Source organism: Pararge aegeria, chromosome 13 (genome assembly GCF_905163445.1).
Source record: "Pararge aegeria chromosome 13, ilParAegt1.1, whole genome shotgun sequence".
In the NCBI taxonomy this organism is placed as follows: Eukaryota; Metazoa; Arthropoda; class Insecta; order Lepidoptera; family Nymphalidae; genus Pararge; species Pararge aegeria.
In genome coordinates, this window is record NC_053192.1 from 12,474,878 (window position 1) to 12,763,235 (window position 288,358).

At 34.9% G+C, this 288,358-nt stretch overlaps 3 protein-coding genes across 6 annotated transcripts; 2 read left to right on the top strand and 1 right to left on the bottom strand.

Annotated features, from left to right (window-relative positions):
- Positions 1–7,317: 7,317 nt before the first annotated feature.
- On the top strand, positions 7,318–175,012 carry LOC120628730 (fibronectin type III domain-containing protein 5). 4 transcript variants are annotated; one of them, XM_039897315.1, is made up of 9 exons: positions 7,318–7,569; positions 91,099–91,221; positions 96,759–96,891; positions 106,289–106,434; positions 144,011–144,102; positions 147,836–147,973; positions 148,786–148,863; positions 172,143–172,330; positions 174,313–175,012. In XM_039897315.1, the coding sequence occupies exons 2-9, from the start codon at positions 91,134–91,136 to the stop codon at positions 174,524–174,526; spliced, it is 1,077 nt and encodes a 358-aa protein (XP_039753249.1). In that variant the 5' UTR covers positions 7,318–7,569; positions 91,099–91,133; the 3' UTR covers positions 174,527–175,012. The 4 variants fall into 4 exon arrangements, with proteins under 4 accessions (XP_039753249.1, XP_039753250.1, XP_039753251.1 ...); XM_039897316.1 differs by having other exon boundaries at positions 106,295–106,434; XM_039897317.1 differs by having other exon boundaries at positions 91,099–91,209.
- Positions 175,013–259,185: 84,173 nt separating this feature from the next.
- LOC120628938 (serine-enriched protein) lies at positions 259,186–279,736 on the bottom strand. The gene is made up of 9 exons (XM_039897622.1): positions 279,698–279,736; positions 277,093–277,286; positions 274,979–275,114; positions 268,644–268,682; positions 267,899–268,016; positions 261,588–261,745; positions 260,572–260,703; positions 260,080–260,262; positions 259,186–259,409 (listed from the first exon to the last, which is right to left on the bottom strand). Exons 1-9 carry the CDS (start codon positions 279,734–279,736, stop codon positions 259,245–259,247), a joined length of 1,164 nt encoding a protein of 387 aa, XP_039753556.1. The 3' UTR covers positions 259,186–259,244.
- LOC120628939 lies at positions 269,221–272,717 on the top strand. Its single transcript, XM_039897623.1, has 3 exons — positions 269,221–269,399; positions 269,861–270,836; positions 272,642–272,717. The coding sequence occupies exons 1-2, from the start codon at positions 269,255–269,257 to the stop codon at positions 270,820–270,822; spliced, it is 1,107 nt and encodes a 368-aa protein (XP_039753557.1). The 5' UTR covers positions 269,221–269,254; the 3' UTR covers positions 270,823–270,836; positions 272,642–272,717.
- Positions 279,737–288,358: the final 8,622 nt, after the last annotated feature.

Consider the following 288,358-nt stretch of genomic DNA (forward strand, 5'->3'; position numbering starts at 1 on the left):
GAATTAGAATTAATTACTGTTTTTTTCGTTTGCTGTACGGTTGTTTGTAAATAGTTACAATTATTATTGTTAACATTAACCTTTGTGACAGTGTACTGTTTGTAAATGATTGTGAGGAATATTCTTAGTGTAAGAAAGTTCTTATATTCGGCGTGTGATCTGATGGTTCAGTGTGCTTGGAAAATGTAGGTAAGTTTAGAGCTAATTCTTAACTAACGTTTAATTGAGATTATTCGTAAAGGAAGGAATGCACCTACAAGGAGCGGCACGTAAAAAGAGCTCTGACTGACTTACAGAAACAGGCGAATAGCAGTGATCAATGTTTTGTTTCATTATTTATTTATAATAATACCTATGTTTGTTTATTGTTTACACTAAAAAACATTATTTAATGTAATTGCCGCAATGGCAGACAATTTAAAAACTCGCTAGTTGGTCGTCTCAGAGCTTACTATACCTACTGGAAATAGGAGATGATGAGAAGATCTACATGGGTATCACAAACAATGTTAGGTTAGGTACCTACTCACAAATAAAATTATACAGTAACATCAAAATAGCATGTTCAGTACCTATTTTTTTTATGCATACCCTGACCGAAAACCCTATGCACGCCACTGTATGTCGGAAATGATCGCTGAAAAAAAACGTATTTTATTTTATTTTTATCAGGTAACACTGTGTATAAAAAAAACCACATAAAATACTTTAAACCGAAACATTATTAAATGAGTAATATAATATATACTATACATAAATACAAAGCAAGCAATACGTAAAGGTAAGAAATAATTTTTGTCGCGAATCCCTATAGCGGACTGGATATAAATAACGCCATAAAAACTTACAAAACATCTGCTCATAATCCACCTATTGAATGCAAGATTAATTATTTTTATTAGTGTGTGGCTTCTGGGCGTTCAAATAAATAATAAATAAACAGAAAAATCCTTTTATAATTAAACGATAAAAAACTTTGGGTGTGAATTGCTCTGACATGAAGTCAAGCTTAATATTAATTTACTGTGAGATGGTGATAACAAAAAATAATAATTATTTAATTAAGTTTGTGGGGCCAGGGCGCGTTTGGAACCCTCGTAGCTTTGGGCTTAAGTTGGCGAACGAAGTTATCACCATCCCCTTACAATTATGTAATCATATATGTATGAACGCTTCATAAGTGCCTGTGATAGGCCTACATGAATAAAGAAATTTTGAATTTGATTTAAACAAAAATAACGCCATGTTTATTTCTAAGGCCGTGTACAGTTTTTTTAATTTAATGCATGCATACGAAACGTCGGTCTAGAATACTAACTATGTTCTAGCGTACTTATAATACTATACTGCTATATGTATTTTATTTTACTTGAAAATCTTAGTTGATACTACGTAATGTATTCCATTAACTCAGTAGTTGAGTGGAATGAGCGATATCGTGGTTATTCACCACAATTTCACTTCAGCTAAACAAGCTACGTAGCTAAAACTTTTGTACAACGAAGCTCTTACCAAGTACTATGAAAACTGGTCAGATTGAGAAATCTACTGATGAATAACCTAAGTAGCACAAGTTAACAATAAGAGATTACGATGTAACTTTATTAGTTAACGTGTTCTCAAAGTTTTAAACAAGTGTGCATTATTTATTACTATAGTAGCATATTAACGTAAACCTTAAAAGGCAAGAAATACATAAATTACTATGGTGAAGTCATAACCAACCCAAACCGGCCCATTGCCGGCCATCTGCCGGCCCCCTACCGGCTCACTACCGTACGTAAGGTATAGGGCACGGGTCCATTCTTAGAATGAGATGGATGTAGGCCATACTCCACCACGCTAGCCAGGTGCGGTTTGGTAGAATTCACACGGCTTTGAGAACATTATGGATGACTCTCAGGCGTGCAGGTTTCCTGCTTGTGTTTTCCAAAACTGTTATAGCAAACGCACCAACACCCGAATAGTTGGATGTGCGTAACGAGAATCGAACTTGGCCCCTCCCGAAAGACAGGCCGGCGTGTAAATTATAATTTTTACTTAACAATAAGGTTTTCTCAAATCCCACGGGAACCTTTAGTTTTCCCCGGATAAAAAGTTCAAAATAGCACAGTGCAAATTTTCAAACTTGAATCTATCTGTGCGCTAATAATTTTCATCCAGATCTGTCCAGCTGTTCGGGCGTGAGTGAGCACCAAACGCATTTATTATCGTAATAAGATTATTCAAGGTACGAGTATATAAGTACCGGTGGTAGAGTCACTAAAAACATACATACGAGTACTTGACGTTTAAAGTGCTTATAAAGTAGGCAGAAATAAATAATTTTGAATAAGGCTGATATCATATTATGACTTGAATTATGACTGAAATTGAATTTACTGTTACTGTTGTTAATTTATGCTAGTTCTGAATAAAATAGGTTTCTATGTATGCTGAAAGAGTTATTAAAATCGGTTTAGTAGTTTCAAAGTAACTAGAGTTATAGGAGTATAGCCTGTTGTGACAGAGCTCGTCCCAGGGAAGTCTGCCACCAATTGCAATGTATCGGTCTGAAGGGCATGGTAACCGGTTTAATTTTGTTTATGGACACATGGCGGCCCTTTGTAGGACGTATTTGCATTTCCACTTGCCACAAATACCTTCAAACAAACATATCTTTCATGTTTATCATATTAGTATAGAAGTTTAGATATAACTCTAGCTCCATACACTAATATAATATGAGGATGGCCATCAAGCCGACGGTCCCAGTTATTATCACTAACAGCTGCTGCTAATCGTTAAACTTAGATGGATTATTATTCTTACCAAATGATTATTGTTCTTCGTTGATCTGAACCCCTGTACCGCGTATATTAACTAATAGCGGTCCCTCGCGACTTCGTCCGCGTATAAGTCATCCCTAAAAAATATGCATATGCTGTCCCAGACTTTTTTAGCATCGCGTTCAAGTTAACAAACAAACAAACACTTTAGCTGTAAATATTAAGTTTAATATTCGCTATTATTTACCGTAAACACACACACACACACACACACACACACACACACACACACACACACGCACACACACACTAAGCCACATACACACGTATACACACAAACACAAAACCTTCTAATTGTGTTTTTGCATATCATTTTGTTTGTAGGATAACAAAATATTTTTAAAAAACTCAGTTATGTTATGATATTGGGAATACAGCTGGTTTGACACTACTGAACTTTCCCAACTTTCCCAATCTATATCTTTAATATGGAGTTCTCTATGGAAATCCATCGGGGGCTGCATTAGCCAGAGAAAATGGGATCATCGTCAACCACGACCACTCTGTCAAGAGTGAAAGACTAAGGAGAGATGGAAATCTATAATATGGGCTTTTCTGCTGAAAATATATCTTCTAGACAAGCATGCTTTACCTTAGTTTCATAATCATTAACCATCAGGTCTTTTTATTTAAAAAATGTAAAAGCCCACTCGTTTTACATATTGCGACTAGAAACCCATTAAGGTCGTGTTGAACGTGCATTATAAACGCTTCAGGCATGTAATATAGTTGGATGGCCCGCGACTCCATATGACGCAGCCCGAAAATCAGTAATGCATTGCTCAAGTAAACACGCCAACCGTTCCTCTCTAAAATGAACATTATTGCAGAGCAAGTGACGTGCGAACTTTTCCTTCGTTTACAAACATCGTGTACTAAGAGCCGGTAGCCGCAAGACTAATCAAGAATTAATTAATTAATGAATACTCTTTACAATATAAAAATACGCAACAGTATTAACAATAATCAAGCAATGCTTATTTGTTTTCTGCATTAGATTTATTCATTGATTTTTTCTCGTAATACGGAAGCTGCCTGTCTCAACTGATTTATATCATATTTTAACAGTTTAAATTAGATCCCAGACACGGCAAAAACGAAGAAAGAGAGCAACTTGCTGTGACGTTTATAGGTTTATAAAGCTTGGATAACTGAAGAAAAGGGAAAATAGCCTACTTTGTATTCTTATTTATGTAAAGATTACTAAATTGGGGTTAATATCCACTTTGAATGTAATAAATGATATAAAAAGTTGATCTATAAATTCTTCTACGTGCTGGTTTCGTTAAAAGGAGTACGCGTTTCAACTAGCCGGTGTCTCGCTATTGACTGAGACGCTTCGGTTGTGACTTGATTGATCTTTAGGACCGATGTCTTACGACTTCAACTGCCTGACTTTATTTTTCGCCGTAATTTATTGGTGAAATGACTGGCGTCACTGATGTTTGTTCTTTTAGGTTAATATTATAGTAGTAGTTAAGCTTTTTGTGACAGAGCTCGTTGAGGGAACTACTACCGCCATTCTTATATCTGCTGCCAAGCAGTATAGTTGCGGAGTTCTGGTCATAATTCTGAGCGACATCATTCTGAACACTTGCAGAATTTCAAAAAGCATAAGATACATGTCTGCGCGGAGGTCGCTTAAAGGCAACAAAAGCTACAGAATCTCTCGTTTGTCAGACAAATTGACAGAATACCTTGGTGGTAATCTGTCAAGTGAAGATATTAATTCGGCACAAAAAAATACTGGATAAGCTTGACTTTTCCTTTAAACATTAATGAAAGCTCTTAAACTATTTTGCGCTATTGAGTACTCAGAGTGAATATTTTTCTTTCTAAAAATACACTATGAAAAACGTTTCGGATTTAGCGAGTTTGACCTAGAAGTATAAAATTAGATGCAATAACATCGAATTATTAATAATATATTAGGAGTCGACGACTTCTAATAAATTAAGAATAGTATTTTTTTTCATGTTATCTACGTAAACATATGTCAATAAAATATAATGAGAGTGTTTATAAAATAGGCGTAAGATCTTACTCCTTTTTTGAGTATACTTTAATTACTATTGCCAGATATTTATTGAATTGCCTTTAACAAATATCAAAAAAAATATTATTTAAAAATATAGTAATCAATTAAAATGCGTAAATAATTTATTGGGTGTTTAGTAAATTAGACAAAACAACTTATATATTTTAACGAAATAATTAAAATTATAACTGTCTTACCGCAAATGTTCATGATCAGTGTTGGTGCACATTTGAGTATGAACACCATCGAGGATTAATATAGAATTATTTGCCTTTTCGCAGAGAAGTACTAAATATATTACTTTGGTATTATGGTTGTGACTTTGATAGGTATTTCCGATGGCAAGTGATACAAAAAGGATCGGTAACTTTAGCTTAAGCTTTCATCCAGATTTATTCCTTATACCTAATTCTTACGATATAATTATTACGATAAACCATTCAAGTAATGTTGTAATTAGTGTAACGTATTATGATAAGGCCCATTTACACAGTGAAACGCAAACCTACGTATGATTCGAATCACTAGTGTTGTAATCATCACTTTATACGTAATATGCTTTGGGACGGCTCTATCGTGCGCCTCGAATCTTTGAAAAAAAAAACACATTTAGGAGGCTGTTGATTAAATATTACTAATTTTACTAGATTTTTAATAGTTGTAACATGGGAAACAACGTATAACATAACACCGTGGAATCCGTCAATTGAACGTTTTTTATTCTTTTTCCCATTCCCTTGACCCAATTTCGAGTCGCTTTTTCTCTGAAGCCAGTAATAATTAAAGTTATTGATTCCAACGAATTATTCAGGCAAGTGAGTGTATTGTATTGATGTGTATACACTTTACGCCCACTATACGGTGGCCTATAACCGTAAATGTTCATAAAACAATAAATTTAATTGAAATATAATCTTTAGTAGATTAATAATATTTTAAATTGAAACTCAAAGATTATGGGCGAAAACTTAAAAAGATTTAGAGTCCCCTTTTATAATCTTCTTTGATTTTCTAAAGAAAGCCCATATTAGTGAAGATTCAAGTTTCATCCCTGCGTCTATTTTTGTTTTTGGGTTATTTTTTATAAATAAAAATAGAATAAAATAAAAAAAAATGTCGTTGCTGAACAAAGTTTAAATTTACATGACATGACGCCACATATCATCCATCGAAAAGACTTTAGAGATTTATATTGTAACATGCTGTTTTAGAGCATTTCCTTACATCAGAAAAATGAAAGATTACGTCGCATTCTGGAACAATCTGCTGAATATATAATGTGACTTGCGAGTCAATGAATCTGAAACATATGTCAGAATTATAAAAATACCATGAAAATAATTAGTGGGCTGAAATGAAATAATTTTGCGTGCCCAGAAAAAATGAGTCAAAATTTAAAATTGAATCTCGAAGTCTTGCCAAAAAATGTACTGTAGTGATATCCGATTCCTCAATTCAATTTGAGATTTGTTTTTTTTGTAAGTTTTTAAGTAAGAAATATTATTTATATTTGGTTTTGGTATTATTTTAAAATAATAAATACATAGTTATTATTCCATCGTAGATTAATTTAAAAGAGCGTGGATTTGATTAGCATCAGAATCCATATTCTTTACGACTTTCAAATCTGAACACACTTTAAATTCCTAATGTTATATTTTTATTTATCTACAAGTTAGCCATTGACTGCAATCTCACCTGCTAGCAAGTGATAATGCAGTTTAAAATGTAGGGGATTATGGTAGTCATACCCCTAATCGGTTTCTACGCGATATTACACCGGAACACTGAATCGCTTAGCGGCACGTCTTTGTCGGTAGGGTGGTAACTAGCTACGGCCAAAGCTGGTGGGAGCACCAGATCAGACCAGAGAAAATTTAGAAATTACAATTTCCAAATTGCCCCTGCCGGGAATCGAACCCGGGAGCGCTGTGAATTTAATCTCCTGCTAAAATTCACAGCGCTCACCGTTGCGCCAAAGAGGTCGTCGAATGTTTTCGAGTTGTCTGAATTTTTTGTCACAAAATATTATGCGCGCATAAAACTACTGTTTCAAATTAATACAGAATCATGGCCTAGACTGGGATTACTAAATTTATATTGTTTACTTTATCTGTTATTACTAATGTCTGACTCCAAAATAAAGGTTTTATACGTTCGATTGCTTTGTATATGCCGTTTTATTTGAACGTGGTTTTTCACATTACATAGGTTATTATTATACGTCCGTAATGCGTAACTACTATGCTTTTTACTATGTTTTTTTTTAGAAATTATGATTTACAGATAAACTGATATAGTCTTTATTTCCCTTAAGGTTAGTAAATTAACATTTTGAAGAAAAAACACGATTTAAACCACCAGTTAAAACTGTGGCACAGTATAGTTAAGTTCAATAGTTTAATGCACGGTAAGCCCAACGTGAACTCCTCAGTTCGAAGTAAGCAAGCGTCGCGAGAGCCCGTGTCGCCGAGTTCCGGAGGGTACCGTGAATTTTTAATACCGATGTTCGAACGCGATTTCTCGACACGATAAAACACTTATTCAATAATTTCCCATTAACTTGTCGTTCGATGTTTTGTTGTTGATAAGTGTAGGTTCTTTTATGTTCAGTGAGTTTTCTAACGTGGTGTCTTTGAGTTCTTGAAGTGTATACGAAAAGAGATTTTCAGGCGGACGTAGTGAAAGTTATTCTACTGGGAGGTAAGAAATTTAATATTCCGTTTTCTTTCAACATGTAATTTTTATTCACTTGCATATTTAATTGTTTAAATACAGGTATTCTCGCTAATAATACAACGAGTTGTAAAGAAAAAATCTAAATTCAAACTATTTAAGTTTTAACCAAGTTTTAAACGAGAATTTACTTATTGTTGTTGTATAAGATGAATAAAAAATTGCGGTGTGGCAAAATACAAAATTACTTAGACTATGTTCAAACGAGATCATTGTACAATTTAAAATTAGATGATTTTCTTTATTTCTACAAGACGTAGATCAGAGTTGATATTTTAAAGTTCAAATGAGTGGGTGTTTTATAGTAGAAATACTTAGCTTTATTGATACCGTATGTTATATATATAGAATAAATTTAGGTACCTTCTTTACAATAAAATAGGTTGTTTCATGAGAAGATACATTACACTTCTATGTTATAGAATTATATATATTGTTGTGAAATTTTAACAAAAGTTCTCTACAGTAAAAACAAGTTATGATTCTTATCGGGTTTTTTTAAGCCGAGCATCGTATGGCCTTTTATGGCAGATATCCAAACTATTTACTAATGAGAACGATCAAAAATAGTTCAGACACATCAATCAATTATCTACCACGTTAATAGTACTTTATAATTAAATAATTATAAGAGTAGAGCAATGCAAAGAAAGAGTGGGGAAAAGTTTACACTACTTCATTTGATTTTCATTTGGGACATTTTCAATAACATTGAGTATTAAAATCGGATGTAAAGGACCAGTGTTTCAAAACATAATTCCATCCGTATTCCCATTCTTGGGCATTGTACTCAATAGAAGTCAACACAATGATAATAATTAAACGTCTGGTAACCAGGCGATTATGATAACTATTTCTAATAACAAATTTCTTAGACTCTATAGATCTATTTCTCAGAACCAACATTCCTAACATTAATAATTAGATACTACGATATTTGCTTTTCCATATACCAAAACACGTCTAGTTAACTAACTTAATATACTTCTCAAAAATGACCCTGCAAAGATTCAATATTTACAAAAATCACAAATCTTGATAAAATAAATAAATAAATAAACAATAAATAAATATACTACGACAATACACACATCGATATCTAGCCCCAAAGTAAGCGTAGCTTGTGTTATGGGTACTAAGATGACTGATGAATATTTTTATGAATTATATATACATAAATACTTAGAAAATACATATAAACACCCATACACTGAAAAATACTTATTGCTCATTGCACAAACATTTTCCAGTTGTGGGTATTGAACCCACGGCCTTGGACTCAGAAAGCAGGGTCGCTGCCCACTGCGCCAGTCGCCGTAAAAAGCTTTTATTATAATATATTATAAGCTTATAACCAGTCCGCTTCGTTTTCCATAGAATATAGATAGAACTATGGTCAAATTATAAAATTTAAATTAATATGCAAATTTAAAAAAATCTTTATTGTAGGCTTATCACAGGCACTTATAAAAGCGTTCATACATATACGCTTACATAATTATTTTGAGGTGATTGTAATAACTACTTTCGTAAACTTAAACCTAAAGCTAGGAGGGTCCCAAACGAGTTTTTTTTTTGTCATCATCATCTAAAATGAAAACAGAGCCATTGCCAAATTTCAAGTCGGCTTCTTATCAGTGGAATCTCTTGGAACCAACAGTATTATCTTTACAGACAGACAATCATAACATTCTATATTAAATTATATAGATGTTTTCTTTTAAGTCTAGGGCACTTCGGGAAAGTGCTTAGCCATTTTTAATACACCTGTATATATAATGTATATATTATATATATCTAAGAATAGACTGTATCTTGTTATCACATAATACTAATTAGCGAACATAAACACATAATGCATGTCGTGTTAGTATTACACGTATAACGTTATATTACATTTTGATACTCTCAGGTAATCTTATATCTTTACTTAATCAGAAAAAAGTATACATTTCATTAGTGTGAAGCCCCGTCTCCTGCGGTAGTTTAAACTGTGTTACAGGAGGCAGTATCTTCATTATATCTATGGTCTTAATAACAAACGTTTTAACGGTAACAAAGGGAAGGAAAAACAAAATTATATAAATTTTTAAGGTGGGTAGGTACATTTTATGGTGTGTGCGTGTTTGTATGTGTGGGTGTGTGCGTGCGTGTGTGTGTGTGTGTGCGTGTGTGTGTGTGTGTGCGTGTGTGTGTTCGTGTGTAGGGAACAGTTTCTACATTTTGTTTTAATTTGAATTTGTAATTTGTTTAAAAGTACTTCACCTTTTATTCGGCATTATTAATCTAATAGTTAACGTCTTTGTTTCGAAGTCATATTTCATCACTGGAAATACGCACTGACCAAAGACTTTGGTATGCAGGTACCAGGGGGATTTTTGACGGAAAGATGTCACGAAGCATCTCAAACACTGTCCATTATTCTTTTATCAAAATTAAACAAACTAGTGTATCGTGAAGTTAGCTTTATTTTATTTGAGGAAGATTTGTTAAAGTTTTTTAGAAAAATGCTTGAACTCTGCAAACAATAAAATAAATCGCAATAATTAAATACTTTTGACAATTGTTCAGATTCCTTTGAACTTTAAGTAATTATTCGTAGATACGATATGATAAAAGCAGGCATTGGATGTAGTTATAGACACGATATAAAATGATTTGCTTCTTCGACCACCATACCAATACACTGTCTTTGTGTGTTTTGTCGGTACTCGTTCAGGGAAGTACTAACGCCATGCTTATTTCTGCCTCTAAGCCGCATTGGAGTATTCCGGCAAGCGTGGTTGCCGGTGTAATTACAGGCTCATGACGCTTAACACGTACGCGTCAAGGCTGCATTTTGCAGGGTGTGTTCCTCGTATACCTCTTTACGATTTGTAGGCGATGGCTTTGACCATCCATTCCATTCACAGATTCTATCTGCTCCGTCAATTATTTCAAATAACGTCAATTATTAAAAAGGTTTTTTTACGCGCCTAACTATGCAGGTTATTAAAAAAACTATTTTAATTTAATTCTTTTTTTAAGCTAGCCTTGAAAAAGATAAAGGTTCTCAATTCGAGTTTAGATTTCTATAATATTTATATATTACTGGTACTATGTCTTTTTTGTACCACGAATATGTTGTGTGTTTTATTTCCAAGGGACTGACCTATATCAATGGAACCTGTCAGGTAATCTCTAAGTAATGGGGGTAAACCCCTTTACTTGGCATGTTGTTTATTAAACATCCGCCGCCAATGTTTTGTTATCCACATCGATATTTTTATTAAACCATACTGTGTACTTATGGATAAATTAGTATTAATAGGGTATTGTGTAGGATCATAATATTATTATAATGAGATCATAATCATCTATTCTATTAGTATTACACGGCTGGGAACAGGCTCCCTCTGACATAGTGCTTAGATTTTAGACACCACCTGATAGCTCAAATTTAGGTTGGCGGGCTTATCATATATTTATAACTATAGCGTATTTGTTACAGGCTTTAAATAATGAAGCGTTGATAGCTTAGTGGGTAAGGCTTCGGCTTTCCTTTCGAGACCGAGTTCGAGACCAGGCACGCACAACTGACTTTGCGGAGTTACGTGCATTTTTAATTTAAGTAATTTAATTTTGCTTTAAACGGTGAAGGAAAACATCTTGAGGAAACCTGCATGCCTGAGAGTTCTTCACAGTGTTCTCAACGGCGTGTGGAGAAGAAGTTTACAGATCCGCACTTAGCCAGTGGTAGAATATGGCCTAAACCCTTCTATGTTATGAAAAATAATTGTTGATTCTTTGTAAAGTCAACATCTCCTGAGGATGCTCCGGTTTCGTAGCGAAACGTGCGTAGAGGGTACATTGCCGAGGATCTGTTTGGTGTGGAGTATACGGATTGAAGTAATTAATAATAAACAAATAATAAATCTACTACGACAATACACACATCGCCATCTAGCCCCAAATTAAGCATAGCTTGTGTTATGGGTACTAAGATGAGTGATGAATAATAATATGAATAATATACATAAATATATAAATATTTATAATATATAGGTAAACACCCAGACACTGAAAAACATTCATGTTCATCGAAATCGAACCCACGGCCTTGGCTCAGAAAGCAGGGTCGCTGCCCACTGCGCCAATCGGCAGTAATTATAAATTACACCATACAGATTCTCCAAAATATAATCTCCGGAATATAGCAAATTAAGCTTAATTTTCATAATATATGTGTTATGGATTTCCGCAAAGTACCGCCTGCTTCTATTCAATATTCTAAACCCTTCTCATTCTGAGTCTTAGAGGAGACTCGTGCCCGTAGTTGGCTGATAATGGGTTGATGTTGATGATCATGATAAATATAAATCGATCATCAAGGCTCTAATAATCCACTGCTGAACTAAAAGCCCCTCTCTAAGGGAGGGTTTGCTCACAATCGCCACGCCCTATGACGAATTAGTGATCGCAGTAGATGATATTAGTAGACTAGAGATCGCTACAGCCTGGTCTCCGTTTTTTTCTCAAAAAAAGAAGAAGAAGTAACCAATTACTATTATTACTTAGGGAAAAACATATACACAACTGCTCGGTTAAAATAAGAATGAGTTGTAAGTACCCTTGTCTCAAGAGATTTAAGAAAGTAGCGCTAGAACTAGTAAAAGACCCATCTTACCAGAAGAACTTTAATAGAACCAACTAACCAAACGACCAAACCACCAAAAGAAGAGATGGATGGATTTATTGAAAGTGGAATAAGTGTTAAAAGGAGTTTATTGTGAGTTTAAGGCTGATAGAAGTGAGTGGAAGGAGAAGACGAGTTGTGCCAACCCCACATAGTGTGAATATAAGGGTTGATGTTATTCGGGTATATATATTTCATTTCGATGAAATTTATTATTTCATTTAATTTAAATTGCCCACAGATAATAGATACATTGTTTACAAAAAAAACAAACAAGAAACACTATATTGCACGTATAACATACAGGAAAAGAAACAATTAGGACCGATGACAATACCCTACGATGAGATTATTCCTTTTTTCAACTTGAGGAATAATTTGGAAAATCAAAAAGTGCACGCCTCATAGCGGTCATTCAAATTTTTAAAAAAATCCTAAAACATAAACTCAAGTTTTTTGAAATGAAATAACAAATAAAATTAATATCTTTATGTCTCACGCGATTTTATGACGAAATTTACATTGTGAATCTTGATTTTCCACATACACACTCTTTAGAAAAAAATAAAAATTGTGGCGCCATAATTCTAAGGTGGGAAAAAATATACTAAAAAAAAATGTAGACATGCAAAGGCGGCCTTATTGCTGCAAGCAATCTCTTACAGGCAATATTTGTAGATAGGACTTACAGCAAGAGAACGGGATAGTGCCAAGAGTGTTGAGAAAGAGATAAACGGTGGATGGCTATTGATTAAAATTATTATTGCGCATAGAGTTTTAACGCATGTACGGAATATTGGATAGAAGCAGACGTTATTTTTCATAATAGGTATAGCATGTACGGAAGTTCATTCCAGATCTTGTCCGCTACGAATTGATCCTCTGGACTTTGCCTTTGAAGGTCTTTGAGTGGTTAGCTTCCATTTTAGACAGCCGAGTGGCGCAGTGGGCAGCGACCCTGCTTTCTGAGTCCAAGGCCGTGGGTTCGATTCCCACAACTGGAAAATGCTTGTGTGATGAACATGAATGTTTTTCAGTGTCTGGGTGTTTATCTGTATATTATAAGTATTTATGTGTATTATATTCATAAAAAATATTAATCAGCTATCCTAGTACCCATAACACAAGCTACGCTTACTTTAGGGCTAGATGGCGATATGTGCGTTGACGTGTATATAAATGATTAAATTATATAATATGCAGAGCTTTTTGTGACTAACTCGTCCGGGGAAGTGCGACCGTCAAGCTTATTTCTGCAGCAAGCAGCTTTGCTGTGTTCCGGCCTGAAGGGGGTGGTTGCCGGTTTAATTACGCACACATGAGACTTAAAACTTGCGTCTTAGGTTGCTGAACATAGGCCAACAATGTGTGTAGAATGTATTCCTTACATTCGAATTGTTGATCGTTTACTACAAGGGAAAGGGAAGGTTATCTTTTTGGCCCGTCAATTATTTTTAACAAAAAATAGTTCTCAATAATATTATAAAAGTGAAAGCGTATTTGTTTGTCTGTCCTTCAACTAAGCAATCAATCAACATGATTTTGAGCATAGAGTTAGTTGAAAGGGCGGACAGTATCATAGCCAATTTTTTATCTCAGGAAAACAAACTGTTCCCAGGGATTTAGAAAAACCGTAATGAACGCGGACAAAGAACGCGGGCAACAGCTAGTAAAATATAAAAATGTCATTATCATTGATGGCTATTGTAGCTGGCCATTCTTGAGATGTGATGAATGATTTATATAGAAAGGCATTCTATAAAACAAAAGTAATTATTTATTGTAAATAAATGCACGAAAAACAAAATAGTTAATTAGAAGAGCCTTCGAAATTTGTCGACTCGTGAATACAACAATATTGATTGAAAAACAAGAATGGGCCGGACAATTTAGTGACTATTCTCTCTTTGTTACTCTATTGACTCCATCCATCCGGTTCCAACAGAAAATACGTTGTATTGTTTTACGTTGTACCTATCCGTTTTCAGAAAACGTAGCTTTTAAAGAAATTGGAGCGTTGTTGGTTTACGTTTTTTTAGTATTCATCCGCATTGAAATCTATATCTAGTTTATATAAACGCCCTTGATACTTCTCTTGGCGAATAAGTCCTTACGTGGTTAGAATCACGTAACAACATTAAATTTACTCACGTTTCTTCCATTTATGTAAAATACTAGAGCTAACACCTATCCAAGAGATTTATTATGCTTAGCTGACTCTATTTCTCAAAGATGATTTTGGCCTCCGACGTTAGAAATTACGACTACAAATATTGGAATCTTCTAAACGTTTTTTGATACGTTTTTTTTTGGACTCTGAATTATGTGAGTCTTTTTCCATAATAACAGTTTTTTATCAGACTGATTTTTTAAACTGCTATCGAGATCTTTAAATAAGATGCAGTTTCTTATCGAAACACATAAGGTAATTAATTTGCAATAAGTAAAACATATTTAAAACCGAAGATATCCCAGACGTCAGCCTATACGAGATTAGTGTGGCTCTCAAGCAGCTTAAAAATGGCAAGGCGCCGGGTGATGACGGAATAACGGCAGAACTCCTGAAGGCAGGTGGAAAACCGATGCTGAAAGTCCTTCAGCGATTGTTTGATTCCGTTATTCACCAAGGCACAACGCCAGAGGCATGGCACAGGAGTGTGGTGGTTCTGTTCTTCAAAAAAGGTGATAATACCTTGTTGAAGAATTACAGACCCATCTCGCTGCTGAGTCATATCTACAAGCTGTTTTCGAGAGTCATTACGAATCGTCTCGCTCGTAGGTTTGATGACTTCCAGCCTCCCGAACAAGCCGGTTTCCGTAAGGGCTTTAGTACCATAGACCACATTCATACGCTGCGGCAGGTTATACAGAAGACTGAAGAGTATAACCGGCCACTTTGCTTAGCGTTTGTGGACTATGAAAAAGCCTTTGATTCGGTGGAAACTTGGGCTGTGTTTAGGTCACTGCAGAGATGCCGAATTGACTACCGGTATATCCAAGTGTTGCAGTGTTTGTACAAAAACGCCACTATGTCAGTTCGTATACAGGATCAGACTACGAGACCAATCCAATTGCAGCGAGGCGTGCGACAGGGAGATGTTATCTCCCCGAAACTATTTACCGCTGCGTTGGAGGACGTCTTTAAGCTTCTGGAATGGAACGGACTTGGCATCAACCTTAACGGCGAGTACATCACTCAACTTCGGTTTGCCGACGATGTAGTCATAATGGCAGAGACTCTGGGAGACCTAAATACGATGCTCGATGGCCTCAGCAGAGCTTCTCAACAGGTTGGCCTACGAATGAACATGAGCAAGACGAAGATTATGTCTAATGCTCATGTTCCGCTTCAACCAGTAATCGTTGAGAACACTGCACTCGAAATTGTTGACGAATACGTATACCTAGGACACACGATCCAGTTAGGTAGGTCCAATTTCGAGAAGGAGGTGAACCGCCGAATCCAACTCGGATGGGCAGCGTTCGGGAAACTCCGTGCCATCTTTTCGTCAGAAATCCCTCAGTGCCTGAAGACGAAAGTCTTCGAACAGTGCGTGTTGCCAGTGATGACCTATGGCTCTGAAACATGGTCGTTAACTATGGGCCTTATAAGAAGGCTTAGAGTCACTCAGCGGGCGATGGAGAGAGCTATGCTCGGAGTATCTCTACGCGATCGAATCAGAAATGTGGAGATTCGTAGAAGAACCAAAGTTACCGACATAGCTCAACGAGTCGCGAAGCTTAAGTGGCAATGGGCCGGGCACATAGTTCGGAGAAAGGATGGACGTTGGGGTCCCAAGGTGCTGGAATGGCAGCCCCGTACTGGTAAGCGCAGCGTTGGTCGACCCCCAACGAGGTGGACAGACGACATTAAGCGCGTCGCAGGTAGCCGTTGGATCCAAGCGGCTCAGAATCGTGGAACTTGGAACTCCCTACAAAAGACCTATGTCCAGCAGTGGACGTCTATCGGTTGATGTGATGATGATGATGATGAAGTAAAACAGTTAAATAAACAGCATACTTTCAGACCATTGAATGGAAATAAAGTCAAAAAACTAAATCTTAAAGATTTTGTATGCACTGACAGAATTTTTTTTTGGTCCACCAATAGTTAGCCCTTGACTGCAATCTCATCTAGTAATAAGTGATGATGCATTCTAAGATTGTAGCGGGCTAACCTGTATGTATGGTAGTCATACCCCTAATCGGATTTCCACGCGACATCGCAACGGAACACTAAATCGCTTAGCAGCACGTTTTTGTCGGTAGGATGTTCACTAGCCACGGCCAAAGCCTCCCACCAGACCAGACCAGAGAAAATTCAGAAGTTATATAGTCCCAAACGGCCCTTGCCGGGAATCGAACTTAAATTCATTCATACTTAAATTGACAACGCTCACCTTTGCGCCAGGGAGTTCGTCAAAATACAACATAGTTGAATATAGGTTAAGTAACAGTAACAAAAGTATTGTGATTATAATAACATACGTAGCTAGCTTCACTTAGTCTCCATTTAATCATTGACATTGTCTGTAGAATACAGGGCCTTTTATGTCGTGAAATTCCATTAAATGAAGATAAGCATTAATAATATTCTTACTCTTACTAAGTTACGTATACTTAGCGATCGAAAAGATTGTAGAATATTTTATAGTGTCCCGTAGGAATTCCTTTGGTGGACATCGCAGATGGCCAATCTAAGTGAAAAATCCTCGTCTGTAAACAAAATAGCACTTCGCTGGGCGAACTGGTCTTTCGAAGTGCGAAGGGCGAAGTGCCGTGCTAAGTCCACCAACCTGTCGCGTAGGAGTAAGTACTCGTATGCCTGTCATTACACAGGCAACCAAGTCTTAATGATTGAAGGAAAAGAATGCTACTTGGTGGCAGAAATAAGCATAGAAGGTAGCACTACACGAACGAGCTTTGTAGTCGGGCACGTTCAATAGGTATGGCGAGCGCACGAACGTTTACATAGTTCCTCGCCTTATTAATGAATTACCCACTGATGTTCGAGACAATATTAATCCTCGTAATATTAAGAAAAAACGGAAGTCCTTTTTAGGTCACTTATGATCATTTTTATATACATGGTAAACTGGCAATAACGTTCTGTAGTTAACGTACCTAGACTTAATTCTCTGTTAGCATATATTAAAAACCTGAGTGTTTTTCTATAAGTATTTTTTTTTTGTAAACTTTATGTAAATAAATAAATAAATAGAGAGAATCTGCAGTGCTACTCTATCGTTATATTTATTAGAGACTTAAGAGAGACTTGGAGATAATATAAATTTTATAATTTTGTAGTGTAAAACACCGGTTTTTGTATTGATTCTAGTTGATATAAATCGATATTAATATATGCATAATCGATATCTGTATAATCACCTTTTATTTTTATCCCTCTCAAAGTAACCCTTCAGCAAAGTGACGACCTCCTGGCGACGCTCTCTTGCCAAATTTGTCGGTGGATGAGCTTCTAGCGCATCATTTACTTTACTTCACAGGGGAAACTGATTGTATCAACAGTTTTTATGACAACCAAACTTTTTTTAACACTATTTTTCTTAATTTTATATAAAAATCTTCTCTGTTGAAAAACCTGCTGCTTCTTCTTCATCCGCGATTTTTTCAGTTTTTAATAATACTTTGGGAACTGTTTTTTCACGATAAAAGTATCCGACGTCCAATATGCAAGTGTATCAATAATAAATTTCAACACGATCGCTTTAGCTGTAAAATCTTGCATCAGTAACAAGGCTTTATAGTGTCATCATTATCATCATCAGCCTATCTCAGTCCACTGCTGGACTAAGGCCTTTTCATTTTCACGCCATCGTTGTCTATTGCTGGTTATCTGTATCCAGTTCTTCCCTGCTGCCTTTACGATATCGACATAGAGGCCGATGCTTCTGTGTCCAGTATTTTGTTTTATCATAGGAAAAAGCAACACCGATTTTCGATTTCGTTTTTGGATGGACACTTGCCGATAACCACCTGAGGGGTTGCTACGGCGTTACTGGGGGAGTGGGCCGTGCGCGAAAGCTCGCCATGAGAAGAGGGCCCGGACCTCGGCTCGGTTCGACGTTAATCTGAGTGTTAGTGGTCTTTTGGACTAATCACTATTTAGTCCAAACGCCCCCTTGACCGTGGTAAGGATCCACGTCCGGATGACGTCAGAAATCGGGGCCCTCGTCTTCACCGGCGAAGATGCTGTGTTGGCTGTGTGTAGCAAACCCGTAACGAAAATAACCTATGTCCTATGTCCAGAATAAAAACTATATATGATTTAGCCGAAATAAGCGTTGAAGACTGCCGCCGAGGGGTTTAGTGTCAAGAAGTCGGTTATTTTGCTATCAAGAGATTTTCCCCCGCCGTAACCAAAAAAAAGATAACACACAAACAGACACACTTGTATTCAAAATATTAGCATGGGTTGCTCATATTATACAACAACAAGTTTGATACGGCTTTTAGATTATTTTATAAAGGCGTGTACTAACTAATTACTCAAACGAACAAAGGACTTCTCTATGTTGCGCTGTGCAGACGATGTGACTATGAAACTATTTATAGTCCATTCTATATATTAATAGTTTTGAGAATGCTTGTCATTTCACACAAACACCTGATTTTGAATTTAGAACCAAAGAATGCGGTGATAGCCCTGTGAGAAGGAGCTACACTTCACTTTCGGGGGGCCGAGTGACACCTCTAACTTTCCTTAGTTTGAAGTAATTAAAATATAACTTGTTACAACGGTGAAGGAAAACAGCGTGAGGAAACCGGCATGCATGAGAGTTCTACATAATGTTCTCAAAGGTGTGTGGGGTCCAACAATCCGCACTGGGCCAGCGAGGTGGACTACCTTAACCCCTGCTCATTGCGGGAGGGGACCCGTGCCATGTAGAGGGCCACTAATATGTTGATGTGATGATGGATAAAGCTTGAAAAAGATTGAATCGCTCACAAATTAAAACGCCCTATTACAACAAAACCTTTTTTAGTAAGATTTAAATATCGACAGTAAGTTTCATCCACAACGTAGGCAAAGATACTAAAAATAATTCTCCTGTCTGCCTGTCTGTCAGAATTTTCAGGTTTGTTATTCTTAATATCTATTATAATAATACACTGACCATTCAGATCAGGCCCACCTTAGTGGAAAACTATAGCTTAAAAACTGGCTGTGTTTTTAAGCTTTAGTTTTCCACTTCACAAGGCAAATAAAAACCGATTCTAAAAAGTGCCGCCCTCTGTCACTCTATGTAGCTGAGGCGCAACTGTTAAGCCTCACGTTCCTGAAGTTACACCGGCAACCACGCCCTTTAGCCCACACAACAATTTTGCTTGGCGGCAGTTACGAGCACAGCGTTAATACTTCCCCGGAGCATGTCAACAAAAGCTTGACTGCTACAAAAATCTCAAGCTGTTTAGGTCGCGCGTTGAAGGATAAGACAGACAGTCAGGACAAGTTTCTTTTGACATATATATAGAGAGAAAAGTCTTGTATTTTATATAGATATAAAGGAAAACACTTTCGAGGTTTTGCACACTATTCCGTTTAATTGGCTTGAACTTCTTGCGCGTTGTTAGCGATTACTCTTTCTTGAGATTTTAATCCGTAAGTTATATTTGTGAAACTTTCTGGGAATTCCTTATTGAATAGAGTATTTATATTAAATTAGAGGAATAAGGTATAATCATTTTTATTTAGATTTAATTCTAGGATCTTATTTTTGAGAGCATATTAAATATGGGAACTCGGATGTCCAACTTGAAACGCAAGACTTGGCAGTTCTTGTAACGATTTCAACGTCACAGAGTGCATTGAAGAGACCTTAGCATATTATTCGCATGGAAAATCTGACTATAATTCTCACACATGAAAGAGCTAGTAGAGTAAAGAAGAGTATAATTCTTCTGTATTTCGTTACTATTGCTCTGACTTGTATTGGAGTAAGGTAAAAGGTCTAAGCTTTGCCTTCTTCTCTTAACTCTCTTACACTTTATTAAATCATTAAAAAACCTTATCCACTAATCAAATTTCCTTTCACCGCTTTTTAAGTTGAGTGGTAGCACCGTTTTTTGACTTCATATTTGGAATTGACGTCACAATTATACATTAGAAGATTTATGAAGATTAAGAAGTAACTTCATATTTTTTAAGACTAGTACTGAAAAGACCTTCCGGTTGTTAAATCCCTTCTCAGAACACGTTAACGGCTAATGGATTTGAGATAATAAAAACGTGATATATATATTATTTTCAACATCCCATTGCTTAAGTTATGTTTGTTGTTATTTTTATACATTAGTGCGCTTTGAAAGTATTGTATAGGCAATTTTTTGCGCCGTCGTATGCAAAAATTATTTGCATAGTCCGTTGCTACATTGTTTCACGTTTTTTATCTAAACTGTCATAACTCTAAAAATACAAACCACTAAAAACATTGCGTTCAGTTTTTTTACCTATTTCATACACAGAATGAAAATATTTGTATGATGAATTTTACCACATTTAAGAGAAATATTTTAAACTTTTATACAGTCATCTCATCAACGGCCTTTAAAAATAACTGCTGGACAGAAGGCCTTTCTAAACGGTAGGGTTTGCACAATCATCACAATGGCAGTTATTACTATATTCTGATCTGCCGTTACCACACAGTGATCTACTTAACCTTTTCTATCACTTAGTTCTACCACTAACGCTTATCTGGATAGAGAAACTGGAATTTGGGAACAAATGTTTTCTACGCATACGCAGTAAAGAAGAGTTATGTCTACCGTTCGCTCTTAATACTATGACTATGAATTTGCTATAAACACAAGGAGAGAACTTAACCAACCATTTTGAAAATCCACCTATATTTAACATCGTTCAGAAACTAAACACATACAATACACAATACAAAAATATATAATAATTTCCCCACTCATAGTCATAATTATTTCTAAATTCATTTGTCATTTGACGGCCGACTGGCGCAGTGGGCAGCGACCCTGCTTTCTGAGTCCAAGGCCGTGGGTTCGATTCCCACAACTGGAAAATGTTTGTGTGATGAGCATTAAGTGTTTTTCAGTGTCTGGGTGTTTATATGTACTTTCTAAGTATTTATGTATATATAATTCATAAAAATATTCATCAGTCATCTTAGTACCCATAACACAAGCTACGCTTACTTTGGGTCCAGGTGGCGATGTGTGTATTGTCGTAGTATATTAAAAAAAAAAAAAAAAAAAAAATAATAATAATATTTGATATAAAAATTTTATTTCGTATTATTCAACTTTGCTCCATGAATATTGTCAGCTATCCGAAAAACACTTTGGCTAATTAGTTGCTTCGTACACTTTTATAGGTTCGTGGCAAACGAAATTATTATAACATACCCATTTTAGTAGATACGACTAGCCTAACTATTTGTACGGCGTACCACAAAATTGTCATCGTTTCATTATAACCCTTATGACTTGTGCTTTAAGATCTACAAGCTATGGACGGTTGGCTTATATACGTGACAAAGCTAAATGACCCTTCCAAATATAGGCGTTACCAATGACACGGAATGTGACCGGAATAACTCTGAAAGGACTAATCGTGTGATGGAAGATGAGAATCAAGTCAAATATTGCGTTGATCGGTATTAAAATGATGAGTTTGCCAAAGGGTAAATATGAGATGGTATTCCCTACTAATTTGAACACATAAAACATGGTTATATAGGTTGTTCTAAGTATTCTGCTTCAACTTAAGAATAGCATTTCTATGCTTTACGCCAGCAAATACATACAACCCATTCACCTTCTTACAGTAACAGTTATTTTTGAATACTATAAATTCAATGAACATATATTTTTTAAATCTTGTTTCTCATAATATTATGATTTGTTTGATGGATTGTGGGTTTTTTATTTGCATTATATTTGTTTTAGTTTGTTTGATTATGTACGTTTGAGATAATTTTTATTTATGTGTTTCGATTTTTTAAGTTTCTTTTTCAGAGCGTTTGTTTCTTGTTAGGTTCTTTTTGTTTTTCTTTGCTACTGTATGTCTCGATTTCCAATTATAAAACCGTTGGTTGAAATATATAACTCTACACAACCAGCCTCTTTGTCACACATTTTATTTAGGTTAGCATATTTATCTTATAATTTTATAAACAAATGTGTGGCCATAATTTATTTCTTTCGTCTCTGCAATGCATTTCTTCCATTAGCGAGATTATCGCGGCTATAGCCTCACTGTACCATAAATTATTTTCTAAATGTATTATCCATTCAAAGCTAAAACAATTTATAAGTAAAACTTCGTTATTGTCAGAGAAATAAACTTAGCTTTTAGATTTTCCAAATAGAAGTACACTGAAATAATATGTTATTATAATATTGCATTCAAGTCCTTAATGCATTGTCCATTTATCCATTCGAAACTATTCGAAAGCGAAACTTCATACTTTGTTGTGGTAACAAGTTTTTGCTTTTAGAAAATGTGATACCAGACTGAAATATTGTATAATAATTATATAATAATCATTATGTTAGTAGGTATATAATGTGTATTTTCAAATTACCCATTATGTACATACTTTTGTATTTCGCGTTATGTATTTCCTAATTACTACAACCTTGTAGCGGTCTCCAAGTATCGAACTAGATAGCGCCACAAAAATCCTGCATCGCGCTATCGAAGTGTTCACAATAATTTACTATATATACAACTTCCAAAGATGAATGTTCGGCTCGGTCCCGAGCCCTCGAGTCCGATCACCTGCTCGGAGGAAGATCTTCCTATTGTTACGGTCGAGTGTATCACCATAGCTCCCGTACAACCTCTTCTTAGTCTTTAAATCAAGGGTGAATAGGGATTTTTAGGCTAGCGTTCCGTTTTAGGCCACATCTAAGCCTTCCTATTAGTATATTCATCTAATATTTATATTAGTATACCTTACGTTGCGAGGCTTTAGCTTGCGAAGTGAAGTGAATATCTTGTTTGAAGTTTGAAGATATAATAGACTATACTAAAACGTTGAAAGCTTCATAATAACAACATACATCCCTATTAATAACTTAGTACTAGCACTACGTAACTCCTTAGTTGGTTGATGTAATTGAAATAATATGTCGGTACATATTATTTCAATTACATCAACTAACTAAGGATTCAAGCCAACTCTACATTAATAGCAACGCTGGTTAATCTTTTGTATACTACGAGTCAAGACTATCGAATTTGGTTTTTTTTATTTTATTTAGAATACTTTATTGCACAAACTTAGAAACAATGCAAGAAACACACAAGAAAACAAAAAAAAAAAATAAGTAAAATTAAAAACAATAAAAAAAAAATAATAATAAAAAAAAAAAAGTTAAATACAGTTTTGTGCAAAGGCGGCCTTATTGCAAAAGCAATCTCTTACAGACAGCCCTTGGTGAAAGTAATAATAGAAAACAAGAGGGACAGTGCAAACAATGAAACATACACAGGCAAGAGAAAAAAAAATTAAAAAAATATATATACTATATACTATATAACATACACATATAAGAATTAATAAAATAAATATATAATAAAATAAACATATATACATATATATATATATATATATATACATATACATATACATATGATAAACAAATGTATGTACCTCATAGTAATACAATCTTTTGTACTAATACTACCTACTCATAAACACAATCTGCTAGGTAATACTTAAACAATCTGGTTTTGAAGATGGGTAGGGATTTGGAATTGAGGGAAGGCTATTCCACAATTTGGCGGACTTACAGGTAAATGAATTACTATAGTATCGTGTGTGACTAGCTGGTATATGTAAACGATTGCCAGAACACGATCTTAGATTTTGCTGTTCAATATTAGAGCCAAGAAAGGAAAAACGCTCCTTTAAATAAGATGGCGCATGAGGGTTATATAGAACATAATATAGAAATGAAAGTAAGTGTAAATTCCGGCGCAGCCTGATCGGAAGCCATTTCAACCGGGCTCTGTACTCGGACACGTGGTCAAACTTACGTAGTCCGAAGATAAACCTTATACAAAGGTTTTGCAAATGTTCAAGCTTCTTGAGGTGCTCATCAGACAAGTCAGGATAGGAAGAGTCGGCGTAATCCAAAATTGGTAAGAGAAGAGAATGAGATAAGGAGATTTTGGTTTTTATAGGAAGAAAGTTTTTCCAACGCCTTAGGCATCCAATTGTTGCAAATAACTTTCGGCTCACAACAGCTATATGAGGCCCCCAAGTTAGAGAGCAGTCAATGTGTATGCCAAGGTTTTTGACAGTTGAACTTATAGCCAGAACTGTAGAACCAAGCCGGATCAGAGGTAAGTTACTTGGCACGATCTTCCCTACTTGCTTGGGACCACCCAATATATCGACCTGAGATTTATTAGGATTTAGACTCAATCCATACGACTCGCTCCAAGTGTTAATTTTATCTAGATCACGGTTAAGATTATTAATAGCAAGATGAATATCATTGGAGGGCGCAGCAGTATACAGTTGAAGATTATCAGCATACAGGTGGTAAGAAGAGGAGAGATGCTTGGTAACAGTATTAATATATAAAGCGAAGAGAAGAGGGAATAGAACGCCGCCCTGTGGCACGCCAGCAGTGATAGGGCTGTAAGAGGAAAAATCTTTTCCACTTTTAATACGCTGTTGGCGACCACGTAAGTAGCTGTTAAACCAAGAAACTGCTTCAGGAGAAACGTTAATCGATTTAAGAACGCCTAACAGCAGATCAAAATCAACGGTGTTAAACGCATTGCTAAAATCGAGTAGAGCTATGACACTTAAATGCTTATGGTCCATATTGTATCTGGTTTTTTTTTGTACTTAAATTTGGAGAAAATGACAAAAACGATAGGTAAAGTTAAATTTGTTTAGTACTTTTGAGATAACGAACGGGGTAGAGCCAACCCTTCAAATTATAAATTTTGGAAGCAGTATCTTTGGATTCTTTAAAACCTATTTTTAACAATACAAGCTTTTCTAAACGATAATGATTTTATTTATTAAGATATTTTTTTTATATATTTTATGTTGTGTTTTTCACTTATTACGATTTAGTTTAGAACTCTTACATAGATTTAATGTTCAGCTTTTCATGCTCTAAGAAATGGTGATTTCAACCATCAGTTGTGGGCTTCTACTTAGATCCTCTTGTTTGGAACCCTCGTAATTTTTATAATAAAGATTTAATTTTATTATTACCGTCAACTTACAGCAACAAAAACAATAGACCATCAAAAGAGTTTGTATAGATATGTACCTATATATTAAACACGTTTTACGCCTTTCTTACTAATTCTTACCTTTGTATAAGCCTGCCCTGTCTTGATTAATTAAAGATTCACGCATACGTTGCCAATAATTTTCATCAGTAGCGTGTTTGTCAACAAGTTTTTATAAATAGTACGGACCAAATGCGATTCGGGTTAGTTTAATTATTTAGGTAAGAATAAATTAATATCGCAATTCGTCACCTTTTTCTTCGACTACAAGTTAGCATTTGACTGCAAACTCACCTGGTGGTTAGTGATATAGTCTAAGATGGTAGCGGGCCAATCTGTTAGGGCTAAAGGTGATATATCTAACCTCAAACATCAATCATAAAAATTGGTTGCCTGTAAAGTCGGTATACGGGCGAAAGTTTTACGTGACAACGACTTTGAGTGGTAAAATAATTTTAATGTGAATATTCATTCGTTTAGTAGGAAGAAGTATGAAATAATAGTAACAATTTAAAACATTTATTTATACAAAGAATTATATTTAAAACATTAATTTATACAAAGAATCTCGCACTGAATTTCATATTAACAAAATTTTATTTTTACCTTTACACATACATACGTATTTATATACAAATATACATACAATAACTTGCAATACATTTGCGTACAATGAAACAGCGTTTACTACAAAGGGACGCGTGCCTTTCACTTTTTATGTCTGTCTCTCTCGCTCTTAGGCGGGCTAACCATGCCCGAGTGGAAGGGACGCGTGCCTCTCACTCGCTCTCATTGTGAGCGCATAACGTGAGCGGAGCGTAACGCAGTTTCTTGAAGTGTCACCCGGCAAACCAATTTATAAGACGTTGTCACGTCAAAATCGCTTGGAGGCTCTGTCGAAGCCTCCGAACAGAAAAAATATAAATACCTAAAACCCGGGGATCGAAACCGGATTCTGCACTTATAAGACCACGGTGCTCTTCACTGCACCAGGGAGGTCGTCAAAAATCACTATGATGTTATAAAAAATAATAATAATGTGCATGGATCATATCTAACACAAACTTGGTAATAAAAAAACGTTTTAGATTACATAATAAACTTGTGCGGTTGGGTGAACCCTGTCAGGAATTAAGTTCCTCAAGCTCTTCCTAAAACTCTAAATGTAGATGAGCGGTTGATGCGAGGCGATAGGCCGGGGTATACTGCGCAGAAATTTGGTTATATTGGTATATGGGAAACTAGACGTAAGTTGTACGCCAACGAAGTCACGAAAAACTGCTACTGTGAAAGTATGAAACGACAGTTAAAAAATGGATACCAATCTACTTAAACTTTATGAGCTTAGTGTGTCCATTAGATTAGTCCAAAGAAAGGACACTAATAATTGTGACCTTTAGGCCTAACCAGACGAGCGAGTTCGTCGACTGTTGCTAGTCCCAGTAGCATTGTAAAACTTTTAAAACGCTATTGATTGGTAAGCCACCTTTTATCGTAACCGCTCACGTTATGTTATAGGATGCGTAGCTAAGGTCTTTAAAAAAAAAAGATTTATTAATGTAAAAAGAGATAAACAACAGAAAATAAATAAATTGTAAATGACGGAGACCTCCGCTTCTTATTAATGCTTCCTTCAGACAAGCTGAAAAATAGTCATTAGAATATGTATAATACATAAGGTCTCCTGTTGGTGAGGCTAGTGAAGGGGCTTACTACATCGTCAGCTATATGGAAAGCATTGAAAAGGTATTCGAACCACACAGATTTTCATACAAATCCCTATTTATGAGGAATGAGGAATAAATATAAATATATATGTATTACAATTTACACACAACGCCATCTAGCCCCAAAGAAAGATTAGCTTGTATTATAGATACTTAGATAACTGATGAATATTTTATGAATAGTTTACTCGTACATAGAAAAATCCTCTTATAATATTAAGGATTACATGTATGATAAAAAAGCTTGGGTATGAATTGCTCTTAGTTCATAGCTCAACATTAACTAGACTGTGCCTAAACCTGGGTAAATTTAAAGATTTTAAACTAAGATTTTCGTGGTTAATCAACATTTCTTAAGCATAGATCAACGGGTAAATTCCACGATAATATTTTGAATTTGTTGATATTTCGACCCAGTTGCATGGATCGTGGTCATGACGGGACCCAGTAGCAAGTATCATCATTATTAATATATGCTGAGTCCCGTCGGTAATTAACGTGCTAAAGCACGGGAACATGGAATAGGAGAAGTCTACCCTCATTTATTATTATTTGGATATTATTTCTACTTGTGCGCCAGTGCTCTGAGAGTTGATAAAGCTGTGGGAGAAGAGAATGTTTTATCCTTTCCCCGAGGATATAATTGTCTCCTGCCCATGCTAGCCGTGCTGGGAAAAGAAACCTTGTGATGCATAGTTGAACATATACCAATAGATCAACGAGGCAGAAAGCATATAATCTTTTATTATTAAATATGAAAGAGAATGGATGATTAAATAGGAAAGAGAATGGAAACAATAAAGTAGAACATATTGAAAAGAAAGACCGATTTATTTTCGTACAGCTGCCATAAAGTTGTGTGCAAGTTAGTTCGGATCTCTAGGGAGACATTACAATAAACCTGTATGAACGGATGGGAATAAAACAGACGTCAATCTGACGGTCCGTATACATGTCGTTCACGCTTTTACGACGAGAGAGATGTGCTGTCATTATTGGCTTACGAAATAGTCATGTTTATGACATAAAGTTATGAGTACTATTTTACCTTTACGTCAGACCGATTCTATCACGTATCTATATCTCTAGCACTCAATTCTCGAATTAAAAAAATTCTGACTTGGAAATTAAGGTATAAGATTAAGGTAAGATACTGGTAAAGGAGTTGATATTTATATATAGCTTTAAAAACAATGTAAGTTATAATTTGCTTATTCTAATCTTCATATACCTTTCCAGCTTAATTTCATAGTTGTTTCTTTGTAATATAAGCAAAAAATATTTAAGACGATACCATAGAGCAATAATTAAACTTTAATCGTTAGAAAATCTTAACCGCAATTTGTGACGTAAAAATATAACATTTCACTCACATCATGAGAAAGTTGAGAAATAATACATTAATACTGTAATAAACCCTTATTCTGAGTCACTCATAAAAATAAACCGGCTTAAGGCTGAGTATACATTAGTAGTGGGACCGCATGCGACAAACGAATAGAGCATACATTTCTCATAATACTTTCTGTTGCCCTGGTTCTTCGTTCGTTTATTACAGTTTTCTCAGATCCTGTGGGATAAAAGTATGATCCTCACAATCCTTTGAACTAATTCTTAGCTAAAAATCAAATTGATTGCATGGTTAAAGTGTGAACAAAGGACAGAAAAACAAACTTTCGCAATTATGTATAATATAAGTTACGATAACGATGAATAATGCTTAACGAGTTTAAGCGTGATTATCAGTAATAAGTAAAAAAAATATCTCATACATTGCGCTACTGTAATAGCCTCAAGGTGATGTACACTAAGTTATATGAGTGGCTAAGATATAAACGCACTCGCAGTGAACCTAGATTATTTTTATAAGAAAATAATTATAAATTCAGTGCATGAGAAACACCCTATCTCGACAATGAGCATATTCACTATAGCAAAATAATATTTCATAGAACATTTGCAATTCGATCAGCTGGTTTAAAAGTTTACTTTATTCTTATTTTTTTTATATTTAATTATTGTTATTTTTAACGCGTAGAAAATTGTTTTGTTTAATTTATAAATGACCGGAAAACATATTATGCAAGATAATTTGCTCCTATTAGATTATTAAACCTCAAAACACGTGACGATATGTAGTTTGTATTCGCGCGACGTCACGCAAGCGAATGAACCCAGCTTCATCGACATTCTCATAACATCCTAATTATCGTTGCCAAGCAACCGCTAAACACTCCAGAAATCATAATCGGTCACGTACTAATGACTGGCGAAATTCCAGCGGTATTTTCATTACCACCCCATACATTTATTTTTCCTCCGGTGGAAAATCAACTGATTTATCTCGCGGCAAACCAAGACGTTTTGTGCTGCTACCTCTCGGGAGAGCAGACGTACGAGTATGTTTGCTGTTCTAGTAGTTTACGGCCTCAATTTAGTATTTTATATTCGCCGCTTGTTGTTCCTCTCGATGATTAAAAGCCGTAACTGAACGGAACGCTTTGCCACGGGCGAGCGAGTGGCAATGGGAAAGAATGCTAACATTGTGGGATTACTTAAAATGTATCTTTTTTTGTTGACATCATCATCATCATCAACAGCCTACAAGCGTCCACTGCTGAACATAGGCCTTTCGAAGAGCGCGCCACCACACACGGTCCTCCGCCTTTCTCATACAGCCGCTTCCAGCCACCTTTTTAAGGTTATCTGTCCAGCGGGCTGGAGGTCATCCCACACTGCGCTTACCGATACGCGATCGCCACTCCAGAACACGTCTGCCCCAACTGACATCGGTCCTACGACAGACATGACCCGCCTACTGCCACTTCAACTTGCTTTTCCTTTGAGCTATGTCGGTGACCTTGGTTCTTCTACGGATTTCGTCGTTGCGAATTCTATCTAAGAGAGACTCCCAAGCAAGCTCGCTCCATAGCGCGTTGCACGACTTGTTGAGCAAAAAACCTTTTTTATATATCCAAAAAGTAACTGCTATCCACGTTCGTCGTCCGCGTTTGTTGCGGATTTTACAAATCCCATGGAAATCGTTTCTTTTCCTTCGATCAAAAGTAGCCAATGTTACTCAAGGTCCTTTCAACTTACTCTATGCAAAAAAATCAAGTTGTTTGGGTTTCTTAGTATGTTGTTAAGAAAGCACAAACAAACAAACACACTTTCGAATTTCTAATATTAGTAAGCATTTAATAAGGCTAATTTCCCCCTTTCCTCTAGTTTTCTATATCCCACCATGTACATGACAAACAAAGTGGGATACAGCAAAAGGTATCCGGGATTAACGCCGTACACTTTTCGGTAAAGAAACTGTGAAAATTGGTATGCTCTTCAATAGCTTAATATACTATAAACAACAAATTAACAGAAATCTATCTCATTCCCCCAACCAAACTTATGCTATCTAGAAATCATCAATCACAAATAAGTTAATCTAGATACCCTGATAAAGGACGCGTGCTTAACAAAATCGCGAACAGAAATGCGTCAGGGCCATATCCTGAGGCTACGACGTTGCAACAGTTAAAACTATTTACACATATTTTTTTTTAAATAAATAATCAAGAAAGCGTTAAACAACTAAAGAACAAAAGATTAAAACATTTTATACGATATCCAATGAACAGATAAAATCAGTTTCAAAGAAGGAATAAAGAGATCCGATCATAATAGAGTTTCTCAAGTAAAAGCTTCTTTAATTTCGAAAGTCTTTCATATATTTCCTTTTCATGAACCCCGCACTTCCAAGTGAGGAAGTTTTTTTAGCGAATAACAGGTACAAGGATTCAAGTGTTCAGTAAAAATTAGATCCAAGGTAAAAAAAAAATCTATAATGATTGATAAATATCAAAGAATATAGGAACGGCGCAAATTGACTCTACGTGTTTAGTTGTTTCACTCAGAAGTGAGATAAGATAAATGTGTTTTTACTGTAGAACAATGTTAATATATCAAGTCAATGCTGTAGAATAAATAGTTCTACTGCTTTCTGATTTCAGTTCGCAGTGACTGTCATCTGAAATATCAAGTGTTCCCAGCAAAGATGACCAGTGACTGTTGTCTTACATATTGATCTCTTTCCTTTAACACAAGCGATCGTTTAGTTTGTCTATCTGTGTGATCATTATAAATTTAATAGACAGACTAATTAATTATTTGCTAAGCAACCCCATGATATAATTTTTTTAGCAAAACGAATTTCAGGGAGAACTTACAGTTGAGGAGGAAAGTATTTTTCGTTTTTAATTAACTATGTTTTAAGCCTGTACGGCGTAACAGAAAATAAACAGTTTCCGAGGGATTTAAGAAAAAGCAGAAACAAACGTAGATGAAGTCGCAAGCAGCAGCTAGTAAACGATAAGTACGAAGGTACTTCAATTATTATGGCAAGTAGGTACATAACGAATAACTTCCTGTGCGGAAAAATCCTACACAAACTCGAACTGTGCCAGATCAAAGACGAAATAGAAAACTCAGTTTGCTTCTGAAAATGTAGGTCATAAAAATGAAATGTAACTACGAGCACATATCCTCATATCGGGCACGGAAATTTAATGCACCGAAACGAAAAAGACTCGTTGTTCTATTTCCGTTGCGATTTGATCGTTTGACTAGTTGCGCGATGATTGACGAAGCTGGGTCTTAATTAGATCAATTTTATAAAATGTTTAACATTTTATGTTTTTATTTTTATTGTGTTAATATTTACCTTTCATCGTTTATTTACCAATGCCCTATCTGGGTGACTAAATAAAACACGTCATAGCACTGGTATTGTTTATTGTGCGCACAAACACGACTGCCAATGGTGGCGAGAACGACGGACTCCTCGTATGTCCCTCGTGCAATACAATTTGTAGTAATCAGAAAAATGCGCTGCACGCGCACATATGTGTCGCTACAGTTTCATTCGGATTAACTGGGCAAGTGGATGCCAGCGACTTCACCCGCTTTTATTTTGGGTTTTAAAAGTTCCGCAGGAACTCTTTATTTGACTGCCGATTAGCGCAGTGGGCAGCGACCACTGGTTTCTGAGTAGATTCGATGCCTACAACTGGAAAAATGTCTGTGTGATGAACATGAATATTTTTCAGTGTCTGGGTTTTTATCTGTATATTATAATTATTTATGTATATTATTCATAAAAGTATTTATCAGTCATGTTAGTACCCAACGCTTACTTTGAGACTAGATAGCGGTGTGTGTATTGTCGTAGTATATTGATTTCCCCGAAATAAAATATATCCTATGGCCGTTTCCAGGAGGCAAACTATTTTAATTTAATATTTCACCAAGATAAGCTGTCAAGTCATGCGATCCTATGTATTACAATCAGCTTGTCGGGGATAGATTTATAATTGTATGTCCATTTCCAGGATGCAAGTTACATATGTACCAAATTTTATCAAGTTCAACGGGTAAGCGAAAGATACCAAACAAACAGACACATTTTCGCATTCAAAATACTAGATAGACTTGCGAGCGAGATAGTTTTCATAAGCTGCCTAAAATTACGAGTACCATACGAGTACGATACGCGGGCAAAGCCGACGGCCGAACTAGTTTAACATAGCGCCAAAAGCTAAATCCCTTGCAGTAGAGAAAGTTTAAACATTCATTTAAGTTGACCGAAATAACCTTAAATGTTTTTCTAAAGTTTTCCCGTTAAAGAAAAGCGAAGTCTTTTAAACGATCGAAGCGAAACAAAAAGTATTAGCACACAGATAATCATATTATTTATTTCTCCAACATAGTTCAAATAAAATAGCTGAGTACTAAATTTGTTTCTTTCTTTTAACTTTTAAAACACTGAGAGGTCCATTAAGTACTTTTTTACTTTCAATTACATTTACAAAATTAAAATAAAAAAACTATGGTTGTTGCAAAAGTATAGAACTACGCTCCTTTGATGCGGTTTGGTGAGCTTAGGTAACTTCGTGACAATGACACTAGTTCTTCCAATCGCCCTCTAATATAAGTTAGTTAAGCGACCATATTTCTAAGCCTTATATCACCATTCGAAAGCAATACTGTTCGAAGACTTAGATATTCTGCAAATACAGAGCGGTTATTTGATAAAATTATCTCACAAAGCTTCTCGACTTTACCAATCCGAGTTAGATTCAGTCGATAACCTCTCTTTTATATAGAAAAAGAAAGAAGTCAATCGCTTCGTTTGAAAAGTATGCCGAAGCTCACCACCAAAGACTTCTCGAACATATTAATCAAGAGGCCTCAAAGCTTCTCAATTACGAACATTTAGACTTAAAAGGAAAAAACCCTTTGAACGAGTAAAGTGCAGTGACGATTAGTGTAGTGTCGATCAGTGCTGTGAACAAAAGTAGTAACGTAGATGGTTAGAGACTAAGTTAAGTCATTGGGCTATTTCTAAATTGTAACTTTTTATAAGTAGAAGTTTAAGTTAAAATAAAATTACTGGCTTATAAACAAATAAACAGGCTAGATTGAAATAGGCAATTAAGCATCTCACTGATGCTTTATGGTGGAGAAAACAAAATAACCAAATCGCTTCGTTTGTTTTCTTCTAGTCTTGGTTAAATTGATCTTACAAAACTCTGAACTTTACGCGGCTTACTTTAGAAGGACCCATCTCATTGTAGGAGACCCGGGCCCTATAGTGGGCCTATAATGGGTTGATATGGCACATACAGAGTACATTCATGTTGATAACACAGATTACTGTTGAAGCTGTAAACTGTAGAAAATGTAAACTCACAATGAGAAGGGGTTAAGGCCGTAGTCCACCATGCAGGCACAGTGCGGATTGGTGGACTTCACACGCCTTTGAAAACTCGCAAGCATGCTGGTTTCCTTACGATGTTTTCCTTAACTGTATAGTAAATTACCTAACGACATTTAAATAGAACAAACTTTCAATATTTAAAAAACCTTTGTAATTGACAAAATCTAAGTGCGGTCCTGGCTATGCTATGACAGTATGAAGTATTGATAAATTTACCCTCAAGTGTTTTATAAAATTTCTGTAAATATGCTCATTGAATAAAATTGTAATTTCTTTTGAGAAAATAAACGTCTTTAACCACACACCCATCGATTTGTGATACTTTACTAATTAAAACGCACATAACTTGGAGTTGCGTGCTGGGATTCGAACTCTGTACCCAAATGTGTTCTATCACTGTTTCAGCAGCAACAGGCAGCCTTATTTACATTTAAATGTAATTGGATTTGTTACTATTCGTGCTTACCTAATGCTTACCTGGAAACGCTGTCTGTAGCTTAATAATTAGAATGCGAAGAATTTTCTTAAAGGGTTCAATTGGTTCCACTCAACTGAGTAGAAAATCAAATAACATCCTAACTAATGTATTAAATGCAAAAGTTTGTTCTGTCGGTTTGTTGATTTGTCGTTCAACGGAGCTACCACGTGGTTCGCGTGATTTTTTGCATAGTTATAGTTAATAGCTTTATATTTCTGTCCATCAACGTTATGCCCAATAAAGACGCTGGGCAGTAGGGTTGGTCATCGCTGCGCTAGACTGATCGCATCGGCGTCACTGCTGCCCGAAATCATTCAGTGCCATTTGTTCAGCCTAGCCAATTCGACGTGGTTATACCGCCACTTGTCGGTCGCCAATGATGACATATGCTTCTGATGGTCACTGACTGTGGGCCTGTTAAGAAGGCTCAGAGTCACTCAGCGGGCGAAGGAGAGAGCTAAGCTCAGAGTATCTCTGCGTGATCAAATCAGAAATGAGGAGATCCGTAGAAGAACCAGAGTTACCGAATCTCAACGAATCGCAAAGCTGAAGTGGCAATGGGCGGGGCACATAGCTCGGAGAACGGATGAATGATAAGTGCAGTGGTCGACCGCCAACGAGATATACAGACGACATCAAGACGCGCCTCGTGGAGAACCTTCTTCAAAAGACCTATTTCCAGCAGTGGACGTCTATCGGTTGATATGATGATGATGATGATAGTTTATGGGCCGGAAAATTATTTAAAGTCATGTTTATTTGCTATGGGATATAGCTAAAGCGTCATTCCTATATACTTTCTCCAAACTTACGGGCTTCTTCTTCTTCTTTTTGGTTTATTGGTTCTGCGCGCTGAGCGATTGAACCATTGTCAACTTACGGACTTGTTCATTACTAATAAAAATTAGTGGGGATATACTCGTAGGTACGTCTTTAATATCAATGCGGCTAAAGCCCCGTGCAATTTTTGTTGATAAAGAACACTAGCTGACCCGTGCAACTTCGTTGCACCAAATCGGTTATTACCGGGAAACACAAATAAAATGATATTTTCTAAAAATGAATCCTAGCTAGATCGATTTATGGCCCCTGAAACCCCATGTATACTAAATTTCATGAAAATCGTTGGAGCTGATTCCGAGATTCTAATTACATATACTTATACAAGAATTGCTCGTTTAAAGATATAAGATAACACAAACTATTGAGTAACTTTGCCTTTTATTGGATATGGCACACCTCGCAAGCAGCGATTTTTGCTTTGTAAAGAAGAACAAACTGCCACATTCGTAAGCCTGTTCAGCTACGATCTCGCGGTTCTGGGTCCGATTCCCAGGGGAGAATGTCCAAAGTATTTCGGATTACTGTCGGTGTCCATTACCACCCCGGAGTTAGTAAATGTGTATAATTGTCTATGTCTTACACTGTTTTTTGGTCTCGGAGATCACGTCAAGCCGTCGGTCCCGGCTATTGTCTGCTCACTTCTGACTTCCGTCATTATACTTCTCCTACTCTCCCACTGAAGAAAAGGACTACCTAAGGACTGGAATATAAAGAGATGAAGGATGATAATGAAAGTAGAACATATCGCAGTAATCAATCACACAGGTTCTGCTAGATTTCTGGATGTAGAACTTGGGCTTTAAATCAAGTAGTAGTTTGACGACCTGCCTGGCGCAACGGTGAGCGCTGTGAATTTAAGTAGAAAGTCTCGGGTTCGATTCCCGGCAGGGGCATTTCTAAGTTTCATTTCAGAATTTTCTCTGGTCAGGTCTGGTGAGTGCCCTTACCCGTGGCTAGTTACCACCCTACCGCCAAAGACGCGCCGCCAAGCGATTTAGTGTTACGGTGCGATGTCGCGTGGAAACCGTATAGGGGTGTGACTACCATACTCCCTAACAGGTAACCAGAACATATTAGACACTGCCGATCGGTGCACTCTTTTAAACACAATGTAAAGGAGCATTTTCTATCGTTGTCATAGTATATTTATCACTGTTTACTTATTATAGATATATATTTATATTTATATTATATAAATATTTATTATATTATTTTTGTGTATTTTGTATTTATAGTATATTCAAATGTTATTTTATTAGTTAGTATGTAGAATTGTGTTATTATTTAGATATATTAAATATACTTAGTAGTTATGAAGTATATTGTACCTTTATTTGACCTATACCACAATTAAATCATCTTACTCACATCCTGGGGTAGCTGGAAGAGATCTCTTATAGAGATAAGCTTTCCTTTGTACACTTCATGTATCTTATGTTCACAATCACAATTTATGGTACATAAATAATAAATAATAATAATAATAAGCCCGCTACAATCTTAGACTTTATCATTACTTACCCACCAGGTGAGATTGGAGTCAAGGGCTAACTTGTAGTGGAATAAAAAAAAAAACAAAGTAACAGTTAGTCCATTTTCTCTGCTACTATAATAGTGGTTCAACTAAGTCTGGCATGCCATCGCCAAAGCTTTCATAATCCAATTTCCCTAAATACTTACACCATAGCCTTGAGCTTATGACTCGTAATATCCACGCAATGTATTGACGTAAGGAAAATATTCCAACTTTGTGGCGAAAGGTAAACTCTACAGTAGGTAGTCGTTTGAATCTTCAGTAGCCTAATAACTCTCTCATAGAATACAAGTTACTTTTTTAAATTTACGTTATAGTACTTTTAATAATATAGAACGGGTTATGAATATGTATTAAAAATTATAGTTACTGAAATAAATATAACTTAGATTGCCTCACAGTAAATTGGTATGTTAATTAAGATTTTTGTGTTGGACCAACCTGTTATTGAGTACTGAATTAAGTCCTGCTGAAGTTACCTTTGTTTTGATTTAATAGATTTAACATAATTTGAATCGAGTGATAATTTTATAAGTTTTCAAATGTTTACTTTTCTCGGTTGTTATTTCAATAAATTTTAATTATGTTGTTATAAAGTTTTAAGACTAAAATCTGCTCTGTTATTATCATAAATAACACGTTATTCTGAGAACGAGATTCTTCTTCGGGGCAATACATACTTCGAGAGCGTAATGAAGAGAAAGTGCACGAAAGGTTTAATAGTTATTCAGCTTATTAAACTCTCAGCCAAAAACGGTTAACATTACCTTATGTCTATTGCCGTCATACATGTAATATACAGAACGTACCGCACGAGTTTTCACATTTGTATATACATACATATGTTACGTACATTCCGAGCGAGTGTACGGCCGCGGCGTCGCTGGAGTGTTGATATTATAAAGGCTGTTGAGGACAAGGCTGGCGAGAGAGAGAAATAGATTGAAAAGGTTGGAGGAGGGCAATGCCCAAAAATGGGCATTCCAATTGACGTAAAATACCCGATATTACCATTTATGCCTAACATTGACAACGATTTTATAAAACACAAAGTAAAATAATAAAAATTTATTAAGATTGAATTGAAGATAGTAAATGATTGTAAAATTTTGATATACACACACTGACTGATATTATAACAAAAAAAATTATTAATTATTATGTACGACTAAAAATTGTTATGCGTAAACACGAATACGATTTTTTATAGTTAAATAAAGGCTTTATTAATATTAATATTATGTTTCGTTCAAAAATCTGTCTTAATGTTCTTCGTAAGGATTATATGTAATGTTAAGCCAAGATTATTGAGTAAGAGTACGTTAAACGAAATGCCACTTGAGTCTCTTTTACGACATGTAAGACACACTAACTACGAGCTAATAACCTGTATCACGATCGTTAAGCCAAGGCCTTGAACACACTCAAACCACACATTGTCTTATTGACCGAGTACACTGTTTGTTTGTGAGTCTAGAACACATCGATAAACCAAAGTACAAGCTACAATGTTGATCAAATGGGTATTCAGACTAGCTTTTATGTGTTGGTATGTTACATCAAAGGAAATGAATGAAAGTGGATGAGGAGTCTAGAGAAGGGCTGATAGCCTAGTTGTTTCGAGTGGAATCGTTATTGAACCACGGCATGCCGGCTCTAATTTTTCGGAGTTATATGCGTTCTAAGCATTTAAATATCACTTGCTTTGGCGATGAAGGACTATTAACAGGCGTGTGAGCTCCACTAATCCGTACATGGACAACGTCTAATTGCGGCCTAAATCCTTCTAATTCTAGAATAAAACTTGTATCCTGTAGTGGTGAGGGTAATCGGTTGATGCAGATTTGAATCACAAACAACCTCAATACCCACGATCTCGTCCACGATTGTTGTAGCTTTTTAAAAATCCCGCAGTACTTTATGTTCAGTAATGCAAGCTATATATATGCTTTATTTTATTATCAGCTATACAGATTTAGTTTCTATACAGGTAACAAGGGCTATTTCTGTTCCATTTCACAAACACCACAGATATACAGAGGTTACCTCCTCAGAACACTGATATCGTCGTTATCAACCCGTTACCCGGCGCACTACAGGCGTACGTGCCTCTTCTCAGAATAAGAAGAGTTTGGGCCGTAGTCTTCCACGCTGGCTAAGTGAGGCATTGGTAGACTTCACACGCCTTCAAGACCATTGGAAATCTGTCAGGCGTGCAGGTTTCTTTACGATGTTCTTCTTTACCGTTAAAGCAATAATTGATATTTACTTGCATAAATTAAAATCGCACATAACTAGATAAAATACCGGACACTGTACTCGTCTAAAACTACTAGGCTATCATCGCTTTTTAACAGTGACATAGTATTATATGAAATCTAATGCCAAAAAATCCATTTGATGCCAATTACGGTTGCAGAAGAGTTTGTTTACGAGGAAATGTAGAGAATATATTTACTTTAGCTATTTTCTCTATTACAAGGCTAGACGTCTGAAGAAAGATCTCATCAGCTATCAGGGGATTCGAGTAATCTTATGCAAAATACGAGATGTAATAAAACGACGCGTCTTGGCAATAAGGATTGATTGGACATTTACTTGAGATTGGAAAATTTATTCGTTTTAAAGCAGAACAGCTGCTATAAAAACTCATGAATGTAATACACTGGAATGTCTTATTTTTAGTGGCAAATTAAATACGGCGCTTGAAATTGCGATTAGATGAAGGTACTCTAGTTTTTATGGTGCCGTACATGAAATATCGTCGACCCCTGGAGCAACGGCGAGCGCTGTGAATTTATAATTTCTGAATTTTCTCTGATCTGGTTTCGAGGGAGGCTTTTTCGTGGCTAGTTGACCGTGGCTAGTTCACACCCTACCGACAAAGACGTGCCGCTAAGCGATTTAATGTTCGCGTAAATACCAATTAGGGGGTATGACTACCATACCCCCTAACAGGTTAGCTCGCAACTGTCTTAGACTGCATCATCACTTACCACCAGGTGAATCTAAATGGAGACCAATTATTAATCTATGACTTTAATGATTACATAATGTCCTTATCATGTACTAGCGGTTCCTTACGACTTCTGATATTTTCCTCTACTTTAACAGTGAATTAAAATATCTGACTTCGTCATTTAAGTAATTTTGAACTCCAAGACTTAAAGGTGCGTGTCGAGGCTAAAACTCAATCCCCCAAAAGGGAGGCCGAAGACTTTTCCACTCTTTAAATGTTTACTATAAAATAACTTACTAAATATCACGTAGGTCATAGGACACGTGCCCTTCAATGTCTTTAATAAAAAACAGACCAATTTGTCAGGATCGATAATTCAATGCATAATTAATAGAATTGAAACTAAGTGCGGGTGTACCGTCAGGTGACTCGAATTTGGATTATTTTATTGTACTGTGACCGCAACCTTCGATAAAAAGTAGCTATGCTCTGTTCCAGACCATAGAATATTTATAACTGTGCGAAATTTCATCCAGACACGTTCAGCCATTCTGGCGTGATTCGTAAGTAAGCAAACATTCATATATCCAAACTTTTACGTTTATACGCGTAAGTAAGATGTGTGTATGTTAAACCCAAGAATAAAAAAGTGTTTGTATCACACAAACGAGCTTAAAAATTATAAATGAATGAATGAATATACTTTTATTGCACATCACAAAAAGTATATAAAAAAAAGTATAGCAAAACAACGTATACAATTTGGCAGCCATATCGCTTCATAGTGATTTCTTCCAGGCAACCAATGGCGAAGGAAACAAATACAGAAAATAGTTTGGTGGTGCACATATACTCGTACATATACCTATAAATATATGATAATTGGGTACATATACATATACCTATAAAATAAAATAATGATAAGTATTATTTTGTACTTTTTACTTCGTTGGTCTATTTTTAGCGGCTTGGACGACAACGTATTGTGTTTGATTCATACGTTGGGCAAAGGATTGTTGGCTTTAGGATTTTTCTTTTAAAAATTTCCGTAAGTTACGTGCCCGGAGTTAGGAAATTAGTGGGGTCCATCCCCGTGCCTCGGAGAGCATGAGTATTAGATTTAGGTTAATTTCCAATACAAGACAGTTTTTTTTTGCTAATAGCTCAAATGTATATTGACGGCCAACTGGCGCAGTGGGTAGCGAACCTGCTTTCTGAGTCGTGGCCGTGGGTTCGATTCCCACAACTAGAAAATGTTTGTGTGATGAACATAAATGTTTTTCAGTGTCTGGGTGTTTATTATAAGTAATTCTGTGTATTCTGTGTAAATATTCAACAGCTATCTTAGTACCCATAACAAAAGCTACGCTTACTTTGGGGCTGGCGCTGTGTTTAATGTCGTAGGATTATTATTTATTTATTATTTATACACATACATATATGAATGACCCTAGCTAAAAGCTTATTAGATACTTTCTCTAAAATGGCTATATCACTAAGTATTTATTTCTTTTACTCACGTTACTGATGTGACGAATACTATCGATCATAAAAATATTAAAGCGTTACAACTAAAGTTTCACAACACGTTCAGGGACGACTCGGTCACTTATACATAATTCATAGATTGAGTTTCTGATAGAAAAAAAAAGTTTAAATGTCACGGGACAACCGATAGAAATGAAGCTTTTACGCATTTCAGCCTTGCTTAAATCACTCTATCACATGCAACACGTATAAATTACCATGCAGCTTGTCATCACGATTTCACGTAGCTGATGTGACGAATACTATCGATCACCAAAATAATAAAGCATTACAAATAAAGTTTCACAACGAGTCCAGGGACAACACGGTCACTTATACATAATTCATAGATGAAGTTTCTGATAGAAAAAAAAGTTTAAACGTAACGGGACAGCCGATAGAAATGAAGCTTTTACGCATCTTAGCCCGCGTCATTTATGTCATTACTACCCTCTACTGACGATCGCTAACGCCTCTGACAGCGCGGCTTGGTGTATTATGGGCAAAGTCTAACTTTGCGAGAGTCCTGTAGTCCAGCAGTGACTGTTACAGGCTTTTTATGATTGATGACGATATGCAGATAGGTACATCTGCATATCGTCTGCGAAGGTGTAGAAGTCATTTGTGGGATTGAGTATACGCTTTTATAATATGATTCCTAAGGTAACTTTGGGCCTACCAATGCATAAGTTTAAAGAATGTGTTAATACACTTTTATTACAGCGAGGTTATAATACAATTGATGAGTTTCTTAATGACAAAGTTGCTGGGAAGCATCCGGCTCCACTTTCATCTCTCACATGATAGAAAAATGAATGTTAAAATGTAAAATGTAAATTTTTGATGTTGGAAAAGAGCAACTGCTGAGTTTCTTGCCGGCTTCTTCTCGGTAGAATCTGCCTTCCCTTTGTGGTAGAGTCACTACACACAGACAGACTTGACGTTTCAAAAGTGCTTGTATTAGGCCTATTTGAAATAAATGAATTTACTACCTACCTACGCCTCAGCTTGATGGACACGGGGTATTTTGTAGTATTGTAGTAGCACCACACAGCGAAGGGTTGCCCTTTTTATGCGTGATTGTTTTCTGTTTACCATCAGGTAAGCAGATGGCCCATCTGCTTCTTTCGTTAATTATTGCGGTAAATAAAAGTTTTACCGCAAAATTTGGTAGCGTTCTGTACTCCCTTTGCCGAAGTATAGTCCCCACTCGAGGACCATCCAATTCCATTAGTCCATCGACAAAAGTTACCGCTACTCACTGCTACTTTAGTACTGACGGTTGAAACTACCTATTAGTTACTTTCGTGGGTTAGTCATGGAAATTGAATGAAATCTGTTAAATTTTAATTCCATTTCCAAGCACAGCATAGTTCTTTAGATAGCGTGTTGAAGGAGTTGATTTTTGTACACAACGTGTAATTGAAAACCGAAGTATTACTTCACATGCTTCAGAAGTATATTTTTTACTGTCTCTGAGACTTCTCTGTATAACCGAAACGCCAATAGTTTTTGAGTAAAGCACTGCCATCGTTTTTATTGAAAGAAATCAGATACAGCACTAATATCACATGTTAAATTAAAATCTAGTGATCTTGTCACTTTATAAGGTACGCGTCGCGTAGCGTAGGTACTATGCGCGTGTCGGTTTTTTTTGTTTTGAATAGGGTTATAAGTAAATGCTTAAAATGTTATGAATACGATTTTATGGAAAAATAAGATGCTTCTTTTGATTTAATATTTTTACTAAGTGATTCATTATGAAATATATGCACCCTTTAACAGTATTTCGTCGTATTTTCGTTAGTAAATCGATTACACGTTATATAATCTTATAGAAAACACATGTGACGCATTGTATAGTTTGCTTTTTCTTGAATATTTTTTTCTGCGGTGATAACTGAGAAAGTATTCATTTTTCCTAAGAAAATCCTGCTACTTTTCGAATTGAATATTTTATCCAGCTAGGCTTTCTTTATTATCATCATATAAACTTATAGACGTTTACTGCTAAACATATGTAATTTGTAGGGAGTTCCAGATTTCAAGGTCTTGTATGTGCGGCTTGTGTCCAGCTGCACCCTACGACACCCTTTATGTCGTCTGGTCCACCTAGTTGGGCGTCTATCAAATCAATGGCGCATTTAGGTAGCAGGGTTGCCACTCCAGCACGTTTGGACCCCAACATCGATTGGTTCGCCGAACAATGTGCACCACCTTTTACCACCTCAGCTTTGCTAACTTTGCCAACTTCGAGTAACTGTGGTTATTCTGCAGCCTTCCTGACTTTTTATGACTCAGCTTGCTTTCATTGTTGTCAAAGATAATTATTTTATATTCATTAATAGAAACGACTTTGTTGCCTAGGTATGAATTACATTCGAAATTAAAAAAAAGATCTGACCTTTGGAAAATGTAGAGCCAGAGATACATTAATTATACAACCAAATAACGATTCTAAAAAGGTAAGTCTATATTGATACACGAGTAATGTTCGCTGAAATGCTATGTTTACTTTACTCCGACATGTGGTCGGTACGAGTTCGAAATAATAAAAGTTGAGTTGATGTTGGCAAAATACTACGATATTCATGAATATTTACACGGATTGTAATCTTGAGGCGGGTTTAATAACTGTTGAATATTTAAAAAAGGTTATCGCCATTGTAAATGTTTCCCGTAATGTAAATTTAATGCTGAAAGAGTTAATATTGAAAATAGAGTGGTGGGCTTCTCCTTAAACCAGGGCGCGTTCGGAACCAAAGTAATTCTTTTTTAGGTTTAACAATATGGTTATCGCTATCATCTCACTACCATGTGCACATTTTTTATGTAATGTGTGCATCATAAGTGCAATCTACGCGCTTCTTGAATAAAGATATTTTTGACTTTGAATTTATCGTGAAACATAAGATACCGCATTCTTTATTTTACTAACTAGCTGTCCCTGCGAACTTCGTACCGCGGATCATTTTTTTTTTATGAATGTTATATTTTAATACTTACTATCCTATTCCGGTCTAAGAGAAATCCAAAAAATCAAATATCATAAAAATTGGTCCAGCCGTTCTTGAGTTATAAATGGTGTAACTAACACAACTTTCTTTTATAAATATAGATATTTTTTGTATCTTCCAAAAACTAGTTGTCTATAAATGCAAAAGAAAATCAAATCAATACACATATTTTGTATGTATAATAATACAAATCTATTTATATACATAAATAAGGTATTTTTTTTCAGGATTTCAAGTTAATTTTCCGTTAAGTACCGTAATAGCAAATTTCGACAAATCTGGTCAGCTTTATGTTTTAGTATGAAGCAATAACAGAAGCACTTTAGATCACATAAATCAATAACAATAACATAAATAATTTTGCTCTAATAAAAATAATAGATCAAGAAAAACTAAAAAAAATCGCTATTATGAATAAACTAAAAGAAAGAAATTAGTTTAGTTTTTTATACCAAGCGTGTTTTTTTAGTTTGTTTGAACTATTTAATTATTTATAGTAATAATTGACGGAACAAGAAGATGGACCATCGGATGGTAAGTTGAAAAAGATTGTCTATAAACAGTGAGACACTTCATAGGAGACCGTCCTGTAACATGCCGAACCATCAAAACAATAGAAATAAATAAAAATAGTTTATTTTGGTAAGAAACAAAGTGGTATCAATATATCGCTGAAGCCTTCTTTTAAGAGTAGTATTACTCTACCCCTGTGTCAGAAGACTCCGCTCTTCCATTACAATTGAAATAAACTTAAAAAATTACATTAAAATGAAGTTAGAAAAACAAACAAAACAAGAGATACAATGATATACAAAAGGTCAGACATGTTATACAGAAATTTAGATGATAACAAAAAAATTTGGAAAATCCAAAAGTGCACGCCTCATAATCTAATTTTTTTCACAATAAAATTGAATTTTTTTTAACTGAAACTTTCAATGCTCATTACAATTTTTTTTTTTCATATTAATTATTATTCATTTTTTGTAAACAAGACACGGGAATGTCATAATGATTGCACATTGAAAGTTACAATCAATATTAGCTAGAATAATTACATGGAAATTTAATGACAGTGAATTGAACGCTCATATTAACTAAGAAATTATGTCGTGTGTTACTTTAGATAATTAAAAAAAAATTATTCCGATACGATCATTTTTTCGACCAATTTTGATGCCACATACACCCGTCCATACACGGACGTCCAGAAAAGATTATGTTTAATGTTATTATTTACTATGTTAAACAAAAAAATTGTTATTGAAATGTATTTTATGTGCCTGACAAATTATTTGACTTGATATTAGTGTACTCAAATTAACCTGTAAGTGCAATATAAATAACAAAAAATCAATTTCAGTTTCGAGAAAACTGCTTTTTTTGAAATGTCGAGAGTAGAGCACAACCTCAACGCTTCGCTTATGAGGCGTGCAATTGCAACCTATTATATACAAAATAAGTATGCGTGTTTGTGTGTATGTTTGACTGTGTGTAATTAGTTCATCATACTAAATAAAATGTTATGAATTTTCTAACTTACCTCTTGAAGATAAGTCCTGAGCTACGGCAGAAGTATACGAATTAAACATGATTGCAATGTAAATAGCGGAACAAGTATTTAGGTCCCTACTACCTACCTAGGTTACCCAGACGGGTTTGTGATCGCAGTGGATATAATAGATGCTATTAGTATGACAGATGACCCTGCCGCCCGTTCTCAGTTATATTCCCTTAGACACGGAAGACGAAGCGTGGAAGCAACTGCATTCCGAGCTGCCGTCACCACACGGCAAACTGAACTTAAATCAAAAATGTCAATGCACTGGACTGTACTGCGTGAAATAAAGACAAGCCATCACAATACTGATTGAAGAATGAATTATGAGGAATTTATTACCTACTATAAATATTAAATTCATTTTATAAAATTATTACGACAGACATAATCAAAGTCATATTGACAGTAATTTACGGGGCCTTAAGGAATAAAATATCAATTCTCTCACAAAACAACAACGCACAAAACGTGTGAATTACCCAGATGGTACGACGAAATATATACCTACATTCTTTTGTAGAATACTGAAGCTTTGCTTCTTGTAGAAACTGTACGTTATTTTACTCCTAAGATATTTTCTTTGTGGCTGAATAGTCTGTTTCTCTTTATGGCGGCATTTTTATTTATATCATACATAGCGCTTCAAGATACATTATGTAGGGTAGTTGCGCTACGCAGTTGATAGCTTTTACTTTAATAGATGTGAACTTTTTAAACAGTTACTTTGGAAAAATTCCATTATCCTATCCCCCTTGCAAGAATTATTTTTCGAGTAAGTAGATTCTATTACATTTAATACTTTTGGACTTAATATCTTGACCCACATTCTTCTAATAGGCTAAACTTATTTTGATCCCTGCAATATATTAAGGAAGAAAGTATATTTCATAAGTAGTTATATTAACTTGGAATAATTTCCCACCTAAAGTTAATATTATCATTAGTAAAACGGGTATACCCGGCTTTTCAGGCATCAGTACCATGGCTTATATTATCTCATATTAAGGTGACAAAATAATGGTATTTTTTACGTTGGAATTTAAATAAGTTGATAAATCTCACAAAGAGATTGAATTTTAAAGGATTCCATCGAAAAAGCTAAAAAAAAACACAACAATAAAATAAATAAATAAATATACTACGACACAACACACACATTGCCATCTTGCCCCAAAGTAAGCGTAGCTTGTGTTATGAGTACTAAGATGAATATTTTATGGATAATATACATAAATACTTACAATATACGGAGTAACACATGAGACATTAAAAACATTCATGTTCATCACACAAACATCTTCCAGTTGTGGGAATCGAACCCACAGCTTGTAACTGAGATGCCTACTAACGGACTGTCTAACAAATATTTGTTTCCAACTAGCTTCTACGCCCAGGGTTATTACAGTTTTATACAAATCGTGAAGGAACCGTTTGTTTTCCTGGAACAAAATAAACCTCTGTTACGGTCCGTCCTTGCAATTAACTCTATGCCAAAACTCAAGTTGGTTTATTGCTTAGGTTAGTAGAACGAAGGGAAACTTTTGTACTCCATAAATAGTTTTTTCTTGCAAATAAATGTTTATCAATAACTTGTATAATTCAAATTGTAATTGTAATTTTAATTTTCATATGTTCATAAAAAGAACTTTCAATCAACCTTCCGAACCCTTTTTCATCCCTTAAGGGGTTATTTTATTATAATCCTTTCCTTATCATTTCGTTGATATTTTCTATCTACGTTCAATGAACGGATGAGATGATAGACTCACTTAAAACACTGTCTTGACGTTCCAAAAGTGATTGTAAAGTAGGCCTTTAGGTTAGGTTTTATAATTAAATACTATCCTTAGACATAGTAGGATATTAACACAAGCTTATTAGACTTTTATAACCACTGACGTTATTGTATAACAAAAAAAAAAGGATAAAACCCTATGTTAATATAATATCTTATTTTAGTTTGAGTTTTATGATCCAAATAACAATTGTGGAATATGAACTAAGGCAAAAGGCTTAACTGTGGCATTAATTAACATTACATACGACCTTCAAACATACCCATTCGTTCATTATATTATTCAGTACAGAACGTTGACACTTGTGAAGTATCTTTATTTTTGTTTTGCGTCATCCTCAAAAAGGCAGCTTTAATTACGCTTGTCAGAAAGAGCATTCATGACAGGGCCACTCTGTGTGCCAGAGAAGCAATTAACATCGGAGTCAGTCAGTCCGTTTGTGTATTTTTATTCGCCAATTTTGTATCCACGCTGCGATGTGTGCGAATGTGCTTGTGATGGAACTCGGCGCACGTTTTGAACTGTCATAAAATGTTTGAAAAGACACAAAAAAAAATCTTAGGAATTTTAACAGGCCCGTAGAGTAAAGGTGCAGAGTTAATATCTACTTAACAAATCGTTTAAGTAATATTTAATACTAATACTACGAATTTAATAAGTATTAAGTATTAAATAATTAGTTATGTTTAAGTTTTATCGCTCGTTCTTGTTTATGTAATATATTTTTTAAATTCTAAAACGATCACGTTTGACAACCTTCCTGGCTCTTGGCTGGTTCTTTGGTCTTAGAAGCGGAGGTCTCGGGTTCAGATCACGGTATTCTGAATAACCCTTGGTGTCTGGTCTGGTCGGAGGCTTCGGCCGTGACTGGTTACCGACCTGACGACAAATTTGTGCCACCAAGCTATAAAGCATCCAGGTAATACCTCGCGTAGAAACCGATATAGGATGGGGATGGGTTTAATATAGGATGGGTAGGGCATTCCAGATCCTTGCGGTACGAATGAGAAACGAAGATGCAAAGCTCTTCGTATGCATCCATGGTATATCAACCACGTAGGAATGCAGATCGCACACTCTCCAAAATATATATCATATAGAATAACGAAACGCTCCAAACTCTGAAGACATTCATAAAAATATTTATCAGTCATCTTGAAATTTATAACACAAGTTACGCTTACCATGTATTGTCGTAGTAGTATTTTTATTTAAAAAAGAAAAGAAAAAAATAATAGGGAAGAATTCTTCGATTTAATATTAGTTGCGTACTTAATGTCTACCCTGACCAACACTCTGTGTTTATTTATTTTACATATTAATTCAGCGTGATTTTTGAGCAACAGTCTATAACTTTGTCATACTTTCACACTTTCCGTTCTTTTTTCAATTACATTGCTCCTATTTCTAACATTTACTCAACGAATGTTACTAATTAATTAATATTATAAATGTGAAAGTGTGGATGTTCGTTACTAAATCACGCAAAAACGGCTAAACAGATTTGGATGAAATTTGGCCTTTGCCATGGAAAAGAACATAGGCTACCTTTTATCCCGGGAAATAACAGAGTTGCGGGTATCAGCTAGTTGAAACGTAATATCATTTTACCAACGTAACGCTGTTTAATGCCCTATTGGCAGTGTTGTATAAAAAATAACCATTTGTAACAGAGCGAGGATCCAGGAGGGCTTAACTGCTGGGGGTACGGAGTTATATTAAACACATCCCCATCCTATATCGGTTTCTACGCGAGGTATTACCTGGATGCTTTATAGCTTGGTGGCACAAATTTATCGTCAGGTCGATAACCAGTCACGGCCGAAGCCTCCGACCAGACCAGACACCAAGGGTTATTAATTATATACAGACACTGAAAGTCATTCATGTTCATCACATAAATATTTTCCAGAAACGAACCATCAGCCTTGCACTCAGAAAGCAGGGTCGCTACCCACTGCGCCAATCAGCCGTCAATATTCATTTAAGACGCAAAAGTAATAAAATATGATGAGAAATGTAAAGGACTGTGAAGTAAATTTGATTTTATTATTCCGTAATTAGCGTGGGAAAGCGTCTCGTTACCTTTAAAACACATTTTTCGCTCCGCCTTTCCGGAGATAGGACGTGAGAGTAAAACTTAATTATTTTTCTAAAGCCCCTTTTACCACTTTATTACTTGTAAAACATCATTTTTGTTTTCTCAATTCTTTATAGAGTTCCGTAGCCAAGAGGTGCATAACTACAATATATAAAAGTCCTTACATATTATATCCACCTGTCTACAACTTCAGTCAGTGTAAAGTTTAAACGTTTACAATTTTTGCAGTCTAAGATAGTGAGCGGTGATAACTCAATGGTTAGGACTTCGATTTCCCTTTCGGTGGACCGAGTTCAAATCCCAACACGCACCACTAAGTTTTCTAAGTAGGGAAACCTGCAAGCCTGAGAGTTCTCCATAATGTTCTCAAGGCGTGTGGAGTACACTAATCCGCACTGGGCCAGCGAGGTGGACTACTGCCTGAACCCCTTCTCATTGTGGGAGGAGACCTGTGGCCTGTAGTGGGCCAGTTGTAGGTTAATATGGTGAAGATAGTAGAGCTATTCGGTTCGGTGGTATGGCAGTTCTATTAACCTGATAATCGGATTCTACGCGGCATCGTACCGGAACGCGAAATCGCTTATCTTTGTTGGTAAGGTGCTAGTTAGACTAGAACAAAAGAACATCAGAAAATTTAAATTACCAATATTGCATGTGTTTCAGCAAGATAAGGGGATGGACCTCTGTCTCCCCGAGAGGAATGCCGAACGCCTAACCACTGTGCTAACACCGCTCTATTAAATATGGTTACTATTTATTCTATTGCTTTGGGATGATTAAAAGGATGACTTCTTGCATGCTAGAAGTATCTCGTTAACTTTATATCAGCAAGTTCTATCGTTCGTGGCTTCCCTGAACGAGACATGAGTGCAATTTAAGCCACCGTTCCTCGCTCCATCGCTCACGTCGACTAGTTAGTCAGATTTAAGAGCTCTATATTACCTATTTGTCCATTTAAGTTTTCAGTTACCGGTTTCGTTTAAATCGTTTCTTATAGTTGAGTTTTAAGCATGAAACTTTAATTTATTGTTTTATTAGGAAATCATTAAAGGAATGTCAACCTTTCTCAGTCAAGTCAGGTAGACCGCTGTGGTTCATAAGTGAGATGTCCCAGATACGATTCCGGGCGTGTGTAATTTAGGTATTTATGATTTCTGATGTTTCTCTGGTCTATTGGGAGGCGTTGGCCGAGGCTAGTTTCCATCCTACTAACAAAGTCGTGCCACCAAGCGATTTAGCATACCAGTACGATACTGCGCACTGGTAATATCTAACCCTAACAGGTTAGCCGGCTACCATCTAAGACAGCAGGTGAGTACCACTAGGTACACTTTAGCCTTTGACTGCAGTCTGGGTACTGGTCTCCTCCCACAATAACCATGCTGGCGCAGTACGGATTGGTGGGCTAAATAAGCTCTTGACAGCATTATGGAAAACTCACGATGTTTTCCTTCACCGTTATAGCAAGTGATATTTTAATTCCTTTTTCGCCTTTGGTTGCCTGGAAGAAATCGCTATGTATCGATAAGGCAACCAAATTGTACTTTCTTGCTCTATGTGTAAATCTTTGTAACTATTTTTTTTGTACAATAAAAGTGTATTCATTCATGTATTCATTCATTCATTCAATCATTCCTTCATTCATTCATTCATTTATTCATTCATTCATTTATTCACTCATTCATTTATTCATTAATAACCAATGGGAACTGAATTCGGCCCACCGAAAGTAAACCCGCCCTAACCTGCTATTACTGCTTATCCATGCATGGTGTAAATAAAATTTGTGTTCGTTATAACTTTATTCAAATGTAGAATAAACACGAAGTGGAATTTTCGTTGTAGCTGAAATGTGTGGAAGTACGAAGCAGCTAATATGAGATTAAGATTTAAACAACTCAAACAAACATGAATCTTAAATGTTTCTGATGTCGCTTTATAAACCAGAGTTGAAGGGCTGTGATAAACAGTATGTGTGCCCTGCGCAAAAGGGGGACGATAGTCTAGTGGTTAATGGGCTCGTTTATGAAAAACATAATATAACATGCCTGAAAGTTCTCGATAATGTCCTTAAAGGGGTGGGAAATCTACGAAGCCTGGTGTACTATGGCCTGTACCCAATCTTTGACTGCATCACTTACCACCAATGCTATAGAAGTCAAGGGCTAATTTTTAGTGAAATAAAAAAAAAAAGTAGATTCATCAAAGAAGGTATTGCATTTTTTTTCAACTATACTCAGGTCCTATTTAATAGGATTCGCTCGGCAACTCCATCCTATTTATCATTATTATTTGATGAATGTTAGGGTAAATGGGACAGCGGCAGCTAATGAAGAAAAAGAGGCAGTAAATTTTAATTCATAAATTTAACGGAGATTTGTTTCAGCAGAATTCAAATTAGTTGTCATTAAAAATATTGTATCGTCTTTATTATTAAATATCTATTTAGATTCTTACCCAATAAACTTTTTTTTTTTTTTATAACTACGACAATGCACTCATCGCCATCTAGTCCCAAAGTAAGCTTGTGTTATGGATACTAAGATAACTGACGAATATTTTTTATGAATAATATACACAAATACTTATAATATATAGATAAACACCCAGACACTGAAAACATTCATGTTCATCACACAAATATTGTCCAGTTGTGGGAATCGAACCCACGGCCTTGGACTCAGAAAGCAGGGTCGCTGCTCACTGCGCCAGCTTAAACTGATGGATTATAGATTATATTTTGATGAGATTTCCGATTTTAAAACTATAAAATTTACTTACAAGTTATACCTTGTGAAACAGGCATAATTCAAAATGTATTCGCTACCAGAGTTGAAGGTGGCCTTAAATATATATTTTGAATAATCATCATCAACCCATCACCACCCAGTGGCGTGCACAGGGTTTTGACCAGGGTATGCATAAACAAGGAAGATGGCATATAATTGAAAAATCCTTCCCCTTTATGAGTGATACAAAAATTTTTGGGTATGCAGTGCTTTTGCGCATGTATGATGTGCACGCCACTGTCACCAGGTGGCACGGCACGGCACTATAGGGCACAGGTATCCTCTTATAATGCCAAGGGTTTAAGCCGTAGTGTACCACGCTGGCCAAGTGCGGATTTTTATACTTCACACGCTGTTGAGACTATTATGGAAAACTCAGGCGTTACTCTCAGAGTTTGCGTGGCGGGGCTCGAACTCTGTCTCCAAGAAAGGAAAGCCGTACCTAGTAGGCTATCAGCGCTTGAATATTTTTAATAGTTTTGACTAATTCACAATGTATGCAAACAGCTTAATTTTTCTACGAACGTGAGAACGCAGTTATAGCCCAGTGCTTAGAGCTTCGGCCTCAGTTTGCCGGGGACCAAGTCGATACCCGGCACACACCTCTAACGTTTTAAGCAATGAAATGTTACTCGCTTCAACGGTGAATTAAAACATCGTAAGGAAACCTGCATGCCTGAGAGTTCTCCATAATGTTATGAAAGGGGTCTGAACCCTTCTCATTTTAAGAGGAGACCTGTCCCTGTAAAGCTTAAAAACGGAAGCTTACAGAAAAATCCTATTATAATATTAAGGCTTACTTAAACGATAAAAAGCTTGGGTGTGAATTGCTCTAGCTTCATAGCTTAGCATAAATAAACTGTGAGATGGTGATAACAAAAAAAAAATTACTAAGTTACCGGCTAAGTTTGTTGTGGGCTCTTCTTAGACCAGGGCGCGTTTGGAACCCTCGTAGCTTTAGGTTTAAGTTGGCGAGCGAAGTTATCACCATCCCCTTACAATTATGTAAACATATATGTATGAGCGCTTCATAAGTGCCTGTGATAGGCCTACATGAATAAAGAAATTTTGAATTTGAATTTGTGGTGGGGTGGGGTTGGGTCGATAATGATAATGATGAGTTTGAGAAGTTTGTTATTTAAAAGCACACTTTATACGTGACACCTTTTATTATAATTATTCGAAAAGTGCAATTAGCAATTAATCAAGAATTAATTAAGTCAGCTAATAATCAATCAATACTCGACAGAGGCGTCCTTATCAAAGGGCTTCAGAAAGGGGCGCCGAGTTACAAGTACATGGCTACATCGCCCTAATTGATTATTACAGAGTTTGCTAACATCGAATATATTATACGTACGTACCTACTTACTTACACAAGCTTAGTTATTTTCTATTTTCCTTGAAACAGTAATACTAATATGACCATGAGTCTCGCTTTGGGCGGGACAGACCCGCTTTCAGGTTGTCTGTCTCGCTGAACTAAGCTAAAAAATTAATATCCCGTATATCATGAAAATTAAGCCGGAATGATTACTGGCTACGTTATGTCCACTGTCTAAAAGATGTAACCTAGCCAGTAATCATTCATACGAAATATTATACACTTGCGACAAAGGTTTGAGACTTGATTTGAGAGAACCATTAGAAATTATTAAACATAAGAATGGGAGGTTCGAATTGCTAAACGAGAAAATAAACTTAACAACTTCACCTCTATTGAATATATTCAGAGGCACTAATGAGGTGCGAGGGGCTTAGAGAGGGGGTAGGGGGTAGGGGTAAGAAAGGTATAAAAGGCGACACATTAAGCTGATTTTTCAACTTTACAATTATTCATTGTAAAGTCAATATCTCCTGAGGATGCTCCGGTTTCGGATCGAAACGAGCGTAGAGGTTACATTGCCGAAGATCTGTTTGGTGTGGAGTATATGGATTGAAGAAATTATAAATTACACCATAAAGATTCTTCTGCTTTTCCCGGAGTATAGCAAATAAGGCTTAATTTTCATGATATATCATGGATTTCCGCAAAGTACTGGCTGCTTCTGTCCAATAATGTCCCGCTGTTTCTTATGATGATCTGTCTATTTGCAACCATGTCTTAACATAGTAATGAGGCCTTGACAGGTTTATGTCTTACAGACCAACAGACAGTCTGGTTTCCTCTTACTTAATAGATATCAGTGGCCGAGAAGTTTTTTCGTAGCATTGAAATAATTTTGATTAACAATACTTTAGACTAACATAAAAAAATCATGTAATGAGCTCTAGATATATTGAAACTTATGTGCTCCGCCAACAAAAACTAAACAATTTCATAGATCCTTAAAGCGACTAAGGCATTTAATCTAATCTAACAGCATTTAAAAACAAGCCTTTAATACAACCTTCTTAAAGGCTTGTTTTTAAATGCATTAAGTAAAATACTTTTAGATAGTCTGTCAGACGGCTATTACGAAAAAAATGGTCACTGTAGCCGTAACATCATTAGCATAGACTTAATAAACTATCAATGTCAACAAGTAAAAGTTAATTGAAAATGTATAAATAACTATAAAGCGAAATATCATTTATACCTCACTGATATACTAGTTTATTAACTGTAAAATGTGTTAATGGTTTAGAGGTTAGCATGTTAAACCATGTATTACGAGATCCAGGGCTCAAATCCCGAGTTGGGTCAAATTTGTGATGTTGGAATAAAATGTAACTCAACAAGATAATCAGCTTGTTTACGATTCGTCGAAACTCGAAACTAAATCGTAAAAGATTAACGACAGTTATTCTGTATAACCATTCACCGATCGTTTACTTTTCATTTGCTTCTGTTAGCACATCCCACCATCAAAAGGCGATTCGAATTTCCCGTTCAATCATTGTTGGGAATCGAATGGAAAAGTTTGTTTGCATTGTTGTAAAACGGGACCGTATTTAAATGCGGAGCGAACTGTGTAATTCGAACTCTCTTTACATGTAGCTTGCTTGATCTAACTTCCGTTTTTAATGTTTTATTTGTGTTCGTTTGGGATACCTATTGTGCAAATGTTATTTATTTCAAGAATCATAAGCAAAATTAAATAATAATATGTAAAATTAATATTTTAAAAGCCCCATATTTTCAATATTCTAATAGTCCAGCACTTGTATTTAATACCCATATTGAGGGAGTTGTGAAAAAAATGTAAGTTGGCACTTTGTGGTGGCGGCCATTTTGTGATTTAAAATTTGCTAATGTATATAGTGTTCTTGAAAAGGACGGTTCACTCTGAGTCTGACACAAGATTTACATGAGATATACTGAAAATTAATACAGTAAAAATCTTACCATGAGATGAGGTTCCAACAAAAGCAATGCGATGTGTATTGTATTGTTTCGTTAAAAAAGAATATTCGCTTTTGGTTAATCAGGTGTCATGGAAACAGATTTTTAAATTGCAGAAACATAAACAATGTGAACGTGGTGTGGGGGAAAAGCAAATACCATTGCTCCTATCGGGAAAACAAAACGCGATGACAGGTTTATGGTGCTCTTTATGTGTTTTATTAACATTTTAAGACACAACACGTACATTTTTGTATTTAAACAGTAAAAATAGAGATCGCTTAAAAGCGATAAGGCCGCCTTTTGTATTTTACTTGTGTTTCTTTCTATTCATGCTTTACTTTCCTTACTTTGTAGTGGTGAACATATAAAGAGTTTTTAAATGAAAACATAATAGCGAGAATTAAAAAATCATCGCCATCATCATCCCAAGTCTATTAATGCACCGCAGCTGGGTTCTGGCCTAATCTTTTTTAAGTGTTAAGTTAATTAGTTTACCCACCACTCTGCTTCAATCAAGGTTGGCTAGCTTGAAAGATTATTATCTAATGTAAGTCATAACAACAAAGACTATAACATTCTTAAGCTTAATTAAAAAGCTTCTTTATATATACAGTAGACTACAACATTGAATACGATGGGGTGGGTGTTATAAGTGTTACGTGCTGGTGTGTGTGTGTGTGTGTGTGTCGGTATCTAAGATGAGTTAGTCGGGAGTGTGCTAAGCCTTGTTTCACATGAAAAGTTTCAAAGGTTTCAAATGAAAGGGCTTGAATAGTGGAAATATACTACATAATATTGAAAGTAGGGGGTTTTTAAATTCTAAGATTGTCTTTTGAACTGTTTATTTAAAAGTCACGAACTCAGGAAGTGACTCGCGTGGTTGCTTATTGCTTAACGAATACTACAAACTTGAGTTTCAGGTAGGTAGATATAACTAACTTAGTTAATTACAAAAGCAATCATCGCTAATAGATGGAGGATATCAGTAAACTGATATCGGATAGAGCACCATAAATTATTCAGCGTCCAGCCAGCGTAATACCCTCTGACAGATTTATAATGACGGCCTATTTGTCACATGGCATAGGAACTTCGATTGGAATATTAAACTGGAATTGAAATGATAGATTTTTTCCTCCACTTCTAATGTGGTAAAAGACTGTGTAAATTACGTAATTTCCGACTGCGAGTTTCCCGCACGTTTAACTTGATATCTGGCACTTAGAACTAATCACCCTCCGAGCCCAACGTATCGTCTACTTCAGAGCTAATTAAAAGATAAGACAAAAGAACCACGGATTGACGTGAATAATTTTAAACAACAACAAAGTTTGGTTAATTCCTCCAAATACAGTAGCACAGTGATTAGTGCTACGTTTACCACTACGTTAATGCTACGTTAGTATTATGCTACGACGTTGAGTAGACCCCTTTATTGTAGAAGCCTTTACATATCAACCCTTTACCGGCCCACTACAGGGCACGGGTCTCCTCCTAAAATGAGAAGGGTTTAGGCCGTAGTCCACCATGCTTGCTCAGTTTTGTGGAGTCCACACGCCTTTGAGAACATTATGATAAACTCTCAGGCATGCAAGTTCCCTCACAATGTTTTTCATCACCGTCGAAGCAAGTAATATTTTAATTGGTTAAAACTCACATAACTTGGAAAAGATAGAAATGCGTGTTGGGATTCGAACTCGGACTCCTGAAGTAAAGTTAAGTCGTAGTCCTACACACTAGGCTATCACCACTTTACTCACTCGTACGTATTCAGTTAAAAGAGAAATCATTTAGCAGTACAGGTAATATAAATAAAATTAAAAATTAACAAGACAATTTATCTTGATTAAAAAAGTCACGCTAGTTTTCATTGATCAGTCGCAATAATAAACGAATTGGTTGCTATTATTGGATGTTATGGTCTCCTAGTATAAAGTGCACGCCAATGCGCATGCCCAGTGAGCTTTACTACCATAACCTACCCCACTACCTCCACGGCATTGAATTCTTAACTGTGCACGAAATGCACTTTGTGACGTAACTTTTGACACCTCTGCTTACATGTTGGGCTACGTCATAGACAACTCAAAGGTGCCGAGTGCTGCTGAATGAATCTATATGTCATAGCGATGAAAAAAAACTTTTTCTTGATCCTATCCCTTGACAAAATATATTTCCATATTTTGGTTTCAACTTAAAATTTTATCGATAGAAAAAGTACGCGTCAGCTTTTCTTAGCTGTTTTTAAAAGTATTTTGATATATTCAAATATTATATATATATATATGTAGAGACTTTAATTCTTTACTGATATTTCGCCCAATTACACTATCGTCAACATCACTTCAACCGGTGGCCGTCCACTGCTGGTCTTTTGTAACATTACTAATTAGAACGTGTTAAGGTGAGAATCGGGTCACGCTCAGTTTAGATATTCCAATACATTATTTAAAGTTTAAGCCAAATTCGGCTTTTGAATTAGCACTACCCGAAACCGGCCACGCTTTAGTGCAACTCTATCTGATATTGGAGATTACGTAAAAAAACTCTCAAATACAAATGCCATGTTGGGCAAAAAATTCAAGTTCTTCATTTTCTAATTTATTCTATCCATTGACTAATTTTTGAGTTTTACGATGATAAAGCGGAAGTAAAGTATTATATAAATATAGATAAAACATAGTTAACTCAACATTTATTAGCATAAGAAAAGGAATATTGTCTTTGTAAAATAATTGTTTTATAAATATTAAAACTAAATAAAATTTCAAACGTCCTCGAAACCACCGCAGCGAGGCACAGTTCCATAACATGATTTCTATAAAAATAGAGATATATCTATAAAAATATAAAATATTTTTATAGATATATAGAAATATAATAATGAAAAAACATAAAACTAGTTCGAACTTACCCAGTCTCGCCCTATTCGAGAAAAATGAAAGTTATTGTGTAACTAGTTAAGATAATATTTAAGATGAATAATTTCTGTGTGTGTAGTAGATATTGCTACTTAAGGTTTAGTTTAAACATAAGTTCTATGAAAATTAAGCTTAATTTGTTATACTCATAAAGCAGGAGAATCTGTATCGTTGAATTTATAATTTCTTCAATCTTTATACTCCACACCAAACAGATCATACTTCAGTTATCCAAACATAAGTTCATTATTCCATTACTACGAGTATTATTAATTTGTTCTGTGCTACGGTGGAGGAGCGCATCTTTAGTATTTTGCGTAAAAGATTAACAAACAAACATCCATCCATCCGTACAAACTTTCATACTTATAATATTAGTAATAATTAATCAATACTTAATTAATATTTAAAATTCTATCATTTATTATTATTTTTTATTTTTTTTAATTATTAACAATGCTTAAAAATAAATAAAAAAACACTATTAAAAAATTTATAAAAAAACCTTCCACCCTCCGCTTGCGGGGCTTTTGAATACCCAAGCAACCGGTTGTCAGGGCTCCAGAGTGAGGAACCTCCTCACAATAAGCGCCATTTCAAGGACTACTGCCTTCTGTAATCCAACAACCAAGCGAAAGCTTCTTGAGATGTTGGTCGAAGCTTTTCGCGAGAAGCCCATTGACTGAAACGACGATCGGAACAACAACGGTCGACTCAACATTCCACATGGCGGTAATCATTTTTATATTATTATTTTTAATAATCTTTAGTTGAATACTTATTTAAGGTTTTAATTTTTTTTTTAATTGTGACCGGAGGTAACAACGATAATGGCACTTTGATGCGATTATGACATGTAAAATATGACATAGAAGTGAGTTGATGATGGTGGGGATGGTGAACTAACTAATTCGTCAACTTTAAACTAATGCTACGAGTGTTTCAAACGCTCCCTGAAAAAGAGAGCGCCTGAGAAACTTCTTTAACTTGAATTGAATTATAAGTTCAAGAAAAACATTTTTATATCGCACAGAATATATAGCATAACTACCTAGATTATTAATAGTTTAAGTTCCTTCAACCCCATTTAGTATACTCATAGTTAGTTAGATATACTCAGCACCTCTGCACCATAAAGTCGTCTTTGATGTAAAACCATTTTGAAGAGGTGTCAAAAATTATTTAAAAAAAATGGAAATAAGTAATGTGCACACTAATGACTGAATGATGAACAAGGTGGCTAAGGTTTAACATTTATTTCAGTACTCCCTTTTTTTTGTTAAAATTTTGTCTCCCTTGTTTAATTTTTTTTTGAAAAACTAGGCTGGTGGAACGTATGTGTGGTTACGCTCCACAGTTGCGGTTGGCGATATGTCGCTTTCACAGCGAAATGAGAACCATGAAAATGTACAAACATGATGTTTCGTCGACCCGACTGCGTTCGTTTCGATAAGCACTTACTTTGTTGCCCTTGTACTACTTTTTTAATAAATTTTAATACCAATTAAATGGTGTTACTATGAAAAGCATTGATTTTACTTAAATTTAAAATACTTTAATATTTATAAGTATTTGTGTTGCTTGAATTTGCTTGCTTCTAAGTAATGTACGGCTTAATGAGGCATATTAGGTCTAAAGAATCTATTTCACTTTAATGTTATATTTTTCTTTCGATATTTAAAAGCAACTCTACGATGGCGAGAAGAGGAAGATTAGGTCCGGTATGATTTGACAGTCCGATATATAAATAAGACCTTACGATGTTGAAAGAAGGAATATTGAGACCTAATAGTGTCGACGATGTTTCTTAGACATCACAGTGTCTCAATATTTAAAAAAAGACTGATGTGAGACGAGTAATATTAGGCCAGTTTTAAATTGAATTGATGGTGTCTCGCTATTTAAAAACGAATCTATGAGCATGGAAATCTACTAAAGTACAAAAGCACGGATCAGTAGGGTGGGACATTGTTCGCTTTTGCTAGTAGGTAGACCAAAATACCCTGCTATATTAAAAGTGAAATGGGGTTAATTTGTCCATAATGGAAGCATTTGGACGATTAACGACACCCAAAACCCAGGTGTCATAAAATATTAATACATCTAAACACCAAAGCTAGAGCGAAGGCTCTACATAACTCCACTAACCTATATATCTTTCACTTTTGTCACAAGTAGACGCGCTCAATGTCACTTGTCTCGCATAAGGCCGCGGTTCCACCAGGGTGCCTTGTGAAAGATTCTCTACTATGGAATACTATGGTATCGAAAGAGCGCCCTCTAGTGAGAATACTAGGAAAAATTATTGTCACTAGATGTTGCAGTTTCGTTTCCATACAAATTGTAGTAAACTTTAACGCGATCGAATAAGTAAACGCAGTACAAAAATTTCAAAATGGCTATTAATGTTACACTGCTGGGAAATAGGCCTCCTTTTTCATAGATGTGCTTTGAGCTTATATCCGTAATTCAACTTAGACACCATCATCCCGAAATTATATAAATATACATGTATGAACGCTTCATAAGTGCCTGTGTGCCTAGGCCTAGATGAACAAAGAATTTCGAATTTTGAATTAATTGCTGGTCAACGCTGATTGGTAAGTTTGAATTATTACTATCACTATTAACGACCTTCCTAGGTGAGCACTGTAGTTTTATTTATTTATTTATACTCTTTATTTGTACACCACTCAGAAAAACGAGACAAAAAAAGAACAAACCCATGAAGAATGAAGCAGGATACAAAAAGCGGCCTTATCGCTAAGTAGCGATCTCTGCCAGGCAACCTTTGGTTGGTATTATAAGTAGTAGATCTGGGCTTTAATCCCTAAGAAGTTCTTTTTGGGAATATGGCTAGTTATCACCCTACCGTTAAAGATTTGCAGCATTCCAGTATGATGCAGCGTAGGAACCCATTAGAGATATAGGTTTAATATAACTGTCAGTTAAACTAACAGTTTGACCCGAAGATGGTAGATGGTAGTGAATGCATAATACCACCAGAGTCAATGGTTAACCTGTAATAATAACCGACTCGTCGGCTCAGTGGGGTCTTTCAGGCACATGGTTGTAAGAACGTAGATTTTCGATCTTTGGGTTGGTCTTAAACATCTCTTAATAACGAATTCCAATACCTAACAGACGGACTTAACTGCAAATTGTAAATCAGAACCTCATGATTGGCTGATCTGCTGACTATTGACTGACTTGGCGGAAGAATTCGATTTTTTGTGAAAAGGAGGAGCAAAAATGGGCGACTTAACGAATTAATTAATAGTGTGAGGAGTGAGGGGCTAAGCCCTACAATTTGACAAAGCGTTTATTGTTTGCTTGGAAGGAGCTATAATTTCCTTAAAAGTAGCTTATAAGTGAATCCGTCCTAGTGGTAACCGATCCTGCACAACACAAACTGAGTAATAAAGGCTCGCTCAAATCTCTGGTGGGAAGGCGCCTTAACATGCTCATTTTGATGTACCTGTGAGTCTACACCCACGGACGTTTTATGTTTAATTGGCACGAATGTTGTGTTTCAGTTACATACTTTATAGGCTGGGAGACAACATTTCTGTCACGGAAATGTGTAGAAACTGTGGCCTAAATCCTAATAGAATTAGAGATACCGAGCTAGGCTCCTTGCCAGGGCTAACTTATTTAGAAGTTTTTCTACATATCAATATCATCCTAGGTCTATCCCATTGCCAGACCCAGGCCTGGTCTTGTTTTTAGAGAGGGAACAATTAAAAGGTCACACTTACTCTGTTCCATTGACGGCTTGCGGGCTTTAACGATAATAACCATAAGTTAACGATAGTAATAATTGGGATGAACGGTTTAACGTATTTTCCGGGGCATAATGGCTGACGTAAATCACCGATTTTTAAATCACCGATTTTTTGCTTAGAGCTGAGAAAAGTAAAGTTTGGCAATTAAAATTTGTCAAACACGGAACCTGACTCAAAAGGGTGCAACGTATGACCAGACAGGTCCTTAAATTCTACACTGCTTACAGCATACTCAGACACGCCATAAAACTCCATTACGTCATCGCCCAAGAGGGTAAAGGGCATTCAACCAGACATTAATATTACCTAGTACTAACATGATAATTCATTCATAGTTCCCTAGAGTACTCAAATTACTTTACCGGTAAATGCTTCCAACTGGTATAACACACAGCCGTGGCCGCACGCAACACCTTCGAGCTAAATATTTTATTATCACGTGAAGGAATATGTAAGCCAAGCTTTATTACGTCTTTTGTTAGCCTATTACTTTATTTCATAGTGGTATGTTTGCTAACTATATGCTACGACACAAAGAAACCCAATATGTTAAAAAAAATACCAAAAATGCTTATTATCTCAGGAAAATAAAGGATTCTTGTGGGATTTACAAAAACATTTGTATTGTTCTTTTTACCTGCGTTTAGCTCAGCTACAGTACCGATCTTTCAACAGAGATAGCTCGCATGAAACCGATATTACTACTACTATATTTCCAAAGAAATAAGTTCCTCCCTGGATATCATAAGTAAAATAAGTGTTTCGCTCTTATTTTTAGTAATTTCCTACTGCCATGTAACCAATAGAACACAAACAGGAGACGGTTTGTTTAATATTTTAATTTAATGTTTTTCAGTGTCGGAGTGTTTATTCGTATTTGATTTCTGTATATTATTCATATAAATATTCATCAGTCATCTAAATACCCATAACACAAGCTTGGCCTACTTTTGGGCTAGATAGCGATGTGGGTATTGTCGTAGTATATTTATAATTTGACATAATCCCTATCCCTATCCCTACTTCCCTATCCATATCCCTACTAATATTATAAATGTGAATGTAAGTTTGTTTGTTACGCTTTCACGCAAAAATTTCTTAACCGATCAACATGAAACTTTGTACACATATTTCTGAAGGTATTAGAATTAATATAGGATGCTTTTTATACCGAAATTAAGCTCAGTTCTTTTGGGAGTGGGGTAGAAGGTGTTTGACGATTTTACACCATAATGCCACCACATAATAACCGATTTAAATAATTACTTTTGTACTTCAGAGGTTATAATGTCTGTTTAATTTTGCCCAAATTTCGTGTAGATCTGATGAATGTGATTGGAGATAGAGGACACAACTCCTCAGCGGACGGCAGCCAACCCGTCATTTAAGGCTGAGCAATCCTAAAGTTCGTAGACTTACACCTAAATCGAATGCCACATGTCTTTCGAAAAACAAAAACAAACGCAGACGAAGTCGCGGGCAACAGCTAGTATTTAAAATTTGTTCTCCTTCTACTTAGTGGTTTTCTGGAAGAGATCACTCTTAGTGATAAGGCTGCCTCTACACCCTAGTTTCGTTTATAAGTTGTTTTTGTATTATGTTTTATGTTCTGGTGTGTAATAAATATTTTTTATTATTATTATTATCATTTAATAAAATTGTATCTCAAAAAATTAAAAATAAAAACTCAATAAGGGAGAATTGTTTTTTTTTCGTTAATAAGGTTGTTTACGCAGCTTTATATGCAACAACCCCCACTGGGCCAGCGTGGTGAGCTACGGCCTTAACAGCTTCTCATTGTGGGAGGAGACCCTGACCTGTAGTGGGCCGGTAACGGTTTGGTGTGATGATGATGATGATGATAGTCTATAACAGTATATCATCATCATCATCACCGTGGTCGCTTACTATGGGCCTCATAATAAGGCTCAGAATCACTCAGCGGGCGATGGAAAGAGCAATTTTGGGAGTATTACGTGATCAAATCAGAAATGAGGAGATCCGTAGAAGAATCAGAGTCACTGACATAGCTCAGCGAGTTGCTAAGCTGAAGTGGAAATGGGCGGGGCACATAGCTCGGAGAACCGATGGACGTTGAAGTTCCAAGGTGTTGGAATGGCGACCACGCACAGATAAACGCAGTGTTGGTCGGCCCCCAACAAGGTGGACAGACGACATCAAACGAGTCGCTGGGAGCCGCTGGAAGCAAGCGGCCCAGGACCGTGGATTTTGGAACTAACATAAGACTTATGTCCAGCAGTGGACTTCAATCGGTTGAAGTGATGATGAATAAAATAGCGGTCTCTCGCGATTTTGTCCGTGTAAGTCAACCATAAATGATAGAGCTGTGCTTTGGTGGACTTTTTTTAGAACTTTTAAAGGGAAACGATAATGTAATTCATGATTTCATCGAGACTTTAACAGTTTACGCAGGGCACGCACCGGAAGCTGTCAAAAGGAAAACACCTTGATTTAAAATATTCTTCATTGGTGCTATGTTCCTACTGGTCTTAGCGTGTTGGTATATAGCCTATAGCATTTATCGAAAAATTGGCTCTCCAACGTTGAAAGAATTTTTCAAATCGGACCAGTAGTTCTTGAGCTTTCAAGTAAACAAGCAAACAAACAAACTCTTCAGCTTTATATATTAGTATAAGATACATTTTAGAATACGTTTGACTAGGGACAAGATGTTAATTGGCCTGTTCATTTGCTATTTAGGTGCGCGTTGGACTCGCAAAGTCCTTGACCCGCCTGTGAAAGTCCTGCCAAAATTGATTCTGCAATTTTAAGAGTTAGCCTGGACAAGCAGACAGAAAGATTGATTGAAATGATATGGTTTCTGTATGCCATCCTAATAGATCTAAAAAAAATATAAACTAGAAGCAGTTTTTTCAAATACAACGATTTTTAACTTCAATTTTATTATATTGTACAGTATATTCGCAATTTTCATTATTTCAAATTTTAAAAAACGTTCACTTATTTCGTTCTTTTATTAAGTATTTTTATAGAGCTGTTTATTTAAGAGATATTTTTATATACTTTGAATAAGTTATTTTGAATTCTAACAAAAAAAATTTAGGCATTAATGTTTTTAAAGTATTTTTATCGCTCGCTATCTAAATGGCGAGCGTTATAAATTCTGACCAAAAGCATACTTTCTATTAATGTTAATATACGACGGCTTCTGTGTTCTTTTAACTATTAAGAAACCAAATAAAATAAGATATTCCACTTGAAATTAAGTTGCGGTCCATTACGGACACATCTAAGGTAAGATTAGGATATATTGTTTTATGAGCATCTATAAATACTTATTGTAACAGGATAAAATTGAAGAAAGAATTTAAAAATATGTAAAATCGGATGAGTACCGGAGAAATAGCAACAGCTTTTTCTATTACGAGATTCCAGTTACCATGTTAGATTTTTTTTATAGCCAAGTTTCCCCTGTTGAGCTTTTCCTGAGAAAAGATGCTCGGTAACTACATTTTCACGTATTCTATTTATAAATCTTCGCGTGATGGGCTTTTATGCATGTTTGATGAGCAGTCCGTTCGAAGTCTTATTGTTTTTAGGCGATCACAAAACTCACATTGTATTTAGCGCAATAGGTCGATCGATCGATTTGTTATACCGGAAATAGTTGGTGACATTTAGTTTTACTTTTGACCCAATTTTCTATTATGTCGTCATTTGATATTCGACAGCAAACATTAGTTATCTAATCTAAAAATAAAGGTAGATCTATCAAAAAAAAACGAAACGATTATTTGGTTTATGTGGAAAAACATTTTGGTGGTGTTTGCAACTTACTTTTAGGTACTTATTTTTTAATGGACATGATATAAATGAAGGTAATAAAACTATATGGCGACTGCTTACGAGATACCGTAATACTATTAACAGTATTTGTTCAGTAAAAATGAACATCAAATGATCTGGTAAAATTGGGAAGTAATTAATCTGAAATAACAATAAGTAAAAATATTCTTAACTAATTAAAAATTATACTTCGGTTTTATTGGACCAATAGTTAATACATTGTACAGTTAGTTGATGTTCTCAAGATTAGTAGTCACCACAATATTTCTTTCGGTCACTCAGTATTTCACCATATTCAGTAATTACAATATTTTTAGGCTTTAATATAATAATAAATAAATAAATATACTACGACAATACACACATCGCCATCTAGCCCCAAAGTAAGCGTAGCTTGTGTTATGGGTATTAAGATAGCTGTTGAATATTTTTATGAATATAATACATAAATACTTATAATATACATAAAAACACCCAGACACTGAAAAACATTCATGCTTATCACACAAACATTTTACAGTTGTGGGAATCGAACCCACGGCCTTGGACTCAGAAAGCAGGGTCGCTGCAAACTGCGCCAATCGGCCGTCGATATATATCAATAATTGGTCTTTTAAGTTAGTACTTAATCTAATTGCTGTCTTTGCTATCTTAGACAGCAAACTTACATGGAAACCACACATAGGAAAAATTAAATCGAAAATAATTACTCTTACTGGAGCCTTGCGAAGAATAGTACGTTGCCTACCACATAAAGTACGATACATAATATACAACTTACTAGTTAAGCCACATATCGACTACCTTATCCAAATCTGGGGCTCAGCAGCCAACACCAATGTAAAGCGTTTACAAACAACTCAAAATAAATTAGTAAAAATATTATTTAAATATGCTTTTTTTACACCAACAGTAAAATTATATCAAGAAACAAAATTGATGAATATTTCAAGTACATACAAATATTACACATGCATTTTAATTCGAAAAATATTAACAAAAGAAATACACACAAATACAACTTTTACTATTAAAAATAAATTCCCACAATTGAGACAGTTAAGAAGTGCAAATAATATAATACTACGCCCACCCAGAACTAACTACGGTAAAAAAAAATGGTTGTCTGTAAAGTCGGCTGACGATAGTTGATCGTGACGACGTCGTAAGAAAATACTGATGGAATGGTCGCATTTTTGAAAAGAAAATTTTAATTTTATTTGTTTGATAGTTATTATCGTTGCTATAAACAATTGACACCACATTCACTTTTCACTGCACTTCGTCCTTGCCGAAAACATTTAAATGTATTATTGTATAGAAGCTGTTCACGCGGACGCAACGCTCACTCAAGTAGGAGAGAGACAGATGTCGAACGCCGACTGTGCCTCTTTGTCGCTCGTTCCGCGCTCTCGCTTGCACTTCAAGCCTTGAATGGAACGTCTCAGAGCGAGGTAGCGCCGCATACGTCATGTTTTTTTGTGCGTGCAGCCGGTTCCATCGAATTATAAGACGTTGTCACGTCAAAAATAACATTCGAAAGCGCGCAATTATACAATGAACTCCCTAAGATTATAAAAGAAAGTAAAAGTTTCTACAATTTCAAAAAACTATTGAAGGCCCACCTACTAAATGAAAAATAATAACGATGTCTCCTATCTGCAAACTGAGGCACATCTTGTCACTCTACGTCTATGTAATATCCACTTCATGATGTAGATATGCCTAGCGATAGTGGGATTTTGTTACAATGGTACCATACTACCCTAAAATTTTTGTATACTTTTAACGGATAGTTGCATGTGAATTAATTATTTCGGCATGTTGAATTAAGTTTTTTTTTGTATAGCACGCTCTGACTTGCAATCTCAGCAAACCTTATAATGTAATAGCTTAAGTTTTCATGTAAGTGAATACTGTTCTTATGAAAACAATAAATTTCTTAAACCGCAATTGTTACTACTGCCAAATTTTTAATCGGAAATTCATTCTAAATAAGAAAGACTTAGCGATGAGATAAAACGGAACAATTTCAGTTATTCATTAAAAAATCATGTGAAAATCTAAATGCTTTTTACAACAACTCTTGTCTGTTACCAGTCCGATTAAAAATTTTATTTTTGTAATTGATAGCTTCTTTGAAGAGGCGATAACGAAGTAAGTCTTGCAAACTATTCATTTTCAAATATGAAGGTAGATTATTTCTAGGCCGTAGGTATTTGTAGTTTACAAGAAAAACGTCATAGGGCGACAAAATGGGTGTCGGAATGTTGTGAGAATGATCTATGCGAAAAATGCTTGCGGATCATCATCATCATGTCAAACAATCGACGTCTGCGGGACATAGGTATTTTGTAGGGAGTTTCCTGCGACTTACTAAAGGACATCCGTCCACCTCGTCGGGGGTCTACCAACACTGCATTTATCGCTGAGAGGTCGCTATTCCAGAACCTGGGGTTCCAATGCCTATCGATTACCCAAACTATGTGCTCCGCCTATTGTCACTTTAGCTTCGTTGACGTTAGACTCGTTGAGCTATGTCGGTAACTCTGGTTCATCTACGGATCTTCTCATTTCTGATTGGATCACGTAGAGATACTCCGAGCATAGCTCTCTTCATCGCCCGCTGAGTGACAATGAGCGTACTCATGAGGAAGCGACGGAACCATGGGTCATCATTGCCATCAGGAACTATGCGCAGGCTGGTCTTGGTTTGGTAGAGTACGAGTGTAGTTATAAAAGAGATTCCAGGTTATATGTGCGTTTGTTTTTAATATAGCTCTCGTGATAAAATATCTGGAACCTAAGTTATGAAATAATTCGATCTGAGTGAGGGTTTCCGTCGCGAAACATTAAGATTAAATAATCAAATTTCACGATAAAAGTTGGAAATTGCTTGTAAAGCGCACACAGATTCCATTGGGCACAATATTTTTGTCCCCTTAGAGAATTTTTTCTATTTCGCTTTATTATATTTTCTTAGGCTTTTGAACCTTTTATAGATTTCTTAGACAGTCCAAGTGTTTTTCATCTTGTTGACAGATTTTTGAACTCATGCTAACTCAAGCATTCTATTATTATTTTTGTTTTATATTGGTACGTGCGTGCGTACTATGACGAGTAAAATCGTTTAGGGGCACGAGTTATATAAAACTGCTGTATCTCCTAACAGGAGATACATCATTTAGTCTATCTTAGACTAAATGATGATTTACCACCAGGTGGTATTGCAGTCAAGGGCTAACTTGCAGAAGGAAAATAAAACCGGCCGGATGGACAGACAGACAAAGGAGTCTTAATAATAGTACCGTTTTACTCATTGGGTACGGAGCCCTTTAAGACTTACTGTGTTGTATCAGTTTTTAGTAGGTATCATACTGAAACCGTAATCAATAACTGATCGCGGGAAGTAAAATGGTTGCACGACATAACGCAACCATTTTAGAAACAGCGCAAAAAATGGCTATCAATGAAGTTGTATATATATTTTAAACAGGGTGCGTTTGGAACCCTCTTAGCCTCAGTTTTAAGTTAACGAATGTAGTTATCATCATTACCTTACATTAATGGTAACATATTACGAGTGTATGTAGGAATGAATAATAATATAGACGGCTGATTGGCGCAGAGGGAATAATCTAATAATCTCTCAGCGACCCACCTTTCTGAGTCCAAGTCGGTGGGCTCGACTCCCACAACTGGAAAATGTTTGTGTGATGAACATGAAAGTTTTCCAGTGTTTTGATGTTTATCTGTATATTATAAGTATTTATGTATATTGTTCATAAAAGTATACAACTGTCATCTTAGTACCATAACAAGCTTACACTTATTTTGGGGCTAGATGGCAATGTGCGTATTGTCATAGTATTTTTATTTATTATTTAACATTTATTATATCTATCACAAACATTTCCTTTATACGAGTATAAACTGAAAACTCATTGAAAGTCAGACAAGCGTAACATATAAACACGCCACACTCAGTTTGTGGTTGGTGACTAAACAAGACGCAAACTAAGCAATTTATTGAACCGATCAGGATGAAGCCAAGAGTAATCAGGATCTGACATTGAATTCAACGAGATTTTGCTACAAATTAACAGGTCCGTGTCGTCTTTAGAAAATTATAGTAAAGCGACGCTGTAGATGACAGGTCCAGTGCGGCAAAATTGCTGAGTATTACAAAATGAAAATTTAAAAAACCCCCGACATTCCGTTAGTTAATATTTTCCGTTAGTTTTTATTTCTTTATTCCATTTCAATAACGTGTAAATTAATCTATTAGCTGTTACCCATATTGAGGGAGTTGTAAAAAAATATGTAATCTGCTATTTCCCGGTGGCGTTCATCTTGGACCGGTTTTCATCAAACGTAGCCAAGAATTCCGACTAATTCACCCATAAAACAAAAAAAAACAAAATAAAAATCGGATCGTCCCTTTGGGAGCTACAATGCCACAGACACACACCCACGCACACCCACACACAAACGCACACACACACACAAACACACTCGTTTTTGCGTCCGGGTTTTAAAATGAGTTAAGCGAGAAAAGATACGTTTTTCTGGACCATGTTTCTGACTAAATTGTGCTGTTACCTCGCCTTAAAAAAACTAATCATAAAAATAATTTATTAATTTGCCTACGCATATAATATATCCAAGGCAAAGTCAAAGTCAAATATTTCTCTATTCTAATAGACACATAGATGGGCACAACAATATTGTTTCGAGCATAAAATAAAAGCTGGAAACACATCGAAATTGGATGCTACCAACTATTAAGCTAATAAAGTGTAAATACAGGTTCCGACCTGGGATTTGTAGCTAAACAAAACACTAACCAGACAAATAGCCTACTGGAGCGTTGGAACCAGTCAACGGGGTTGTTAAGCCGTCAATAGTCTCCGTGCTAATTGGTATAACAGTCAATATCTATAAAACTACATTGTTAACTTTTTTGTTTGACGCTTTCTTAGTTCGTTCTACGTAATCGTTTCTAAGTTGATTGCTCGGGGCTTGTTTTAGTAGTCGTAGTTATAAGTGAATGGTCTCATTTATGAAAGAAGTAAACTGACTTAATTTAAGACAACTCGAGACTAGTTGACGTCCGTCTACCCAGACCACATGAATAATTACATTTTAAATTAAAATACTTATGTTTTTTAATGAAAAATATGATAATTCACATATCGATATTCCTTCGTATTGTGTCATTGCACGCGAATCGGCAATTTTGCGGGCATGCAAATTCTTATAAGCTCCATCGATTTATCGATTTGATTTACACTAAACATTACGTTTTTCTAATGAGCATTACGCTCGCTTGAATTCTTTTGGGTGTCCAATGTCATGCCATGGTCATGCAAATTCAATTATATTTGCTCATTGTATTTTTATAGTGCCCCACTTGGCCTGGGGCCACAAGTCTGCTATTTGAATAATTTTGTGTCACTGGTCGATCAGTGACAAAAAGTAGTAATGAAAAAAATATGTTTATTAACATGTTTAATATTTTTTTAATATTATTATAAATTTTTAATGGAACCATAAATGAAATTTCCTTTGGTCCCCTCACGCCTTTATTGTGGATGCATAATCGAGTTGTATCTCAAGCTTTTCGATCGGTTATTTTAAGTTTTTCCATAATCAGATGGGAAACATGCTGCAAAAAACTTCTTTGACTATTTTTATGCCTTAATATTTCAATAATCTTTTCAGCGAATCCAAAGCATCGCACTGGTAGAGCTGTCGCATAAATGGCTGCAGTAGTCAATGCTTGCTATGCTCATATTTATGCTTGGTACAGCGATAGATGCGAGGACCCTCCTGACGCCGAAAGAGCTTCTAACTTGGGGTACTGTACTGTACTGTCTTGGGGTAACGTTCTCTTATAAATCTTTGTGCCCTAGCTGATCCAACGAGTTTCGATTCCTAATAAATTGCTTCATTCAATTAATAGATCTAACTTACAAGGTAAGGTGGTAAGTTGTCACTGCTGGTTTTGTAACCTTTGAGGGGTAGGTAAATGTTTAGTATAAATGCCAAAGTTTTAACAGGGTAATCCAATACAATTTTAGACTGCAGGTGAGATTGCAGAAAACAGAAATTGAAGGGAAAAATAAAAATAGTTCGGAACATCCATCCTCACCTCTCTCCAGGTAATATTTCAGCACCATACTGAATAGAAAAATCGGTCGCCGGTGAATATGTCGATAGGCAATTAAGTTCGTCGACCGGGCAATGGTCACGTAGGTAGCCGGTTTCCCCCCACGCGTCTCCCTCCGGACGTATTTGTTTACTCAGCAATAATAGAGTCGATACTATAACGCTACATTTCGACAGGCCAGGTCAAACTGTATACCCAATGATTTTCAAATGTACGTTATTAACTAAATTATCCATATTTTACATATTTACTAATAATAAATAACATCAGGAATTCGGTTTTTTTTGTTTTTACTTTAAACCCACCGCCTAAACTTGCAGAACTGCTCACTAAAAAGCGTGAAAAACAAAAAAGAACCGACTTTGTTAAACAACTAAAACGCAAGCAAAACATATTTTCTACAAAAATTTTAAGTCGGTGCCGAGTAAAATGTAAAATTTTTAAGTATAGATATAGTTTGTGCACAGTTTCCTTATTAGTACATAACAAGTGTACCCAGTAATTTTTTCCTTTAAATGGCATATTTATCTCTTGTTTTGTTGTTGCTTGTCAAAATCGGTTTTATTTTGTCAATTTATCATTCATAGCTATATTTTTTTTGATGTTTCAAACAAAAAAAAAAATTTCTCAGTTCGTCAATTAATCACCCTATAAAATTGGGTTCGAAGAGATTAATTCATAAAAAACGAACCAATTAAGCAATCAAGATTTCGCTTTATTCCCAAGCTTTCCCTCAGAAAATCCATTGACCGAAATTAAGATAGAAGACCGGGGACGCAAAATTGAGGTCAATGCTCGGGACTCGGGAACGGACACAGAAAAAACTGATGGAAACGTCTTACGTCTTGACATCTCATAAATACTGAGGGATTTTCATTTAACGTGAGTTGGCCATTATGAGATCTCTCTTTACGTTCTTACGAGTACATAATGGATAGTAGTTAAAACCGGGATATCACCGGATTTGATTCATATTCACATCACCCCACTAGCCTCCCTACACAGGGAAAGGGCCTCCGCCCTCCAATTTTCATCAGTACACACACATTAACTTCACTTCTAGATAATTTTACTGAATCCTTTAAAACGGATAACCCTTTGGTTATAAAATATGACCAAAAATAACATTATCTATTAACTAATAGTTGGTCCGTTCAACCTCATATATATTATAAAAAGTCAAATTCATAAACAAGAGTGAAGTTTTTGCATCGGAATGCGAGGCAAGCGGCAATGCAAGCTAAATGTTATGTCAGTAGGCTTACCTAGATTTTATTGAATTTAATGGTTGATGGTTCATACCGTAAACAAACCACTGAGACGGGAATGGAAACTAAAATAATGAAACTAACGAACCAAGATACAACGAGATTTCTAATTCTATACTTAAAATAACGGAACTCAGAACACAAATCCATGTGACACGTGATATAAGGAACTGGAATTCTACTTAATTAGCACCGACGTCGGACACCTCCGCTGAAGGTACGATTGTATATATAAAGGGCTGAAGTGAAACATGCTCAATATGGAACCGATCAGTCTTCAGCACGCCGGAATTAGGCCACGTCAGACGTACAGAGACTATTAAACACATCACCCTTCCGTACCTACGCACTAAACATACATTTTACTGTCAAAAGATAATGAGAACTGTCTAGCAAAGGGAAACTCGAGACTTCTGCGAACTAATGAGAATCTTTTTGTACACTGATCTAATTTTTAAACAGCTTTGGCACATTGGTAAACCACATGCAGATATGCGCCCCTGTTTTAACCATCGTCAAAAAGGTTTCCCCGTCATCACGAAGTACTGTGGATTTTTTTTTTATTTTGCTAGTAGGCAGTATTTACGTACCTGGCAGTCACTATCATCAACCTGAGCATATTGGTGGTCCACTGGTGGGCACAAGTCTATTGTCCAAGAGAAGGTGTAGAGTACCCACCACGCTGCTCTAAATGCTGATGCGCAGGCTTTAAACATTATTAGTATCACAAATTAGGGATAATTTGCTACTAATAATTTTTAAAGCTTCACTAGTAATAATAATTATCTTTCTTCTTCACTAATAATTCTCTTTTCTTTTTCTTTTCCTTTTTGGCAAAGTGCAAATTGGAAGTTTTAAATTAAATAAAGAACAAAGTGAAAAGTTAGCACTGAATTGTTGGGTCGGATTCGTCTCACCTCATGCCTTAATTTATTTGTAGTGAAATAATTAACTCTGGAACAGGAAATTTGAATACGGGCTAAACCTAGATATATCCTCATATAATAAACTATTCTATTCATTGCTTTATTGAAGTAGCTCCTTGAATAAAATAATATTTGGTATTATGAGGAAGGAATTACATATTTGTAAAATGTTAAAAAACGGACTCGGATGTTTTTTACAACAATAATTGACGGGCCAAAGATATGGCAGAGTTTAAACAGAGCAACCCTACGCCGGGCATACAAGGAATATGTCCTGCAACGTGCAAGGCCCTGAATTCATCAATCTGAGGCGTAAGTGTTAAGCCTGCCAGTTATAACCACCCCTTTAGACTTGAACACAGGATTGTAACAATACTGCTTAGCGGCAGAAGTAACCGTGGCGGTAGTCTGGTACTACGAGCTGTCAGAAATTGTTCCGATCAAAATGTGTGATCATAAAACACCCATTAGAATATAGTTTATGATTTTATATTGGCTGTATGATAAAATAACACGTTACATGACCCCGACTTGACCGGCTTTCCTTAAGCGCTTCATGAATAATAAATATTCACTCGTAACTTCTACAGTAAAAAATAAAAAAACATCATTTTTTTAAAGCTGGCGTTCTTTCATGCAAATTGAGTTTAATTAAACATATCTGGCTCACTGCATACTACTGACATTTAATTATAAACATTATTATGGTGAGAATAATGTCTATTCAATTTTCGATTAAACTTCTTAGATTGCAATCAAAATCTTATTTCACACATTCAATCGTATCATATTTTATTATTTGCATTCTTCTCTCCTTCTTTTCCTTTTTTGGCTTTTAGATGTGCCAAATCAGCACACTGTATTGTAGCAATGTCACATTTATTGGGAGTTCATTACATGCTAATTTCCTATGAGCTTTTTGTGGCAAATCTTGGACTACTCGTTACTAAAAGAGTTTTATTTGTGATGTAACTATAATGGAATAAAAAATTAGAAACGAAGATTTTACTATGAGTAGAGTTGAATTTTTGACACATTCTGGTCCGTATAATATAAGCATTAAAAAATTACTCACCTAAAGATTAATGATGAACTAATAGACTGTAAACTAGTCTTGAAACAAATCCTCTGCTGAGTTTCTTGCCAGCTTCTTCTCGGTAGAATCTACCTTCCGAACCGGTGGTAGAGTTACAGGCAGACTAACTTGCTGTTTCAAAAGTGCTTATAAACTAGTCCTATAATAAATACTTTATTTAGTATTATTTGTATAAGCTATGGGTAATCTATTTCTTTAGTTATTTTTCGAGAAACTCGTAGCTTTATATAAAGACAAGGTCTCCTATTTGCTTATAGTAAAGCCTTGCGTAAATTTCTCATCTAATAAAAGGACCATATCATTATCGCTCGATAGTAAAAAATAACGCCTAAAATAAGATCCTGACAATTATTATATAAATTAACTCATCTAAATAAGTAGAATGAAATTCAACTCTGCTCATAGTAAAACTTTCTTTTCTAATTTTTATCGCAATGTTCTGGATAACGCTTCCCTTTCCCCCACCACCTGTACTGTGATGTAAAGCGGAATTATAACTAACCATCACGTGTCTTTGCTGTAAATCGCTACTCTGCTATGAAGATACCTACTGTAGTGACAGAGAGATGAATAGTGTATAGAAACTAACTCATCTCTCTTTTGATTTTTTTAATGATTATCGATGATTGTTCATACGATTTGATCACTTCCTAGAAAATCATTCCGAAATAACACCATACGTTGCCAAACTCGAGTGATGTCAAGTTTAAATCAAATATTAAACTACCAAATTAGTACCGATGTTAATTTTCAGCGCGTCTCATAATTTGATTGTAGCGTAATTAACTCGGAGATAAAACAATGGCAAGCTCGGAACAGGGTATAAAATTATATCGTCCACTAACTGTGAAAGACAAATCTCTAAGTCATTAAAGATTCATAACAAAACTCTTATTTGTTTAAATTATACTACAAGGAGTGAATAAAGAAAAAAGATATAAAATACATTAAAATAAATATATATGCATATTACACAGTAAAAATATGGGACGGTTACTAAGACGCGAGCTGTACGCTTTTGTTCACCCAAATAGTACACATATATAAACAGTATACATATAGCTCATGGAAAGCGTTCCATGATTTTCAGTACCCCAAAAAACCTCACGAAAAGAAAGTATACTTCCTCTGCATTATGCATTTTTTGAATAAAAAACATTTTAGTAATATACTGGAGGACTAGTAGACTTAGCGAGTAGCCAAACTTATCTGTCAAACAGATAGGATTTTTCAATGTCGGAAAGGTAATGTAATATGGGAATATGTCGGTAATATTTTACGTGAGAATGGGATGAAAGATCTATTAGATTTTCGAGGAACTGCAGCGAAAGTACAAAATTATAAATTTAAATTTAGAATTAGAATCGATTTTATACGATTTTGTTATAATACCAGCTGTGCCCGCGATTTCAAGTTTTGTTATTTTTACTGGATATCGAACGTAAGATTTCTTTGTAAAAGGTTTAACTTGTACACAACAGTCAACGTAGGTATGCAATAAAAAACTGGCGTGTCCTTATCCAATGGGCCTGGCATGTCAATTTGCCAAATTGTCACCTCATTTACCTTATGGACCTTCCGTTTCTATTCCACTTCCATTTTACTTACACAGTTACCTATTGATTGTTATTAGGGTCCAATGGTAATAGGCTTTTCGATTTCATTCAGTCCAATCTTCGTATTAAGGCTCTTGAATGCTCTTGTCATTCGTAGTATGTTCTCGTGCGAATGGCCAAAATTGGAGGGAGTTTTTTTTGAGGTCAAGTTGCCGTACCTTTTGTGTAAGGGCATGTCTTTGTTGCCATTTTGTACGCAGTTCTTTACTGGTATGAAATAGACATGAAATGATCTCACGTCGAAATTGGATGTAGGTAAAATATAAAATAAAAGTTTTTTTTAAGTTTGGAAAGGTTTTTAATTTTAGCGATTAAAATATCAGTTGCTGTAAAAGGCAAACTTTCTGACGGAACCTGCATGCTTGAGAGTTCCGACAATGTTCTCAGAAGAGGCATGAGAAGTCTACAACTCTACAATGGCCAGCGTGGTGGACTACGGCCTTTACCCTTCTCAGTCTGAGAGGAGACACTGAGAGAATAATGAAAATAGGAAATGAGGGGGTAGATACCACACTACCGTTATATGTTTTAATAGAATATATTCTAAATTAAATTATTCTGGTTTCATCTGACGAAAATTGTAGAGGATATGAAGATTTTTGAATATTGACATTAAATCTTAAAAACAATTTTAGTTAGATGTAAGTTTTAATGTGTACATTTAATTATAGATTTCTTTGTATTGTCCCCATATAAAAGCAGATATGTGGGTTTATATGCCTCTAATAAAAAAACGTGTATGTACTTATGTACACGCGTAAGAAGTTATACTTTGGCGTAACAAGATAAAAATCTTTTCAAAAATTTTACATTTCATCTTATTCTACGTTTGTAGAAAAAACGACTCTAACAATAGAAAAAAATACATTACATTCTTTGAAAGTTTATAATAACTCACTATCTAGTTAAATAAAGTTTAATGAAGTATCACAAAAAAAATATTTATGCATATTTAAAGGAATGGACATAGTGAACAAAATTTAATTTGGGCACTAATGGACTCGGACAACCAAGTTTCACTCAACATTAAAATTTAAGATTTTTGTACAATTAAATCACCAGAATGAGCCCGCAGACTTTGACAATTCAAAGTGTACACTGTCAAACCTTACAGCTAACTTCAGGTTGTCGGTTTTTTGTGACAGTGTGCGCGAACATCGTAAAATTTACTCTCATCATTTTCCCTAACGCGCCAAAAGAATTATAACTTCAATAATAATAATCACACACTAAAATTAATATTTACAAAAAATAAAAGCCGTCTAACTGTTCACTTACGGGCATGGCACCCAAAATGTTGGCGCTACTGCCCCTTTGAATGCTAGACTTAGCCGTTGTGCTAAGTATAAATAGTAATTTGGTCAATATATTCAGTTCCAAGTTGGCCGAAGACACATAGTGGCGTATCACATATATTTTCACTACTCTCACAATATGGGTATCGAATAAAACGACTTAACTATTAGACCACGATACACGATGACAAATTTTTAATCCAAGATGGCCGCCAATACGAAACTGCGACTTACATTATTTTCACAACTCTCTCTATATCAAATAAAGGACTTGACAAACAGAATATTATACTGAATGTAAGAATTTTATTGTACACCAAGAAAAAAGTAGTCACAGACATAACATAGTAAGAAGGTACAATTTGGCGGCTTTATCGCAACCTACGACAAACATTATCCGTTATGACAAATTTTGAATGCAAGATGGCCGCCACCACAATATAGCGACCCATTCGTTCCGACACCGGAGCATCCTCAGGAGATGTTGACTTTACAATGTATAATTGTTAAGTCATTATTTATTTAGTCGTATGGCATTTTCTAAGAAAAAACGGTTTAAATTATTGATATAATTTACAAATTATTTATTTATTTCATCTTATTTATACATAAATAAATAATACATACGGATAGTTAACCTCAATTATATTGGAGCACTTGAAAAAGTATATAAGAACAATTTTTTTCACTAATATTCACAAATAGTAAATAATATCAATCAAAATATTCAATTTATATCACTACTGAATATAATTTATTAGCACATATATAATTCGCACTTGTATGAAACTAAAACACGTGTTGTGAATGTATAAACTAGAAACATGATGATAAATATTATAAATATGAAAACAGTGATCAGAGGTGACGAGCGTACCAACATGCGCGACTAATATCGAGGTTCAATTTCTATTTTGTTGGTAGCTTTTTTTTCGAGACTTAATGAGCGGTTAAGCAGACAGCTTCATACTGTTAATTTTGTGTCACAGATGCTCACGCATCTTAAAATTTCTCTCTCATAATTTTTTCATAACGCGCCTAAAGAAGTATAACTTCAAAAACTTTATTACTATTATTATTAAATCTCGACGAATATATTCGAATATGTTTTATATTTTAGAGGTCGTACTTAATTTTAGTATGAGCAGACTTAGAGAAACATTGGGTCTCATTCAAATGTCAATTAAAAACAAGCAGTATCTAACAAGTATAAATAAAAATTATGATTTCATTTAATATAAGTCAGAAAAGAAAAAAAAATCATCTTCATTGCCTCGTGTATACGTGTATCCTTCCAGAGTTAGAAAGGCTCAAGTGAAGATTGATAGATCTCGCACACCTTAACATTATGGAAAACTCTCAGGCATGTAGGGTTCTTCACAATATTTTCATAAACCATTAAAGTAAGTATTTGTGCATGAAAAGTGAAGCCGAAGTCCTATCCGCTAAGCCCTTTTTAACCACTCATTAAACCTAAGCACTAATTATCATTAAACGTCAATTATTTATCGGCGAAGGACATTGTCAAAAAAATACGGGTTTCGTTAACGAATACACATCGAAAACCCAGTTTGACACCAGAACCCAGAACTTTATCTTGATTGTGTTAATTTACGAAACTCTCTAATTTAAGTATAAGTAAATAGTGACAGCCATTAAAAAAATCATTTTTATAACGGATAAATTAAATAGGTTGTAATTTTTGTAAACAACTAATCAATTTTGTTAAGTTTATTTTAATTGCAATGGAAGAGAGTCTTCTGACACAGGGGTAGTAGTAATACTACTCTTATAAGACTTCAGCAATATATTGATACCACTTTGTTTTTTTAGCGAAATAAAATATTTACTTATTTTTTTATTTAACGGTCATTCACTGTAATTCTACGACTATCAACTAACAGTGATATGGAATAAACTACTCAAATTACTTCTGCAAATCAATCAATCACTCTATAGTTCAGTAACAAACAGTACACTAATTTACAACTATCAATAAAATACTATAATTTACTGGTATGAAATAGACATGAAGGGATCTTACGAGCAAACTTGATTTAGGTTTGACGTAGGTTCGAGATCCAATCACACATATAAAAAGCTATTTTACTACTACAATAAATTTATTACATGGAATCGGAATTTCCGTTTTTTCCGATTTTTCAATTACAAACAAATTTTTTTTTGTGTTTTTCTGTGTATTTCAAAATAACTATTATATCGAATTTTCATTCTCTTAGACAATTTTGGGCAACTAGAAGATTCAACATCATCATATAAGTAGACATCTTAAGGTTTAATTTCTAAATATTACGCATATTACAGTAGAAAGCGTTAATTACCCACAGGCAATAGTCATAAGTAAAATCGATTTTATAATCCGATTACAAACCTGGCAGTGCTTCTTAATGCCGCTCAGTGTGTTAATACCTTAACGACATTAGGCGGATTTACATGTGTTTTTTCAACCTTTTTTTAATAATTAACTTTTAAAGTTATTGGTAATAAATGTTCGACGTTATTGTTTTTAACATATTTTTCCAGAATATTAAAATAATTATCAGATTTATGTAAATCAACGAAATTTTATTCAAATTATGATTTATGATTTGTTGTCGTAAGTATATATATTTATTTATTTATACTCTTTATTTGTACACCACTCAGAAAAACGAGACAAAAAAAGAACAAACTCATGAAGAATGAAGCAGGATACAAAAGGCGGCCTTATCGCTAAGTAGCGATCTCTGCGAAAACTAAAAAGAAAACGAATAGGTGTCGTACACTATTTAGTACATACATACGAATATCTACATACTAATACATAAACCAGACTACACAAGTAAAAAAATACTATTGATAAATATAAAAAATAAATATACTAATACATATCTTAATATACCATAAATACTTAAATATGAGTTTGAGTAGTTAAATAAATAATAATATTCGTCTTTACTGAGCGAGATAATGAGCCTACCAGCATATTGTCACAGCTTATATTGTCACATCTCGTGTATTTTTTTGTATCTATATTATAGCATAGCTATATTGTAGCATTCCTGTTTTCTCAGAAAACCCAAAAGTTGTAGTAAAATTGCAATTATCAGCTTATATTTGTCGCTACACTATTAATTTAACTTTTTTTTTTTTTCATATAAGTAATAATTGACGACAACACTTCACAGGACATGCAAGAAACAAGTCTCACAAAGTGTCCATCAACCTGAGCTATAGGTGCTAAGCCTAATGTGTTTGTCATTACACCGGCCCTTCAGACGCGAACTCAGTTATTTATTAATCAACAAGAAGCAAAAGAACCAGCAAAAAGAATTACTCATAACTGTACCCATATTATATGTACTGAAACATCAAATAAAGAAGTTGTATGAACTCTGAGCGACTCGATAAAACGAGACCACGTCAAAATTGGCTATAACCCGGGAAAATCTAGTTTAGGAAATTGACCTCTATCATAGTATGAACTGTCGTTGGCAATGTTTGCTCTTCGTATTAAGTTGAATACTATTGGGCAGGGATTGTGAACAGTTTTTATATTATCCACTTGGCAATTTTAACAAAAAAATGTTGCCGACACCTGTCTGTAAACAATCTCTTAGTACCTAAGTAATTAGCGGAAAGGATATTTATCTGGTTGGCAAAAAAATTAAACCACGAACAATTTTTTATCGCTGACAAAATCAGATGATAAACGTAAGCGCGCCTGTTTTTAATTTTTTACAATGTATAACAATGCTACTTTTTCTATTCTTACTATTTCTCTTGGACACGCAATAACTTGAGAACGTTTTCTTCCGATTTTATTCATCTTATTTTTTAAGTTAATACTTTGTGGAATTGAGAAAAGTTTGCAAAAATAAGGACATTTAAGAAAACTAACCAACTTTACACACTTTTATAACGTAAACTTAGCGCTGACATTGCCGTCAGGAATAACACTAGAAGCTGCTTTAATTAATATTTTGAATTTTTTGTAATATGTATTTTTTGTACTATCTTGGAAAGAAAGAGGCACTGGGAACTTGATGGTGTTATAACCATTTTCAAACAGCTATAGACTAAAATAAATAGTAGCGACACCCGTGCAACCAGTTGAGCGCTTTAATAAACAAACTGCCTAGCCAGCTTGGTGGCATACCATTCCAGCTTGTTGTTGTCTGAACTTGCGAGGTTGGGTTCGATTCTGAGCAGGGGCTATTTGGAAATTAATAATTTCTGAATTTTTCCTGGTATGGTCTAGTTGGAGGCTTCAGTCGTGGCTATTTACCATCCTACCAGCATAGACGTGTTTTTAAGCGATTTAGCTTGTCGAGTAGAAACCTATGAGGGGTATGGGTTTTAGTATAACTGCTATACTTCCTAACAGGTTAGCCATCTTAGACTGCATCGTCACTTACCAACAGGTGAGACTGCAGTCAAGGGCTAACTTGTAAAATAGATATAGATAGAATTAAAAAAATCTTAATAAAAGCGCAACACTTCTGCTAGTCCCCGGTCGTCATCATCATCATCATCGGCTGCAATCTTCTTTAAATTGAAGTTAAAAAATCGAAAGCCTTCCTATTAAGTGCCACTTTATTTTTATCTAGATAGCAAAGTTCCCGATAGCCCGATTCCCGATACTATTTTTTTACTAACCATAAGTATAAAAGCACCGAAAAGGTCTGTTCTCGGTGCATATCAAAAATAGGTATTTACCTTAAGAAAGAAATAATCCAGCTGTGTGAAAAAACATACAGCTACATTTTAGAACGATAGGAACTAAGCAAGCGTGTCACTTTTAATCGCGTACAGTAGTACTTAAATAAATTATTATAAACTTTACTAGAGACACAAAAGAGTCAGCCATCAAACTTGCTAAAAAATATTCTTTCAATATACGCTTAGTGATTTTTATTTTACTTTTAGGATCAAGGTTCCCAATCGACATAAGGCAGTCTAAGTCACTTTGTATTTTTAAGAAAGCTGTCAAAAACCACTATAGTTTGCATTGAAGATGACTTGTAATAGTATTTACTGTTGTTAATGTATTTATGATATGTTATAGTATATATTAGTTTATTATTATTTTTTATTTTTTAATATTTAACTTATTATGTATTATTTTATTTGTGTAATCTAGTTTAAGTATTAGTATGTAGTTATTAGTATGTCTTTTTTTTTAATATGCATAACCTGCAGTATGTTATCCTTTTGTTTTCCTTATCCTAAGGTTGCCTGGAAGAGATCGCTACAAAGCGATAAGGGCGCCTTTTGTATACTTCTTCTGTATTTTTATTTGTGTGCAAATAAAGAGTATAAATAAAAATAAATAAGGTTGAACGTTTATAGGTTGTAAAGGCGAAGATTTCTTTTTTCATTTTTTTTTTACTAAAAACATTTAACTATAACTTGGTAACTCACCTCGTCCCAAACTACTCGTATACAGGGTTTATTTGACAAGGCATTGTGATATTTTTTTTATTGAAGGTGTTGATAAACAATGTTGAGATTTGGATACGGTGCTCGTTGTGAATAACTCATCTGTGGACGTCGGCATGTTGATGATCTTGAATCACAATCACTCAATATTCACCAATAAAAAGAGTTAGTGGGAAAGCATATTCTATACACATAAAAGCTCTCATAAGTAGGCCACGCTCATTTCCTCTCTATTCAAAGTTACTGCGTGCACTTTTCGAGTTTACCGTAAACAACAATATTTTAATAACCTTTAGTTAACCGCAAAGAATATAAATCTTGTAAATGCATGCGTGCATAAAGCAGTTTAGCTTTACGTTTTATACAAAGGAGAATGGGAAATATGAAAATTTACATCAGTATTATATTGTACAGCCAAGAGCCAGTGAAGGTTTTGTTCAAAGTGTTTACCATTACTGGTTTAAAATGTGCTAAGTTGATACTCCGCAGTGCGTTATCAAAGGGGCTAGATCCCATTAGTTATATGGAGGAAGACGTCTTTTGGAGCAAAATAGACTATTATTAGCCGACTTACAAGAAAGGAGGAGGATCTCAATTCGGTTGTAGTTTTTTTTTTTTAAATTAAATATATTTTTTTATGTTTGTTAGCTCAGAATTCTTTTTTTTATGACTACATTTTATTTGGCACCGACTTAAAAATGTTGTAGAAAATATTTATTTGTTGCTTTTTAGTTGTATAATAAAGTCGGTTTGTTTTTTGTCGATAAATTTCTTTGCTTAATTTTTTACATAGGCCACGATAGTAACATATTAAAACAATGCATTGTATTATTAACTCACGTTGTCTTGAAACTTACTTCTCAGTGATGTCTTGGTACAAAATAGGACTTAAATTTTTCTTAAATTGTTTCATTCCAAATATTTGAATAAGCCAGTGCTAAGTCTTTCTGTAGCTGTTCGGTAGAACTTTTGTTTCAAAAATTTGTCCTTGGTACAAAAAAGGGATTTTTTTTCTAAATTGCTCCATTGTTCCAACACCATTATTTAAATAGCTAGTTTGGTAATAATTGTAGCTAGATTTTTAAATCATTTTTGGATCATTTTGTTTTTACTTAGATGTATATCAGTTTAAGGTACAGCTTTGTTCCGTTGAACCCCGTGTCAATCAGTATATACCAAGCCTGTACGATTAATAGTTCAAGGTAAATATATTGAATAACATTAAAACTTTTTCAGCCACAGTGGCACTAAAGTTTAAGCCACATTCATTCCACTTTTAGGTTACACAATATGGTCTTTACTAACGAGACTAAATTTGTTACTGTTCAAAAAGTATTTTTTATTAAGTAAAGAAAGCTTGTATTGCAAAGCTAAGCGATTTAGTTTTCACGTATAGTAAAATTATAACGACATTCTGTATTGAAGACTGGTATGAAAAATAGCAGGCAGCACAGTTTGTTCACTAGCTCTCACTTATCAGTGTCCTCTTTTAAGTTTTCCTACTTGTTTATGTTTTATAATACTTTTATCATCTTAGTCGCTCGAAATTTGATTTTTTTGGATTACAAGTCCAGACCCTCACTAATTGTTTAATTAATTAAAATTAACTAACTACACATACATGTCTGTTTCTCGCAAGTGTTCAAAAATCGTCGTTTAAAAGCTCATGTGTATTGAAAACTTTCGGTTTCTGTAGCTTAGAGTCGATTGATCAACATATAATACAACTTGTATTATCAGACATTATGATACTAGATTAATCCAAAACAATATTATTTCACAAAGTACAATAACGAAATTAAAGATCGTATAGAATATGATAGCGATACCACTTGTCAAAAAGTAGCTCTCTGAGAAATCTCTCTCTTTCAAAGATTGTCTTGGACAAAGATAATACTTTAAGACTGTGTATAACAAAGTAGACAACAAGGCGTTAACGTTAACTGTTACTTTTGTATTAGTACTACGCAAGGATGAGTCAACGTTATGCCTAGAGTATAAAAAGCGTAAAATCAACTGGATACAATTGGTATCATAACATTAAGTTGTTAGTAAGGTTGTTAAAATAGTTTCATATAAATTTTAAAATATTAACACCTACATCAATTCTAATTAATTCGTCTATTTGTATTGTATATGTACTATATTTAACAATATAAATAGTAGTAGCCTAGTTGATCCCGTTTATATGTCACGATGGCCTTAAGATAGTAAAGGACAAAATCTTCAAAGGACAACAGCAAATCACTCGGAATAATTAAGTAAGTAAGAGTATAAGATATACTTTTCAATCAATGTTGGGTACCTATTTGTACTCTGATTTTATTTGATTCTCTGCAATACAAATACATTTTACCTTGTAAAACAGAACATATTCACTTAAATTATTTTAAATGTTACTACGTTCCTACTAAAGGAGCATCAACCCCTTTTAAATCAAGTAACAAATGTCAATTTGCTTTGATTAATAATCCAAATTGACTTTAGTAACTTGATTTTCTTTCGAGTTTTCTAAATGCAATTACTTAAAATAATAGGCTTGATTTACGAATCAACTAAGCGGGGTTAATATATTTAAATATAAATATATAATTTTTATGTTTTATTTGCATTTCAAGTAATTAAAATATCACTTGCTTCAACGGTGAAGGAAGACATCGTGAGGAAACCTGCATGCCTGAGAGTTTTCCATAATGTTCTCAAAGGCGTGTGAGTTGCACCAATTCACCCTAGGCCAGCGTGGTGGACTACAGCTTTACCCCTTCCGATTATGGAAGGAGACCTGTGCCATATCATGCCATGTCTTTCTAGATTGTGGCACACATAACATTAGTGTTATCGTTAACATTGTAATAATGTATGGCACAATGTGTAAATAAATATTTTTCTTTCTTTCTAATCAGTTTCAACACGACATCGTACTGGAACACTAAATCGCTTAGCGGTACGTCTTTATCGGTTATGTAGTAACTAGCCAAGGCCGAAGCGTCCCACCAGAACAGACTAGGAAAATTTCAGAAATAATAAATTCTCGAATTGACTGGGGGATCGAAATCGGGAAGCTTGTTACATCAAATATGATGAACTCATTCACACTCGTTATTCTAGTTGCATGGATAGTAAATATTTTAACGTAGGTAGTCTCTAACGCGAAGTCATCTGTATAATATGTTTTTGGTTCCGCATTGCATTAATATTGAAGAAACTTAATTTTTTTTCATAAGGTACCGCAATAATAACACGGGGAAAATATTTCGTTGTCAATAGTTCATTCGTTTTGGCTTTTGGGACCGTATAATTTCTTGGTTTGTTAGAGTTATTATATGTTTCCAAATTAAGAAGTTTTAGTAAGGTTAGTTCCTCGTCACATATTCTAATTGACTGACGGACAAACTGTTAACTAGCCCAAATTTACTTTGAATAAAAGTGTAATTAAAACTTCACTATTTATTGAAGCGATAGTTCTTTGGACACTATCGGAAAGTTCGGGGTGGGGAAAAAAGAAAAAAAGCAAGAGAGAAGCGAGTGAAAGCGGCAGCTTATCTAAGCAAAATACAGATTGTTGCTATGGAAATAATATCTATGCGCAGATATCATCATCATCATGTCAACCGAGAGACGTCCACTGCTGGACATAGGTGTTTTGTAGGGAGTTCCAATTCCACGGTTTTGTGCCGCTTGGATCCAGCGGCTACCTGCGACGCGCTCAATATCGTCGGTGCTCCTCGGTGGGGGTCGACCTACTCTGCGCTTACCAGTGCAGGGCTGCCATTCCAGCACCTTGGGACCCCAACGTTCATCCTTTCTCCGAACTATGTGCCCCGCCCATTGCCACATCAGCTTCGCGACTCGTTGAGCTGTGTCGGTAACTCTGGTTCGTCTACGAACCTCCACATTTCTGATATACGGCCACTGTCACTCACTCCATTGCCCGCTGAGTGACTCTGAGCCTTCTCAGATATCATAGGTAAAACAAAATACATAGGTTTTGTTGGTTCCTTAAAATGCAAGTTTTTATGGTAAATTCTGTCCTGTCCCATGATAACTTTATATTATATATATTATTATTTAATAACATAATTAAATTAATAATTCCAAGTTAATTAAGGCTAATAATAATACGCTAGCAATTCCAATTTTATTAAACTGCCAATCATTCACAAAATATCCTCTCGTGTTTAAATTAATTTTATCATTAAATTTTGTTTCCAACAGTTTATTGCCACTGGGTATTAATTATTTTAACACAGAATTCCTCAATTCTACCGCGGCTCTTGATCGAGGAATTAATCGTTAAACCTAATTTAAGTAGTTTGGGTTGATGTGCCGATAAATTCCACAGTTATTTAATCGGCTTAACGCGAAACAAAATTGACTTGTGAAATCCGTGACTTTGTTTAATCTTTGTTGGCATTTATTAAAGACTACGATTGATATTTTAAGTTTGATTGCTTTATTTATCTGTCTGTTTTGTCGACCTCCTTTGGTTTTAGCTCTCTAAAACCAAAGCGCCCGGGTTCGATTCTCGGCAGGAGCAGCATTTGAGAATTTATAATTTCTGGTCTGGTCTGATTAAAGGCTTCGGCCGTGGCTAGTAACCACCCTACGTACAAGATGTGTCGCTGAGCGAGAAATCGCATCCAATCAGAGACGATGTCGCGTAGGGATATGGGTTCAATATACCTACCATTTTGATGAGGTGAGATATTTTTTTTAGGTGAGATTGGCTAACTTGTGGTGGAATAAAAAAAACAGTCTTTTTATCATTATATTTCAGTAACTATATATTTACTGGTATTATCGACTTGAAAATTATTAGTTAACAACAAATTTGATAGGTACGTTTCTTTCATTCAAATTAAAGAAACGTATCAAAATTGTTTATAGTTATACTAGCGACCTGCCCGGCTTTGTACGGGTGCAATGTATGTAAGTTTGTATGTAATTTGAATTTGTTTTTCGGTAGTTTGATGTTGCGACCGCTACCGCCCCTGCCCGCGCTTTTTAAATGTAATAAACATATAAAACCTCTTCCTTAATTACTTTATCTATGGAAAAAACCGCATCAAAATCCGTTGTTTTATTTTAAAGATCTAAGCCAATATAAGGACAGACAGACAGTGGGAAGTAACTTTTCTTTATGTAGCGATAATACTTCGATTCTCGTTCGTGATGTCAGAAATGAAAGCGTGAATTGTGACTTCTGCTCGTAGTAAATGTTTCTACACATCTTGTTACTTCCAATGTAAATAGGGCTTTAGTTTATTCAGATGGGGGATTAGAGTACAATGTTCTGGTATTTTTAGGTATTTTTAGTTGGGCTTTAGTACCAGACTAAAGCTTAGACCAAAGTCTAGACATTGACTATCATGTACTTAGGTAATGCTGAATCTATAGTATATTTCCATATCGTGTTGGTTGGATAAATTCAAAAACATATTTTTGGATTTGGAATGTTCAAAATTAAGAGTTATAAGCTTATTAATTTGTTCGAACATTTAATTTCACAATAAAAGAATGAATTCAAATTTTTTGTCTCTTTCTACACATAAGAAATATTAAAAAAAAAATATATATATATACTACGACAATACACACAAAGCCATCTAGCCCCAAAGTAAGCGTAGCTTGTGTTATGGGTACTAAGATGACTGATGAATAATTTTATGAATATAATACATAAATATTTATAATATACAGATAAACACCCAGACACTGAAAGACATTCATGTTCATCATACAAACATTTTCCAGTTGTGGGAATCGAACCCACGGCTTTGGACTCAGAAAGAGTGTCGCTGCCCACTGGCCGTCAAAATAATCATTATATATATAATATAACCTATAACAGTCTACTGCTGGACAGTGATATTAACTTCCGAACGGGGCGGTTTGCCCATAATCACCACGCTAGGGTTGGTGATCGCCGTAGATGGTAGTAGTAGCACAAAAGACTATGCTGCCCTTTCTCCGTTATATGCCCTTAGCCTTGTACGATACCCATGGGTATACTGGCGACAACTGTATTCTGATATGCCGTTACCACACGGCATATACTAAGTTATTTTCAGTTCTGTTGTGAAATTTTCTCGGCAGGTCCAAGTCTGTAAGGGGTGGGCCTCATTGCGTTGGCTCCTTACCCGGGCTGATATTCATAAGGAAGATTCCCACGCCTGCCATCTTGGCTTAGGGCCTTTTGCCGAAATCATGTTCTCTGCGATGTGTGCGAAGTTCCCAATGCTAGCCTGCGCCAATTTGTTGTCTCATCCGGTAGTATTGTTCGCGTCGTCCTCTTCGTGATTGGTTGCACCTAAGGGTTGCTGCGCTGGCGTGGTTGATTGTACGATCGTTTAGTCCATTGTGATATGTTTACAGTTCCAAATTTTAAACTAGATGGCGCTGTGCATCTTTTGAGTCGCGCTATCAACTGTCGTTTGTAAATTTATATAAATAGGGTCTAATCGCTGTTATGTAAAGTAAGTGTAGAATTGTTCAGTCCATTTTGTTATGTATATAGTTCCAAATTTTAAATTAGATGGCGCTGTGCATCTTTTGAGTCGCGCTATCAACTGTCGTTTGTAAATTTATATAATGAGGGTCTAACTGCTGTTATGTAAAGTAAGTGTAGAATTGTTTATTCCATTGTGTTAGGTATGTAGTTCAAATTTTTACACTAGATGGCGCTGTGCATCTTTTGCGTTGCGCCTTCAACTGTCGTTTATAAATTTATATTATGAGGCTCTAATTGCTTTTATGTAAAGGATGCGTACCCCTTGTTCCAGAAGCGGCATGGCATGAGCGGCCGCGTGGGCGCGACATGCGGCGAGCGCCGCTCGCGCAGCCCGCCGCCTTCGCTCTTGCGCTCTCAGTACTGCTGCGCTTCGTTGACGCCGGTTGGTATATAAGTTAGTAATTAACAAGATTTTTTCAAGTTAAAAGCTATGATAGCAATATAAAGATATGATAGTGGGTAAGGCTTCGGTTTCCCTCTAGCACCACTAGCATGGCCAGACAATTATTTCCCCGGGGAAAGGATAAAAATGTATCTTCTCCCACAGCTTTATCAAATCTCAGAGCATTGCCTCCTCCTCCTTAGTCGTTCGCTCATATGCTTTTATGGTAAAAGATAACGTCATGAGGAAACCTGCATGTCGGAAATTGCTCCATAATGTTATCAAGGGCTAGTCAAGTCTTAACTCTTCTCATTGTGGGGGGAGACACGTACCCTGTAATGGGCCGGTAATGGGTTAATATAATTAAATCCTCATAAGTGGTGTACAAATAAAGAGATGTAAATAAATTAGTTTTACACAAACTTAGGCGTATTGTGTTAACGGTAGGTGTAACTTCTGTGTAGTGAACCTTATTAAGTACAAGATTTCCCCTGACTTAGTCAGCGTACAAACTTCAACCTTCTATTACACAATAATATTGCACGACCTACCGCGTCACATAGTCCGCCCGCAATTTTTTACATAACTGCGGCTGTTAAGGATCGAGCGTAAATTTGGCAGGTAACAAACTCTTCAGCTCTTCTAATTCTATTAAAAAAATATATCCATTTCTTTGGAAGGCAATTTTCGGTTTAATATGATAACATGTTGTAAAATTGTAAACCTCCTTATTTTTCCAAAATAAAGTTATACTTATTGTGCTAAAATTTTTCCATATCGCTGCAATGGTTTAACAAAATATAAGTATAAAAAAAAAACAAACAAATAGTTTGTCAATTTGTAATATTCATTCAGATTTTGAATGTTAAGTAATGGTACATAATTAAATTATTGTTTCGATATTTTGATCACGTGAAATTGGTATTTAGTTTTAACTGTAATATAATTAAAAGTCGATGAAACTCCAACTAATGAATCAACTGAATAAAGTGGTCGTGGAAAATTCAGTGCAGCTTTCATTTTAATAAAATGCTATTGTAACAGTTAATTGAAAATTGGAAAGTGATTGATTTTCCACGGTTACATTGTGCAAATTTACCCGAATACCGTTTCCAAATTAAGGTTAATTAAGAACAACAATCTTTTAATACGTAAGTATCTCTATAGCATAACTCAAATCTGGAAAATAGCTGTAACATTTCACTATGTTGTTTAAACATTAAACCAGAACATTATTTTTGCAAAAATCGATGATACTTCTGGTAGAAAGATAATGGTTATAACAAAATTTGTAAAAATACACAAAACATAAACTAAAACTATGACCCGAACCGTAATGAATGAATGAATGAATGAATGATTTATTTATTTCTCCACATTACTTATAAGTACGAGTACAATATAATGTTGCTTACGGGCTATTTTGTTACACATTTATAATGTGGGGACTGATGCTTGAACTAGGTAGAACCTGTATCTCAAGCCACCAGGCCCTTTCCCCAGGATAAAGTATACAAGGATGAATATAATATAGTTTAAGTAATGTTATAATCACAGTTATTCGGTAATATTTAAATTAAGTAAGAGTAACTTTGTGTTCTATATCTTAAATAATGAATTTCTTTATTTTAACAGAAGATTTAACTTATGCAAAGATTTTAGATTTATTAGAATGAATAGTAATAATTTATTTTAAATTGTAATGTCTTATAAATTGTAGTTTATAGTTTTTCATGCGTGTACGTGTGTGTGTGGAGCGCGCGCGTGTGTGTGTGTGTGTGTGTGTGTGTGTGTGAGTGTGTGTGTGGCTGTGTGTGGGTATGTGTGTGTGTTAGGCATATGTGAATCATTTCAGTATCTGAATAATGCTTTCAGTCTCATCGTAGTTTAGCCCACTTAACCAGTCATATAGTCGAGTTTTACAATTATGTATGTTTAACTTATCAATATTGAGTCTTTTGTTTACCTGATTATAAAGATAGCTCCCCAGAAAGCATGGAAAATTATGTGTAAATATTTTTTTAAATTTATTAGTCGCAAATTTTTGATAATGTCGCCTTTTTCCTATGTTATTAATTTTATTTTTATTTTGAATATGATATCTCATAACAAGTTTAAAAATGAACAATTGTCGTACCGTCAGTACCTTACTTTCACGGTACAATGACGTTGTGGAATAATAATATGGTAAAAAGCGGCTAACTTTTAGTAGCAGTCTTTGTGCTCTTTCGAGCTGTATCATATGAGTCTTTGCCGCTCCTCCCCATGTGTCAATCCCATATGTTATAAGTGATTGACATAGTGATAAGTATACTGTTTTCATTAATTTAGGGTCTGCAACATGTCTTATGTTTTTAAAAATGGCTAAAAGTTTTCGTACTCTGTTTGTTAATGTTTTAATGTGTTCATCAAAAGTTAACTTTTTATCTATTAATATGCCTAAATATCTTACGTAGGGTACTCGTTCTATACTTGGACATTGACATGATTGGCTTTGGCAAAGTCCCGAATGGGCGTAAATATTATGAACGTCTGGAGGAGGTTGGGATTTATTTGTTATGGAAAACGTTACGTATTTGGTTTTTTTTGGGTTTAAGCTAAGTTGATTATATCTTAACCACTGGGTAACTTTATTGAATTCTTTTTGAGCTTGAGTAAATACCACCTCCCAACTTCTACCCCATATCATTAATACTGTATCATCTGCAAAACTCATTATTTTTCCATTTGCAATGTTTAATTTACAGAGTTCGTTTATGTATATTAAGAAAAGGGTCGGGGCGAGGATACTTCCCTGTGGAACTCCGTGGTTGATTGGGAGTGCCCTACTAATAACATTGCCGATTTTGACCGATTGATGTCTGTTTGAGAGGTAGCTTTTTAGTAATTGTAGTTGTAGGCCTCTAATTCCGAGTTGTTCCAGCTTCTGTATAAGTATAGGTATAGATACAGTATCAAATGCCTTAGCGAGATCTAGGAAGATTGCCAGGCATTTTTCGCCGTCATCTATATGTCTCACCACACCGTCTACAAGGTCAAACACAGCATCCGTAGCTGACCTTTGCTTTCGAAACCCATATTGGTTATTGGCAAGTAAGTTATTTGATTCAAGGTATTTAACCAATTGTTTATTTATAATCCGCTCAAGAATCTTTGACATTGCAGGCAATATTGATATAGGACGATAATTTGAAATTATGTTCTTGTCACCTTGTTTGTAAACAGGAGTAACAATGGATTTCTTAAAAATGTTCGGAAAAGTTCCAGAGTTGAATGATAAGTTGCAGATGTGAACCAAAAGGCTAGCGATTGTCTCCTTATTTTGCTTTAGTATTTTTGATGATATACCATCGAAGCCTATTGAATTTGTATTTTTAAGAGAGTTGATTATTGAAGTTACTTCAAAAATATCTGTATTTAATAACACGAATGAATTTAGGGGGTAGTGTAGAGGGTAGTAAGCGAAATTTAAACGGGAACCATCTTCATCATCCATAGTAATTTTATCTGTTATGATGGATTTACCTGCATTTACAAAATATTCATTAACTTGATTGACTGATTCAGTTGGACACTTTGATATACTAAGAAGATTGTGTGAAGTAGCCTTTTTATTTTTAAAATGTGTAAGTGAATTTATAATGTCCCATGTTTTTTTAATATTATTTGCATTTTTAAGTTCTAGTTTTATATGTTCATTTTTTAACTTTTTAAGAATATTACAACAAAAATTACGGTATCTTTTATATGTTATATTCAGATTTTCATTATTTGGGTTCTTTTTTAACTTATCGTGAAGCTTGTCTCTATGTCTGAGACAACGCAGGAGGCCAGGTGTTAACCAAGGCTTTAACGGTCTCTTACGGCGGCTTAATTTATTATGGGTACAGTTTTTATCTATGATGGTGTATAGTTGGTTAACTAGGCCTTCCGCTGCAACATCAGCATTTGTAGCGTTAAGAATGTTTTGAAAGTCGTGATTTAAAATTTCGGTTTTGATATTTTCAAAATTATATTTAGTGATATATGTTGGCCCCATTGAGTAAAGTGAGTTTTTTAATTCTAGCGACAATAATATCGTTGCATGATCTGTTAATGAATTTTCTATAATTAGAGTTATGGATGAGTAGGTAGTCTTAATGAATATATGATCTAAGCAGTTATTGAGTCTTGTAGGAAATGTATGCGTAGGTAGAAGACCATACGATGACATTAAGTCCAGGTAGTTTGGGGCACGGGAGTCTGAGAAATCGTTTTTAATATCTATGTTCATGTCCCCTGATATAATTATATGTTGTGTTTTAACTGTGTTTAGTAGGGATAGTAATGACTGTGTAAATACCCTAATGTCACGTTTAGAAGGAGATCTATAAATACTTATTAGTGTAATGTAATTGTTTATTATGGTAACAAGGCAGTTTGCGTCAAGAAACCGAGGCTCGTAAGTTTCAGAGGTGATGTTTTGTTTTACGTATACGATGACCCCGTCATTTTGATTGTAACAATTATTAGTATGATAGTGCGTATAGTTTTCGAGGGGTGGAATTATTTTGTTATGGTGTACAAGAGCCAACAACAAACTTACCCGGATAATTTTGTGCTATCCCCGATAGTAACATGTTAAATCTATGGATATCATCATATCACAATGCCACTTAAATACATTTTAAGAGCAGCTTCATCATATCAACCCAATACCGGTCCACCTACAAAGTCAAGTACAAGAGTGAAATGTGAGTCCCACAGTGAGAAGGGTGTAGGCCATAGTTCACCAAGCTGTCCCAGTGCGGATTGGTGGACTCCACACGCCTTTATGCATATTATGGAGAATTCTCAGGCATGCAGGTTTCCTCACGATGTTTTCCTTAACTGGTGGAGCAAGTGATATTTTATTTACTTAAAACGCGCATAAATTAGAAAAGTTGTGACTTGAGTTGGTGACTGCTGGGATTCTAACTCGGCCCCCGATAAGTGAAGCCAAAGTCCTAAGCAATAGTCTATCACCACTTCTCCACAAAGATAAACTTATAGAACAATAATTCATCCCCATTTTTAATTAGAATTTACGTAATCCTAATCGTGTAAATTATGTATTATTTAACACTAGTTAGTTTTTTTAAATGCCTTATCGTGGGAACCAAGTCTTATCACGGGCTAAAAAATCCTATGTCCATTGTGCTCCAGGCGTACAATGCAGTGGTAAAAAAATTAGCTAATATTAATTATGGATATTTACAGGAGTAGCAAATTCTTTTGGCTAAAACGCTGTTTAGTTCCCACTTCGTAAGTATGATTACGTTTAACGTAAAAACAGCGACAGTTTGGACAATTAAAAACGGAACATCTAAAAAACGTAACGGTCGTCACAAATACCTTTTTACTACTAAGATGGATTCACCATCAACCTGTCTTTATCTTTGAAACTTTGTACAAAAAAAAATCTATAAGTTTATTGTAGCAAATAGTACAGTATATAAGTATTGAGTACCAAAAATAAGCATTTTTGTTATTAATTGACAGTAAAAAGTAATTAAGCTGAACTTTTACAGGTTCAATGGGTCCAGGCGTGCCCGAGAATATAACTGTGACATTTCTGAACCCAACCACGGTGCGTGTCTCGTGGTCTACTACTGCAGACCTGGTTGAAAAATATGACGTCACGTACAAACCTTCAGATGCGAGGTAAGATGATTTCGCTACTTCTTATATTACTTTTGGTATGAGTTTGGACACATCGCAATCATAGAACCGTTGATATTAAAAACGCTAACGTCCGAGTAAAATGGTGCTTAGTTTTAAAGTGTTATATTCTATACCAGCGATTCTTATCTCAAGTTTCTGCTAGCAAACTTAAGCTATAAAAACAAGAATCATGAGGACAGTTTTACTCTGACTTTTTTTTTCAGTATTCGAAAACTATGTACGTTTGCGAAGTGTTCAGTCTCGTACTAAATGTATGGACTAAACATTAACCGACTGCACAGTAAATCAGACAAAAACTAAGAATAAAATATAGTCTCAATGGGGGACTTATTTATGTTAATAATGATGTTACCTTACAAGCTTTATATTAAACTCCATGGTACATGTACTTGCCTGCTGGCTGCCCGGAGGCAGAAATTCTATTTTGTATATCTAATATTAATACCTCATGTAAGTTTTTGATTTGGTTTTTTATTATTACTGGTTTTAATAAATCTTTTATACAATAGCGTAGATAGGTCATAGTTACCAAATAAAGAAATAAATAAAGAATTATATGCTGGAAAGCAAGCAATGCACTTATCAGTATTGAAAATGTGCGTTCATGACGTCATTCGTATTATTGTGGAGATACGGCAGTTTAATACTGAATACCTTTTACCAAAGCATTAGTTTGACGTACTGTAGATTATGATTGATGATAAGATTTCCGAAAAGGTATTTATGACGTCGAGCCATTTCTGTCTGTTTTTAGGTGCTGATATTTTCGGTTATGGAAAAAAACTAGTTTTAATATAATAAGCTAACGTAAGTAGGAAGTAATTTACTAAAATGTCGTTCACACAATAATATGTCGGTTAATTTTTGGTCAATTGTGTCTTTTTGCTTTTCTGTCATCTATAATCTGTGTTAAGCTTTCTAAAAATAATATTTCAAAAATAAAAGTCAAGCCTTCTTTTTGCAGGTATTGCGTCTAACTTTATAGCATTATTCATTTACTAACATTAATAAATCAATATATTATTATGATTATTTGCATAACTATTTTATAAATTTAAACGGCCATGTGCCTTTTTGACTAACCATAAATAGGTGATTATCTTTAGTCTCAAAGTTTTTGAACTGAACTGGCAAATAAAAATCCCCGTTATTTGATTTTTAAGTTTAAAGAAAAAGGAAAATTCTCCGAAATATATTGAAATTATAGAGGTCTTTGTAAATATTAAAGGAGCCATACAACCACGTCTATAATTATTTGAATCTTATAGAAATCAGCAATAATCCTAGAGAATATCTCCAAGTGTTTTTAAGTTTCTTCTCCAGCTACAGAACCCTCAGTGCACGTATCTGACAAGCATTTGGATGGTAATTATTAATTTAAATAAAAAACTTTAGTACCATCGAGTGTTCATTATTTAGGTTTATTAGATACATATATATATCTATTTGTGATTTGAATGTTTGTTTAAAGATAAATCAGTCAGGTCGTAGCAAAAACACGTGTTGCTTTGTAAGTTTTGTTTTGATGTATGATAGTTTGTCGAGATCATAAAGCCGTTATGTCTTTAGAGAACTATTTTTCCTAGGAGATAACGCCACTGTCGCTTTTAAGTTAAAAAAAGGTTTATGATAACAACATGTGCAAGTATTCAGCTTTCTCAGGATGTTTTCAGTTCTGTCAGTGTTCAAGCTAGTGATATTGAATTGCTTGAAACGCCAATAAATCCGATAACTTTGAAGTGAGTGCTGGGAATCTAACTAGATCCCTTAAAAGGGAGCCCAAAGTCGTAACCACTAGGGCTTCACCGGAAAGTGTTACTATGTAATTGCATGGGTTTAATCATTCATCATCATCATCAATTGAAGCAATTGAAGTCCACTGCTGGACATAGGTGCTTTATAGGGAGTTCCAAAATCCACGGTCCTGGGCTGCTTGTTTCCAGCGGCTCCCAGCAACTCCTTTGATGTCTTCTGTCCACCTCGTTGGGGGCCGACCAACGCTGCGTTTGGGTCGCTATTCCAGCACCTTGGAACCACAACGTCCATCGGTTCTCCGAGCTGTGTCCTGCCCAATTCTATTTCAATTTTGCGCCTCACTGAGCTATGACAATAACTCTGGTTCTTATACAGATCTTCTCATTCCTGATTCATTACTTGAGGGTTTAATAGGATTAGTCAAAAATATTAAAATAAATGTATTTTATTTTATTATGTAGTTGTATTCATTTCCAATATGTTTACCTGTCGCCCTAAGTTATGGAGTCCGCAACTAGTTTAGCAAGGTTAGTAAGTTACTACGAAGTACAAGTAACATTGTTGCTTCCGCGAACTCTATAATAATCGATGACCCGGACGACCTACTAAGCTAGGTTGTGCATTATTTATAAAGTTATTTATGAAATAATATCTAAAAATAGTGAACTATGGACATAATCATTCATGCAAGATGCACCAGATGTGCTACATAGAGCGCTTTCAATATGACCTTTTTTAACCTCTGGCGCAAAAACTTCGTTATTAATTTAAGTTTCTTGTGTCTACCTGTGCGTGTCATTCTAGCGTTCAAAAGTATAGCCAAAGAATGTAGTTTTCTGTTTTCAAAGGAATATTTAATAGCAATGCTTCGTAGGTGTCGATTACACCTGCAAGTTTTACTTATGTAACTTAGTTACAAAAGTTCGAAGATCGAAGTTTGTAAGCTAGTTACGTATGTAAGCTGTAAGACTCTGTAACTAGTTTACAAATCTGTATATATTCATAAATTGATCGTGAGGAATAGTAAAGCTGTTGTGAAGATATTAAACTAATGCAATAGGAACATGGTATGCAGGCATGCATTGCGTAGTTAGGAGTTTATTATAAATGTTAATTTGTGTCTGTTTGAGTATACAAACGTTTTGACCTATTATCGGCTCACAACTGCACCGACCGTGATGCACATATGTGCATACTATACTTATATAGTATAGTTTGTTCCTGTTCGATTTGAACAATACATTTTTATCTTAGAAAAGAACCAAAGCAACGTTTAGTTTTTTAGATATACCTTACATTTTAGAGACTTTTTATCCCAGAAATACAAATAAAATTCGGAACGAAATTAAAACCAAACCGAATTAGGCGCAGGCGAATCTCCTTTTTTATATTACTTACACTTGTCTAATCGACTTGAAATAAGTAATGAGTAAGTAATACTACTAGCTCAGTACCAGGTGTTGTTAAAGACTTAACAATATCACAGTAACACTTAACAGTATCACTTAACGTACAGTTGTACGTTGCAGTATTCCTTGGTTGGTACCTACTGCCATAGTTCTGCAACACAGAGCTGTGAAGGTGACCCATTGCCTACAACGACGCAACGTATATTTTAATTATTCAAGTTATCTTTCTTTTCTCTCTGTTCTTTTTATTGTTATTTGTACGTTGCTTAAAGAAATGTGGTAACTAAAACTATTAATACCTAACAATATAATATTTTGTTATCTGTCCGATTTTAATACACTTTAAACTTACGAAAAACCAACATTTATTCCGGCACATTAATAAGTATTGTTAAGTATGACATTAAAAAGGTATTTTAAGGAAATAGGAGTAAGAGAAGAGATATACCAAATAGCTTTATTTATATCTGAAACTACATTATATCTTGAAAAAATTTGGAAAACTCAAATTAATGTAGCCACCAGGGTAGTCAAACCAACCCAACTCTCTTTAACCCGACTCTTTGCAATTTACAGCGGATGTTATGATCGTTCTGTTAAAGCTCATTAAGATCAAGATTGTCTCAGGTCTTGATAGATATGTTTATTTGCCAGAAGGTCCGATGGAATTTTACTTCTTTACAAGACTCTCCGTAAAATGTAAAGAGTAATTTTGTGACATGTATAGTAAAAGTTTAGCAGCTACACCAACAATTTTCAATATTCAATCGGTACTTTCAATAGATTTACCGATTATAAATAGACAGTTAACATGGGTATGACCTCCGTTTTCAATAGCCATAATATTTCATTAAAGTGATTGGTGAAACCTTCACTATATTTCATTCGTTCTGTGAGATTTCATAGTAAAGAGGCCTGCTATATTTTGTTTTTGGTTGAAGCATTCTTGTAATAAGCAAACCTTGTTCTTATTTATTTAGAAACTTTTTAAAGGATTCATTTTGAACATATAACCTAATGAAATTGCAGCATGCAATACCAGATTGCATGTTGCAAAATTCAGGGTAATAACTTTATTTTACGACCTCAAGTTAATGAGGTTCATACAATAGAATACAAATAGTAGCATTAAATCCTTGATGTTCATCCATGTAGTTAAGATCCTTTATAGCAGATCTTACTATCTTTGATGAGTATAGGATTGTAATAACATACCAGATGAGAGCAGTGGCGTGCATAGAGGTATGCACAGGGTATGCAGATGATATAAAATGAAGAAAATCTCCAGTGCAAGTACAAGTTATAAAAAACTTAAGAATAGGCATTGTAAGAGTTATATAAAGCCTACCCTTAAGTATTTATAACTCGTACTGGAGATTTTCGTACTGATAAACACCCAGACACTGAAAAACATTCATGTTCATCACAGAAACATTTTCCCAGTTTTAGGAATCGAACCCACGGCCTTGGACGAAGAAAGCAGGGTCGCAGCTCACTGCGCTACCCGGCTGTCGATTTGCTTTTTAATTGCATATCCTCTCGGCTATTTTTGACATGAATTACCCAATTGCTTTATTTTATTACCTCGAGTTGTTGGATGAGACCTACTTGTCCGCTCAATGCGCCATGACACGTATAGGACGAACTCGTTGAAGACTTGCCGTAGTTTATGGCATAAACTTGAAAATTTGAGGATAGTTTGGTTAGCCCAAACTATCACAAACACCATGAATATATCCCTTGCCACGATTCATAAACTCAGTAACAGCTGACGTCATTATGCTAAGCGGGTTCGGTCAATAAACATGATTATTCATTGTATGCGAGTTTATAAATCAATACAGTCTATTTGCGGGCTTAATCGAATACAAGCTTTAGCGAATTACAGTATAAATCTCTTATACCCTGGTACAAATATAACTGCACGCCTTCATGCATGTTACTGAGTCGTGCGATAAAAATGATTGATTAGTTTCTTAGAAAAACCTGTACAAAAGTAATTAATAATGTTAATTAAGGTTTATAAATAACTAGCTGAATTCAGCCACGCTTCACTGTAGCTCAGTCTAACATTTAAACACGCTTAAAATATGTATGTTTTGCAAAATTTTAAGTCTATCCATCTTCTACTTTTCGAGTTTTGCCAACAGTTTGACTTTCGGAATGTATTTTTTTTAATAAAAATAACCAGCTGTTGCTCGCGGCTTCGTACGCAGTTTCTTGGTTTTTCATGAATCCTGCGGGAACCGTGCCAATAGTTTTCCAGGATAAACAGCTATATGTTAATCCAGCGTATAATCTATCTCCATTCCAAAATTCAGGTTAAATTAGTTCAGTAGTTTTTGCGTGGAAGAGTAACAAACATCAGACCACCCCTCTATTCAAACTTTTGCATTTATAATATTAGTGGGATTGACGGGCGAAGCAGTTGACCCACCTGATGGGGAGTGGAAAATGATCGCTTATAAATAGAGCAACACTCGCAGGGCATTCAAGGAAGACGTCATGAAGAGTTCCGCCCTGTGTCCATCAACCTTAAGCGTAGGTGTTAAACTTGCTTTCTTGTAATTACACCGTCCTTTAAACCGGAACAAAGCAATGCTACTGAAAAGGGTTTACTTTACTAGAAGAGCATAAAGAGCTCTACTAAGGTAGTAGTTTATCTTCTTCTTCATAAGGTGCCACTCCAACTAGTGAAGGTTGGCCGACAGTTTTTGATACTTCGCCAATTCTCTCGCGAGGCTAAACAGCAGGATCTCTAATGTTGCGCAACCAAGACTTCCTCTTGCGACCGATGCGGCTCTTTCCAGGAATTTAGCCCATCATTATCAGTTCCAGTAGCCTGAATCTGTCATGCCTAATCACATGCTTTAGATAAGAAACTTTTTCTTTTTGATGTTCTTCCAAAGTTCGCGATGACAACCAACTCATTGGTAACTTTATGAGTCCAGTTGATTTTTAGCATGAGTCGATAGGCCTACATCTCGAATGCTTCTAGACATTTCCTGAGATCCTCTTTTATGGTCCAGGATTCGCATCCATAAAGAAGTATTGGCCATACGTAACAATGTAGAATTCTTTTACGTAATGCGATGTTTAGGCGACGTAGTTGGTAAAGTTTATATATAAATTTAAATAAATAAAATATGTAGGAACGCTAATAAAGAACATTACCGCTTCATATTTTGAAAATCCCAAACTTTGGTTCTTTATTATATTTGTTCGTTATAATCACAGTTAGTGACGAAAGACCATGAGAAAAAAATATACATTAAAAGCTGAACAAAAATTCACGATAGCATATTATGTTTGAACAACGTCGTCAGCCCTGATGCCCTTTGGTATTGAATCCTGAACTACGTGCTTGTTTTATTAAGTGACATGAATTTCTCTATCACAAATTGGGATAATAAGTACAAAGAGAGTCAGAGCCTAGTATGTTATGACGCATGACTAAAGAGTCTTGCTCTGATATGATAAAGATAATGAATAATTAGTGGTCGCCCACTGGTCGAAATTTCGACTATAATAATTATTTTAAATCAAGTGATTACGGCTAAGTGATAAGACACCGTGAGGTATCTGTGCATCGTCTAGAGTCACATACAAGATGGAAGTGTATCGAAAATGCTCCCGTATTTATATAAAAACTAACTGTCGCCCGCGACTTTGTCTGCGTTTGATTTTGTTTTTTGATGTGGCATTCAATTTAGTTGTAGTTCTTAAAAAAATATTAAAGAATTCAGTATCGCTCAGTCTTAAATGAAGGGTTTGCTATTGTCCGCTGAGGAGTTCTGTCCCCTATCTCCAACCACATTCATCAGATCTACACAAAGTTTGGGCAAAATTAAACACATATTATAACCTCTATAGTACAAAAATAATTATTTAAATCTATTATTAAATTATTTTCATTTTAATCCCCTCTCCCAAAGGAACCGAGCTTAATGCCAGGATAAAAAGTATCCTATATTACTTCTAACACTTCCAAGAATATGTGTACCAAGTTTCATAAGGATCAGTTTAATAGTTTTTGCGTGAAAGCGTAACAAACGAACTTACATTGACATTTATAATATTAGAAGGGATAGGGCTACCCACAAACTCAATGAATAAACATTGGTTGTGAATATAATATAATATTAATTGTTTCTTGAAAACTATTTATTAATTAAATAATAATTAAGTTTAATTGTGTAATACGCACTTTTTGAAATAACTATAACACAATTATCATTTGAAATCAATGATTTAATTTGTAAGTTTGAACATTAGTAAGGTTATTTTGTCAAAGGTTCTTCTTCTTCTGATATATCTGTGAAACCGAAACCTAATAGATTTTGAGTAAAACACTGCCATAGTTATAACTGAAAAAAATCAGATACAGCCTAACCTCACATGCAAAATTTAAATCATGTTTCACTTTATTTGGTACGCGTCGCGTAGCGTAAATACAAAATGCGTGCGGTCTTTTATCTCCAATAGGGTTGCTATAAGTAAACACTAAGATTTTTTTTTAATTCGTTGGTACACTTAATATACTTATGCAACCTTCAATATTATTTCGTTATTCTTTTAAACGTTGTATAATCTACAAGTGTGGGAAATTTCAAACTCCTCCATCCATAAATTTCATACAAAGGGTTTACAAATTTTTATTGACGTATTATCATATAGATTATCTTTATTGACGGCCGACTGGCGCAGTAGGCAGCGACCCTGCTTTCTGAGTCCTTGGCCGTGGGTTCGATTCCCAAAACTGGAAAATGTTTATGTGAAGAGCATGAATGTTTTTCAGTGTCTGGGTGTTTATATATATATTATAAGTATTTATGTATATTATTCTTAAAAATATTTATCAGTCATCTCAGTACCCATAACACAAGCTACGCTAGATGGCGGTGTGTGTATTGTCGTAGTGTATATATGTATATATTTATATATATGTATATGTATTTATTAATTGGCGACGACTGAATTTACTCATGGTCTTCACTGATGGTCAGCAGATAAAAACTGCCCAGCGGTATGGTTGCTAAACTGTGCTAGCAATATCCAGTTATGATGTGAGAGTGAAATATTCATCTGGGCGCCTCACAAATGACCCGGTCGTTTTGTTAAAGGAACGGTTTGAATAAGAACGGCTTTGCTCGCTTTTAACTCAAAAGGAGAGGATTATGGTCGAGACTGCCACTGTGGCTCGGATATTTTCAGACAAGAGAATTTATAAAATTAAAAAGTTTTATTATTCTGTTTGGGTTATTCAACTTTCTGGAAGTCTTTTAATTTGACAGTATTTTGATGTATATTGTTCATCCTTATCTATAAAAGCTTTTTCTTCGGGAGATAAAGCTTTTATAGATTAAGATGAAAGTTATTATGTTTTACCCGGCCCCATGTTAATGTATATTATATACATTAACGTGGGGTGAGGTAAAAAATAATAACCTGTCTTTATAATTTTATGTAGACAATATTTATATATATATATATATATATACATAGAATTTCATTAATAATGGTTTGCAATTATAAGGAATTCCATTGCTCATCGTCTGCTTAGCTGCTGAGTCAGCTTCATCGTTGCCCATTAGTTCTATATGAGAGGGATTTTTAATTTTACAAATTGAATCTAGAATTTCATAGGCTATCCGATATCCAGCCAGTTTGAGGTCGGCCGAGCTAAATGCAGAGCTAGTACACTCTTTGAATCGGATATATTTATAAACTTATCACCCACACACGATATATTATATTCTCTCGCTGACTGATGCTGATTGCTGTACGAAAGGGACTCACAGTCCCTTTCGTACAGCAATCAGCTCACTGTGCATAATAGTGACGTCACAGTTAATGTCTGCCTGAGGATCAAAGACCGCCGCTCGTGAACCCATTAAGCCAGTATAGCCATGTATACAGTTTATAATATGAGTAAAATTTGTTATCCTACAGTGCGTGACAATGATTAACCATATACCACATATTTTTTTGACGTTCTGATTCCCTCCACAGTGGTCCTCCTGCATATTCTATGATATATCAAATCCGCCATTTCAGGCATTGAGAGAATGAATTTGTAGTTTTTTACTAGACTAAATAGAATATTAGAACTACTGGCTGGCTGGTTTCTTAAAGTTTCGATTTCTTCTTCTTTCCCCTTCCATCTTCAGCTTGTTATTAGAAAACAACGAAATTGACTCATGGTACGTTAGTTACAGAGTGGTGTTGGAGGTGGCTGGTAACTCGGATGCAGTGATCCTCAGCGGGCTAGAAGCCGATACGCAGTATCAAGTGACGGTCGCCGCTTTGTGGGGTGGCCACAAGTATAGGAGCAGGCCTATTGTCTTCCGCACGCTGGGTAAGTCGCTTTATAAAGAGAGAAAAAGAGAAAAATATCTTTATTAATATATTATGCCACACATTCAAATTTACAACAACTAACATGCTCATTAGGTAGTAACAGTTAATGCTGCCAGACGCTTTTAATACATTAACAGCAGTAGCGCCAGGATTACGCTTGTCATGTGTTAAGTAAAAGACTTCAGCTCAGCTTTGTGCTACATACCCTGCCAGGTATAAATGCTTTTATGACTGGCAGGGCGTGTAGCACTATGCAACCCTAGTACAGAATATGACGCTACCTATTTTAATAAATTAAAATTAATTGTAATTACAATAAAAAAATACAAATAAATAAAATATTAAAAATATTTCAACTATAATACCTTTTACATTTTACACAATGCCTACACATACCATGAATATTAATCTAATGCTATAGTATATGTCAATTGTTACGAATGATATTTAATATCTCTTAACATTTAATGTAACTTCCACGCCTAGACAAACACGTTAATTATAAACGAACCCCTATAGTAATGAATATACCTCCACATGGTTTTGGTATTCAAGTTGTGTTATAACAGTATAAGCAGTTGCCTAATATCAATAACAATAATCCTCTCCTATATATCATGCTCCAAACCTTTAAATAAAATGACATATTCTCACATAGTAAAAATAAATTATAACGGTAATCATAAATCTTTAATATCCCGTTAAAAGCGGAAATTGAAAAACAAATATTTTAGGGTTTAGTATAGGGCTATTTAGATAAGTCCAAGAGAAAATGTCAAGCATTTTTTTCGTTAGACCTAGGGCTTATGCTACCGATGAGCATTTTATATCATTAATTACATTATACAAATGAAAACCGAAATATTACTACACATGCTTTACATTAGGAGTTACATTATTAACTGTCTTAGGCTTATCTGTTCCGAAACGCACGCGTTTTTGAGCACTATTGCCATAGTTTTTACTGAATGAAATCAGATACAGCCCTAACTTCTCATGCAAGTTTAAAATGAATTGACTCCTATCACTTTATTAGGTACGCGTGTCGTAGCGTAGGTAGTATGCGCGTGTCAGTCTTTTGTCTTCATTAGGGTTGTCATAAGTAAAAACTTAGAATGTTTTGAATTAGTTTGTATTGGAATATAAACATGCTTCTTTTGATTTAATATTTTAATGGCGCGATTCATTATGAAGTATACTTATGCACCCCTCAACAGTATTTCGTAATACGATTACACGTTCTTTTAATTATTTTAATACTTTACGGCTGGGTATAGGCCTCCTCTGTAGACTAAGGAGTTCCGCATTCTGTTACACTTGTGAATTTGTTGGCGACTATTATCACATGTAACTAAATAGTTATCGGGATGAATAGTTCAAAGTTTTAAGCTTTCTAAGGCGTGTAGCTAGACATTGCCAATTTGCTTAATATGGGCTATAATTGTACAGAAAATTTCTTGGCTTACAATCGTAAATCCAGGAATACATTTACACGCTGTGCGAACGACGCAAAAAAACTCGATAAATATTTCAAGCTTGTGATATTTTTCAAAGTCCAAACGCTCCATAGACACCTGTCGGTAAACGTATAATTTTGTGAAATATTTAATGGCCACTTACTGTGGGTAATTTCCCTGTAATTGTTTAAGGCTTGTCATTGTCACAGCTGTGTCGACATACGCCAACGTACCGGCTGTTCGTCGTGTATTCGTGTAATCCCACAATCCCATAATTTCGCTTTTGTTTCGCGTGTCGCACACAAGGTACAAAGGCTGTTGAGGACATGCGACCGGGACATTAGGACATATAGACCGGTACACAGACTGGCAGTGACCAAATGTTTATGACATAACGCCCTTAAAATACTCTCAAGGGCGAATATTGATTCTAATTCTTAATAGTTTCTATTAAGTCTAGTAATTTTTTTTTTTACTTTTGGCATTGATATTATTTTACCAAAATTCAAGGTCATATCTCAGTTGGTAGCTCTGTGAGTAATCAAAGTTAAATTTAATTTAGAAGAAGCTGATGGTATAAACCTACATGAGTTTATACAGCTTAGCTGGTTTACATACAGATTTGCGCTCTATTCCATTCCATCATGCCATTCTTCAAGATTAAAAAAACATGTTATGCAGACCCCACATAACGTGGAATAAGGGCAACAAAATGAAGAAAACTGTTAGTTATTATGAACTGCATTCCAAAATTCTACTTCTCCACTAATGCAAAGGTCGTCATATGAAGAATACGTGTAAATTTCCACTTCAATTAAAGGTCGCTTTTCAACAATTTTGGGATATAAATAATTCTGTCTTATGTAACAGATATCCTCAACCTAATAATATATAACTGCTGGACGCAGGCCTCCTTCATTAGGAAATTCACTTAGAGCACTGATCCACTATGCTGCTCTAATGCGGGTTGGCGGCCTGCAATGATTATTTTCACATGCTAGTTTCGGACTTTTACTGAAAATTTCAAGACAGAAAAAAATCAATACCTTTCAATTATTTGCCTGGCTCAGGACTCGAATCCAGGAACTCAGGATCCTTTATTCTTACCACTAAATTAACAAAGCTATTGCATTATTATTAGGCATAAGGTACCTTAAGATCATCATCTATGAAAATTCTTTTAACCACTTTAAACATTAGACAAGCCTATTCACTCTTGCTTTGAAGGTATATATAACATTGAATAGAAGCAGGCGTTACTTTGTGGAAATCCATGATATATTATGAAAACTAAGCTAAATGCGCTATAGTCCGCGAAAAGCAGGAGAATCTGTATGGTGTAATTTATAATATCTTCAATCCTTATACTCCATACCAAACTGACCTTCGGCAATTTTCGTTCCGAAACCGCAACATCATGTAATTGTTAATTCATTGTAAAGTAAACATCTCCTGAGGATGCTCCAGTTTTGGAGCGAAACTCGTGGACTCGCGGACTATAGCAAATTAAGCTTAATTTTCATAAAATCATAAGGTATATAATATATATTACATATAAGACATCATGCTTTAAATTTATCTCATACCCTTATCGAAATAATAATGAGAAAGTCTATGGGTGAGCCCATAGACGTTCTATATGTAAAACTCACGTTATCATTTGCTCTATTGCTGCGTAAAAGAAGGATAAACCAATAAACACGGTTTGGCATTTAAAATACTAATAGAAATTACATCCCATTTTAGTTACTAATTCGACGCTAATTTGTGATCACAGCCATTCGTGCGGCTATCCCAATTTTCACGTGAACGGTTCTAAAACAGGGTAATGAATAATGAAATATGTAAATCTTTAATCTAGACGAGCGAAGTGTGCGATAAATTTAACGCAAAGCTAAGCTGAATCGGTTTTGTTCAAGAATCGCTAATTTAATAATCTCGCGTTTTAGGTTACGGCCTACGAATAAGTGAGAATCCCGGGTCAAATTTTGTCAGGCATTATGGGGAACTAGAGTTAGGGTGTAGTCTACCCCCATGCCTCGGAGAGCTAGTTTGACTGGTTGCCGAATTGTTGGTCCGAGAAATGTACTAGCGTCTAGCCTAGCAAGAACTAGGATATACCGTGCTGGTTTTAGTTCTGGTTCCTACTAGCCCAAGGCTACCCCTGTGTCTTGGCTTTTCCACTAAGACAAAAAAGGTAAAGACTAAACACGGAGCTCCTGCAATCGTCAGTCGAACTAGGCTACGCAACCATCTATAACACGTTCATAATATTGTTAGTTACTATAAGCGTTGCGTTGTTATAAAAACTCACTGGCTTTGTGAATTTGCATGCAACAATTTATGGCTGAAGAATTTCACTGCGGCGGGTAGTTGCAAATGAAACGACACAAATCTTAGGCAAAACTTTACGTAGTTATGGGGGCAAACAAAAATTACAGTTGTGTGAAATTAATGACCGGGTCACGCGAGAAATTTTCAGATTCCTTTTGTCTAGTTTTATAACCCAAAATAAATCCATACTAATATTATAAATATGAAAGTATGTTTGTTTGTCCTTCATTGACAATCCATTTAAACCGCAACCGATAGACTTGATTTTTGGCATAGTTAAAAGCACGGATAGGATACTTTTGATACACGAACATTCTTATTTTTGCACTAAATATCTTCGTCCTTACAAAGCAAACAAACGAATTCTTCTCCGCGGGTAGCACCGCGAGGAGCAGCTAGTTAGTAATAGAATAAGAGCAAAGTTTTTATGCTTACTCGAAAGTCCTAATATTTATGACATTATTAATAGACGGCCGACTGGCGCAGTGGGCAGCGACCCTGCTTTCTGAGTCCTAGGCCGTGGGTTCGATTCCCACAACTGGAAAATGTTTGTGTGATGAACTTGATTGTTTTTCAGTGTCTGGATGCTTATCTGTATATTATAAGTATTTATAAAAAATAAAAATAGTTTATTTGGGTAAATAAAAAAATGTATGTGTATTATATTCATTATAAAATATTCAACAGCTAGTACCCATAACACAAGCTACGCTTACTTTGGGGCTAGATTGCGATGTGTGTATTGTCGTAGTATATTTATTTATTTATTATTAAAAAAATATGACCTTCTACCTTCTGCCCGCGACTTTTTCGTGGACTTTTGAATTGGTTCCAAAGCTTGGATCGTTAACAATTTTCAATTTTCCCTCGGGAAATACTTAAGGAATCGGGATAAAAGATAGCCTATGATCTTATCCATGACAAAGGCTGCATGCTTGCCATAGTTCATCCAAATCTGTTCAGCCGTTTTTGCGTGATCTAGTAACAAGCATCCACAGTTTAACATTTATAATATTAGTAGGACTAGATTTTAGTACAAAATGTGAGCTTCCATTAAATTAATGTGTGAAATAGTGAGTTTCAAGATTGACATAAGCTAAGTTTGTAATGGGTTTACCAAGACCGGTGAATTTAAAACTCTCGTAGCATTAGTTTAAAGTTATATCAATCGCATATAATACTTATATTGAGGGATCAAAAGTTTCTGCTTTAGGTTTATTTAAATAACGGAAGTTTTGACATTGAGTAGGGTTGTTCGTAATTTGTCGGTGTGCTAAAATACGTACGCGTTGACGTGTTCACTTCAGTCTTAAACAAAGACTCTAATGATCATTAAATGATTGTTTAAGTATCTAGGTTCTTATTAGGTTTGAGGTGAAGATAGCAACCGATCCCGATTTCGATTGTTTTGAAAGAAAGATATTAAATATAGGTAACGTTTTCTCCGTGTCGTGATGGCAGATCAGAATACAGTTGTCACAACCACCCCGCCTCTGCCCGCGGGTGAATCAGAGAATATTATGGATTTACTGGACAAACTGTCCCGTTGGAAGAGACCTTTAGTCCAGCAGTGTACTGTTATAGGATATTGACGTTTTTGCAAAACCTTAATTCGACCATATTTAATATTTTCCAGATTATACTTGCAACTCCTTTTTCAGAATATATTTTCAGGGACGGATCAAAATACTATAAACAGAAAAAAAAAATCAGAACTTTTTCCCCGAAATAGGATTAATCTGTATGATCTTTAATAATTTATATGTATACCTTAATAATAAGTTTAATATGATTGCTAATTAAATAATATAAGTTCAATATGATTTATCTGTAAGTGAATATGTAAATTATTTTTTAAGAGAAATAAATGATTCTTTAACCTGAAATAAGAAAACATTATTCACGTTTATATATATAGATGCGGTAAAATACCCGTAACGTGGCGAGAAAACGTGATCCTCAGAGGCCGAGACAGCTCGTTAATGTCGAGGCCAATTTTAGATGTCGGTCAAAGCACTCCAATCGCACTCTGCAGGGACTATGCAATCATCTTCATATTTCTAATACAATGTTTAAATCGTGCTGACCAAATTTTTTTTTTTACCTTCTAACTTATATTGGCATATGGTAAAAACATAATTTATTGATATACTCAGCTTATTACCTTTAAGGAGATATAGTTTTAGAGCATATACCCATGAAACTGATTTCTGAGCTTTAATTATAATACTAGCGGACCCGCGCGACTTTATCCGCGAATGAGCCGACTTAAATAAATATTCGTATGTTGTCGCGGACTGATGTATAGAACTTTAAAGAAACAACAGTTCCGACAATTCTAATATACTTACTACACACTTCCGTCGTTTGGCGTAACGTTTACCATTCACGCATCGCACGCATCAGTATCTCCCAAAAACGATATTTTATGCATATGTTTTTGCCCGAGATTCCAATATAAATGAATCCTAGCTAGATCGAATTATCGCTCCCGAAACCAAATTTCATGAAAATCGTTGGAGCCAATTTCGAGATATATACGAATATATACTATATATACAAGAATTGCTCGTTTAAAGATATAAGATATCACAGTATATATTGCGGTCCCCCCCGCAAGGAAGGCTGAATCCCTAATCACAAGAAAGACAATCATTTCCAAGTTCATCTAAGTGTTTACCTTCATTGGTTAAACCGATATAAAAAAGAAGACCGGCAGATGGCCATCAAACAAATAATAAATCACCTAAAAAATAAAAAAGTAGGGCTGTCTTGTACATTTTTATAATGCTGGTTCCGACGTTTTGTTCTATCGTCTTTCTGTCTATCAAAATTTACATCACGTCAGGTTGAAATGGTTTTATACACTGCATATTTTTTATTTTCCGAGAAAGCAATTTTCACGTGAAGTGCTTTCAATATCGTATTACGCTTTTTTGCGCTCTACCAGCCACTGGCTTCAAAATAATTTTAGCAATATTGTGCCATGCATCATAGAAGTGAAAGAAATAATAATAATAACCGAAATAAAATAATAATCCTAATTATTCTTATAATAAACAAATAATAATAATCTTGATTGAGGCAACACAGGCCCAACTTACAGTTCACACACTAGTGCTAAACATATTAAATTATATACAAGTACTCTTAATAAGGCTAATAACTAAATTCAAAACTGACAGTATTGACATTAAACATTCAAAATTGGACAAAAAATATATAAAAACATTTTATATAAAAAAAATGGAGTTTCTACCTCAACATTTAATTTTATGTAGTGCTTGTAGAATGGAGAGTCATATTTATATACTTTAGAAGAATGTAGAATGTTCACGCTCTTTTAATTAAAAAAAATATCATAAGTCATCGAGTCACGAATATTCAAAAACTCATTCCAATAAAACATCACTAACTCTACTACCAAATAATTCGTATCATTGTCACTAAAACAAAACTAACGGCGTTCTCGTTAATAAATTACCAGATTATCAGGTCAGTAACTAGATGGTATAATTATGTGCGAGCCTTTTGAGAACATAAATGCTTTAACCAAAAATGTCAAAATTAAGCTTAATTTGCTATACTCCGCGAAAAGCAGGAGAATCTGTGTGGTGTAATTTATAATTTCTTCAACCCTTATACTCCACACCAAACAGATCTTCGGCAATATACCCTCTACGCACGTTTCGCTCCGAAACCGGAGCATCCTCAGAAGATGTTGACTTTACAATGAATAATTGTTAAGTAACAATTACTTACAATTATTCATTGTAATGAATAATTGTTAAGTAACAATTACTTACAATTATTCATTGTAAAGTCAGTGAATAATTGTTAAGTAACATCATGGATTTCCGCAAAGTAACGCCTGCTTCTATCCAGCTTTAACTAAAATTATATTAAGGTAATAAATATGTTATATGATTATATAGCTCAGCGTGTTGCGAAGCTGCTGTAGCAATAGATGCGGCGGTTTTTTTTATTTACTACTAGCTGTTGCCCGCGACTTCGTCTACGTTTGATTTTGTTTTTTTGATGTGGCATTAAATTTTCATTCAAGTATGATACTGAGGGCCTTAAATGAGGGGTTTGCTGCTGTCCGCTCAGGAGTTCTGTCCTCTATCTCCAACTACATTCATCAGATCTGCACAAAGTTTTGTCAAAATTAAACACATATTATAACCTCTATAGTACAAAAAAAAAAAATTTAAATCGGTTATAATTTGTCGGAGTTTTGGTGTAAAATCGTCAAACACTTTCATCCCCTCTTCCAAAGGAACCGAGCTTAATCTCGGGATAAAATTATCCTATATTACTTCTAACACTTAAAAGAATATGTGTACCAAGTTTTATGAGGATCGGTTAAGGAGTTTTTGCGTGAAAGCGTTACAAACAAACTTACATTGACATTTATAATATTAAGTAGGGATAGGGATAGGGATAAGTTGGCCCTTGCTACATATCACCGCGCTACTTATTCCAGTGTATGGTAGTTATATTAAGCCCATAGCCCTAAATACTACACGTCTAAATCGGTAAGGCGGTAGTCAGCCACGGCCAAAGCTTCGCACCTGATCAGTCTAGATCGAATTCAAAAATTATTATTTCTCAAATTTCCCACGTCTGGTATTCCATTTTTCTGAAGGACTGCAGCACCTAGCCACCTCAAGGCTAAAAACAACAACACCAAAGGTTAAAGACAAGCGCAAAAGTTTGCTAGGATCTTAGAGGTAGGATAGAACTCAGAACCTTCCTCTTCACTGATGAGGTTGTCAAAATGTCAAATATCTAGTTGCGATTTTTCGGTAAACGATAATTATGAAAACCCGCCCAGAATCTTGCGGTGCGATGTAAAAATGTTGATAAGGATTAAGGTCTGATACTTCTAGAGTGTATTCTTGTAAATATAGCTAACTAGCTGTTGCCCGCGTTTTTTAGTTTATTAATAGTCTTGTGTTATTTTTTTCAGAATAAAAAAAAAAATTATGCCATGTCCAAAATGAAGCTACAGTTATGTGCCAAATTTAAGTGCGTAGCTGGGCCGAATATAGAATATAGGTAACAAATCAACAAACAGGCAAACCTCCGCATTTATAATAGTATGGATTTCAGGGAGCATAAACCCAAAACAAAGTGCAATCTTGGTCAATAAACTAATGTGTATACAAATTCGATATATTTCTACATTCCCCATTCATGTTATTCATATAGTGAAAATGCTTTGACTGTTGATGCGTTGCATATAAGCAGCGCGTGTGTTGGATAGCTTTTACACATGAATGGTATTTTATTGAATGAAAGCTTATATTTTATACGAATGCCTTTGTAATCTAAATTTCTTGTGAGATTATTGAAATCTACTTATCCTGAATTACTTCTAACATGATTTCATTTTGAAGGCTTATTTCGTGAAGTCTGTTAAGTTTGAACCAATAAAATATAAAAAGTGTGGTTTAAAATCGCAAACCCAGAGTTTTCACCCAGGAACTGCAAAGGAAACGTAAAAATAGTTATTTAGTTAAACATAAATATTCGAATGTCTGTCCGTATGGATCTGGCACTCTCACGACCGTAAAAATTAATGTATCGAAGTTTTTTTTTTTTTAATGCTTTATAAACGCAGCGCGCTGTTTGCTATTGAAAATCTCTGGGTAATTCGTTGTCGTTTAATTACAATTTTTTTATTTGCAATCAACTTAAATAAGCTTAATCTACAACTGAATGTAAAGTCGATAGCATTAACAGTCCTCACATCTACATATGCGGATAGAGGTAAAAAGTCTCAGCTTAAGTTTATTTCTAGAATTTATTAATGAACCACTAAAAAGAGAACAGGCTGGTAATTATCCGAAACACAAAAACAGCCATTAGAAGATCAGAATAAGAGAGGCGACTCTTGTTTTACATCACGAGTGCATCCGGAAGATTGTGTGCGGTGGATGAACTGTCTGGAACTAAGCCAAAATGGAAATTTAGCGCTGCATCGTGAGCGGTTGCGATCCTTAGCATGAAATTTCAACGTTCTGTTACAACCAGAAAAAATAAAAAACGTCAATGAAAAAGTCAGCATGTGAAGCCGAAAGCTAGAGTTACATACTATGCTGCCTTGCTGTTGCTAAATTCACGTCCGTAATAAATTGTGGATCGGCAATATAAGATACTTTTTTGCAAAATCCAATCAATAAGTCAATCCAATAAGTGGTATTAGTTTTTATTAGTTTATTATTTTTATATTCATGTGTGTAATCTGGATAAGTACTACTGTGTTAATATTCGTAAGTATGTGTGTATCAATCAAAACCAATCGAAACCAATCCTAAGGTTGCATGGAAAAGATTGCTTCTAAGCGATAAGGCCTTTTCAATCCTACTTCTAAAGTTTATTTTTGTTGTGATCGTTTTTTTTATAAAATTAAATAAAGTCCTTATTCTCTAGTAGCGATTAATCGCTGCCAACTACACACCTGGTTTCTGATTGCCGTTTAACCTTAAGAAAAGAGACAAATGATAAAGTTAGCCCGGTATGAATAACTATTCAATAGGGTTACGCAATACGTATTACTCAAGTAAACAGTTCAGTGGATAATATGTATATAAACACTTTTGAGCAACAAAACTTTATAACGTCTAATTAAAGTTAACCTCATGATACTCGTTTTAAAGTCGTATTTTGTATGCTCTGGATGAACGAATAATGATGAGTATAGCTCTGCATTGCTAACATTTAAAAACCCTTAGTACAAGATGACTCGTTCTCAATCCTGTTCTTTTTCGAATAAAGAAAGAATATTACTTTATTAAGAAAGTACCTGCCTAATATTTCTCGTTTTAAGGAAAAATTCTAGTGCCAAGTGCAAAGTTCTAGTGCTTAGAAACTAAATTGAGACATTCTGGGAATGAATGAATAATTAAATAATGATCCCTTTTTTTCGCACATCACAATACCTTGAAAAAAATTATATTAAAGTAACGCAGCAGTGTATATCTTGATATTGCACTTGGTGCGTGTGCAAAATTGTCTGTAGAAGCCACCATAAGGCAAGCCAAAATGAGCGATCAGTGAATTTTTGTTTTACTTTTGTTCTAATTGGAGCTAGGCCTAACTGAAACCTTAAAACCAGATGAGCTACGTGAATGTAGTTTTAACAATATGGTAATTCGATACTCGAAAACGAATCTACGAACGCAAGAACGCAAAACTCATACTAAGTGTACATACTCATCAGACATACATTTTTAATTGACGCGGATGCTCTAAATGCATGGTTTGGTTATCTCGGTAGCTTGTAAACGATGTAATAAATATTTTTTTATTAATAGATAGTATTTTTGTATTTTTATTTTTAACATTTTTAAATTACTACCTGTCGCCCGCGACTTTGTCCCTGTTGCTTTTATGGGTTTTTAAATATCCCACAGGGACCCTTTATTATCCCGAGTAAAATATACCCCATGGCCTTCAGGCTTTTAATATGCTTTTATATGCCAAAACTCACCTAGGTAAGTTCAACGGTCAAGCCAAAAATGCATAGGTTACAATTTTTTTTTATCTAGCGGGTAACCTTAAACAACAGTTTTTCCAAGATAAAATAGTATCTTATATCCATCTCCAGGATGCAAACTCCACGAGTACCAAAGAACAACGGTTGAAGTACCGTTGAAGATAGATAACAAATAAACAAACGGATAAACTTTATGTTGTATGGCAAAGTGTATTAACAGAATTTAAAATGTGCAGCTGTGATCATTCCAAGATAGTTTCAATTATCTTGGAATGATCACAGCTATATATTTATCAGTATATATTTATACGTTTTCTTTGTATTTGCAATATGTTTTATTATATGTATTTTTAATATGATTGTAATACTTATGCGAATCTTAAAACTATCGACCGAAACTTTGCTTCCAATTAAACTTCTACTGATAAACTATGATTTTTTGATCATCTATTTTAAAAGGTCTTGAAAATGCAATTTATAAAAGGTAAGGTAAGTTTATTAGTTATTTTACGTCATAGTTACTAGATATAGGAATTAAGGCACAATCAGATAATGTGCCTTACTTACTTATTTTTTACGTCACAAACAGAATAATCTATTTTATCGCGAGATTCGATTGCCTTTATAAACTAGGACCATGCAAGAACTAAATCTTTTGTGTCTCACAGGGAATTTACTATACGTATTCCAATTAGTGTTAGTGAATCGCTATGGAATTGGATTACTGATCCGTGGGTCCGTAGGTTGTTTTTAGTACCCAATTGAATAACATTTGTACATTCGAGAAATTTAAGTTTTAGCCTTTTTTTCAACTTTACTTCCAGAATGTTAGTATCATCTACCATTAACCATCTAAGTACTCATCACTCGGTTAGTTAAACAATAATAGAACCAGTTTTTTATTTATTTTTGTTTGTCTCTAAATAGATACTTTTCTAAAATAAAATCACGGATGTAATAAATTAACACTTAATTTATTCGGTATAGGTATATATGTATTAGAACTGCTTGCTTGCTTGGTATACCTACCAAATTACGAAAATGCTTATAAGAAGACTACATTTAGGAGTTAGCCGTCAAGTCGCCGATTAGTCACATCAAAAACTTTAGTTCTGAACAAGTTGTAGAACGTCGTCAGTCACCGACGCAGAACTTGTAACAAGTTACTGAACTTTACCGCACTGATTAGAGTAGGACAACTAAATCTTTTTCGTCGCACAGAAGTTGCTGTATTTCAAATAGAATTAGCAGAAAGTCTTTGTAATTAGATAAGAAGATCCGTTGGTTGCGGGAATGTTCAATAAAAGTAACATTTGAGGAAGAATTTTGCCGCACGATATCACTTTTACTTTCACCATAATACATATATAAAAAAGGGACGTGGACTACTGCATAGGTTGCGTTTGGTATATAAGAAGCATGGTATATGGAGTGTCGTGGTGCGGTTTGAAACTCCATATAGGATGCTTCTTAGGGTAGGATTAGGGTAGCTTAAAAATTTCGAATAACAATAATAATATCTTCATTTAACGGCCGAGTGGCGCAGTGGGTAGCAAACCTGCTTTCTGAGTCCAAGGTCGTGGATTCGATTCTCACAACTGGAAAATGTTTGTGTGATGAACATGAATGTTTTTCAGTGTCTGGGTGTTTATATGTATATTATAAGTATTTATGTGTATTATATTCATAAAAAAAAAAAAATATTCATCAGCTATCTTAGTACCCATAACTCAAGCTACGCTTACTTTGGGGCTAGATGGCGATGTATGTATTATCGTAGTATATTTATTTATTTATTTAATCAGAAAAACGTACACATTTCATTAGTGTGAAGCCCTGTGTCATACGTCAATTTAAACTGTAAAACTTAATGTTTTATTTTTGTATCAGGGGTTATTATTATAATTAAATATTATGCGTTGGATAGAAGCAGGCGTTACTTTGCGGAAATCCATGATATATTATAAAAATTAAGCTTAATTTGCTATACTCCGCGAAAAGCAGGAGAATCTGTGTGGTGTATATTTATAATTTCTTCAATCCTTATACTCCACACCAAACAGATCTTCGGCAATATACCCTCTACGCAAGTTTCTCTCCGAAACCGGAGCATCCACTTACACCACCACCACTTTACAATGAATAATTGTTAAACAAACAATTATTCATTGTAAAGTCAACATCTCCTGAGTATAGCAAATTAAGCTTAATTTTGATAAAATATTATGCGAATAATATAAAAAGTCTTATTATTAATAGTCTTAAAATTAACGAGATTAACCACCTTTTGAATATCGATATTGTTTACAGTCACCTTTTATCACAAGGAATTAGTATAATCTATAGCATGACCCTGCTTTTGATTAAACCTGCATCTGCTATCGGCCAGCGTGCCTTAACCCCTTCTCGTTGTGGGGGGAGACCCGTGCTCTGTATTGAGCCGGCAATGGGTTAACATGATGATGATAATGATAGCTATCTCATCTAATGCTGTAACTATGTAAAATGTTAAACTGTTTGTTTTCCAAATAAATAAAATAAAATAAATATCAAACAGTAACTGTAGATCGAGTTGTTTAAAAAGCTGTCGATATCCGACGATAAAAAACACTGTGAATAAAATCTTTTCGTTGTATAATAATCCAAAATAATTCTATTTTCCTCGTATTATGACAGCATTTGTAAGAGCCTCATTTCTATTCAAATACAAGGAATAAAGAGTTTTCAAAAATCATGAGTCTTTTCGCTTAGATCCAAATCTCAAATTGTGTTTAAAGAGGTTTATCGCCGACGATGTGAACTTTCCATGCATTGCTCCATAAAGCTCAATATTCAAAACAGATTATTAACTTAAAAAAAAAAACACAGTAGTAAAAAGTGACGTTAAAATGGTAACGATATTGAATAGTTTATTATGATGTCAGCTGGTATCAATATCGTTTATCTTCAGGCTGATTTCATAACGTATTCCATACCTTACGCGATTGTTTAGGATTCAGCACTATTCAATTTGGATATTACGTCGTGTCTACCAAATTTCACGTATTTGCGTGTTCGGTACCTTTAGGGTGAATTCTATGGAATCTACCTCCCTATTGAATTACCACCAACTACAGCTATGAACGTGGTTAGTTGTAAAAAAGTGTTTGACTTATTTATTTAAATGAACATTCATTTCGTCCGCCAATCCTTCTAACTTTCATTATCAGGATTAATCTATATAATGAAATAGACTTGGAAGCAATTTTGTAATTTTTTTATTTTTTTTATTCCACTACAAGTTAGCCCTTGACTGCAATATCAACTGGTGGTAAGTGATGACGCTAATATGGTAGCGGGCTAACCTGTTAGAGAGTATGGTGGTCATACCCCTAGTAGGGTTCTACGCGACATCGCACCGGAACACTAAATCACTTCGAGGTACGTCTTGTCGGTAGGGTGGTCTAGCCACGGTCAAAGCCTACCACCAGACCAGACCAGAGAAAATTCAGAAATACTAAATTCTGAAATTGCCTTGCCGGGAATCGAATCCGCAACCTCCTACTTAAATAAGTCTAATAAAAAGGGAGGATTGCGAGCATTGACTCACTACGCTACATCAATTCGGGGCTTAAACGATAATTATAACTGTTTAACTTACTTTAAAAGGCAATGGAGTGGACCGTATAAATTCTATTCTAGTCTGGGCAGTATAATTTCTTAACAATAAATTACAACTTCTAAAACTTTTAACCGAATTGTAATCAGTATCAGTACTTCGTGATCTGTATTTATACGTGCAATATACACTAGATCAATAAATATGTTTAAAATCCTTTAATTTATATAATTTTTGCTAAATATTTATTTATGGCTTATACTTTTTTTTTATATGCGTATCATATCTTTTAAAATTAATTAGCTATGAAATGTAACAATCTGATTACAACGCGATAAAGTTCATGTAAAAATCAAATTAAAACGCCTGCAAGGGCTGAATATATCTTTAATAATGTGCGTGTGTATGTCACTGAACTCTTCCTAAACGGCTGCACCGATTTGAATAAATAAATATCCACGACAATACACACATCGCCATCTAGCCCCAAAGTAAGCGTAGCTTATGTTATGGGTACTACGGTAGCAGTTATGATATTTTTAAGAATATAATACATATCAATACTTATAATATACAGATAAACACCCGGACACTAAAAAACAATCATGTTCATCAAACAAACATTTTCCAGTTGTGGGAATCATCAGGGTTAGTCTAATAGAAGCATAGTAATAATGAAGAATGTTTCAAAATTGGGGTTTTTTGTCGTTTTGAGAGCTTACGCGCTGCTTAGACGGTTAAAGTTTCGATAAAATCACGCAAGAAAAAGTAGTTCCCCTTTAAAAGTTGTAAAAAAAGCCTGGGACAGCATATGTCCGTCTTTTAAGGTTGACTTTTACGCGGACGAAGTCGCGAGACCTCTTGTTATATATAAAGATTTACAATAGTTAAGGTGTTTGCTAGTATAACGCCTAAGTACTTTCGTGATCCGATTTCAAGATGATTGAGTCCAGATAAATACAATATTTATGGCAAACGGCCACGCACTTGTAATTTGTCGGATACACAAATCGCAAGTACCTAGATAGCAAACTCGAAACCCATCACGGTATGTTTACCGGCTCACCACACCGGCTTACCGGCACCTATTTTACCGGCTCGTTGGTATTTTCTTAATCCTTTAAATAACCTTTTGGAATTCCCGGATTCGATTTCGGGTCAGAAAAACTACTATTGAAAAAAATCAAAATGCTTTACCACTACTTGTTCATATGTTTGTTTTAAACTTACCGATGACTACAAGTCCTGTTTGGGGCTTTCATATTTAAGCCTTAAATATGTCATCAAAACTTCAGATCGCCGTTCCATTATTCCTATCCATTATTTAGACTCACTCCGTGGCCATTTTCCGTTCCATTACACGAACTCAAGATATGAAAACGTATTTCGCGTCAACACATTAATCATTCTTGGAAGTTCACTTACACGAATTTTCCGGCAGGGAACGCAATATAAACTTTTACACGAATGTAAGTTTAATAATTTAAAGCTGAGGGCATACTTTTGGGAATAATGTTTCTTCTAATATTACATTTACCTTTGCATAAGTTTATAAAATGTACTCATTTAATAAACACATTGAGGTTTGTATACCACTGAGGAATTTCTTAACGAAAAAGTTACTTGGAAGCATGCCGCTCCGGTTTTATCTTACACAAAGATAGAAAAAATATTGTTAATTTGTCAAATGATGTTGGAAACGAGCAACTGAGTTCCTTGCCGGCTTTTTCTGGATAAACCTTCTTCTCAAACCGGTGGTAGAGTGGTAGAGACCTCACTAGAAACAGCTATATTTGCCGGTTTAAAAGTGCTTCTATTAAATGAATTTTTAATTTCTCCGTTTTGAGCTATCTACATGCAATATTGTCATCGGTTGTAGGAACATTGCCAATGCCCTTTGCTAGGATTAAAATGCTTTGTACTAGCAAAGGTCTTGGCGTCCCTTAATAAACATCTTTGCAGGATCGAACAAACAACCAAACGGAAAATTTTTCGGCCTTATTCTTGAACATAAAAACTATATAACAAATAATTTTATATTACTGGAGGGGGCACGAGTTGATGGTGAACGATTGCACTGTCCAAGCAAAGTTGATCCAAGTTGGTTGACCATATGGGTGACCGTCTTTAGAGGTCCAAATAAGCCTCAGGCGCGTTATTCAAGGTTATTTCCACTAGCTTATAATGGTGATCCTAAAAACCCACTAGTCTAAATTAGAGCAGTGTGGAAGGTTAAAGATTCATATAACTTCTTTTTCTATCTCTTCTTCTGTGAGAGAGTAGTAGTAGTCTGAAAGTGATGATGATTACTGACCGCGACTGATTAGCTGAAAAAGGATAGCGCCAAACTCAAACCTCTAAACTTGTGATTCATCTTCACCAACCACATCAACAATGCATAGGTAGAACAATCGCTTGTCAATAACCAGCTCAACTCGCACCATATAGTTTATTTAATATATTTAAATAAGGAATTGTTCTAAAATACATATTATAAAACTATTTCACACTACTACGTGTACACTCGGCACTAAATAATATAGTGCACCTGTTGCGTGACCTGACATGCGTGCACATCATGTGTCCCAAAGGGGGGCACTCATGGAAATAGACTGCGCTCGTGTGCACAATGCCCTAGTTTCGATGTAAGGCACTTTGACATCATGTTTTGTTTCAACATGTCAAGTAGTACAGTTTTGTTTTATACTTAGAATTTGAATTATATAGATTCTTCGGGTGATTATGTATCTCGCGACAATGTTGCGACAGGCGTAAATCTTGCAAATATTCCATACAATAAATAAACAAAAGTGACGTTTGACAGCAGGGTATGCAAGATTTACGCCTGTCGCTAGATACGTTATTACCTTGCCTATTTCATTAATGATGATTTTTGTGTTACTGTGTGTAATTAAAGAACTTTAAGCTGTATAAGCTATATTTTTAAGGCTGATTTTGCCTTCTTAGTAAATATGGAGTTTTGAACCACCGCGCTGCTTAGCTGACATTCTCCAATTTTAAGGTTCTTATAATGTCATGTTTAAGGGGTTTCTATTTAAAATTACGGCTCAAGGTGTAGAAAAAAGATAAAGGACACCCATTGAGTACTCAACTTAGGTCAAAGTTACGAAACCAGTGCAATCGATTGTTATATGCTTTTAGTCGTTTGTCATAACGAACCTCATAAATTCATGTATTATTATCCATACTAATCCAAACTAATATGTTCGAAAATGTGTTCGTTTGTTTGTCCTCTTTACGCTGACAGACTGGACGGACGGTTAGTTGGAAGTTACATTACTTCTTTTTATGCCAGGAAAATGAACAGTTCCCAAGGGATTTTAACCGTACTAAGCGCGGACAAAGTACGCGGGCAATAACAACTGAAAATAGTGCTTTTATAATAACTAAAAATATTATTACAAAATTAGGCCGCAGTGTCACGTGTACACTCTGCAGCACTACATAGTGTACCTGTTGCGTGACCTGACATGCGTGTATATCAAGTGTCCCAAAGGGGGGCACTCATGGAAATAGACTTCGCTCGTGTGTACAATGCCCTAGTTTCGATGTAAGGCACTTTGACATCATGTTTTGTTTCAACATGTCAAGTAGCAGCTTGGAATGCTTGTAGCTTGGAATTTGTATTACTTAGCGCTTATCAAATTAATGAGGAAAAGAACAGGCTTAAATAATTTTTCAGATATTAAAATGTTTATATTCGTCTATAACAATGGCGTGCATAGAGGGTATGCACAGGGTATGCAGATGTTTTTAAAATCTCCAGTACGAGGTATAAAAAAATTAAGGATAAGCATTGTAAGAGTTATAAAAAGCCTATCCTTAAGTATTTGTAACTCGTACTGGAGATTTTATATCATCTGCATACCCTGTACATACCTACCTTATATGCACGACACTACTATATAAACCATTACCGGACCATTACAGGGCAAGGATCTCCTTTCAGAATGCGAAGGGTTTTATACCTAGTTTACCTCGCTGGCTAAGTGAAGATTGGTGAACTTAACACACCTATAAGAATATTATGGAGAACTCTCAGGCATGCAGTTTTCCTCATAATGTTTTCCTCCAGCAAATGATACTGAAATAAAAACAAAAAAAACGTGTGTGTACTTATGTATACGCGTTAGAAGTTATACTTCTTTGGCGTTATAAGTTAAAAAAAATAATTTAATTTCGCCTTATTCTAAAAAATTACTTTAAGAAGAGAAAAAAGGTTTTTAATATATTGAAAGTTTTATTATAACGCATTATCTAATTATCTCATTATCGGACCACCAAGTTTCACTGAACATTAAAATTTGAGAATTTTATACAATTGAATCAATCAAATCTTCAGGGTGTCGATTCTTCGTGACTTCGTAAAATTTACTATTATCATTTTTCCTTAACAAAGAAGTATAACTTCATTAACTTTGAAAAGTTTGAAGTGCGTCCAGGGATCGAACTCGGTACTGTAAATTCTATGTATAATCAAAATACTGCACTGAAGATCTCAGCCTTGGATGCTGGTTAGTTTGGAAATTCTGGTTCTTGGACTTAATATAATGAATATGATCATCGCGAAAGCTTGTATATCTGTCTGTTTGTTTGCTTGTTTGCTACCTATTTTCGTTCAATCGCTGCCCCGAACTTAACGAAATTAGGCGAGATAGGAGGGAGGAGATATCTTGCACGACGGATATGGGATAGTTTTTATGGCTTAAATATATTAAATTCCCAGGGGATTGATGGGGCATGGACCAAAATATTAACTTATTTGCTAGTACTCTGTATATTATGTCCTTTTTTAATTAATTTATAAAGTTGATTGCAAATGAGTAAGATCGGACGATGTCAAAGTTTAATAAAGTTGTAGATACTTATAAATTAGAAATTCTTATTTTATTATTTGAATAATAAAATGAAAATTTTTTCAGGCCTAAAAAGGATTAAAATTAAAATGTTACAAAAATGATTTCTTGATATAGCTATAAAAATAGCTAATTTCGGATCTTATCGTCAAATAATGCGGTCCTGCGATAATATCTACATCGCTTTGATGATTAAAATAATGAAAAGGTGAAATTATTTTGCTTACCATGTAAGTAGGTATTATTTATTGCTTTAAGCATTTAAGTTTGTATATTTTTTACATTTTTCGTGTTGTAGAAGATTTGTGCTACGCATTAAATAATTCAATTAACAATTTAAAAAAAGTAATTGGCCATTTTGATTATGGACACACACACTCGCAATTACACACACGCACACTAGCGTACACACACGCGCACGCACACCCATACACAAACACACATAATATTAGCCCCAATTTGACTATGACAGTGAGAGAATAGAGAATGCACCTTTGTTTTCGCACACGCTAGTTAGGCCAGGAGAATTACGGGAAAATCTTTCAGATATGGGAAAGTCTTGACGTAACTTAGATAACCATTGAAATCGCTGGCGAATCGTATAAGTATTGCATTTCTCGGGGTGCTCCAGCTTGAAAAGGTGTGCTAATTGCATAAACAACGAAAAACTGAAAAAAAATGCAAAAATCGCGTTTTTTTCCGGAAACAATCGCGTATATCTCGATAAATATGCATTTTAGAGAAAAAATGTATACTTATAAATTTGTTCGTTATGAAATTTCCTATAAGATAGAGTTGGTCCGATATCCATAAATTTGCAATTCTCGCTGCAAAATGCTCGAAAGTGCGAAAAAAGTAGGTCAAAAACAAGGTCATTTTAAATTGTTTATTGAACAATGAAAAAATTCTTCAATCACGCTATAAATTTCAAGAAAAGTACTTGGTTCCAATACAAATCGAACGCCGTAAGAGCGGTTACGATCGGGCTGATAGTTTTTGCATAATTCTATTGTTAATTAAGCTACCTTGAAAAAAAGACCTTTTTTAAAATTTTGTGCCAGGCTCAAAGTTATGAATCTTTTTTTGCGCCCCCGCTTTCACACCTTCTTGGACCCTTAAACTATCATACGCAATTGTTATCTTAACCATTTTTCAATTTTTAACAACTTTTTGAGCGGTTTTAAAAAGTTGAAAATTTTTGGCTTTTAAATAAATAAGCCTCTGAAGCGGGATTTGCGAGTGTGAAAAAATCGAAAGGTAGGGAAAAATAGTACTCGGAGAGACGCTTCTTTTAAAAAAAAATCATCCAATTTGGTCCGTTAGATGTTGAGATATTACATTCCAAAGTTGGGAAGGGTTTGCGGCGTAACGGTTAATGATGTAACAATAAATTTTATACCAATCGATACGTTTTTCCGAGATCTTTTCCTATGTGCTTTAAAAAATGACATAGGATGTGTGCATCACGCGCAAAAATTAGCATAAACATAATGTAGTGCGCGCTCGGAGGCGCGCTCGGGCCGGAAGTAGGAGGGGTGGGGATAGAGTGCGAAACTTGAAACGGGCGCTTCAAAATCGGCGCGCTCGCTTCAGGGTGACTTATCTCGGCTTCTACTGCACCGATTTTGACCATTTTTTTTTTAAACTGGGGTACAAGAAGGAGATAAATTCAATTTTCGTAGTTGCGTTTATCAATTTTTATAAATAAACAATCTGTATTCGATTTTCATAAACATGCATTTTTAAATGTTGCTAAAAATTAATGCTAATCGTGATATCATTATTGGGCACACATTGTACCTTGTAAAATAGTATTAAATTGAAAAATTTCATGCTTAAACTTTTTTATTGTTTGCTACTATTCTCCTGTCTACGCTAATATCTACTCACGTCGGATAATCTGTACAAGTTTGTGCCTGCCTTTGGCATTGTAAATCGTAATTGCTTTTAAATGACCTTATCCCTTAATTTATTATCTTAGCTATTAACCATGCACCAAGACACAAGATTAAAGTAAATTATGCGGTGTCTAGACAGTCTCCAGGTGTCTACATGGACTTTAGACGGACAGTGTCTCGAGGTGTCTAGACAGGCCCTCATTAGGCCCACCCCAATATATACAATATACAATATACTTATACAACAATATACTTCAATATACTTCGGGACATCAGTTGTAAATGTACTAAAGGCTGCACAAAATCTTGCAGCTGTGTCAAACACGGATTACAATGTTCCGATTATTGCGCAGGATGCCACGGTCAAACATGTAAAAATTGCGAAAAAAATGTATTAGATAATATAGATATAGAAGATAGCAGCGATGTCGATGAGAGGGAAAATGATGTTCAATTCGATGTAGAAAGAAATATGTTAGATGAAGATTGCGTTTCCGACAACGAAGACAGCAACGACGAAATTCCGTGTAAAAAACAAAAATTAACGTAATAAATCAATTTTTTAATAAATAAATACTATAGTTTATGTAAATGTAATGGAAATGTCAATATTTTACAATTATTTATACCTTATCTTCTGTTATTCAATGTATTATAGTAATTCAATAACAATAAAATTAATTTATATCATTATTCCGCATAAATTTTTCAATTTAATACTATTTTACAAGGTACAATGTGTGCCCAATAATGATATCACGATTAGCATTAATTTTTAGCAACATTTAAAAATGCATGTTTATGAAAATCGAATACAGATTGTTTATTTATAAAAATTGATAAACGCAACTACGAAAATTGAATTTATCTCCTTCTTGTACCCCAGTTTAAAAAAAAAATGGTCAAAATCGGTGCAGTAGAAGCCGAGATAAGTCACCCTGAAGCGAGCGCGCCGATTTTGAAGCGCCCGTTTCAAGTTTCGCACTCTATCCCCACCCCTCCTACTTCCGGCCCGAGCGCGCCTCCGAGCGCGCACTACATTATGTTTATGCTAATTTTTGCGCGTGATGCACACATCCTATGTCATTTTTTAAAGCACATAGGAAAAGATCTCGGAAAAACCTATCGATTGGTATAAAATTTATTGTTACATCATTAACCGTTACGCCGCAAACCCTTCCCAACTTTGGAATGTAATATCTCAACATCTAACGGACCAAATTGGATGATTTTTTTTTAAAAGAAGCGTCTCTCCGAGTACTATTTTTCCCTACCTTTCGATTTTTTCACACTCGCAAATCCCGCTTCAGAGGCTTATTTATTTAAAAGCCAAAAATTTTCAACTTTTTAAAACCGCTCAAAAAGTTGTTAAAAATTGAAAAATGGTTAAGATAACAATTGCGTATGATAGTTTAAGGGTCCAAGAAGGTGTGAAAGCGGGGGCGCAAAAAAAGATTCATAACTTTGAGCCTGGCACAAAATTTTAAAAAAGGTCTTTTTTTCAAGGTAGCTTAATTAACAATAGAATTATGCAAAAACTATCAGCCCGATCGTAACCGCTCTTACGGCGTTCGATTTGTATTGGAACCAAGTACTTTTCTTGAAATTTATAGCGTGATTGAAGAATTTTTTCATTGTTCAATAAACAATTTAAAATGACCTTGTTTTTGACCTACTTTTTTCGCACTTTCGAGCATTTTGCAGCGAGAATTGCAAATTTATGGATATCGGACCAACTCTATCTTATAGGAAATTTCATAACGAACAAATTTATAAGTATACATTTTTTCTCTAAAATGCATATTTATCGAGATATACGCGATTGTTTCCGGAAAAAAACGCGATTTTTGCATTTTTTTTCAGTTTTTCGTTGTTTATGCAATTAGCACACCTTTTCAAGCTGGAGCACCCCGAGAAATGCAATACTTATACGATTCGCCAGCGATTTCAATGGTTATCTAAGTTACGTCAAGACTTTCCCATCCCAACCTGTAACCCTCCTGGCCTAAGTGTACTTTAAATACTCTCGAGGGGGGTTCTGTGTCGAGACTGACCGAAATCGGTCAGGGGATTTGGCTAAAATAACATCACTCGGTTTACTAAACCGATTCTGTAATTAGTATTAGTTTAATTTGCGTAAGTTAATTACATTCTTTAACCAATGCTTGCCTCTAATTTTTTTGGTAATGGTGCCATAGAACATACCACATTACTATTAAAATGTTATGTATTCTTTTACCATATGGATATAGATTACCGCTGTTAAATATAAAAGTTAAAGCAATAGGTAAAACATAAAGACCGCGTCACTTAAAAATGTTTGCATTTAAGCATCATCACTGCGCCTAGCGGCTTGCGGCGCTAAATTTATAGCTTGGCAATGTTCCAGTTAGTTCATCCACCGCATATGATCTTCCGGATGCACTTCTGATGTAACAAAAGCGGTGTTTTACGGTCGGCCATTTTGGTCTTCAGAACCACTCCGAGGAAATTTGAATTTTTCGCGATAAAAAACTTTTTTGTGCTAAGAAAATGCTTTTTCGTAAAATACCTCTTTTGTCAAAATAGTGCAAATATAAAAATGTTTTCTTTTATGACGAAACCGCGAAGTCTCTAATGTGTAATTTGCGAAATTGCTTATATTTGTTTTATAACTCGCGACTTCGTCTTAGTGGACATGCGTCTGCGTTGGGTCTAAAGCTTCGCTCGTTATCAATATTTAATCCTACCATTGGAACTATTTGAGAGATCGGTATAGAAAGTACATGCCCTTTTCCATTGCATAGGCAATATGCATACCAAATTTCAAAGCTGTCTGACCGCGGTTTAGCTTGTAAATAATTTTAAATTTTCCCTCGGGAACTACTAAAGGAATCGGGATAAAAGGTAGCTTATGTTCTTTTCCATGTTAAAGGCTACATGCATGCCTAATTTAATCCAAATCTGTTCAGCCGTTTATGCGTGATTTAGTAACAAACATTCACACTTTCACATTATTAATTTTAGTAGGACTAGCTGTTGCCCGCGGTCTTCGTATACGGTTTTTTGGGAACCGTTTGTTTTCCTTGGATTCAAAGTAGCCTATTTTAATTAATGTCCTTTCAACTAACTCAATGTTAAAAAATGAGTTGATAAGTTGCTCAGTTAGGGCGTGAAAGAAGTACAAAAGTCAAAGTCAAAGTAAAAAATATCTTTATTCAAGTAGGTCCCATAGGTGGCACTTTTGATGCGTACATAAGAATTACACGGTAGTGAGATGATGGCGATAACCACATTCGTAAACTTAAAACTAAAGCGTTCCAAACGCGTCCTGGTCTAAGAAGAAGCCCACAACAAACTTAGCCGAGTGTTTTTTTTCTTTTTTGTTATCACCATCTCACAATGTCATTTAAAATTATTAGAAGAGCAACCTGGTTAGAGCAATAATTTACACCCAAGCTACGTATCGATTACGTAGTCCTTTATACTATAATAGGACTTTTTTTATAAGCTTACGTTTAATACAAACTTTGAACTTTTTAAGAGACATCTCCAAGATAGAGATTGTAGAATTGTATGCAATTTCCTTTAAACGAATTTTGAATTCTATGTAGTATATTGCAGTGTAAGTTTATTCTTACTTCTAATGTTTAAATTATTGCAATCACATTTTTTCTTAAATTGGAAGAATAAACAACCAAACAAAGAAACACACTCAACATTAACAAAATTAGTAAGAAAGTAAGCATTAGCAAGTAAGTAAGGATTTGATTTTTAGGGGGAAAATAGGATTTGGATCCCATCCTTCTGTGGTTGTTCTGAGTACAGGTTAAGATGCTGCGAGCACGAAAACCTTTGGCCTCGTCTGGGGGTATAAACTACCCCTCGCACTCATGCATCAACCTGACGTCATCGAATTAACATCATAGAAAGCTCTGCTAACATAATCTTAATATATATAAATCTCCTGTCACGATGTTTGTCCGCGATGGACGCCTAAAATACTTAACCGATTTTAAATTAAATTAACACAGTGAGCAGTCTGGTCCAACTTAAGAGATAGGATAGCTTAGATCTTTAATTATAGTTGCAATTTTATTATTTGTCTATATATATTGACAGTCACATGTTATATATATATATATATATATATATATATATACTACTATACTCATTTAAGGCTTAGCGATACTGAATACTTTAAAAACAAAATCAAACGCAGACGAAGTCGCGGGCCACAGCTAGTTTCATATAAATTTGACCTAGTTTTATCTTTTCACCGACCTTTTATGATTGTAATGCATTGTCACTGTATAATGATATTAAAATTACAATTCACGATACTGTAATTACACGTACCGTAGGTTATCCGACGAGTCACCCTTTCGGTATAAGTTTTAAAACAGAACATAATATGACTATTTGTCACAAGGTCGTGGAACCAACCTTGTACTACAATTTAAAAAAAAATTGTTCATTATTTCTGATTTTAATAACAATTTCGGCCTCATTTCTTAGTCAAACTGAGACTAAAAGTGGAGTGTAATATATTATCCTTCCAAATATTGGTGGCAGCAATTCAGGCTAAACGTTTATTATTAAGCAATTCGACTTTTTTATCGACAGCAATTTTATTCGATTTGGTCATAATTTATATACCTGGGTAGGTAAGACGTTTTTTCGGTAGTGTATGATCGCTTTAGTCTACGTTCAATAATTTATTAATTATGAAGTTCTATACAGAATGTATCAGAAAAATTAACTAGTAAACTAGCGGACCCGCGCGGCCTACTCCGCGAATGAGTCGACTTAAAAAAATAGTCGTATGTCCAATATAAATGATTCCGAGATTCCAATAAAAATGAATCCTAGCTAGATCGATTTATCGCCCCCGAAACCCCCTGTATTTTAAATTTCATGAAAATCGTTGGAGCCGATTCCGATATTCCAATTATATATATCCAAGAATTGCTTGTTTAAAGATATAAGATAAGATAAATAAATATAATTTAAAATATGTACCCATATTTTTCACATAAAGCATGTTAGTAGTACGCATTATTTCTTTGCATCATTTTGGCATAGTTTCGAGCCAAAGGTATATTGAATTAACAAGAGACAAGAGCTAATAAGCTCTTGCTACGAGTAATTCAATTTACTTTTTATTCAGTTTCTCACCAACGATAATTAGGGAATCGAGAACGCTCCTCCATTTTATCCTTTACTTTATAATTGCTGCATTTACGACTTAACTAATATTGAAGTGTTCAAAACGAAATTACTTTTTTTTTTAAATATATAGACAAGTGCTTGACTGCAATCACACCTGATGGAAAGTGATGATGCAGCCTAAGATGAAGCGCGCTTGCCTAGAAGATGCCTATTCAAACTTGATTTAAAGGTTTCCAGATTATAGGTATCGTGGAAGACGGAAGATGGGAGGGCGTTCCAGGCCTTTGCGGTGCAGAAAGGAAGAAGCAAAACGCTTCGTACGTGTTGATGGTATTTCAACAGCGTAACGGTGCGGATTCTTTCGGTACCTCGCAGTTCGATGGTAGAAAGGAGATGGTTTAACCAATTCGAATAGCTCCTGAGCACACTCTCCAAAATGTATCTTGTAGAATACAGCTTGACAGGCAACCTTGCCCCGGTGTTCAAGGCTTTGAAGTCTACTGACTACAAGGTCGTTGCCAATGAGTCTCCCAGCACGACAATCCACCGAATCCAAAGCATAGAGCTGGTACTTGGCAGAGCCATCCCATAAATGGCTGCAGTACTCCATGCACGACCAAACTTGAGCATGGTACAGGGTTAGAAGCTTTTCCGGCGTGAAGTAGCGCGTAATTTTGTTGAGGATGCCAAATTTTTGCCAGCAGTTTTAGCTTTGGATTCGATACATTGTCCGAAGCTAAAATTGTACGAAATGCTGATTACCTTAAAATAACTACGCGTATTCTCCCTTTTTTTGGTCACTTATTAAGAAGTAACAAATACTCTATAGAACGCCTAGTTGTCCAAGGGAGAGTCGATGTCACCAGAGCAAATAAAGGCTGTCCAAATAAACGCTGAAGAAGCTGTCCCCCTCCATGAAAGTACGAGGAAGCGTGTGTTAAGGAAAGCGAAAGCTACCAGAAAGCGACGGATAGTCAACCTTTAATAGACGACGGCCACGACCGCTCTGACTAGAGCGGACCGACTGAGAAGAAGATGTTTGTTTAAGCTGAACTTAACTTCTTCTTCTTTGTAAGAAGTTCCTCTACCGATCACACTCCTTTTAATAAGTAAATAAGATGCCGTTTCCTTTATAGGACCCCATCAGAATTGTTGCAATTGTATCCACATAATAAAAATTCATACGAATTACCTGCATTAGTATTGTAAGCTTTCATTTTACAATTTCGGTCACCATAACTAATTTCGTTGTTGTAAATTGGTCTTTAAATGTTTTAATTAAATATGATCCTTTTTAATTTAATTCAAAACATTTATAGAAAATAAGTTGCGTCCCGCGGTTCAATTGCTATTCTAGGGCGCGAAGAAATTTTGTGTAAAATAACGAATGTTCCTGAAAACCCTTAGATGTTTTTCCAGGGTCAAAAGTAGTGTTACTCCATCTATACAATTAACTGTATGCCAAAAATCAAGTAAATTGGTAGCTTAGTAAGTACGTGAAGGAAGAACAACCAAACAAACATACTTTCGTATTAATAATATAATATTAGCATTAAAACATTAAATTTACAGTTACGATCTTCCTGACCGCGGCTAGCTATCATCTTACTGACAAAGACGTGCCGCTAAGCGATTTAGTGTTCCGGTGAGATTTTGCGTAGAAACAGATTAGGTTAAATACTACCTTATCTTAGACGTAAGATTACAGTCAAGGGCTAAGTTAAAGTGGAATAAAAAAACACTAGTTACTAATGAGTCATTTTAGTCGACAGTAATTCTCCTACTTTAATGAAAGGATCAGAAACCATAATATTACATCATCAAATAATCAACATACGGTATGCACGACGGAAACTAATTGGGAGCTTTCGTATATTATATAATAACTGGTACGAACAATGGTAACGGTACAGCAATTTGCATTTTTAATCATTCCCGAAGCAATTATTCTCTTTAAGGGGCTACATTTCTAGCAAATATGAAAAGGAAATCTTTATTCACTTTTGTGTACGAAATGGGACAGTAGAGCGTAAAACCTGTATACATCTAGAGTGTGTGATAGACTATTGGTTAAGACTTTCTCGGCTCTGCTTTCGGAGGAACCGAGTTCAATCCCCGACGCATTTCTAACTTTCGGAGTTTTGTAGGTTTTAAGCAATTAAATATCACTTATTTTAACACTGAAGGCAAACATGAAGGAATCCTGCATGCCCGAGAATTTTCCATTGTGTTCTCAAAGGCACGTGCAGTCTTCTAATCAGCACTATGCCAGCGTGGACTATTATCAAAACCTTCTTACTTCTGAGAGGAGATGATGAATACTAGAAATGTCCGCAGCGGCGTGCACTTCATACATGCACAAAAGCATTGCCTACCCTAAAATTGTTATGTTACACGTATAGGAGGAGAATTTTTGCCGTTTTATGCAATCTTCGTGCTGTATGCTTACCCTGATAAATAACTGAGGGCACGCCACTGAGTGTCCGTGAGTAGATACTATTTACATGTACGCGTGTAAAGGGTTTATACGAAAATAGCACTTTACCTCTATGGAATTTTTCTTTTTATGAAAAAGACAGTCTAGTTTTTTTCAAATCTCGTGAGAACCATTTCTTTTTCTGTGATAAGAACTCTATGGAATTTTTCTTTTTATGAAAAAGGTTGTTTAGTTAGGGCGTCAAGTTAGGACAATCTAACAAAAAACGATCACACTTTCTAATTTCAAATATTATGATTACTAGTCTCGTTTAGAAATGAAATATTCCCTCGCTGCGATTTGTGGCTGCATCTAGTCATGAAAATCCCTTTGAAACAATCATAGGATATTTTTGCCTAGCCAGGATACATACGTGGAATGCACTCCCTTTCATAGCATAAGACAGTCGAAGTCACTAGGCATATTTAATAAGGCTCATTATCTCGCTCAGTAAAGTCAAACTCATATTTAAGTATTTATGGTATGTTAAAATATGTATTAGTATATTTATTTTTTATATTTATCAATTGTATTGTTGTATTTGTGTAGTCTCTTTTATATATTAGTATGTAGATATTCGTATGTATGTACTAAATAGTGTACCCCACCTATTCGTTTTTCTTTTTAGTTTTCCTAATCCTAAGGTTGCCTGGCAGAGATCGCTACTTAGCGATAAGGCCGCCTTTTGTGTCCTGCTTCATTCTTCATGTGTTTGTTCTTTTTTTGTCTCGTTGGTGTACAAATAAAGAGTATAGATAAAAAAATAAAATAAATAAATAAATACGTGATAAACAAACAGATAAACATCCTTATACATTTGTTATATAATAGGTTTATTGATATGGACATTATCCGTATCATGCTGATTATTATTTTTTATATATTCTTCAAACTCTGACTTATTACTTGCCCCGCAGTTCAGACACTAACCTTGCTTAATGCATTATCTTGAATGTTTTATAGGGGTTGGCGTTACACTTTGAGAAAAATCTATTTTTCTTGCTTTATCATGAAGTTACATACAATACGGTAAATAAATGCATAAACTACAAAAATACACACATCGCCATCTACATGACTGATGAATATTTTTATGAATATAATACATAAATACTTATAATATACAGATAAACACCCAGACACTGGAAAACATTCATGTTTGTCACAAATACATTTTCCACACATACATAGTATTGGGAACCGAACTTACAGACTGGACTCAGAAAGCAGGGAAAAGTTTTTGCGTTATAAAAAACCCTTTGCACCTTTTCACGGGCTCAAAATTAAACCGAAATAAAAAATGCTAATGAATTCGCATGCAACTCTTGGGTAGGGGCAAAAGATAACTTTTGCGTTATTGGGGTTTTACATAAAGAAATTCTTATAACGAGCCCCAATTCATGAGCAAGCCAGACCTAACTTCGCGAACTAGTATCGCAGCTGCGTGGAAGTCTGTCCTGAGTTCTTCTATCAATAATACTATCAAACGTCAAAAATTTCACCCACTATTCAGAAACCTAGTTTCGTTAGTTCGCTTCTTAAAACATCAATGTGATTCTGAACAGACCATAAAAGTGATTGAATGTCTTATTTTAGTGAGAACCAACATTGTACAAATAAACGTAAACGTAATAAATAAATTATAACCCTTTTTGAAAACCATTTAAAAGTTTAAATAGCTAAAAATTTCTTCGAGCTTTCAGATTTATTTCAAACGAAATCTCTTTTGCAGTTACTCTAAATAGAACCAGTCCATTCTAACTTCAGATGAATAGGTACACAATCACATACTTGCTTTGCTAAGTGAGACTCCAGTGCTTGAGTCGACATCTAAATTGGCCTTGGCATTTGCTACCGCCTTAGGCCGGTATTCCACTAAATCTGTGCCATCTGGGCAGTGTGAAGATGAGAGCCTAATCTTTGAAATGTTATACTCATACACGCCAGCGTGAGTTAGATATGCGAATATGAAGAGCGAGGTAGCTAATTTGGAGACTCAGGGACTATTGTGAGTAATGTGACTGATATTTTTAGTTGATGACTTAAATCTCGTACCCTGACTTCTTATGTTGTTTGGTCAGAGCAAACATTAAGCAAGCAGTTAATAGAAAATGAAAATTCCCCAATTCAAATTATAGTTAGAAACATATGGGGCACTATTTTATGCAGTGTTTAATAATGGACTCAAACCCTTATTGAACGAGACTCAGTCGTTTAAGTTCTTTCGAACTAGACATATTTTTACGCCGTATAGCTAAACGAGTCTTTTCGCGCAGATATATTTTATGATAAGAGTAAAAATGTAACACATAACGAGTAGTCTTTTAACCTTAAGCCATAAAAACGAAATCATTGCTTTGAAGCCAACTGATTGAAACGATTTAAAAAAAAAAAACATAAGTTGTTGGCAGAACGCAGTTTTTATAATTTACCAGTATTAGAAATATTTGATACAAAAATAAGTAAGAATACAGTAATTGAACCCTGCCGTTTAACCTTATAACTAACCGATTCAGAACTCAGCATTATAAAATTTAGGGGAGTCTTTTTAACAAGCCTTACTCAACCCCTTACCATAAGCAAACACGTACCCAAAAATCTTTAAAAAAGGATTTTAAAAAGGATTTGTTAGAATCTTGTCTTTTAGATTTCTTAAATTGTGTAATTATTTTTATCTTCCACAATTTTCACATCAACACGTCTCATTACAGACTGGCTCTTTCATAAATTTTAGTACCGAAATGTTATGGAATTACCTTCCTTAATAAATGAATAATGATTGAAAAAAAATCGTCATTTATTCCATTAAAATAAAATTACTTTTGTTCTTTTAAATAACTGTCGCTTTCATGCCACTTCCCTACCTAAATTGGTACCAATTTTGTTTTACACGAATCTCTTAACATAAATGTGGAAATAATAGCACTACTTTTAGACCAGACATTGCGCATTGCATATTCGCGTGGACTTCATTTCTTCTACTTCTTTAAAGTGGTGTTGAAGAAGAATTTGAGCAAGTTCAACTATATAGTCTACCGAGAAATATTTGATAGACCAGCCCAGTCTTGAAGTGAGTCAGAATAGCCTTGGCACCCATACCTCACTCGCATCCCTTGCGCACATTCCGAGAACACATCCCTCCCCCATCTGAACCATTTTCCATCAGAGCTAAATTAACTTCATCATATAAACGGAAAAAAATAGGACTATTTTATATAAATCGCAAGCAACACAGTGTTATACAAGTTTGGTGGAAAGGTACCATTAGCTTAAGGAAACTCGATTTGAACGAAAGCGCGTTCTTCGAAATTTTCCCTATGAAAAATTTCTATGCGCAATAATTCCATCAATTTCTTTATGAAGAGCTATTTTCGACTACATTTGGTATTAATTTTATTATATTTAATATTATTTTACCTTCTACCGTTTCTAAAATTCAGTAGTTAAACTACGTAAGATTCCCAAAATGGTTAAAGGAATGAAAAATAACTTCATCTAAATCATTAGGCATCCAATTTAGGTGTTTCCTTGGTTAAATAAAATCGTGCATAATGACTTTTAAGACCAGAGCAATTATTTCGTGCAATTATTACTTGTCAAGAAGGAATGGAGCTTATTACTTGGGTTGTAGTTGTTAGTTTAAAGTGTAGTGTAAGTGTGTTATTCATGAAACGAAAACTCGTCGGTAGTGTATGGTTTGTTTGAGAAAACGGGACGTTTTTGTTTTACTTGGGACAGCGGGACCGACAGCCTGAAAACAGTTGCGACAGTTTCACCTTAAAGTGGGAAATATGGTAAAACGTACGTCGCTCTCTTTTGCTCCTTTCCCCACTTTCAATGTGAAAATATTTATTTATTTTCTTTCATATAACGAAATCTACCTTTAGTTAGAATTAATTTTAATTTGCTATAGGTACCTACTCCGCGAAATGTGTCTTAACGTAGAATAATGATTTCTAAAGTAGCTCGATTAACTGATAGACTTTGGGGTCCCGAGGTGATGTAGTAGCGGCTCAGCACTGGAAAAGGTAGTGTTTATAAAATTCAAATAAAATCAAGTATAAATAATATGAGCACTTTGGAAACGTCAAGTCTGTCTGTTTGTAGTAACTCAAGCACCGTTTTGGAAGGCAGATTCTACCGAGAAGAAGCCGGCAAGTAACTCAGCAGTTGCTCTTTTCCAATTTCAACAATTTACATTTTACATTTTAATACTCATTTTTCTGTCTTGTGAGAGATGAAAGCGTTGCCGGATCCAAGCAACCTTGTCATTAAGAAATACATCAATTGTACAGTAGACTCGCTGACATATTATGACATCCAAATCTAGACAGACGACATAAAACGAGTCGCAGGGAGTCGTTGGATACAGCAGCACAAAATTCTAGCGTATGGAAGTCCTTAAAAAGACCTTTGTTCAGCAGTGGACGTCCTGTAGTTGAAATGATTGAATACCTAATGGCCGTGTGGTGACGGCATATCAGAATACAATTGTCGCCATCTTTTTCGTGAAAAACGTCGTGTGTAAAGTCAAAGACAAATATTTCTTTATTCAAATAGGTTCATAGATGGCACTTTTGATGCGTTGATTACATACAAAATGTGTACAAAGCCGTGAGTAGTGTTGGCAATAACTACTATCTTAAACTTAAAACTAAATCTACGGGGTTCTTAACGCGCCCTGATCTAAGAAGAAGCCCACCACAAACTTAGCCGGGTGTTTTATTACCATCTCACATTATCTTTGAAATTATTTAAGAAGCAAAATGGTTAGAGCAATTGTACACACCCAAGCATTTTATCGTTTATAATAGCAGGATATTTATTCGCTTATTACCACCAATACCTGGTTATAAGTAAACCCTCCCATTGGTAAAGGCCTTGAGTCCAGCGATGAACTTATATAGGATGTTGATGATAACGTCTATACTAATTACGGATTGCTAGAAACTGGTCAGACTTGTTACAGAATTGAAATCTGTAAAATAGTTCCAACTCATAGTTCGAGATATTTCTCTATTATCCTGCGAAGTATGAACAGTAACCGCGTTTTAGCACAGTAATAGTTCTGAAGATTCACTCTACCCACATTGTTAATGAGACAGTGGCTCTTACAGTGCGGTTAGTTTGCTTACAGCCGCACTGCTTGTTTTACATTATACTAAATACTACACTTAGATACCCTACTTCGAATCACAGCACGCACCGCTAACTTTGCTAAGTATTATGCGTTTATAAGCAATTAAAATATATCTTCAACAGTGAAGGAGGAAACATGCAGACCTGAGAGTTCTCCATAATGTTCTCAAGGGTGTGTGAAGTACACCAACCTACACTGTGCCAGCGTGGTGGACAACGGCTTTAATCCCTTCTAATCGTTGATATGATGATGACACTCACATAGTGAGAGCTAAATTCTGCCTAAACACTATCAAAAGTGACTCATAACGCGCTTAACTAACCGCAGAATTGACATTGCGCTAGGGAATTCAGACCCGTATTTAATAAGCAGACATCCAGCTGAGTTCGGTTCTAGTGAGTTCAGTTTTAGGCAAGACTTTGGTGTACCTAAATCATATATTACAATCATCATCATCATAATATAATCAACTCATTACAGAGCACGGGTCTCCTCCAAAAATGAGAAGGGGTTAAGGCCGAATTCCACCACGCTGGCCCAGTGCGGATTGCTGGTGGTAGTAACCTATATGCATATTCAATTAAATATGCAATTACCATTAACTAGTTTAATATGAAGTTACAGAAATCAGCTTATTTTCTAACATTCAAATAAGGTAATTTAGTATAGTAAGTTTTATAGCACAATATTTTTCATTTTTGTAACTTTATGTCGTCTTTTACACCCGAAGTATTAAATTATTCATTTTGTGATTGAACTGTTAGAAAACACGAAAGCAAAGGTGTAATCACAAACAAAAATAAAATTAATGTCACGGGTATTAATATAAATGTCCACATGTCACGCTCAAATTTACTAATAATAATCAGTGTAATAGGAAATCTTCAGATGGCAGATCGATTTACGTACATAGAACTACTAAATGCGATATGCCATCTGAAATTTTTGGATTAGACTGATCATTCATTTCAGACGCAATTTAGCACCAACGTCGAGATCTAACTATGTAGGTATACAATTTTGTACATACATTGCGGTGTGAAACAAACCTGCCATAAGTTACTTCGTTTACAGTTGCCGTGATACGTTTGTTTCATTTCCGTTATACTCGTACCAATAAGTTAGTCGGATCCCAAACGTATTTTGCGTTAACGTTATCTTTGGTTTGTAATGTAATTATTGATACTGTAAGCACTTTTACGCAAGGGCGGCAAAAAGTATTGCTAAACCATAGAACTGCTAAAGGCGTACATATTCGTTTGAAAGCACAAAACTGCTGTAAAAATATTGGTTTTATTTTATATTGTTGTAATAAATATCTAAAGTGCAAAAAGCGAAGAATAAACTACTAACTTGTATTGCTTAGGTAAGTGATCTGGGTCTGAAATTACCTATAGCAATATTTGAATCACGGGGTTAAAACAATGATATTAAAAATGAGGAATTTTTATGGTACATGAAATATGAAGTGCCACCAACCAATAGTAAAGGAAGTTTGTTTGTAACATTTTACCGATCAGCAGTGCTCTCTTTTTTCTTTACCATAGCTTTTTCCATAGTAAACTATATAGTTTACTATAGAAAAAGCTATGGTAACCGTGCAAAGAGTAAACCTGCACCCCCGATGCTTCTCTGACCAAGTAAGCTTGTACTCAAGCTTTACCTAGTTTGGTTACCAACAGAATTTTTATTTACTACCAAAACTTTTTTTACATTTTTTAAATTACTACTTCATGTCATTGATCGAGCTCTGAGTCAGAATTGCTGTAGCAGGGTTGGGGTTCTGATAAAGTAAAACTGAATGTTCATATCCTATAGTTAACAACATATTATACACCTATGTTTGATAATCAATCGATTAGATATAAAAAAGTTAACGATTAAATTATTAACTATGCTAAAGTGCAACATCTTTTTCATAGCACCACAGGGCCAAGTTTAGGCCAAATCATTAGTTTAAAATACATTAAAAAGCCGCGCGAACATGTCTCAAGCGTAAACTGTGGGTACAATAATAACGATTAATTTTGAAACTCAAATCGAATTCGTAATTTATGTACATTCAGATATAGCGCTTATTATAGAAGAGACTTTTGTTCCTTTACAGAAGAGAATAAAATTATAAAGTCACACTCTGTTTATGCTCACTTCATTAAATTTCTTGACAAAGCGTTTGCAATAAATTGTTTATTAATAAATAAGCAGCTCACGACAACAGACCCCGATCCTGGGATCACTTTTCGGTTATGGCCCAAAATTACGCAATAGATTTTATTTTTTTCTGTAAAGAAATAGTAAAATCACGAAGTTGGGGAATAATCTGGTACTGTCCTGTAACTTGTAGAGCACGTTAAGCAGTCTTTAATTAAATTTAACATAATCTTATAAAAGCCATCAAACTGCTCTAGAACTGATGGTTCTGAACCCTTTTAAAGTTATAAAATTTTAAGTTTATAATCATCACCTCGCTACAATGTAACATAATCCAAAATGCTTTCCGTAAACTTTTTGATTAACGAAAGTTTTAACTTTAGCTTTTCTTTCATGCTCTGAATCCCACTCTCCTATGCGGCTGGAGACCTTTGCGATCATTAAAATATTATTTGTTTGTAGTAATAATTGACCCAACCTGATTGTAAGTGGAAAATCACTGCCTATAAAAAGAGCAACATTTCGCAGGGCAAGCAAGGAACACGTCCCGTGTCCATCAACCGTAGGTGTTAAGCCTCATGTGTCTGTAATTACACCGGCACCCACGCCCTTTAGACCGGAACGCCATTGCACCAATGCGGCTAAGTGGCAGAAATAAACCTTGTGGGACCGGACTAGTTCTGCCACAACGAGCTCATTTATTTCAAGTAGGCCTATTTTATAAGCACTTTTGGAATGTCTAGTCAGTCTGTTTTTAGTGACTCTACCACCGGTTCGCAAGGCAGATTCTATTGGGAAGAGCCGGCAAGAAACTTAGCAGGTTGCTCTTTTTCTACGTCGTATTATAGTTTAACAATTTTAGAAATTTTCTGTCATGTACTGTACTGAGAGTGGTAATGATTGTACCATTCACGAAGATATTACTACTGTAAATTAATATACTAAGTTAGAAGCCACACTAGCTAACGACTTTATCGTCTCTGTACAGAGCCCCCACGGACATCACCACAGCAGGAGGGGGGGTTGGGAACACCCCGCTCCACCGTTTCGCCGCCCGACCCTTCGCCCACATTTCCAACGGTAAAAATAATACTTTCATTTACCCCACATTTACCTTAGCACTTCGACAATGTTTGTTTCATGTCTTTTACGTTTGTGTCAACGAGTTGCGTTAAAACAAACAGTAGATTACTCTGTTCAAACCATTTCGTTTCGATCTAGCAAAGTGATTTGTTGCAAGCTGTTTCGAGGAATCTCAGTTTATGCGTATGGGAGATCGCCAATATAAATAAAAGAGTCAATAGCTATGTGGTCTCAGGAAAGGGTTAAATTTTCATTTTTTTATACGTGTTTTTTTTGGTAACTTTTAATTGATCAAAACGATGTGAATACTGCGCAACGTGTAACAGAATTACAGAATAATATTGAACGATGTATATAAATATTTCAAATTAACCAGTAAAAATATAAAACCAAAAGATGCATATTTATTTTTCCATACAAACGAATTCAAAACATTCTAAGTGTTTACAAATGACAACCCTATTGAAGATAAAAGACCAAAACGCGCATAGTACTTAATAAAGTCACATGCTTTTAATTTGCATGTTATGTTAGAGCTTTATATCTGATTTCTTTCAGTAAAAACAATGGCAAAGGTTTTCTCAAACTATTGGGTTTTGGTTTCACAGATAAGTCTCAGAGGCAGTACAAAATGCACCTCTAAAGCCCGTGAAGTATTATTTCAGTTTTCATTGACACGTTGTATAGTGTTCCATAAAGCACCTTGGTATGAAACAAAAAATATTCTATTTTTCTTATAGGTTTTTCGTAATTTTCCATTTATAAATCACTGACAAACAAAATAGGAGTAGTAGAACTTTGTGACAGAGCTCGTCCGAAGAAGTCCGGCGATAGCTCCATGCTTATTTCTGCCGCTAAGAAACATATTGCTATGCTGTGTCGGTCTGAGAGGCGTGGTTGCCGGTGTATTACAGGCACATGAGGTTTAAATCCTTCGCCTCATATTGATGGATACAGATCGGCATGTTGCAGGACGTGCTCCTTGCATGCCCTGTGAAGTGTTGCCCTGTTTATAGCCTATGGTTTCCCACTTACCATAGGTTGGGCCTTCTGCTTGAATAAAAAATCAAGTTTTTGACAGGCACACTTGGAATTTCATTCTTAGAAATCCTTATCAAACCTTTACCGGGCCAATACAGGGCATGGAAACTTAATGGCGAAAGTTTAGGCATGTCGCTTTCCTCACGATTTTTCCCTTTATCGTTACAGCAGATTATATTTTGATAGCTTAAATGACATAAAACCGGATATTATAACTCAGAAAAATATGTGCTTAAAGAGGATTGAACTCTGTCCCCTCAAGAGACGCCGAAACTCTAACAACTAGACTGTCATTGCTTTAGCGTAAGCGCTTTTTATATAGAGAGAGATAATATCAGTAAAACTTTGTTGTGGGTGTTTAGCCATAAATAAGTTACACCCACATCATAAATTATTTCGTAGTTTATTGATCGTTCTACTTCTTATGTGCTTATTCACAATCAAAGTATTGATGAAAATAATACACAACATTTGAAATACTAAAGTATTTATATGCATGATGCAAGGAAACTAAATATTAATCGAAATTAGTAGTATTACACGCAAGTTGTAAGCATTTCAAACTGGTCCTATCTGCTCGTATAACTGGACATAAGAATTTAGTTTTGCATTTGTGTTTATGTTCAACTCAAGACAAAGATTTGCTCCAAATTTTTTTGGCGTTAAATATTTAAATTCCTTTCGTGTTTAATTTGGAATTCAACGAAGTTATACTGAAAAGGAACCCTGCATTATACCATTTTGTAATAAATAATTGACGGACCATGTAGATGGCTCACCTAATGGTAGGTAATAAACCATCGCCTATAAACTATGCTGCTTAGCGGTAGAAATAAGCATGGTTTTAGTACTTCCCCAGACGAAAAAAAAAATATAAGATTCATGCGGAATAATATACTATCTTGAGGGAGATAAAAATTTAGGTAAGTAGGTACGTGATTCCATTTTAACTTATCATAATATAAAAAACTGACATAGCAGCGTTAGTAGTGGTTTTCACTTAAAAAAATGTGGTTCTTGCCAAAGAAAATCCACGCTCAAATATTTTCCTTTGATTCCGCGCACGCTCGAAAAAAGGGCAAATATTTTAGTTTCCCCGAAAAATCTTCGACTTGCCTAAAATATTTGCTCCACCGCAACTAATTTTCGTGTGCGTGTTTATTTGATATTTACGAACTTTATTATTTTAATAACGACCATACGGAATGACCATTAAAGCAGCTCAGTATATGATGCACGTACAAAAGGTTGATGGCGATGCGGAATTTGCTTGAGCACCTTAACACTTTTAGTACGTTTTTGCGTACCTTGCACAAGGGGCTTCAGAAACAAAATTTTGTTGCCTTTGAATGCCTTGCCTTTCACAAAAATGCAACACAATAAAGAGAGATTTCGGAGACGCGTGTTAATTGATGGCGTTTGTGTTTGAAAATATTTTTGCAAGGTTTTAGTTTTGGCCAAAATTAAGGCAGCAAGCCTAGTAACACCTCGTTGCTAGGCCTTAATTCTCATAGGAGAAACGGTTTTATTTAGTACAAGTATCATAAATATAAAAACAAAAGTAGTTTAGAAGATACATACAGTACCTCCTTGATTATGCAGTGATAAAAATGTCTGCAGAATTTGTTTAAAATACTTACATTTAGCCAAACCGTTGCTAGGCAGGGTTCTCCACTCTCATAGGAGATACTGTTTTATTTTGTGTAAGTATAATAAAAGTAACTTAGAATTTACATACAGTTAAACCTCCTTGATTATGCAGTGATAAAAATGTCTGCAGTAATTGTTTTAAATACTCCCTCAAAATTAGCCAAACTGTTGCTCGGCACACGTCTCGACTCTCAAAAGAGAGATGGTTTTATTTAGTACAAGTATCATAAATATAAAAACAAAAGTAGTTTAGAAGTTACATACAGATAAACCTCTTTTACTATGCAGTGATGTTGTCTCCTTTATTATGATGAAATGTCTACAGGAATTGTTTAAAATACTCCCTAAAAATTAGCCAAACCATAAATATAAACGCAACTTTATATAAAAAAATAAATTAAATTTATAACGCTGACGAATTCAAATATAGACGGTATTTATTCCGTGTGTGGTTTTTGCAGTACTCACATGACGATATTGGATAGCGTATCTATTCTCCACAGGTTGATTCGGTTTTTGCTTTATCCACATATTTGTATGCAAATAGCATCGCTGATGCTATATGCAAAAATTCGTATAATTGTGAGGACTTTTTAAACAAGTTTGTATATTTTTGCATTAAATCAAAGTAAAAAAAAATAAAGAAATCTGCATAGCTCTTAATCCTTATGCATAAAGTATAATTCCTTTTCGAAAACAGAAGACGGATAACATTCTTAGTATTTTTCTAATAGAAGTGTTTTAACACAATTACCGCAAAACTGTTTGATTTTTCAATACGTACCTACTTCGTAGAAACTACCTAAACCTTTTTCTGGCTCATAAGGTAAAAATGCCTAAAACTGTTATCATTTATATTGGTATATTTGGTTAAAGTAACCAATATAAATGACCTCTCGTAATATAAATGTTATACAATTTATTTTATTAACTTAGCTCATAAAGATTCTTAATTTTAACGTGATTTATGAGATGGTGTAGTTATGTTATTTAGATAACGAATAACACTCTTCCTTATATAATAAATACCATTCAACAGATACGAGGTGTGGAGATTGGAATAGTCGTACTCGTACTGATAGTCTGGATCGGTGCCATCGCTCTTTTCTTCAATAGATGGGGCAAAATCCGGATGTTGCTACCGTATCAACCCGATTACAAACAAGAGCAGCTGAAGGTAATAATTCCAATACTATTATTGATATTGATACACTTTCTGACGAACACTGATTCTTATTATAATGATGAATTAAACCTCAAATCAAATTGTGAATAATTCTGTTTTGCAGTGATCAACTCGATCGAATCTATTTTCCATCACGTATTTATGATTTTGTGCACTCGAAATTTTGACAGGTTGAAGCGCGTTCTTCAAATTCTACGCCATAGGATACATTGATGGTGTGTTTTTAATTCTAACTGTAATTACTATCCTTGTAACATGTAAAGTTTCTTCTGTAAATCTTCTACTAAATGTTGACAGTAAATCTCCTAATAAATCTAAAACAATAAAATTCCTAATCATTTATTAACATTAACCGCTTTTGTAGAATATTATAACTCCCCAGTCTAATTTCTTATTCTGGTAATTATAAAATTGGTATGATTAACAACCCCTAACAAGTTGATTCGTTCTTACTTATAGTATTAGGTGGCCATATTCTTTCAGTGCTTGGAATCGTAATATTAAGAATCCCTTTCTAATATTGAATAGATGCATTTTGATAGTATATCCCGGCTTTATATAGAAGGCTATTAGTAGGTTGCCAAAGTATATCCAGGAAGATAGAACAATCCTTTCATACAAAATATCAGTCTAGTCTTTCAATATTAGGCTCGCACTAAAACAATCATTACTTATCTATTTCAGTAACTCCGTAAGGTTCATGGTTGTCTTCTTCAGAACTGCTATACCGAAATTATCCTAATTGAAATAACCGATAATTTTGTAACAAAGACTTGGTTTAATGTTCTCTGGATATTTCTCAGGTGCCAGGAAGCAGCGCTTTAGCTGCAGCAACTGCAGGGGGAACTTGCGGAGCCCATTCTGCGCCTTCTGCTTGTTCGGTAACTTAAATTTGTATATATAATTCTAAAATAACTTTTATTATTTCGAGCAAAGTTTAGTTTAGTATTATTTAACATAAAAAATCCTTGAATTAAATTTTGTGTTTATCCCAATTCGTTCTCTTCTACAGAATGTGAGATATTTCTAGTATAAAGCAATACTGCCATTTCATTTATCACTTCCATTTGTTGCCTAGGAATATTGTGATCAACAAAATTGATGATTATTTATTACTATTTCATATTATCATGTGTAATTTTTTCTTATTTTTCAAATATGGCATTAGGACATTGGAAACCATTCTGATGTAAGAATTTTTAACGTAATTGCTAAGCACGAAATAGTTTGTAGTTCTGCCATCATTTAATAAGCTTACACTTTAATAACGTAGAAAGTAACATTAATTGACAAATACCGGATATAATGCAAAGGCTCGCATAATGCCTAGAACTTGACGCCTCAAGGTCATTGAAAACGAAGGTCTAAGATTGCAGTACAAAGACAGGGTTGGCGTGATTCCTATTCAACCGCATTGCACCATTTCTATACCGTAAAGGTCGAGAAAATCCTCTTGTTCATGAAGCTATGTATAGTTGTTACTTTGCGTAAATATTTTTCAATTTTGGCATAGCTCTGATTGACAAATTTAAATGCAACATTCGGAGATCACAACAAAAAATTTATCATAATATTTATGTTTTTTGCTATATTACATTAAACCTTTTAGCATGTCATCAAATTCCAATTTTTTGTTGCTGCAGAGTAGTTTAGTGAATCACAACACAAATTTATTGTTGTTGTCAGTACATTTTACCAAAAAGCATAAGTATTTTTTTTCTCTAGATTCTTATTTAGAAAAAAAGATTTCTCTGTAATCTCTCATATTTTTTTGTATTATGTTGTATAATATACTTCGAAACCGATAACCTAAAAAAATGTATTTATCAAAATAAAATCATAAAACATAAACATACAAACATTTTATTTACGTTGCAAAATTTTAATCCAACTTTACATTTTGGCCGTTCACGTGCAAAAAAGAGCAAACTTTTTATTACAACCGGGTCGTACTCATTTGTATTTCAATATGTTTCGGTTGTTTACGGTATTAACTTATTTCGTATGCAGCTACGTATGTGGTTACGCGGTGTAAAAATTATTGATAACATTTAATGAAATTAATTAGTGAGGAAGTTTTAATCAACAAATTTGGAATTTGTGTATTGGTAAATAACGAAACCCACAATATAATTGGTGATTGCGGTAATTATAAAAAAAATAAAAACATACAAAACATGTCACTGCTGTAGCACTACCTAAGTCTAAGTAACAATAGCAGATGAAAATCAAAATGAACAAAGGAAACTTAAGTGAATAATATTAGCCAGATAACTATTTGGTAATAATGTGAGAGCATGATAAGTAAGTTTGGCACTACTAAGGTTGTACCCAACCGAAGCACCCCTTGTATGCGAAGTTTGGTTAATTAATGGACTTTGACTTTTCGCTCAATCATTAACAACATCCCTACAATTGACATTGATAGGATATATTAATGAGGATCCCGTTTCTTGTTATTAATTTTCTGAAGAAGCTAAATGAGGAAAAGTCGAGAAAATGATGAACCAAGATAATATATGTTAAACTTTGGCATCGAATTAAAAATCGGTGAAAATGTTCGAAATCATCCCGACACTGACTAAGTTACATTTAAACGATCTCGATCAACTAGTAAAAACTGTCGCTACTAAAAAACACCGTCAATAAGAAGTACCTACTTTGCGTATATAAAAAAAACAAGTACTTTTATAAACTTGTTAACGCATTATTAAATAAAATTCCATTTATAGAAATTTGATTTGATGTCGGTTTAACACTTTTTTTATTAATCTCACCAGTATTTTTTATTATCTTTTAGCAAACAACTTTATATTTATGACTAAATTATACACTATTTTTAAGTATTGATGTTATCTTTTGTAGTGATAACTACATTTGTTAACTTAAAACTAATGCTAAGAGGGTTCAAGAAGAGCCTAAACCTTTTGGTTTATTTATACCCAAGATTATTTTCTAAATAGGGCGCATTGTTAAGATGAATAATATTTTTAATAGCAAAGCAGATATTCTCAAACTATAACTAGACCGCGTTCTACTTAAGTACCTTCATTATTCCAACCATAAGTTTTGGGAGACAAAGGGACACAAAGGATTTAATACAATCTGATGTAACTTCGGCTTATTGAGAACAATAAGGGAATTAAGTTCTAATCTATCTATATTGTATGTTTGCAACTAATATTGATTATTATTTAATATATTCAGATGTTTTGGATTTCATAAAGCTTTCGGAGTTTATGAGCAAACTGTTTTAATGAGTCCTCAGGCAGATAAACGCTTAAGCTTCAAAGATCAGAGCAATGTTCAACGTTGCGTTCACATATATGAATTTGCTTAAATAGTTTGGAATTGAGGAAGGGGTTTTAGTTAGTTGAATATTTTTATTTCCTGCAATTTTAGTAGCAACGATAGTGACGCCATTGAAACTGTAAGAAAAGAAAATAGCTGGATATTAAAACAATTATCTATCTGTCAAATTTACGGTTAGACGTTAAGTCCCATATTTTTCCTCATAGTAAAATACTCGTAGATAAGGGGGAGGCGTACTTGTTACACTTCCAGTGGCGTGCATAGAGGGTATGCACAGGATATTCAGATGATATAAAACGTAAGCATAGGCATTGTAGGAGTTATAAAAGCCTACCCTTAAGTATTTATAACTCGTACTGGAGATTTCCTTCATTGTGTATCATCTGCATACCCTGTGGAACCCTCCATGCACGCCACTGTACTCTTCGTTTGTAGGTGTTTTCTTCACTTTCTGCTCTCGAGTCCACATAATCTGTCGAATCACTATCGAAGGCAAACCCCGAATGCACATTTAGATTAGATATTGTAAACTTGAACTAATAATTGCGTATAAAAAAATTCGGAAATATATATCTTTTAGATGTGTTCATGATTTGTTCATGTTCCTACGAGTACATTTTATTTCTTTTTGTGTGCAGGAAAGTTTTTCCCTTTTGGAAGTAATATATAAATATGAGGTTTACTACGTATCTTCTTTTCACGTCCACGGAGTAACATTACGATACTACAATATACATATTTTACAAATGTTAATTTGTGTCTTATTGGTTCAAGAACTTTACCATTAACGGTATATGTAAGAAAAAAATATTATAATTGGATATTGCTTAATATTCAATTGATAGGAAGAGGTTAGGATTTAATGAGATCACATTTCAAGCACGATTTAACTAAGACAATATTTACTTATTTCGAAATAATATATTCGAGTTAATTGTTGGTCTATTGTAATAATTAAAGAAAAAAAAGAACAAAATCGAGGGAATTTATTATTAATCTGTAAATTTGTAAAGTAACAATCCTTGTCAGGGCCCCGCAGCCATTAATATTGGCCCGACATCTAAGTTCAATTAAAACTTTTCTAGATAATTAATTCATAACTGGTCTTCGGTCATGGGAAATTACTTTTGAAACCATTTTATTTTTTTGCCTTTCTCTCACGTTATTGGTAGCACGATATGTCTTCTTCAAACTGGAACCAAAAGTTGTTGTTTATGTTTTGGAACATCTTTTACGAGGTTTAACATACGTCTGTCGTACGTTAACCCTCCTTGGCAATTACTTAAATAGAACTGAGCTTGGATGGATTGATATATAGTGCCTAAAAAACACTAGGGTTCACAAGTTTTCCTTCGGACCTTGAGATCCTCGTTAAGTTTTGATTGCCACGGCATGCTAAAAATTTGAGGCATTCTGGTTTTCGGTCAAGAAATTGTCAGAGCTAGCTTGGAGCCAGGAAAATAGCACTGGCCACCAGCGTACCTCTGAGAGCACTTTAATAAAAGTAAAAGGTGGTCATGCCACGATTTTAATAGGGTTACCAAATTCCTGACAAAAATACACTTCCTTAAAAGAGCGATATGGAAATTAGAACCTCCAACTGTTCCAATACCCAATCCGCATTAGAACAGTTGGAGAGTCTTATTTTAACCTCATTTTCTAGCACCTTAATGCAAAAGGTGATGTTGGAAAATTCTAGTAATTGACTTCAAAAGGATGGATCGTCAATGGGTTGTGCAGTCCTTTTTAAGAATTGAAAATAGATCAATTTTATGTCTAAAAATTAACGAAACGTAAGTCCTTTTTATGGGATAAACAGTATAAAACTTATTTGTTCCCCTTAAAACTTATAATTTATTAAAATAGTTTCAGTAATTATAAATAATCTGTTACCAAATTGAAGATAATTCAGATCATAGCGCATTATTAATTTAAAATATCTGTAACATCTGTGTTTTCCGTGCTCACCTCAATAAGAGATGCTTGACATAATTAATATTGCATCTGTTCTCACAATTACGTTGCAGTACACAACGTAAATGGTAATGATCCGTTTAATGAACCACGTGACAATGGCCACACTATATTAAATGATCCGTAATTGAATACGATACTACCGTTGATTAACAGAACATGTACATTATTATATATTGTACATAGGTTTATTGTAGTTTCCAATATGTGCTGATTGGATTCATATTGGTTAATCTGTATATAGATATGTATGCTATAGATGCACTACACGAATGACGCGTGTGATGAGTTGGCGACAGCGAATTAAGTTAGAGACAGATTGGTCTCACGTACGCAACTTATGCAAAGCAACGTTAGATAAATGGTTGACCCGTGTATGCAGCGTAAGTTGGCATTAGACGCTGTCGTAATGTTAGATGGACTTTTTTTTTTATGACGTGTAACGTTTATGTTTACGAAAAGTACTGGTCACACTCGTGAGATAGCCTTCGAATATCGTATGTGGGTCTGTGGCCAGCTATAGCACAATAATCAGCTGAGGATGATGATAATAATGATGATATTATTATTCGGCAACTACGGACAAATATCCTAAGCACGTCATATTGGCGCCATATCATTTGATATTCTAATGGTATATATCGTTGTTTATAGATTTTACATTAAGGTAATTGAAAATAAAAATCATATAAAAATCCAACACGACAGAAGGGCAGGTGTCGTGTTTATCCGCAACATTAACATCAAAAAGTAATTGACCCAAAACTGGAAGATTATCGACAGTTTGCATGTTGGGAAGCATTCAGTTCTGAGTTTCATGTCCGTTCCATCGTTCAATGAGTATAAGTTACGGGACACACTAGCGACATAATATCCATAACTTTTGGTTTTGGTTTTGTCTTGCTTGACTGCCAGACAACCTAGACAAACTCCTAAGGCTGAACGTGGAAATTAAAAATTCTGAGAGAATAATTATCCTTTAAGCAGCCTAGAGGTCTGCTAACTACTAAGTGGGTTAAGCAAGTGGAGAAAGTTTGTATAAAAGTGGTTCATTTTTTAGAGTTATATGCATAGAACTTGGTATTTGAACTTTTTGTTCGAAAATTTGTAACACAGGAATATTTCACAGGAAAAAGTGAAAATACGGGTAGTATTTGAAATACAAACACAACAGATGAAATAGGAAATTAAATTTCTTCAAAGTTTCAAAAATAAGGAAGTTTAAAAAAAATAACTAACAGTGGATAAAAATGGTTGCAGTTGTAGTTTATTTAACAAGTTATACCATTATTTTATGTATTATATTGACATTAATTAACTTTTAGTTTTGCCTTCAGCTTACTTTGTAGAGACGGGCATAGGTACCGCTATATAATTTCCAAATCTTTAGGGATATTAGGAATTCTACGCAAATGAAGCTTATCATTTTACAGTTAGAAAAAAGAAAAAAGTAAAAATTCTATTGAATCCAACGAAGTTATTATATAGGACTTCATACTGATGGCTTCATTTTATTGTGTAATGTTAGGTCTGGCCATGTTTATATATAAAAGCGTCATCTGATTTATTTTATCTAGACATCGGAATAGAATGCATAACAAATTGTTGGGCTTGTTGTATAACCATATCATAGATCAAGCCAAGTAACGGAAAGAGCGCGAAATTTGTTAGATTTATCTTAAAACAAATATAAGGTTCAAGGCTTTCAATCAATGACCCAACGACCACTGCTGGACATAGGTATCTTGGAGGGTATTCCAAATTCCACAGTATAGTAGTATATCATCGCACCGCAAAACACCGAGCGGTTTTACCTCCGTATGTTGTCAATATCCCAAAAAGTCGCACAAACCAATTTGCATCTTCTTTTTTTATACGCATGGCTGGGATTTGGAACGCCCTCCCGAGTGCTATGTACTTTGGTATCTTTAAAATAAGAGTGAAAAGGCATCTTCTATGTTAAAACGATCCATCTTAAGCCCCATCTGAACTTTCCATCAGGCGAAATTGTGGTCTAGCGCTAGTCTATTACCTTTAAAAAAAAAGTACTGTGCCACTTGTGTCCAGCGGCTCGCATCGACTGGTTTGATGTCGTTAGTCCATCTAGCTAGCCTAGTTGGAGGTTTACTAACGCTGCGTCTACTCTTGTGAGGTAACCTATCCAGGGCCGTGGGATCTCAGCGTCCATCGTTTATCCATTCGTGCCCTGCCCGTTGCCAGCTTCGCAACTCTTTGAACTCTGGGAGCGCTTGTATTACTAATCTCCTCATTGACAGCTTAAATAAAAGTGAATTAGCTTATGGTATTTGAAGCTCATGGTTGGCGTTTGGCTCATGGTATCAGTTCCTTAAACTCTTTTGTCTTACTTCTTCATGATTTTATCGCCTTCTTATAAACAAAATGTCACTTTTGATCTTAAATACGCTTTGTGAAATAGGAATTTGGATACGCTTGTTTGATTTGATCCAGATACTTGAAAGTTACACAATACATACAGTTGGTTTGCACGTTCAACAATCTCATCATAGAACGGGTCAAGTAATTGGGAGAGCAAGAAATTGCTCACGTCCTCGCAAAACGAACGAATTTCGTATTATTCGGTAGAAAAAGTAATAAGAGTTGAAACTAGGTAAAGTTATTTTTTGCTATTTCATCCCTACTAATTTGAAAGCCTGGTCCTTGATTTAGTCTAAGTATCTGAAATACCGAGCTTTGCAGGGTTTTTAAATCATGCATTATTATCTGAGACGATACCAACTTTTGAAATAAACTTCAAATGCAAAATGTTAACTAAATACTTATGAATTAATATCGCTATCGTTAGAACCGATATATAAATAGAGATACATATAATTATGATCTGCTGTTCTTGCAACAATTTTGGGTTATTATAGCGTTTGTTCACGCAAGATGCCTTTATAGAAAGAAAAAACTGATTTGAACTAAACTAAGCTTCACAATAATAATAATCATTTATTTGCAAAAAACATGTCAAATTATAGATGTTACAAAAAGTTATACAGAACAATGTTTAGCCCATTTAAAGGCATGCCAATCTTAACTTAAAAATAATTAAAAACATTCAGAATTTGATTAATTACAATTAATTTCATTAAAGCTATATAATTACAATTAATATTTAATTAGTTATGTTTTAGTTTATTTTGTTTATGAACTGTAGCAAAATATGACAGATTTTCATATGATAACTATTCATTATTAAATAAATTAATTAATAAAAGTTCAACATAAATCATATAAAATATATAAAATGCATTTGTAAACTAATTTATTCGGTATTAATATGTCAGTAAAATTTTATGTCAAATAGTAAAATCATTATAAAATATTAATTAGTATAAGATTTAATTCAATAAATTATATAAAGTCTATAAAAAAAAACACTTACAGAGTAAAAACACTTACTAACTAGCCTTTTATGCAGTTTTCTCTTGAACGCATTAAAAGGTAATTCTTTCAATTGATCAGGCAAGTTGTTGTATATCTTAATAGACATACCTACAATAACAATATTTGCGATAAGAAGCAGTTTTTGAAACGGGAAGTAAGAGTTTGTTTAGATGTCTGTTGGGATACCTGGTATTGAAATTTACCACCTGGCTTTTCTTTGTAAAAAGATTTATAATATTTTTTCGAACAAAAAGGCAAAAAAACAACAAATAGGCACAAATTATATATTAATAAATAATTTTATGTAAAACAACTGTTTGATAAATAACATTTGACAAAACGCTGCTTTTTTCACGTTTCTCTGAAATCTTATAAAGAGGTAAACTTCGGACATCTTCGTTAATGTTTGTCATACTTGTTAACGTTATGTGCTATTCAATTGTGACTTTTTTCTTAAGAAACACTTATATTTAATTTATTTTTTCTTCTGTGTATTTGTTAAAAACCTAGATTACTTTCTTTGAATAATAACTAAAATTTGTTGAGATAATAGAACAAGCTAAAATAGAGTAAAGAATAATATTAAGAGGCGAGAGATGATGATGATGACGATTTAAAATATTCTTTTACCTAACAGTTATTAGAACATCTTATTCATTTATAAAACTCCGCGACTATATAGCTGAATGTAACAATTTTGGAGTAGCTATTTACGATTCTGAATAGGCGTAATTTAGCACGATTAAACTTCGGTAATCCGTCCAGTAATTAACTTTAAGTCACTGAAACAGTAGGTGCTTAATTATCTCCGCTGAATTCTAGTTTCAGAAAATCTTTTACTTCACTTCCTACATAGAGCACAAAATGTAATTTGATATAAAAATTCAGCTTACGTGTGTTTGTTTTCGTAATACATGCAGATTGGCCAATATGATTTGTGATGTAAAATTTTAGTGAATAATTAAAATGTTTAATTCCTATTTAAATACGTTTTTATTGCTAAGTCCTCATTCGTGCAATAACCACCCAGGGCAGAACTTTATTCGATTTTTTTTTTCAAGCCAGTGTAAATAAAACCATAGATAAAAATAATCCTTAAAAGCTTTTCTCTCCATTAAGAGAAATTATATGTAAGTAATATATGAACTTCTACCTCTATAAAAGGGTATTTTTTATTATTTTATTACCTATGGGGAAGCTGAATGAAAATCAGACTGGCCTGTAACTATAGCGTGGCGGGTTAAGCTTTTAAACTATTATTGGACGTTTTTTTTTTTTTTTTTCGTTTTTACTTAAAATAGTTGGGGTGCATTAAAATAAGCCACCGTGATGATAGCGCGCCTTTGTAAATTGATACTCGTTATACCGATTTTAAAATTATAGGTGTTGGGGTACAGCATTGTGGTTGCAGCGTTGCGGTTACGCTTTATGTCGTTCTTTTCTGAGTTGATGAAAATTAAAATTTACTAATATCTAAGAGTATAATAAACGTGAAGGTATTTATTAATAAACTTGGCGTAACGTGGCACAGTTAAGAAAAATTTTGGAAATGAACTGACAGCACCTTCCAAATTTCTGAATGCCTGGTGTGTGATTTGCTATCTATTGACAAGATCGGCATTTTGTGACAATACTATTTCATAGTATCGAAATTAAAATCTTCTCTTTTAAAATCACTGCGTAACTGACTATTCCTACGTATGCTACGTTCTGCTTCGTTTATGAATAGAGTCCAAATATTTTTCTTGAATTAAGAATTTTAAACGATATTGATGATGTTAGTTTATAAATAAACTATTCATAAATATTTGAGTATTTACCACATCTTATACGCGGGATTGAAAAAAGTAATGCTATATTTTGGCAAAAAAGTTAAAACACTCACAAAAATTCTGAGAGATGATTAAAATAAACATTAAGTATGGTAAAACAAGATTACATTACCCAAATTATAGTAGCCAAATATAGTTTACCAATTTACTCACTCTATTTGCAGTAAATCGCAGATAAGTCGAGAGGAAATAGTGAGATATTTAGTCAATTCGATTTTTGGTATTGCAAATCAATATGTAGTGGAATATATTATGTATATAACTTTTTTTGATCAAATTACTTAGTTAAATATTGACGGTTAATTACTCTACCAACAAGCATACGAGCAATATTAATTAAACAAAATGGCACTCGTAAATTAAAATGACAAACCTAATTAATTAAAATATTATGCATTACCAAACAGCCAGATGCTCAATGGCTCTCCATGAAGTCATTGATGATAACATTTCAGTGAACCATACTAATAGGTAGATGCTTTTATAATAAATTAATGTGATAACGAATGGATGGCGTGTGAGTATGTATGTACAACTGTAGGTGTAAACAGAAACTAGGACAGTGTATGGTTGAATTTTTATTACATTGTGGTATTTTATTACAAGCATGTATTTTTCGGGAACCTACCGGACACGGCAGAATGCACTGTGCCTTTTATATAAGAGGCCCTCAGTTCTAAACATACTATAACGTAGACCAAAATACAGTTGTCACCACCTATGGTGACGTTTGAGTTTACTGAGGGAAACATCGGAGAACGGGCAGCAGTGGCTCTTTGCTACTTCTACCAACTACTGCGATCACCAACCCGTCTGCCCAGCGTCGTAATTATGGGCAAACCCTCCTATTAGAAGCGGCAGTTAGTCCTGCAATGGACTATTAAAGATTAGTGGTTTACTATTAAATAGTTACTATTAGTAGTAATGCCTGCTTCTGTCCAATATTCCAATTCATTCAATTTAGAACAATGAAAGCATTTTCATTATTTAAAGTTTCGTCACGCGGGTAGAGGTTGTTCATGGAATAATCTAAAATCTCAAATAAAGTATTAATATTTTATTAGTGACGCCGATAATTGATTTTTCCATTTTTAGTATTTTAGTGTCATTAATATGACTTTAATTATATCGTGTGATAAAAAGCTGTGAGAGAATTTAACATAAACTGTAATAAAAATGTCTAATGTAACCCAGTTTCATTAATAATACCTTAATTTTTTTAAGGGAATATCTTTTATTAATTTATGTTTATTTTCACTGAACGAATTTAGAATTTTAATGAACACTCATAACATAAGATGTTCGAAACGAAAAAGGGACGTTTTATTTTCAAAAGGCATCATTTGCTCTTCACTCGAGATCTCACTTCATAACAGACTTAAGAAAATATAATATAGCGAGAAAATATTCGCAAAAGCGAGAAAATTTACAGGAACATAATATAATACTAGCTGTTGACCGCGACTTCGTCTGCGTTTGTGTTTGTTTTTTGATATGGCATTGAATTTAGTTGCAGTTCTAAAAAAGTATTAATTTTTGGTATTCTTATAAAAAAAACTGGCGTAGTTTTTAAAAAGTAATTTTTCAATTCACATAGTAACAATATCTTAAAAGAACTGTCTGATCAGTCTTAGCTCCTTCTTTCACTTACAAAGAATAGCAATCATTACAGGAAGAATCGAAATTGCATTGTTAGTTGATTAATATGCTGAGGGTAAACGAAGAACATTTCTAACATTTTTTATTTAGTCCTAGCACTGAAGTCCTCATAAATGTGGCAGCTATTATGTATTCAGTATCGCTGAGCCTTAAATGAGGTGTTTGCTGCTGCCCACTGAGGAGTTCTGTCCTCTATCTCCAACCACATTCATTAGATCTACACAATGTTTGGGCAAAATTAAACACATATCCTCTATAGTACAAAAATAATTATTTAAATCGGTTATAATTTTTTGGAGTTATGGTGTAAAATCGTCAAAATTCAAAATTCAAATTCAAAATTCATTTATTTCAAGTAGGCGTAATATAAGCACTTTTGAAACGTCAAGTCTGTCTGTTTGTAGTGATTCTACCACCGGTTCGGAAGGCAGATTCTACCGAGAAGAAGCCGGCAAGAAACTCAGCAGTTGCTCTTTTCCAACATCAACAATTTACATTTTGCATTTTAACATTCATTTTTCTATCTTGTGAGAGCTGAAAGCGGAGCCGGATGCTTCCAAGCAACCTTGTCATTAAAAAAATCATCAATTGTATAGTAACCTCGCTGTAATAAATGTGTTTTAACAAATTCTTTAAACTTGTGCATTGGCAGGTCCAAAATCACCTTAGGAATCATATTATAAAAGCGTCAATCCCACTCAATCCCACAAATGATCCCTGTACCTTACGCAGACGATATGCAGATGACACTAATTTATGACCATTTCTTGTAAGTCGACTGTTTATGTCCACTTTTTGTTTATAAAGACTAATATGTTGTCTTACAAATACTATATTGTTATAAATATATTGTGAAGCTACAGTAAGTATGCCTATTTCTTTAAACTTCTCACGGTGGGATTCGCGTGATTTAAGTTTATATATTGACCGTACAGCTCTTTTCTGCAATATACTCGCATTTCTGCATTATCTATATATTATAAGTATTTATGTATATTATTCATCAGTTTTCTTAGTACCCATAACACAAGCTTACTTTGGGAATAGATGGCGATGTGTGTATTGTCGTAGTATATTTATTTATATTACTTCTAATACTTCCAAGAATATTTGTATAAAGTTTCGTGAAGATCGGTTGAGTAGTTTTTGCGTGAAAGCGTAACAAACAAACTTACATTGACATTTATAATATTATTAGGGATAGGGATAGCGATAGGGATAGTGCTGTGCTTGAACATTGATAAATCATACCTAAGCATAACTCATCACCATCATCTTTATTATGATCATCAAACCCATTATGCCACTGCTGGGTTCAAGTTTCCTCTCTCTCAGAGAGAGGGTTAAAGAGCCCCACCGAGATTCACTTTGGGTTGGTAGGCTTAAACGATATTTATAACCGACGGCTTAAATCCTTGGACTACGCCAAAATAACCCAGAACCTTGTTGAACATGCTTATCACTGGACCCCCGAGACCTTTAATTATATAGCGACTGGTACAGAAACTCCTTGATTTCTTTCGAATCACTTTGAATCATAAGAAAAAGTACAAGCTCTTTATTTGTAAAATGACTAGCTTTGTTTTCATAAAATTCCTTCTAAGGAATTTTCTTTGTCGTTCATACGCCCACGTCTAAAAGCCGAATCTATTTATTATCAGTCTGCTATATTTCTAGATTATTATCAGCTGTTTTATTGTAAACTCGTAATTGCTTGCAATTTCGGTTCCTTGCGATTAGCTTATCGTCAAACTTTTTCTTCATTCTTAGTCTATTCGTATTTTATATATAATCTTTCTTCTACTTTCGCCTTTTTTCCTTTCTTTCTTTTATCGCCATGGTCATTTTGCAGCTTGATTTTTTAGTATAACAGGTAAAATATTTTGCTCAAGGTAACAAATTTGCCATCCCATAAAGCTTATCTATGACGGGACTGAAATTTATAACCGGAGTAGCTTAAGGTCAAGTGTAAATAGTTCACGATTAGATGATATCTGCTGAAATTATTCCACACGCTTACGAAATTTTGGCAATAATATATTATTGTGACTCTGAAAATAGTTGAATATCATTTTTAAAGGCACTTTTTTTTGTAGTGTACCATTCGTTGATTAAAGAAAAGGGACAGATTAATTTCTCATCAAGAAAATAAAAATTTAGTACAAATTTATATATTGTAATAGTTGTTTTTGTACTATAACAGTTACAGTTAATGTACCTACTATCGATTGAATTAAGTTGGTCGAAAGTTTTTTGCAAACACTGAACGTGTTTGTGCACTTTTTAGTTTTTCAAAAGTCGATAAATGAAACACTGCTTAGGTACTTTTCTTATTGATAAATAGGTCTTTAGTCATTTTACTTAATTATAATATTACCAATGGTTACAAACGCTTTCCGCTTTAAGCGGAAAACCTTATTTATATTTATTAATATTATAATATAAATTATACAAATAGAGATATTAATTACTGTAAAACTGCAAAATGCAAATCAACTCTTATAAACGTCTCTTTAAAGCATTAACATACATACCATGATTGGTTCTGGCTACTAAACCCTGGCTAAAGAAAGTTGAATAAATTTATCGTACCTTTTAAATTATAACAATCATTAAAATAAAAAAAAAAATGTAATATAAGTCCAGCCGTTGTCAATTGTTGATGAACTTCCTATCGATTATCATTTTATATAAAATTTTGAATTTTAAAAACATTTATTAAAATTTTATTAAAAATATAGTCGGAATTGTGTACGAAATCGTATTCATTCAAAAATTCAAAATTCAATATTCATTTATTTCAAGTAGGCCTAATACAAGCACTTTTGAAACGTCAAGTCTGTCCGTGTGCAGTGACTCTACCACCAATTCAGAAGGCAGATTCTACCGAGAAGAAGCCGACAAGAAACTCAGCAGTTGCTCTTTTCCAACATCAAAAATTTACATTTTACATTTTAACATTCATTTTTCTATCTTGTGAGAGATGAAAGCGGAGCCGGATGCTTCCAAGCAACCTTGTCATTAAGAAACTCATCAATTGTATAATAACCTCGCTGTAATAAATGTGTTTTAACACATTCTTTTAACTTATGCATTGGTAGGTCCAAAATTACTTTAGGAATCATATTATAAAAGCGTATACTCAATTTAGTATAAGTACAGCTTTTTATAACCGAGCTTGTCCCGGACAAGTTCAACCGCCATGCTTATTTATGCGGCAAAGCAGCATTGTTGCAATGCTGTATTCCGGTTTAAAAGGCGTGGTTGCCGGGGTAATTACAGGCACATGTGGCTTAACATCTACGCCTCGGGTTGATGGATACAGGGCTCCATACCGCAGGAACGGTTCCTTTCATGCCCTGCTTAGTGTTGCCTTGTACACAGGCAAAGGTTTTACAGATGGGCCATGTGCCGACAACTATCACTATAAAAAAAAAAAAACCTGAACATCTTGCTACTTGCAATGTAACGGTTTATTTGTCATATAGCCAATTCGAATTGTGTTTTTGTTTTAAATGTGCTGTACGATTTGAATCGAAAATGGGTGAAGCCATTTTGTTATCACAAATAAATTCAAAGTTTTAACTCCATGTCCTCATTGAATGGACAGTTAAACACAATACGAATACGCCTTTAACCATTATTGACGAATTTTTTCTATTGACGATCCATGTACAAGCACACACAATCGCCCTACTGGTTGCTCAAACAATATGATGCGCAGGACGTATGCTGTCTCCTGGACCGTTGCTTCCAATATCCTCGCCGGAGCGCTCGCGACTGCGGCTGTCAGTTCGCTCTGCTGCATGCAGCGCCTGACGAGCTAACACATGCCAGCTAGCGGAGTCCGGCCCGCGCTAAGACGCGGGCATGCCCTCACTGCCAATGCCGGTGTTCCGGTTGCGACCACCAAGTAAGCCGTAGCACGCTTACTAGTGTGTTCCAATACAAATATTCCAAAGTACAGTCGCGTCACTTACAAATTGTACACGTATAAAATATTTTGCTAAATACACGCACGCTCAAAATTGTTTTTGCACAGAACGTTTCGATCACAATTGGATTTCTCACGTTTGCTCATGAATTTTGCTAGAACACCAGTGGCGTGCTGCTGTTTGCAGACACTTTTTGATCTTATACTTTTATTACTTGGAATGTTGCGTACAGTGAATATGTTTTAACAATTAGTTCTTTAACTATTAGCGTATAATACAGGGCATCAGGTAATTTTACTTAATATAATCCAAATAAATGTATCTCCTAATATGTTTTAGCCGTTCAGACAAAACCAAATATTTGTCATACTATATTTTTTTAATAAACACGAAATATTCATATTTAATGTTATTGGTTGGTACGAGGTATTCATAGTTTGAATGTATAAACTGACACATATGAAAAAATCTAATTAAATAAGTTATCAAATAGTTTAAAACTTAACTTTATTTGGTTTGAAATATAAAATTTCTGAAATTATTTGGTTCACTGAATGGTTTATAAATTTTCTCGTTTCATATAAAGCTAGTGAGATTAAAATTCTCATTTACAACGGACGTCGGGAAACAAAGAAGAAATATCACTAGAGAAAGAGTATATTCCGTGTTGAATTAACTTAGTTAGCATGCGTGCACAATGAAGTTAAAAATGGGTACAGTTGGTGTGAAATGCAATTCGTTGGTATCAGACTTCCTCTAGTTAGCATATTCCCGGTACCTATTTAATCAGGCCTTACTGTCTTAATGTATGCCGCTCTACTGTGCTTAATGTGTCAAGAATGTCAAAATTTACATCACAAAATGCATTTCGTGCTCAGTAAAGAGATTCTTATGCCACAGAAAATCAGCCTTTAGAGTCTAAACTGTGTCTTAGTAGCATGTAACTTATACCGGAGTATCTTAATGTGGTTCGAAATTTAAATCGCAAGAATTATTTTATGCATGTTTTTAAAAAAACTTTTCTTTACGACTTGCGAAGATGTAGAACGTCGTTCCGGTATTTGTTTTCTGAAAATTTAATTCTCGCTCAGTTAAGAGCTTTATATGCCAAAGGGAATCAGCCTATTGAAATCAAACTGTGACTTTATAATTAGGTAACTTATACCGGAGCATCTTGATCTTCTTCTTCAGTCCCTATACCTTTATTTAGGGTCGGGTTTTCTTACTTTTTTGCGCAAAGTTGGTTCTGGCAATTGGACTTGCTTGAAGTCTCTTTTTATATGTGACCATCATCAGCGGAGTTTTCTAAGTGGTTGGCAACTTATTTTTACCCAAGTTTTCTTTACAATAGCTGAGGTGTAGAATTACCTTCCGGCATTTATGTTTCTGTCGCTTATAGCTGGAGTACCTTCAAGGCAAAAGCGAATAGGCGTTTTCTAGGGAAGTGCGCTTCAACTTAAAGCAACTGCCTTACATAGGGCAACATAGTAGTCGTCAAGAGTAATCCTATTTCAAGGTACTTTAAATAGGGTATTAACTATAACTATCATAGTGTCATCCTGGTACAGTGGTGAGCGCGTTGGTCTTATGATAATGATATGACTGACTGACTGACTCACTGACTGACTGACTGACTAACTAACTGAATGACTGACTGATCTATCAACGTACAGCTCTAACCACTTGACGGATAGGGCTGAAATTTTGCACACAGTTTCATCCCCCATTTAACCCTAAGAGATTGGTTAAATGTTTGTGAAAGTTTGTATTAAATCCTTCATTTATTAATTCCTTTTTCAATTTAATTTCATGAAACTTTGATTTTAGGTTTTCGATTAAAATTAAAGAAAACGTGTTTCACAAATTTTAAAAATTCCAACTCCAAAGGCATTAAATAGGGGATGAAAATTTATATGAAAGTTTCTGATTTTTTAAGTAATTTACGTTCATATTTTTCTATTAGCAGCAAGACATTTTTTTTAACCGTTGTAGTTAAAATTCACCAAATCAAAAATTGAACTTAACGTGGGCGAAGCCACAGGCAAAAGCTAGTCTATGATAAACTCTCACTCACTATTATGACAGAAAGAGAGAGTTATTGGTTCAAAGCTTCCTCGCTTTTATAGCTACTAACTTTATATTCTGCTAACTATCTCGACGGATGAGTAAAAGCCAAATTGAACCTGCAGAATCGGTAACAGTGGATTTAAGATTATTTTATGCCACAAAAGGGCACTGCAGAAGCTATCTATGGTCATACAGTGTTGTGAACAAACACGCGGCATATTTGCTATATATTTTTTACTACCACAAAACTTATTGTTCGAGTTTTCATTCTTGGCGCTCAGTTATATTTATTACGCTGAAAACATGATCCAATAAAACACTTTGTACTCGCACCCTTGTTGATAACGGGAATGTTAAAAGTTTTATACGACTTTCCACTGAGTGTAAATGAAATATGTACGACTCTCTGTTATACTCGTATATTTGACACGCCTCGTTTAAAAAGTATTTAAGAACGTTTAATAACATTTCATGATACAGTTATTGTAAATTATTGCTTTCAAACTCGAAGGTTTAATGTGCTTTATTTTGTTCTTTATTTGCTGCTAATGTCTGGACATCACGAATGTTTATTTTTAGTGTTACTCGTAAGTTTATATTCATGATGGGACTCTTATTTTACTTATATATATATATAAAATATAGCGTATAAAACTAGGTATACAAATTAAAGGCCTTCATTGTTTATATTGGTCTACTAGCTGTTTCCAGACCACGAGAAGTTTTTTTTCGTTATATCCAAATACCGCGGAAAACAATAGTTTCCCGGGATAGAAAGTATCCTCTATTTTCGCATCTAGGATGCAGGTGTCCTTAAGCAAAATCTCGCTAAGATAATTTAACTATGAATTCTTATCTTACACCAAAGTTTATCTTTTTAAATCCCCGGGAACGTTACCTTAAATAAATTAATAAAAAAATACACTACGATACACATATCGCCACACATCTAGCTCCCAAGAAAGCGTTTCTTAATTTATTGGTACTAAGATGACTGATTAATATTTTTATGAATAATATACATATAATTTACTTATAATATACAGATAAACATCCTACACTGACTAACATTTATGATCACCACACAAACATTTTCCAGTTGTGGGAGTCGAACTTACAACCTTGGACTCAGAAAACAGGGTCGCTGTCTACTGCGCCAATCGCCCGTCAAAGCTTGGTGCTTTTACGGAATAAAAAGTATTTCATTATCTAATGTGAGAGAGTGTAAGTTATTTCAATCTAAGAAGTACATCAAGGTCAAGGAAGTGTCGGATTTTTTTCTTAGCCAGGGTATGTCGGGTTAACAAATATGTACGTTATACATCAGTGTATAAAGCTTTCTTAGCCCGTAGATTGAATAAAAAAAAAAATTACAGACGGAGAGACAAATACGTGACTTATCCTAGAAATCGAATTTAATTTTCCTTCTGCCTTATTCAAAGTAGGAATATCGCATTTGGATGCTTTGTTTACTAGACAATAACAAACAAATGTTTTTGCGAACAAATAGCCGGGACTCTTTGTTTACTAACCTTTTCCGATGAAACGTTCGAGCGATTCAGGTTTTTCTTCCGCATACTAACTCTCAGATCGCGTGACTAACAATGGATGTCATCGCTGCCAAGTTTCGAGCCTCGAATATTTTGCGAGCGTAGGCACATAAAGTTTATTGTTATTATAGGGGTAGGTAATTAATATTTCGTAGGCATCTTTATATTATTGCATTCGAAATTTAGTTTCCTCTTAGTAGGGCTAGCACAGACAGGGGATAAAAATCATAGCCCCCGACTGTATCTCCTGACAAGGGATACAATTAACGTGCCCATCTGCTAAAGCACGGAAACAGGAAATAGTAGAAGTGTATTACACATATATTATTTGGTTAATACTTGCATTTTTGCGCCAGTGCTCTAAGATTTTATAGAGCTGTAGGAGAAGACCAATTTTTATCCCGGGGATAAAAAGATCTCCTGTCAACGCTAGCCATGCTGGTTCTCTTAAAATTAGTGATTATTACTATAGTATTAGTATACACTATTAGTGATCGAAGAGTGGATAACTCTTCGATCACTAATAAAAGTGATCGAAACATCCTCATTTTTTTATTAATTGCGAAACTACGATTAAAAAAGAATAGCTCATTTATTACTCTGTGTTCATCATAGGGAATGTAAAGCTCAGAATTGTAACCTGATTTTGTCTAAATTTGTCAGAATGAAAGAATACCTTGTTGATACGTACATTTTTTATTTATTCCACTACAAGTCAGTACAAGGCATTGACTGTAATCTCACTTGCTTGTAAATGAAGATGCAGTTTAAGATGGTAACCTGACCTGTTAGTAATATTTAACCGATACCGCTTATCGGTTTTTACTCGTCATTCGGTCATCGTACCTGAACGCCCAATCACTTGGCGGCACCTCTTTATCAGTAGGGTGGTAGTTAGCCACGGTGGAAATTCCGAAATTTCCCCTGCTGGGAATCGAAACCGGGACTTCCCAAATAAATTGAATGTAGAATACTTTTAACCTGAAAATTTCCCACACGGCCCAGTCACGCTGGATTAAAAAAACATACAAAAACTACTTTTTTATATGCCCAGCTTACCCGCTATGGTCGTTTTGATAGCTTGTATCTGGGAAACGGACTAAGAAAACTTTTTAGCTCTCGAACGCAAACGGTAAAAACCTATAAGCGGATGTTGTGAGTAACATCTAGATTTCTATTTTAGACAAAATATAGCTACATTCACGCGTTTGAAACAAGACTCGTGTAGACTAACTACACGAGTCTGGTTTCAAACGTGTTCGTTATGTTCCTTTTTCAATTGTTTTGGAGTTTATGGATTTCAAAACTGTCATACCTTTTATAGCTTGGATAGATGGTATCGGTGATAGCTCAGAGGTTAGGACTTTGGTTTCACTTTCGGGGGGCCTAGTTCAAATACCAGCACGCAAATCTAACTTTTCTAAGTTATGTGCGTTTTAAGCAATAACAATATCGCTAGCCTCAGCGGTGAAGGAAAATATGGTGAAGAAGCCTGCTTGGAGTTCTCCATAATCTTCTCAAAGTCGTTTGGAGGGCACCAATCGGCACTGGGCCAACGGACTACGGCCTAAACCCTTCTTAAAAAAAAAATCAAAATTCATTTATTTCAAGTAGGCCTAATATAAGCACTTTTGAAACGTCAAGTCTGTCTGTTTCTAGTGACTCTACCACCGATTCGGAAGGCAGATTCTACCGAGAAGAAGCCGGCAAGAAACTCAGCAGTTGCTCTTTTCCAACATCAAAAATTTACATTTTAACATTCATTCAACATTTTTCTATCTTGTGAGAGATGAAAGCGGAGCCGGATGCTTCCAAGCAACCTTGTCATTAAGAAATTCATCAATTTTCTTATTGGCCCGTGCCCTGTAGTGGGCTTGTAATGGGTTGATAAGGTGATGATGAACATGATGATAATGATGATAATGATACCAATTTTAGGTCAGTTTATTTTATCTTCACGTATTGTTACCATGTGGGACGATCTCCAGCCCGTTGGGCAGACAGATGCTAGAGGTAGCTCGAAGCAGCTTGATAAGAGAGGTGGACGTACATGCGTGGTGGTGCCGTCTTGGAGAGTCCTATGTCCAACATTGGACGCTTGCAGCCTTTTGACGATGATGATGATTGTAACAATCACTTTAAAACAAATTAGTGTAACAAAATTAACGAATCATTAATAGGTTTTAACTCTTTTTATTCGTCTGTATATAACCTAAAATAAACTAAACTATATAAAACTAAATAAATCTAAAATATCCTCGAAACCACCGCCGCGAGGCACAGTTCCTAAGATGCTGGCAGCATTGCCCCTTTGGATGGCCAAACTAATTCGTTGGCCAAGGTAACTGCCCGCTCTAGGATCACCGGAAGACTCGATAAATTAATTATATTTAATCATTAATTATATTTTTAGAGTAACTTATTGAAGTTGACAGATGCTTTATACTTTACTGTAGTAAAGTCTATTTATCATCTTACCGTGCCGTCTCCGTACGAAGGTAAGCAATCGTTAATCGCTATATTTTTAGAGGCTGATTTCATGGCTTAGCGATCCACTCAGATAGAAGCCTCGCCGATATATTTAGATCGTTATTTCCGATCCCAAGAGATTTTGTCCAAGTACTAGACTAGAATCAGTATAGGTTTTTTTTTACTTTATTAGTTTTGATTTTATATTTCGAAACCGATTACCTTTACGAAACTCCAAATTATTTACAGAAAAGTTTATCTTTAGTAACACAAATATACTTGTGTAGGTCAATACCTACCTAACTTTAATTCATTAAGTTTGGGCGCACGCCCTGATTTCAATTAGGCCATGAGCCTTACTTAAACCGTAGTTAATATTAAATTATACCATTACAAGCAAAATGTTTATTCACCCCAATATTTCGTTGCAAAATTAAACTCCATGTAAAGCTAGACAATTTAAAAGTTCAATTGTTTCTATACAATTTCACGAGAAATACCTTTTAATACGCAAACTCAAATTACACATGAATAGCGACTAGCAAGTTTATTTATTATACTTTCTTGATATCATGTCACGTAATTACGCGATAATAGGTACTTACTAACTCTGCATTCGTGTACTTTTATTAGAAATATTTTTTTTTAAATAAATTTTATCAGGTATGCTCTTAAGGAGATAATACGTCAAATTCTGTAATGCATTTAGAAATGAGATCATTTTGAGGCTACGGAATTCACAGCTTTGATTTAAGTTTGTTGTATTTATATCGCGTATACATTTCGATAATAGTATCTAGCACGTTTATAATTGTGGTCCATTATAGCACAAATATCACGCAAAATGTTTATTTATCTCAGATACTTATTATTTTACTTCTTACTACTACAATTGTAATTTTAATTAAATATAATAACAAATAGTGAGACAGCGTAACGTTACATAGTTTTCATAAAATTCTCGGACGTGCCTTGAGGTGTCAAGGCCCTGTGTTTTCAGAATGGTGATTATTTTAATTTTTCGCAATTCACAGCTTTTATTTGAGTTTGGTAATATTTTTTTATGTATATTTGCTACGGTGCCTAGCATTAGCACATAGTAACACATTTAATGCGATTTATAACGTCAATATAAATGCCCTTTAAGCAAGAACTGTCAACATTGATGTAGCCAATTGCACTGTTTCAACTTTGGTAAGATTTAAATAAGTCTCTTAAGTAATTTAAACGGATTTGAAAGTAACGCTGTTTTTGTTATAAGATTTTCCGTGGATCTGGATAGCATCTTTAAAAATAAAAATTTGGTTTCGAGATTGTCTACTAGGGTGCGATACTATGATGATTCATTATAATATATTTATGTCATGCGAAAATATATCAGCAAAATGGAAAATTTTCATTGATTGCAATAAATTTAGTCCATGGGTGTTGTTACAGGAAATCAGTTATAAACTTAAACTGATTGAAATAACGGTGTGTGATTTAGATATTCAGACAAGGATTCCTGGTTCAAATATTTGGATAAAATAATTTCTAAGTTAAAGTTTCTATTTACGTCAACTTATTTGGGCATTTTTTTTTATTTTTCTATGCTATAAATTATTGTTAATTATTTGAATAATGGTAGTTGCGTATAACAGGAGGTTTTGGCTGAGGCTAGTTTCTGCCCTATAGACAAATACCCAAAGCACTTACTGTTCCTGTACAATTAAATTATACCGAATGGAATCTGATAAGGGGTTTAACAAACCGACACCTACTTTTAAGCTCAGGAATCATTAATCAATAACATGAACTGTTTGAAATAGTCTCCATAAAAAAATACGTCTTCAAATTTTCACAGCTACATAGTGCCCTATTCCCACCCAAAGCAAACCAGCGGATGGTCAAGATTATAGGTTAATTTATTATAATTAATCACGTTTAACTAAAATATCCTTTTTCTTCCTAGCACATGCGTTGGTCACACACGCATACTCAGAGTCTGGAGTGTGAGGAGCATCTGTTGGCGAGGTGTAATCGGCCGCGGGTTAATTCCGCAATTTTTGTCTCGGCTGAACCCACTAGTTTCGCCGGCTTTGACCCAAGCGAATTCCTCAGAAGGCACGGGTCTCAATCACAACTGTGTCGTAAAGCCAGGTAACATAGAATAATATTTCTGTTCTATGAGTGTCACAATGTCTATCCATATCATTACTGCATGTTGACCGCGACCTAAAAGCTCCGAAATGTGGTGACTTACTATGGTTATTTTAAGAAGGCTTAGAGTCAATCAGCGGGCGATGGAAAAAGCTTTTAGTAACCCAGCATGATTAAACCAGAAATGAAGACACAGACATCTGAAAAAACGAGATTTATATAACGCTGGCGACTGGTGGACACTGGATTCTCAAGGTGCTAGTGGCGATCTTATACCGGAAAGGGTAATATTAGGAAACCCCCTACAAGGTGGATAAGCGACATGTTCTCCAAAAGTCGCAGGGAGCAATCTAAAAAAGCATTTCTTCTACTTTTTTCACTTGCATCTATTATGACTTTAGATTACTTTGGGAATTTTGTATAAACATAGGGGGAGCATGAAAGCGTTGTTGCCATTGAAATACTTTCGTATTCACATTATAGTGGCTTTTAAGTTTCACAGCTACGGATGAATTCACTTTATGAGGTGTAAAGCGGCGAAATTGCAATTTTCTTTTGAAAAAATTCTATGGTGCAATTTTACTTACACCATCGGCAAGTATGTAAACTAAAACCGCATTCTTACACGTTAGGACCATGTTATCATTTTAAAAATGAATACCAAACTAGATTATTTATTTTTCTAAACTTTGCTATCTATGCATATTTAGGTTGTATTGTCTCATCTAATAGTAATCGCCATATTCGATTTTTTATATATAAATGTCTACTTGGGCTACGCTTTCCCCTCAAAGTGAATACAAACAGTGCCTATCTACAATACTAAACTTTTTTACAGTAATTAGTACGATGAAAACTCTATTCCTAGGGAACACGAAATATGTATCTCATCTATTCAATTTATAAAATGTGTAAAGAATAAACAAAATTAAAAATAAATGTCGTAAAATTAGTAGGGTTTGTTTTTAGTGAAATTACCCTTTATCAGTTGTATTCTATGGTTGTTTAAGAACAACCATGGAAACAATCCAAACGTTATTAAAGTTTGAATAAGTATGTATTTTTCCTGAAATATGAAGACCTTCAGCAAAAATTTCTGATACTGAGTACCAATAACTACTAGATAAAGAAGAGAAGAAAAGTAAAACTCCCTCGGGATCTAAAAAACTGTAAAAACACGGTTTAAACGTGCAGGCAACAGCTTTCAAAGTTCAAATCGAAGGTTTCATACAGATTATATTATGTTGCATGCATGTTACAATTAATAAGGCGAAATTGCAGAGGAAGTCGATTTTGGACATCTTCACTAATTCTGGATACATTATTTATCATGCACTATTTTTGTTTCAATAATGTAACAACAAAATATTATAAATCAAATACCCAACAAGCCGACGCAAGTAATTTAAAATGGTGTATGAAAATTTACCCTAACACGATTAAAACTTTGTAGGATTGCAAATAGTAAACTACTAATAGCAAGCTGAATTCAAATAAAATAAATTGTGTTCGCCGTCGGAAATGAAACATTATTTGAACAAACATAGAACTAGATTCAAAGCTTAACTAATAATAGCTTACGTTAAACATTAACTCTCGAAATAGAACATATTAACGGTTACAATGATTATGATTTTTATGAGAACCAATTAGTTGTAGTAATGCAGTTTTCTAAGATTTATCATTAGGGGCATTTTCGACCAGTTACAATAATAATCATTCGAAAATGCCAAAAACTCTTAGGATAATCCTTCAAATCCTACTAATATTATAAATGCGTGCGAAAGTTTGTAAGGATGGATTTATGGATGTTTGTTACTCTTTCACGCTAGAACTTCTGAACCAATTTGACTTAATTTTGGAATGGAGATAGATTATGCCCTGGATTAACACAGGCTTTTTATCCTGCGAAAATGTACGGTTACCGAAGGATTCATGAAAAACCATAAAACTGCGTCATTGAATCATTTGAATGCTTTCAGGTCAGCCGACAACATACCACTTACAACGATGAGCGACTCATCAGAACGGCTGTGTACAGTCAAAGCACCTCGAGAGGAGACGATAAATGAAGAAGCAAAATCTGATGATAGTGGTAGTGTGGAGACAGTCAAGCACTTTGGCCTACCGATCCTTTCAGTGTCTGGGCCCTCTCCCCCAGATGAGGACTACGATCAAATAGATGAGTATCTGTAGCATTTCCATACCGGTTTCCAGCTCAAGTACGTGCTGGAAAAGATGAGGCCACCTTGGCCCAGTCCCGCACAAAGCCCATAAAAATTAGACTTTGTAGACAGAACTTTTGCACTGTACTCTATGAACTATTATTAAACATTATTGTTTCGTGTGCATTGTGTGGAAAAGAGTGTTTTGTGATTGCATCTATACGCTACAACGAATTATGAAACTCTCGGCTAATCTATCGCTATTCAAAGTGTGTCTTGATGAGGGACCATAGACATTTTCGTCGCGTTATGTTAAATGTTTAACTGATTTTTACATAACACGTCATATTCTGTTCTCTATTGAGTGTTTAGATAATATTGAAATTCGGATATCTAATTCTAACTATCACAGTTATACATTGTAAGGTATTGCACAATATATTCAAAATGGATTTATCGACATTTAACTGTGCCACTTTAAATATTACTATTTATAAATTAATCAACGTCTATTATAGTATTTTTCATAAGCAATTTACTTGTAAGTTTAAAATAGCTAATGCATTGTAAATCTAAATGAATGTCCAACACAACAGTCTGCACAATATTATTTGTATAAAATTATCTATTGGTGTGGTAATTTTAATTTTTTTTTTAACGTTTGAAGTTCGTCTTTCGGACTTTATTTGACTCATTCAAAAATTAAGAATTTGATGGACTCTCATGATAGCCAAACTTGATGTAATAACCTCTTCTTAAAGAGTAAATGGTACAGCTAACAGTAACTTTGACAATTGATGAAACATCAGTTTTATTAGTTTTTTTCTCTATTCATTTATTATAATAACTTGATGGCTACAGGAGTATTTTATTTTATACTCTTGAAGAACGCAGTCTGCAGCTGTAGAAGCTCATTAAAGTCTATGTAAAATATCTTCAGTGTCTTGTAAAATAATAAAGTATTCTAGTTTTTAGAACATTTTCATAGAGATGCATAATTATATAATAGTTTTCGATTGCCTGTAGTAATTGCAATTTTGTCTTAAAGACTAATAATATTATATAATGTCTATGTGGTTACAATTAGTGTAGAATTGAAGGTTGAACTTTGGTCCAATGAATTGTATTATCAGCACACAAATGGTGTTTTAGATTTTAAGCGAGTGATGAATTTTTATCCGACCACGGAAGGTTTTAATTTTAGCACAGCAGCAGGTTTTTATTCATATTTTCCCTGGTGTCTCTTAAACTACTTATAAGCTTTGGATAACTGATTCACTGTAAAACTTAATATGGAGACTGGTCTAACATACCCAACTATTTTTTTATGATGTGCTTTGTGTAAAATCTAAAAAAAACATTAGTTAAACGCTTAGGATGTCCTACGAACATCCCCTTCTACTTCCCATGCCGTACTGAACATTGCCGGTCGACGTTGCGTTGCATACTCGTATGATAAGTGTTTATCTATTTAAACAGAATTTTATCTAAAAATCACGAGTTCAGATATCATAATGCATTGCATACGTACAATCAGATTTCCTCTTGCCTTAAGCGATTGTGTGACATCCCATAGAGACTATATATGACCAATCCAAATTTGTTGACATGATAAAAAATAAGTAAAGGTTAAAAAAATGGAAAATATGTTATCAAACACTGGTATTATGTAGAATGAAAAAATATTGAAAAATAATCCTTTCTTCCGTGTTGGTATTTAAATAGATTAATAGTAAATATTATTGATAATAAATTTTATTCGTGGGTAGTCGGATTTTTGTTTTGAACATTGTCTTGTATAAAATAACACCAGACAAGTGGTAAATTAGAGATGCTGAAATATCATTTTAATTAAGATATAATTATATTGAAACTAATGTATTGAGTATTTTAAGACTACGAATTCTTGACATATAGTAACCTATGTAATTACGTCTTAAACGAGTACAATTATGATTGACTTTACTCTCACTCCTAAGTAAGCGATTTGAAACTAGCATTTATGGTCACAGGTATTCCAGCATTGAATGATTGATTATTAAAACCCGACATGATTTCTTTATTTTACAAAAGTTTAATCTGCAAATAAACACAGTGCATTTTAACGTCATTATACGTAATATCATACAGAATTACGCAGTTTATTTTTTATGGACATGATTTTGAGAATATTTATATGAATACGGTACAACCTACAAGCAAAGCAAAGAAAAACGGTTGTTTTGAGAACTTATCTAAAATTATCTGGAAATACGCGTTGTCAATTAACTTTATAAAACTATTAGGTAATAGTTAAAATAGTTATTCATTAAAATTTATACAAAAAAATTTCCTAAGGTGTCTGTGATTGTCAAAACGTTATCATGCGCCATTTTGTTTTTATCCAACATTCAAACTTTAAATGGCGCTACCGTGTGCAAAATTGTAGCAAATCGCTTACTTTAAAATATTTAGCTATATATAATACATATTGTAGTGTAATATATTATACAATATTTAAGTCAATTAATTATTCCAAAACCTTGTAATGAAAATTATATTATCGGGGCAAAATGTCACTAATTAAGTATAATCAATATAAGAGGTGAAAAATGTTAGCATTGGAAAATATGACTTCAAACTGGTGTTAAGGGACCAGATTGTATGGGATAGAGGATTTGGAAGCGAGGCTAATTTAGCCTAAAAATCAGTTTTGGAGTTAAGACTATGTTAATCCCTCCACTATAATCTAGTAAAACTATATGGATTTAAGTATTTTTCATGCAAGCTATCCAAGAGCTTTTATTTTAATAGCTTATACACATTTATCATCAACATTTAAATCACAAATTTAGATATATTAAAAAACCAGCAATGTATGCTATACATATATTTCTAAATATTCGTAAATCAAGTTTATGAAATCAGATGATTCAGAACATAAAAGCCCGCGTTTAGTTTGCCTTTAACACCAGTCATTATGCATCGTTTTTAGTGTGATGTAAAGAATTTATTCGTAAATTAGTGTAACTCACCTAGTAATTGAATAGCCTCATGCTTTTAGTGGTGTTTGATGTTACCTTTTATAGTTTGGATTCATATCGTACACCTAAAGGTTGCTGCGTGCTCTCGGAAACTACAATAGTTTACGTGAATTGACGAGAAGTATTACGACTGAATAAAATCCGACTGAAGTTTTTTTAGAGACTTGCATTATGAATCACTTCCTGCAGATGTATTAAGATTTGACATCGACTTTTTTTAAATATCTGAATTACATGTACTACTTTTAAATAATTATCATATTAACAAATATTCACAGGTACTCCGCCCTTCTTATCGAGCATCTCGGTTTGGTTTTTTTTCTGCATAATGTATTACGTGGTGCTATTTCTTCTTTAGCCTTTGAATGTTGTCACTCAGCTATCATTTCCAACCACATTATTGCTCTCTTATGGCATTACAACACTACGTTATGATCTTACGCCGTATTTGCTATGTGTGCAAACAACAAAGACGCCCATCCACGCTGGATCCACACTTCGTGTCGGTATTCCGAATATGCGAAATAAGTGTGATGTGTAAACAATCAAAAGAGTGGTCGAAGAGTGGGCAGTATGCGGATATTTATCAAATTTGTCTCCTTTGATGTGTGCCACAAAACCGACAAGTAGACAAATACGTTTATCGCTATTCACGGAATGCGATTTATGAGTAAAATAATGCAAATATAGACAAACAAAACTCTACACACTACGTTGGATGAGCGAATAAGCTGCTTAAGCGTAAGGTAGTGTGGTTCCGTCATTTTGATTATGATTTGAACACCCCGCTAGTTGTAGATAAAGATCGAGGTAGTTCTGAAGTCTGGATATTTGATTATCAGTGGCGTGTATTAAGGGTATGAAAAAAGTATCCAGTACAAGTTATAAAAAACTTAAGGATCGGCATTACAAAAATGATAAAATGCCTACCCTTGAGTTTTTATACCTCTTGGAAATTTTCTTGATTTTATACAATATGCATACCCAGTTCATACCATCTATGCACGCCACAGTTGATTATTATAACATTTTAAAGTAGTTTTATCATTCGCTTCTTATATTTTGATGTCATACATATAGTGTAATCTGTATATAAATAATCATAAATAATTTCGCCAACGGAGTTGACGAATTATATTTCTTATCAATATAAAATAATATATTTAGCCTACTATACTATTTACTGTAGTCATCTTGTGCCAATATTAATTGCTAAATTTCCTTTCAGAGGTACCCATTTATCATGATACATTACAAAGACAAAATACTTATTAAAATTTAAAAGATTCCCTACATATTTTTAGAATTTAACTAACTGGATATCTTTCTATTTATATATATATAGAATAAAGTTTCCATACATTTATAATCAAACTATAATAATAATGCATTAGTTAATCAATCGTTAGTCAAAATTACATTGTAGCTTAACCTTTATTCAATCAGTTTTGACATTTATGTTTTGAATTATTATTCCTAAAATTGTAAAAAAAATAAAAAAAAATATTCATAATAATATATATAAAACGACTTCTGTTATGATATACTAATATGAATGGTATAAAACGGCTATTTTATATCCAAATCCAAAATTTACGTAGTAATTAAAATATTTGGAAGGGAATGTAATAAATTTTATTGATATAAAAAGTATGTAAATTTAACTCAGTAGCCTTCAATTAAGTATCTTTATCAGTATAAATAACTTTATTTGTACATTCAATTGATAACTTCGTATTGTATGTAGATAGCTATAACATTTTGTAGCTATTCACCATTATTAATAAATTAAGTATAGTTATTCTGACGTAGTGTAGCTTTTACATGATATTACGAGTAGAAGGTGCGTAATTTAAAATGTAGATTTACTTGAAAGTTGTACATATCTATTGTCACGATAAATAAATTATTGTAATGCTCATAAATTCGATTGTAAATTACATAAATTATTAATAATATAATTGTAAAATTTTTATTTATATCCTTACAACTTCTATTTACTATCACAATGAAATAAAATATTTAAAATTGACTTCGTTTTTTTTTTGTATTTTCAACAATCTGTTAATTAAATAAATATGGTAATATTTATAATAATGTCACCTATAGTGTTGTCACAAAAACTAAACTTTGCTAAAATTGGACTAAACTAAAATTGGATCTGGCGTTTGGAGGAGACTTTGTAACATATATAAAATACTGCTGTATAAAGTAGAAGTATTTATGTATATTTTTCATAAAAATATTCATCATTTATCTTTGCACCCATAACACATGCTACGCTTACTTTGGGGCTAGAAAACGATGTGTGTCTTTTCATAGTAGGTATATACATATTTATTTATGTGTATGTCATAATATCGGCAACCAGCCCCTTCAGTCTAGAAAACATCAATGCTGTGGCAGAAATAATGATAGCGGTAGTAGTTCACAAAGGGGATCTGTCACAAAAAGCTCTCCTACTACTCAAAAAGTTATAATACTACTACTCATTAGTCGGGACGTAGGTTAGTACACAGAGCTACATAAATGTAAAGAATTAATAAACGAATATAACAAAAGGTATATCACGAATCACGATACAGAATTAAATAAAACCCTAAATCCTAAGACCTAATACCACGTAATCTAACAGTGTAATAAAACAGGGATTCGACAAAGGGCAAGCCTCTGTTAGTCCCGAATTTTATGACAACGTTTCCTCTCCGTTGTATTACGTAGACAAACATTAAAATAACATGTGATTCGCAAATGTATACAATTTGTAAATCAAAGTCCTCTTGGATATTACTTTCGAGATTTAGTGAATTTGGATTGGTCCAAAGAATTGCTTTTATAAGCCCTGGTCTACATTTTTGTAGTTATATGTCGTCTTGTTTATTTTACTAGCCCACGACGCGAAAACGACGTCGTGTTTGTTTGATTCAGATACAGTTATTGAATTATAAGGATAATACTTCGCGTATTATCCTTGCAAACTTGAACCTCGAAGCTAGATTAATCGCACTTTAAGAGTTCATATAAAAAAATATAAATAAATATACTACGACGATAGACACATCGACATCAATCCCTATGTTATGGGTACTAAGATGACTGATGAATATTTTTACAAATAATATAAATAAATACTAATCATATACATATAAACACCCAGACACTGAAAACATGTTCCAAGGGATGGGAATCGAACCCACGGCCATGGACTCAGAATGCGGGGTTGCTGCCCACTGCGCCATTCGGCTGTCATAGTTCGTCAAGTTCTTTCCTTTGTTCTTCCATCTCCTACCTTTAGTTGATATCAAAAAAAAAGTTAAACCAAGATTGGGTATTATTAAATTTAACAGGTAAAATACTTGTACTTTGATCTCTACAAAGACCTGCGATATATTTTTTGCCACCCAAAGCTTAACAAGTTGACTTGAAATGATTTAATATCTTGCGTCCGCACCGAGTTGCAAAAACGTTCAACTCAACCGTACCCAAAAACAATATTAGTGAGTAGCAAAACATAACTTCTCAAATTACGAATATTCACGTATGTTCATACTAATGTATTTATTACTAATGTTTTTTAACCGCAGTTATATATAAATATGCTTGAAGGTACCTTTGTGTAAACCCGAAGATAATGTGAAATTATTTTCTATAATCAGATTGATTAACACTGAAGTTGGACGGATAAACTCTACTTTTAGAGTTAACGTAGACACAAAACCGATCAGGGTCTAATAAATTAGAAGATTATTAAGATAAAAAATAATCAAAGGTTTGACGCAATCTCGGGCAAGATGCCCGATTTATAAGAGCATCAAATCACTACATTTAGGCAAAAAATAAATTAATTTGTCATAACACTAGATTTTTTTGTAGTTATAATTGATGGATCAAGTAGATTGTCCGCCTTATCGTAAGTTTTCACTATCGCCTATAAATAGAGCTGTATTTCGCATGGCATGCAAGGAACACTTCCTGCAACGTGCCTCATCATACTATCTCAGTCCACTGCTGAACTAAGGCTTCTTCATTTGCACGCCATCTCGGTCTAATGTTGGTTAGCTGCATCTAGTTCTTCCCTTTTTTTTATTGTAGCAGGAAATCCTCATGGATGTCAATAGGTCAATTAATAACTCTTAACATGACCGACTTCGCCGAGAGTACGACACTCCGCGAACTACGGACTAAAACCTCCTACATACCCCGACCGTCCTTCCCGAAACCGCAATACGTATGACTTCAGAAAGGGGGCTGTCTGCTCAGGCTTCGTCTGCCTTTTGCCGATCCCATTCTTCCTTCACTCGTTTTTGCATAATGTTCTGAAGCATTGTTGCACCCATACTTCTCTACTCTCCAACATTCGGGGCACCAGATTTACCCTCGTAAGAGGCTCTCCATCTCCGCGGAATTTATTTCTCGCCTCTTCGAATTTCATGCACTCAAATAATCCAGTTCTTCCCTACTGCCTTTACGATATCGTCCCTCCATCGAGCTGGTGGTTGGCCGATGCTACTGTGTCCAGTGCGCGGTTGCTAGTCCAGAATCACTCGGCTTCACCGCCCGTCCTCCCTTCGTTATATTTGGCCCGCCCAGCTCCATTTCAGGGCCGCTGCTCTTTGAACGATGTCAGTGATTCCAGCTTGGTGCTAAGATTCATGTGCCAATAATTACACCGGCAACCACGCTCTTCAGACCAAAACTAAGCAATGCTGCTTTGCGACAATATTACTACTTACCCATACGAGCTCTGTCATGAATAGCTCTACTTTACTAAACTAAACTAGTACTAGTAAATAATAAAGAATACAGCATAGAAGAAAATAAGAAGCGTCTTCGCAGTGAGGACACAGCCTTATATAAACCGGTTGAATCTTATAACTTTTAGCAAAATACGTATGCTTTTACAAAACTTCTACGGCATATTCTGAGTACGGATGAAAACTTTGACCTGTAAAATGCAAGCTGAATATTTGAATAAAGAAATTGAAATTGAATTCCCGAGATGTGTACGCAATTTACATTGCTTATGGCAACTGATGTTAAACGTAACTTGAATGTAACACATAACAATATCTATTCAAATTCCGTTACTAAATTGACAAGGGCTTGCGTAATTGAATGCTACGTTAGGCAATTTGCATATATTCGTCCGCCCTTGTAAGTTATTGGTTATCTCGGATGACTTAGAAGTTTAATTAATTCAAAACATTGATATTGTGTTACGTAAAGACAATTTTCTAATGGTCAAACATTTTTAGTTATTGGGTTTTTGTCAATCAATCTCAGATCTCAGTATCAGCACGGAATTCACTCACTTTTTACCATTATTCATGAAAAAGAACCGCGAGTTTTAAGACTAAAGATTCGTCATTTGTTTTAAACCTAAAATTCAAAAGGTATGCTGTAGTTTGGTTTAATTTTTTAGCTCATTACCAATTTTACGAAACCCGAACAAATTTTGATGTGGTACTTTTGGATTCTACGGGCATCACCTCGTAACATCTTTTTTAGAATAATGGTTTTTAATGTCCATTTTATCTTTTGTGCGAACGATGCACCTTTTATTACTGCGCTACACTCATCATTTGGAAAACACAGTCCTACATACAGAATATCCATTACAACAAATAGTACTCGTTAAACTTGGAGTTGAAATAGACACTTAGTCAAAGCTTATTAGCAACGAAGTGGTTTTCTGTTTTGCCGGCACGCAATGAAATTGGAAATTAATAATAATTATAATCTCTATATTTCAGGCATAGCCCATAGTTATACATTTAAAAATTACAAAATTAGAGAAAAAGATAAAGAAATAATTAATAATATACAATATCATATTAAATATGCAATATAAATTTATTAAGATTGCATGTCATAAATGGTAACAATAAAAAAAAAATTACCATAACATAAATATTAATTAAGAATAAAATTTATTAACGAATGTACATACACGGGCTAGAACGTAAGCTAGAACGGGCCATTTAGCTTCCCAGTAAGTGTTTGCAAAATGCTGTTGCTGCTGCCGCGAAACCTGCTCATTAAAGATGCAGCTCTCTTCCTTATTTTTTTTAATAGAACTAATATTCCGTCTATTCATTTAAGTCCATTCTATCCGAAGTCAACAGATAGTATGATAATATTCTATAGTCATCTTTACTGACAAGGAAGAGTAGGAAAAGAATAACACTACGTCGATCTCAAGGTTTGAGCTTATTGAGTAATTATTAGGGCGTAAATGAGGTAAATCAATAAATAAAAGGTTTCCGAGTGTACCTAATTGCATTTAATTAACAAAACGATACCCAGTCTTGACGGTAATTATAAGCAAAGTGTATTCAGATTATTATTGTGTAATAATACGGACGTTAGACTGTTTACCGGCATGCACGGAAATTGGAAATTGATGGTCTATTAATGCTTCGAATAGCTATAACGGAAAGGTCGTCCGAGTTCCTGATATGAACGATTTAATCTATGCTAATGGTTTGAGGGTGGCACAGTCTAGCAACAGAGTAAACCTGTCGATCGCGCTAGTTAAGTTACGTCGATCCAAGTTGACTTCACTTAACTAGCGCGATTTGCTTGACTTGACTATAGCATGATTGAAGTTTGTCATCACACGATTCTCTTGCCTTTCTTATTCATCTTATCTTGAAACCGAAAGATGGATAGGAACCTATCCATCTTTCGGTTTCACGTCCATCGAACTTGAGATCTTACTGGTTTGATTTCGCGCCTCCAGAACGCATCTAGATGCATTCTGGAGGCGCGGTTGCTTTTAGCTATCCTTTGGAATATATCGGTGAATATAGTTCTTCAAAGGATTTCCTTGTTGCAGATTTTTTTTCCACGATAAATATCCGACGCAACCAATTTGGGAGTATCAAAGAGTGCACCTGACGAATGTTGCTGTATCTTGCCCAGCCTAGCTGGGTTTTCAGTCCTTGTTGAAGTTTTTCATGTACAAGGTAGTTGCATGAACTCTGATAATCGCACTAATTCATATGCAATTCATATGTAAAAAGGCTTTCTGCTTAAATCATCGAGGGTCTTTTTAAGTGTTGCGAACTATATTATATGATGTTAGGGATCACGCCTGCCCTTGCATTATCTGAGGTACCTCCAGCTTTATAAGAATAGTTCTACAAAAGGTGGCATAAAAACGGAGATGGTATTTTTACTGCATAGAACTTTTCAAAACTTTCCCCATTATAAAGTCTACAGAAAACACAAAAAAGCTTAGAATAGTCAACAAGTTGTATATGCTCTCTTTTGTATCCAGTGAAACGAAAAGACTCCCATATCCTCCTCATACTCATAAATCTATTCCTGTTTATGTATAGACCTATTTCGTGCTAAAATATACAAAGCTTTAAAAGCATTTATTAGAAGTAAAATTATTATAATATTACTTAATATTTACTTTCAAGTAACTAAAATCTTACGTAAAATGTAAGACCAAAACAAAATAATATAAATTGAAAATAAAGTACAATTCAAATGGATTCAGTTATTACGAGAGGATTTCATTCAGCAGCTGTAACGTTCAGTTCGCTAGACCTTTTACAGATAAGCAGCTTAAATTAATTCTCTTTAGTATTAATTAATATTTAAATAATGCGATTGCCCTGAGGCAAGTTATATTGCGAAAATGGAAATGGGCAGGTCAGGAAAGAAGGGAATGGAGAGAGCTTGGGGAGGCCTACTTCTTCTACCACAAGTAACAACAAATAAGAATTTAAGACTAGCTATTAAATAAATGTAATGAAATAAAATATGTAATTTGTTAAAATATGTATAAATTTAATTATGTTATGTACTTTAATTATGTGAACGAATGTAATATGTATTTCTTTATTGGTAGTAGAATAAATGGCATTTTTATTTTTTTATTTATTTATTTAATACGATTAAGAGTACCTGTTCATTAACAATAAATATTTTTTTGAATTTGCTTGAGATTTAAGTGGGTACTTACTTATTTATTAAGACTCCCTTACACATGTCACAAAATAATATATCATTATCTCAAAATGATTCTACTACGCACGTCTATAAACTAGCTGTCATTCCTTTTGAGCCGGTTACTTAATCAAGAATTAATACACTCTCTAAGGATTCATAGTTGACAATCATGACACGGCATTACTTAATGAGTTTCATCTTAGGTTTCATCGTAAGCCAAAATGTCGCGATCGTCATTTATCTATTAATAAATAAATGAATAAATAAATATACTACGTCGTCGTACGTATAAACGTGCAATATGGGCCAGAAATTATTGGATATTTGAAATTTCAGCATCAGCCTGTCCAGCCAGTCCTGCCATTTGTGAGGAAGCTGGCACTGCCACCGGTATTCCAAAAGCATGCTGAGCTCTCTAATAATCATAAAATTTGGTTAATCCTGATCAGAACAGTGTAAACGCAGTAGTGTGTCAATAATAGGTTGAGGGGGTGATGACGATGATGAGTATTAGCTAATTAATCATGTGTAAGCAAAATAACTATAATTAACATGTATCCAATGTTAACATATTAAAATAGACGATATATATATTATAAAAATGTAATATGAAGCAATGTGAAATCATCATGTGAACGTGTATATTATGAAAACTAAGCTTGTTATGCAAATTGCTATACTCCACGAAAAGCAGGAGATCTGTATATTATAATTTCTTCAATCCAGACAGATCTTCGGCAGTATATTTATATAGTATATTTAGTTATTTATTATTCATTTATTATTAATGTACCCTCTATGCACATTTCGCTCCGAAACTGGAGCATCCTCGGGAGAAATTGCAACATTACACATTACATCAAATAAACCTTGTTTATTCTTTTTTGATGGAATATTATGATGATATTATTGTCATAATATTCCATCAAAAAAGAATAAACAAGGTTAATTAACAATTTAAATCAACATACTAACTATAGACTACAATGGCTTGGTTGGTATCAAACAGCTAGCTACAAAAATATACAATTCCGAAATACAACGTTTGTGCTGCATGCATTACCGATACTGTTTCTGTTCAAGTTTGTACTAAACGTCAAAGGAATACTCGATATAAACAAGGTGCATCATTTTCATTCCTGTTACATTTGACGTGAGTTGGATTGATTCCAAAGCTTATATGCTACATTTTCACTGAGGATGTGCGACGTAGCTGAGCGATGCAAGATCGAGGCTATACATTGAAGCAATAATTTGAAAATATTCTTTGTAAACCGTAAAACTATATTCATTCACAAACGGTTGTTATTTAAAGTGTTACAACTTTCACCATTAGAATAAAATATATAGATAGATCGTAACTTTGATCGAGGATTCGCGTGTGATGATGAATTTGGAATTACGACCAATATATAATTTTAAAGGCCAACGATGTGCCGTAATTTGCTACTCAATGTGTCACTTACGCGTTATTTTGACACTTAGGGTCATCCGCAGTATTTTGTCTACATGTTAATTATAACATACTTTCCCAGGTCAGTATAAAAACTTAACGTTGTTTGTAAAGTTCATTTAGGGAGCTTAATTCAGCCGTTCGCCAACAGTGTTAGGCTTTGTGAGTTTAGCCAATGTGAATTAAAAGGCTATCAACAACAACCCTGTTAGAAAATTTCACACACATCTATGGCTATGCATTTTCCAACAACCTCTGTGGAGCAAAAGCTTTATGATTGTCAGTGATGAACAGAGAATTGTTGTTCGTATTTGCCACATTAATAGCAGAAATAGATTAGCTAGATATTTTTAGACTTCAGGGTTCCGTATCCTAAAAGTAATTGATAAATCCAAGCACAATGACTAGTTTTTTTTTATAACGGCTGCTAATCATCATACCAACTCATTACCGGACCACTACAGGACACGGGCTCATCCCACAATAGGGGTTAATATTGTTTTTTAGTAAAAGAAACGTCGCACGGATTAAATTCATAATATGTAGACCAACGGTACTGGCGATGTAAGACAATCAAGAAATGATTTCTTAAGCATTGTTTTATAGAACTCTAACAGTGCGTGTTGCCACTCATGGCTTGTATCCCTGGTATCTCACTAAGGGCGTCATAAGAACGCTCAGGGTCATGAAAGAGCTTGGAGTATCTCTACGGTTATCTAGATATTAGTATTTTTGCTTACAATTAGCAATATTAGTAAAATGAAAAAAAAGTTTGATAAGTATGTGATACAAAAATGAACATTTAACCCGATCTGTTTCCAGCTATCAACGCTTTTCCGGTATGAAAATTATTTTTGTGTGGAATAGTTGCTTTTTAGATAACCGTGAACTTATTACTTCAGTACAAGCGTAGAAGGCATCTTGTAACTTTTAAGGGGTTCCGCAACCATTATTATTTCTTTCATTATTCTCAAAATAGTTGTTACGTGTTTGCAAAAAGTACTTATGCTTGTAGTATATAAATGTTTAACATTTACATGGTAATAAAATGACATGGAAATGTATTTAAAAATATTTGGTGAAGAATTTGGAAAATCATTGAGGCGTATTATCATATTAACGAATATTTTTGTGACGGTTCTTAATTAGTGCCTAGAGTTTAGAATTTATGAAGTGTGTGTGAAGTAAATAGTCATATGCAAAATAAACTCGTAGTATACAAGAAAATTGCACGTCAGAAAGTGGCAAACTGGTGGCACTATTCTGATTCACAACGCCAAAAAAATACAGTTAAAACAATAAAAAAATATTCTATTATATTTGAAAGTATTTTGGTATACGGAACTTTCATGATGGCAGTTCTACTCACACGTAACTGTATTTTTTATTGGCATCGACAGTACTGGCATAAGACCAACAAACTCCGGTATTAAGTTGTCCGATCGAAAAGTGATAATTGATATAAATTACATCTGTAGGTGTACCTACAGAATACGTAGTTGATATGTAAATCGCCTACGTATTCTCACGTAGGCACTAAATATTGTGTCTTTGGTAAATTTCCTAAAATAAATAACAGCTTTGTTTAGCTATCTGGCATGTTTGCTCAGGAACGAACGCAGGACTATCATGACATTATGAGAAAAAGGACGTCTACTCTGCTGACAAGAATGCGCTCGAGCTCTGTAAGTATTCTGAATATGATAGCGGATAAAGTTGATTCAACGATACTGAGGATGCTAGTGCGGTAATAATGACTTATAAACATCAGAATCATTATACATTTTTTTTAATCTATTCTGTTTTATTTTATATAAATTTCATTCTTACTAACATAGTTTTTGAGTTACTAACAAGAAAATTCCAAACTGTTTTGAATGTTGCTTATAAAGATAGCCGGTAAGTATTGATCTAAATTAATAAATAACAATAATTATTATTATTTATTGATCATACTCAATGATTTGGCAAATTCGTTTTTTTAATCATTTGGCAAAGGAGAATGCCGGATGTAGTATGGGAGTTGGTTTCACATAGTACTTATAAGGTGCCTTCTTGGAATTTATCTCATTTTGAAGTATTTAATAATTACAATACATTACCAAAAACATTGAAACTCTAGTTCGCCGGATTTCAGAGTTACATGCAAATGAAGTTCGCGAGTTAAGGTTATTTTTGACATATGCGATTATTTTACCTACCTATTGATCACAATATATTAGAAGCATGAATCTTAATTTCATTAAAAGATTTTTTAACCGTCGAAACTAAGGAAGGATTTGAGAGTTTTTTTTTTTAAATTAAAACTTCATTTTTGATACCAATTTAATGAGGCACCAAACGATACCGGCATTCTCCTTTAGCTAATGATGCGTTATGTTCGCCAAATAAAAACAAATATATTATGTATGTAAAGCGGTGATAGTGCTGTGGATGGGGCTTCAACTTCACATTGGGGGGGGGGGGGGGGGGAATCCCTGTGAAAACATCGTGAGGAAACCTGAATACCTGAGAGTTCTCCATAATATTCTCAAAGGTGTATGAAGCCCAACAACTGGGCCTTAACCCCTTCTCATTGTGGGGGGAGACCCGTACCCTGTAGTGGGCCGGTAATAGGTTTGATATGATGACGATGATGATATTATGTCAGGCAAAACTGTAAATAAAAAAAATTTACAAAGAATGTTCAATCCTTGAGGATTGTAAAACGTATGATTAAGTAAGCTTAAGGGTAATAGGCATTGATTTAATATGTTACTATCGTAACAAGGCCATTGGTTATAGGTAACACATTTTCTCAGGCCCTATAGAAAAACATTGTGAGGGTGAAATTTCATATATGCTTATAAAATTATGAAGAGGAACTCAAAACTTCGACTCGTTAAAGTTTGCAGCTGAAGCGGATCAGCCGACTTCTTTTTCCTGCGAAAATTATGTACTTAAATTATTTCAATACACTACGACCATCTAGCCTCAAGGTTAGCTTGTGTTATGGGTACTAAGATGACTGATGAATATTTTTATAAATAATATACACTAAATACTTATAATATACAGATGAACACCCAGACACTGAAAAACGTTTATTTTCATGAAAAAAATTAAAAATGAAAAATTCTTTATTTGTTATCTAAATTTAATTACAAAACAATAGGCTAAGACCTCCATTTAAGTTTGGAAAAAACCTGTATTTGAAGGTCTCGCTCTTTCCGATATAAAGTTTACACATATACTAATAACATGACTTAACCAATTTATTACAATTTTATACTTTTTTGTGTTTAGAATTTTTCAAAATCAATCATGCAAGCATGCAAATATGTGAGTGTGCGTGTGTAAGTGTTTGAGTGTGTGTGTGTGTGTGTGTTTATGTGTGTGCTTTTACTTTATAATCAGGAAGAGAGATTCTGTCTCATCGTACGTTAATGATTTTAACCAATTTGTTACTGTTTTTTTAAAGTCATGCAGTTTCTGTGGATAAATATTCAAAACTCTATTTATTCTATTATACAGCAGACAAGATTGCATCTTTAGTTGCCTAGAGGCAAAGGCTGTTTTTGTGTTAACTGTAGCGACAATGCGACAATTTGTTCTTTTATTTAAAGTTACTGGATCAAAGTGTAGTGTTTTATGAATTTTTAAGATTACTAGGAATATATATAATTGTCTGACAATATACACAAAAAAAATCCGTTTGTGGGAATCGAACCCACGGCCTTGGACTCAGAAAGCAGGGTCACTGCCCACTGCGCCAGTCGGCCGTCGCCATGTGTAGGAGTATGTGTCTTTTGCCATTCTGGCGAACGTCGATTGTTCTTTTAAAAAAAGCCGTTGGAATTCTTCAATAAAATCTTTCTGTTTTCCAACAGAAAATAATATTCATTGAAACAACTGACGAAAAACGGATGGGACTGTGAACGGAAACCGTTACGAGTGTTTTTTAACGACAACATGTTACAATTTTATGAAAATGTTTTTAGCTTACTGTTGGTGACGGTAAGCGAAAACTTGGCAGGTACTTATAAATGTTACTCAACGGAAAATCAAGTGTAAACATTTATTTTTATTTATTTTTATCACTTAGGCCCAAAAGATTCTATGAGGTCTATGAGGTATATTTAACGTAACTATGTACACATTTTGTATGTAATCAATGCATCAAAAGTTCCATCTATGCCTATTTGAATAAAGAAAATGTTGACTTTGTCTTATTTGTCTTTTAGGTACATAAGACAGATCCTAAATTCAAAATTTAAAGTAGACTCTAAAAGTATATTTGAAATAACAGGTCTGTTTTTAGTGATTTCACCTCAAATCTGATTATACTATTATAAAGTTCAGAATTACCGCACTTTGAGTTTGAGTTCAAATGTACTAAATAATTACGTGTTGAAGTCATTGAAATCGGTTAAATTAACATTAAAAAATATAATATTACTTTGCCTTATAACAATATAGACAGGGCAAGATATTCAGTAAACGCGAGACCGTTTCTCAAGATAGCTACATGTCTCCTTTGTCTTTCAGGAATACTCAGATAAATCTGTCTAGATTAAGTGGACGTGTTCTCACGAAGATGTATGGACTTGGACGGATACTTGTCTAGAAGGCAGCTCGTTTCGAAGACGTTGAACTATCGTATGCTTTAAAGATAAGGCTGCACGTTCAACCAATCAGCAAAAATGATCGGATTTACATACATTTCTCACAATTTTGAGAGCACGATTAAAATAATTACCATGATGTTATTTTTGTATACCAATACAAGTTATATATTTAACGACAACCTGAACTAGTAACACGATACCCAAAGTGGTCTTTATCGAGCCCCGTCGACGACGACCTGAGATTAATTCCTCGTCAGCAGAAAAAAAAAGGTTTAGGGGGATGTAAATCGGGGTCAACGATAGAGGACTTTATATTTAAACTATACAGGTTGTGAATAGTTTCATTATTAATCTCCCAAAGTATTAAGATAAGCGGGTTCAATCGAAAACCGAAAACATAATAATTGATCTACGAGACAAAAATAATTGTGCTGATTTCAGCTGGTCTAATTGATCTAACCGAAAGGGCAATATCCACTTCCAGTCTGATGTGAACAGACTTCTTATGAAAAACCACTAAACCAAAATATATACTTAGTTGAAACAGAAACATTTGTGATTTGCGGTTATGTCAATTGTCATTTTTGAAAACGTGAACTTATTACAAATTTCTATCAATAAATCGTATCTATTCATAACTCTTACAATGCTTATCCTTAAGTTCTTTATAACTCGTACTGGAGATTTTCTCAATTAAATATCATCAGCATATCCTGTGCTTACCCTCTATGCACGCCACTGGCCACCAGCCAGCCAGCCCAGCGTTGTGATTATGGGCGTATTCTCCCCTTGGGATAGGCGGAGAGGAGGAGGAGACGAATGATGATGATGACCCGATCATCATCATCATTCTTCTCCTCATTAATAAATTCAGAAAACTCTGAATAACGAACTGAATATTAAAAAGATAAAGAAGAATAGAAAGCCTATCCTTAAGTATTTATGACTAGTATTGGAGATTTTCTTCATTTTATATCATCTGCATACCCTGTGCATACCGTCTATGCACGACACTGCTGGTGGCTGGCGATCGCATTAGATGGTTTTTTTAAACTGTGATAGACTAGCGCTTGTTTACAATCTCACCTGATGGAAAGTGTAGATGTGACCTAAGATGGGACGTGCTTGCCTAGAAGATGCGTATTCACCCTTGTTTTAAAGATACCCAGGTTGTAAGAATTAGGAAACACAGAACTCGGAAGGGCGTTCCAAACCACAGCTATTCGTATAAGAAAAGGAGAGGCAAAAGGCTTCGTGCGGGTTTTTAGGATATTACAATTTTTGGTAGTAGGCCCTTAGACGTAGGACACTCGCGGGAAAAAGCGGGGTGACAACTCTATTCTGATCTAACATCACCACACGGCATAATGAAGGAATGAATGAAATGATTATACTTTTATTGCACACCACAAAAATAACATAAGAAAAGAAAAGTATAACAAAACAACGTTTACAATTAGCCGCCTTAACGCTTCATAGTGATTTCTTCCAGGTAACCAATGGCGAAGAATCAAATAAAGAAAATGGTTAGGTTAATAATACCAGACGCTAATATTAATAGTTTGTCGTATTTTCATGTCATCAAAAGGTTTCGTTTATCTTGTAGATCAATCCGGATCTTCATATCAGCATTTTTAAGAAATTAGCACGTTAAGCCGTCAATTCTTGTAGTTACTTTGCTCGCCAACCTTCATTGAAGCAGTGTACTGGATCTATGCTCCTAAACCCTCTCTCCTATAAGAATTTGTATGAATACGCTTTTGAATTAATCCATCTTCACAATAAACAATAGATACCATTTGATCAAATGGATTAACAATTAAAACACCTATTTTCTCCTTCATAACAATATAAAAACCCTAGTCCAATAAAACAAATTGGTAAACGCCGTAAATTAGTCCGGTCACGCATAAGTCGAGAAACTTTCCAAAACTTTGTTGATTGGTACATTCCGTGAGCTTTGCTAAAATATCGCCTGGGCCTAGTTTTTACAATGTAGGCAGTAGGTATATTATATACTAGCTGTTGCCCGCGACTTCGCCTGCGTTTGATTTTGTTTTTTGTTGTGGCGTTCAATTTAGTTGTAGTTCTAAAAACAATTAAAGTATTCAGTATCGCTAAGCCTTAAATGAGGGGTTTGCTGCGAAGTTCTGTCCTCTATTTGGAGATAGACACACATTCAGATCTACAACAAAGTTTGGACAAAATTAAACACATATTATAACCTTTATAGTACAAAACTTTATAGCAAGCAATCGCCGAAGCGTCTCACCAGATCAGACCAGAAAAAACTGGTGTAATTGAGATTTTATATCAATTTATCTCAATATTAATGTTACTAAAAATGTTTTAATTAAAAAGCCAGGAAGGTAAGATTTGAAAATGTACAGCTAGCAACTTTAATTAATTTTAAAATAAACTAACAAAAGTTAAATTTTACATTAAAGTTTTAAAGAAATCATAATATAACAGAGACCTTATAAAACATGGAAAAACTAAAATAGTATTATTGATAGTACTACCAACTACCAATAGCCTAGTATCACGTCATAATCTTATGAGGTAATAAAACGGGATTGTAACGTAAAATCACAGTAAAACTTGATCCCGATTTGATCGTAACCGCCGATGTCGATCGGAATGATTGCGCAAATGTAAAAATTCCGTATTTCGAATACGGAATTACGTCGTAATCGTAACCATCTGGAAATGGCGTTCCGGAATAAAATGTCAGGGTTTGCTACTTTATTTCCAAAGAAATCATTTTCTTCTGCTCAGTTAAACATAAAGTTTGTTTGACCTTATCATCTTAAAAGATGTATTTCTATGGAATTTTATAAAGCCACGTTCTGTTATAATAATTAATTAAGTGCAATAATGGTTATAAATAAATATGAATATATATGTCGGAGATTAAAATTAAAGTGATTATTATTTAGAACGCCATCTGTTATAAAATAGTTGTACTACACAAAATTGTGAAGCGCCGTCTATGTGCGAACTCAGGTATTGTTTGTTCTAGTTTATTTAATCACTCAATTGACTTCAATCGTTCGGTTGAGTTTGACATTCAAACCTGGGTGGGGTTGGTGTGGCGGGGGTTGACGATTTGTTTAGAGTAGGGCTGGTGCCCGGTGGACAGTTGTTGTTGAGAGCTTAGTGGAGCATGGTCTCTAGTCACACCGCCGCGCCAAACCCATCGTTCGCTACATAGTGCTATTTACCTAGTTATGTACAAAGTGTTTAAAAGTGATATCTGTGTGAACTACAGTGTGTTAATTATTATTCGAAGTGGAAATATTGTGTGCAATAAATCATGTGATTAGCTTCTCGCGTTTATTTGCCCGAGTACCCACAATTATGCAATCGGATCAAGAAGAAGAACTCGCCCACGATAATGAGGTGCCACCGCGGCCTCCGTTATCAGAAGTGGGATCGGCTCGGGCTCCGGAGAAGCCTGATGACTTATTGAGTGCATTACTGGACTTAAAAAACCAAAATATGAAGCAGTTAATCGAGGCAATTAAACTACCCTCATCGCCGAAATTATCGCTGCCTGATTTCAACCCTGAACATCAAGATACGGATCCACGGGCATGGTGCTCCACTGTAGACCTCTGTTTGTCTGAGAAGCCTCTCCAGGGTGGTGCGCTTGTGATTGCTTTGAGTAAGGCATTGAAAGGAACTGCATCTACGTGGCTTTCGCAAGTTTCTTACGCCGGTATTACTTGGGACCAGTTTAAGGACATTTTTCTAGCGAGATTCGACAGTAATGAAACCAAAGCTGCAACCTTAATTAATTTGAATAATAGTCGTCCGAAAGAAAACGAGTGTCTAGCTGCGTACGGAAGTCGTCTTATGTCTACGATTATGACAGCGTGGAAAGATCTTAAGACTGAGAAGATAGCGGTGTCTTACGTGCTCGCACATTTAGCACAATTTGATAATCGCTTGCAGAGACTAGCCTACACTACCGATATTACCAGTCGTAACAAGTTGCAACAGGAATTAAAGGCGTTTTCTATTCTAAAACGAAAACAAAACAACGATAATGAACTACCCTCATGTTCTGAGAATAAGCGATTCAAACCTACAGGGTCGAATGATTTCCGCTGCAAATTTTGTGGAATCCGAGGCCACAAGGCAACATTTTGTAGAAAAAGGAAATATCAGCAAAATCTTACAAAGAAATTTCAACCCAACTCTGACAAGACTTCCCAATCAAGCAAATCGGTGGTTTGTTTCCGATGTGGTGAAAGAGGCCATATTTCCACTCAGTGTGCTTCATCGAGCGGCAGCGGTGGCGCTGGCAAAGCCGGCAGCAGTGCGCGTAGCGCCGCGGGCGGCGGCAGCGCTCTTGTAGCGTCTGAGCGGCGACGCGTGGATACATGCGAGATTCGTCCAGTCACCGGTCGATTAAATCAATCAGGTCAGTCGTTTTCATTTTGTTATGATTCTGGTGCCGAATGCTCTCTTATTAAAGAAAGTTTTGCAAATAGGTTATCAGGTGTGCGTTATAATTAACTCGTTAATATTACCGGTATTGGAAATTCAAGTGTTTATAGTAAATCGCAAATTTTAAGTACAGTTACGATTGACGGTCACAGTTTAGAAATTTTGTTTCACGTTATATCTGATGAGTTTTTACATTACGAAATTATGATAGGTCGTGATATTTTAAAGCTTGGTTTTTCAATTACGATAACTGCGGATACTTTTTCTATTTCAAAGTGTAAGATTGTTCATGAATGTAGTATTTCTAATTCGGATGTTGATTTTACGAATATTGATACGGATATACCAGCTAAGGATAGACCGCGGCTATTGACATTGCTTAAAGATTATTCAGATGCTTTTATTAACGGTTTACCACGTTCAAGGGTCACAACCGGAGAACTAAAGATTCGTTTAGTAGATCCTAGTAAAACGGTTCAACGTCGTCCTTACCGCCTTTCGCCTGATGAACGACAGTTAGTTCGTGATAAAATTAATGAAATGTTAGATGCGGGTATTATCCAACCTAGTTGTTCACCTTTTTCGAGTCCCATAATATTAGTTAAAAAACGAGACGGTACAGAGCGATTATGTGTGGATTATAGAGAACTAAACAGCAACACGGTTCCTGATCGCTTTCCTTTACCTATTATTTCGGATCAAATTGCGCGTTTATGTGGGGCTAATTATTATACGTGTCTAGACTGTGCCAGTGGGTTTAACCAAATTAAATTACATCCGGATAGCGTTGAGCTTACTGCATTTGTAACCCCGGACGGTCAATTTGAATATCTTACAATGCCGTTTGGATTACGCAATGCACCTAGCGTTTTTCAACGTTCAGTCACTCAAGCTCTTGGCGACTTAGTACATTCGTATGTTATTATTTACATCGACGATGTTATGATACCATCACAAGACATCGATCAGGGTCTCGAAAGACTACGTGTGGTTCTTGACACTTTAACCAAATGTGGATTTTCTCTAAAACTTTCAAAGTGTTCTTTTCTCAAACGTAAAGTCGAGTATCTTGGTTATGAAATATCTGCAGGACAAGTAAAGCCCAATCCTGCTAAAATTAAAGCGCTTACACAGCTACCTCCCCCTGAAACAGTCCAACAATTAAAGCAATTTATTCGACTTGCCTCTTATTTCCGTAAATTTATTCCAAACTTTTCTAAAGTAATGAAACCACTTTTCTCTTTGACTACTGGTAACGGTAAACTTAACTGGAAACCAGAGCATGAAAATATTCGGCAACAAATTATCGCGATTTTAAGTGACAAACCGGTACTAATGATTTTCAACCCTGACTATCCCATAGAGTTGCACACGGACGCCAGCGCTGATGGCTACGGTGCTATTCTTTTTCAAAATGTTGACGGTGTGTTACGCGTAGTAGAGTACTTTAGTAAACGTACCACTAATCCAGAGTCTAGATACCACTCCTATGAGCTGGAGACCCTAGCAGTGGTTAATGCTATAAAACATTTTAGACATTATTTGCAAGGTCGTAAATTCACCGTACTCACAGATTGTCAATCCTTAAAAATGTCTCGTAACAAGATAGATTTAACCCCCCGAGTCCACAGGTGGTGGGCTTTCTTACAGGCTTTCGAGTTCGATATTATTTATAGAGAAGGTAAAAGGATGAATCACGTAGATTTTCTGTCTAGAAATCACCTTCACGAGCCTTCTGCTCCAGTTAGGCCGGTTACAGTAAATAAGGTAGAACAGAAACGTGTAGACATAGCAACTCTATCCGATAATTGGTTACTTGCAGAGCAGGAACGCGATTCCGAAATTCTAGAGCTCGTTAATAAGATTAAAGCTGAAGAACTACCTACAGAGATAGCTAAAACTTACGAATTACGTTCAGGTGTTTTGTTTCGTAAAGTACAAAGAAATGGTCGTACTCGTTGTTTGCCGATAGTACCTAGGGCGTTCCGCTGGTCTGTTGTTAATCAGGTACACGAGTCTATCGTACACTTAGGTTGGGAGAAGACCCTTGAGAAAGTCTTTGAACACTATTGGTTTGAAAAGATGTCTAAATTTGTCCGTAAATTTGTTGAAAATTGTATGACGTGTAGACTTTCCAAAACTAGTTCTGGAAAAGTACAGGCAGAGTTACACCCTATACCAAAAATAAGTGTTCCGTGGCACACAGTCCACGTGGACATCACAGGTAAATTAAGCGGTAAAAGTGATCGAAAAGAGTATGTGATAGTGCACATTGATGCGTTTACTAAATTCGTTCTTTTAAACCATACCACGCGTATAGATGCTAAAAATGCTATCGAAGCTCTTAAAGCAAGTGTTTCTTTGTTTGGGACGCCGGTTCGTGTCATTGCGGACCAAGGTCGTTGTTTCTCTAGTAAAGAGTACAGAGAGTTTTGCGATTCTCACAATATTAAATTACACCTCATAGCAACTGGCTCCAGTAGAGCCAATGGCCAAGTAGAGCGTGTGATGAGTACATTGAAAGGGATGCTTACTGCGGTAGAGACAAGCGAGCGTTCATGGCAAGACGCACTTGGTGAAGTACAACTTGCTATCAATTGTACGATCAGTCGCGTGACAAAATCCAGTCCTTTAGAACTTTTAATAGGGCGTGTAGCGAGACCGTTATCATTATTGAGTCCTGATAATAACGAGGTCGAAATCGATCTTTCTGATGTAAGAGAGCAGGCAGTCCAGAACATAACTAAAAACTCTAATTATGATAAAGCTAGGTTTGATGCAACTAAGGCTAAAATCTTAAAATTTAATGTTAATGATTATGTTTTGTTAAAAAATGAAGAACGCAACCAGACTAAACTTGATCCTAAGTTTAAGGGACCTTTTAAGGTCATTGAAATTCTTGATGGTGACAGATACCTTCTGAAATCTTTAACTGGTAATCGTACTTACAAGTGGGCTCACGACAGGCTCCGAAGGTTGCCTGAATGTGAAGTTCCCTTAGACTTGGATGACGATAGTGACGAACATGTTGATGAGGATGCTTAAACGTACACATTGGCTAGGCGTAGCTACAGACATCGGACGTGTCGCTTCCAAACTATGTATTGGTGTAATGAGCGTCCGACTATGTGGTGAAACCTGGGTCTCAGTGGAGACTACTTTTGGCAACTTGGTGTTGCTTTGGGTCTCAGTGGAGACTACGTTTGGCAACTTGGTGTTGCTTTGGGTCTCAGTGGAGACTACGTTTGGCAACTTGGTGTTGCTTTGGGTCTCAGTGGAGACTACGTTTGGCAACTTGGTGTTGCTTTGGGTCTCAGTGGAGACTACGTTTGCCAACTTGGTGTTGCTTTGGGTCTCAGTGGAGACTACGATCGGCAACTTGGTGTTGCTTGGGTCTCGTGGAGACTACTGTGTTGGCCTATGTGGCAGTTGGGCAAAATGTTGTACGATTAAGCAATTATTGTTTCTTTGATGTATGGCTATGTAGCTGTTATTTTGATCAACTTTGATTTGTGGAACTTTTCATTCAGACAAATGATTTTGATTACAATTAATTGTGTACAGATGAATTACGTTGCCTCATTTTGATTAACATGTCAGGTAGGCCGAACCTTGTAACTAAGGTGCCTCAAATGTTTCTTTTTTTTGTCGACAGGTACACTGCCACACGAGGACGTGTGATTGTCAGTTCTGGCCGTGTCGGAGATTAAAATTAAAGTGATTATTATTTAGAACGCCATCTGTTATAAAATAGTTGTACTACACAAAATTGTGAAGCGCCGTCTATGTGCGAACTCAGGTATTGTTTGTTCTAGTTTATTTAATCACTCAATTGACTTCAATCGTTCGGTTGAGTTTGACATTCAAACCTGGGTGGGGTTGGTGTGGCGGGGGTTGACGATTTGTTTAGAGTAGGGCTGGTGCCCGGTGGACAGTTGTTGTTGAGAGCTTAGTGGAGCATGGTCTCTAGTCACACCGCCGCGCCAAACCCATCGTTCGCTACATAGTGCTATTTACCTAGTTATGTACAAAGTGTTTAAAAGTGATATCTGTGTGAACTACAGTGTGTTAATTATTATTCGAAGTGGAAATATTGTGTGCAATAAATCATGTGATTAGCTTCTCGCGTTTATTTGCCCGAGTACCCACAATTATGCAATCGGATCAAGAAGAAGAACTCGCCCACGATAATGAGGTGCCACCGCGGCCTCCGTTATATAAATATACTACGACAGCACACTCATCGCCATCTTAGTAGTAAGCGTAGCTTGTGTTATGGAACTAAGATAACTGATGATTATTTTATGAATAACTAGCTGTCTCAGTGATCTTCGTACCGCCAGACAATGTGTTTGTGATGTGTATTATATTTTAATACTTATTATCCTATTCCGGACTAAGAAAAATTCAAAAAATCTAATATCATAACAATATTATCCAGCCCTTCTTGAGTTACAAATGTTGTAACTAACACAACTTTCTTTTATATGGATATACATAAATACTGATAATATACATATAAACACTCGGACACTGAAAAACATTCATGTTCATCACACAAACATTTTCAAGTTGTAGAATTAAACCCGCGGTCTTGGTACTCAGAAAGCATAGTCGCTGCCTACTGCGCAAATCGGCCATAGTTTCATGTGTCTGCGTGCACACCTAATGAATGTCCATCCGAGCAATAATATGTAGAGGCCCCTTGCCTTGTATTTTTGTTTTGCCTAGTACATGAATTCGTACTACGAATGTATCTGTTTCAAATATGTTTTGTCTGCTGATTTCGTGCTACCAACTCATTTTGATAGATTTTAACTAATCATTCGATTCGAAAAAGGAGTTTTAAGCTATATATTAGTCAAGAGCCAAGAATTAAGTTTCAGCGGGTGATAATATGGGATTCATTATAGCTGACCTCTCGTCACATCTCATAGACTTTTTTGTGCAGAAATTAACCGTTTTCCAGTCTTCGTTAAAATAAACCATTTCATGTATAACCGACTATTCAATATAGTACGATGAAAAATTTGTAGTGTTACCTATTTTTATAAGTCACATTGATCGTCACGTCACAATCATCAGATTACTTTTATCATACCCCTGTACACTGGCTCAAGTGTCCTCTCTCGTAGAAGAGTGGGATTTTTAACGTGTATCCTCCGCGCTGCTCTGATACAGATCGGCTTAGTAAGACAGGAAATCCTTACAAAACTGTTATAATTTCTACACTCCATTCGTATTAGTCTTGAGTTCATATTGTGTCCAGTGACTGTCTGTGACTCGCTTGATATCGTCTTTTAATTTAGTCAGAAGTTTAGCAACACTAAGCTTTCCGATGCGAGGGTGCCACTCCAGCAACCTGGGACGTCCAACGTCGCCCGGTCGACCGAAGAACGTGCGACTTTATCTATACTACAAGCACATTTTTTTCACGAGCTGTAATCTTCCTCAAAATATCATTCTGTGAATAAATTAAGGAAACCAAAAAAGTTTAAGTTTTCGAAAATATCTATTAATAATAAAAAAGTTAAACAAAGTGAAATAACCAGCATTTTAACCAGCGAAATCCTATTCCTATTACGAAAATCCATTAGTTTTCATTTAATGCTACCGTATTTTTGCGAGGTCGTAAATCCTGTGAAGGATTTCACTCTAAACATGCCCATTAACTCTTTTTACAGCCAGTTGGCTTTGGATAGCTGTGCTTTATACATTTATATTTGGTATTAAAAATGGGAAATTTAATTGCAAGCAAGATGACTCTATGCACTTCGTATAACCTAAAGAACTTTATATGAAGAGGCAATTCCTACATGGTTTTAAACCATTCCTTTGGGGTTCTTTTGTTTCGTTTTCCTTAACCACCTATTACCATAGTTGAGGCGAAAAACAGAAAAAATAATGAAATCAGTCTAGCCATTTTAGAGTTATTGCAATGCGGCATGCAAACACGGCAATTGATTTTTTGTATATTAATGTATATACGTTATAGATATGTAGATCATTTTTTTTTTAACCATTGTTATTGTACGCATTAATGATAATTCGGTTAGAACTCAAGATCATCATCATCACCATAATACCAACCTATTAACGCCTCACTAAAGGGCACGGGTCTCCTCTTCAATGAGAAGGAGTTAAGGCCGTAGTCCACGCTGGCCCAATGTGGATTTTTGGACTCTACTTACCTTTGAGAACATTAAAGTTGAACATCCAGCGTTGAAGCGAGTGATATTTTAATTGCTTAGATTGCATATCTTAATATATATAAATCTCCTGTCACGATGTTTGTCCGCGATGGACTCCTAAACTACTGAACCGATTTTAAATAAAATTGGCTCACCGTGAGCAGTCTGGTGCAACTTAAGAGATAGGATATCTTAGATCTTTAATTATAGTCGCAATTTTATTTTATTGCAAAATATTTGTCACATGTTATATTTATATATATATATTTATATACTACAATACTCACTTAAGGCTAAGCGATACTGAATACTTTAAAAACAAAATCAAACGCAGACGAAGTCGCGGGCAACAGCTAGTAGACTATATAACTTAAATAAAAGTTAGAGGTGCGCTTAGAGTCGAATCGGCCCCCGATAAAGAAATCGAAGTCCTAACAACTGGGCTATCAATGCTCCTAAAGAACTAAAGATATAAATTCATATTACTTATAAATATGCATTTATTGAATATAATATGATTTAAGCGCATTAGCGAGGAATTAATTCTAAATACACATAATCACTACGTTACGTGTACGTTGGATTGGCTTCAACCACCCATTATTTGAAACCTTCAATCACGTTAACATTACCAATCGCAAATGACGGTGTTGGGGACCTACTTCAGTTTCACATTACCTAAGTATAGGCTTTTATTTCCCTATCACAAATGACAGCAAAAAAATGCGTGACCTAGTAGCAGCACCGCAGTCATATTAGTTGATGGTTAGTAGTTAGGCATGATAGTTAGTCATTTTGTTTTTTTAGTTTTTTTTTTTCCTTAGTTATGCAAGTACCTATTTTAGCGTTTCTTTTTTTTTCTTATTTTCATTTTAATTTTCTTTTGTTTAGCGGCTAAATATCACGAAATTTGGTGGTAAACAAAGAGTGTCTTTTGTGTTATGCATGCTGAGTTAGCCTTGAAGTGGGGTGTACAGCATTATAAAACAATTGTTACATGTGTCCATATATTAAGATAGGTTGTATACACGTTGGCTTCCTAATAAATAAATAAATAGCGCTGGATAACCACGTTAACCCAAAATAGATAGGATGATATTGCTCTAACCAGGTTGCTTCTTTAATTGTTTTAAGTGACAATGTGAGATGGTGATGACAAAGGAAAAACAAACGGCTAAGTTTGTTGTGGGCTTCTTCTTAGACCAAGGCGCTTTGGATCCCTCGTAGCTTTAGTTTTAAGTTGAAGTAGTTATCGCCATGTTATATTTTACATGTAATGTACGTATCAAAAGTGCCTATTTGAAAAAAGAAATATTTGATTTGACTTGACTTGATGCTCTATTTTGCAAGTTCGAAAGAAGATTTGGCATCCATCAGTCATTAATAAAGAATAATAATCGTTAAAAGAAGAGTCGAAATCGCATTGTTACTTGGTTCACATGCAGAAGGTTAAACCGACGTCTTATTATAATATGTGGCAACACTTTATGTATTCATCATCGTTAAGCCTTAGGGGTTTTTTGCTGTCTTTAAATACTACCTGTATTAAAATATTGACTGAAAAAAAAAAAATCTAAAAATCTGTTAAGTTATTTTGTATTATGTTGTCAATGTACAAATTCGAGCCTGTTACAGTTTAATTATAAGTACAATATATCATCATCGTCATCCTCATCCTCAAGCCTTTACTAACTTACTACAGGGCATCGGTATCCAATCAGAATGAGAAGGGTGTAAGCCGTAGTCCATGTGTGGATTGGTAGACTTCAAACGCCGTTGAAAAGTTAAAAACACTATTGAGATCTCTCAGCAATGCAGGCTTTTACGCAATGTTTTTCCTTCACCGACAAAGCAAGTGATATTTAAATTGCTTAAAATAAAACGCATATAACTCCGAAAAGTCAGTGGTGCGTTCCCGGTTTCGAATTTGGTCTCCACGAAAGGAAAGCCGAAGCCTTACCCACTAGGATATCACTTAATAGAATATATTAAAAACAAACACACTTTTGAAAATACATCCATTCATTATACCCAATGAAGCTTAACTTTAAAATTGTTTTCATGTATAAGCCAACTTTTTAAATATATCCGCCAATTCATCAAACCAATAATTTAACTCATATTGGTTTGAAAAATGTAGTAAATTCAAACACAAAGTCGTAAATATCAATTCATTAATAATTTATTCTTATAATAGAACACACTACTAATTCCCATTGCAACCAGTTGTACAATATGTTAATATGTTGTGAAAGTAACTTTTACTGTCTGTTAATATAACTACGTTTACTTTAAATCCAGCAGCAATATTTTAGACATAATTTAATGATTAAAAACTTACCCTTTATACAGTTGTTTAAAGTTATAATATGAAGACTTTTATTAGAATCACCTATACTGTTCGTTTCTCCGCAATAATAAATTACTATTGTCAACATATATAACTGTGAACCTAAACTGTGCGGCTTACGAACCGAAGTGCTTATGTAACATTATTTAGTTAACAGATACAATTTTAAACTTCTAGTTTGTACTGTTAAACTGACCATGACAACCCAGCTAAACTAAACTTAGATCGTTTATAATATTTTCAGGAATTAAAAGCTTATTTACAAAACGATTAAAGTTTTCAGTATTATTATTAAAAGAAACTGAAGAGATTATTACGTAACTTTATAGAAAAATTTAATAATTTTATCCACTAACTGTTGCTCGTGACTTCTTTCGCGTAAGTTTAAATTTCTTTAATCCCTTAGGAACCGTTTGTTTTCTCGTTCTAAGAAGTATTCCATATCGGTTACCAGGATACAATTTCTCTTTAAGAATTCATCAAGATTCGTGTAGATGATTAGCCGTTTATAGCTAGGAACATTTGAATCCCATAGGAACCGTACCCGTATACTTTTTGTAAGTCAAAAATATCCTATGTATGTGTATGGGTTGTGTAGTTTTCAGAATACAAGCAACCTCTGCGCCAAATTTAATAAGGAATGTCCTTATTAAATTAAAAACAATTAAAGTAATAAGCAAACGGGTACGCTTTTGAACTTAAAAGAAATGCGAACTGACATTATCACTCTGTGTCACATCACAGCTATTGCCCAAGAACTACGTTCACGTTAAGTTCGATATAGTGGTTGAGCGATACATCGGTACGAAAAAATACTTAAACAGATTTATTTTACATATTTATATTACTATATACATACAATTTTATCACGGCACGGATTTTCTCTAAGAATGTTAAGGGTTTCAGCCACAGTCAACAACGCTGGCTAAGCGTGGATTGGAACACATGCATGTTTCCTCATGACGTTTTCCTGCGTTCAAGCAATTGATCTTTATAGCTAAAGACACACATAACTCCGCAAAGTTAGAGGTGCGTGCCGGCGAACTCGTACCATCGGACATTTGATATAATTCAGACAAGTGATGAAGCGAAGAAAAATTAATTTAAGTTACCTAACACCACAACAAGGAGACCGATTTCAATAAAATAATGATTATGTTTATTATTAACCTAGCCTTACCTAACCTACCTAATGTTTATTTGCTAGAATAAAACATACAATAAGAAATACTACATTGAGTAAAGGTTCGTGAGGATGTGGAAATCTTTGAAGCTTAATATCAAACCGAGGACGTCCATCGATTGGGACATTTTGACCCCCAACGCAAGACGTGTTATAAGTTGGACGTGTCTGTGTGTCTATGTGCATGTGTATCTGTGGCATCGTAGCTCCCAAACGGATGAACCGATTTTGATTTTATTTTTGATTGAAACTGAATTAATCGCGAGTGTTCTTAGCTATGTTTCATGAAAATAGCGAATAAACTATATTTTTTATCAAAACTTCCTCAATATCAAATGAGAGAACTTGTCTGATAGAATAATGTGAACTGTATCGAAAGGGAATCATTTAGTGTCGGGATTTTTTTAGACGTAGTCCTGACCACCACGCTATAAACGCTCCACACTTTTATATATTTTGTAATATTAAAGGTATTGGATAGAAGCAGGCGTTACTTTGCAAAATTCCATCAGGTATAATGGTTAGCTATACTCCGCGAAAAGTATTTGTTAAGTAAGTATTAGTAATTTGCTTTTCGCGGAGCATAGCAAATTAAGCTTAATTTTCATAATTACGTGAGGATCTTGATAGCGGTCTAAACTAACGTAGCTCCTGCCTTACGTGGCTGGCATGTGCTATAAAATTATGAATGGCAGTTAAAACCGGCGCGAAATGCACTTTCAGCGTGAAGTATTTATCGCGCTATAAACTTAACCACATGGCATTATAGATTTATTGTTTTTCGCCACTCGTTTAGTTTTATTTTATCGCAATTGGAATTTGTTCATAAAATGTTTATGTTCATAATTAAAAAAAAAATAACAATCACGAATAAAATTATTGTGAATTAGTGTTTTAGTGGAGCTATGGAACTCAAAATAGTTTAATTGAATGGATTAGGTTAATTTAACTAAGAATGTGTGATAAGCCAATGGTCAATCTTATTATTCCTAATATAATGTAAAAAAAGGGTTCCTAGGAGATTTACCAAAACATTTATTGAACAATTTTTAGGCTTTCCGGGAGCCGAGTTCGAAACCACGGAAAGCACCAATAAATTTTCTAAGTTATGTGTGTTTGAGCAATATCACTTGCTCAAACACACATAACACATGGTGAAGAAACCTGCTAGCCTGGAAGTTCAACATAATGTTTTCAAAAGCGTGTGAAAGTCACCAATCCGCAACGGGCCAGCGGATTGGTTTTAAGTTAACCCTTCTCATTGTGGGAAGAGACCCGTGCCCTGTAGTGGGTCGGTAATGGGTTGTCAAGGTGAAGATGGTGAGTCACTAATAGAGTAAGTAAATATTATTTGCTTAAAAGGGTTATCGAGTCTACCGGTGATCCTAGAGTGGGCCTGGGACCTTGAAGAATTAGTTTTGGCATCTAAAGGGGTAAGCAATGCTGCCAGCATCTTAGGAGCTGTGATGCCTTGCTGGTTTCGATGACGTTTTACATAGCTTATTACAGGTTATTTTTGTTTAGTTATAATGAACGTCATCATCATCATCATATCAACCGATAGACGTCCACTGCTGGACATAGGTCTTTTGTAGGGAGTTCACAATTCCACGGTTTTGTGTCGTTTGAATCCCGCGGCTACTTGCGCCACGCCTAATGTCGTCCGTCCACCTCCGTCCGTCCGTCGACCAACGCTGCGTTTACCAGTGCGGGGCTGCCATTCCAGCACCTTCGGACCCCAACGTCCTTCCCTCCTCCGAACTATGTGCCCCGCACATTGCCACTTTAGCTTCGCGACTCGTTGAGCTATGTCGGAATAATGAACGTATTGAAACATAAAAATAAATCATTATTTTATCTGCATTTAATAAGGTTGATTACATAAGGGTATAGAGCTCGTATCAAAATAAACCCTTTCAAATGGTATCTACAAATCATTTGAAAGTGTAATTCATTATTAACCCAGATTTATAAGGTAAGAGTTTAAGGGAAGGTAGGCTTTGTTGTGTTATGGATTACTCGTGATCTGATTTATAGGGGTTACTGGAACTACAGATTCTGAATTAAAGATTACGTAGAAACAAAATAGTTTATCGCCTGGCAAACTTTTTTATATTTATATATTAATACGTGAAGCAAAAACTTTGTACCCCTTTTCGAAATTTCCCACACTTATGGTTTATATAAAGAAGCAGTGCAGAATACCAAGAAGTTTTTTTTTTTAAATTTTGATAATAAATCAATCGAGTAAATAAAAAAACACACACACTACCACGTTTTTAAAACAGTCACGAATATCTTTTTGATAAATTTATTGGATTATAATTTGTTTTAAAAAAATAGGCAAATTAACAATTTCAGTGCCTTGGCAATATATGTGATAGAAGTTTAATCTTTGACAATAGAGCCTTAATAATGTTCAAACTTATGAATAAACATATAACATATGAAACTTCTTTTTAATATACTTGTAACCATTCCATCTGAGTTCACCTCATTAGATAATAGCATTATGTTGTGTTGTGGTAGAAAATACAGTCTGGGCACTTTTTAAAGAATAGAATGAAGATGTGTTTCAATATTTACATAAAATTTCTGTGCATCACGTTATATTTTCTATAAACAATCTTGATCCAGATAAATCTTATCCCATTTATGAAAATATGAAATAACTACTATACTTATTACATACATAGCTTAAAAATCATTAAAACTTTATCTTAGACTCTGATTGTATTCGTAGGAAAGCAGATCGCAGTGTACTCCAATTATTAATCTAAGAGGCTATATAAAGAAATAATTAGGTTCTGTTTTATTATATATATGCTGTATGTTGTAATAAGTTAAAGTATTATCTAAAGATAGGTAATTAATTAAATAAACATATATTTTTTTTTTTTATCAGATTTTGTGAATACTATCTAAAACTAGTATATATTTATTTTGATTATTACGGCTTATATTTCAATACTATCGTATATGAAAATGTAAGTAACGTAAGAGGAAGAAGAAAATATAAGAAAAGAAACAGGAATAGTAAGAAAGAAAATATAAGAACAGTATGAAATCTAAATGTGCACACACGTCTGTCGTAATGCAGTGACAAACAAGTCCGTAATTTATAATGTAAAATGTACGGCACAGGTTTAAAGCTCAAATATTTGGTCATATCTTTAACAATAAGTACGGCTGTATGATGCTTGTTAGTCGGTCAGCTAGCCAGTGAGTGAACAAGTTAATTTTGTAAATTCCAGCGTTTGCTGTAAGAACTTTATGCATTAGAAAATAAGAATCATTCTCGAATAGCATTGAAATAGTTTTAAGCGGTAACGTCCTATTTTAGTGATGGCAATTAACCGCTTTCTTACCGACGTCGCTTTCACGACTTTACGGTTTGCGTTCCTGTTTTGATTTGCTCGCTTAAATGGCCCGGATATTGCCATTTTATGATTGTTTGATGGAAGTGTTTTGGTGGTCATATTTAGTAAATAGACCTAGTTGTCCTAATTGTTTGAGCATCATCATCATAGTCATCAACCTATTATTGGCCCACTACAGGCCACCAGGGCGTAGTCCACCACGCTGACCCAGTGCGGACTGGTGGACTACAGACACCTTCGAGAATATTATGGAGAATTCGCAGGCATGCAGATCACGATGTTTTTCTTCAACGTTGAAGCATTCGATATTTCAATTGCTTAAAACGCACATAACTTAGAAAAGCTAGAGGTGCGTGCTGCCGTTTATGCAAAAAAATAAATAAATGAAAAAGTTTATATAATCGATAGGAATAGAAGCCGTATAGGCTTTCATATTATATTATGAATATATTTAATTGTAGTTTTTAGTTATGGAGTGTAAATAATAATTTATAAAATGGCATACAATTTTTTTTTTAATTATAAACAAGCTCTTTAGTTTTATTTATTTGAATGTGCCTAATGAAAACCCTATTCCATTTTCGCCTCACAACGTCATCTCGAAATCCCATCCTGTATTTGTAAAATACTTTGCATTGAAAGTCCAACCTCCATCAGCTTGGTCAATGACAAGTATGAATGAACCACGCATCAAAATTCAAAAGCTATTTGGCTCAATGGTCCACGGATGGAAGATGACGCAAACAATGTCCGAGAGATGCGAAAGCATTCATGTCACGCCATTTGATCGCAGCGAGAGCAGTGTGAATTATTCATACGAAATGTCAATTTAACGTTCGTCGCACATTGCCGTGAGAAGCGCAATTCGAGCATAATAATTAATATGCATTAATATTATGGAAAACGTGTTGATGATCACTAAAAATTATATTGTATAAACTATATAACTGTAGTATCTAAACTATATTAGGGCAGCGTAAGCTTTAACTATTCCTCTATCTTATGAGAGCAGTGGGCCATTCATTTTTATCATTATTAAGTGATGCAACTGACCTGATGATAAGTTCTGATGCAGTTCAAGATGGTAACCTAACCTGTTAGGAATATGTTAGTTATGATCATTGTACCCCTAATCAGTTTCTGCGCACATCGCACCAGAATGCTCGGTGGCACGTCTTTGTAATTAGAATGGTAACTAGCTACCGCTTTAGACCCTCCCAGCAGACCAAACCAGAAACCAGGACACTTATAAGACACCAACGCTCGGGGAGGTCGTCAATTGACAAACAAAATTTTTTACGTAGGTGATAGATGCGTTGCGTTCCCGGCAGTAGGTTGCAATCAACTTTACTAGAGCGATTATTTAGGGTTGGTCACAAGTTCTTAGTCTTATTTAATTATTGTAAGATGGAGTTTATGCGAATCAATAGCTTAAATACATATTAAAAAGGTTCCGTATTAAAACAGTACAAACTAATGCTGGGATTGTATCTATCTATTTATTACTAATGATGTTTTCAACTCTTTGAGGATAACCATAAGTTAATAATGTTTGTCCAAAATTGCAATTTTAAAAAAACAAAAACAAAATATTTTCATTGCCCCGAAATGTTAAATTGGGGTTACTTGGTCAAGAGCGGTTCCCTATGGAGCAGCTCGTTCTAAAATTGGTTTCTATTGTTTCAAAACGGGCTGACGGTCTAACGTTGTAACTTATCAAGATTTTTTTAAACAGACAAACCCCTACTTCTAGCTCAGAAGTTTTATATATTTCTTATATATAAAATTAAATGAGTAAACCGAAACGCATTGATAATTTTATTTTTTTCCTTGACGGTTTGACCCGTTTTTTTTACTTCATTACATCATGTTTTAATGTCTGAAACTACAAGTCGGATTAAACACTTCACGAATGTAAAATCGCGGGCTTAAGCTAGTTAAAAATAAAACGATTACACGAATGTTTTTGATAAATCGTCAATAAACAAATTCTATATCGAATAACGTTTTGGATATCTATTAAATTATTTTTAACACGTACACACGTACATTTTATACACGACACCGTTTGGACTCATCTGGATTAGAATTTGAGGAAATGCTGCCCCAAGTACCTACTCAAATGCAACGCTGAAAGCTATGACAACCTATGCTATATCCGAGGCCAAGAGTGAAGTACCTATACTTTATGTAGTTTAAGACGTATGTAAACACAGCAAAACAGCACACAAAAGAGCATAATTTATAGGTGTTTACGTATAATACACCAATTTTCACGTAGGTGGCTACGCCGATTATTTGGTTCGCTCACCGCAGTCTGCAACCGTTTAGTTTTAGTGTGCTACGAAACTTAGTTACGGGTGCTACGAGAGCTACGTTGTTGACTGTGGTTCTACTGATAGAGTCGCTGTAGTTTTAATAGGATAAGCTACCTAGTAAGTAACTACTAGGGATGCAATTTAGATCACGTAATAGTAATACATTTTTTTATTCCTCTGTAAAATAAAAAATAGAAGTATTACTGTATAGGTGGTAATTGATTATGCATTCCAACATTGTAACGGGGTAACCTGTTTGGAGGTATGGTAGTCATATGCCTAATCGGTTTTAACGCGACAATGCACACGAACATTAAATCGCTTGGCGCCCCGTTTTGGACGGTAGGGTGGTATCTAGCCACGGCTAAAGCCTCTCAGACCAAACCGGAGAAAATTCAGCATTTATAAATTCCCAAATAGCCTCTGCCGGGACTCAAACCCGGACCTCCTTAAATTCACGGCGCTTACCGTTACGACATGGAGGTCGTTTTGGCAATCAATAAGATTATAGATAAAACTTCAAAAACTTAGTAACACTCGTCGTAGTACTTGTCGCAAGTCTGCCGACCTATAGAAGATGCGCAACAAACTAACAGTGGGAGGCAAATTATGCCACATTTTAAGCACAGGCGCGTCGTTCGCTTAGTAAATAATGTCTTTTCATCCAAAAACCATAAGTACGTTAGTCATTTAAACAAAAATTCTGTTTGTACGATTTTCATTGCTTTAAAAATTCTTCATTGAAAAGCAATTTAACGCTTAAGAACCGAGCTGCTTATGAGAACCAAGGTACAAAAAGTAATGAGAAAATGACCGCAATGCGACATATTGCAACAACGAAATAACCCTGTTGCAAAGTTAAAGATTTTTTAATAAACTTAATTATATACAAAAAATTAAAAATTGTGTTTGTATTATCATTGCAAACACAATATACCACACCTTTTGGCAAGAACCCAAACAAGGTAGGTTATATGAGTTGCCTAATGAGTTGCCTGGTGAAAATATATTGGTGAAAGCCACGTGAAAAGTAAATATATGCCTCAAGATCTTCTTTTATTTGGCGTTACTTACTTAGGCTTACTTACTTATTGCATTGCCTGTCGTTAGTGAAAACGGGCATTACGCTCCAAATCTCACTCTCTTGTCAGAGACGATCGAGGCCTTGGCCCAGCTGAAGATGATGAAAAACAGGACCTTCATCATCATCATCATTCTTACTGGCTTGTGTTGGAGGCAGGATTATTACTAAGAATAATGTTAGGACTTAGGAACATCCGAACACATATAAGTGTTGTCAAAATTGCTAAGCAGTTTTTTGCAGAAATATTAAGTAGTAAAATAAGAACAGAATTTGACCTAAGATCATGTCCTATGCTGACTCTGAGCACCCTAACTTTATACAGTAACTTTATTAGCTATTAGATACTAAAATGAATTATTAATATACATAAGAACTACAATCAAGACAACTAGATATTATATAAAAATGATATGCTTTTAATTAGTAGTTATTAGTTTATTTTATTACTTATATTGTTTTATTTCCGTAATGAAGCCAATACTTATTAAAATTTATGTATGTAACGTAACGTTTTCTCAATGTAATTTTAATTCTTGCATCAAGTTCTTGAACAATGCACATGTCCACAACCAAGAACAAAATCTGGGTAAACGATGCAATTGCCAAGCTTATGTGAAAAGACGTGATTTTTTCCACCGATGCTATCTAATGTCTGCTATCAAAAATAAACGATTCTAATAGAGAAAATGACAAACAGGCAGGCAGCAAATATTGCTCGTTAAGAAGCATTAATATCACCGCTGTCAAAACTTGTACCACTAGGTAATTGCAGTCGTTCGCAATATAACTACTGTAAATTACCCCACAGATTAAAGTCACGGCCCTATAAAATCTAAGGAGCGCCAGCCCTACGTATTTTCGCAGCATTAATAAGCATTTTAAACATCTGCATAGTAAGTAAGACTAATATGTATGTAATTTGATGTAATGTAAAAGTAGTATATACGTATAATTAGCGTGATAGATAAGAATGTACATTGAATGACAAATCTGCACCTCAATGTATATTAGAATACAAAAAACAGAGCAAATACAATAACTGAGCGAAATTGTAAGTACCGACCTAGAACAGTCTCCGACCGTCATGTCGGAGGAAAATAGGAAGGAACACATAAAAAAAAAAACACCTGCTTTAGTGATAAGTGGTAGCGAGACAGTGTTAGATTAAAAGTGCTTAAGATAATATTTTCTAAGATCACAACTTAAACTACTTCATTTAGTTAGATATAATGTATACCTTTAATAATAACAAAACACAAATTTTCATTCGTATCTACATTATTGTATTTATATAGTTTATTCCACAGACTACCATAAAATATGCATTATATTATCCCCGGCTGAATTATAAGAAGGTTTTGTGTCTTTGTTCTCATTCTCCTTAAAAACATTAAAATTTAATGAAGTATTGCATAACACAAGTATATCTAAGATATTTGTTAAGCCTTTAATCTAAACAACGGTTTTACAATTATGCTGTTTTTTTTTATAATACATAGGTATCTCTTCAGAGTGTCGGAGTAGATTCATAGATATGTTTTTTTAGAGTATTTTTGTCATGGTTTATTACTGCTCCTCTCAACCTAAAATACCTGCTATTAAGTTAGTTAAAGGCATATCTGAAAGTTCCCCGATGCAAACACATCGTAACAACGCAATAGCCACGGTGCAAAGTTTAAGTCGCCCGTCGCAAGACCTTTGATTAAATACCTCGGAAACTATGCCAGCAGTTTGACAACCCTGAAGTTAGCCACCTTATCTGATTCCATGGGGAATAATAGACAAACAGACTACGTTGGTTTCTATTGTTAGACAGCAGCGTCTATCATATTATGCACGGTAAATATACTGTTTATATATCTGGTGTCTCATCTTTTCGTTTCCATTACAAGAATATATAGGGTAGTATTGCGAAAAAATATTTCTTATTACTTTTCTACGTGAAATATAAACTACTTCATAATAGGTTAAGCATTAAAGTCACATGAACTGTGTCTGTACTAGACAGGCAGCGTAAGAGCTTTCACAGATTTTTATCGTTTTATTGATCGAAGTCTGACAGCGTAAAATAACATTGTTAGTTTTTGCCTAAATTGTAAAAATAGTTGTCTTGGTATTTTTAAAACTTTTATTTCACTTTTGTTAACGTAGATTATTACAGCAGACTGAAAAAAAAATCCTTCCAACCTACTGATAATATAAGAGCTTGGCTGCGCCAGCGGTACGGGCTTAACATTTGCGCTCAGACATTAACGCCGAACGCAATGTTACAGACTTACTAAGGTTATGTTAGTATGAATTTCTTCCGTGCTACAGCTATCGTTTGATATCATGTCCACCTCGTCGGGGGATTACCAACTATAACTTCGGAATGACGTATTTCTCATGGTTAATTCTAATCTTAGAAAAAAAAATATAAATTTCAAAGCCATTTCGAAGTTTTAATGCATACCTACCTATGCAATAAAAAAGTAATTAAACTGTCTGTTAATGCGCAGATATTTAGGTACAATTTGTAAACTACCTTAATTACACTTAAAAAGTCGTCACCACAACGATCGTATACGAAATTGCTTTTGGAATTAGTAAACATAATCTAAAATTGAGTACTCATGCATTTACAAGTGTAGAGTAATAATGGAATGGATTAATTACTAATGCCTTCCACAGAATACAAGCAATTCGAAGAACAAAACGTTCACTAGTGAATATATTAATGTTGTAAGTTAGTATGAGAACATTCAGTTAAATTAGAAGCTCCGTGTCTCCGTGTCCGTGTCAGCGTGGATCATAGTTGGTAAACTTTTTTTATATTATGAACATCCGTCAAGTAACTCGTAGTCTATTTAATATTTACAAATAAATATACTATGACAAAACACACATCGCCATCTAGCCTCCAAAGTAAGCTTACGAGTAGCTTGTGTTATAGGTACTAAGATGACTAATGAATATCAGACACTGAAAAACATTAACGTACTCAAATTATACAAAAAGTACTAAAATAAAAATTATACAAAAGGAACAAAATAACAACGACTTCAGACATCTAGAAATTTTATAATCTACTTAGGATACTACGTAACGGGAAATCGAAATACTTGGGTAACTCGTAACCATCCATCCGTTATTGCTGTAAAATTATTTATAGAAATTGTAAAATTTACCGCTTACCCTTATAATTGAGTGATAAAATCTATATTCTGTATCGGAGCTTTACACTCATTATACTCATTTTTCGCTACTTTACGTAATAAATCATCCCGTATTTGTTTCAGATAGGAAAACTATTAGAGGAGTCGCATGATGTTTTACGGGCTTATGGCGTCAGCTTCAGCAAATTTAACAACATAATTCTTAATCTCTTTTAAAATTTCAAGAATTTTCTCAGTCCTTGTCTTATAGAGCGTCTGTTGGCACCATGAAAAAACCCCTTAAGTGCGTATGATAAATGGTAACAGTTCCACGTGTTCAGATTAAAAGGGGACATAATGGAATACTCCACGCACACAAAGTCGCATGTAAACGTTTCTATGTACGGTAGAAGTTACGTACATCTTCATAAAATAACAAGTACTGATATAATACCAAGTAGTCCTTATTTGCTACTTAACTAAATTTGCCCTTCTCATAACTCTATTTTACCCAAAGGCTGTATTTAATGAAGTAACTACACAAAACCCTGCGTTTGCCTTCAGTGAACCTGCGATGAGAGTCAGGAACACAAGCGATATGTCGCTCGACAAAATGCTACAATCCATTTTGTATGGAGCTATAAACCTACACAATAATTAATTTTTATTTCTGTCGTCGTAAAGCTAAAGTATTGTTAACTACAAAAACCAAGTTTACTTGTCAACTACAAAACGAGATATGATCTAAAAAGCGCAAAAATATAAAGAAACTATGCCAATTGATAAACATATACAAAAGTTGAAACTACGAAAGTGTCTCTAGATCTAAGCACTCAGATCAGAGCACTTTTGAATAACTGTATTTTGAAGTTTCTGGAGTAAATAATAATTAAAGATTCATTCTTGGCTTTTTAGTCTAGGTTTTTTTCTGATAACTAAAATAGAATAGAACAGAACAGAATAGAAAGGAATATAATAGAACAGAAAATAACGGAATAGAATAGAAAAGAACAGAAATGCCACGGCTTATAGCGTCTGTAGTGGAATAATTTCAAATAACATAAATAATTATGAAGTAACATGCAAACGGACGTTGCACGCTGCATACAATGCTGCAGTTTTCGTCATTATTAACCCATTGCTGGCCCATTGCATGGCACGAATCTCAGGTGGCCAATGGTTTAGGCCATAGTTAACCACGCTGGCACGAGGCGATGAAAGCCGTTTTCGGGTTCCGAGTTCGAAACCCAGCACGCATCTCTAACTTTTCTAAGTTATTTGCGTTTTAAGTAATTAAATAACTTGCTTCAACGGTGAAGGAAAACGTCGTGAGGATACTTGCATGCCTGAGAGTTCTCAAAGGTGTGGGGGGTCCACCAATCTAGGCCAGCGTGGTGGACTACGGCCTTAGCCCTTTCTCATTATGCGAGAGCCGTGCCTTGCAGTGGGCCGGTAATGGCCTTTGCCTGGACAAGTGCTGATTGTTAGAATTCTCACGTCTTAGGATACATTATAAAGAACTCTCAACACTCACACTGTTATATCCAACACTGGGTATAACACACACTGTTATATCCAACACCGGGTATAACACTCACACTGTTATATCCAACACCGGGTATAACACTCACACTGTTATATCCAACACCGGGTATAACACACACTGTTATATCCAACACCGGGTATAACACTCACACTGTTATATCCAACACCGGGTATAACACTCACACTGTTATATCCAACACTGGGTATAACACACACTGTTATATCCAATACCGGGTATAACACTCACACTGTTATATCCAACACCGGGTATAACACTCACACTGTTATATCCAACACTGGGTATAACACACACTGTTATATCCAACACCGATACAGTTCAATGTCGCAGTATTCAGAAATCAGAAGTCAACCTAGACGACACCACTAGAGCCTGTCAAAAAAAAGTCGCTAGCGTGACTATGTATCTAAGCAACTAAACACAAAACCCCGCGTTTGCGTTCAATGTACCTGGTTCTAACCCGTACTGTTTTAATTGTTGAACTTGGCAAGAGACTTTGTTAGCAAATTGCAATTTAATAGCCTTTATAAAGTCGTAAAGACTTACAGCCATACAAATTTTGGGAGAGTTAAGTTCCCCAATTTTAGCTTTAGTTAGCAATATGTAGGGATAAGTTAGAGGTCCTCTGTGGCATAGTAAATCTCGGTACGATCACAATCTTGTAGGTGAAATATTCATACTATGTTGGATAGATGTAGTCGTTATTTAAAACAACTAGTTTCCGTAAGAAATATAACAATTTGTATTGACAAGGTTCATGTCTTTATCATCATCCTCATCAAATCTACCCGTTACCTACCCACAACTGACGGCCCACTGGCGCAGTGGGCAGCGACCCTGCTTTCTGAGTCCAAGGCCGTGAATTCGATTCCCACAACTGGCAAATATTTGTGTGATGAACATGAATTTTTTTCAGTGTCTGGGTGTTTATCTGTATATTATAAACATTTATATATATATTTCATAATAATATTCATCAGTCATCTCAGTACCCATAACACAAGCTACGCTTACTTTGGGGCTAGACGGCGATGTGTGTATTGTCGTAATATATTTATTTATTCATATTTATTTAAAACACTTAATTTTCAGTCTATGTATTTCTACTTAAAAGAATATCCTCATCCTGACTAATATTATAAATGCGAAAGTGTGTTTGTTTGTTTGTCCTTCCTTCACGCCCTAACTAAGCAACCGATAAACTTGATCTTTTGTGTTATTAAAGTTGAAAGGACGGAAAGTAACGTAGACTTTATATTATGAATTACCGGAAAACAAACGGTTCCCACGGTATTAAACGTAAAAAAACCCGTAATAAACGCAGACGAAGAACCCGGGTAACAGATAGTAAGGAATAAATGAACATGTCTGCTTTTGGAAGAACCTAAGATTCCTTAAAATCACAGTAGCTAAGACCTCATAACTGAAGATAAACAACAGTGTTATTGAGAATCAGTACAAATATCGGTTCAAATTTATTCCAGACCAATAATCCAGTTAGTTCATTTCTGAATCAACTCGCTGTTTAACTGGATCCAAAACTTTGATTAAATCATTCTAGTAGCAATCAAGCGCTGGATCGCTGGACTGGAAAAATATCATATTTTAACATTTTGTAAGAAAAGCCGATTCAGCGAATTAGTTATGAGAACTGAAAAATTAGTTAGTTATCACTAATTCCTACAAGTTTTTCATTACTATGAGTACCTACTGTAATAAATCATAGGCTCAGTGAGATATCTTTCCAAATACTTTGCTAGTCTTATACCTAGTTCATATAGTCATTAAACACTTTATAGTTTTAATCGTCACAGTTCACAGGGTTTTTAACCAGGGTATGCATAAAGAAGGAAGATGGCATAAAAATCTTTGCAGGCAGCACTTTATACTACGGGTTCCCCGGGCGTCTAACAAAACCAACAAGAGGGACATGCTGTGGTGGTTTTTAGTTCGGGTATACCCCTTTAAAGGGAGTCCCACATAACCTCCGTCCTGCCCAGGGTCGGAGGTAGCAATAAAGCTTTTCCAAAACGCCAAAAAAAAAGGATAAGCAGTGCTTTTGTGCATGTATGCAATGGATGCCTCTGGATATTCTGTGGCAATGTTCACAGGCCTCAGCACAGCCAGAATAGACAGCTAGAAGAGGCAAAAATTTTTGGTCCCCTGATTATCATCCACTGAGGAAGGATAACATTTAGAAGTCCACTTGCCAATGCACGGCAACAGGGAAAAGGAAAAATTAACCCAGTTTAATATTACAATTTGGACGACCTCCCTGGTGCAGCGGTAAACGCTGTAGTTTTAAGTTTTTTTTTTTTTTTTTTTTTATTACTCTATTCCCGGCAGGGGAATTTATAATTTTAGAATTTTCTTTACTGGTCTGATAGTAGGCCTCGGCCATGGCTAGTTACCACTTTACTGACAAAGGAGTGCCGCTAGCGATATAACGTTCCGGTACAATGTCGCGTAGAAACCGATTACCAGTAGGATATACGAATCGCATAGGTACCTATGGGTTAAATATAATTGCCGTACTCCCTAACAGGTTAGCCCGCTACCATCTGAGACTGCATCATCACTTACCATCAGGGGAGATTGCAGTCAATGGCTAAGTTGTAGTTGGGGAAAAAAAAAAGTATTTGGACCCATCCACCCTACGCCCGTGCTCGGAAATTTGATAAAACTGTCTGAGAAATAAACATTATTTTATTTTCCTGTTGAGAAATTGTATCCTGCCCATGCCACCTGTGAGGTATTATTGTTAGAGAGAAGTATTCTTAAATTGTAAACAATACTATAACATAGCTGTTATCAGATTTTATATGAATCTCGGGCCTCTACGCCTCTACGGGCGTCGTAGAATTCCTAAAGTGGATGGCGTCAGCATCGATTGGGAAATCTGGGTATTACTGTTAACATTGTCTCCTTAAAGTGTTAATCCTTAAACAAATAGGCTACAATGCTGCCGCAGCGAGGAAATTATTATACAATGTAACAAAATTATGTTCCAAGATAATACGGATGGAAGCTCATTTTGATTAGAGTGCCACACAGCCTTCGTAATTTTGTGATGCTAAATGCTCACCTCTACACAAAAAATATATGCCGTCGTACCGTATTTTGGTGCATGACAATAAAACAATGATATCCAGGGAAATGAGTGAATCCGACTTTAATATTTATATGTGCGAGAACGATATACTCGTTTGTAACGCACGAAACAGACGCCCCAGGCGGGTCGACGGGGACATCGCACGGTCACGGCAGCGAAAGGCACTCGCAAACGGACCACCGACGACGCGATCAACGATTTTAGAGACAATTATTACCAATGTTGTTAGTCACTGTGTCACTTAGTTTCATTTATATACACACCAAAGCGGCCGTGACGACGCTAACATATAATAATATAGAAGATTGCGGTGAAAGCCAAAAACTGAAGTTTAAGTAAATGAGGCATTCTTTTCTAGCCCGTAGTTTATCGCGACAAATAAACTGAACTAAAATGAGAGGCCAAAGAGGATACAAGCACTACATTCACAAGTAGTGAAGTCAAAACAGAAAAAAAAATCATCATCCTCAACCTAATTACTATTAACGACGGTGTGGGTGTATATCTATAAGGTTTTAGCTTTAGGAAAACAAAGACAAATCGAAGATAGATACATTATTTATTTGTTTAAAAAAGGGGATTAAAAAAAATCCTTTCAAGCTTTTAACAAACCTTGTTCAAAAGGATTGTGACCTTCAAATCGAAGTTAATTTAAATAATCTTACGAGATATAGACAGGACAATATTTGTAGTTAGAGTAGCTACTAAAATTAGAATTTTATTTCTAAGACCACACTGACTGCTCTTAAAATAACAATTCGTATAATTAAATCAATTGTTACTGCGACAGGTAACTCAGCTGTGAACATTGTGTTTTATAGAATAGAATAGCCGATATTGTCCCCTGTTATAGTGACCTGAAAATGTCCGTTGCATTCATTGAGCACGTCCATCCAAACGTTATCGAAGGCAATGTTGTGAAACATTATTATATTACCGTACCTGTAAACGCGTTACAGGAAGTTGTTTTTTATATCAAAATTCAACAAAACTTTTATGATGAAAGCACATTTCAAACCACTGGATGAATCGGACTGAAATTAGGAAAAATTATAATTTAGGAGTCCGCCAAGACAGTTCTTTTAAAATTTCACCGCTTACAAGGATCTCTAAATAAGTACTTTAAATTTTTTTTTGACGGCCGACTGGCGCATTGGTCAGCGACCCTGACTTCTGAGTCCAAGGCCGTGGGTTCGATTCCCACAACTGGAAAATGTTTGTGTGATGAACATGAATGTTTTTCAGTGTCTGGGTGTTTATTTTTATATTATAAGTATTCATGTATATTATTCATAAAAATATTCATCAGTCATCCTAATACCCTTAACACAGGCTACGCTTTCTTTGGGGCTAGATGGCCATGTGTGTATTGTCGTAGTATATTTATTTATTTATTTAAATTTGTATGAAATTTTAACTTACCAACAAAATTGAACTTGTAAGTGAGTGCAACCGCGGGAAAAAGATAACTTAAACTACATGTTTGTTAAAGCTTTAATTATAAGATAACATAATAAGCCATTAATTATGGCTTATTATGTTATCTACAATGAACTTTTAGTCTCTTGATATTTCGATGCAATTGTTTTGTTATGAAAACGTTACTTTATTATTTCCAAGTGATTAAAAAGTTCGTTTGCTCGATTTCCATACCAGTATCGAAATCTCTTGGTTGCAATAAAACAGCAACATTTTATAACTCCGTACCCACTAAATGATTAAGTATGCTTTTAAATACATTTTCTTTGAGTACCTATTCTTAATGATGGAGTATACTTTCAAATACATTTTCTTGGACATCTTCGAAGCAGTAAAACACCGTAATCAAAGAAAATATTCAAACATTTATCAGCACCAAGATTGCTTTGAACAGGGTAATAAAGACTTACTCGTAAGATAAAACCGATAATGGCATAACAAACTGTTTATTACTTGCGTTTTATAGAAATATCTATCAAAGTTGTGTCATTAATTATTATAATAGATTCAATTTTATTGTTTTATTTCTCATTATTACCTTAGAAGATTGGTTCAATTTTAATAGTTGGTTAAATAGGTTGGGATTTTAAAAAATGATACCTTTCTACGACTTATTCTCTTTTTCTCGAACCATGCTCTCGCTATATGAATAGCCGTGTCGAACTTTTGATTGTGACCGTGATTTTTACATTTACATAATATCATAATATTCTATTTTTTTCTAACTTGTATTCTTCATCAACATGATATGAACTCATTACCGCACAATGAAAAGGTTGCAACACGCGCTGACCGTGTGCGGATTGGTGGACTTCACACACCTTTGAGAATATTATGGAGAATTCAGGCACACTGGATTCCTCGCGATGTTTTCCTTCACTGTTTAAGACGCACTCATTAAAGTAACAGGTACGTGCTAGAATTCGAACTTAACCCCCGAAAGTGAAGCCGAAATCCAACCATTTGGCTATCACCGTTTTACCTTGTATTACTACGTACAAACTCTTTTGTTTCGTGTTATGTATAGTTTAAAAGTAGAAACAAATCAAAATACATAGTTAAAAATAAAATAAACAGAGATTTGTATGCAGATAAGTAGTTTCCTATTTTTAAAACATACTTTATTCTAAAACGTAACTAACTTTGACGGCTGATTGGCGCAGTTTGCAGCGACCCTGCTTTCTGAGTCCAAGGCCGTGGGTTCGATTCCCACAACTGTAAAATGTTTGTGTGATGAGCATGAATGTTTTTCAGTGTCTGGGTGTTTATATGTATATTATAAGTATTTATGTATTATATTCATAAAAATATTCAACAGCTATCTTAGTACCCATAACACAAGCTACGCTTACTTTGGGGCTAGATGGCGATGTGTGTATTGTCGTAGTACATTTTTTTTTTTATTTAACCAAAAATTGCTTGTCAACTTTACCCATAACAGTCTTATATCTGCAATTATATCTGCATCGTATCGGACATCTCTTATAACTCGATTTCGCTCATTCTTGTGCCTGACATGAATTTAGCTATCAAATAGAAAAAAGCTTTCTTTCAATAACCCTATAGTTCCAGATATTAGCGTCTTCAAACAAAGAAAAACTCAGCTCAATAATTGTTATTGTAGTTAGATGGAAATCTGTTTGGCATATATTTAAAACTTTTTAAACTTCGCCTCTTAATGGGGACGACTAAGAACCTTGGCTTATTTGTAGGTTAAGAGGTGCTCTAGCTCTACTGATAAACGACGTCTTGAGATCTAAAACGTGTCATCTCATAGTTTTAACTTGTAAATTATCAGATGATACTGCTGTAGGCACGTGAAAGTGTAAGAGGTTGCTAGTAACGCTGAGTTGGTAACTGGATGGGTTGGATGGGTTATATTGTTGAATTCGTTTTTAAGAAAACAATGGTGTCGAAAAAGGTCGTCAATCATCTACCGTACTTTTTTAATAATATTTTTAAACGAAAACGAAAAAAGGGAATTGCCGTGCGTGTGTATGCAAAAAAATAAAACAAAAATGGCTGGACTGATTAGAATGTTTTCATTGTTTTATTTGCTTCAGTACAGTGATGGTTTTATCCAAAGAAAATGAGGGAAACCTACAAGAGAACAATTTATAAATCAAAAACATCTATTTGGGAATCACCAATTCAAAAGAAGGTGCTCTTAAGGTGGTATGAATTTTTAGGTATTAACAATTGTACGCGAACGAAGTTAGGCGAAAAAACGGGCAATTGGTACTATTACATATTTTATACAACTTACGAAAAAAATTTATGATGCGCTTTCTCAGGATTCAGGTCGCCTCTAATCTCAAAAAAAAATCTTAGAAGTCTGTCATATCTTTTCTCTTAGGTGACTTTATCTTATTAAAATATTAGGATTTTTTTGGAAATGGAATGGATTCAAAGTGTAATTATTCTGTTTCTGCTTCTTCATGCTAACGAAAACACATTGTGCTTTTATCCCAAAATTTGAAAAGCCAACTAAAATTATAAAGACAGAAATGGAATTGTTGCTTTTCCTTCTGGTGTATTAATATATTTAAGTAGGGATATTGTGACGTCACGTGTCCACTAATCCGCAATGTGCCAGCGTGGTGGACAACGGCCTTAACCCCCTCTTTTTGGGAGGAGAACCGTGCCCTGTAGTGGGCAGGTAATGGGTTTTAAGATGATGATGATAATGACGATGACTGGTACACGTTGACGATTTTATAAGTTCAAAATTCAAATTCAAAATTTCTTTATTCATGTAGGCCTATTACAAGCATTTATGAAGCGTTCATACATATTTGTTTACATAATTGTAAGGGGATGGTGATAACTTCGTTCGCCAACTTAAATGTAAAGCTACGAGGGTTCCAATCGCGCCCTGGTCTAAGAAGAGCCCACAACAAACTTAGCCGGGTAAAAATAAATAATATTGAAGTTCCTGGCGTGGTTTATAGCCTAGCTTTATCGAACTAGCTGTATTAATATAAAGCCACATTTAGGCTGACGTCAGCACAATCGAATTACTCGCGGTCGTGGCTTCATTCAATTAGTAGGTACACAAGCCTAGTTTCGCACCACAGCTTATGATTGAATTCATGCCGAGTAACTATGCTGCCAGTTGGCCTTACATAGTACATAGTACATAGTACATAACTGTTATAATATACGTTACTCCTGATCTTAAGAGAATATTAATAAAATTCCATTATTTTTGTTCATGATTTTTATTTATGCTAACTGGGCACAAGGTCCTTCAGCAGTGTCTTGTAGATGAACATGACACGAAGGAGATTGATCGGCGAAAATAATAAATAGTTAATTTTGATTACCTATATTGAATATTATGTAGAAAGAAATATCTTTAACTAGATTATTAGTTCTTGAACAAACATTCTTAAGCAACACAGAAAAAAATGTATAAATATTCTATGTTATGGAAAATTTAAATATACTCGTATTACACTTTTATTTTAATACTTTCTATATACTTACATAAAAACTACAATAAGGAATGAACACAAACTTTAACAAACATATAAAAATTATAGAACGGGGGACTTTAGAACGAAGAACGTCATAAATAGGATACATGAGATTGGGACAGTTAAAAATAATCTGAGATAAAGTGCTCTCATCCTAGCCACACTCTCAAATTATCCGGATTTTGGACAGATGAACATGAGATTTTGGAATTAATTCATTTTCTTAATCACTTATCTTTAGTATACATAAACATTTCTCTGTTTAAGAGTAATATAAGTCTCCACGCATGTACAGGCATTAAATTACAGTTTTATTTATGTAATATTAGGTACACTTTTTATATAACGTTCTATCCGTAACCTTTTTACTTTCAGTAACAAATTTTTCCATTCGATTCGTTAAACACAAATGTTGTTGTATACGCTTTAGGGAAAAGCAAATTTCGTGTAACAATAAATATCCTGGATAAAATAAAAACACTGTAACACCTACTGGTTCATAAATAGAAATGAAAATAATATTATTAACTTACAGAGATACAAAAATTAAAACATTCTAGAAAATTTTAACTTCTTTAAATTTGTTTCACTTTCTAAAAAACTAAAACGAAGTAATGTCGCCAAAGACGAGTTAAGCGTCCACTACAGTAAATTAAATTTTTGCACTTCGCTCTTTCTTTTGTAAATTGTACAGTGGTGCAAATTGAATTTTCTGCTAGACGGAAAGCACGGAGTGACATGGCGATTCTAAAGACATTGGAAAAAATTCAATCGTTTACTAATTAATTAATTAATCTGCAATAATGGCACAGTTTTTTTCAAAGGCGTGTAAAGACGATAAATGCTCACCTAGCCAGCGTGGGGGACTACGGCCTACACTAGGGTCCCAGAATGTTCCTATTCTGGGAAGAGACCCGAACCCTGTGTGCGGTGAATGGGTACGTAATGAATTGTACAAGTACAGTAACGGCGATCTCGATATTGCGACCATCCCTGTACAGTTTGAACCTTCCAGTTTGTGCAGGAATGACAGCAAGATACTGACAGTGTGCTTTTAGTACATTAGATGCCGTGATTGATGGAGTCTGCTTTGAATGGGATGCGACTTAGCTTCATACGAGCGTCTCACTTGCCAACCATAAAAGGGGTGCTGTTCGGTTATCGATATACGAGCAATTCTCATTAATATCGTGCCCAAAAAATTAGTTCCAATCTGCTAAAATCGCTGAAATCAAGTAATCCAAAACGGTCGATCTTCATAAATATTTCCTCAACAACATTTCGGTTTCGCCAGGTCTAAACAAAAATAAATCTGCATCATAATCGCTTCATTTGCTTTAGATTTACGATGCAACAGACAGACGCAGCCACACACGTCAAGCTTATAAGCCCTTCTTTTGCATCTAAGGTTAAAAACTGAACCATATTATTTTTTTTTTAATAAATAATAAATAAATATACTACGACAATACACACATCGCCATCTAGCCCCAAAGTAAGCATAGCTTGTGTTATGGGAACTAAGATGACTGATGAATAGTTTTATGAATAATATACATAAATACTTATAATATACAGATAAACACCCAGACACTGAAAAACATTCATGTTCATCACACAAACATGTTCCAGTTGTGGGAATCGAACCCACGGCCATGGACTCGGAAAGCAGGGTCGCTGCCCACTGCGCCAGTCGGCCGACAAAATTATTTTAATAGTATAAAACACTCCTAAGGAGCCTAAAGAATTAAAACGCTATTTGATCCATATTGTGGTTAAAGTGTTTCTATAGCTTTTAAAACGCCTCAAAACCACTATAAGCAGTTATATTACATTCTTAGACTACTAGTGCTAATTTCATTGTTGTCAACCATGTTTTTGCAAAGTATAGTTATATTATGCAAAATCAAGGTTTGAATTTCAAATGCAAAGCGGTATTGTGAATCAGGTTAATGTTGAAGTCACATTTCCTCCAGTCATGACACCATCATAAATTTTGCTAACGTACCTAATACATTAACGTTTTAGACATTCACTCAAACGTAAAGTTGTGTAAAATCTTTCTCAGTTTGATTTTTTCTATTATGAATTTAAAATTGAGATAAAGTGTTTGTACTTTGCATAGATTTACGGTCGAATGGAGAAGCAATTTATCAAACTGATTCATGAATTGAATAAAACTCAACAGTTTGTTCTGCTCACTTTTTTTCCCTTTGCGCAAATGTAGACAATCATCAAGATTGTCTACATTTGTACATTTTATATCGTGTGCAATAAAGTTTTCATGATTCCTTATTGAACCTGATTTTTTTAAACGGTTTTATTTAGCTCACCCCGTTTGTTTTATTTATTATTCTTGGGTCAAATTTAGTAATTCAAATTTCACCCTCTTCCTGTCAACCGATTAATCTGAAATTTTGTATACACTTTGGATTTTGGTGACAATACAATTATGTTTATTCATTATCATTATAAATTCAAGATGGCCGCCGCTACAAAATGGCGGATAATTTATGTTTTATTAATCCGATCAATATGGGTATCAAATGAAAGGGCTCAACAAGCAGAATACAATATACTATAAAAAATTGAAATACAAGATGGCGGCCGCTACAAAATGGCGGATAACGTAGGTTTTATCGATCCCATCAATATGGGTATCAAATGAAAGTGCTCAACCAGTATAATACAATGTACTATATAAAATTAAAATCCAAGATGGCGGCCTCTACAAAATGGCGGATAACTTAGGTTTTATCAACATGGGTAACAAATGAAAGGTCTCAACAAGTAGAATACAATTTACTATGCAAAATTGCAATCTAAGATGGCAGCCGCTACCAAATGGCTGATAACAATTTTTTATCAATCCCACCAATATGGGTATCAAATAAAAGGGCTTGACAAGAAGAATACAGTGCACTATACAACCTCAATATTTAAGATGGGCGCAGCCACCAAATGGCGTATAATAATAAGATTTAAATTTACAAATTGAATCTGTAATTTAGGTATCTGATTAATCCAGCCTGAATCCACCACCCAAGTCAAGATTTTGTATCGTGTTGAGGACTGTGTGGCGTTAGGGTGGCTAAAAATGATACGTCGTTAGCGGTACACCACCCAAGTTAAGGTGAAAGGTTAAAACGCGCCGAGAACTTTATGGCATTAGGGTGGATAAAAATGATATGTCGTTAGCGTTTTCCCCTCAAGACTCAGGCGCATCTTGTTGTACATAGCCTTGCCCTTTTATTGGATCTCTGGGGGGGTCGACCGTTTAAATGTCCATTACTCGTGGGAACAAAATGGTAAAAAAAATATAAAAAATACAAACACAAATAAAACAGAAACTGCAACACAACGTAAACGAAGGCTTCAAAAAGCAAAAGAAAAGTATAAAGCAAAACGAGCTAAAGAAAGTGAACGTGATAGAAATAGTCGATTAGAGAAACGAAGGGAACAATTAGCGTCAAAAACACCTGAGCAATATGAGGCCAGGTTAAAAAAGCAACGTCAGCGATATACACAGATGATAGCGTCAGAAACGCCTGAAGAGTATGAAGCCAGGTTAACAAAACAACGGGAGCGATACACACAGATGATAGCGTCAGAAACGCCTGAAGAGTATGAAGCCAGGTTAACAAAACAACGGGAGCGATACACACAGATGATAGCGTCAGAAACGCCTGAAGAATAACATAAAATGCAGGGCAGCACTGTGGATCACGCAGTCGGATACTTAGGTGCGAAACTGTTTGAAGAAGGTCAAGCCTACGTGGCTCTTAGTAGAGTAAGATCTTTGCAGGGACTACGTATAGAGGAGTTGGACTGCAATAAACTAACGGGCAAGAAACCTTGCAATAATGAAGCACTAAATGAATTAAACAGAATGCGAAATAAAAACTAAAAACTAGAAAATAAAAATAGGTAAAAAAACTTTTTAAGTTAAACGGTTTTATGTTAAACATACATTGCAATGTTTAAGATAAATGTACTAAAAACCAAAAAATAATAAAATAGATACAGTCGTGGGAATTATAAACATATGCATAGACTAGACTAAAATAAAACCGTGGGGCACGTCAATTGTCTACAATCGTTGATTAAAATGTTTGTTTTGTAATATTGCCAAAATAACAAACACATGAATTCATTTAAAGATATATTTATAATAAATATTAGCTATTTATTATTATTTATTCTAATTCTAATTTGTTATAAAATAAATTAGCGAGACCAGACCAGCATAGACTATAAGTCTCCATCGAGGCATGCAGCTTGTTTAGTATACTTATTAATAATTAGATAATAATTGTGTTTTATGGTTAAAATAAGCTGACATGCAGTTTTTGCGGAAGGCTTGAAAAGTAAGAATAAAAAAACACTGATTCATAATTATGAATATTCTTTCGGTGTCTCTGCCCAATAAGCATTTTAAACCCGTTCTGTACATAGGTGATTGTGGATTACGACAATTACAATGGTAGTTATTATATTTACGAATGTAATACCTACTATTTGGTTTATATATATATATCCATAAACCATTGTTTTTTGGTGATAGTGTACAATGTATAGTTTTTTTTTTTCGCAACTCTCTGCGTCTATTTTACATTTGCACATCCCCTTAAAGCTACAGTTTTTAAGACACTATTAATCAATAGATATGTTTTAATAGTGTTATAAAAACTGTGATTGGTTAACTGGAGATGAGGTTTAGATAGCCACCACAACGCGTTGCTGGCACTTGCTATATATATATAATATATATATATATATATATAAGGTACTCAAAGGAGTATATTTGAAGATATATATATATATTACCTCTTTTTGTTTATTGGGGGCATATATTATATCTTCAAATATACTCCTTTGAGTACCTTAGGGAAGATCGGGTTATGTGGGATTTTTGCTCACTAAAACCCCCTCGGTGGCCAACCTCGCCACATATTTGGGAGGCTCTTGGATTTCCTAATATTGCCTATTTAATTTATGTGTGTATTGTCTTAGTATATTTATTTATATTTTATTTATCTCCTGGATTTCTATTCTTAGAATTATAAAACATATATGAAACGAAATTTCCATACATTTAACCATATCTTAAGTTATTGTTTCACTCTTCAAATTGTCGATGTGTAATGTTATTGATATCTGTTCAAGCTCGGGAGTCGCTTTCAAATATATCGTACAGTAAACCAAACTAAACAAACGGATACGGTTTCAAACGAGAAAATGGATAACAGACATCACACAAAAAATATATTGTTTGTGTGTGTTCTAACATAATTTTATACGTCACGGTTCATCTTCGTCGAGGTCGTAACTTCTGACGCCCTTTGATTTTCTTTGAACAATTTTACTACTAACTTGCCTGTTATATTGGTGCGTGGGCAAACTTTTGTGTGTGTTAGTGTTTATAAATGTGTGTTATAACTTTAATTAAAATTAGGAATATGGAATACATATCTTTTTTCAAGAATTATTTAGGTTGTTTTTACAATAAATAAAATTTAAATGGGACCACCTGGAAAGTATGCCCTTTAAAATAAAAAATAAATTAATTGGTTCAGGCATCTTCGAGAAATCTTGTAACATACATTAAAAAAAATCCAATGAATTGAGAATCTCCTCCTTTTTGAAGTCGGTGAAAAACATGGTTTACCTAACATGAGTTCTAGCACAGCTTAAAAATTTCACTAATTTCAAAGCAATTGTATAATAAATGTTATAAAAAATTCTGATAGAAAAAAAAAAGTCACAGCTTGGTTTATAGCGTATTATTATAAACGTCACTCTTGCAATGACAAATAAAAGTTTTATTGTTTCATCCGGGTGGTCCTCATCATAAAAATGCGAGGAGAATTTAATCAAATCATAGGAGGCTATAACTTTTACAACCACCGCAGATGGTGCAAGCAATAATCTGTGCAAACAACCTTTAAATGAGACTGGAAGCAATCTATACTTATACCAAAACTGTACATGGACGATTCCCGTACATTTCATATATTTCTAAAAGGTTTATCGGGCGAAGATATAATATCTATTTAGACGATTACGATTAGTGACAAAGTTGATTGTAAATCTAAAACCAATCCGATGTCCGACCTTTTATTGTTTAATTTTATCCATACGAGCGTGCAAAGCTTATACTAATCGTATAGTGAGTAAATGAAGCGGCGATAGCCAGTAGGTAGGAGCTCGACTTCACTAACGGGGAGCCGAGTTGAGATCCCAGCACGCACCTCTAAGCTTCATCGGTAAAGCATAACATCGTATGGAAACCTGCATGCCTTTCTCCATGATTTTCTAAAAGGTTTGTGGAGTCCACAAATCCGCACTGGGCCAGCGTGGTGGGCCTTAACCCCTTCTTATTGTGGGAGGAGAATGGATAATGATGATGATGATAATGAGTAAATTGAGTTGGATTTGCTTGCTTGAGAAGCTTTTAAGTTTATTGCGATTATAGCTATTTGGCGAATTAGATTGAGTGTGAGAATTATATTATATACACCTAGTAACAGAAAATATAAGCAATTCAAAGTAGGTATAGTATTTGCCTCACATACCTAAATGTGCTTAATACTGAAACTCGCTTAAATTAAGTCGAAGTTCGTGTAAATAGACAAAGTTACATTGAAGCTTCATTAAACGTGTCTAAATACTGATACGTACAAATTACAAGTCAATACCAAACTTCAAAGTTTGGAACATCATCGCCAGGTTGTCTGTCGGTCTGTGTTTCATAAGATTACGAACTAGTTTTTTATTATTTTTTTTTATTTTATCTAGTGTGTTTCTTTTGTTATTGTGTTTTTGTGTGTGCAATTAAGAATTTAATAATAATAATAAAATTTTCTGCAATATCTTTAAAAAATTGCTATTCGTCTTAGTTTTTTGCGCATTTCTACTAGCCATGGATAAAGTGCCACATAGTATCAATATTAAAAATATATTATCATAAATCAATAGTTGGAGTCAATACATACAAATTTTATATGAAAAGGTCTCGTACAGAATCAGGTTTCCGAATTATAAGCTACTAGCTGTTCATCGCGGTTTCACCCGTAACACGTAATGTTTTTCTGTTTTAGTAGTACAGCTTTCTGCGACAAAGCTCGTCCAGAGAAGTACTACCGCTTATTTCTGCCGCTAAGCAGCATATTTTGTGTTCTGGTCTAAAGGGCGTGGTTGCTGTTATAATAACAGGTACATGAGGCTTAACATCATGGTCCGCTCGACCCAGTAATTGTTGGGAGCTCTGCACTCGAAATTGTAGACGAGTACATATACCTAGGACACACGATCCAGTCAGGTAGGTCCAATTTCGAGAAAGAGGTGAAACGCCGAATCCAACTCGGATGGGCAGCGTTTGGGAAACTTCGTGACATCTTCTCGTCCAAAATCCCTCAGTGCCTGAAGACTAAAGTCTTCGAACAGTGCGTGTTGCCAGTGATAACTTACGGAACTGAGACATGGTCGCTAGCTTTGGGCCTCATAAGAAGGCTCAGAGTCACTCAGCGGGCGATGGAGAGAGCTATGCTAGGAGTTTCTCTACATGATCAAATCAGAAATCCCCCCCCGATCCCCGCTTAAGAAGGCTCAGAGTGCGATGGAAAAGAGCTATGCAAATCAGAAATGAGGAGATCCGTAGAAGAACTAGAGTTACCGACATAGCTCAGCGAGTCGCGAAGCTGAATAGGCACTTGGCAAAGCACATAGCTCGGAGAACTGATGGACGTTGGGGTCTTAAGGTGCTGGAATGGCGACTCCGCACCGGTAAGCGCAGCGTAGGTCGGCCCCCAACGAGGTGGACAGACGACATCAGGCGAGTCGCTGGAGGCAAGCGGCCCAGGACCGTGTATTGTGGAACTCCCTACAAAAGACCTATGTCCAGCAGTGGACGTCGATTTGTTGACATGATGACGATGATGAGGCTTAAAATTTTCGCCTCAGGTCAGGACGATCATAGGGCGGCGATTTGTATGACATGTTTCTTACATGCTTTGCGACGTGTTGGTTTGTTTTTAGGCGATGGTTTTACACCGGGTGGGCCATCTTTGTGGTCCGTCAATTATAACATTGAAGATTTTGCCACTTTGGATTAAATTAAAGATCAGTTTTTAAAAATAAATTTTACTCGTCCCACCCGTAGAACTTTGGTAGCTTATAAATTAGATGTTTTAGAAGATTGATGTCTAATATAGAATCTATAGAAATACAATAAGTATTTTATGCGTGGAAATAAATAAAATGGCGGACGGTAGTTCAGTAAGGCTTTATCCTAAAATATTCAAACCCCAATTTTTTTTAATTCGGCTGAATAATTTATCAAGTTTTGCTATTAAACTGTATGGAAAAAGGAAAAGCGAGAAGTATTTAATTTTTTACATTTTTGTACCGTATTAATTTAAAAGCAAACTAGATGAAAATAACCATTTGCTAAAAGGGCCTTCGAGTCACAACTCGTAAAAACAATATAAAACCTTGACTCTTAAATCTAGCACAAACTTGTAGCAAAGCATTGTGTAAGATTGAGCGCGGACCTTCGAAAAACCTCTCTAACCAAATTATATGGGATGTACCCGTAGTTCACTGCTGACATTTTGTGAAATTGCTGTTTATCTGATATAACACAAATGACGAGAATACATACAGTTTTTATAATAATATTTATACAATACAAGATATTTTATATTTGAAACATATTCTACTGTAGGACAGGCGCAATATGTATTTTCTAAAGAATTACAGATATGCGCCCTCACTATGCATTTATCAATAGGAGGTTGAGTGGTTGTGGACGAGGAAAAGGTAAGGAACTTAATTTTAATAACGTTAAGGCTAAGTAAGTTTGTAAGTTAAGGCGGAAACCATTTTAAGTGCATTCTCGGCATTTTTAAAAGTATTCTCCCGCGTATCTCCTGTAACAAGCAGAACGGACACCGTTCTGCTTGTTACAAGAGATAACGAGATCTATAGAAATACGTATAGTATTTCTATAGATCTGCGTTGCAATTGTATGCGTAAAATGTGATTCGGCGACATTAGGTAAAATTCTATATGACCTGAATATGGTTTAGCTTTGTATAACGATCGTGTACCACATTATTAATAAAGTCATAGTCAAATATTTCTTTTTTCAAATAGGCACATAGATGGCACTTTTGATGCGTACATTACATGTAAAATATGACATAGAAGTGAGTTGATGGCGATAATTAAATTCGTCAACTTAAAACCTGAGCTACGAGGGTTCTAAACGTGCCCTGGTCTAAGAAGAAGCCCACAACAAACTAAGCCGGTTGTTATTTTTGACATCACCATCTCACATTGTCATTTAAAAGTACTAAATATATATAATAATAACTAGTTGCCCTGCGGTTTTACCCGCGTCAACTACGGATCGCAGCATAGTGCTACATGGTCTACAATTTCTTCAATATAGCCTACCACACGCAGATTTTTTCATTCACGGATTTCGGATTAACAAATCCAGGCATACAAACAAACTGTCAAGTTTTAGTGTAGACAGTAAAGATAGCGCTGCCACCTTTATAATCGACTTAGCGGGTATAAAACACTTATCGGAGCTTCAATCACCACGGCAGTAGAGGTATAAAATTTTAGTTAAGCCCATCCGGGGTGTGCATTTTTTTATGATATTCTTAGCGACCGCACGGCGTATTTCACGCAGCATGTTTGCACTTAATACGTCTTAAGTGACGGGTTTGCTTTCCGATCGCTTAGGGGTCTAGTTCTGTATCTCCATCAATATTGACCAGATCTTCACAAAATATGATCATAATTAATCGAATAATAACACCTTTCCAGTGAAAGAAAAGTTTTAAAATCAGTTAAGTAATGGCGGAGTTGTGGAGTAAAATCGACAGAAAATTTTATACTATATTCCGAACTAACCCTATTGTTTTTTGGGACGAAAAGAATATATTATTTTAATCCGAAATATCAGCTATAATTGCACTCAAATACGTTCATAAGTTTTTGCGTGATGCGCTCACAAACAAGCAGATAAACAGACAATAATTTCAAAAATTGCATTTTTGCGTTCTACGTGTATAACTTATTTCTAAAGTCTCCCATTTATTTTATTGCAAAAACCTTTCATGTACAGACACAGCTAGTCTACGAAGTCTACGATAGACGAGTTAGCCCTTGTCTGCCATTTCACCTGGTGGTAAGTGATGATGCAGTCTAAGATAGCGGCATGCTAGCCTGTTAGGGAGTAAACCAGTTATATTTAACCCATTTTTTTTTTTTTTATTTATACACTTTATTTGTACACCACAAATAGTAAAAAAAACAATGGACACAACAAAAATAAACTTAAAAAGTAGGATACAAAGGGCGACCTTATCGCTTAGTAGCGGTCTCTTCCAGGCAACCTTACGATTAGGAAAACCAAGGGAAACCGATTGGTGGGGTGTATTATTATTATATACATACTTACGAATAATTACACACTAATACTTATCAAGATTACACACATAAAATACTAATAATAATAATAAAAACGCTAATCGGTTTCTACGAGGTATCGTACCTACTGGAACGCTTTATCGCTTAGCGGGACGACTTTGTCGGTAGGGTGGTAACTAGCCACGGTCAAAGGCTCCCACCAGACTGGATCAGGGAAGATTCGGAAATAATAAATTCTCAAATTACTACTGTCGGGAATCGAACAGGGAATTCCTACTTAAATTCACAGCGCTCAGGGAGGTATTATTTACGGCTTTGGTAGTGGCTAGTTACCATGCTACCGACAAAAACCTGCGGATAAGCGATTTAGTGTTCCGGTGTGATGTCGCGTGGAAACTCGCGTACTACCATACTCCCTAACAGGTTAGCCCGCTACCAGCTTAGACTACATCATCACTTACCACCAGGTGAGATTGCAGTCAAGGGCTAACTTGTATTAAAAAAAGAGAGGTGGGTAGGTGGTGCATATTATGCTATACACATAAACTTTGTCCACTTATCTTAAAGCTAGCTAGCTATTATAATAGGTAAGATACAAATTTAAATTGAAAATCAGCGTTGTAGTATTCCATGGCATTTACTGCCATGGTGCTGCGACACAGAGCTGAGTAGGTGACCCGTTGACCACATCGAAGCAATATACGTCTAAATTATTATATTTTTTTTTCTTTTTCTCCGTCCTCTTGTAGTATGTTGTAATTTATTTATTTATTGTGGTTAATAAATATTATTATTATTATTATAAATTGAACTTAAGAGAAATCATCATTCAAAAACCTATAATTAATGTAAAAATACTAGTAAATAAACTGGAACTAATAAAAAGTTTAAAATATGGTGGTGGCTTAGTGAACCAAAAAGAACAGTAACACGGCTCTTAATTTTGTAGCAGCTTAATTTTGTTAAACTATAATATATTTATATGCGCATAATTCACTGTACGTTTTCTAAACTTTTAATTACTAACGAAACCCGGCACTTCGTTAACAAACGTTGTGTTCGCTGAAACTCGTTATTATGTGTGTAGAAGGGGTTTATAATAATGTTCTATCTTAAATGAACGAACCTAATTTAAAATTTATCTCGTACTGATGACTAGAACGAAATAAGAAATATATACAATTAATGAGATAAAATTGCTTTTTTTTTTAGTAATAATTATTGAACCAAGATGGCTTACATGATGGTAAGATGCAAACTACCTCGTATACACATAGCAACACTTGCATGGCAAGCAGTGGCGTGCAAAGAGGGTATGCACAAGATGTGCAGATGTTATAAAATGAAGGAAATCTCCAGTTCGATTTATAAAGGCCTACCCTTTAGTATTTATATAGAAACTATATTTATACTACAGAAAAGAGCTGTGCGATCGATATATAAACTTGGATCACGCTAATCCCTTCGTACCAAATTTAAAGAAATAGGTATACTTACAGTAGCCTCGCAATATATTTATAATAATATTATCTTTATTAAACAAAACATAAGTAATTTTAAATAAAAAGTCGATATAAACAGTCGACTAACTAGAAACGGACATAAATTAGTGATATCGGCATATCGTCTGAGAAAAGTACAGAAAATCCTTTGTGGGGATAAAGGTAAATGCTTTTATAACATGATACCGAAGGTAATATTAGATCTACCTTTACCTAAGTTTAAACAATATATTAAAACACATTTAATAAATCGTGGTTACTACACGATTGATGAATTCCTAAACGACAAGGCTGCTTGGAAGCAGGCCACTCCGTTCTCATCTCTCACAAAACAGAAAAATTCTAAAGATTGTGAAACTTTAAAATGATGTTGGAAAAGAGCAATCTGTTGAGTTTCTTGCCGGCTGTTCTCAGTGGAATCTGCCTTCCAAACTGGTGGTAGAGTCACTACTAACAGACTTGACGTTTCATAAGTGCTTATTAATTAGGTCTACTTGAAATAAAGAATTTTGAATATAACTCGTACTGGAGATTTTCTTCATTTTGTATCATCTGTATAACCTGTGCATTACCTCCATGCACGCCACTGATGACAAGCAAGCAACACGTTCTGAAACGTGTCGCGCTGTGTCAATCAACCTGAGGCGTAGGTTTTCAGTCTAATCTACCTGTAATTACACCTGCAACCACGCCATTCAGACCGAAACTCAGCATTAAAATAGCGGCAGAAATAATCATGGCGATAGTACTTTCCCAGACGAGCTCTGTCACAAAAACCTCTACAACTACTACATTTTTGACTACTTGCTATGTATGGTCTACTTTTATATGGATGCGAAACTTGGATTTTAAAGAATTAAAGTTGTTGACGTTTGCAAGCGTTTGAGATGTGGTCATTACGAAACATTTTTAAAATATCATGGAGACAATGCATCTCAAACGCTCAAGTATTACGAATGGCCAAATGCCACCGGAAACTAATGACGACCGGCATACAAAGGAAGGTTGCGTTTTTCGGTCACCTTCACAGAGGATCCCTGTTCGAGTTTCCAAGGTTGATCCTTGAAGGGAAAATTACCGGGAAAAGAGCACCTGGAGCTGGGAGACCGAGGAAGAAGTGGTTCGACGATATAAGAGAGTGGACCGGACATACCTATTCGGAATTGATGATGGCACATCATCGTTCGATATTCCACCGGCTGACCTCCGAACTTCAATATAAAGATGGCAACTAATGATGATGTCATTAGTCATAATCGGTGATGAAGCGGTGAAAGCCTAGTGGTTAGTACTTCGGGGGCCCGAGCTTTAATCCCAGCACTCACCACTAACTTACCTTAGTAAATATTAATAACTAAATATACTACGACATTACACACACCGCCATCTGGTCCCAAAGTAAGCGTAGCTTGTGTTATGGGTACTAAGATAACTGATGAATATTTTTATGAATAGTATACATAAATGCTTGTAATATACATATAAACACCCAGACTCTGAAAAACATTCATGTTCATCACACAAACATTTTCCAGTTGTGGGAATCGAACCCACGGTCGGACTCAGGAAGCAGGGTCGCTGCCCACTGCGCCAATCGGCCGTCAAAATACTTATTTAAACAGTAAAGGAAAACATCGTGATGAAGTTGCATGCCTGAGAATTCTCTAAAATGTTCTCAAAGGCGAACGTTGTAGACTAAAAGCCCTTATCATGTGTGGAAGGCCTTTGCCCAGCAGTGGGCCAATAATGGGTTGATATGAATAAAGTCATCATTACATTAATTTAATTAGTCAAGTATTCATTTTTTTTTTTTAATCAATTAATTTAAATGGTGTAAAAAGGCTTGGTCTGTTCTAGTTAAATAACAACAAACAAATTAAATACGCAAACCTTAGAGCTAGAGGTAAAATAACTGTGAACGGACTGTACGATAACTTCTATAAAGACTGGGAGAAATGGGAGAAACTATATGAAAATGCTGACAACATTTCACTTATCAAAACGTTACGACTTGTTAAGGAGACAAACAACAACGTATTGTGTTTAGACGGCCAACCTGGTGCAGTGGTGAGTTCTGCGGTGTTAAGGAAGTCTCGAGTTCATTCCCGGCTGTTTGTTTTATACATTTGGGAATTAATAATTTCTGAATTTTTGAATAGATTGGTCTGGATGGCTTCTGCCGTGGTTTGTTACCACCCTACCGACAAAGACGTGCCACTAAGCGTTCTGGTACGATGAGCCATAGAAACCGATAAGGGGTATGGATTTAATATAAGTTCCATACCTCTATCAGGTTCGCCCATTACAATTAAAGACTGCATTATCAATTACCAGCAGGTGAGATTGCAGTCCAGAGCAAACTGAGAGAATCTTGCAGACATTAGAGAGAATCTTGCTCGGTTCCACTTTATATGGAAGGAATATGTTTTGACATAACTGACAAGGTTATTGTGTACATGGAACAAATAATGCTAAACTATTAAGTTGAGCATTGCAAACAAGTATGGGCTAAAGGGCATTTCACAGGATAATGGGGACACAGAAACAACTATATTTTATAATATATTTATTTAAGTTACACACCTGTAAAAATTACACGTGTAGTGTATTTTTATGTCGAACTAGCTGTGCACGGTTATTCTTTCCTTTTACACATTGTGATATTAATTCATGTTTCCCTTGGAACTTAAGATCAAAAAGTAGATGCACACACTCTTTATAATTTTTTAAAGATACAATTTAATATCTTTACGATTTTTTCAGTATTTCCTCAGCTGTATTGCCTAAAGTAACATTTTTAAAATTGTTCTCAAGTGTTAATGATACCTACTTATTTATTTGTACAATATACTATTATGAAAGGAATTAAATTTTGCAACTTTTAGGTTCGAAACTCTGGGCCTTCCTACGGGTGGTAGAGTCACTAAAACAGACTGACTTGACATTTCAAATTAATTATTAACTAGGCCTTTTTGAATAAATTAATTTTGTATATCAGACGCAATCAATAGTATTCATTCGTCCCATATTTGTCCATATTTGTATTTAAATTAAGATTGACACAATAATGTCATAAATTGAATAGTAGTTATAAATTGAATTTAATAAATTAAAAAAAATATTGGTGTACTGTGATTTAAGATTTTATTTATCTAATATCGAAAATCGTTGAGAAACTACTACCAATTTCTTGCAATTGTTCGATGGATTACAGTTAACTTTATCAGAGCAAGTATTGGTATTTCTAAGTATCAAAAATGTGCAAAAAAAAAAACAGTTTACCGATCCTACTCTGTACCCGAACCCATTATGAAAATACTCTAGCGCGATTAAATAAACATTCCGTTCCGCGGTGTTGACCGCGAGCGGTTTTCCCTGAAGGCTGCTAATGTATGATTGGAAGTTACAAAGTGTACGATTCCCGCGTAAGATAAGGCACTATCGACAGGATTATATATTGAATATTGTGTGACAATATTAAGTATTGCGAGTGGATTTTTAGTTTCCACTATGTCATCGCTCTCTGATGAAGCAGTGCTCTGTAACGTTGTGAACATTTGATTTTTGGCTTGATCAGTCATCTATATAGGATCTAGACAGTGCGTAAAGTTGTAAATGTATGATTTTAGGAACACCAGTGTATTGTAGTGCAGATAATTTATTTATTCATTAGCACATCACACATAATTTACATTATATAATTTACTTACTTTAAATATTTTTTCCGTACACCCAGCCGTTGACAAAGTTTTGCTTGGTTAATCTAGTAGGTAAATATATTTATATTAAGCTTAATGCTACAAAATAATCACTTATTTCACATCATTAAGAATGAGGGTAGGCCGACAGCCATAATTTTCAATACTTTAAATAGCTCAGTATAGGCAGGAATTGCATTGTTAGCTGAACGGTGATAGTTGTGCGCTTTCGTTTTTTATATGCCCTCACCTACTTATGAAGCCCTGACGAATTTATAAAACTTATTAAAATTAAGCTTAATTTATTATAATTAAGAATACTTAACAATTATTCATTGTAAAGTCAACATCTCATGAGGATGCTCCGGTTTCGGAGCGAAACGTGCGTAGAGGGTATATTGCCGAAGATCTGTTTGGTGTGGAGTATAAGGATTGAAGAAATTATACATTACACCACACAGATTCTCTTGCTTTCGCGGATTATAGCAAATTAAGTTTAATTTTGATAATATATCATGGATTGTATGATCGTTATATTCGTATTTTTACGTTTGTCGGAGGACCGATGGACGTTGGAGTCGAAAGGTTCTCGAGTGGAGACCGCGTGTCGGTAAACGGAGTGTCGGACGCCCCCCTACTAGATGGAGCGACGACCTCCGAAAAGTGGCATCGACTGGATGAGGAAAGCCGAAAATAGGAAAAGTTGGCGCTGCTTGAAAGAGGCCTATGTCCAGCAGTGGACGCACAATGGCTAATGATGATGATCATGGATTTCCGCAAAGTAACGCCTGTTTCTATCCAAATTTATAAAACGTTATAATAGATAATGTGCATTATCATTTTATATCTTACAAAAGGCGGAGTTAACTCCAAAGCATTTTCTACAAGCCGACCTTCGGATGTGCGCGAAATAAAGTGCGGGTGTGGCCAAACTGAAACTAAATTCATATTTACTAACTAAAACTTAAATTGTACTTTAGATTATCTATATACATATATAAAAATGTTATGTTGGTTTGTGTACGCTTCAAAAACTCAAAAAGTTCTGCACCGATCGGGCTGAAATTTTAGCATGATATATAAAATACGCAACAAGGATTTTTTTATCTATTTTTCTCAACCCTTCAATCACAATGTGCCACAGCGACGCGGCAGGGTACAGCTAGTACTTTATGAAAATCAATGTGTACTTCAACACTCACATGTTAAAAAGAAAGGGTATATACTTTTAAACGCCTTAGTTTTACATAATATTACAAATTCCATACCAGAGCAAATTAAGTAAATTTTCTTACAATAAAAGGGTACCTAATGTTTTACAGGTGTATGTATATATTGACTCTATTTTATTTTATTTATTTGCTACAGAAAACCATTTTACACTAACGTATTATAACAATATCTCTGAAATCTAAACAAAAAAGCGTGGGTTAATATGTAATCCACAACATTATCCACATAATATTGTAAGGAGTGATACGATACAAGTAACACTTACTATGACAGATAATCTGAAGTTTAGGTACCTTACTTACCTAATAACAATTTAAATTAGCTCTCATAGCAAGTTAATGCAAAAATCAATCAAATAGAAAACTAATTAATTGATATAAAAAAAAAAATCTTAAAAAAAATTATCCACTCAAACTAAGAAGTTGTCCACATTGATTAATATAATTGTGTTGAAAATCAACATTAGGGACGGTAATGTAATTTGTAGCGAAACTGTGACAAAGGCAAAGCCTCAAAGGGACGACACTGTACCGTCAGAAATGTAATTAGGAAGAAAAACAGCAGGTGTGCCGTTCTTTAACTCTCTTAGCGGAATAAAAAGAGACGAAATGAAAACAACGCTGACTGTTGGAACTTTCCTTTGTGCGTACTAACAAATAAAATACAAGGCTGCGTTTCCACCAGAGCATTTCTAGAATATAAAACATGCAATCTCCTAAAGGTTAGTGCAGAACGGATGCTCAAGCAAAATACTAGCACCTTTGAAAATAAGACCGTATTACGATATTTCAGAGGTTGCCTGTAAGAGATTGCTTGCAGCAATAAGGCCGCCTTTGCATGCCTACAATTCTTGTTCTTTTGCTTATTCTATATTTTCTGTATATTTTGATGTTTGTGTGCAATAAAGTATTTCTTCTTCTTCTTCTTCTTAAGGAAAAAATACTATGAAATTTGAGACATTCGACTTGCGCCATTTCTCAACTCGCAATTCTATCATTACGTCCAGAGAAGTCCAAATCCCTAGCGTGAATTTTTCCTGTCCAAAAAGACCTTTTACACTTTCATAGCATCGCCAAGAGTACAGCCAAGCTTAGAAGCGAGAGATATCGGTCGTCATGGTAACGAAGCTTTTTTTTTTTACAGTTTTTCTTAATAATATTAATAACGGCCCAACGACCAAGTGGGTCGCGATTGGTCGTGATTTTAAGTGATCTACGCAGCCTATGAACATATGTATCATCGGGGGAGCCACCAATGCATTGCCAACTTTAAGGGAACATGTTTATCTACTCCTTGAATAATCTTAAATTGTAGTTTCAAGGAAACATATGAAACACTATCTGAGACACTGTGTTCCACAATTTGCAAGTGCGCGGTATTAATAATTTGGTATTGTGATTGAAGCGAAGATAGCCTAGTGGGCGTGCTGGGGTCAAGTTGAAATCCCAGCACGCACCTCTAAATTTCCGAAGTTCCTAATATTTTATTTACTTTAAACGCATGTACGTTTAAAGTAAATAAAATATTACTTGCTTCAACGGTGAGAAAACATCGTGAGAACACCGGTATGCCTAATTATAATGTTCTCAAAGGCGTGTGAAACCCACCAATCCGCACTGGGTTAGCTTGGTGGACTAAGTCCATCTTATTGTGGGCGGAGATCCTTGCCCTGTAATGGGCCTGTAATGGGTCTATATAATGATTTTGAGTAATAGAATACCAAGCTTTCAGACATTGAGGACAGAATTTGTTTGTACGGCGACAGGTACGATCAGAAAACAGGTAAGGTGGAATTCATGCAAGCACCTCGTCTAAATACTCTCTATAACGCACAAAGGTAGCTTCACGTGTCTTCGGTGTCCAATTCAGTTCTGGATTGTCAACTAGTTGAACGTGCCGCTTTTGTATCCAATCAAATGGAAGGAGTCGGTAAAGAGGTGCCCCGGCTCAAAGATGTGAGCAATACTACCTGTAAGGTATAATTGTGCTTTATAGAAATGGATTACATGCTTTGGCGCAAAATTACGTTTAGTTCTGTTAAGCACTCCTAGCGTTTTGGAAGCTAATTTAGCTTTTCTTTCATAAGGGGTATCTGGTTACCGGTCAGACATCTGGCTGTTATAAAAGATTAGTGTTCATTAGGTTAATGTTATAAACGTTAGAAATTAAATCTTAACGTGCTTCATTTCTTTTGAGATTTGAAAATTGCAAAAACTCACACTCACTGAAATTCATAAACTTATCATTCAAGACACAGCGCTGTCACCATTACCTGTTTCACTTAAATAAGAAGAATTTTTCCATTACACCGGTGGACAGGCAACCTAAATTTGAGAAAATAGAGAGAATTTTTCCTTGAGTTCAAATTTAAAACCTTTACTAGTAAAGTAATAACGTAAAAGTCTTCTACGTAGTCAAATGCAACTTTTCGCTCGCATTGTAAAATATTAAATCATTGCTTTTGATTCAATTATGTTATATAAATATAATATATTACCTAATTAAATTATAGGAGCCGTAATGAAACAGGCAGATATCGAAGAAATATTATACAACGTGTAACCGTATTATGAAATATACGAAGTAAGGGTGCATAAATAAATTTCATAAGGAATCACCCTGTAAAAAAGTTAAATAAAAAAAAAGCATCCCATACAAACTCATTCAAAACATTATTTTACTTATATATGCGTAAAGCATATAGAGTAAAGCGGCGAATGCTTTTATGTTTGACACACATTATAAATGTCTTGATTACATTTGTACCTTAAAGAATGTATAAAGCGTCCTCGCCGCAGGATCCATGGACTAACTCTCAACGCAAATAAACAACTAACCTTACCAATAATGCGAAAATGTGTTTGTTTTTTTTTGATTGTTTATCATTTCTTAACGCCCTGATCAATCAACCAATCAGCTCGATTTTTGGCATCGAGTTCATTGAAATTACGGAGAGTAAATTAGTAAAAGTAGTCTATACTTTTTATACAAGGAAAATAAACGGTTAGCTCGGAGTTTGTAAAACCGCAGACAAAATCTAGTTCTCTATAAATTAAAATATCTACACAACATATAATATATTTGGTACAGATGGTAATGTATATTATATATTATCCATTCACCACATTTTTATTGCAATACAATTTAATGTACAGTGGATATGGGAAAATACTTCCTGTGATTCATTATACGTATCGGCGTTCCATTAATCTAAGGGGAAGGTAAATATTTGACGAAAGATAAAACGCGTAATAAATCATCTTCAAGAGCCTCGAGCTCTCACCAATATAACAGCATCAGTACCCTAAATATAAGATTTGTGCGCTCCTAATAGAAGGTCGAGTTTGACAATAGATATTCTATCGCGTCAGAGTAAAATATAATTTACTAGCTGTTGCCCGCGACTTCGTCTGCGTTTGATTTTGTTTTTAGATGTGGCATTCAATTGGCATTCAAGTATTCAGTCAGTATCGCTAAGCCTTAAATGAGCGGTTTTCTGCTGGCCGCTGAGGAGATCTGTCCTCTATCTCCAACTACATTCATCAGATCTGCACAAAGTTTTGGCAAAATTAAACACATATTATAACCTATATTGTACAAAATCATTATTTATATTATTTAAATCCGTTATAATTTGTCGGAGTTTGGCGTAAAATCGTCAAACACTTTCATCCCCTCTCCCAAAGGAAACGAGCTTAATGTTGAGATATAAAGTATTCTATATTACTTCTAATACTTCCAAGAATATGTGTACAAAGTTTCATGAGGATCGGTTAAGTAGTTTTTGCGTGAAAGCGTTACAAATAAACTAACATTGTTATTTATAATAGTAGTAGGGATAGGGATAAAGCTTGTTTTAAAGCTCAAATTCGTGTTCAATTCTATGGCAATCGGTCTTGGCGTAACGGTTGTAAAATAAAAAAAGATTACAGAATTTGTGACTCTAAAATGAGTAACCTAAGGTCTATTTTGCTTGTGTATTTTGAGACTCAATCGCTAAACCGATCTTGAAGAAATGTGGCACAATGATAAATTCCTTCGCCCTTAGAAATGTTGTGTGAACGCGTATTTTTAAATATGAATAGGCTTATATTTCAATTTGCATAATATATTAATTTAACTTTTATTTGCTTATTTTTAAAGCATCTCCGTCCTCAAAGTGAAAGGCTGATCTCAAGAATAACGCTAGAAAACTTGTACAGAATCTCGGTGATTTTACATTAGCAGGTATTTTAGAGGCGGGCAGATTAAATTTATGTATCCCAAAGCAATAACTTTTAAAAAATATACATAAAATTTAGTATTTTATTTAAAATTGTTACCAGGCTACAGGGCACGGATCTCCTCCCACAGTGAGAACACAAAAAGAAATAAAATTCCTTTATTTCGTTTTAAATGATGAATGTTTTAAATGATATATGTTGTGGAAACCTCCTAGTTAGCATCAAAATACATGTCAGGACAGGCCTCATTCATAATGTGGGAACAGGGTTTAGGTATAGGTCCAGCTGGGCCAGTGCGGATTGGTAGACCTCACACACCTTTGATGATATTATGAAGAAATTTTGAATTTTAATTTTTGAACTCTAAGGCATGCAGGTTTCCTTACGATGATTTTCGTTCACCTTTGAAACAAGTGATATTTTAATAACTTAAAACGTGTGTGCCGTGTGAGTAAAGCAGGAGTCTTAACCACTAAGCTATCACCGCTTCCTTAGAAACCGTCGTATCATTCAATTCGCACTTATTCTACTTGCGTATTTCGTTTATATTATGTAAATCAAGCGCAAGAATAGCGACACTTATATAGGACTTAAATGCATTATACAGAACAGGTACAATTTATCTCACTAACGTGACCACTTTAAAGGAGGTGTAAGAAAATCTTCTTAAAACGGTATCGTTTATTTAACTTAGCACAGAACAGGCGCTTAAGTAGTGCTATAAACGTATAGCCTCGCTTTCAACGCTTAGACAGCTACGGAATGAAACTTTAGTGACAAAAGTTTACAACATGATATTATATTATTGTCCTTGATTAATCTAATTTGCTTTTGCTTCGCTTAGCGAGGACTTTTATTTTACAATCGTAATTAGTAATGATATATACAAAACCTTCAGCTCGAACGTTAATTTGAGTATTCCTTTACTTTTAATATTCTTTCTAGATTGCTCTATGAACTTTATTATTTGGGATACGATTTAGGATTAATTTCGGGTTTGTAACGACTGTAATAATTATACTGTCACTGATTGACTTTGATGATTGACGTTAGGAAGGATTTGTCAGCAATAGATGGTAGTAGTAGAAAAACTTGGATAGAAGCAGGCGTTACTTTTCGGAAATCCATGATATAATATGAAAATTAAGCTTAATTATATATAGCAGGAGAATGTGTATGGTAAAATTAATAATTTCATCAATCCTTAGCAAACAGATCTTCAGCAATGTACCGAGGAGATATTGATTTTACTAATGAATAATTGTTAAGTCACTTAACAAATATTCATTGTAAAAAAAAAGTGTAATAATTTTTTCTTAATTGTTACATTTTTATTCACTTTTGCTATTCACAATTGATCCGTTTGAAAATATTGGAAATAAATAATCCTAATTTGTTATGATATTTGCCACTAACTGATGTATAAGTCAAGAAGCGTGGAGTATAGTCATATACTTGCGACCAATCCAAATTATTATTTTTAAATAGCGGAGCCATCACTAACATTAGTGTAACGTTGTGTAAAAATGTTAAATGTATGCACGCTTCATAAGTGCCTGTAATAACGTCTACATGAATAAAACATTTTTGAATTTTGAATTTGAATTTTGAAACTACACAGACGTCTGACATAAGCTACACTTCCGTCAGAAAAAAATCTGAGTTACTCCCCAGTCGCGGCTTAAGAAGTTTTACTTCAAGAAAATTTTGTATAGTTAAAAAATGTATAAGGTCAACAATAACAGGTTGGAAAATTATTTCAACCGTTAAATAAGTAGATGTTATGATACTCAAAGCAGTTTACACAATTTTCAATAACAAAGTTAGCATTTTAATTAAATGTAGGGCTGCTGAAAACGTCGGGATGTGGAATTTTTATAAATGAATTAATAAACTCCTCCCTCGTTCATTAAAGAAAATGGTATGTTTCCTTAGACCCAACATGCAGCTCCAATGAAAGATGACGAACTCCAATTTAAAGCCAAGGATTTTTATATAATTTATATATTTTTTGTTTTAAGAATAAGCTTATTTATCGCAAATAATACCATATTAAATCCATAATCTCACTGAATATTCTATTAATACACTGAAATATAATTTTGAATTCCGAATTCTTAACTAGTAATAAACAGAGCTTTTTGTGATAGGGCTTGCCCGCGGAAGTAGCTCCATGCTTATTCCTGTCGCCAAGCAGTATCTCTGTATTCCGGAGGGGAGATAAACCTTATCACTTACCGCTCTAGTAGATACGAGTATATACAGGATGCCTAATACAAGGACGTATTCCTTGCAAGCCCTGCGAAGTGTTGTTGTATTTATAGGATATAGTTTTCGATTTGTGAATGAAAACCCGTTCTACCACAGGACAGCGTGACAACGTGAGAGGTGGCTTCCTTATGTGGTTGATATACGTTTTATACCCGTTTCTGATACGCACCGCTAAGATGTGGAACGCCCTCCCGGCAACTGTGTTTCCTGCCACGGATAATTTGGGTACCTTCAAGGCTAGAGTGAATATGCCTCTTCTAGGCCAGCGTGCTCCAACCTAGACCTCACCATTGTTTTCTAACGAGCATGATTGTCGGCAAGCGCTGGATTATCGTTAATAAAAAAAAAAAGATTACCGCGCGGACATGGACATTTGACAAAATCTCCGTATTAATACTATATTTCATTTTAGATGTGAATTATGGACATAATGATTATTAAATAGAGAGTTTCTCTACAGGTGGACCTAAGAATTATCTAAGGCCCATTTGTAAAGTTTCTAAAAGTCTCTGCCATAGTTTAAATTAGCAGACAGATATATAAAATAGTTATATAAAATATTAGAGTAGAGATTGTTTTTAAGCATGTATAAAATGATCATGACTTACCTATATATGCGAAGTTATAATATCTCTGAAGTTTACAGTGGGTCCATTGATAATTAAAACTTGCCCAAAATGTAAAATCGACAACCCTAATAGAATTTAATTTAAAGTTAATATTTCGTGCACTTATCCCACCTGTCTAAACCATGTTTCAACGAATAATTTTACTAATAAGTAACCTACACCAACGGGCAGTTGAAAAATAATAATTGTTTATCGTATTGTTTTGACGGCCGATTGGCGCAGTGGGCAGCGACCCTGATTCCAAGGCCGTGGGTTCGATTCAAACAACTGGACAATATTTGTGTGATGAACATGAATTTTTTTCAGTGTCTGGGTGTTTATCTATATATTATAAGTATATTATTCATCCAGTATTTCTGTATATTATTCATCTGTTACCTTAGTACCCATAACACAAGCTACGCTTACTTTGGGACTATATGGCGATGTGTGTATTGTCGTAGTATATTTATTTATTATTTATTTATAAAAAATAAAATAAAAAAAAATGTTTTAAGAGGATCTGGTTCGTGCATGGCTAACATAAGCAGTCGACATTTTCTACACGGGAAAAGAACAAACTGTTTATTTTCTCAACAAAAACAGCGACATAAATTAACCGGAGCATCCTAAGCATCTTGACTTTACAATGAATAATTGTAAGACTTAACAATAACTAATCAACATCTTCTGAGGAGGTTACGGTGCGAAACGTGCTCAGAAGGTACATTGCTAAAGGTCTGTTTGGTGTGGAGTATAAGGATTGAAGAAATTATAACCATACAGATTACACCATACAGATTATCTTGTTTTTCGCGAAGTACAGCAAAATAAGCTTAATTTTCATAGTATAACATGGAATTCCGAAAAGTATTCCTGCTTCTATCCAATACAAATTTGGATAATCAGTGTGCATCAGGCGACTGCCAGTAATATGTGGAACTTAAATGATCCAACCTACATTTATTTATTTATTTGTTTGTTTATTTAGACCAATAACTTACTTACACTGTACCACCACGATCCATGCAACTGGGTCGAAATATCGACAAATCCAAAATATTATCGTGGTATGTACCCGTTGAACTATATTTAAGAAATTTTAATAACCCCGAAAATCTTAATTTAAAATCTTTAAGCTTAAGGTTAACGGATAGTATGTGCTAAACGGTTCTTACTACTTAGTGTGTTGTATTTAATACATAGGTGAAGTCAGCCATTATGTCAAAACTAAATTAAGCTATCCATTAAAATAAGACGATACTTTTCTTGTAATATCCGTTGACCGTCACTCTTCGGAAGCGGTCAAGCCAACACAAGGTTAAGCGAAAATGCTTTCAAATACTGAAACTTCCGATAAACTTTTATAGCATAGCACCGACACCCGAGCTCAGTTTATTTTTAATATTGTTTAGTTGGTCTAGTGGTTAGTATGTTTAGCTACGGAACCGGAGCTATCGAAGGAGGTCCAAGGTTCGGTTAAGTTCTAGTCAAAAAATTAATTAAATATTTAAAAAGTGGGTTTCTCTCCAAAATTTGTATTCGCAGTACTAAGCCCGGATTAGGTCTTTGTCCGTCTATACCTTAGATATAATGGTAAACCGCTTCTGGACCTGATCAATATATGACCAGTTACTGTCACCAGCATGAAAATAATCCTACTTGCTTTAATAACGCCCGCGTCTAGAAAATATTTCATGTTTATTATTGTTTACTAACGTAATTGATGAATTGAAAATTGTGACCGACTAGAACATCCTGATAACTATGAAGATAGTGGACTGTATTAATAGGCGAAAAAGAAAGATGTATAAATATTGGGAAAACACGTGAAGGACAAATCTGGATTTAAAGAAATAAGTCACGGCACCCCTTCGCGAATCCAGCGTGTCACTTACACACTATAACTTCTCCACCACAATATTCAATGAGGCGTTATCCAAAACAATATTAATTTAAATAATTTTTGTAACTTATACGGCCTTGTTTTTTGTTCTCACGAATAAATATTACGTGCGCGCGCGACGATAGTCGGTGGTCGATTTTTTGATCGTAGACTTGCGAACCCCAATTTAGGAGTTTTAATAATGGGGAAAGATAAAGTATCTAATTAGTCATTTTTAATAGAAACGTTTTGTTGTGGCAAATATTTGGATTGCCATATTAAAATTGAGGTTCCTATTATGACCACAAGTAATCAAACAATCAGATTGTTTGATTACTTGTGGTCATAATAGGAACACGGGAAAAAACTTGGATTAGTTTTATACTCTAAATTAATGTGACGTAGTCATAAAAAATCCATCTAATCTAGGATAGCATCAATTACTGAAGCCCTTCGTAGATCTGCGATGTATACCACAAAAATTCCGCACCGCTATTTACAAATCACTAGTAAGCCCCTTATAAGAATACCTCATAGAAATATGGGGAATTGCATATGATACAGCCTCAAAATTGTTCAAATTTCTCAAAAAAAACTTTTGAAAACTTATTAAACGCTATCCAACTAAAGAACTTTATAGAAAAACTAACATGCTTTTCCTTATCCAGTTTTATAAATATAAAACATGCATACTAGTTAGGAAAACTTCCCGAAGTTACACAAATTACTTTTAAAACGAAATCACATCTAAATATATGTAATAGGCTTAAATTAAGATTTTACAAAAATAGAACTAAATATGGCAGTAAAACTACACAGGTTGAGGGAGCACTACTATACAATAGTCTACTTAAAGAGATATTTTGCGATAAATTTTTTAAATCATGTAAAAAAGCATTGTTTCAATTTCCTATAAACGCGTCACCTTTTATTTTATTTTACTACTAAAAGCTATTATTAGTTTAAGCTTTTTGTATCTCACTAACTAGATTATATATTACAACCACTTTTTTATATTAATTTTAATTACTCATTAAGTTAAACTGTTTCCTTTGAGAATATTATTCTTTAAACCTAAAAGTAACCCGCTTAGCTATTTAAATTTAATGGCAAGTGAGCTTAAACATAAATGTGAGTGAAAGAGGAAAATACATTTGATTTTTAAAGGTAAGAAAAGTGTTATTAAGTTAATAGGTATGTTCGAGATTAAAAAGATTTTTAGTGATGGTTAAGATTATACTCTGACAATAAAGGAAGATGCAGTTTCCATCACATTGTAGGTAACTATTTTATATGATGGAATTTACTACACGGCACAAAATCCATCGCATGTTTAAATGCGTGTTCACGTTCAACTAGCGACAACGTCTATTTTTACAATGCGATTTTTACTTCGATGTTAGGGTTGCAAGATGGCCTGAAGGATTGAAAATTTAGGGCAGACCCGGAATTTTGGAAGGATTGGTGTATTTACAGTGGGTACCTTTTAACAAAGCTACAGCGAGATGAAGTTTATGGTTGATGGGGCAGACCCGAAAGTGAAGGAGAACACCATGAGAACACCGGTATGTCTAGTTAAAATGTTCTCAAAGGTGTATGAAGTCCACCAATCCACACATGTTCATTGAGGTGTCATCATATTCATCATGATATCAACCCATTACACGGCACGCCTCCCATAATGAGAAGGGGTATAATGAGAAAGCCGTAGTCCATCAACTGGCCCAGTGCGGATTAGTGGACTCCACACACCATTGAGAACATTATGGAGAACTCGCAGGCATGCAGGTTTCCTTACAATGTGAAACCGTTGAATCAAATTATATTTTAAATGCTTTCACGCAAATAACTTAGAAAAGTTAGGGGTGCGTGCTGTAATTCGAACTCGGCACCCTGAAATTAAAAAGTCCCACCCACTGGGCTTTCTTTTCCTTCCCTGGGTTGGTTCTGAACCCTCCATTATTCGTGATCCCACTGGGCTATCACCACGACTAGATCCCGTCTCAGCCTGACAAGTACCCTGTAGTAGGTCGATAAAGGGTTGATATATATGAACTAACATATTAGCTAGCTGTACATCATTTTCACCAAACCTTAAGCGAGAGATTTAGTTTCATGTTATCGCAAGGTCGTTCGCCAGTCACCTCCGTAGTCGTGAGTCTACGTGAACAAGCACATAAGGTGCAACGTATATAATAAAATTTACATAATACTAAAATACCGAGTGCAAAGTTGTGTTTTGTCGCCGTGCTTTATTGATTTATTATTTTATAGACTACATGAACGATGATGTGTTATGTGTTGTTTATGTTTATGTTGATGGGTTTCGTTAGTGAACTAGCGTATACCGTATAACCTTTTGTCGACCTCTAAGGCGCAGATGTGGTCAATTTAGGATTTAATAATTATGTAGTAAAATTAGCGTTTGCCTGCGACTAGTATTTCCAAAATATATTTATGTATTGGTAAGATATCACATTATAAATCTTATTTTTTTTTTGTTTTCTTAATGCTACTATTATAATATATGTATGATTACTACATATAAAAGCTTCCTCTTGAATCACTCTATCTATTGCTTTAAACTGCATTTCATATTAAACATAATTGCATTATTTAAAATCACTATCCAGCTCCAAAGTAAGCGTAGCTTGAGTAATGGGTAATGAGACGACGGATGAATTTTTATGAATAATATACATAAATACTTATAACCACATACCAATAAACAACCAGACACTGAAACATTATGTTCATTACACAAACATTTTACATTTGTAGGAATCGAAGCCACAGACCGCCTTGGCTTCAGAAAGCAGGGCCAATTGGACGTCAAAACCGTATCCGCTGCGTAGTTCAAATGATCTCAGTGTACAAACGGAAGAGACATCTCCTTGATCTGTCAAATCTTCACAAGATGAGATGAGAGATGGGCCGATCTGATGGCAAATGGAAAATCATCGCCTATATCAAACTTTCAGATCAAACTTCGCAAGGCATGTTAATAACACGTTCTACATATTGCCGTCCTGTTTCCAACGACCTGTGTCGTAGGTGTTAAGTCTTAGGCCCAATTAAGCAAAAACTGTTACGCTATGGCAATAAAAATCTGTAATAAACTTCCATCCGAACTCAAAACACTTTTCGTTCAAAATTTGAAGAAATGGTTGCACGGTAAACATTTCTACTCCTTCGATGATATTTTCCAAAGTGACAAAAAACAACTGTTACATTTGTATTTTTAATTTAATATATCTGTCATCTTTTGTTTAAATATTTTTTTTTACTATAATTATTATAAGCGCTATTGTATTGTATGTTTTTTAAGTTATACTATATGTTAATTGCAATGAATGGTTTTAAAGCTTTGCATGCCAGCTAATGGCAATGTGTGACTTCGTAATTGATTAGAATAGAGTAGATCTTTATTTGTATTTAAATTAAATACAAGTAAAGATCTATTCTATTCTAATCTATTCTAGTCTATTTTCCTACAATTATAACGGCCCTTTAGATCGGAAAACAGCAGTGCCACTTTGTGGCAAAAAATAAGCATGGCGGTTGTTCTTTCCAGAACGAGCTCTGTCATAAAAAGATCTACTACTACTAACTAATAACTTCTGACTTATCTTCAATTTTTCCTCAACTGCTTTATTGGTCCAGTGGTATTGGCACATGCACGTACTGATTACGATGTCGAACACAGACACCGGTTCTAAATAAGAACCGGATTTGCTCAATCGATTGAGATTACCCGGTTTTACGAACAATGATTTCAGTGATTTTGTGATTGGTGAGTTGCTATAAGTACGAGTAATCTGAAGCGGCAAGACTAAAAAATAGTCACAAGGTATTCCATGCACAGCATATTTCTTAAAATGCTTGCTTTTTCTTTGAAATATATTACTTCAGAATAACTTGAATATGCAGGCTTAAACATTTAGTAGGCCTCAGAACCGGTTTCAATTCATCGAATCAGATGTTTAAATAGAAAAACTAAATTTTAGAAATAAAAATTTCTTAGATAGCAATAATACACTGACATTTTTGGTTAATTTCAATGAAAAAGCAAGCAATTTAAGGAAACAATTGTACATGGAATAACTTGTGACTATTTAAAGTCTTGTTTCTTCAGATTATTGAATTGCTAAGGAAAAACCAATTAATTTCCATCGTTTTATTTACATAATATAGTTAGAAAAAAATGCTTGGTACAACGAATACTTTAGAATGATCCAGTCAAAACATCAATACATCAATTAATTCTTCTTATTACTAAGTGTTTTTTCCAAACATGCATAATTTTATACATATTATATAATATTAAGTCGCACGCACGTATTATCTGTATATTTCTCAGAAATGCCATATATCTCAGCGGATTTGATAGGTATGTTCCAATATTTTAAAAAAAGCTTTTTTTATATTCTCATATAACTACAGAAACGTCAAATTTATTCATCACTTTAATTTAATTGGGCGATTGACTATGATGACTATCTATACTTTTTACCACTATTAGCTACGTCCAGTTGAATTATTATTCATATAACATCAAAAAGCACATCTTTATCATGTTACATATAATATATATTGGCACATAACTATCAAGTCGTTTTTTTTATTCATACAGGTATATAATAATATAATTATAATTATATAAGGACAGTTCAACCAACTTCATGAGAAAATATTAGTTTAATTCGATTCTTATAAAAACTGTTTCAATGCATTTTACTTCGAAGTGACGGATAAAGTATTCTCCAGTTTGAAGTCGGTTAAAGAGTAATTTCTGGGCTATTATTATTTAATGGACTTGCATTACATACAATAAAGTTCAAAACAACACACAATAATTTGTAAAAATTCTTATAATACCGATAATTTGATTATTTCTATAAAATAGAATAATAAAGTGTCTGTTATGTTTATTAGGGTCTCATAAGGGTGATAAACTATAAACTAATTATATATAAGTACGGCATACATTATACTACTATTAGTAGCAATTAAAAAAAAAAAAAAAAATTAGCATACGTTATTAACTAGCTGTGCTCCGTAACGTTGACTCCAGACAGTAAATAGATAGATGACAAAGTTTGGAGAGTTGAGGGAGAACTAAGCATCCAAAAGACTCCTATCAACGACAAAAGACTCCTATCCACTAACAACGTTTGCTGTTATCAACTTTGGAGTTGTGTCGTCTAACTCTGAAAATATTCACCAGATCTTTACGAAATTTGGAAAAACTTAACTGATACAACTGATATTGGTTTATTTATAACGATGATACCCTATCCTGGTGGTGGAAAAAAAATCTACAAATATTTCTTAAATAAGTAGTTAATTTTAACCCTAGGCATCCGGTAGAAATTACCATAATGCATAAAAACTGTTCAGTAGTTTATGCGTTATGCACAAACTGACTGGCATACGACAAAAGCTTTACGAAAATACTGTTTTAGGTTTCATATCGATATAATAGCTTCCCCCGATCAAAATGTTTGTATTTATTATACAAAAACTAGTTAGATTTAATATTATAGCATAGATAGGAAGGTATGACAAGTAAAAACAACTTTAACAAGTATGCCTAAAGGGAACATCTTTTGTAGAGATAACAATAAAAGTGATATGAGTTGATTTTTAAGATATTTTTTTTTTATCACAGGTTATGCTAAGTAGGAATGGCAAACTCATGGTCATAATGATAGGTTGTTATTTATACCGAATTATTAATAAATCAAGGTTAAAAAATTATAAAAAAAAATAATAAAAAATAACCTGCTAATGTATTGCTGTTCGTATGAGAACTAGACTAAAGAAAAATGCAGAATTTTATAAAATTGTGACTTGAAATTTCGGTCACAATTTATAATTATTATGATCTGAGTAATTGCTGACAAAATTACACTGGTTTTTTGTAATATAATTGTTAAGTTAATAAGTTTAAGACATTCATTCACTTACTGTTCAAATATATACAGCTTATAAAAATACTTTAACATCAGACATTTTGTACAACATCAAAAACAGCTAGCTGCTCAGTTTGTATAAAATTACATTTAACAATACGCAGATTATAAATATCAAGATAATAGTTTTTAGTCTTCACGATGTGAGAATAAAAAAAAAACTGAGCTTTGTGATATACAGGCACAATCAATATCAAACAACAACTTACGTTACATTTTCTTAGCACTAGTAGAAAGAATACACATATTTTTTATAACATCAAACGTTCATATATTTGGTATTGTAGTATCAAACTGTACTTACGTCATTCATATTATTTCAACATCAATTTCACATTTATTAAAAATTAAGAAAGCATTTAAGAATTGCCTTACCTATGCACTATGCGCTTCAGAATTTATAACGCAAATTTGCGTCGAAAATATTACAAATGAAAATGTACACACACCAATTACATACCATTAGCAAGTCTCTATCCTATACAAACATAATTTCTTTGACAAACATCAAAAGAGAATATTAAAAGGACCCGCCTGTTAATTTCATTACAATCAAAAGATCAACTTGTTAAAGATTTATTTTCTGGCAAAGATTTAAATCGTTTGATCGATTTCCATTATTTCATGTGGATAGTTTGCCAATATGAATACATTAATTAGGCAACTATCGCTTAGTCGCTTAAGTCGATGTAAGTGTGCATAAATAATAACTAACTTACGTGGCTGTAATAAAAACGTAGACCAGTAGTGATCACTTTTTTTGAGTATCAAACGGTACCATCATTATCTTCAGCCAGGAATGAGTCACTGCGGGGCACAACGCCTCATCTCTCCTCTTAGATTCAAATCGAATGCTTTACACTCCAATGCCGTTTGGCAGGCTATAATTATTATTATAGCGTGTTAGTAAGAACCGAAGCTGTCAATCTAACGTGCTCTCTAAGGCACGTAGGTAAACAACGCTGAATTCTAAACTCTGGTTCGATACCGATTGACATGAATTAATATTGGCATATTGGGCAACTTGATAATCGATCCCAGAAGCTCTCGTGAGGTAAGGATGCTAATGAATTCATTAAACTTGATCTAGTTTAATGAATTGATTAGCATCCAGAGTTAAAGTTGGTATAAAGGAAAATCAAACGATTGAAATCTTTGTTTTATGGAACTTCAGCTTCCATGCCTAACTAAGCTATGCTAGCTTTGACTAGAAAACGGAGAAAAGCGCGTATTTACCTCGAGTACTCCACCACCGAACAAGCGGCCGCGCTTAGAGGAGGTACTCTCATTGATCAGGTCGATCAAATGATGTATTCGGCGTGCTTTCTACTTTTTTCATAACAATTTTGAAAGCGAAAGTATGCTTAGGTGAAACTGATGCCGGGCGCGGAGTTTCTGGTGAACGTGCTGGTGGATCTGGTGGCATTTCTGAACGTGTTCGTGAACGTCTCGGAGGATTGCCTATAATCGGAGCCGATGCCGGCTCTTTAGGTCGCTGCGGCGATATACGACTTGGTGACAAATGGCCCGGGGATGGATCTGGTGTAGCAGGTGGAAGCATCAACGGTGGAAGATTAGCGCAAGGTGAACCTCTTGAACCCCGCCGTTCTTTCAAGGTCATAGGAGAGGGAGTAGTAGCCGGTTGATCATCTTCAGCCGCCGCAACTACCACAACCGGATCAGTCCTTACTAAAACTTTTGGCTCTGTTGTATCCGAAGTAATCGATCTTCTAAAATAATTGAGTCCATTTTCTATCTCTGCTAGTGCTCGTCTTACAAATGGAAAGCTTTCTGATACTTCTGATGCCGACTTCCTTACTGGGAATTCAGTTTCACTATCACGTTTTTTGGGTCTGCATCGTTCAAAAGTTGGGTCTCCTGAGGCTGCCACTGTCTCAGAAACCTGTCTTGTTAAAGCTGCGTGTCTTACTGAGTCTGATTTGGATCGCGGTTCTCGAATTTTTGGAGTGGGAGACCGTCGGTCCCCAAATTTTTTGCTCGCAGCGCGCTTGATTGAGGAAAATAGACCTAGTTTTTCGGGAGGCTTGTCTACAGGTGCAGGTGCAGGTGTAGGTGCAGTGGAGGGTCCGGGGACAGGATCGGGCGCGGGATGGGGGATGTTCCCCTCGCGTTAGTTGTGCCTAGAGTCCGAAGATGGTCCATCGCTCGATCCGGTCGAGGAGAGAGTGGTGTTGGAGCCATAGGGATCAAGTGAGGACTGAACGGACATGGAGCGGCCGGCACGCCGGATTCGCGCCGGGGAGAGTTTGCCTGGATCTACGCTGGCCGGGTCTGCCTGCAACATTAGTGTTTTCAGCACTCCACTAAATGTAGCTTAGTGTAACACGATTTGCAATTATAACTTTATATTATTACTGTTATGTAATGTATTGTGTGTATGTTCAGTTATAAATATATATTATACTTTGGACGACATAGGTATATATTTTATACTGTAAGTTTACGCGCGCTCGTCTGTCATAATACGGCATACTAGCTGTTGCCTGCAACTTCATCAGAGTTTAATTGGTTTGTCATAATCCCGCGGGAACCATTACTTTTTACGGATATGATATGTCGATGTGAAATTTTGACACGATCAATTTAGCTGTAAAGCCTTGCATTGGTATTAAAGTTTTTATTCTCTGAGAAAATAACTTCCCTAATGTTATTTCCGGAATGAAATATCGTGTCTATCTCCAGGATGTAAGCTATTATCAAGATAAAATACAGGACTTTATCATGATTCAAATATAGTTATCGAACAAACAAACAGACAGACTTTTCAATCCATGATATTTAATTTAGTAATGGCTTATTTTAAACAACGCAGCTTATATTGAAGTTTAAAATACCCTGAGGTCATCAATTGTCATATCTTTGATTTAGATATTGTATTTATAGAACGGTACAAATCTTCTAAAAATTGTATGGTTTAATATGTAGTACAATAAAACGTTACGAACCTGATACGCCAGAGCATTCATTATAATGGAATATGGCACCAACCCGAGCGGGTGCACTTCCCTCATCAAAACGTTCGCGGGAATTTTGTGGAATTGTATGTACTCGAGGAAATTTCCAATGACATCTTTGAGATTCATGTTAGGATTAGTGTCGCAGTATTTCTTGCCCCACATCAAGGCCGCCTGTAAAGAATTAAAAATGAATTAATGATCAAAGATGCAGTTCTTTGAAACTTAAATTTTACACTGACGTGCTTAATTATTTTATTGCATGACGCGCATTTTCGGGTAAATTTGGTGTAGTTGGTATCTAAATATGTCAGTTAGTCTGTTCATATCTAATCCAGGAGAATCTCTAAAACGGCTAAACAAATTTTAATAAGACTTGTAGCCAACACTTGTAATATTATACAGAGAGTTACCGTCGCTGATGACTGAGACGCTAATACAATCTCATGTAACGTTATGTCATACAATCTCTTATTAACTCACTTGAAATTTGGTAAACTCATCGGCTCTGAGTTCCTCTCTTGCCAGTATAAGACGCACGACGTGCTGAGGCAGCAGGGTGAACGAACCCAAGTTCAAGACATCGTTTCCATGTTCGTCGACGAACTCAAGTACCTGTAATTGAAAAGAATTCCATATATTTAAATTCATTCATAGTTATGATAATATTTTTAACCCCCGACGCAAAAACGACGGGGTGATATTAGTTTGACGTATCTGTGTGTGTGTTGTATGTGCATGTGTACGTGTGTTTGTGAGTTTATGTGTCGGTATGTCTGTGGAATCATATTTCCCGAACGGATGGACCGATTTTTATATAATTTAATATTAGAATTTAGCCTGTTTCCAGCGGCTTCCGATTTTTTCCAAATTCCATAAGATTAATGTAAGCTACAAAATATGAACGTTATATGAAATCCCTAATTAGTATAAAAATGCTTGTAATTCATTAAAAAAAATCATTTAAAAATTATTAAATGGCGCGGCCAATACTTTTCTTAGTAATTATTTACTAAATAATTCTTAACAACTTTCTAAAATTAAAATTAATTAACTTTAGCAGAGACGGTTATCGTGATATTACGTGTTAGTATTTCCAAATCGTAAGTCTACAAGTTGGTACTTGGACTTTTTACTCCATGTTTTCACTTTAAATTAATGAAATAAATTAATCCATCATGAAATCATTCTACGGTTAGTTGCAATACTGATTACTTACGATAAAAAAACGGTGAATCCGCTTGGAGGAATTATTATATGAGGCGCTTTGTATGAGATGAATGTTACATTGAAAATTGTTAATGTTGGAAAAGAGCAAATGTAGATTCTGCTTTCCAAACCTGTGTTAGAGACACTACAAACAGAAGACTTAAAGTTTCAAGAGTGCTCTTACAAAAAGCCTTCATGAAATAAATAAATTGTAACTTTTATTCATTTTAAAAGAGAAGACCAGATGCGAGATAGAGTGGGCTAATAATGATAGTAACTGGGACTCTTACCTTTTGCACCAATGACTTAGTGCACTTGTACTGTATATATCTCTCAGCAGATGCGAGCAATGCGCAGACAGTATCAACAGTTATACAGCATTGCACGAAGCCTGCGCAGGCACGTCGTAGTTCATCCAGGCCGTAGTAGTCTGCGGCGTTCATTACTCCTAAAATACCAGAGTAAAAGATTATTACCAAAAAAAAAACTCAAAATTCATTTATTTCAAGTAGGTTCGCTTGACGTGATGTCAAGTCTGTCTGTGTGTAGTGACTCTACCACCGACGGATTAATAATAGATTTTATTAGACATATACTCGTAGTCATCTGTCACAGCATGTCATGTCATGATAGAAATGGAAATTTATAACGTGATTAAGTATACAGGTATATCGTTAATTAAGTTTTGCATGTATTAATAAAACGTCTTGCAGGGACGTTAATTTGGATAAAGAGTACCGGAGATCCGTTTGGGGTGGATTATAAAGATAGAAAAAATTATAAATTACACTGAACATATTCTCCTGCTTATCGCGGAGTATAGCAAATCAAACTTAATATTCATAGTAGACGCTAATCTGTCACATATTTTTTATTTCTGTCATTAAATTTTTTTTTATCACATTTTACCATTTCAGATAAGACGGAAAACTTTTTAAATGAATAGAATTGGCCTAAACTTCATCCGCTTTGAGGTTAAATAATAAGTATTAAAAAAATCCCGTGGGTACTGTGATTTTGTTGTGTGGTCCCCTACAAGGTGAACGACATCAAGCAAGACGTCGCGCCGGGAGCCGTTGGAAACAAGCCCCAGACTTTTTTGGAACAGACATAGATTTTGGAACTCCCTACAAATCACCTATTTTCAGTGGGCGTCAATCTATTGAACAGATGATGCGAAAGAATATGCTCAGGAAAAAGTTGCACCCAGTAAAGCAAAGGTAAACTTTCGACCGGTTATAAAAATCTCCGCATATTGTTGACTAAGCATTTGTTTTGGATTAAGATATAACACTTTTATATTTTGTCATGTTTACTTAATACAATGAACACCAAGCGAAATTTGATATAATCTGCGACAACCAGAAAAATTCTTATGACTGACTTTTTATGTGTGGGTTGTGAAGTCTGTTGACTCATCAGGATTCTACGATGACAAAGCGAAAGGTGTGTAGAGAGCGTATAAAGAAGTTATTAGTTGCACCGTTGGAAAGATTTGGTTTTCTATGTTGCTATTTCTAAAAATATATATTCTGTGCGAAAGTACAAAATTGCATTTTATCGCTAATTAAGTTTCTCGTTTCTGAAGCGGTTTAATCAGGTTTCTAGTCTGTAAACTAATTAGTACACAGACGATGTTGCTAAAGGAAAACCCTTTTGATGTTAATTAGAATCGGAAACTTCTAAGTGCACTCCATAATACACTTACGTCTAAAATTATTATAATCTGGAGCACACTTACTACTCGAACTAAGAACTCTCTATTGAGGGAAGTACTTTTTATTTTCACTTCATAAATAGATAACCATTTGTATTATTTCTATTCAAGTACTGGTCATGAATGGAGTCTTACCAAAATTGCATATATATCCCATAGAGCTCATTGCTAGACTAAGGACCTCTGCCAACGGAAGGCTTTGCCCATAATCACAACGCTGGGCGGTTGGTTTGGTGATCGCAGTAGATAGCTGTAGCAGTACCGAGAATGCTGCTGCCTTTTCCCCTTACATTCCCTTATTCCCTTAATCGCCTAAAGAACTTTTAAATACTGCTGATATATAGACAAATAGCACTAATATATGACCATGCAATATACCTATTGCTCGAGATAATATAAAATTGCTATGAAAACAATTTGGAAGCCGAGAAGAGCAATTTAAATAGCTTTCATAAATAATTCATTTGATGTAAATTACTTTGGAAATTCTTACCTAAGTTGCATAGACAGTGTTCGAATTTTCTTATAAACTCTTTAAATCAGATACTTGCCAAAGTTTGGAAATTTTCTTTACGAGTTTAGAATCTGAAAATGTTAAACGACCCGGAAATCTCCTAGATACTGAACCATTTTAAAATTTATCGAGTGAATTCATTTGATGATTGTATTGTTGATGATTTTCAGATATGATTGAGAAAAGACGATTTGTTATTTAGACGCTTATAAGTGTAAAAAGTTAAACTAATTTTAATAAATTGTTGTTAAATTAATTTTAATAAATTACCTTATCAAAAGTTATAATTTTACGTAAATTTAATCAATTTAATTTCTGTAGCGACTTTTGGATTTATGGAGATGCGACTTTGCGTGTCTCTTTTTATGTTCCTTTCAACCTTGAAACCAACTTGGCAAAGTTATCAACCACGCAGACGTAGATATCAGAGCACATAGTGGACTGCGGCCTTATCAGCGTGGTTGCCTACGGCCTAAGCCCTTCTAATTCTAATTGAAGACCGGTGCTCTGTAGTGGACCCGTAATGGGTAGTTTATGATCAACCAAAACTAAGATCCACCAGCACTCTGAAATATCGTACTTTTCAATTTAGCTCGGTCGTTTGTTTTCATCAGCCTTAAGTAAAGCTAAGCTAAGGTAAATAATATGATTGCATACTAAACCGAAGTAGAGAGCAAACACCACCCTTAACGGAGGTCATAAAATTTGTTTTATCGTTTTCCGATAGAAAGGCTATAAACCCAAAATACTAATAAAATATTATCACACTTTGATGGAAAACCCTTTTACCATGTTAAAGCTTACCTTTTTTTACTTATTATAAAAAAATATATTTGAAATGAATTTTATAGAATTTTTTGTCAATACGAAATAAAATTCTATAAAATTCATAATAATATGTATAAATATCAGGTAATATTATGTTGAGATCACAGAGATTTAGTTTTTGTACCGGCCTGTTATAAAATTATCCTATTTTCGTTATTAAAATTGTAGCTTGATATAAAGTACGTTTAATATGCAAATAACATACAGTATTAAATTATACGAACGTTTAACAAACTTACTTGACGGAACTTAATAAGATTAAAGGCTTTTACTTTCGTACTAATAGACTCTGTGCGATAGAGTATCTGGATGTTATTATTGGAAATAATCTTTTATACCCCACAAATGAGTCTAATAATACTAAGAAATTATGTATCACTAATTTTGTAACTATAATAAATTAAACTATTCTCATCATCATCATCATCATCACCATCTACACTTCAACGGATTGACGCGCACTGCTGGACATAGGTCTTTTGTAAGCCGTTCCACTTCCACGATTCTGGGCCGCCTGTATCCAGTGGCCAACCGCGACTGTTTTATGTCGTCTGTCCACACGTTTGGGGCTCGAGCAACGCGGCGTTTACCGGTGCGGGGTTGCCATTCCAACACCTTGGAACCCCAACGTTCATCGGTTCTCCGAGCTATTTGCCTCGCCCATTGCAACTTTAGCTTCGCGACTCGTTGAGCTATGTTGGTAACTCAATTTCTTATACGGATCTCCTCAATTCTGATTTGATCACGTAGAGATTCTCCTAACGTAGCTCTTTCCATCACTCGCTGTGTGACTCTGAGCCTTCTTATGCCTTCTACTTTCTCGAAATTGGACCTACCTAACTAGATCGAGTGTCTAGGTTTATGATCCCGACTAACACAGGGTGGAGCGGAACATGAACGTTACCCATAATTTTCAAAGTTAAACTACTTTTATTTTTCAGACTGATCAGTTCTTCCGGGCGTTATACAAGAGCATGGAAAGAGAAACAGTAATTGAAAGAGAAACTTTGAGGGGCATATGTGACACGTCTTTTTATTTAGTGTATAATAAGAAAAGTTTCTGCTGAGAAAACTTATTTCGATACATAAGCAACAAATTGATTAAAGCACCGTAATATTATAATACCAGTACTGGTAAGCGCAGCGTTGGTCGACCCCCAACGAGGTGGACAGACGACATTAAGCGCGTCGCAGGTAGCCGTTGGATCCAAGCGGCTCAGAATCGTGGAACTTGGAACTCCCTACAAAAGACCTATGTCCAGCAGTGGACGTCTATCGGTTGATGTGATGATGATGATGATGATGAATATTATAATATCAAAAGGCTTGATTGTATTCAAATAAAATTGACAAATCTCTGTAAACCTACAGCATACCATAAACTCTAATCAATTTCCCTTAAACACTTCCTTCTAAGTAAAACAATCAGAAAACTGAACTAAACTTCGATAAGTGTACTTAACTCCCAAGTCTCAACTTGAATTGGATATTTGACGTTGAAGTAGTTAGGTTTTAATACGAAACATTATATTGGAAATTTTCCTGTCTTGGCGCCATTAACCAATTTGATGACATCAAAAATTCCTATCGCACCTATCAAACTCCAACCTTAGTTATAAAAGAGAAAATTGAATCTTTGGTCCCAATTTTTATGTACCTTGAAAATGACCGGACGTGAAATACTTCCTTTGATGTTCTAAATTGAATGTCAAAACCAAAACCTAGTTTTGAGACATTGCATTGTTGATTCAAATAAATGAAGAACGTGTTAAAATAAGGGCGCGTTGCGAATTTTTTTTTGGCTTATATCCACCAACCTCAAATACATTAGGGAAATATATACTTCGATAGTTTAATTTAACTATTCCATTAGTCTTTATCATAATTATAGTATTAAGTAAACATTTAAATTCAACTAAATTGTGTGTAAAGTGTTTTTATATTTCATATTTGACGTTTATTATAATTTTTTTATGGGTGTTATTTTTGTTTTAATAGGTCGTGGGTTCGGTAACCACAACTGGACAATTATTGTGTGATGATCATGAAAGTTTTCAGTGTCTGTCTTGTATATTATTTATAAAAAATATTGATCTGTCTGCTTAGTACCCATAACACAAGCTAGGCCTACTTTGAGGCTAGATAGGTGTATTCTCATAGACATTGCCATATGAACCCATTACCGGCCCCACTTAAGGCACTGGTATCTTCCCACAATGACAAAAAGTTAAGGGCATAGTCTACCACGCTGGCCAAGTGTGTATTGGTGGACTCCACACACCTTTGGGAACATTATCGCGAACTCTCAAGCATGCAGGTTTCCCCACGATGTTTTCCTTCACCATTGAAGCAAGTGATATTTTAACCATTGCCATAGTATATTTATTTTTTATTTATTTAAAAAGTAAACTCTATATCGCTACTTTTGAAATAGTGAAACAAAAAAAAAGAGACGCCTTGCAGATGTTCAGTATCAATCTTATTTAAGTAAGAACTTGTAATTAATTTATCAAAAATTGGATATTACTTTAATTATAATAATAATTACAACATATGAAATTAAATGAAAATAATGTTAAATTTAATATAATAAATTTATTTCATAGTTTTTATTCCTTTTTTAAATTTAAAATCAATTAAATTAAAAGGGACGCAGAGTTGACATGACGCCGTAATAGGGCGTTACGCCGATTGCTGGGAAGGCATATAAGTTGTTTTTTCGTCAAGATGCGCTAGTAAATATTTCACGCAAAATTAAATGAAAAAAATAGAAAAAGTCATACCGTTTCAGTACATTATATAAACTTACTTAGGATCTACTTGTTTAAAACTTTAGTTTCGTTTGTAAAAAGATCGTTGCATTATACTTTGTGTTCATTGTACATCATACTTAATAAATATGGTTTAGATAACATAATGTTTTTAGGTTGGTATATTTAGCACACCTCAAACTTCTAAAAAAAATATGGCACCTTACACAAAAATGCTTTGAGTTGTAATATTCCGGTGATTGATCCTGATTCAATGACTATTTGCGTTAGCAAATTGGATTTCCCATTGCGGCTTACTTGAGCAAACGCACGGTTCCATTCAACTTAATTGAAATCGAAGATCATAAAACAAATATTATGGTCAGGGAGAGAGTCTTAATTCTAACAACAGTCGCGTACACGATACCATGATTTCAGTAAATGTAACTATACTAATTTCATTCTTAAAGATTCAAAGGAATGTAGGCGTATAAAATGAATGGCACTTGAACTCATTTAGTCCCTATTGGATATATTCATAGTATATATATCAAAACATATTCCACGTTTTTGTATGAATGTAAAATGAAATCGATTTTCTTACATAAGTATATTTTTGGAAGTCAAAAAGTACCGTATAAAATATGCGAGAAAAGTCAATTTTACAGCTTAAAGAATAAGGTTTAATGATATTAGTCAAACTTGAAGTAATATACAGTAAAGTATGTAGACAAAGAAACAAAAACTGCAAACATTTTAAAATTTCTGTCATAGTAAAATAAATGAACTTACCTAAAAGAGTCCTAGGTTGTAAAGTCACGCATCCAGTATGAATATATTCAATCAGTTGACGAAACACATCAGGTTCAAACTCCTCAATGATCAATGTCTGGTGCTGTTGGGAAGAAGGCTGTTGCAAAAACAAATAAATATCTATTTAAAAAATATTTTTTCCGTTTAGTTAATGTACCATATGTAGTTAGCTCATTAGAAGGTAACTGAAATACTGGTGCTAGAAATATTAAGTTTGAAATAAGTATGATGAAATAAGGGTTAATATTAGAAATAGTAAATTTAAACATTGTAGATGTTAGTGTTAGAAATATAAAAAAAATGTCTTGTGGTACTTAGGTTACAATTTGACGAATCATTATTTTGTAGGAAGCATTAATTGTGCTCAAATAATAATGAAGCTTCGTTAAAACTACATGCTTAGTGCCAAAGTGTATTTATACATACTGCATTTTAACAATTTGCTAAAAGTAATTATAAAATACTTAAAAATTAGATTTTCTCATAATGTCTCGTCATATATGAGACAAAAATCAACGACACCATGCAAAATTATATATATCGTGTTCAAAAAATATTAATTTATAAAAGATAGTTAAAACAGATGTTATAATAAAATTGATCGATGAAATTCACAACTACGCTAAAACAAGTGTAAACGTAATAAGTGAATTATACAAAATTAACACCAAATAATTCAACCCATGTTACAAAGTTTCCAAAAACACCGTCAATTTTGAATTACCTCTTGTATTGGAGCCAATTGTTGCGCGAAAGTTGATCTCTGCATTGAACATAGTAAAAATATTCTCGTTAAAATTAAAATTGTTTCACGAGACGTAGGTGCTTGACCGACTTTGGCAAATCACTTTAAATCATTCAATAATTAAGAACTTTAATTTCAAATATTTCGAGCTGCACTTCATGATATTTAATAGTTATTTTGACGCCATAAATAACAGTGCCTTCTTTCTAATAGTACCTTTTTTAGGCTAGAAAGCTCTATTTTATATTTTTTAAGCCAGTTAATGAAGTCCCTTGTTAGTTTTGTCTAAAGTACGTGTTTTTCTTGTATCATTTAATGAACGGTACCAAAATTCTTGTTAGTTCATGAATCGCAGGCTATCGACGGAATATCTATATTTATCTTGACTTCGTCTCCGAGATTTATATTAACCATGTAGTAGCCCGGCTACGCTTTAACCTATCGCACAAGCATTCAGAGTGTAGGAAAAAGAGAAGCAATATATACCCGTCTCTTTCCTACACTATCGAGTTGTTGCCGCTCGCGGTTGCACCTCATTCTTGTCCGTGCGCTCGCGCCGACTGCACAAGTGTTTATAGCTGGTGGTTACCATGCCAAAACGCAAGCGTGAAGAAACTAAGGAAGAAAGGTGGGCAAGGAAGATGAAGAAATATGAATCAAAACTTCATGAGACACGTCGACGTCATTTTCGCCGCATAAATTACTCCAGCGATGAAGAAGATGTGCAACCCGAAGGTGATTAATGCCGCTTTGTATTTTCTCGATGTATTCTTTGAGAAAATTATTAATACTCTATGCAGCTATACTTATATATATTACCAAGGCAACAAGCGCGGTTTTTTTTATATTTGCTCGTTGAATTCTTCGAGCGAATAAAATATTTCAATTCTTTATTTTTTTAAGCCCGTTGTATTCTTCGGGGACTATTGTGATCGTTTGCTAATTAGCTCGATCTCCACTTGTTATTTGACATATTGATGTCTTTGATCGCTTTGAAGTTATAATATTTGACATGATCATATTACTTATTTGTGGGTATACATTTAATTACCTACACCTTATTTATATACACCAACACCAAACGAATCCACTAGTTGCTTCAAGCTGGGTATTTGAAAAAAAAAAAAAAAAAAAGAAAAACAAATAAACAAAAACCGTAACATGTCCGTTCGTGTAACGTTACAATTTGTTTCCAGAACCTTTCGAATCTGGAGATGTGGGTGTTACAAACGTCGTCAGTGATATTATATTTGAAAGTCCTACGGATTCCGTGCCTGTTAACGACGAAGAGCCGTGCGAGCTGCCCAACAATAGTGAAGCACCCACTGAAGACCCTCCTTCCGATGTTTACAACGCAGAGCTGCTGCAAGTGCTGGGGAGCGTTGAATCGGAGGTGGATGAATACGGTGATGACTTGCATTCTGAGGTTGCAACAAGACTCCAAAAAATTTTAATTCAGGGTCTACCTACCACTGTTAAAGATGACCTTACAAAAAAATATGCCTTTCCAAGAAACGTTCCCTACTTGAAGGCACCAACTCTAAACCCGGAAATTGAGGCTATGTTAGTGGAGACCTGCCGACTCCGCGACAAACGTCTGCAAAATAAACAGAATCAGATCGGCAGGGCATTGTCAGCCTTAGGAAAAGCTATGACGGGCCTTCTCAAAAACAATCCCGACATTCCTGAAATCGTGCGCACTTTGAACGATGCAGGAAATCTCGTTGCCGATTGCCACTTCGCAGAAACAGACACTCGTCGGACGGTCATCATTCCGTTAGTCGACAAATCTCTGACTGACTCTTTTAAAAATCGGAAGAGAGACAGTCTTTTGTTCGGAGAGAGCTTAGGCGAGGTGGTTAAGAACTCTAGAGGAATTAAAAAGACGAGTCAACTTATTCAAGCTGCTGCACCTGTTTCTAACACGAATTTAAACTACAAAGGCCCATCGACTCGTCCGAGGCGGCAGTGGGTAGGACAGGCCTACACGCAGCAACGAGTCGGTGGGCAGCGGGCAACGTTCTCGAGTCGTGGCCGGCGCACAGCCGCCACGAACCCGCCGCCGCAGCCTGCTCGCCGGCAGCCGCCGCCGCCGCCGCCTGTGCGGCGCCAGCCACAGCGCCGGGAACACGTGCCCGGCAATCGTCGGCAGAAGTAGCTACGCAGCCTCAGGTACATGCTGGACGTCTTAAATATTATTTAAACGCATGGCGTTCTATAACAAACGACAATTTTATTTTAAATGCTGTATCTGGTTATTCTATTCCGTTTACTTCTGTACCAAACCAATGTTCAGAAGAATATCCTAAACGTGTTTTTTCTACACAGGAATCTTTATCGTTAGAAAAAGAAATACAACATTTGCTAGATATACAAGCCATAAGAAAATGTAACCCAGTTAATGGACAATATGTATCTGATATTTTTTTAGTTCCTAAGAAAGATGGTACCATGAGATTTATCTTAAATCTTAAAAAATTGAATACACATGTCTTTGTCGAACATTTTAAGATGGAAGATATTCGAACTGCCATTAAATTAGTAACGGAAGGTTGTTTTATGGCTAATATAGACTTGCACGAAGCCTATTTTTTAGTCCCTATACATAGAAATCATAGAAAGTACCTTCGATTTTATTTCAAATGTTTTTATGAATTTAATGCCCTACCATTTGGACTATGTTCGGCACCCTATATTTTTACAAAAATTTTACAACCAGCTATAACCCATTTACGCTCACGTGGTTTTAAATCTGTTCGATATTTAGATGACATTTGTTTACTCGGTGATTCCGAAGAGCAATGTTTAGATAACGTAAAAAATACATTAGAATGCTTAAACAACTTGGGTTTCATAATAAATTACAAAAAGAGTTGCTTTCAGCCCAAAACCTCATGTACTTTCTTAGGCTTCGTGATAAATTCCAAATCAATGACGTTAGAATTACCGGAACGGAAAAGGAGTAGCATTTTGCTTGCTGTTGATAAGTTATTGATAACAAAGTCTATACGTATTCGTGACTTTGCTCGTGTGCTTGGGTCTGTTACCGCTGCATGTCCTGCGGTGGCCTACGGGTGGTTATACACTAAGTCACTCGAAAGGGCTCGATACTTGGCGCTTATTAATAATAATGAAAATTATGATAAGTTCATGTCTATTCCAGATAATTTACGTGATGACCTACTGTGGTGGAAAAAACATATCTTGACAACTGTAAAACAAATCTCGCAATCTAATTACACAATGGAGATCTTTACTGATGCTTCCACTACAGGGTGGGGCGCTGCCTGTAATGGTGAAAAAACGGGAGGATTTTGGTCCGAGTTTGAGTCTAATCATCACATAAATTATCTAGAACTGTTAGCGGTTTACTTTGGACTTCAATCATTCGCCAATAGAAGGACAAATTGTGATATCCTCTTAAGGGTCGATAACACAACAGCAATTTCTTACGTCAACAGAATGGGCGGGGTTCGGTACCCCCACCTGAATAATATTTCGAATATGATCTGGAAATGGTGTGAAGCAAGGAACATATTCATTTTTGCCTCGTATATTAAGTCTTCTCTAAATACCGAAGCTGATGGTGAATCGAGAAATCTTAATATCGATACGGAATGGGAGTTAGCGGCATATGCGTTTTCAAAAATCATTAATACTTTTGGGCAGCCAGATATTGACCTATTCGCGTCTAGGGTTAATGCAAAATGTAACAAATACATTTCATGGAAGAGAGATCCCGATGCCTATAATATTGACGCTTTTACTATTGATTGGTCGCCATTTTTTTTCTACGCGTTTCCTCCATTTGCGTTAATACTGAAAATACTAAATAAAATTATCGTTGACGGTGCTACGGGAATAATGATTGTGCCGCAATGGCCGTCCCAACCATGGTATCCCCTCTTTAAGTCATTAACTGTATCAAAAATTTTGGTTTTTCCCCCTAATAAATTTCTCCTTACATCTCCTTTCAGGTCAACACACCCGCTACATCGAAGGCTTTCCCTGGCAGTGAGTGTGTTATCCGGGAAGGCTTTATTAAAAAAGGGGTGCCAGTATCAGCAGTAGATATAACGATTTCTTCCTTATCTCAAAATACCATCTGTCAGTACTCTTCTAGTCTGAAAAAATGGTGGACCTACTGCAATCAAAACAATTGTGATTTTTATAGAGTCAGCGTCGGTTCATTATTGGATTTTCTTACTAAATGTTATAAATCAGGCTCATCCTACGGAACCCTTAACAATCATAGATCAGCTATTTGTTTGATTTCATCTGTTAATTTTGGACACAATGAAATAATCAAACGTTTTTTTAAAGGAATTTTTAAACTGAATCCTGTGTTTCCCAAATATAATGTAACGTGGAACCCCAGTATTGTGTTAGATTATTTGGCGAACCTTTCAAATGATACTATTAGCCTAGAATTGTTAGTCAAAAAATTAGTAATGTTGTTAGCGCTGGCTACTGGGCAAAGAACACAAACTTTATCTTTTATAAAAATTTCAAATATGAAAAAGTTTCATGATCGGATAGTTATTTCTATAACAGATGTGATTAAGAATTCTGCTATTGGTCGAGCCCAACCTATTTTAAATCTTCCATATTTTCATCAAAGGCCAATTATTTGCCCAGCTGCCGCCTTAGAATCATACTTGTCTTCAACTACTACTATAAGACCTAGCAACGAAGATCGTTTAATATTGACCACTAAAAAACCTTATAGAGCTGCTTCATCTCAGACCTTAGGACGCTGGATCAAGCAAACTCTGCAGGAGAGTGGCATCGACACTTCTTTATTTAGTGCTCATAGCACTAGACACGCCTCGACTTCCGCTGCATTTCGTGCTGGTATAAGCGTCGATGTCATTCGAAAAACAGCCGGTTGGTCTGACCAATCCGCGGTATTTGCCAACTTTTACAATAGGCCGATTATTGATACCACTCCTAATCTGTTAAGTTTATAGGTTTTTTTTTTATTACCTATTTTACTTTAGATGATTTGGAAACCTTAGATTATAGAATCAAACTTAGTAAAGTTCAGTTAGTTCATTTAAGTTTGTTATTTTTTCTTATGTTCTGTATTAAAAATAAACATTTAACTAAATTCGTTGTTGGTTATTAATCCTGCAACATTGAAATTGATCTGTATCTCTAAACATCTACATGGTTAATATAAATCTCGGAGACGAAGTCAAGATAATTTAGTGATCAAACGAACTTACCTTAAGTGAAGTTCGATCTTAATTATCTTGACTTCGTCGAAGAGATTTAGGTTCCCTCCCATCCCTTCTCTTCTTAGTCACCCCTGATTTCAATGCTGCTCTTTCTTGCTCTAAAATAATGAGGTGCAACCGCGAGCGGCAACAACTCGATAGTGTAGGAAAGAGACGGGTATATATTGCTTCTCTTTTTCCTACACTCTGAATGCTTGTGCGATAGGTTAAAGCGTAGCCGGGCTACTACATGGTTAATATAAATCTCTTCGACGAAGTCAAGATAATTAAGATCGAACTTCACTTAAGGTAAGTTCGTTTGATCACTAAATTATAATAAAACTGTAACTGGAAGATTTCTGTACATTTAATATATTTTGAAAATTTTGACCGGGGGATAATCATAATTGACACTGAGTCCAAAACAGATTTTTTTGTCTGTATGTCTGTCTGTCTGTCTGTCCGGGCATCACGTAAAAACTACAGAACGGATTTAAATAAAATTTGGTAAAGTGGTAGCTGATGTACCGAGTCAACATATAGGATACTTTTTATCCCGATAAACAATAAGTTTCCTCCGGGAAATGGGATTTTTTTTAATCAATTTTACTACATAGCTCCGTTATATTTCAACCAATTTTTATAATTCTTTTTTTATTTGAAAGTGTATACTATCAAGCATGTTCTGTCTAATTTTAATGAAGATTTGATAAATATTGTCGGAGATAACGGACATAACTCTTCACAGATAACAGCAAGTCGCGAGGCATATGGGACAACGATGATGAACAACGAATGCATGCGTATCATCCTACTAAATACTTATAATATAAATTCGAAAGAAATAAAGTAATATAAATATTAAGTTTGATTATATTATTCAGTTTTAAAATATTCAAATTGAACCTATCGCTTAAAAGTTGCGACGGGTATAGAATAACACGTACGGCCGCGAATAATATAGTTTGGACCTGGTAGGTAGCGCTGCAATTAGTTTCTAGGTTTTTTTCTAGGCGCAGACGAAGTTGCGCGGGTCAGCTAGTATATTTAAATAAATTGCAGTAATTAATTTATGCCATAAAAATGCAAACATACCTGCTGTGCAGCGTTCTGCAGATTCAGAAGAGGTTCTGATGATCTCTTCAGGAATAAACGAAGTTTGTTCTCCCTTGGTGCTGGCTCTTTTTTCCTTTGAGGGCTTGGGGCCTGATACAGCATTTTTTGAAACACCCTGTTCCGAAATAATATCAAATTTATTACTTAGCAGGCGCAGTTTAATCTTATACGTTATTAGTATGTTACCCCTCAAATGTTACTAATGATCTTGAAAATAAATGATGGTACTTTAAAGCTCCGTGTTACTAGTATGTTATAAAGTATAAAGTTACAAAGACGATATAAGGGATCGGTTGCCAACAGATACCGCAATTAAAAAGATTTTCATGCTTTAACTCCATAAATTAATAAAGAGTAAAATGAAATTGATTATAAAGACAAAACAAATTACGAAATTACGAATCGAGCTACAATTTTGCCTATTCATATTATAAGAAAAAATATCCAAAGTAGCACATATAAATATCATAAAATAAGTACGGTCGGTACGGAGGTCTTACCACAGATGAAATACATTCAACACTTAACTAAAAAGGATTCTAAGTAGGCATTTTAGGCACTAAATGTGTTAACGAATGCGCAAATCCTTTAAGGCATTACTGCTACAAATTAATATTATTTTATATTTAATAAATCGATACAACTTTCCAATTTACAAGTTTTCTATTAAACTCCACGTAGGGCTGCCTGGACGCAGAAATTTTAATTTCTATTTTTTTTTTATATTGCATATTAATATTTAATGTAAGTTTTTCTTTATTTAGTTTAGTTTTTAATTATTCTATTTATGTTATAGAGTAGTGCGTAGTGATGGGTCATAGATACCAAATAAATAAATAAAATAAAAAAAAATAAACGCTAAAACGTATAAGCTTAAATAGAGTTAATCTGCTAAAAAAAAAAAATTTTAGAATCTCAAAAGCTTAAGCTTGCTATGCCTGTCATTTATATTTGAAACAATATCATCAGAGTAAAACATACTTGTATTTTGTAAATACAAATATGGTGAAAGAGTAACTTCCTATTGGGAGTTAAAACTAAATGATAACTTTTTTGATTTCGTTAGCGATTTGGTTTCAACGTTTAATAAACATGTAGGAGTGTTTCATATTGCACATCAACTTGTTTATACTGATACGACAACTAGGTCAAACCACAACAAATTTAACTAATAAACTTATTAAAGCTACGGTGCTGCGTTTACGAATTAATACCACAATTTAAAGGACTATAATTTTTCAAAAAGTATTAATAGCTAATGATAAGACTGCATTTGCAACCTTCTCTTCTTTTCGTTGCGTTTCGATATCATTTATTAGGTATTTTTTGAAAGCAAAACGAAAGTTGTATATCCCTGTCCAGTTTATTGTGTCAGCGAAACTCTTAAAATTGGAAAGGCCAAAACGAGTTCAATGTTGAACGAATCATGCTCAATATTTTAAATGATAAAGTGCGTGTGTTGATTAAAAGCTTTTTTACAGCAGTGAAGCCATGGATCTATGTAATTTTTTCATAACGATAAAAAAGGGGAAGTATTATTGCCTTGCTTATTTCTGCCGCTAAGCAGCATTGTTGCTGTGTTCCGGCCTGAAGGGCGTGGTTGCCGGTGAAATTACGGGCACATGAGGCTACGCCTTAAATTGAGGGTGGCATGTTGCAGGACATGCTCCTGGCATGCCCTTTTTTTTTGGCGTGGTGGAAAAGCTTTATTGCTACCTCCGACCCTTGGGCAGGACGAAGGTTATGTGGGACTCCCCCCTCTAAAGGGGGTATACCCGAACTAGTGCATGCATACTACTCCTTGCATGCCCTGTGAAGTGTTGCTCTTTTATTAGGCAAACTTTTTTCAGGTCGCCCATCTGCTTGGTCTGTCAATAATTAATATAAAAAAAAAAGTTGTTACGTATCGCGATAAAAAAATCACGTATAAGAATTCGCCTATTCTTGGTAAGCCGTTTGACACTTTACGTCGAACCTGCATGTTTGCGACTCTAATACCAATTCCGAAGGTAGATCCACCTAACAAGAAGCTGGGAAGAAATCGAATAGTTGGTCTCTTGCTTGCTTGCGTGCTAGTTAAAAATAAAGGTTACCTGCTCCGGGCAGCCAATACCGCCTTGACAGCACACACGGGCTCTCTTGTATCACCAACAAGGAACGTGACGTCACACAGCTCTGGCATTGATGCGAGGAACTTCATGTCTTCAGCAAGTCCTGACTTGTTCTCGAATGTGCTGAGGTCAGGCTCCGCCTCCATTGCCACGAGCGCTCCGCTTCGCATTGACGACTGGAAACAAATGTTATTGAAAAAAAATGCAATACCGCTATCAGCATCATTATCATTATCAATCCATGAGTACAAGGCGTGGGTCTCTCAGAATATGGTGGGTTTAGGCCTTCATCTATCACGCTGGCAAGTGCGGATTGCTAGACTACTCACCAGACCACTGAAACTATTAGACCATTGAAAACGTTATGCAGAACTCTCAAGCGTGCAGATTTCCTCACGATGTTTCCTTCACTATGAAATCAAGTAATATGTTAAATGCCCAAATTAAAAACGCTTAATAACTTCGAAAAGTTAGGACGTGCCGGGGATTTAAGTAGTTTACTCCCAAAGAGGGTGATGTTACCACTTAAAAAACCCCGACTTAGAATATACTGAAAATTATTCTACTAGCCAAAGCCAAGCTCTTTGATTCGATACTGAGGGCGTTGTGAAAATAAATATAATTCGCCTTTTTGTGGTGGTGGCCATCTTGGATTTCAAATTTGTCATAGTGTATACTGCTCTACTTGTCAAGCCCATTCATTTGATAATCATATTGAATTGAATTGTAAAAAATATGTAATCTATTTCACACATACACATACACGTAGTTGGATTTTCGCTGGCTTAATACATATTTTTCATTTCATAATTACATATGTTTCGACAACACTAAAGCTTTACGACATCATGAGATATAAGGGAAAAATCCTCCTTTCTATACGTTTACGTACGTACGTGTCTCTTATTATCGTATTGACGAAAAGTTTGAATGGAAGCTACTAATGGAAGCTAGGTAGACTTCTTCGGCTAAAATAGTTTGATATACACCCATACGCTACTCAATGGGAACACACTGAAACTATGCGAAAATACATAAATAGACCTGTAGGTACATTATTTAAACTTTTAGTAATTAATTTATCTCAGTTGTTTATATGAAAGCCTTTAATGCAGTAAAACATTAGTAGTGGCGTTCTGCCAAAATACTTAAGGACAAGATATTTATGAAACTTAGCGTCACGATTCAAAAAAGATATCTTCCTTAAATTCGAAGTTAAAAATTCAAACGTATTAGAACTATATTCAAGCATTTCGACAAAACATCTGCCCCTACTGACCTAAAGCCAATTTATTTGAAGGCACTTTTTCTCTGAAAATACGAGAAATATCAATCGTCACTTCGTCATTGGACCCTGTAATTGGATCTCGCCTCGACCCTATTGCACGAACGTAAAGTAATTGCCTAGAAAAAATGTCGGTTTTTCGCTAAAGCGCCTAGTTTTTTTGCTATTCTGCTTAACGTCAATCACTAAGAAAGACTGTGAACTAAAATGAGAAGTTGAATTTACGGAGGACGAACCTCTATAGTTTTAGCGTGCTTACAGCTCTGGTCCGGTGCAAGGACGTGTTCTTTAGTTTGACCTGAGAGCATAATATTTTACCGCTTCAATAGGGGGACGTATTTTATGACCTTAGTTTCCTAAAAATTGTGTTTACCTTAACAGTTCTCTATACAAAAGATGCCCTTAAAGAGCATGCAAATACAAATTATTAAAACTATAAAGTTGATGGTTATAGTTACATTAGTCAACATAAATCTAAAAATAATAAAACAACTGGTTATTCTAATACTTATTCAGAACTAATAAAATCCACCTATTTATAAATTATATCCAGTTACATTTTTCCTAATTTATTTTAATATTTTATACACAAATATTTAATAAACTGTGTAATAGCGGTAATACATAAACAATGTACGAAACTGTAAACTTAAAACAAATGTAATTTCAAACTTTACAGGTGTGCGAGGAACGTACCGAAGTGAGTAAATTTACAATTCAATAATCACAAACGGTCCCGCGGGTTTCAATCTAAATGGTAATTTAGTTGTAGACCAGTCGACTGTGCTAAGAGGATAATTTCAATTTGGAACTTTTTGTACAGTTTCAATATTTTACATAGTTGTACTATCTGGTAGTGAAATAATTTAGGCATTATTCTCTCAATATCGTATCAAACTATGTATCTTTGATGCGAGAATTAAATAATTTGTATAAACATGTTAACCTTAGTTAGTTAATACAAAGAATTTAATTCTTGCTTGGTCAAAATTTTTGATACTGATTGATTGGTTTTTTATTATTTGATATTAGCTTGTAGGTCGAAAATTGGCGTAGTTCCGATATGCCACAAGGAAGGGCACGTTAAACTAACCGTCGTGGCTATTCTAATAACGCACATATTTTATTTATACGTAAGCATTTCCAAAATATATTTAGAACTCATCATAGAAATATTCGAAATTCTATTCAATATTTCCTTTGATAATAGAGCGCAACTAATAAAAACAAAGAAACCCAATAAATATCCAAAAGAAATCCAATAAAGTTCGAAGGAAATGAAAAAATTTAATTAAAACTTACTTCATCCAAACTGAAGTGTCTCGTTATTGTAATATCCATCTTGAATCACAAAAATGTCTTTTAACAAGTTCTATTCAAGTTTCTCACCAAACACGACTTTGTAAAGCGAGGCCCAAACAGCGACTGACAGAGGGAAATGAAAGGGATGCGTGTCGCCGTGTAAAATGGAAAAGCGTATGGTCCGGGTTACAAGCGGAGAACTTTTGATGGCGACTCTTTAAGGAACAAAAGCATACATAATATACCTCAGCACGCGAACCGAGTTGCACGTGGTTTATTTTTATTTTGAGATTCATTTTAGTATCCCACTAAAATCCACTGTTGCAAAAGTTTTCAATTCCCTATTTCTAATGGTGCGATTGTTATCAACTTAAGGTGGCAATTGTATTTAGTTCTATGCATGTCTACAGGGAATGTTAAGGTTTTGAATTTAATCTTTTTTTTTATTTAGGCAACGAATATGTCTCTTAAGGCGTAAGAGACGTACATTTGTTGCCTATCTAAATCTAGGCCTGGATCATAAAATTTGCACAAGCGATTTGACAATGTACTTTGAAGCTACTAATAGTAACTTAGTATTTTAAATTTTTTCAAATATGGAAACAAATTTAAACGTACACCCCTGATATTCTTATCTAATATTTCAAAGAATATCAGGGGCTTACTATTAACGTTCCGTTTTTAAATAATGAACAACAATTCATATTAATTTAAATCTATTCATAAATATTTTATCACTCTTGACTTGGTACAATAAAACTGCAGGAACTTAAATGCAGCGCACTCGCGACACTATTCGCGGAAAGCGGTCAAAGGAAGTCGAATAATGAAAGGAAACATAACTTGAATATATCTGAGGTAGGAAAAGTACAGTTGCAAACAACATCTTCATGTCAAAATAAAATTTAATTACTACCAAAACAACACTCGGATTATTAACTGCAATACTAAATGTATGATTTTACCGAAAATCTGCCCTTACCTGAGTTTAAACAATATATTAAAACACATTTAATAAATCGTGGTTACAACACGATTGATGAATTCCTAAATGACAAGGCTGCTTGGAAGCAGGCCACCCCGCTCTCATCTCTCACAAAACAGAAAAATTCTAAAGATTGTTAAACTTTAAAATGATGTTGGAAAAGAGCAATCTGCTGAGTTTCTTGCCGGCTCTTCTCAGTGGAATCTGCCTTCCGAACCGGTGATAGAGTCACTACAAACAGACTTGAAGTTTCCAAGGTGCTTATTAATTAGGCCTATTTGAAATAAATGAATTTTGAATGTATATGCTTATGTAGAGATGAATACCTACTCTTTTCTTTTCTACTACTACTTTTAGTACTTCTTTTCTTTCAATGCGAATACCTACCGTACTACTAGTTTTTTTTTTCTTATAGTCGATGATTTAGTGTAGCTGGCAACCATCCATTTAAATTTATTTAGTAAAAGAAACTTTTCTTTTACGCACTGTCTTCTTCAAAATTGAATTTGGATTTGCTGTTCTGGTTTTGTTTTTTTTTAAATTTTCTGACTTCAACACATGAGGCTTGCTTTTTAAATTTAATAACCGCCATCTTTCGGTTTAAATGAGTAAGGTTGTCACCTTAGTAATAGCGAAACAATTAGACTCCCAGAACATCCGCAGGGTATAATGCGGACCCTTTCAGAAAAATCCCTGTTTGTCAACCGCCGTTTCGATTAAAGCTTCGTCGTTGCAACTGCGTGCACACCTAATATTATAAAGAGTTAATGTTTGTGAGGTTGTAGGGGGTAATCTCTTGATCTTCTGAATCGTTCTGAAAATTAAGCTTAACTTGCTATAATCCGCGAACAGTAGGAGAATCTGTATGGTGTAATTTATAATTACTTCACTCCGAAACCGGAGCATCCTCAGGAGATGTAATATAATTGTTTGATAACAATTATTCATTGTAAAGTCAACATCTCCTGAGGATGCTCCGGTTTCGGAGCGAAACGTGCGTAGAGGGTACATTGCCGGTGTTCTGTTTGGTGTGGAGTATACGTATTGAAGTAATTATAAATTACACCATACAGATTCTCCTGCTGTTCGCGGATTATCGCAAGTTAAGCTTAATTTTCATAATATATTATGGATTTCCGCAAAGTAACGCCTGCTTCTATCCATTAGTTTAAAATTAGTTTTTGAAAACTGTGTTGGATTGTTTATTTTTTGAAAAAGGCTATAGGCTACAAAACCTCACGCTACCAGTAATAGGAGCGGAGCACCAATGAAAAATGCTGGAAAAAATTATGCCTTGTGAGAATTTTACGATATTATGACAGGATTGTTCCTCTTTAAAAATTAAAAATAAAAAAGTCCGCGACAACATATTTCTGTTGATTTACGTTGTTGTAAATTGGACTACATTATAATTCAGCTTTTAAATTTCATTCATGAAAAGTGTAAAAAAAAGACGACCTCACTGGCAAAGCAGCTGTGGTTTTAAGTGGGAAGTCCAGTTTAGAACCTGGTAGGGAGGGGCAATTTGGGAATTTATAATTTCGGCCATGGCTAGTTACCACCCCTCTGACAAATGGATTTAGCGTTCCGATTTCGCGTGGAAGCGATAAGAGGTATGGGTTTAATATAACTGCCATACCCACAGCGGCAACTGGTTAGGCCATTTCCTTCGTAGACTACATCCTAACTTACCACAAGGTGAGATTGCAGTTAAGGGTAGTGGATATATAAAAAGACATTCACAACAAAAAATACAAACAAGATATTTTCAATTGACACATTTATACATATAGTCTATTATGATTTATAACACAGTTGTGGGTGTACACAAAGTATTTTAACTTGTCACCGACTGTAAAATGTTGTAAAAAATACATTATTTTCATTTATTTTTAAGACTTCTGTCATCTTACGGATCCTGGGTTTCGAAACGACGTATAGATACTCTGAGCATGACTTCCGCACTCAATTGGTCAAAAAAAAAAAAAATTGTTTAACCTCACTGAACTAAATAATATAGGCTTTATTATCATTAGAAAGGTTTCATTTTACTTTCTGATAAATGAAGAAATGGATAAAATATTTATTTGACTAAATAGTAAATCATTTCAAATTGAAAAATTATTTATTACCACCGGTTATATGAATATTCAAGCTCTTTTTAAGATGCGACATTCATAGACTGATCCCAGGTCCATTGACGATGGGATTGGTCGATTTGAGGACGATTGGTCCCGCCATGCATTGGGGGGTTAAAACCTTGCCGAGAGGGCGGTGAATTCTCAAGTGTATATAAAAAAAGGTGTTTTCAGGAGAAAGTGATTGAGAGCTGAGTTTTCCACCGTGCTCCAATGTTAACTTAATAATAATTTATTTATGATAATAAGTATGGCGGCTTAACCACTCATAAAAATAGGTGGTTACCTTACGTCATACGAAATGAAATGAAAATGAAATGAAATGAAATGAAATGAAAATACACTTTATTGTACACCTAACAGAAATTAAATTATAAACAAAAACAACACAATAAAACACAGGTACAATGGGCGGCCTTATTGCTAAAAAGCGATCTCTGCCAGGCAACCCAATCAAGGAAAGGAAAAAAACACAGACATACGAATTACTTATGTCCGAACATTTAGGTCGCGGGTAAACAGTTTGGTAGCAATTTCTTTGGTGGCTAGTTACCACCCTCCCAATAGAGACGTGCCGTTGCGTTCCGGTACGATGTCGCGAAGTGCTATGGGTATAATATAACTGCCATACATACAAGTTAGCCCTATACAACTTAGATTGCATCATCACTGTAGTAAAAAAAAAAAGTGATTATTTTGTATGTGAGGCATACGTGTACAGCATTGTCCAATTAGAATAAGAAGCACAGATATTAGAAATTGACCGTGAAAGATGACTTTTCACGACCTGTATTCCACTCCGCAACAGCTAAAAAGCCGGCAACGCATCGGTGGCTCCTCTGGTGTCGCAGATATTTATGCGCGGCGGTGATCACATAACATCACTTGCTCGTTTGCCCGCTATTAATATAAAACAAAAGAACATCAGCATCACATCAACCCATTACCCGCCCACTAAAGGGCACGGTTGTGAAGAAGTGAAGGGTCTACGCTGGCCCAGTGCAGATTGGTGGACTCCACACCCCTTTGAGAATATTATGTAGAACTCTCAGGCATGCAGGTTTCCTCACGATGTTTTCCTTCGCCGTTGAAGCAAGTGAAATTTTAATTGATTAAAACACACCTAAAGAGAAAAGTTAGTGATGCGTGCTCAGATTCACATTCCCTAAGGTGAAAGTGAAGTTCTAACTACTAGGCTATCACCACTTTAAACCACTTGAAATCTATAAATTATGTACAAATATAGAATTTATTTTAACACTTAATCATCAGAAAATACTAAAACCAGCATATTTTTCTGCTGGTGGACTGTATCTAGTAAGTTATTGATCGAAGCCGCCTAGCAGGGATATATAGGACAGGAGCATCGGCCCGTAAGACGAACACACCTAATTACCCATATTGATTTTATAACGACACCGTAAACTCTGAATATTAAATAATATTTCCATTTAAATTATTACAAACATGTTTTGATGTAAATGTAAAGACGATATTACTTACTAGTGATTCTAAAGAAGTAATTTATTCGTTTCATGATTTGATGCTTTAAAATTGTATGTTTTTCTTACAATTCAGTTATTAACAATACTGATGCAGTGTCTACGGAGGCAAAATTTTCCACCCACGCAAGCCGTCTGGAGTAACGCCCACTCAAATACCTACTTAGTCCCGTCACTACAAATAAACATAAAACCTCAAACCTACCTGTTGATATTATACACTTAATACTTCGTATCCACGCTTAAAAGTATCACTCCCTAATCAACGATCTCATTGGCAAGACACTGAAGCAAATAAAATCGCGAAATAAACTCCGAAAGTCATCTACACAATTAACAACTACTGTTCTTATATGCGTACAAAATTCACTTTGAAATTCAAGTTACAATATAACATTAATTAAGGATTTAGTTTAAATCTACTAAAACAAAAGCTTATTTTTAAAGCTTGACATATTCTTTTACATCTAGCCCTACTGATTGTACACAAGACTTGTTTAGTGACGCGCATGCGTGAACTCTACGCGCATGCCCCTGGATATCATCAATATGACACAGGCGATGGAAGGCCGGCGCGGTTTTCAATGGGCGAAGCATTGAAGGTTAAATTCATGAATGAGCCGGCGGAATAGCTTTCGATTCACTATAATTATGCTGCTGTATGAACTGTAACTTGTAGCTTGACGATTGGGAGTCATGAATGCCATTCATCATTTTAAACTTTGTCTGCTTCCATTTCTCCGTCTAGTGGAAACCGATTTAAACCTATTTTCTTTACATAAATGGGTGAGCTTTTGTAATTTGGTATAAAACAGTTAAATATCTGAAATCTTTGATTTAAAATAAGCTGTGCGCTGCGGCTTCACCCGCCCTAATTACGGTAATTCATTCGGTAGTTTCGGCGTGACACGGGGCCAAAATACAGACAAACAATATTGAAAATATTACAATTTTGGCTTCGGCATCACTGATAGGATACCCTCCAAAAATAATTTTCAAAATATCTTTAATGTACAGAATTTAACCCGTTACAATTTTATTATTAGTTTAGTTTTATTCAAGCCTCTTACTTATTAATTAATTTACAACTAACCGAAAAAATCTGACGTTCTTACACTTTCGTATTCAAGTCAAGGAATAAAATGAAACAAATAATATATTGATATTTACAAAAATCGGTTCTGTCCTGATGTTTACACTTCAGAAATTAAATTAATTAAATCAGTAGATATACACTAAAAGTTAATATGTTGAAATAAAATTTTAAATAACTATAATAAATTATGGATAATAACTATGTTATTTAATTTTTTATTTTAGGCTAATTTATGTTACAAGCTTTAATTTAATTTAGGTTTCACGGGTTCGGAAAGCGCGACATCTAAACATTCAGTTATGAACCACTTGTTCGTGATTATTTCAAGACTTTCCTTTAGAAGTGAGTGAGTTAGAGTGAGTCGAGTAGTGAACCCAATCTGTAGGCGTAGTACAACACTACAGCTGTAGATGGCGTTAAAAAAGATTTACATTCAACTGCTTTGAAAAATAGTCAGTTACATGTATGCATATGGTTTCAGTAACTATCCATTCTAATAATAATCTCGCAAAATTTTTTCTTTTATTTTTATTGTTACTTTCTATCATTGACTCAACTACTGCTTTTATCTTGATGAAATGTCTGTGTTTCTGGAGAAAGAAACAGGAATTTTGATTTCATATATATAATTTTACCTTTTTCGCGGCATTAAAAATAGCTTTAGTTATTTAATATACGCCTCAATACCTAAACAGATCTTGCTGATATTTTGAACAGCGAGCTTTCAACTTAAACTCGAGCATAGGATTTCAGACTTGTCATCGCCATGACGTTCACTAATAGACGTAGGTCTTTTGTAGGGATTTCTATAATCCACCGTCCTGCATTTCTTGCTTCCAGTGGCTCTCAGCGACTCTTTATGTCGTTAGTCCAATAACACTATACGTAGGTGGTCAACCAATGCTGAGTTTATTAGTGTGGGGTAGACATTCCATCACTTTGAGGTCCCAGAGTCTATAGGTGCTGTACTGTGTAGTGTGTAGTACTGTGGCCTCACCTATGCTCCGAGCTACATAACCAGTAGGTACTAACATAAATAATAACCAATTGGACTATGAGCCTTCGATTAGGTGGTCCCTATAAAAATACCAGGGGTACAGCTTACTTATTGTGTAAAAAATTGTCACAAGAGCTCAATCAAATTCAATATATGTACACTGATATTTACTAGTCGGAATATTCTGGTCGATTTTCTCTGATGAATGTCATTGCTAAGGAAAACTTGGAATGTCGTACGAAATTTATTGTAGAACATATTTCATAATTTTCTTAAGAGATATGTTGCGATATAACGTTTACAATTTATAAAATATACTCTACGCTTGATTTAATGCCGTCGTCTGAGGAGATCAAGAAGGGACATATATGCTATTAATTTAAGGCATCACTGTGGAATCCTATACGATTAGTGGTGTAATGGTGGGTAAGACGTTGATGTACGTAGATACATACAACCATAAACACATATTTGCCGGACTTTGAATTCTATGTTGAAGGAAATAAGGATAATTTTGGTGCATATTGAAGTGTTGCTATTTTGTACGTAGATGCGGCGTCTTGGGCAAACATTTTAAGCAAGGGAACCGTAGTAATCTGTAAATTTCATTATAATAATTAATGTCTAGGTTCTGAGATTTTAGCGAAATTACGGTGAGTGAAACTTGATTCAACGTTAAATTAAATTATTTATTTGACAAACTCTACAAACATTATGTGTAGTGCAGTGTGTAGTTTAAAGTGTGTAGTGTAGAGACATGTCAAAAACAATTGTTTAATTAAAAGCAAAAATTTAACGTCAATGCTAGATGGCCTTATAATATCATTTGGTATTAATGCCCATAAAGCAATATCTCTACGTCACTATGGGATAGCTGTTTGGCAGTTATTAATCCTCTACAGGCTATGATCTGGATATCGAATGTCTCAAGAGTTGACATGACATAACCCCATTTCACGGCTTATTGCTCAAGATATTGTCGTCGTAGTAGGCTACAGTACAGGATAAACAAAAAACTGATCTGCATGAATGAGAACCTAGTAACTTTTGTGAAATAGTTTATTTTCCGTATCACTATAATACACATCAAAATTGAAGTATTATGATATTGTAAGCCCCTTGTGTACTTACATTAAAAAGCTAACAAACTTAGAAAACAGTATGGTTATATAAAGATTTTTATGTTACCAAGTAAAAATGGCAGAGTTAGGGGAGGTAAGATCAAAACGGGTAATCTAAGGTTGGCTAAAAGAAAGGAGGTTCTGAATATATATTTAACTTTCATTTTAATTGTCATAGTTTCTTACTTATACTACTACTTTGAAAAATTAACATTTTGATTATTAACAAAAAAAAAAATCCCAAACATTACAATAACCCGTTTTACTCTTTGAGGTGTGCCTAATACGGGTAAACCTTTTGGGCAAAGCGGATAGTAGTAAAAACAGTGAGATTAATCAAGTTTACAAGTAATCATAAGACATCAGATTGTCAGTCCCTAATCTAGAAACTTTGAAACTAGATATTGAATGTCTCTCAAGTTGAAGCGACCTCATTTCACGCGCACATACTTTCAGCACCACAAATTTAATTATAGATACGTAACTCCTTATTAAAATAAAATTAGCCATGTTAACTAGATCTATTTGATTATCATCGTTATCATACTTATTAATTCAACCAATTGACTTCTACTGATGGAATTCCCTGCAAAGGCATAGGTTTTTGTCCCTACTAAAGAATTCTATAATACATGGTCCTGGGCCGATTGCACTCGACTCGCCTGATGTCATCTGTCCATCCCGTTGGGAGCCTAACAATTTTATTTAGGAGACAGAATATTATAGGTCCATCGTCATTGAACTCTGTAATTTTATCAAAAAATGTATGAAACGATGTTTTTCTTCAGCGTTAAAAAACTCATAATACTAAGCTATCGCAGT

Coding starts and splice junctions, on each gene's coding strand:
- LOC120628730 (XM_039897315.1), top strand. CDS start 91,134: ATGCGGCGAGCGCCGCTCGCGCAGCCCGCCGCCTTCGCTCTTGCGCTC. Junction 144,103..147,835: donor CTTCGCCCACATTTCCAACG/GTAAAAATAATA, acceptor ACCATTCAACAG/ATACGAGGTGTGGAGATTGG. Junction 147,974..148,785: donor ACAAACAAGAGCAGCTGAAG/GTAATAATTCCA, acceptor GATATTTCTCAG/GTGCCAGGAAGCAGCGCTTT.
- LOC120628938 (XM_039897622.1), bottom strand. CDS start 279,736: ATGGATATTACAATAACGAGACACTTCAGTTTGGATGAA. Junction 277,287..279,697: donor GACACTTCAGTTTGGATGAA/GTAAGTTTTAAT, acceptor ATTTGTTTCCAG/TCGTCAATGCGAAGCGGAGC. Junction 259,410..260,079: donor TGAATGCTCTGGCGTATCAG/GTTCGTAACGTT, acceptor CTAATGTTGCAG/GCAGACCCGGCCAGCGTAGA.
- LOC120628939 (XM_039897623.1), top strand. CDS start 269,255: ATGCCAAAACGCAAGCGTGAAGAAACTAAGGAAGAAAGGTGGGCAAGG. Junction 269,400..269,860: donor AGAAGATGTGCAACCCGAAG/GTGATTAATGCC, acceptor ATTTGTTTCCAG/AACCTTTCGAATCTGGAGAT.